At 43.3% G+C, this 288,358-nt stretch overlaps 1 protein-coding gene across 1 annotated transcript; it reads left to right on the top strand.

The window, feature by feature from the left end:
* Positions 1-150,044: 150,044 nt before the first annotated feature.
* LOC144827852 (IgGFc-binding protein-like) lies at positions 150,045-280,109 on the top strand. Its single transcript, XM_078686016.1, has 2 exons — positions 150,045-150,209; positions 278,848-280,109. Exons 1-2 carry the CDS (start codon positions 150,131-150,133, stop codon positions 280,107-280,109), a joined length of 1,341 nt encoding a protein of 446 aa, XP_078542142.1. The 5' UTR covers positions 150,045-150,130.
* The last annotated feature ends 8,249 nt before the right edge of the window (positions 280,110-288,358 follow it).

Below are 288,358 nucleotides of genomic sequence, written 5' to 3'. Positions count from 1 at the left end.
AAAACAGAAGCCAGAAAAAATATTTTTATAACTATTGTGATATGTTTTTGTTGGTCCGTACAGCTTAAATGAAAGATGATAAATCATGCAAGTTAAAGAAATCAATAGGAATTTCACTCCTATGTAATGATGCATCAATTGTGTATTGCAGTCACTGCAGATGTTTTGTGTGTAACCAGTGAGAAACAGAATTGAGTTCCTTCCTTTTGGCACAGTGAGGGATTGAGACGTCTGTGTTGGAGGCTGCTGCAAAATGTGGAGGGATTTAATGTTCATTATAAAACAAATTGCTTTCATAACGTATATTTTTAGTAATATCCAAATCAATTTTTACCTAGTGCAAACCTTTTCACAATAAGTATCCATTAAAAGGGAACACTCCGTAATCCAGTTGATAACACAGAAAGAGGCTGTAGACTAGTGAACTTCCATTTCAGGAGTTTTGCACCAGTTTCAAGATACTTTTAGAGCTTCTAATTGGTCAAAATAGTGTAATTTCTGATTGTTATCTCTTTCAATGCACTAAATTGCTAGGTTTTACTCGCAAGAAAGTGCTGCTCTAAGTATTACAAATTTGGCACTGAATGTCACTCCTAAATGCCCTGAAACCATGGAAATGCCACATGTAAGCAGTCTGAAAACTTGGCAGCTATGTGCGGGTCCCACAGGGCCCTTCCATTTCTGGTGCTTTGCAGCAGTTATAAGAGCTTCTTAGAGTTTCTCATTGGTCAAGTGGGTGTAATTTCTGATATTTATATGTTTCGCGCATCTTCATTGCTTGATTTTGCTCCCAATAAAGTGTCACTCCTAATTATACTGAAATTATGTTCCCCAATTAGGGAGGCGCTAGAGGGCGCATGAGCAGAATGGCCGCCATCTGGTGAGGCTCCTGCTACCTGGAACTTATATCCGTCATTTATCCTGAGTAACTGGAATAACCTTTGCTGCCAAGACGCCTATGTATGTCTAAACTTGTTTCCTAACCTCAGTGCAAATTTGAGATAGATCCGACGCTGTATGGCCGAGAACCAAGGCGCGAACTTCCGCCCGAGAGCTGCACTGGAACTGCATAGCTCACTGTGGATGGCAGCAGGTGGCAGGAAAGACCGGGGATCGCCACTCGGAGAGTAGTCCAGTGCATGAGGCGGACATCGCAGGCACTGCGCCCAACGACCCCGCACGGTGAGAGCACTCTAAGCAACTGAATTGGAGCAAGGGGGAAACGTGCTCACGTACAATCGAGCCGGCGCGTTAATGCTGCACCATACTTAATAGAACTGGCTGGATTCATCGTTTTTATGGACTAACTGAGATGCGGCCTAACAGTTGGCACCCTGCAGCGGCACAGTAGCGGGAAGGCCATCCTCCATATCCCCCACAAGGCGTGGGTTTGTAGTGGCTGCATATAGAGTTGGAAGGCACAATACGACATTTGGCATACCGGATGCAGATGTGGAGATTCACGCAAACGGCGTATCCCAGCTAGGTGCAGAGACCATTAGAGACTTCTGCATATTCCATCTCACACTGACTCTATATCTGGCAATGCAAGGGGCATCAGGCCTGGGAGTGGTGTGAAACGACGTACTTATGAGCAACGAACAGGGCAGACTACACAGGCGTAAGAGGGAGGCTATTTACAAGGCCACATTGCAGCACTAGACGGGCTCACGAGAATGGGACTGTACGGATAGAACTGTGCTACACGTGGATGTGCCACCTGGAGTCGCTAATACAAGACCACGCGGAGCGAATGGGCTCACGGACCACGCACAGTACATGAACCCTACATTTGGGGCTGTTTTTTTCTTAACCTTGCTGTAGACCCGGGACGACGGCGACGGACGGTGAGGTACCTGAAGGGAGCTAACCCTGCCTGAATAATTTAACGCCTGAACTCCATCCTTCTCGACCGTGTCAGGGGCACCGGCATCTGGGGATCCGCTTTGGCCTGGCTTACCTCTTTTCTAGAGAACCGCACACAAGCCGTTCAGCTGGCGGGTTTTTCAACCCCAACACGCTCTGTACTTTGCGGGGTCCCCTAGGGCTCCTCTCTCTACCCTCTTCTTTTCAATCTTTATATCCTCCCCCTCCTATCTGCTCTGCAAAAAATGGAGGTCACAGTTTTCAACTATGCCGATGACCTCCAGCACATCTTTAATCTCTCCCCTCCCTCAGCCTCAATTCTCAACTTTCAAACCATTATGACCTTCATCAGCGACTGGATGAATGCCAACCACCTAAAGCTAAATCCCGACAAGACCGAGCTGGTACTTACGGGTGGCTCTCCCAGTCCCTGGACCTCTGCCTTCTGGCCTCCTTCCCTTGGTCCTTCCCATCTACCCTCTGCCTCTGTAAAAACCCTGGGAATCAAAGTTAGTAAGGACCTCACATTGCGCCCCCAGATTAACACTGTGGTTTCATCATGCTTCTCGACTCTCCGAACCAAACGCAAAATTTCTTGTTTCTTCTCTTTTACAGCTCTCAAATTAATCCTCCTTGCCATGATCATGTCACGCCTTGATTATGGCAATGGTTTATATGTAGGTGCTCCTGCATATGAACTCTGGCGCCTACAACTAATTCAAAACCAGGCTGCCCGTCTGATTTACCAACTTCCTAAATCCCACCATGTCACTCCGTTGTTAAAAACTCTCCACTGGCTGCCCATCCTTGAATGATCCCTATTCAAGATGGGCTGCACGATCTTCCTGGCTCTGGCTGGCACTGCCCCAGCCTTTATCAATTCCAAAATTAAAGCTTACGTCCCCAACAGAGATCTGCGTTCCTCCTCCCAGCTTCTCTTTTGTGTTCCTCGCTTTAGGAGGAAAAAACTTGGAGGCATGAGGTTCTCTACCTTAGCCCCCCCCTTTTGGAATACCCTTCCTTTTGCTATCAGGTCTACTCCTATCTACCTGGACTTTCGTAAAGCTCTCAAAACTTTCCTTTTCTCCCACGCTTTCTCAGCCTAAGTAGCCTCCTCTGCCCCCCCCCCCGGAGCTTTCTGTCCTCAGCGCCAAGAAACCGCACGGTGATCGAGCGCTTTACAAAACTATTAACTTCTACTTTTACTTCAACTCTTGTTGTTGGTGGCAACATGGGGAAACCAGACACATGCCAGCCCAAGCTCAACTTCGAGGCTGCGGTGAAAAAAGGGCCTAAGCAGAACTCAACTGATGCTGAATTGGACAGCACCGAAAGGCCGGGCAATCGCGAGGCATCTTCGGATCTGGACATGAGGCAGATATGACAGGAAATGCGACAAGGATTCACCACGGTCGTCGACAAAGTGGACCGCATGTCCTCCAGAATGGATGCAATTTTACATAAAGTTGACCAACACGACGAACGGATTAAGGAATTTCTGATAATGACGATACCACTCCTAGTCATGCGGCACAATTGGCGAGAATGGATAAGCTGTTGCGCGTTATTGCCGCGAAGAACGAAGATTTGGAAGCCCGCAGTAGGCGTAACAACATCCGCGTGACGGGCATACCAGAATCCACGGACACTGGGCGCATAGAGAACTACATAGAAAACCTTCTCCAAGCTTCCATTGGGGCTGAGGCATTTTCCACACAGCTCATTGTAGAACGAGCACACCGTTCCCTCGGACCCAGGCCGAAACCTGGAACACCTCCAAGGCCCATTATTGCGCGCCTATTAAATTACCGGGACCGCGATGTGGCCCTCTGCGCGGCATGCACCAAGCAAATCCTGGTGTACATCGGAGTGTCCTTCTCGATTTTCCCGGATTTCACTCCAAAGGTGCAGGAAGAAAGGCGCAAGTTCATCGAGGGGAAAAAGAAACTGCGTGCAGCACAGATTGACTATGCCTTACTGTATCCAGCGCGCTTACGTGTGACACACCAAGGGAAGCAACACATCATCACAAATCCACAACACGTGGAGGAGTACCTACAGTCGCAACAAGGTGGAAACGGTTGAGATGCAGAACAACGAGATAATGCTCAAGCCGCAGAAGACGAAGACCTATTTGTGGGCCAGCCGATTCACTAGACAATGCTGATGCTTTTTGGCATACCCCTGCGATGTGCTGGGACTGAGATCGCTTACTAGACGTATAACCAGAGAAGTCTGATGTTCATCCAGTGGTAACGTATTCCAGGACCCGCTACCCTCCCTCAGATCGAGCCTAGAGGTCGTACAGGTCCAGTGGGTTGAGGAGAGGAGAGTGGTGGTGTAGTTCTCTAGAATGCCTATTCAAAATATCCTAGGGGCACTGCGATTCTTATCAAAAAATGCACACCGTTCACCTTGGCAGGTGACAAGCGCGACGCACAGGGACGGTATTGTATAATGTGGGGGAGGTTAGGGCACATGTCGGTTACTCTGGTGTGTTGCTATGGAACTAATACTGATGACCCTCAATTTTTTACCGAGCTATGGGCCACCGTAATGGGCACAGGTCCTGATCACATAATATGGGGCGGGAATTTTAACATAACAAACGATCCGGCGATAAACAGGTCGCACCCGGCCCCCCATCATTGCACTAAAGCGCGGGCTGAACTACATACAAAACTCAAGGAATATAATTTAATCGATACTTGGAGACACCTTCACCCTACCACAATCGAGGGCACCCACTTCACAGCGCATGCGGGGTCCTGGGCGAGGCTAGATTACATGTTTCTATCCCCACAGCTTTGTCCTGCGCTTTCAGGGGCGCAACACTTGGCCAGAACCTATTCGAGCCACTCGCCAGTACGAGTCACCTTACGGGCAGAGGACTTAGGCCCACCAAAATCTGCCTGGCGTCTGCAACCTACAATGCTGCTGGACGCCGTCTTTCAGGAGGAATTGAGGGGGGAAGCTTTAGACTTCTTTGAGCGTAACAAGGACTCGGTTGAGAATGTAGAAACTATCTGGGATGCCTTCAAAGTCACCCTGAGGGGGATCTGGATAGCAAAAGGATCTGGGGTGCTTAAGAGCATGTTGGCCACACTAACCAACCTCGAAACTGAGCTCAAATCACTTGAAAGATCCCTGGCCGAATGCCCAGATGGAATAACTCAATCCAAAATTCGGGAGAAACTCAGAATATACTGAGGAGGCTTGTAGAGAGACTAAATTTAGAGGCCGACACTGGACAGCTCGCCGATATGGCGAGGGTGAGAGACCGGGCAAAACGCTCGCTGCAACGATCAAGTTGACGCGACAACCAAACGTTATAATGGAAATTGAGGGGTCCGATGGGGTAGTATATAGAGATCCGGCAAATGTACTGAATGCCTTTGTTGCATACTACACCACACTGTACACTACCATAAGAACTGATAAGCTTAACTTACAAGAATATTTGGAGGATGTCTCTCTAGGTTGGTTGAGTGACACTCAATAAAAGTTTTTCAGCGCCCCGTTTGAATTAGACGAAGTATGATACGCTATAATGCACATGCAGTCCGGTAAAGCCACCGGATTAGACGGGATTCCGGTTGAGTTCTACAAAACTTATATTGATTTCATGGCCCCCGTATTATGTGAAGTCTACGAGGATGCGTTAGAGGTGGGACATCTTCCCCCCTCCATGCACACTGCCCTTATCACGTCACTACTAAAACCAGGGAAGCCGCCAAATAGTTGCGACTCGTACAGGCCTTTGTCGCCACTAAATTGTGACATTAAGATCCTTGCTAAACTTATTGCTACGCGCCTTAACCTCCTTCTGACTAATCTGATTTTGCCCGATCAATCGGGGTTTGTCCCTGGTAGAGCAACATCCCACAATTTACGGAAGTTCTTTACGATTATGAATAATGTCTCTGAAGACTTACCAATGGCGGCCATATTTTTAGATGCCACCAAGGCATTCGACTCCCTAGAGTGGGACCATGTGTTCGGAGTGATGGAACGTATGGGATTTCCGGCTATTTTTATTTCTTGGATTAGACTGCTCGATGAGGCGCCAGTGGCTAAAGTGATCATTAATGGGAGGTTGTCCAAGAAATACCCATCACGAGGCGCACGAGACAAGGCTGCCCATTGTCGCCTCTACTATTCGCGATTGCCACTGAGCCTTTGGCGGCAAAACTGCGGCAACATCATAAGGAAAAAGCACTGCAATGTAATATGCAACAAATTTTGATATCACTGTACGCAGATGATATCATCTTGTATGTTCGCGATCCCAGCCAAAACTTGAATCCCATTCTCAGAGAGTGTATCCGATTTGGCAAACTTTCTGGCATCCAAATCAACTGGGGCAAATCGTGCTTATTTCCCCTCACGGCATCAACGACTAAATTCCCTTTAGACTATCCTATCGCCTGGTGTGAGGATGAGTTCAAATACTTAGGGATTCGAATATCAAGAGACAGAGATGAACTAATGAGGATCAAGTATGGCACGGCTATGGTCCGTCTTACTGACAACATCACACAGTGGATCACTCTGCCACTGTCAATGGCAGGTAGAGAATCTTTAATAAAAATGGTTTACCTATTCCTGAACGTCCCATTCTATCCTGGAAGGTATTTCTTCCAACAGCTGCGATCAGAGCTGACCCGGCTGGTGTGGGGTGGTAAGAGCCCCCGACTCAAATGGAAGACCCTCACTAGGTCCTACATTCAGGGAGGATTTGGAATTCCCGATTTTGAATTGTATTTCTACAGCGCCCAGGCACACTATGCCTTTTTTGGGATACACCAGCCTCGATATATTCCCCAGATAGCGGCAGAACACTGGCTAGCTCAACCAGTCCCAATTGAAGGGGCACTATATATCCCTTCCCTTGGTAGAGATAAGACACCGTCGACAGTGATGAGCACTGTCAATGTGTGGGCTTGACTAGGAGCAATGTTAGGCACACTTAAGATATATTCACCAACTTTGCCGCTAACATACCATCCGGACATGCCCCTGCTGCAAGAGGCTATCTTCCACAAGCTAGCAGAACTCTCACATATCAAAACATGGCGGCACTTGTACCATGCAGGGACATTTCGCGTTTTGGAACATTTGTTTTCTGGCACGCACTCGTCTCCTCTTGACACTTTCCTATACATTCGCCTGCGCCAGGGGCTTAGCTCAATTACACCTGACTTTCCTAATGAACCCCAAGCTTTTGCACCACTACAGCGAATCCTGCAAGATGAAACACCCAAAAAGCTGGTATCGACGATTTACAGGACAGTGCATACGCTAAGAGAGTCACCGGCTCTGGCTGACAGATTTATACATAGGCTATATTACACTCCTGTCCGCATGCTCAGGTTTCGACTGCGTGAATACCACACACTTGTGTGTGATACCTGCGACAGATGCCACGCTCCAGGGGCCGACTTCTTGCATCTGGCATGGTCATGCGACGGAGTCCAAGCCTACTGGCAACAGGTGTTTACTGCTGTGTCTAAGATGATAAATACAGATGTGAAACCCTCCCCAGTGCATGCTCTATTGGGGTATGTAGAGCCGATACAAGCGGTGCACCATAGATTTATCAAGATGGCATTACTTGTGGCTAAAAGGAGAGTGGCATGTTGATGGGGAAGAGGCAGAGCCCCCACATTTAAAGAATGGCTACACGACCTTACATATTGTCAGGAACAGATAGCTACATATGCTTAGCTATTACCGGTTGCCTCTAGGCCGACTGATATATGGGCTCCATTGCTATTTACTAGAGCAGGATCGGCCGGACACCGCAGAGATAGCACAGTCCTCGCAAATAAACTGACTTTTTAGTGGTATAGGCCTACGATCATCTATGCAAATGGAAAGTTATGTGGGGTACGGGAGAAGAATACGAGAATAGATAATGACTGTTCAGTGATATCCTGCAGACTGCACCAGCATGAGATCTCGGAGGTTGTTTGTTATTTGTAAATTGCCCTTTTATGCATATGCTGCTAGACAGTCCTGTACTAGATGTATACCAAATTGAGAACATGTATTGCTGATTCTATATTGTTGACCTATGGAGTTTGAATTCATGGGATTCAAGGAAACAAGGTTGGGACTGCAGTTCAGTCCGCTTTGTAAGACTGTATTGCTATGTAATTCATAACCTGATGCCATGTGCTGCAACATGTATGTGTCGACTTCTTATTGCTGCAAGTGTGTGGATACAAATGCACCCTTTTCGTTGTACCAATAACAAAACATGAAAAATAAAGTATAAAAAAATAATTATTATGTTCCCCAATTAGGCTGCTTAATAGATTCTTAATATTAAGAGCCAATTGATTATCATGGATTGTATAGCTTTGGATAGAGCCTTGGATATCCCATGCTTGAAGTATATAATGGACCTGACTAAATGGCTAGGGAGGAAAAGGAGCGAATAAAACCAACGGTTAGAAGATATATCACATTACCTTTGTACAATCAAGTTCAACCTTATTTACTTGTTGTAAATAATGTTTTTCATGTTTTTTTGTTATCAAGATTTCGATTATATTTAATACTTTGGTTTTTAGCTGTTCCACAAGGTTTTGCGAAACAAGGTACTCGCAAAACTTGTCCTTGTGATGATTTTTCAGTACAAGATACCTTACATTTTATCTTTTTCTGTGATTTTAATGTTCAGCTGTGTAAAAGATTTATATTTCCCCTTCTCAAAGATTGTCATTATTTAGGCCCACTTTGGTATACCTCCAAATGCCCTCTTCGCCTATGGTCTGTTTCTGGGTTGCACGTTTCTTTAGCAGGAGCCATCAGATGTAGAAAAAAGCTGTCATTTTAACAAGTACTATCAAATCATCCTTTTCTCTATGTAAACTTGATTATTTGAATGTTCACTGTTATTTAAACTGTAACTACAGCATTTTGCACGTCACTGGATACTCCCTGTTCTATTTAGTAATTTTAAATTGGTTTCTACTATACTATGAGTGCTCAAATTATCTTCTTGAATATAAATATTTGTCTAATCGTTTATGATAATGTGAACGTAGAATTCTGTACTGAATCAGTTAGTATTCAATATTTTATATGTTATCATCTGCTCCAGCCATGAATTTTAACGTGTTTCCTTATTGTATATAGTAATGTGAATTTGGCACTATGCACCTTATATGAAACCCTCTGCTCTATCCAACAATTTTAACTTTATTTTTTGGTTTACAACACCTTAAATTTTAATTGTCATTTGTGAAGTAATGTCTTTTTTTGATGAAACGTCTCCTCCTACATGTTCACTTTTATGGCATTGATTTGTCGAATAAAGTATCTTTGACTTGACTCCTAATATTGCCTATCGCTACGTTAACACCTGCTGTATTCTGCTTGAAGTATATAATCCATTTCCATGTCACTTCCAGCAATGATGATAACTTAGTTCTTAGTCCCTCTGTTGCCATCTGGGCCTATGGCACATATAAAACAGCCACCGCGACCTTCTGAAGTAATGGGCACTTTCTCGATCTGGTTAACCATACAGGTTTATCCTCGATATAGTGTTCCCACCTTGCTAGGCATTGCTGCATAGAAGTGAAGTCGCAGTTGGGATTTCCTCCTTCATGTCTGATGCAATCCGTGCTATTTCCTCGTCCTTGTGCTCAAAACCATCCTTCCTTAGGCCAAGCCTGGGCATATTGGTCCCTGCCCTCAGACCAGTCTGCTAATAGGTTGAAAAATGGCTACACCAAAGTTTTGCTGTTCTCTTTTGCTATTATCTCCCTGGGGGTAAGTCTATTTTTGCAGAGCACACCTGTGGGGTCACACTTACCCTCGTCGCTGCTCTTCTCATGTATTGTATTTTATTGTATTGTAATTGCATTTATATAGCGCTTACTACCCCTGACGAGGCGTCGAAGCGCTTTTTCGGCGAGTAGCACGCTACTCTGGGACCCATAGTGGATTAGTGTTGAATTAGTATAGTGAAACATGCAAGTACATTTTAAGTAGTGGATGGGTTAGTCAGTTATTTGGATTTAGAATGATAGCAGAAGGGTAGAGGAGGAAAAAAGGTTTGTATTTATATAGTGCTTGTTACCCCTGATGTGGTGTTGAAGCACGCTACTCCGGAAGCCCATAAAGGATTAGTGGTGAATTAATATGGTGAAATATGAAAGTATGAAATATGAAAGTAATCTCAGTGGTGGATATTAGTTAGTTTTTTGGAGTGAGAAGGATAGCGGAGGGATAAAAGGGGAAGAAAGGTTTGCATTTATACAGCACTTGTTACGCCTGATGGGGTGTTGAAGCACGCCACTCTGGAACCCATAAAGGATTAGTAGTTAATTAGTATAGGTAAATATGGAATTTGAGAAGTGAACATGTTAGTCTGTTAATTTTGATTGAAAAGGATAGTGGAGGGATAAAAGAGTGAAGGTTTTTTTTGTTTTGTTTTTTGTTTTTAGATCTTAGCAGTAGGAGTAAGCTTTTGAATGAATAAAAAAGAGTTTTGGAGGGGAGGAGTCAGAGGGAAGAGTTTAGAAAGGTTTGTTTTGGGGGATAGGTATAGTAGAAAGTGGAGTCAGATGATACAAGGAGGGGTAGAGTAGGAGAGAGTCAAGAAAGGGGGTATTTTGGGGATCATAGTAGTGGTATGGGGTTTGGGATACATGAGAGTGGATGTAGAGGATATATTGATAGCTGTATAGGCTGAGAACTAGGGCAGTGCATTGGCAACGCTAAAGTGATAAATATATAGATCCATAAGTACCTTAAGTTTGAGGATGTGGATGGTGTGGGCTGGGTATTGCTAAACGAGCAAATGGGCAGTATTTCTGGCCCTGGCCTTGTCAATCTCGAACACGCTCAAACAGGCAGCTGCCCTTGTCCTCTCCGCCCTTAGCCGCGACGCCCGGGATGAGACGCCCTAACCCTGGCCTTTTATAGCCCTAGTAATCAGGTGACCGCTTCAGCCAATGGGAACCCTATCCCTTACACTATCCAATCACAACACTAGCCCTAAAATCTAGAAACAACAGGAGACCAGGACCTTACAGCCAATTTTAGCACTAGTCAAGCACCCAATCAGTACAAAAATCCGGATCTCTATGTCCAATAGAGGCCCTAGCTCTACCAGTAGTCCCAACCCAAGTTCAAGCAACCAATGGTACAGGAAGCCCTAGTCCCTACTCCCAATAGAAAGCCTAACCCTACTCTTAGTCCCACAACTAGTCCAGCAACCAATCACACCAGAAGCCCTAATCCCTACTTCCAATTAATGGTCTAACCCTAGCCCTAGTCCCACCCTACTCCCAACAACCAATAACAAAGGAAGCCCTAGTCCCTACTTCCAATAAAAATCCTAACCTTAGCCCTAGTCCCAACTCTACATTGATTGAATCACACACCCATAAACCAATCAGAACCCTCAAACACCCAACCAATGAGGACACTAACCCTAATCCAATAGAATCACCAGATACAACCACCAATCAGTGTACACATGTACCAGCCACTAGCAGACCATATAAGGTCCTAGCAACCACAGACCAGATTTGGTTTTCCAGGGAGTTGGAAGCTGCTTATCCTGTTCAGAATCTCATAAGAGACAGATAGGCCCAATCCACACTTTGTACTTCTGCAGGTAAAGGCCCCTCTAGCTTGAAATCTACAATACTGTTTGAATAAAACTTTACTCCCTCTCCTGGCCAGAAAATGAAGTACACAGTCCCTAGTAAACACAGTTTACTGTCTTCCCTCTCCAAACACAGGGGCTGGTTTCACTGGCGTGTGAACACAAAATGGTGGCTGGGGGTGCACTGTTTTAACATACAGGTCTTAGCTCAGAGCAGAGGAGAAATTTGGAGGGAAAACTGAATTGTCACCAGGAATGAGAGGGATAAACTACAGAGCTTGGACTACAAATCCCACAATTCAACATGTTAAATGGAAGCAATCATGGGCTGGGGAAACCACAAGTTTAAAACACAAAACAGGTGATAAAATATGCAACCACAGGCAGGTTAAAACTACAATTTTAAACTGTAACAACTACAGGCAAAGACAGTAATCACAGATAGGGAAAATCGTTTTTTTAACAACTTTTGTTTTGGGGAAGAGACAGCACTAGTCTGTGTCCTTACCACTTCCTGGACTCTGCTCACTGCAATCTGAGGTACAGGAAGGCTGCAACTCACAAGATGGAGGAGAATGATTTGAGGTGCACCCAGCAAAGCCTTAAGGGGCATGTGTAAGGGGGGGACTCAGAGTTGCCTGGTAGCTGAATAGTCAATAGTCTGCTGGAATTTCTTGACTATCTGAAACATTTGGACCTGCTACCCCTTCTTATCTGGCTTGGCCAGGAGAGAAGAAATCTTGTGAACCCTGCGGAAGAGAACCCAATTTGATCACATCTGAACCCTGTGGAGAAGCCTTATCTTCCATAGGGAATTTTTTCTATGCTGTCTTCACTTCAGGAATTATTGAAAGCGATTTGTGCTATCTTAATAATGGGTGTTTTGTCCCACTTCCTATTGTTCATCTCCGCACTGATGAAGGTGTAGCCCCGGCTGGGGCAACACACCGAAACGCGCATTGGCGTTGCTCGTTTGGGGGCAGCTGGACTGTATCTACCCCTTCCCCCTGATCAATTTTTTCCACTCTGTCGTCTGACCATCTTGTGGCTGTTATGCACAATTTTAAATATTATTTGAGCTGTGAAATTGTGCGAGTGATGTGTGAGTCATCATGACTAATTTTGGGAATGCAAGATGGTGTGATTGTGATTTATGAACCAAGAGTGTGAAACTTGATTTATGACATTTTGTTTTATTAAATCATAGAGTGTTTTGAATATTATTCTCTATATTTATAAAATGATGAAATGCTTGTTTAAAAATAAATAAAACTATTATATGTTTTGCAAAACTTGATGTGATTATGTATCCTTGCCCTTGATCTGCTATGGCTATAGTGGTTTAACTTAAGGATCCTATTAGAGGGGCCTTGTTTGATAGTACGGGGCAGGCAGTTTTTTGCTTTAGGTGTTTCCGATTTCCCCTGTTTACCTGCCTCTATCTTGCCAGGGTGTCGGTGCACGTATTGGACCCAACAAGCCTTGGCAAATCTGATTTTCCTTGGGCTTCCCTGGTTGCTCCTGACATGCCCTGACTCCCCACCTTGTGTTGAGTCCCTCGAACCTTGCTGGTGCACTCCGAAGCATTTGCTTACTTTCTGCGTGGGTTGCTGTTGCCAAGGCTTGTTGGGTCCAATCCGGGCACCGACATGGCAGCACTCGACATCCTTTGTAGGACAGCTCGATTTCAGATCCTGGTCATCATCAACGCCTCCTGGTCCTCGTAGCTGAAGAGTCAAGCTTCATCTTTTTCACCTGAAATCACCCAACATCGGTGGGCATTCGACTATCGTGCCCCTGGTCACTGGCAAGTTACTCAGACTCTGTCCCCTCTGCTTTCAGATTCTTCTCATCTTTGATCCAGGCTTGGATAACACCGGACACTTTCCACTTCCACAGCAGCAGCACTTTGCAGCAGATCGCCATTGAAAACGACAACGATTCCCGACACCAAAAGACACCTATGCACCTGGCTTCCCTGGGTGAGGTAACTTGAGTACCCTGGTGCTCCCGTGGGTGTTGGCCCTAGAACCCCCTAAAGGCTAAAGGGGTTTGCTCAAAGTCCTCTCCTAAGTGTCCTTTATTTTTAAATTTCCAACTGCGGCTTTCCCCATAGAAGCTAACGGCGTCTGGCGAATGTGTTCTCACACTGCAAGCGTCCCCTGTGGGTCCCCTGAGTCACAACCTTGGGTAGTGCGTTGTGGCCCCAGCGATTCAACAGGCTCTATGCCTGGTGTTTAGTCAAGTCATGCTTCTTATACCACTTTCTTAATATATGGTTTGGTAGGCCCCTAGGGCTCAACGTATATTGTGCTGTTTTACTGTGTGCAATTCAGTGTAACTTATGTGTTTGGACCTCTAGCCTCATAAAGAGACAAGAAGGGTGTGCTTAGAATAAATACCTATATTTTATATATATACCTGGTGTGGTTCTCCTTTCGTTTGGTCATTCAAGAGATTGTAGACTTGTAAAACAAACAGCTTTACATTCCTTCAAGACTTAGCCTAAAGGCTGCTCTCCATAGCTACCACTAGGATAGCTTTCAATAAGGTTATCTTTAACCCATTATCTCTAAAGGGGTTGCTTGGACTGGTGCAAGGTGCCCACTATAACTAGTGGACAGCATTTGCCAGGCCAACTTCTCACAATAGTTCTATCACAAAAATAGCATCCTGCGAGACATAAAGGGCTATGTAAATAAATATTCACCTTTCCTAGCGTGCTGACTATTGAAAGAGGTGACTTCCACAGGAAGGCCTTCAAGGCTGCCTTACAACTGAATCAGTTAAGACATATAAAATAGGCAATATGTCAGACCGTGCCAGCTGCAGGGAGCACCAGGTTACCTTTTTATGCTTCACCCTAGTTTACCATATGCCAACTGCTTAAACTATGTTTAGGTTCTGATGTAGTCTCTTACCCTCTGCGACGGCTGCTTTAGGATGGACCTCCACCCCGCAGATTCAGAAGAACTTCCAATCAATTTCATGGTTTGAGCAAACGTGAATCCGCCTTGAGGCGGGGCCACCTTCTTTCGGCTGCAGTCTGGTTCAAGGTCCCAATCAGCTCTAATGGTGGCGTCCCAAAATGTTGCTTGAGTCTGAAATCCCTTCAAAAACAGAACACAAGTAGTGTTTGGCAAAACAGGTTAAACATCATGGCCGGTAGAACAGTTACAGGCACAGTCTGAGGACTGTCTCAATTTATATTCTGTTGGCATCCTTCTTAATAACAAATTTTAGCAGGTTGTAAAAGTTTCTGGCTTACCATACATGGTGAGGAATGTTGGTTGCTGCCTTTGGAGTCATAAATGAATTGTCTAATAGTTACCACAGGTGGGTCTCTACCTTCCGAGGAGACAGTGTGGCCTGTGGTGAACATGTCCAGATGTCCAGTATGGGGAGTGCATGATCACTACGTGTGCTAGGCAATGATTGGCTATATGTTCCTAACACATATTGCATCTACTTTTAGGGTGATTTGGGGAACGTGCATTCCCCCTCCAGCCATGAGTGCTTTATCGGGGCAATCTCTTTTAAACCTTTGTAATGTCGCCTAGCCTATCTGGGGATTTATCACGAGTTTCCTGCCAGAGCGTTAGCTCGCTAGCTATTCACCCTTCCACCTCTGACCTAGAAATCACCAATCTCGGGCCTTTGTCTGAGGGCCTGTTTAACTACATATTTGTGAGGCGAGGTTGATGTAAAGTTCAAAATGGGTAAATCTATTAATAAGACCTAGATATCATTTTTGTCTACAAGTGTATCAGATTTCATATTACCAGGGACAAGTGCTGTTATAGTTGCGTCAACATCATCTCTAGATGCCAAGTCAGAAGGGCTTCATTTGTGTTGGAGGAATGCTTATTTAGTGGCCCTTATGTCAAACCTGTGTGCCAACCACCCTGATATTGTGAATAATTGTCTTTCTTCCTCAGGAATTCAGCTGGCCGTGGCCAATCACTTTGCCCTATTTGTACATACAGTTTGTAAGCTACTTATGAAGCTAATTAGGTCTGATACCTTTGAGGCAAAATGGTGTGACCCTTCCTGTAGAAAGGCATCAGCAGACCTAGGTTTTCCCTGAAGGAGACACCAAGGGATAGTTGCAAGTACCAACAGCGTAGAGCTGAGTACAAAGCTGTCCTGCAAAATAGGTGTAAAGAGTTTCAAATTGACTTCTGGGGAGGCTGATTCTAGTCTGTAGGCAGAAAGACTATAGGGACTTTTAGAAGGGGGTTAATGATATTGGTACAATGGGGACTAACAATAACTCTGTCATTACCACCATTATCCCGGAGGTTTGGGTCAATCACTTTAGTGTCCTTTATGGCTCTGGCATGCCCCCAGGGAGCACTGAAACAGATGTGGTGGCCTCTAACTATGGAGTTCCCCATAGAAGAGACCTGGAAGGCCATTAGGAAATCCCCATCTAACCTGATGGGGTCCCTATGGATTTGTAAACATTCTTACCAAAGCTTTGGACCCCATTGCTGTGTGACTAACGTTGGTTTCCCAGGTTCATGGCACTCTGCTATTATTGTTCCTAACTTTAAAAAGGGAGTCCCTCAATATCCATGCTGCTATGGGCAAATCTCACTGTTGAACGGCAGTGTGAAGATTGCAGGGAGAGCTGTGCTGGAGTGCCTTTGGTTACGGGTCAGGGAGTCGCACACACTGTCGGAGGTGTAGTATGGTTTCCAGGAGGGGCTAGGCACCTATATACTGGGGAACAACCTTTACAATGCAACTTTTACAACGCACTACCATCACAACGTAGTCATTACAACGCAACATCCCTTCCATCGCATTCCATTACAACGCAACCATCACAACGCATGACACTACAACGCATACAATTACAACACATGTCATTACAACGCAGTCATTACAACGCATACCATTACAACGCATAGTACCTTTACACTATCCAACACTTACCCTACTGTTGCTCCCCCTGGAGTTAGAATAGTAATTTTTACCCCTGCACTATCCAACACTTACCCTACTGTTGAACTCCCTGGAGTTAGAATAGTACATTTTACCCCTATACTATCCAATGCTTACCATACATGCAATGTAATGGTATGCGTTCTAAAGGTAGTATGCGTTGTAATGGAATGCGTTGTAAAGTTAGTTTTTAGAAAATTTGTTGTAATGCCGTGCGTTGTAATATAATGCGTTGTAATGGATGTTGCATTGTAAAAAATGCATTGTAAAGGCATGTGTTGTAAAAGTATGTGTTGTAACGTCATACATTCTACACACTTTCTGGCAGCCTTCCCTACCAAAGGCACCTGGTTTTCAACCCTGCCCCCTTGTCTCTGTGAAGCCTCATCTGATCAAAGCACGCTGCACTTTACTTTGTTTTGCACATTTTATTCCTGACAAAAAGACAGTCCTTCCTCCCAGCACTCTTAGCACTGCGCTCTGGACTTCCTATAGTCGCCTTCTCCTACTTGCAGGATGTGGGAAACTAAAGTGTTGTCTTTGCTGTTTTGAACTATATTTCAATCTCTCTAAGATCACAATGAAAATACTGAAACAGCCACCTGTATATGTCTGCTTTGTTACTTTACTGGGTGCCTGTGAGTGTATTTGAGATTTTCATAATCTACTGTTTTAATGAAGTATTTTCAATGTGTTTTAAATATGTATTCATTAATATGTATTCTTCTGGTGATATGACTTGTGTGTCCCAATACAGCCGAATAAAGTATTTTGATTAATTGATACTGTTTCAGTTGAACACTTTTCCATGTTTTTTCTATGTGGAGGAAAATACAAGCCAATTTAGATTCGTTCATGTCTTTGTTTATTTTGTAACCTACAGGCCAGTGATGTTTTACTGACAAAGTCACTTTCATAAAGTTCTGAGTTATCAAAAAGGAAACTCTTTTATTCAAAAAAGAAGCAAGCTGAAAGGGAAGGAATCTATAACAGTGAATAAAGTGATTGACGCTAGCCCGTGAAGCGGAAAATGGAGACCGCGAGTCATGTCACTCATCAGAACACCTCAAAGACATAGGAACGAATGAGTCAATATGAATGAGGCCAATGTGTGATGGAAGTGAGTTTTTTTCTTTCAGCTTCATATAGATTAATGCCTGAATAGTGTATGGAAAAAGTATGTATCACATTATAAGTACCATTTAAAAGGCTATTATATGCATGCTGTCTGTCTCATTCTCCAAAATACCTTTCTTAGGAATAGAGAGCAAAATAATACATTGTTGCTAGGTGGGGACAAGAAGGCAGGAGGAAGAACAGGGCAACCAGACACGCCCCTGTTCTGACGTCATTGGGCGATGCAGAGGCACAGCCAGGGAGGCAGACGAGCCCCCAGCTGTAGAGAGGGGCAGCGAACCCCAAGGACACAATGCAGCCTCTAGTCTACCCACCTCACAAAGGGGACTTCTCCTTCTATCATCAGCAGAGGCAGCAGGTAGGCAAACCTCAACTTCCAACCAGGCAGTTGTGCGAGAAGCAGCGGCTCGGGCCTTTTGCCTGTTTTAGGGGGTGGGCAGAACTCTGCGGAATCTCACTTAAGTTTCATTTAACTCCGAGGTATTCCACGGAGGAAAATTCTGCCAGTTCCACCCACCCCTAATTTAGACTTGGCTTAGTGAGGTGGCTTTCCCATTGGCCAATTTAATCAAATAAATGTGTTATTTTGCTCATGTGAAGAGTCCCTCCCCTAGAGCTTGCTTTATTTTACCCTCTTCTGCTAGTTTTAGATTGTTTATTCTAAGAGGTTTTTAATCCCTAAATTAGGAAAGGGTGGAATTAAAAGATGGGGTGATGCCTTGGCCTATTTGCAACAGATAAACTCCCTCACTCCTCCAGAGTGACACCGTTTTCCCTCCCTTACACTGTCTAGTACTGATTGGTAATAGGGCTCCCCTGAACTATTATCATAATTTAACTATCCTCTCCTCCACCTTAGCATCTTTTTTTAATCTTCCCTTGGCAGGCAAGGAGGAAGAATCTATTCCTTAATTTTTTACTTTTTATTTTTCTGCTTTTAGGATAAATAGGCTGTCTAACATGATATTAAGCTTCTTTTAATTCTGCTGCTGCTACCTCACCATGGATTCTTGTGTCTTGTCTGAAGGACAGAATCTCTGTTTTAACACGCTTCAATTTGATTTATGTTTTACTGAATCCTTTTTGATTTATATTGTAAAGGTTTTAAATAGCCATGCACAATAAAGTATTCCTATCTCACTCTCTGTATTACCATTTGCTTCTTTCTAAAGTGTGCCATTGCAAAAAAATGTATGTCATTTCAGTCACATGTCGTTTTAGTTGTGCAGGGTTATTTTATCAGATGCCCATTTTGGGACAGATCCTTAGACAGATTTGTTAAAATTTTCATAAATTTACCTTTATAGGAGATTAACTCTGGTCATTTTATAAAGGATTTTTATCTAATATGTGTTTGTTATCTTTTATACTTAAGAGGCGTTTTATTTATTTCTCTTTAATGCAGTTTTTGATACGATAGGAAGTGGAGGAATTGCAAATTTACCCATTCCATAGTTTATAAAGAGGGTGTCATTTCTGGGGAAAGTTTCAGTTCCAGCTACATGCGCAGAACATGACTTTCTGTGCCCCTCTTTTTTCTCTAGTCCAGGTCAGACACCTGGCAACACACTTGTAAAACTCAGCAGAGACAATGGAGGGAACTTTACTTTTCATGAAGGGGGTCTAACGTGCCTCCTCTAGAGGTCATACCCAGGACAAACTGCTATCTTTCTTCTGCAAGCTGGCTGTCAGTAACATACTGCTGTGTTTTCCAAGATGCCGCAACGCAGAGATTTTTTTCTTGCAGAGATTTTTTCTTTTTTTAGTAAGGCTGCATTTCAAGGCTGAAGGTTGTCGTGCCCAGGACAAGGGCACTAGGACCCTGGGACAGAACAGAGGCAAGGGGACACCGGACACCACATCCGGTCAAGGGGTGGGGACAGGGAACACTTGGCTGCTGGACCTCGAGGCAGGAGGTCGTGATCTGTACACGCTGTGACTGCAACAATAAAGAAGTACCTGGTAATCAACACCGTGTTCTGTGTGGCTTCCTGGGTCGGGAGACACGACATCTGGCGACGAGGATGGGATCGAGATCCACCGGTGTGCAGAAATCGCGATTTTAAACCAGGAGCCCACCCTGGATCACATCGTGACAAAAGAAGACAGGTGCCACCAACGGAAGCGCAGCGGCGCGGGAGCCCACCCCGACCGTGGCGAGAAGAAGACCAAGTAACCCGGTAAGCGCTGTAGAGAAAGCGCGAAGTTTCTCGACGGCCATTTTGGGGTCAGGCACGAGGGCCAATCAGCAGGCAGAAAAGTCGGGCGGCCATTTTCAAGTCGGGCAGCGCCCCGATTGGCTAAGAAGTCTCACGAGAGTCTTGGTGGCCATTTTGGAGTCAGGTGCGAGAGCCAATCAGCGAGCAGAAAAGTCGGGCGGCCATTTTAAGGTCAGGAAAAAGTCAAAAAAGGTGCCGATTGCAAGAAAAAAAAGGATAAATAAAGCACAGGCAAAGACAAGAAATCGGAAATAAAGGCTAAACAAAGGAAAGAAAAGGAAAATGAAAGGAAAATAAGGACAAATAAGAGAAAATAAGGGATCTGTAAGAGGAAGAACAAATTCATACAAGAGATTGTCAAGGTAAAAATGCAGGAGGCCAAGCAAAGACAAGGAATCGGAAATAAAGGCCAAACAAAGGAAAGGAAAGAAAAAGAAAGGAAAATAAGGACAAACAAGAGAAAATAAAGGATCTGTAAGGGGAAGAACAAATTAAAACAAGAGAAGGTCAAAGGAAGAGAAAGGCAAATTTTAAACAGGAGCTGAAAGTGCCGAATATGAGCTAAGAGAGTTGAGCGCTAATAAAGCACAAGCAGTAAAGAACAAAATACAACAAAAAACAGACAACAGAAGAAACAACAAAGAGGGTCGAGATAAACGCAGGAAAGAAAAAAAAATGACAGACCCTAAGCCAGAAAGACAAAGTACACAATACAGAAGACCACTACCATTCAACTTGTCGGAGCCACAAGTAGGAATTAGGCGGGAGAAGTGGATCCGACGTCTAGATAGACACATGGAAGCGACTGATGTGACAGAAACAAAGAAGTTGGGTTTGTTGCTAAATTTTGCAGGCGATGACATTGAAGACCTTCTAGTGACGCTACCAATGGAGGAAACAACCACCTATGAGAAACTAAAGAAATGCTTAACGACCAAATTTGACCCACAAAGAAATGTTGATTTTGAACGATATACTTTCGCAATTTCGTCTCAACAAATAGATGAAACGCTAGATGACTTTGCGACCAGACTGAGAAAACTTGTGACACATTATGAATTTGACAAATTTGACAACGAACAAGCAATAAGGTTGCGGACCATCGAAGGATGCCGTGACACGGGGTTCCGTGCAAGGATCCTAAAAGAATCGACGTCACTAGAGAACATCCTAGAACTAGCAAGAGCGAAGGCGAGAGCGACAGCACACGCAAAGGAAATGGAGCGAGGAAAAGACATCGGAGTGGAACAAGCACATCACATGACAAACAATTATCGCACAGGTGGTTGGAAATAAGACAGGAATGAACAGTGAGGAAACAGCTTGAAGGAACTTGCTACAGGTGTGGAATGGAATTTCCACATCGAGGCCCATGTCCAGCGTTTGGACAAACGTGCAGAATATGCAATGGGAGAAATCACTACGCCAGTGTATGTCAAGGAATACAATTCAGGAATGAGAGGGGAAGAACAGGGAGACCACAAGTTTCGACAACCAGGCATGTCAGACATATCAAAACGGAAAGAGAAGCTCATCACTAGAATCAGGTGAAGAGGAAGAAGAAGATAAGACGGAACGACTATATCACATGACGGACGTCCACATAGAATCAACTGAAGGCGTCCACACAGAATCAACTGAAGAAAATGAAGATGAAGAAAGAACATGCCTGGCAGACAGAAGCAAAACAAAAAATGACAGATTCTGTGACCATAGGAGTAGGATCACACAAAACAAAGTTCATCCTGGACAGCGGCACAACACGCAACATTATGTGCATATCGGAATACGGAAAAATGAAGACAAAGGCTGTCCCGATTAGAAGTTTTCACCTGGGGGTCAAAGAAACCAGTGATTAACATGGGAAAATTTACAGAAGAGGTAGCATATACGGACAAAAAGATCAAAGAGGACATTCATGTGCTACAGGGTGACATCCTAGCACCATGCCTGCTGAGCAACATCACAACGCAAATGATGGGTCTCATGGCCATGACATACAACATGTCAGAGGAAGGGAGTAGAACACAACTGAAAAACTGGAAAAAGATGATGGCGCCACAAGCACCCCACTGAGGGAGTTAACAAACAAAGGTAAAAGTTTCACATGGACCGAAGAGCACCACAAAGCATCAAAAGAGATCAGACTTGCTACGACGGCAGAAGACAACCTAGCACATGCTGACCAGAGGCTGCACATGGAACTAAATTCAGATGGCAACAAAGTGGGATTGGAAGCAAATTTGGCACAACACCAACAAAGGAAAGATCACCGAAGACAGATGGTGGCACGAGAAAGCGGAAATAGAACGGTGATGAGGGAGTCAAGAAGAATGAGATTACCACACACAAGAAAGGTAGAAAGAGCGGAACAAGGAGACATTGCTGCAAGTGACCAAACAGCGAACGCAACAACAAAGGCCCATGAGAACCAAGGAAGACATGCGACAAACCGGAAAAGAAATAAAGGAGGCACCGCGATGATCAAACAAGGACAAGTGAGGAACTGTGGCAATGAGTTTCCCGGAGGAAAATTGACGATGAAAAAAGCAAAAGAACGGATGACAAAGACGGCAGTTTGGCCAGTGTCAAGTCACTGGGCACCTTTCGCATGTCAGAAAGGTAGAAGCAAGAGAAGCGGAAAGACCAAAGCAAGAACTGCAGGAAGACACACAAAAGGAAGAAGCTCAAGCGGCTATCAGAAAACAGTGACCACGAAGGAAACACATGGAAACAAAGAGACTAAGTGAGGAGATGTAGAATGAAGGGGGCCTATGAGCCATCTTATATCATCAGCGCTCTCTCTCTCTCTCTCTCTCTCCTTCTCTCTGTCATAAAATTTTTTTTTTTGTTTGCAACAAGGGTGGAGATGTCGTGCCCATGACTGCAACAATACAGAAGTACCTGGCAATCAACATCGTGTTCTGTGTGGCTTCCTGGGTCGGGAGACACGACAAAGGTTATCCTTTTACATTGTGATCATTCAAATATGACGTTTTTTAACCCCTTGCATGCTCTGGATGGCTGGAGGGCATGTGCGCAGGACGGGCACCGGCTGTCCGAATCCCGCCCACTTGGTCAAACCCAAGCGCAGCGTGAAAATTCATGCCACACGCAAGGGGATGATCATTCTGTGCCAGCTGCCTGAGATGTTCGGGGGGGCCAGCTAATACCATGGGCTAGACCAGCCCTCAAACCCCCACGCCCAAGGTTACAACCCTGGGGAGAGTGCTGAGGTCTAATAACCTCCGTCTGATGTGGATTCTTTAAATTATTTCAGAGCCAAAGTGGTGGGAGCTCCTTCACAGAAGTTACGGTCAAACTTTGGAATGCCTTGCAGCTTAGTCTTAGCAGGGCTTAGTCAGTTGGCATCTTTAAAAGAGAGTTACAAACCTGGCTGTTGGAGGTCGATTACTTCCATGATGGTGCTGTGTGATATCAATCTTCGTATTGAGCCTTGTATACCAGGGGGGGGACTGCCGCTGCTTGGCTGAGCTATGTTTTATTTGGGGGATTGTGAAATCCAGTGCAGTCACTAAATCAGAGTTGAAGCCTTCCAACATTCCAGAAATGTCAGAGTCATCAGGACCACTTTCCCGTGGGTAGGGATGGAATACCACATTGAAGGATTCCAGGGATAGTTTATGCTAAGGCCTGCATAGCTCCTTTGACGTCGGGTCCATATTTCCTGTTGGGGTCAGGGTGGACGGGGATTGATAAGTAAACATGACCATAAAATGGACAGTCCAAGTTAAAGAGTATGGGGAATAGCTTGTGAGGTGGTCCATATTGGCAAAAAATAGGTCAAGGGCATAACTAGCCCGGTGAGTGGAGCCAATAACTCTTTGGGAGAGTCCAATTAAATTAAGACTAGTTATGAGCTTGTTCACTTCTGGTTTGGGAAAATCTTCGCAATGAAAGTTAAATTCCCCCAGCAGAATAAATTTGCTGGAAGCTAAGACCTGCATGGCTATTTGTTCGATCAGATAATTTGGTAAATTAGCTCTCGGACCCGGAGGCCGATAAATTAGCGCTCCATTCCAGCTGTCCGTGGGAGACATGGTTATTTTAAAAATATCCAGTTCCAAGCTGTGGTTACACAGGGTAGAAGTCCATTGCAACCTAAGATGGCTTTTAAAGGCTATGGCGATACGTCCCCCGGTTTTGCCCTCTCTATCTAAATGGATACATTTGTAGCCATCCAGGATGACCAAATTAATCGATAGAGGGTTAGTGGGTGTAAGCCAAGTTTCTGTGATAAAGCAGAGCTCTGGGGAGTAAGAGGTGATCATATCCCAATCTTTCAATGGGATATTTTGCTAAAGATCTTACATTGCATATGATGTACTTGGGTCTAATTGTGTCGTGGTCAAATTTGTTTTGTGGATCAAGTGAGTAAGTAGTGACCAAGTTGCTCTGAAAGAGGCAAGTTCTGCAAACTACCGGTCCTTCCAGGACAACATATATTGGGAGAATGATTAATTAATCCTTTTGTTCCGATATTGAGCAGGGCTTTTCCAGAATAAATCAGGCGGTTCGTGGTCAGAGCAGTAGTCCTGATTTGGGCAGCATTTCCTGCCTCTGGGCTCGTTCTGGCACTGACGGGCATAGACGAGCTTGCGTTTGGCGTGATTTTTGCATGGCAATGGCGCTTGCACGCTGGCGCGAACATTTATTCTGACACGGCAAAAACAACTAGCCCGCAAGCTGTAGTTACCCCCAAGATGGCGGCCCGTTGACCGACAGTCTTCCAATGTAGCCAAACCCCCCCCCCCCCGGTCAGCACCTATTCGGCTGTAGCGGTGAGTGTGTGGGAAATGGCTGAGCACAGTTAAAAACAATAGAGTGCAGGTTTTAAAATCAAGCACTACTGGGGAAGTGATTTAAATGATTCCCTGCTTCCGCCTAAGGAATCGCTGGTCATCCTTTGAGGGGCTCCTTCTTACACTATCCAGAGCTCAAGTGTTCTGCTGGTACTCATGATATCTACATGATTGGGAACAGAAAGGAGAGTCTACTACTAACACTACATAGTGTCCCTTTGCACCCATAACTACATGTGACCTTTGAGGACTTCAATATTTTTTTCCATAGTAGCCTTCAGTGTGGATGCAAGTAGGACAAGCAGGTAGGGCCATGTGCAGGCTTAGGATTCATTAGGCAGGCAGTCAGAGTTTGTGGAGCACTGATGAGCCTGTGGTTCATCACGGCCTTCGCCAATGGAGAGTGTGGAGGGGGAGGCTGAGGTGGGAAGGAAGAGGCTGCAGTAGGTGATCACTGTGGCTGGTAGAGATTGTGGCTGACAGTGGTTGTTGTGTGTGGAGGTTGATGCAGACCAGTGGTAAAGACAGGTGAGATAGAGCTGTGGCTGATGGTGGCTTTTGTTTATTGAGTCTGTGGTGATGAGAATGTTAGGTGGTCAGTGCAGTAAGAGAAACTGTGGTAGAATGATGCTGTGGTTTTGGGGGTGAATCTCACTATGGCTCTGTGTGCAAAGCTTATGGTAGGGAAAGTCACAAGTGGGCAGGGGAGTGACCGAGGCTGCAGTGGGTAGGGGCTGAGTCTGGCAGAGGCTTTGGCTAATTGTTCCTCTTGGCTAAGGAGCCAGTAGCTGTTAGAGCCTTAGGTGGGCAGAGAAGTATCAGAGACTGTGGTGAGTGACTCTGTGGTTATTTGTCACTCTTGTCTATGAAGCCTGTGACTAATTTTGTGGCTCTTGTTTGGATCTCTGGCTGCATGGATTAAAGAGCATCCCTCAACATTTCTGTCCTTCTATCTCATTGCCTCTGATTTGAATAAAAGCGCATGCAATCAAATTGCTGCCCCCTACTAGCCTATCATTGAATGCCACTATTACCCTTTCTCTCCCCCTGTATGACACATCACCTGCCAGACATAGATCTCCTATAGCTTGACATAGAGATGGGGTGGTCATCGGCCTGGCTAAGCGACTGGCTACCTGTTGTCAACAGAGAATGTATAGCATCCTATGTACCTCAGAAGATGCTTTGCTGGACAACAACAGGCAAGGCGTCCCCTCGGACATATGTGAGGACACTGCGGGTTCACATTGTTATTATTTTTTTTGTTTGTACCACCCCTTAGCTCTGAGTACATGTGGTATTGTGAGAACAAGAGGGCGGGCTCTGCTGCAGCCCGGGTCCACAGTACAATAAAGTAAACTTAACTGCACAAACAGTTCTGTTGTTGTGGTGCCAATTGCGATTTTAAAGTGGATGCTCTGTATTTGAGAAGCAGGTACAGGCAGAACATATACCATACTTGCAGGCAGCGTGCTCACTGCTGCAATGCAGCTCCTTGTTCAGCGGGCCTCATACGGGTGGACAGGGTGCTATAATTGAATAAGTAATGCATTTTAATGCAGCAATGAGGACTCTAGCACTAACATGCATTAGTCTAAAGTCTGAGGCTTGGTAGTTGGCTGTGCTGATTATCACAGTACACTTAGGGGCTTATTTATGACTTCTGTGGCGCAGGGCTGCACAACAAATCACCTGGTAGCGCTGCCTGCATCACAGGGAAAGGGCAGAATGCACAATATTTATCCGATATGGAACATTCCTTTACTTCTCCCTTGTGCTGGCACCGTTTTAGCAATCTAGGGCCATGCAGGCACTCGTGCACCATGGTGCAATTCTGACAGTGTTGAAAGCAGGATTGTTTCAGTGCAGGCAGGGGCATTTCCTGCACAAAACAATCATGAGAGGCATTAATCAAGAATTATAAAGTCACACAGGGCCACGCAAGGTGGCCTTATGTGGCTTCATGAATCTCATTTTATAGGAGAGGTGTGGTGCAACGGCCAGGGCAGCTGACTGTGGAGAACAGGGCTCACGGTTCGATCCCCGGCGGCAGCTCAGCCCAGCAGCATTTAACTATGGGCAATAGCTCACTTAATATTCCCGATGGCCCCCAAAGCCTTGAGACACTCCGGGGTGATTAGTTCAAGCTTTAAAAATACTGGTTATTTGAGTCGCTCTTGCACCACATTGTGGGGTGTGAAAGCAACACAAAGGGGCTCATAAATATTCCCCTTAAGGCATATGGAGATGCACTGCATGAATGGGTACTTATTGCACATGCAGAGACATCAGAAAGTGTGTATTGGGGTGGCGTGGCTATCGCCCAAGGAAGATGGTGGTATTTCCCTTACTCTCCGGGGTGACTGGCGGAGTTACGAATCTGGTGACTCACCCAGCACCTGCAAACACCTAAAAATTGTCCTGAAGGACCTACCAGCTGAGGAGTTTTAAATGATGTTAGTGTCTAACTGCTCTGCACCCTGTGAGCAACTTGTTTTGCTTATTATGCGCCAAAGCGGTTCTGTCATCATGACGCCCGCCATTTTAAATATAGGATGAGAAGACGGTTCGTATGCTAACGGATAAAAATGCTTTTCCATGACTCACAAACGGTGGAGTTACGGATGAAATAAAGGAAGTGAGTACCTTACTGCACAACTCACAGTGATCTACTCATTCCCTCCTCATGAACCACAGCAGCTCCATAGATAAGGCAACCACCATTATAACCATTATAAATTCCTGACTGGACAAGAAGGCAGCAATGCACAGACTCTACTTGGCATGTCAACTGTTATAATACCGGCTCTTCTCCTACTTGCTTTCTAAAATAAGGTTAAGCTGTATGACCTCCATACTTAATATATTATTTTTATTACTATAACTTGTGGATCAACAGATGCTAGTCACATAGGAATTACACATTCTGCTTGGAATTTTTGCTTCCTAATAAGACACATGAGTCATTGCGCTACAGGATGCCTTTATTATTTTACATATTCGCTTGCCGCATTTCAGCGTGATACTTCAGCAAAACAAGACATAAGACAACTGCAAAAAGTCCCCTCTGCTGCTACTGCTTCATCTTCTCTCTTACTGCTTCTGTGTGTGGGCAAACTGAATAAAGTAAAAAGTTTGCTGACGCCTTCATCACATAAGAAATAAACACGTTCAAGCTTTCACACGCACTTAATTTAAAGGGAGGACACAATAAATTCATTGCCTAAGGTCACCTCCTCACCTGCTATTAATGTACTAACTGCCTCTAACAAGGCGTCGAGCAAACAATTGAAAAAAGAGCCTCCTTCTCCTCCTAAACAGTCCTCGACCATCTCTATGGACCTTCTACTAAAAGAAATCCGAGCTTTACGTTCATTTGGAGAAGAGACAAATTCTAGTAAACTACAAATTCTAATAGGCAGATGGTCACAACTTGAAGAAAGAATCCCCAAAGGGGAGGACAACATTGAATCTCTAGGCTCATCCAGTATTAAGTTAGAAGTTCTTCAATCTCAAGTGACATCGCTCCAGAACAAGCAGGTCAAAAATCTTGAAAACAGATCTTCGTATATATGGAATACCAGAAGGCTCTGAGGGCTCTGACCCTATAACATTCTTCAAATAATGTCTTCCAGTGGTCCATACTCTGACGGAGGACGTGTGATTGTTCCATGTGGCTTCAACACTTCCCACCCTTCATATGTCTTGGAATATATGTAGGTATTATATTATTTTTTTCTCTAGTACTCTTCACATTAATGCTCTTTTTTCTCAGTCTACATTGTTTCCCTTCTCTATTCTCTTTTCCTACAATGATCTCCATTACCTCCACTTTTTCTCTTTTTCATAATTTTCTTCCTATCTCAATCCTCTGAATTTTAACGTTAATATATTCATATTTGTACTACTTGCAATGCCTAATACTATTTGCGTTAATGCTGGTTCTGTCAACTATTTACTTTGTATTTCTATTTCCATTACTTGGAATGTCAAGGGCTTAAATTCCCGCATCAAAAGACAACAAGTACTATCATATTTATCTAAATTATATGTTAGTATAGCTTTATTGCAATAATCAAACCTTACGAAAACTGAATCTCTAAAACTTAAGAAAAATTGGGTAGGTGAAGTTTTCTTTTTACCTGGAAACTCTAAAAAAAAAAAAGGAGTCATAACTTTGTGTCACAAAAAATTGCATGCTAAGCTTCTTTTGCAAGAATCAGATGATGAGGGTAGATGGTTGTTTACCAATTTAATGACCCGGATGGCTCCAGTCTCTTTGTTCAACATATACGCCCCTACTAATGGTGACGCTCCCTTCTGCTTCCAAATTTCCCGACTAATTGCACAGCATCCTGCAGAGAATTGTTTTCTCGCTGGTGACTGTAACCAAATAGTTAATCTATTCCTTGATCAAAAATCCAGGATCTATTTCATGCCAAACAAAGTACACAAAGCTTTCTTACAAACTATAAAACAACAAAACCTAATAGACACATGGAGACTATGTAATCCCTCTTCGCTGGAGTATATCTTCTTCTCTATGCCGCACTAAACCCAGTCAAGAATTGATTGCATTTTCATCTCACACATCGTTTCCCAATCTTTAATTTCAGTTGATATAGGCCCTATACTTATCTCTGACTACGCCCCTGTCTCAGTTCAGCTGGATATTCTGTCTCAATCTGCATCTCAACAACTCCATGCTTTTAGACCCTAATTTTATTGCTTACTTTGTATCCTTTTCTTATCAGTATTTTCAAATTACTAACACTGACAAAATTCCTTTTCATACAGTCTGGGATGCTTTCATAGCTACTGCACAAGATGTTAATAATAGATACGTATCTAGCAAGCGGAAGAAAGCCTGAATATTTAATGCGGAACTTCTCACTAATATAAAGAGATTGGAAAATTCGTATTATACTTCAAAATCGAAAGAATGTCTTTCAGATCTTATAAATGCTAAGATTTAATTCAACAAGGATGCTACTTAAAGTGCTTCCTTATATTTACTGAAGACCTGTGCGAAACTTTAAGGAGGACAAAACAAGTTAGGCAAATTATTAGCAAATTACCTCAAGATCAAGCAGAACAAACTCCGAATTGAATCTAAAATAGATGAAAATTAAACTCCAATACACAAGGTCTCCGACATTGCACAAGAATTTGTACAATTCTATAAACGGTTGTATACACCAGAGAACATGCCCATAGATACAGACATATCCCTTTATCTTTCTGCTCTCCAAAAACATACAAATGCCCCAACAAATTTAGAACTTCTAGAAACTGATATCACTCAGGTAGAAATGCAAAAAGCACTTAAGACTATTTGGAAAGATAAAGCCCCAGGCCCAGATGGTTTTACTGTTGAATTCTACTTATATTTTGGCCAAATACTCCTCCCGCACCTTCACACTCTCATTTCCTCTTTCACTGACTCAGGTAATTCCTCTGGAACCTTTTTAGAGGCCCTCATTTGTCTCATTCCAAAAGAATGCAAAGACTATTTCAAAAACTATAGACCCATCTTCCTAATCAACGTAGACTGCAAAAAAATTCTAAAATATTAGCCCTCTGAATTGAATCACATCTCCCTCATTTATTGTGCAAGGAACAAACAGGCTTTGTCATGGGATGCTACATTACTGACAATACACATTTGTTTTTTGATATAATATCCAAATCGTCAAAATACACAGAATTTCTTGCTGCGATTGCCTTAGACGCAGAAAATTCTTGCGCTAGAGTGACTGGCCTTTCATCTTTCATATACTTACTTGAGTTGGATTTGGCCTGGAAATTATTTCTTTAATCTGTAATCTCTTTACTTTATTGAGATCCTAAAGGCGCTATTTTCACAAATGGCCTTGCATCTCCCTATGTTACTCTACATAGAGGTGAAACACCAGGCTTTCCTTTTTTTCCATTTCTTTATAACCTGTCCTTAGAACCATTCTTATCCAAAATACGACAAAACCAGTCTATCAACGGCTTTACTTCAAACACTCAACAATTTAAATAAGCTTATGCGGACGATGTACTTATGCTCCTCTCTCAGCCACACCACACCCTCATGGCTTTCTTGAAAGAAGTTCATTCCTATACAATTGTTTCTCTTACAGATTAAATAATGAGGAATGTGAAATATTGCCCCTAACTAAGTACACTTTTAAGGAGGGCTTTTTGATCTCTAACTTCACATGGAATCAACACCATATTAAGTATCTTGGCTTGTGGTTCACCCCATCCAATAAGTCATCAATTTCCCTAAATCTGGACAAATGTATGGAGATGTTGATTACACTTACTGTGAAATGGCATCTCCTATATCTATCCTGGTGGGGTCGCCTTGGCACCATCAAAATTATGATCACTCCTATTCTTCTTCATAATATATCTAATATCCCAATGTCCATACCAACAAAGTTCTTTCATAAAATTAATTCCATCCTCTTATTCTTTTTGTGGCTTAAAAAAAAAAAATCTAGAATGTCGTTACAAACATTGTCTCGCCCAAAATCAGAAGGTGGTGTTAACTTCCCTGATTTCCCTAAATATCATAATGCCTTCCTATTGAGACATCCATCCAAGTGGGTATCTGATTTATCTCTAGACTCTCCATTATGGATTGGTCTTGAGAGATCATGCCTTTCTCCTTTCTCCTTTCAGGAATATCTGTCCTTCACACGTAAACCGCAAAAAATGTCTACACCAATTATTAAACATTGCTGTAAAGTATTGAATCCTGTCCTCCACTTCACCCCACATTATATTGATACTTTTTTCACTTCCGCCATATGGCACAATAAATACATTCTCATTTAAATTAACCTATTTATTGGAAAATGCGGAGAAATAAAGGAATACTGTGGGTACATCAATTATTCGATAATGGTGCCTTCCTTACATTCTCAAATGCATGTTCTCTTTTTCAACTACCCTCGTTTCAACACAAATTTTCAGTCTTGCGTATCACAATATTAGAGGCATACACTCATTTTCAATACTCAATTTCTTCACCTCCTTTATCAGAGTCTACATGGTATAACCTTCTCCGAGTAACACCAAAAGCCTCTACTATTTATTTTCGCCTGTCACAACCTCTCATCGAGGGAGACAAAACAAAAACAGAGTTTTCCTGGGAAGCTGCCCTGGAAATAAAATGGTCTATTCCGCTATCGAACAAGATAAGGGTTCAAATCAGAAGATCATCTAGATCAGCAAATACTTACCAAAGGGGCGCATGCATCAAGCTCACATTTTGCGTTTTCTAAATAGTGAAATTTACCGATTCGGTATTTAAAAATCGCAAAATGCAATGCATGAAGGATTCACCCAAAAAATGTGATTACTTAAAATTCCTTAATTGTGACTCGCAAATTGTGAGTCGCAATGAAGGAACTGATTCCCGAAGGACCATAGGAATCAATGAGAATTGCAAGCGCAATTTGCGAGTACTCAGTAGGTACTCGCAAATTGTGCCTGCAATTTCAAGGGTGCAAGGGTTAAAAAAGGATACCCTGCTGCACCCCTGAAATTTCCATTTTTCCACATGTTGCACACACAAGCCGCAAGGCCATGTGTGTGTAAAATGTGAATTTGAAAAATGCACTTTAGTGCATTTTTCAAAGCAATCGCAAATTACCATGGACTTTAGTTTGACTGTAACTTGCAATTCCTAATAGCGAAATCGCTGTCATTTTTTCCTTAATGGATTGAATTTTAGGAATCACAATTTTCCATTCCTTAAATGCAATCGTAATTTAAGTAAACGCAATTTTAGCGATTCCTTAAATTGTGATTTTAGGTATTTGGGATGATGCATCCCAAATGCAAAAATACCGGTCGCAAAGGGGCAGATTCTGCAAATCTGCCCGTTTGCGACCGGTTTTTGGTTTGATGAATGGGGCCCCAAAATCTTTTATTCATCTGCAATAGACTCCGCTTAATACCGAATATCTTACATAAAATGCATGGTGAATTTCCTGATAGTTATTGGTCGTGTTCCCTTGCACACACTGATTTAACACATTTCCTATTCCCATGTCAATATGTATTTCATTTCTGGAAACAAGTCTGGACTCAGATCAACACCATACTTCATGCCAAAGGACCCTTTTCACCTGCCAACATTTTTCTGGGCAGCCTGTCTAGTGGTTGGAATACAAAGAAAGCACAAATACAAATCATTGACCTGTTATTAGCAGTTGCTTTTCAACAGATAACAAACAATTAGAAAGATACATCTAAACTTTCATACTTAGCTTGGTGGTATGATGTTTGTCACAATCATAGACTGGACACATCCTTTGTATTTCCTATGTCTCTTGCTAAGAAACGTTTACAACTATGGTCTACAATCACTGAGTTTTTAGATGTTAGCGCTAAAAAATCTTTTGCTCCCACTCACTTGGTACAAGAAGTTGCTCAACCTCCCTGACTTCTTATATTAAGCCTTCCATTATTTACCATATCTTTCTCTGTTTTATCATAAGCAAGACTTTCAAAATCAACCAATATGTTTTACTGATATTCTTCTCTAGGTAATTTTTTATGTTTAATTGTACGAAGTATTGATGTATATTCAGTTCTGCTCAATAAACCTACTTTTGAATCTTAAAAAAAAGAAGGTGTGTATTGGGGTCCAGGGAGGCTTTGAACCCCATATGGTGGCTTGGTCTAAATCCCACTCTTCTAAATAAGGCCAGTTAAAAGATAACTCAGCTTGAGATTGAGTTTATCGAGTTTGAATATTTTTCATATTACTTAACATACCATAACATAATATGTGTATTTGTAAAGCGCACGTTCACCCAGAGGTTTCTTGGCACAGATTAACAGATGTTTATTAATACCCAACTCAATGGTACTCATTTTATCGACCTCAGATGGATGAAAGGCTGAATGGACCCGCCGGGATTTTAACCTGTGACCATGAGGTCGAACACAGGCCCCTACAGTGGACGCATTAGTCCACTGAGCCACCAGACCCTGCAGACCCATACCTAGGAGTTCTGCTCTTTTTAGTACTTGCTGGATTAAGCTTTGACTGTTTACTAATGGACATTTTGAGGGACAGGTTTGAAAATGAACAACTCTGGTTTACAAATGTGGTGAGATGATCTTTACCTCATGCGTGCTTATGACGAGCTCAGCTCGTCATGAGGCATGGTGGCCGTGTGCTCATGACGAGCTGAGCTGGTCATAACAGCAGCAACGCTCGCAAGCAGGGCTAATTCCCCCGCTGTGCTGAGCATTCCATAGAAATGGGTGTGGCCGTGACGAGCTGAGCTCGTCAGCTCGGATATATGACGTTACAACGCGGACTTTTACCACGCAGACCATTACCACGCATTTTTTACAACGCAGGACCCTTTACCACGCATACCATTACAACGCTGGTATTTACAACGCAGGTACTATTACAACGCATACCATTACAACGTAAGTATAGGTAAGTAAATAATATGGTAAAATAATTATTAATAATATTTTTTTAAATTAATAAATTATTTTAATATTTAATATTTTAATTATTTATGTTAATATTTAATTATTAATTGTTAAATATATATGTTAAAAATACCCCTGTACCCCAAAACCCAAACCCAGCCCTAAAACCTAAAAATACCCCTGAACCCCAAAACCCAAACCCAACCCTGAACCCTAAAAATACCCCTGTACCCCAAAAACTGAAAACTGACCCTGAACCCTAAAAATACCCCTGCACCCCAAAAACTGAAAACTGACCCTGAACCCTAAAAATACCCCTGTACCCCAAAAACTGAAAACTGACCCTGAACCCTAAAAATACCCCTGTACCCAAAAACTGAAAACTGACCCTGAACCCTAAAATACCCCTGTACCCAAAAACTGAAAACTGACCCTGAACCCTAAAAATACCCCTGTACCCAAAAACTGAAAACTGACCCTGAACCCTAAAAATACCCCTTTACCCAAAAACTGAAAACTGACCCTGAACCCTAAAAATACCCCTTTACCCAAAAACTGAAAACTGACCCTAAACCCTAAAAATACCCCTTTACCCAAAAACTGAAAACTGACCCTGAACCCTAAAAATACCCCTTTACCCAAAAACTGAAAACTGACCCTGAACCCTAAAAATACCCATTTACCCAAAACCCAAACCTAAAATATTTTAAATAAAATTATATACTTACCAATACTTACGTTGTAATGGTATGCGTTGTAAAAGTACCTGCGTTGTAAATACCAGCGTTGTAATGGTATGCGTGGTAAAGGGTCCTGCGTTGTAAAAGTTGCGTGGTAATGGTAGGTCGTGGTAAAAGTTGCGTGGTAAAGGTTGTATACCATTTCAGCGCCACCGTGCTGCGTGATGAGCTGAGCTCGTCACAAACACCGGGGCGCCATGCGCGCCCCCCTTCCCACCAGCATAGTGGGGGAATTACCCCCACGGCGGAGGGGTTAAGCTTTGAAACACCAGTGGTAAATATTGGTGTCTACATGCATACTGTCCATCAACTACCTACAGACACAGGACCTGATTCACTGGGTATGTTTTATAGCAATGGACTAGTACATTTGACATCCAATCTCAACATACCACTTCAACTAAATATGATGGAAATAAACTTTGTATTTGAAGGCTAGGCAGTGCCCACAACGCAGCGACATTTCCCTGGCAGATGAGCCGGTTCATGGAGGACCTGGCTTGGCAGTTCGTGCTGGACTGTTCCCATGAGGATCAAGGTCAAGACTAATATGCATATGGCTGGGTCAAAACTGAGGTGGCATGTGGGGTGGGTGAAAGATGATTGATTGGGATGCGGCCCGAGCGATTGCCAGTGGCTGAGATTAGTTCAAGTATTTCATCCATCACTTTGTTGGTTTTGCAGTTGACACCCTAAGTTTGGGGGTATGCCCAGATGTGGGTTTCATGCTCAGTGTGGAAACTGGAATCAAGCTGAACCTGGCTGATGAGCGTTTTTTAAGGTCACACCCACTCCTGGTTGCTTATATTCCGGTTCAGGGGGGACCTGGCTTTGCAGGCTCAGGGACAAGACTGATTTGCATATGACTGTGTCCATACTGAGGAGGCATTGTGGGCCTAAAACAATGGATTGGGATGTGGCCCGAGTGATTGACAGCGGCTGAGATTAATTTAAGTATTCTATCTATCACCTTGTTTTTTTCCCTGGGAAGGGCAGCCCCTTGACCATGCTGGAAACGTAAAACTAGGAGACACTGTTTGTAATTAATTAAATTGATGAAAGCAGTGAGCCTGTTCCCATTAGAGTCACTCAAGGTTGTCATTAGCTGTAACATATTGTATCGCGGGATCTGTCTTTGTGGTCAGGATTTTCCCGTGGCAGAGGCATTAGTAGACCTTTGCACCAAATGTATCATTGTAACCCTTATGGTTGATCAAGTCTAACCCTAAAGAGAAATCTTCTGAGCTGGACAAGTATCAACCATTCAGAAAGTTTCTCTTTAGGATTAGGTTTTATCAACCTTAAGGGTTAGAATGATGGTTCATTCTAGCTCCAAAAACAAGGGTGTGAAGATATGTGTCCTTATCATCATGGGGTAAAAGACTGGGATCCTCTTGCCATTGAATGGATCGAGGATGACTCTGGGACAACCTTCCTATTGTGTGAAGGTGATGGAGCAGTGCCTCGCACAAATGTCCTTAAACCTGTCTTGAAAGCTGGGCTGCTGTGATCTTGTGACACCAAGACAGACTTCATCAATCGAGATGGCTCCACGTGGGTTCTTTAGTTCATCCGAGCATCGTGCAGGGGCTTTGAAGGATCAGCTTACTCTTCCACGTAGAGACAAGAATCTTAGACTTTCCTTTGCCTCCCAGATTAAAGCATCAAGACTATTCATCAGGGTTTCCCAGCCTAAAATCCAGCTTGGAGGCAGAATTCCAACTGTTTCAAATTTCTCTCCCTACACTGGTGTGCAGGCATCCTCAATGTTAAGACACTCACGATATACTCTTGATGGTGTCTAGTACTTACACCACTTTGTTGACCAAGAGGAGATGCCCGCAGTCATCAGCAAGAGTTAAACATTTCAGTATTTGTGTGCACCTATCATCCTGAAAGAGATTTTGACTTCTTGGTGGCCAGAATTTAAGGGCTTGGTCTGTATCGAAGTCTCCAGTTGAGCAGGTCAACTGATATTGTCGTGATGTATACCTGCATCACACTGGAGTTCTTATGCCATGAAGGTGACCACAAAAAAAGAGATAGTTTAGTGGGAGGTATTGGTTGTGCAGAGCAGAAGAACAATGGGGCAAGGGCAATGCAATGGTCCCCTTGCCCAACCCTCAGGTTCATCGGTGTCTGGGAGGGACACAGGAAAGCATGCATGTACGGGTTGAGGTGTTCTGGGTGTATATATCATTTCCACACTGTACATTGGATTCAATGTTTTCAGTATATAAAACTGGCATGGTTTGTTTTTGAAATACTTTTCGTTCAGGAATTCTGAACAGAATTCGAAAAGAGAAAAGAAGTGTCTGAATGTAAAACAAAATACCTGCCAAGCACTAATTTACTTTACACAGAGTATAGTCACTTGGTTCTGAGTAGTAACACAGAGGGCAGGTATAGAGAAGTGTCATTTACAAGTAGAAGTACATCTTCTGCCTCACACGTCAGCTGAGACTTTGGCAGATGGCCTTGCACTGGGGAGAGGATTCTCTGGGATGCTGTGATGGTAGCCTTAGATGTATTTATAATCTCCTGCCCCTTAAACGTAACAGAATATTTTTGATGTCATCAACTGTATTTCAAGATGGCGGAACCAAAGCATTATGGGAGTCGAGCATGTCTGTGAGTAGTTTTTCCTTGCTCACAACTCAGTGGCATGTTCTGTAAATTGCGGGGGCATCTTCGTTTTGCCTGACTTGGAATGACCTGGAACTTTGTGGCATGTTATGGAGTAGGTGATGATGTCACAAGGTGGCATTTGGTGCCCTGGCACTAGAGGTATCTGTGATGGCCTGGATCTGGGTGGCGTGTTGTATAACAGCTTATGATTCCCTGGCACTATGTGTCATATTATTGGTGCCTGGGATGTTGTAGGATGGGTGACATGATCTAGAACACTCATGATACCCTGGTACTGGATAACATAACTCTGAACAGGTTGTGATGGCATGAGGTTGTTTGACATGCTTCAGTGTTGTGTGGCATGTTCTTAAATCTTTTGGAATGGTGTGGGTTAGCTGATTCTGGGTGACATGTTCTAGAACAGACTATTATAGCCTGGTGCTATGTACTATACTCCATAATGGTGTTCAAAGACCTGGTAATAGGTGGCTTTGTTCTAGAACAATGGATGTTGCCCTGGTGTTGTGTGCCAAATTCCAGTACACCTTCATATGGCTGATTAAGGCCAAATTTGTTCCGCTGCTGTGTCTGCACTCCCTATCTTCTGTCACTCTTTCCTTCCACTGGTGGTTGGCCGCCTTCTCGTAAACACTCTAATAAAAGATCTGTATATAAGCTGAACTGGTGGAAACAGGTAAGAGTAGAGAGACTTTCTGCCATAGCCACCTTTTGCTCAGATAACCCCCGGGTTTGAAGGAAATTTGACATCATTGCTGGTGCTAAAGAAAATGAGGCTGCAAGGAGCCCCTTTTTCATATTCACACTGCCTGTGTCTGACAAAAGCAGAATAAATAAAAAAAGTTTGTCTCTGAACATGCCACTGACTCCAAATACAGGGCAAATGTTCAGTGCCAGTGGTAAGTGTCATGTCAGGGTATAGCGTGTCATATTCTAAAATTACATCAGTACCATATTGCTTAAATAGTGCATAAACTTGATTAGTTTAGTAGCACCACAAAGAAAAAAACTTTATTTATCCCTGCTCTTTCCTAAACATACATAGACATTCTGAGGTTTCACCAGCACAGCGCTTGTGAAATCTATTGTATTTAATATATCTTAAAAGGGGCTAACATCCCACCTTAACTTCTTATTGGTCCCTGTGCTTGCCACTTTACTTTTCCTCTGTTTCTAGTGCTTATTCCTGTTGTTCCTTGTGTGTTTCTCTTATCAGTGTTCCATGGCCCAAGTACTTATTCTCATCCGCTTTGGTGGGCAGAACGTCTTTTATTAGGTTAAGGCTACACATCATTTACTGTTTACTTTTACTTATCTTCCTCGGCTGTATGCATTTAATGTGTGCTTGTTAACAGAATTTTTGGTTAGTTTAATTTAATTTAATTTAATGTATTTTTTTACGTGTGTTTGTTGGCTGTGCGTTGTTGCTTAACTTTTTTTTAATCGGGTTAATATAATATCTAAGGTACTGACAGCTCTCGTTGAGGCAGACAGTGTGGAGAGACCGGCAATCAATCAATCAATCAAGTTGTACTTGTTGATCGCGGCTTGTCTTGCAAGAGGGTTTCCAGACGCTTGCTGCAGGTCTTGTCTTGAGTACCTTTTTGAAGTGGGTTCAGCAAGGGATGAAATGAAATGAAATGAAATGAAATGAAAAGAGTCTTATAAACGCGCAACTTAGCCCGAAGGCATCAAGGCGCCTAACAGAAAATCAAGGAAGCAATAAAACATTAACTACAAGTACGCCCTTGCAAACAGACAGGTTTTTAAAGCTTTACGGAAACGCAGGACAGAAGGCTGAGCTTTAATTTCGCATGGAAGAGTATTCCATAGCTTAGGGGCGATTGAAGAAAAGGCCCTACCGCCCCATCTGCTCTTACAGAAGCGAGGTACCACAAGCACATTCTTTGAGGAAGAGCGTAAGAGTCTGCCCGAAACATAGGGGCCCAGCAATTTCTTGACCCCTCCTGCACCATTGCCAGAGAGTGCACTATGAGTCAGGCAGAGCACTTTAAAGGTGATCCTCGCCTCTATAGGAAGCCAATGTAGGGCTTTCCTAGCTGCTGTTGATGATGCTAATCTAGGAGCGTCCAGAACAAATTTAGCGGCCGCATTTTGCGCGGTCGGAAGATGCTGTGTTAGGCTCTTATTCATACCGATGTATAGGGCGTTACAGTAATCGAGTCGCGAAGCGACAAGTGCTACCACCACTTGCTTCCGCGCCTGGGGGGACAGGTAATGTTTTATTTTCCTGAGTATTTTAATAATCCCCCAGCAGAGTCATGGAAAGGGCAGGTTCAATCAGAACTCCCAGATTCCGCGCTGACTCATTGGGGGTGGGACAAGCCCACAACGAGGGCGGCCACCATTCAGGTGACCAGATGTTATTATTAGGGCCGAACACCAGGATCTCCGTTTTTTCCCCGTTCAACTTTAATGAATTGCAAATCATCCATTGTGACACTGCTTCCATGCAGTTTCTAAAGTTGAGCGGGGACGAGCCATCGGGGTGAGAGAGGGACACCAGGATCTGTGTGTCATCTGCATAGGAGACTACCTCCATCCCAAAAGAACTAACCAACTTGGCAAGTGGGGTCACGTAGATGTTGAACAGGGTCGGACTTAATGCCGACCCCTGTGGGACCCCACATTGCACAGGTAGGGATGGAGATAAAAAGTCTCCCAGCTTAACCCTCTGTACCCTCTGGTTGAGAAAGGAGGCCAACAGACTCAAGGCCGCCCCTTCCACTCCTTTCTCCCTCAGGCGAGATGTTAACACCGAGGGGGACAGGGTATCAAAGGCGGCCGTGAGGTCTAGAAGGACCAGGATGGTGGAATGACCCCGGTCTACCTCCAAGCGGATGTTATTCAATACGACCGTGAGGGCAGACTCGGTACTATGGTGTTTCCTGAAGCCGTGCTGGGATAGGTCCAGGAGATCTGAGGAGTCAAGAAAAGCCGCCAGATGTTGATTGAGATACGTCTCAAGCATCTTTGCGGGTGCTGGGAGCAAAGAGATGGGGCGGTAATTCTTGAGCACCTCAGGATCAAGTGTAGACTTTTTTAGGAGGGGCTTGACCACTGCATTCTTCTATTCAGATGGAAAAATGCCTTCTCTCATAGTCCTATTCATGATGTCTAGAAGAGGAGGGAGCAAGGAGTCTCTGCAATTCTTCAGGACTTTAAAGGGACATGGGTCCAAAGGGGATCCCGACCTTGTCTTGCTTAAAAGCAAGTCAAGCTCCTGATAGGATAAAGGCGGAAACTCTACCAAGCTCTTGGAGGCGGTTGAAAAAACCTCCATCGAGAGCGGAGAGAGGGGGACAGGCGGGGGAGGTGTAACAGATCTTTGTACTTCAAGATTCAGGTAAATGTCCGCAATCTTTGAGTGGAAGAATCCTGCGATTTTATCACAGAATTCCTGGGTACCTGCAACAGGGTCCTGTATCTGTAACGCACAGAGCGAATCCACTATTTTAAAACGATCTCTGGGAGAGGAAAGAGTCATCGTCAGGTTAGCAAAGTACTCTTGCTTAACTCTGATGATCTCCAGCTTGTACGCCTTAAGGAGTAACTTGTGCTTATCCCTCTCCTTTAGATTCCAGCTTGTTCGCCAAAGCCTTTCTTGCTTCCTGCACCCTTGTCTCATGAGCCTAAGAGGCTCCGAAAACCAGGGTGCAGAATGTTTCTTTCTAGCAGAGTAGCAAGAGGCGAGAGGAGCGAACACATCGACTGCAGCGCTAATGGCTTTGGGCAATTCCGAAGCCGCTAGGTTGGTATCCTCATAGAGGTCAGGTTTATAATTTTGCATGAGTGGAGCCAGCGAGGTGCTTGTGATGTTCTTAAGGTTCCTCCTGAGCTTGATATGACTGGAAACACCTGTCTTAGCAGGCGTAAAGGCGACCAAAAGCTTCAGAGGAACAGCAAAGTGGTCCGACCAGGACAGTGGAATAGGGACTTCAGTTTTAAGCCTGTCATCATTAGAAAAAACTGCATCCAATGTGTGGCCGGCCTGATGCGTGGGGCGTTTGACCAATTGCAGTAAGTCACATGCGGATAGTGAGTCGAGGAGATCCAAAGAGTCTTTAGAATCAGGGCTGTCCAAATGAAAATTTAGGTCACCCAAGACTGTCAGATAGGCTGCTCTGAAGTAGGGCTCCAGGATATTAAGGAGGGACTGGCTGAAGTCTGTTCTAGACCCGGGAGGTCTATATACCAAGATACCTGCGAAAGGAGCAGCCTCTGTAGATTTAATAAGAAAGTGCAGGGCTTGAAAGAGGTCAGAGGGCCTGGAAAGTTGAGTAGTGTGACAGGTATGAGAGGTCTTATAGAGAATTCCAAGGGCGCCTCCTCTGCGCCCAACTCTATCCAGTCTAACTAAAGAGTATCCATCCGGCACAGCCTCGACCAACTCCGGTCCTGAGGACTCAGTTGCCCAGGATCAGTGTGTAGGTGGAGGGCAATCCAAGCTTTGGGAGCAAGATGGGAGAAGAAGCATCCTACTGTGTGGCAGCGGCGTATGCAAGATGTCTGTGCAAGGGCTAGGTGTGCAGAGCAGAGTTTCCTGGGAGGATGGTGGAAATGCAGTTGGTGGTTCATATAGGCGGGTCCTTTGTCTTGGAGGGCTTAGTAGGCGTGGGTCAGCAGCTTGAAAAGGCATCTCTACTTGATCAGGAGCAGGTGAAGGTCTTTCAGAGGCTGGGTGATGTGAGTTCTCCTGGGCAGGTTGAGGAAAAGTCTGGATCCTCTGGAGTCTTTTGATGAGTTTGGTGTTGGTGCCTGCATAGAGGGCATTGCCGTAGTCCAGTTGGCTGATCACCGTCTTTCGGGTGCTAATGGGGAGCCACATGAAAGCTTTGCGGAGCATTCGGAATGTGTGGAAGCAGGCTGAGGATAAAACATTGACTTGACACTTCATAGCAAGTTCACAGTCGAGGATGATGCTGCGGTTGAGGGCGTGGTATTTTGGCATGGGGTTGAGTCCTAATTCCGATGGGCTCAAGAGTTTTTCAAGAGGAAGGTGTGTCTGTTGAAGATCAGAACTTCAGTTTTGTCTGTGTTGAGCTACAGACAGTTGTCCTTCATCCAGGCTGAAAAGTTCTTCATACAGTTGTCAAAGTTGGTCTTCAACAAGGTGGGGTCTGCTGAGAGAGGGAGTACCAGCTGTGTGCCAGCCGCGTAGGAGATTATGTTGATGTTGTGTGATCTGACGTAGTCTGAGAGTGGTGTCATGTAGATGTTCAAGAGGGTTGGACTGAGGGATGAGCCTTGTGAGACACTGCAGGTGTGTGCTTGGCTTGCGAGGTGGAGGGAGGGAAGCGACCTCTCCGGGTGCGACCGGTGAGAAAGGATGTCATCCATCTGAGTGCATCGTCTGTGATTCAAATCTGGTGTTGTCGATTGATGAGTGTGTGGTGTGAGATGGTGATGAAGGCAGTAGAGAGGTTGACCAGGATCAGTGCTGCTGATTTTCCTCTGTCGAGTAGGGTGCGGATGTCATCTGTTGCGGCGATCAGAGCTGTTTCGGGCTGTGGTTGGCTCAGAAGCCTGATTGAGAATGGTCCAGTAGGTTGTTTCTCTCCAGGTGTTCGGTAAGTTGGAGGTTGATGACCTTCTCTAGGACTTTGGCAGGGATGAGGGAGCAGAGGGATGGGGTGGTAGTTATTTATTTATTTATTTATTTGTATTTATTTCACTTGTATCGGGCAACAGCTACCCAACAAAGGGTTTCCCGGCGCTACTGATTCCGTGGTTTTTCTAGGAGTTTATAATTTTCAGATGTTGAACAGCCAGGTTTTTAAGGCCTTCCTGAATTTAAAATAGCTAATCTCATTTCGCACAGAAAGTGGCATTGCATTCCACATGGTGGGTCCGAGAAATGAAAAAGATTTTCCACCCATTCTTGACAATTTAATTTTGGGAATTACGAAATGTTTAGCCGAAGCAGATCGAAGGACATGAGAAGGGTAGTAAGGATGTACTAAGGTTTGCAAGTATTTTGGGGCATTTTTTGTAGAGATCTTATGCATAAGGCAGAGGGATTTAAACTTGATCCGGTTCTCCACTCTTAGCCAGTGAAGATCACGGATATATTTAGAAGTTGCTGCTGTATTTGGAATCTTAAATAGCAGTCTTGCCGCTGCATTTTGGACTGTCCGCAGTCTACGAATCATTTCTTTCTTTGCCCCTAGATATAATACATCGCCGTAATCAAGCCTAGATGTAATTAGAGCATTGATTACAGTTCTCTTTGTAGATTCTGGCAACATCCAGCAGATCTTCTTAAACCACTTCAGAATTACAAAGCAAGTGGCCGACGTCCTCACTGCCTGTTGGTGCATATTAAGGGAGGCATCAACAATGATGCCAAGGTTTTTGGCCTGCATCACAGGGACTGGGAGAAGGCCCATTTCTTGTGGCCAATGTTGTAGGCCCCATAATTGCTTGTCTTTCCCCAGGATCATTACTTCGGTTTTATTACCGTTTAATTTAAGAAAATTCTCTTGCACCCATCCTGCAATTTTCACAAGTCCTTGTTTTAAAGTGGATGGACCTTCCTTTTTCGCAGAGGAAAGCGAAAAGAGTAGCTGTGAGTCATCAGCATAAGAGAACATTGTAGTCCAGTCTCTTCCGCTACTTTTGCTAATGGGCTCATATATAGATTAAAAAGTAAAGGGCTTAATATAGAGCCCTGTGGTACTCCATGTTTAAAACTCTGAATGTCAGAACAGGCAGACGAGAAAAGACCTGGAAAGTACGTTTGTCCAGAAGTGATTTATTCCAGTTTATAGCTGCTCCTCTAATGCCCATAGAGAACAGTGTCCGCATTAACACGGTATGTGATACCGTGTCAAACGCGGCACTAAGGTCTAGTAACACTAGAGCCACCGTTTCACCTTTGTCCAACATAGATCGAATGTTCTCTGTGACCCCCAAGTAAGGTTGTTTCCATAGAGAAACCCGAGCGGAAGCCTGACTGTTGGGGGGGGGAGCAGATCTTGGGCTGTGATGAATTCGGTCAGAGCACGATGTACATGTTTTTCAAGGATTTTTGCAAATATAGGCAGCAGGGAAATTGTTATGAAGCTTGCTGGGATCCGGCTGGGGTTTCTTGAAAAGGAGTCAGACCTCTGCATGTTTCTGGGTATCAGGAAAGGTGGCTGTAGCTATGGAGGCATTGAGGATGGTGGTGAGCTGTTGCCTCATCTTATCTCTTCTGAGGTTGAAAAGCTGGTGGGGGCAGCGGTCAGTTGGTTCTCCCAAGTGGATGGAGTTCATAGGAGTGGTTGTGTTTGGTGTGCTGAGACCTTCCCATGCAGTGAGCACTTTGTCAGCGTTGGTAGTCAGCGGGACGCTGTGGAGGTCGGTGGGTTGGGGATCAAAGTTTTTAAGTTTCTATAGATGGTTGCTATCTTTTTATGGAATTGGTCAGGGAGAGTGTTGCAGAGTTCCTGTGAGGAAGGGATGGCGTTTTCGGTGGCTGATGGGCAGGTGAGCTCTCTGACAATGGTGAAGAGTTCCTTGGTATGGCTAGTGCTAGTCTAGATCCGGTGGGAAGTGCTGTGGGAGCAGAGTGCTCCGTATGTGCTCCTCACATCCAGCCTTTTCCGCCTTTCTTTTTGTTTGTATTTTTCTTTTGCTGTGTTATACAGCACAAATCAGGCACATGAGCCGTAGACTGTTTTAAAGGAGCACCACAGTATGTTTTTAGATGTTTGTAAAAAATTGATATGCCTTGCGTTGATTTAAACTTGGTTCATCAGCTCCAAAGACATGGAGTCATACATCCTTCTAGCTGAAGTGAGAGTTCAGGGGCTCTGTATTCAACAGGATCAGCTACCTGGCGACCTGCTCCCCACCTTCTGGTGGAGGAAAGGCTCACTTACACATTTGAAAAGGCAATAGCATGAAAAGGACTCCTGCCTCTGTGCTGCACCTCTAATGGAGCTAGCCCCAGAAAACTCTCACTGCTGGAGACTTGGGCTCTGTATTCTTTATACGTAATGCAGCTCATAGCACTGCCAAATGATCTCAGTCTTGTTCACCAGTGCGTCATGCTACATGCAGCATCAATGCTTAATTAAAATGATAAAAAGAGTGCAGGGGCCCAAAGTTTTACAAAGGAGACTAGTGCAGTCAATGTGAAGGCTGCCTAATCTTGATTTGACTTCATCTGATGTATTTTACCTACCTAATCCTACTTTTTCTGCTTTATATCTAACTCTAGCAGTTTCTTTATCATCCCTATGCCGTATTCTGTACTCTAATGAGGGTGTAAAACCCCAGAGGGTCACTTGACGCGTAGAGTCAAGTGAGTCGAGTGAGTGAGCCGAGAAGCTGAGGAGCAGTCACTGCTGTTGCGAGGTTGCTGTGTTGAAGGCTGCAGCCCAACAAAACAAGCGGGCAAAAAAAAACCCGGGCACGTAGGGGGAGTCAACACCTGGAAGCCACAGCACAGTGGGAGGTGGAAGCAGCAACGACAGCTGGGAGTAAGTGAGTGTGCAGAGAGGGCAGCCGCCATTAACAGCAGCCACTGAGTGCGTGCCTGGGTTGGGTGCGACTTGCGGCTCACCAGTGTGCCCAGCTCCCTGTTCACATGCCCTCCTACCCTGTTGGCTCTACTCAGCCTTACTCTCCTCCACCCAGGCAACCCAGGCAACCATTATAGCTCCTGTTCAGGCTCGAGCGCAACAGCAGAGTTTTTCAGTAACAGCTCATGGTTTTTGTGTGAGCCTGGGGCTCCTAATCCGCCGTTGCGTCCCGCCAATCTAAGGCAGCTTTAATTGTGCCAGCAGGAAGTCATACCCTGTGGTCATGGGTGACCCGCTGCTACCAGCCCCACCCCCACAGCTGACCTGTGATCTCCCTTTGGCACTTTCAGTAATTTTTCAAAACAAATCTTTTAACTTCCAGCCAGTGACCGCCAAGAGTATTTAGGCAGTAATTGGACACAACAGAAAACACAACAGAAACAAGCTCAGCCACAGAACCAGAAGCAGTAGATAAGAGCACCAACAGAAACCAGGTTTGTCCTGTGGGTCATGGCCATGGACCCACTTTGAGTGCCTCGTTTGGTCATCTCTCCCCAGTCGCAATACGCCAGTAAGCCACTTGCTTGACTCTACAAACCCACCTATTAACCTCTAAACAACCTCTAAACTACAGATAGGACAGACGAGGCTACCACAGAGAGAATTGCAAGTAAACAAATAAATAAAATGGCCCAAGAGGGTATTGGCAAGCTCATGGGGCCCAAAAGGAGAAAGGTAAAATGAACACCCCCAAGAGGGAGCATTAAGCACCAAGCACCAAGCATCAAACATCAAATATCATATGTTGTGCAAACCAGGCCATAAGAAGGTCAATAGGGGAGCCATGAGGTCAGGTAGAATAAGGTCAAATCCCAAACCAACAAAAAGGAAAGCCAAGTGCAAGGGCATGGGTGCCCTTGATATTTAGGGCCGTCCCGTGAAAAAATTAGTGAAAAAATCAAAACAGCTATGGTCAACATGGACACTTGCACCCCCATCTAGGGCACAAATACCAGAAAAAACCCCAGTCCGGCAACAACAAATCATCAAAATATAGCTGACCTGAAACTGCCACAGAGAGCCCAAGAACCAAAAGAACTCCTAGAAATTGAGGGGGCAACTCAAAGGAAAAACCCTTGTACCTACCAGCCGAAAATGTATAAAAAATTCTCCTTTCTGAAAGACCCTGGGACAGCAATTTACTCTAAGAGCGAAAACATAAAGGGCTGCTAACCACCCTGCAAACAGGGAAACTTGAACAAACTCCACAGACCACCATCAAACCAGCTGATTCACCATCACAAACAAAGGACAAAAGTTATGAGAAAACGATGGCCAACAGTTTGTCAGTGGTCAGAGTTTGCAGAGATGGCACCAATCCAGCAAAGGAGATACCCAGCAAAGCACAAGGCAGTCCAGCAAGGCACCAAAAGGCTGGAAAATTCCCCAAATCAAATACCAAGAGTCTGCAAAACACAGGCACCTTAAAACCCCCAGAGCGAGCAGAAACCATTGACCGAATGGACCTGAAGGACTCCTAGTCTTTCTCTCCAAAAAGAAGTCAGTGGACCGAACAAAGGGCATGTGCCTCTTTATTGCAGCCTAAACACAACTCCCCACTCCAGACACAAATCACACAAGCTGACGCCTTGGCAGCCCTGGCAGCTCTTAATGATCCATTGGACAACACGCACCCAGCCCGCTGGATGCTGATTCCTTATGAAGATTCCCACTCAATGAATGCAGACATGGCCTTTCTTGCCTCACTGGAATGGGAGGATCTTGTTGCCTCATACAACTTAAAACCTGTTCCAAATCATTCCCCTGCAGCAGTCAGAAACACGCCGCGGGTAGAGAGAAGCACCACCACCGGACCCTTATATATAGAATCCATATGAGCCACAACACGAAGAACAATGCAAAACTCAGCAACGGCTCTTCAATACCAATCGCACAACTGAACCTACACCTTACGGTCCTTCAAACCTTGGCAGATTTCATTTCAGGGATCTCTAAAAAGCTATCAGAACACAATGACCTAATAAAGCGGGGGCAAGAAGAGGTCCACAGACGTCAAACCTCACAACGAGAATGCACCTGTGCTCAAATAATCAATAAATTACTAACGCTACCATCAATGCTAGAAGGCCTACTATCTGACTTAAAAACATTGGCCCATTGCACACCTATTCTAGCGACAGACAACCCAGGACAGAAACAATAGCACCCGAGCACCAAAAAATGGGGACTACACCAATTAATTCACTCCACTCTTCTGATTGCAGCGAAGCTACAGTAACAACAAAAGAGAACGCAGCCGTCAAAAAGCACTCACCCCTCAAAACACATTGTAAACAAAAAAGGAAGGGACGGAACAAGAAGCTAGCAGCCCTGGGACTTTGCACCAAGAATTATCCTCAGGCAACTCCATCAGCACCTGAAACCGAAGTCGAAGACATGTGCCGCGTCTCCACCTTCACTCTGGTTGACAGACCAGAATACTCTACTGCAAGATCCAATACTACCCTGGTATTGACTGTGGGGCCAACTTCAATATTATCAACACAAAGCACCCCAACAAATGACAACAAACAGGAGACATTTCAAATAAGAAAGGAGCTAGCCATGCCGAAACAAGAACCAAGGAAGATCACCAAAGCGGAATAAAATCCAAGGCCACATCCATGTGATGACCCACTGATTGACCATAGAAAGTCATTCCAACTTCCAACGAGAGGTAACAAGAACACAACCTGCGGGCTAGGAAAAATTAGGGGCCAGATGTAGGTAATTGTGAAATACCGATTTCGTAATACCGAATTTTACCGATTCGGTATTAAGAAATCGGTATTTCTAATATAGGTAAAAATTCGGTAATTAGGAATCGGTAACTGGTAACGGTGCAATTTACCGATTTTCACCGTTACCGACTGGTATTTATCCACCTACATCGGGCCCTAGGTCACCAACTGGTTCTCTGCACTAACGTCAACCAAGGAGTCGGCAAGAGCAATTTTGCTCAATTAAGGTCTCCGCCACACAAAGTAATCCCTAATCAGGAAATGGAGGCGCGAAACGTAGAAGGAACGGCCACCATCATATTCACCCTGAGTACGAATACGGGGGAAGAGCAGATATATTAAATAAAGGGAACATACAATAGCTCTTGCAGTCCATCCTGACCATAGGAAATAAATATAAGAACTGTAGTTCTGCTATCTAAAGAATTTCAACCAACTAATAATCCGCTAGGCCTGGACGCAACCAAAACAAGATGCAACTCTTATGAAATAGCTGACAAAATTATGTAAGAAAAAATAAGTTAGAACACTGGGGGATAAAGCTGGAAGTTGAATCAAACCCACCCTATCCTGCCCCCTTTTTAAATTTATACACCAACAGACCACCCAAAACTGCCACCTTATTATTAAAAGGAGCAAGGGCCAGCACCCCTGGCGCACACAACACTTGCACAAATGTTTACAACTTGAATACAGGAATTGGGTAATCAATCAAGGCTTCCACATCCACAACGCAGATTTGGACACAAATAAAGCGAACAATAACAACAGTGCAACTCAACTGGCAAGGGATGTGCAGCCCACTGGCAGCCCCAGTAGAGCAAAGTAATACCAGTATGTGCATTTGGAACATCAAAGGCCTAGCAAGTAAAACTGAGGATTTAGACGTGGTAAATTCCCTAACAACATTCCACATGATACTGCTCCAGGAAACCTGGAAAGACAAAGCATTTGAACTTCAGGATTACACTTCCCACTTCGTTCTAGATTTAAAAGGATGTGAATGTGGCCAGTGCTCAGGGGATGTATTGATACTAGCATCAATAACCACAATAGGTGATTTTAATTTACACTTTTTAGCGGCCGGATTAGAAGATGACCTTACTGCTGCATGGGGAATACTGAACCAGGGCCTGGCCAAAACTGATAAACCAACAAGATGCTCAAAACACCTGCTTCAGGAATAATAACATCTAAATTTAAGAGCACTGAATGGCTGCCTTCATGGAGATAATCCACCAGCCGCCACGTTTCATTCAGACAAAAAACCTCTTCTTATCTAGTTTTCACGTTCACAATCCTAACCATGTTCAGTAAAATTGCCACTTTTAATATAGGCGACAACACATATAGTGATCACCTACCTCAGGAAGAGACGTTAAAAGCAAATTCTGCCCTCACACTAGAGCCATGCAAATCCATCGATACAGAAGGGACCTCAAACCTCAAACGATTAAGGTGCAACCCTAGTAACATCTAAGCAATATCAGTAACCGCTACACGACCACAGGAACAATACATCAGCCCAACCAACGAATGCATGGGAAAGCTTCATTGTGGCCCTTGGTGGGGAACTTGCGACCGGGATAGAGATAAAATCAGGACAATTGCCGGATACCTTAATAAGGCTGACAACCAGCCCGGAATCAAAAAACTCAAATGAACCATAAATCAACACTATGGCAGCTTCGTAAAACTCCACAAAACCTTGACCTGCAGTCTGTCCTCTGGGATGCGAAGGCATTAAAAAGAAATAAATGGGAAAAAAAGATCAGAGAATGACAAACTATGGACAAAGTTACTTCACGATGCGAAACAAAAAAACAGCACCAATTTTTGGCAAACAATCAATAGAATTGAGAGACCAAACCATCCTGGAATAAACTCTAACATAACAGAGGATGTCTGAGTAGATTACCTCTACAACCATTTTAACCACAAAGCACGAAAGGATGAAGAAGCGGACAAGGAGAAATGGGAAACGTGAGAAAGGACAGAGGTGACATCAACAGGGGAGAAATTAAGCAAAACCCCACTTTCGAGGAGCAACATGGTTCCCACGGGAAAATGCAAATTCATCAAGAGAGTGAGCCAGCAGGAGGCTTAGACCTCTTATCCTCTGTCAAAGAGGAATGCTATGGTTCAACAGCTAGAAAACAACTGTGGGTTGGCTCTATACAGCAAGGCTGAGCCAGATTATCAAAAAACAAAATAGAATGCCAATGCTGATATGGACAATTTAGACAAACAATATGTTAACCAGAACCTGAACAGAGGATTCAAGGACGGTAATTGCTGTTTAGTAGCTTTTTATTTTGATATATTAGAAAAAAGGATTTCTGTTTTTTTTAAAAGCAATCAAAGGAACATAGTCACAGGGGAAGGACAAGTGAAATTAAAGAAAACTGAATATTTATCTTCAAACATTCGTTAATGCAACCATATCACAGGCATTCAACAAACTTTCACACCATTCAAAAGAAAAGGAAGAAATAAAGAAACACACATTATAATAGTAAAAAGTTATATATACATTTGCAATTTCTAATTTTTCAAAAAGAACATGGGGCCACAAACTGCGAACACAATGTTACACAAAAATTAACCAAACGACTTCTATCATATGTACATTCGTCTCTAATATATATTTTTTTTGCACTTTCGAAAGATTCTTCGTAATGTACAGACGGGATAAAAACATTAATTGGATGGCCAAGCCGTTTTCGCAGTTGTGATGTGGCAAATGAGCCTACGCGTTTCGAATCCCAATTATTTTCGTGGGATTCTCTTCAGGGCCACGAGTAGTATCTAAACAAGGCACAACCAAGAAATAAAACAAAAAAATTAAAATTGATAACTCAAACATGCTGAGTGACAACAAAAACGGCACAAAGGGGAGATCAGGAATAGCCTTTTAAACATACTTTGTTTTAAGACCAGCTATCAGTGAACCTAACTCAGCCGCCCAACCCACACACTGCGTGGCTTACCGATCAGTGGTACACGATTAGATGGTGGAAAGTCGGGAGGGAAGCTGTATCTAAAGAAAAAGGTACACCAGTTTCAAATGGATGTGTTTCGAATAGCACGGGCAGATTAAGTGCCCTTCGAGCGTAAATGTTAATTGCCTTAGTACGCTGTTATTCTATTAGCAGAAAATCAATCAGAGCCAGGACGTCGTGGTGGGAGCGGTCACGGCGCAGCAATCTGTTTAATGGCAAAAGGAGGGAGGTGTAAGCCTGCCTTCAGTGTAATTAGGTAAGAACTTCCAAACGCGAGAGGTGGTTTAAAAGAAAACACATTGTCGAGATTTACGATTCCGTGGGAAATGAAAACGAGACGACAGCACTACAAAAACTAAAAGCGTCGCCCATCTTTAATCTGTCAAAGAAGGTACTCACATGTGAAGGAGAGGAAATTTTGGCAAAAGGTTTATCTTTTGTACCTTCAAAAAGAACAGACTTCGTTAAAATGAAGTCTGAGTTTATTGAATTTTGCAGAAAACTACGGCTCAACCTGGGTTGGGCGGCTAAGTTAGGTTCACTGATAGCTGGTCTTAAAACAAAGTATGTTTGAAAGGCTATTCCTGATCTCCCCTTTGTGCCGTTTTTGTTGTCACTCAGCATGTTTGAGTTATCAATTTTAATTTTTTTGTTTTATTTCTTGGTTGTGCCTTGTTTAGATACTACTCGTGGCCCTGAAGAGAATCCCACAAAAATAATTGGGATTCAAAACGCGTAGGCTCCTTTGCCACATCACAACTGCGAAAACGGCTTGGCCATCCAATTAATGTTTCCATCCCGTCTGTACATTACGAAGAATCTTTCGAAAGTGCAAAAAAAATATATATTAGAGACGAATGTACATATGATAGAAGTCGTTTGGTTAATTTTTGTGTAACATTGTGTTCGCAGTTTGTGGCCCCATGTTCTTTTTGAAAAATTAGAAATTGCAAATGTATATATAACTTTTTACTATTATAATGTGTGTTTCTTTATTTCTTCCTTTTCTTTTGAATGGTGTTAAAGTTTGTTGAATGCCTGTGATATGGTTGCATTAACGAATGTTTGATGATAAATATTCAGTTTTCTTTAATTTCACTTGTCCTTCCCCTGTGACTATGTTCCTTTGATTGCTTTAAAAAAAACAGAAATCCTTTTTTCTAATATATCAAAATAAAAAGCTACTAAACAGCAATTACCGTCCTTGAATCCTCTGTTCAGGTTCTGGTTAACATATTGTTAGTCTAAATTGTCCATATCAGCATTGGCATTCTATTTTGTTTTTTGATAATCTGGCTCAGCCTTGCTGTATAGAGCCAACCCACAGTTGTTTTCTAGATATTATAGCGGGCGCAGGCCCGCGAGGTACAGTGTGAGCTTCATTCAGTTTGAAGCAAAGGTTGAAGATTACTCGCCTTAACTTAAGTATCCACTTGTTTCATCTTGTGTACACGTGTGATTTTCATTATGGTTCATTGTTTATTGTTATTAACACGAGTGGTTTAATGTATTAATTGTTTTTCCTTCTTATTTTTTGAGCAAATGGCCGAGAAGGACACCTTTGCATATTCAGAAGACCACATCAGGAACCTCCTCAGTGACCCTCCCATATTCGCGTCGGTTACCCTAAGTGAGACTGCGACAACTTCCAACGAAGCTGAAAAATTGCTCTGCTTAAAAAAGAAACAGATTAGGACAGACCTCCACGGCCATTTCCTGTTACAACATCTTAAGGAGGGTACAATCCCAGGTGGGTTACAAATTAAAAACATACCAGTCATCTTTACGGAGGACCCTATCTTTAAAAAAGGTTTCTCATTTATAGAAACTAAATGCAGCAGAGACCTTATGGTCTTAACGGTGGAGACTGCTGTTAAAATTTCAAAAGTAGAGCTTGCAGAAATCGAAAAACTAGAAGCTGAGATCAGTACTAATCCGACCATAGCTGATGCTAAAACACTGCTAGAGAAGGTAGCCAAAGAAATACAAGAATTTAAAGATTACACTATAACACAGAAAAGTAATCAATTTGAGAAAGACAAAAAAAACTTTTCACTAGAGATTTACGATTCCGTGGGAAATGAAAACGAGACGACAGCACTACAAAAACTAAAAGCGTCGCCCATCTTTAATCTGTCAAAGAAGGTACTCACATGTGAAGAAGAGGAAATTTTGGCAAAAGCTTTATCTTTTGTACCTTCAAAAAGAACAGACTTCGTTAAAATGAAATCTGAGTTCATTGAATTTTGCAGAAAACTACGGCTCACCCTATTCTTTAGTGACAGTTCCATTAAAAAACCGGCTGAAGTAACTGGTTTGAGGAATAGATCTACGTTCTGCCCCCCCGCAAACAAAATCCCGAAAGAACTTGTGACTTTCGAAAGAAGTGTCCTTTCGGCTATCTCAGCCATGGAAAAACAAAGAAAGTTTGTGAAATTCAATACCACCAAACAGCAGATGATGGCATTAAATAACCTAAAGAATGACACCTCGGTAATAGTTAAACAGGCTGATAAAGGCGGTGCCATAGTAATATGGGACACCGACAAGTACACCACCGAAGTAATGAGACAGCTAGATGATCTTAACTGCTACCGCAAGATAGGAAAAGATCCCACTACAGACCTTCAAAATGAATTATTCAATATAATACAGGAAGGATTTGACCAAGAATTTGTTGGTCCTAAAGAGCTGGAGTATTTAAAGATCAAGTATCCCAAAACCCCGATGTTCTACGTATTGCCAAAAATCCATAAGGATCCGAACCATCCGCCAGACAGGCCCATCGTGGCAGGATGTGGCTCCCTGCTTGAGCCGATTGCCAAATACGTGGACTGTTTCCTAAAAGAATTTATGGGTAAGGTGAAATCCTACCTACAAGACACCACAGATTTCATTAACAAATTGGCTAACATCAACTACAGTGAAGACAGCGACATTTTAGTCACCTTAGACGTGACATCACTGTACACACAGATCCCTCAGGATGAAGCGGTATCAGTCCTGTCACATTTCCTAGACCAAAGATCCCGTCCAGTACAAGTACCAACTGAATTCTTGGTAAAACTTGCATCATTTGCCCTCAGGAGAAACTATTTTTGTTTCAACGGAGAATTTTACTATCAAACCAAAGGGGTGGCGATGGGTTGCCCCTTCGCGCCGGAGCTAGCAGTGCTCTTCATGTCCATGTATGAAGAAGCCTACATATACTCAAACAACCCATTCCATCAATATATCGGAGCTTGGCTCCGATTTATTGATGATGTGTTTATGATTTGGACAGGAGATAATGACACTTTAACGACTTTCCACCAGTGGTTGAACTCTAGGACTGTTGATATACAGTTTAGTCTAACTCAGTCCACCAGGAGAATCGCATTCTTGGACGTTGAGGTGTTCCCAAAAGACGGCAAGTTGTCCACCACACTATTCGTAAAACCAACTGATCGCAACAAATCTCTATTATTTGACAGCAACCACCCCAGAAGCCTCAAAGAAAATCTCCCTTACGGGCAGTTTCTAAGGGTCCGCCGAAACTGCACGTTCAAGGAAGATTTCAATCATCATGCTAACAATCTGATATCGAAGCTGTGCGATAGGGGTTACCCCAAAAAGTTAGTGAAAAACTGCATGAAGAGAGCCCGGTGGACACCACGAGAAGTACTATTGGAACGCAAAGAAAAAACCAACGCGAAGCGACAGGTATGTGTCACTACCTTTTGCCCCAATGCTAACCAACTTAAACGGATAATCGGACAAAATTGGCATCTAGTAGAAAATCTTGATGAGAGTCTTAAGGACCCACCCTTGTTTGCCTTTAAAAAGGAAAACAATATTGCCAATCACATTGTCCGAGCAGCAATGCCTGCTCCAACGCCGCCCACACTGCGCCAAATAATGCGACTGCCGCCTATAACTGGTCACCACAAATGTGGAACCTGCCTCTGTTGTGAATCCACGGTAGAAGGTTCCCTATTCCAGCATAATGGGATTTATTGGAAACACAACACTTTCAGTAACTGTAAGTCAAAATTTGTGGTATATGGCATTCTATGTCCTTGCCAACAATTGTACATAGGTAAAACCAGCCAAGAGGTGCGTCAACGCATCTCGCAGCACAAATCAAGACTTAAGAACAAAGTAGAGAATGCTCCTTTGGTCCTACATTGGACAAAAATGCAACATTCAATCAGTGACCTCAAATGGACTGTGATTTCTCGAATAGAGAAGAACCCCCGCGGAGGTGATCTGAATCTACAACTTTCAAAAAGAGAAGCCTTTTTAATTGTAAAATTTGATACGGCAATCTCGGGCCTCAATGAATTGAATGAAATCTTTATATTATAAATCTCAAGTGTGTATACCACCTACACAGTTATAATCCGATTTACCAATGAGAACGATTAGGCCAAGCTATAGCAGTGTCTCATGAAGGCTTTGGCCTATGGGGCTTGCGGGACTGTTTCTCACGGTAAATGAGTAAGAGTCCAGGGCAAATGTATGATTTCCATCCATAAACGACACCAGCATTCTAAGCGTGGTATCCCTTTAAGGAGTAGGCGGCCGGCATATAGCCACGTCCCCTTAAAAGCCAGCGAGAGTCTTGCCCCTGAATGCTATGCGCATGTGCCAGGAGGCAGTGCTGAGAGAAACGCGAGCGGACTCACGCCTTCGTATCTGATACTAAAGTAAGTGCTGCGGAAAAGCTAAATACCTTTCATGCCGACACTTTGATAGTAATGTATACGCTAAAAAGTGCCCGTTTTTCTTGTAAATTGGATCTAGTGATTGCCGCAGCAGCGCCATCAGCCGAAAATTAAGCAAGCAAGCCACCGATTCTCATTATGGTGAGCTTCCTATTTTTAATTAAGAGTGTGGCCATGGCTTCCGACACGCAGCTCTCCCCCTGTTTAAACATTCCTGTATTTCGTTGCAGGTCTTTTAAAGCTGGCGCTAATCCGGTTAATTCGCCGTGAGACGAACTGACCTCAAAAAGTAAGCGGAAGTGTTCCCGTCAGACTGCCAGCAGCGGCTTCCACCGAACTGTAGGAAGGTAATAATCTCAGCCTAAGCATAAGGACCCTTTCAAAAGCTTGACTGCCAAATTCCCCCGCATAAACCGGCAAGGAAAGATGTGGCAATTGACAATGTGTTTTCTTTTAAACCACCTCTCGCGTTTGGAAGTTCTTACCTAATTACACTGAAGGCAGGCTTACACCTCCCTCCTTTTGCCATTAAACAGATTGCTGCGCCGTGACCGCTCCCACCACCACGTCCTGGCTCTGATTGATTTTCTGCTAATAGAATAACAGCGTACTAAGGCAAGTAACATTTACGCTCGAAGGGCACTTAATCTGCCCGTGCTATTCGAAACACATCCATTTGAAACTGGTGTACCTTTTTCTTTAGATACAGCTTCCCTCCCGACTTTCCACCATCTAATCGTGTACCACTGATCGGTAAGCCACGCAGTGTGTGGGTTGGGCGGCTGAGTTAGGTTCACTGATAGCTGGTCTTAAAACAAAGTATGTTTAAAAGGCTATTCCTGATCTCCCCTTTGTGCCGTTTTTGTTGTCACTCAGCATGTTTGAGTTATCAATTTTAATTTTTTTGTTTTATTTCTTGGTTGTGCCTTGTTTAGATACTACTCGTGGCCCTGAAGAGAATCCCACGAAAATAATTGGGATTCGAAACGCGTAGGCTCCTTTGCCACATCACAACTGCGAAAACGGCTTGGCCATCCAATTAATGTTTCCATCCCGTCTGTACATTACGAAGAATCTTTCGAAAGTGCAAAATAAATTTATATTAGAGACGAATGTACATTTCGTATTGGTCGTTTGGTTAATTTTTGTGTAACATTGTGTTCGCAGTTTGTGGCCCCATGTTCTTTTTGAAAAATTAGAAATTGCAAATGTGTATATATAACTTTTTACTATTATAATGTGTGTTTCTTTATTTCTTCCTTTTCTTTTGAATGGTGTGAAAGTTTGTTGAATGCCTGTGATATGGTTGCATTAACGAATGTTTGAAGATAAATATTCAGTTTTCTTTAATTTCACTTGTCCTTCCCCTGTGACTATGTTCCTTTGATTGCTTTAAAAAAAACAGAAATCCTTTTTTCTAATATATCAAAATAAAAAGCTACTAAACAGCAATTACCGTCCTTGAATCCTCTGTTCAGGTTCTGGTTAACATATTGTTTGTCTAAATTGTCCATATCAGCATTGGCATTCTATTTTGTTTTTTGATGGTTCAACAGCAACTCAAGTAAAGAAACAAATACCCAGGGGAAGACCGGAGGGCGCCCCAGTCCCCATTAGCATACAAATATGACACAAAATACTGGAGCAAAGCACTATTACCGGGTTTTAAGGACATAAACTGTGCAATTACAATTCCAGAATCCTGGAAAGGATTAATCATCAGTCCAATTTTTAAACAGGGCTACAGTAAAGTCTCAAAAAACTATTGACTAATCGCTCTCACTGACGTAGAGGCAAAGTACTACACGGGCACAATCTTGGACAAACCAGCATCTTTGGTATCATAAAACTCCATTATGCTTATAAATCAAACTGGGTTCTGCCAGGGCCAAGAAACTACAACCAACATCATGGCAATAGTTTTGCTAATGGACGCAGCTAAAGAGGCAAACATTATGCTATTTCTCTGTTTTATTGACTATACTGCTGCCTTTGACCATGTTGACCGTGCATAACTTTGGCAAAAATTGGAAAGCTGGGGATACCAAACCACTCCTGGACAGGCTCAAACGGCTACATACTGACACTTGGATTAGGATTAAACTAGGCGCAGGGACACACCTCTACAAACGAATCACGACTGATGAAGGGCTAAAGCAAGGATGTGTCCTAGCACCTTTTCTTTTCAACCTTTTTCTTGCAGATCTCCCAGAGGAACTGGACAGTTGCGTATCACACGCTCCAAAATTGGGTAACATGTAATTGTCGTATCTGCTATAGGTGGACGACTTAGTGCTGGTAAATCGGACCCCCATCAGTCTTCAACATCTCTTGGATACAACAAACAGCTTATCACAATGGAATGCTATGCAAATAAATCTTTAAAAAACTAAGATTATGGCAGTAAATTACCATGAAAAGAAAAAAATCATCTGGGATATAGGCGGGCAATCTCTGGACCAGATATCCAGCCACAAATATCTTGGAAAACTTCTGGATCACAAAAGCTCATTTAAACCTCAGCTGGAGTCCTTACGGAGAAAGGAAATTATGACCTATCTAGTGATGAAACCACTGAAGAAAATGTTGCCAGACCTAACACTCAACCCCTTGCTGCAGGTGCTGCGCTCAAAGTTGCAGCCAACACTAACATACAGGAGCACATCTCTTAAAGGCAAAGATGCTGCAGCTCTGGACTTAAGAATAGCTCATTCTTACAGAGCATATTTTCCACCTATCAAAATATGTTTCACCAGCCCAAATACGGTTGGAATTCGGGCTCCAAAAACAGATGGTGGAAAGAAGGGGCGCATACTTAAAGCGTTGGCATTAGGTCCTCAGCGCCGAGGCTGGGTCTCTAAATCTCCATCTTTGGATCGAGGAGCTTCGCCATGGAAAATCCCCAGCCAGGGAATGTTTGTTCGACACCATTAAGCTATTGGGATTGTCGGACCTTTGATGAGCCCCAACAGATCATCTATCCTTCAAAAAAACTGTGAAAACAGCAATACCAATGGTAACAGTCGTAGAAGACAAGGAAATGCTTGCTAAAAGGGCACATGGCTGTACTTAATGATTACGAAGCACTTAAACCGCAATCATCATTGAAAATAGGAGTAAAAATAAGTACAAAGGTAACATTGTTAAAGCTACGACTAAGGGTCATTCCGATCAGACCACATCTGCTTCCATGGGAAAGTAGAGGAGGTCTGTAGCTTTGTCGCTTATGAGGAAGTGGGAAGGAGGACATTTTTCATGTTATCTGCAATTGTCCTAATCTAAAGGACACAAGAAGCACCTATTTATGACCATTTTTAGGCTGCACGGCACTCGGACCTGCAGGCAGGCAGTACAGCTTTGCTTCAATCCAGTTCAGGTACATCTTAACTGCTGGCTCACAAAGATTTTTGAGACGGTATCAAGGAGACTCAAAATCCCATTGTGTGCGGGTTTTGGGCATAAAATGTAGCTGAACCAGGCACGCCTTGAAGCAGGACAAAATTAGCTAACAATAGCACTTCAAGTCGTATTGGCACTTTTAACCAACAATAACTATGTGCACAAAACTATGCACTTTACTACGCTGTATAAAGACGGCTGGCCAACTCAGGATAACTATTGCCAGCCCAGCTTTTCTGATGCACAAGCACTTTAGACTTACTGATGAGCATAATGCCCAATTGTGTAAATTACAAACATTGTTTACCAATGTTTTTTTTAACACTGTTTTATTTATTGAATCGCGGACAAAGAAATCCTTTATATTCACGTGTATCTAAAGGTTTTAATTAATCATGCAAAATAAAATTACTTACTTACTGATAGTTAGATACCAGCTACCTTTAGCCTAAAAAAGCTGGAAGCCTACTGTTTGCAGAGGTTTCAGCTCACTTTGCACTACCATTAGATATCTGCTATTCACCAGGAGGCGGAGTGTAGACAGCCAATATGGTGTGTCCGACTGTGGCACCATGAGAGTTGACCACCGGTAACAGCATAATATATTGCCTTTCTCAATAAACAAGTCATTACACTTTAATGGAGTTTCACTAACTTATACAGTATTCTGTGGATGACCTCCTTAAGATCAAGCAGGGAATCATCCTATGTAATTGCCGACCCTGTAGCTATTATGAGGGCCCTTTCTGCTGCATAGCTAATGACTATAACTCCTGGCCATCGGCTGTATCCTCTCCGTCCCAGACTGACCATAAGTCCACTATCAAACCTTTGAGTCTCAATTGTCGCTCATTAGTCAAACGGCATTTAGATGTCTATGACTTGCTTCAAGCTGATCTTCCAGATGTTCTCTTTCTGACTGCAAATTGGTTTACTGAGGACACAGCGTAGAACCTGGCCTTGCTCTCTTCCTGGGATACAGCATTCTGACACAAAATCGAGATTCCAGAGGGGGGCGGCTTAGCGGTAATATTTAAGTATAATCTCATATGTTCCTTGGTAAAGGGGTGTGAATGTGGACTTTTCGGATCTCGCTTCACAACAACTACACTGACAGAGCTATAAATCTACCACCCTCTTGGTCCTTCTAGGGAGTTTAGAGCCGCTCTCATCGAAGTTCTAAGCCCCCATGCGATGAAAGCTGCTAACTTCAGTGTCATTGGTGATCCTAACTTACACTTGGATAATTCCCAGGAGATAGAAATGACCAACTTCCTGGCTGATTTTGAGATGTGCCAGTTGACCCAATGGGTCCAGGGTTCCACGCATTCTGCAGGCCATTTATTAGATCCTGTCTTTTACAACCTGTCCTTCCTTACCGTCCATGCCCCATCACTGGTATGCTGGTCTGATCATTTAATAATGTCTATGATACTGGCAGGTGTTGAGCCAGTTAGGAGGACTTCCGAAAAGCTCTGCTTTAAGCGTCCATGGCATAAAATCGATGTCACCTATTTTCACGAGCTTCTTTCCATCACCATGCCTAATATACCATTGGACCCTGTGCTGACTGATGGTGCTTTTTCGGCCTGGATCTCCCATGCTCCGGACTCCCTGGCTCCTGCCAGGTGGTCCAAGTGTTGTGGCACAAAATCTAGCACTTGGTACAAGGACAGGTTGGCATCCCTATGTAAAGGCTGTAAAAAGTTGGAACGTGTCTGGAGAAGAGACCATGATCCTATGTTAAAGGGTTGCTACCAGTTAGCAATTAAGAAATATCATAGAGCAATTCAATCTGAGCGGGCAGCATATTGCTCGAATGTGATTAAAACAGTAGTAACCCTTCTAAAAGTGTCTACTCCATAATAAAAGATGTAAAAACTGTGGCAGATATATCTACACCTTCTGTATTATCTGATGCACAGTGTGAGACCCTTGCTTCCTTTTGTGTGAAGAATGTAGAAACAATATGTAGATCATTCCCTCAACAAGAGGTTCTTGAAGGGGCCTGTGTCCGGACCCTCCTGCAGTCATCTGCTGGTTGCTTTCCCCCTATCCGTCAAGAGGAGCTGGTTCGGCTCTGCCATAAGATGAAAACTGGCTCCCCTGCCGACCCTTGTAAGTCAGATCAATTCCTGAAATCGCTACCTGTGTTTTTACCTCCTTTGAGCCATCTGATTAATCAGTCACTGCTTACATCTACGGTCCCTAGTGTTTGGAAGCAAGCTAGGGTGGTTCCTCTGCTGAAAAAGCCCAAGCTTGACACTACTAAACCAGAGTATTTCCAACTCATCTCTCTCCTACACTGGGTTTCCAAGATGTTGGAATCCTATGTCAATTCCATACTTACAGGTTACCTGGAGGAGAACAACTTACTGGATCCCTCCCAGAATCGCTTTTGGCCAGGTCACAGTATGGAATCAGCCCTATTGACTGTGACTGAGTATCTGAGAAGGGTGAGTTACAACGGGGTAGACCCTAAGAACTCTCTGACCTGGGTCAGTTAATCAGGTACATGTAGAAGTGGTCAGAGTCTGATATGAACAGTAACAAATATCTCAAAAATAACACCAATTTTGGTAAATCACTTCACATTAAATCAAAGCCACAAATGTCACTCGAAATAGAACAGGTTCATACATTCGGTGCATATTTATTTAACACATGGTGACTTATAGAATGCGTGAATTTCAAAAATGAATGTAGAAGGTATTGCAATTAATGCATTAATACCATAAGCAAAATTAGAAAAAACACATTTCTGTACAGTAAACACAATCAGGTGTATTGACGCGCTCGCAGTGCATGGAAAGAGGGTATTTAGAGGGGATGGGTGTGTGGGAATAAAAGTGAGGACCGGGTAAAGGTGGCGTGACCAAGTTATAATCACAGTGAGAAGTGAAAGCCTTTACAGTCTATGTACAGATCAATTGGGTTCCAAAATAGTCTCAAACATAGGTTCCGTGATCATTCATTATTAAGTCCTATGCTTGGAGCGATATACAGTATCGGTTGTCGACGTTTCGACCCCTGATGGTAAGGGTGATTCAGAACCTCAGGCTGGGGTCTTCCTCAGGACGTGTGGTGGGGCAGGAGCGCCTGTAGGTAATGTGAGAATAATGAGTGTATCTCATATTTAGATAGAGGATTGGGTGCACTCGAACTAAGGAGGTAGGTTACCTACTTGTCTAGGGTCCGTGTGGACCTTGAACTTGGACCTCCAGGGTTCCTAAGTTGTATGGTGAGCCTGTAAATGGAGTGAGAGAATCAACGTTACAGTGGGCTGTCCAACACGTGGATGGTGCACCAGTGTAACAGACATACAATTTAAAAACAAGGGGAGCACTTACTGGAAGCTTTTCAAAAATCCGGTTGACTTGCATGGGATTCAAGGGCCCACTAGACCGGCCGGTCCGTGGGTGGAATCCGTTTAATTCTGAAAGGGAAAAGTGGCAGAGGGTCGATTTAGGTGAAAACCAAATAACTAAATTGACCGCCAAACCGCATTAGACTTGCTTGTTAATTGCGCGGAATCAAGCGTCAAGTAAAAGAAGTACGGTAAAATGATGAGCCATCATACTCGTAATTTATTAAAGTAAGCCGTCACCACTGGGTAGTGAAAGCGTGGCATGCTGCTCCAGACGAGGTGGAGGCTGTATCTGGTTCACTGCCCACAGCGACGTTAAAATATACGCGCGGGTGAGTGCTAGTTTAAGACCTTTGATAAATCGGCGGTGATGGGGCGGTGAAAAGGAATACCAAAATGCCGAAGTCGGGCACTAATAAACAGTATTTCTGTGCGTTGGAAAGGGATCATGGCATTTTAAATCCTACTCTGTATTACAGCGCAGATGGGTCCGAGGATCCTTCTGCGGAGCCTAAGAGACGCGCTGGAAAGTGTCCTGGCTCACCTTAATGTTCTTTATTTTCCGCTGGGCTGGTCTGACTCGCACGTCTACTCCGGCTGTCAGCATTGAAAGGAGCCGCCTCGAGGTGCCGGCGCTAAATGCTGCTAGGGGGCTCGCCGGGTGTTGGCCAATCACCAGCAGGTGAGCCCAGGGAGCGAAAAAAATCACTTGGCTCGTTGGAGCTCGAAAAATATCCCCAGGGGGATGTAGAAACACGTTGATTTTGACAGTTAGGAGCTCAAAAACTAGGGGTGTTCCTGGTTGTGAATTGGTTGGACAAGATGTGATTACTCAATGCTTGGACACATCGAATAGCGTAATCTGATCAGACTGAGCCCGGGTGGTATTCAATCACTGAAGTAGTGATGTGCATATCCATGTGGATAACCCCAATTGTTGCCTGACTGAGGCTGAAGTTGCACGTGGTGGCAAAATCAAACCCAAGTTCACAGTAGATATTAAAGAGGGGCCACCAAATAGCCACAATCCTTAAAAGCCCTCCATGTAGGATAAAACTATACAAGGGTCTGCTATCGATGTTTGGTTAGTGATGGAGTGAAAACTGTCAGTAGGCTCATTATTTGGGTGGATTATAGGTTGAGCTGGAGATGTCACTACTACATCATGAATTCAGACAACAAATAATTGTGAAACAACAATTATATCGTGGACATTCGCTTATAAGCCTTAACCCCGTACATACAGCATTCAATGATACGCATAACAGATCAAAAGCATTTGCCCAACGTGCTTACAGGGCCAAACCTATACAGTAGTTGTGATGGTACAGGTTACTAGTTCAATCTGGATTTAGAAGAGCCATCTGGGAGAAAGTTGTATCTAGTTCATTTAGGCCATGCTGCACAGAATTAAAAGATTGCATCCATTTGCATTCACGCACATTGAGGATGGAGTTGAGATTCCCACCACGCCGACCCAGTGTGATTTTTTCAATGACAACCCATTTGAGTGACTCTGGTGTATGTGAATGGTCTTGAAAATGTTCTACAAGGGGGGCACCCGTTGTTTTGCACCTTATCCTGCTGCAGTGTTGTAGCACACGGTTCTTTATCTTTTGTTTAGTCTGGCCTATGTAGATCTTTTCACAGGGGCAGAAGATGGCATAAATCACACCCTCGGTGTTACAATTCGTGAACGATTTCAATGTCACAGTCAAATCATTGTGTGTTACAGTTTTAGTCTCTAGGCACAATGAGCAGGCCTTGCAGTTGCCGCATTTGTGGTTACCCAGGATGGCAGGCAAGTTCCACATTGATTGGATCGTAGGGGCTGCCGGGCTGTCCAGCATGGAGCAAACTACAGAGTCTCTAATGCTTTTTGCTTTCTTGAATGCATGCATGGGTGGTTGGGGCATCTGAAGAGTCTCTGACACGATGTTCCAGTGTTTGTTCACAATCCTGCGTACGGCATTGCTCTTACTACAATAGGTGGTCACGCAGATCATCTTATCCTCCAATGGTTTACGCTCCTTCGGTGTCAGCAGGGAGTCTCTGTTGCTGAACCATGCCCTTTTTCTTGCCCTTTTCACCAGTCTCTTAGGGTATCCTCTTTCTACCAGGCGGAGGATAAGTTCATCCGGTTCGTGGAAATAGTCATCCTTCATCGTGCAGTTCCTCCGAATCCTGAGGAACTGTCCGAATGGCAGATTGTCCCGAAGGGCCCGGGTGTGGTGGCTGGAGTATTGCAGAAGCGTGTTTCTTTCTGTCGGTTTTCTATAGAGGGTAGTATAAAGTCGTCCCTCCCTCTCTCTGATGGTAATATCCAAGAAATCTATCGCTTCATTACTGCACGTGCTGGTGAATTGAATGTCACCTGTTTGATTGTTGAGCCAGTGCGTAAATGCCTCCAATTCTGGCTTGTCGCCTGCCCATATGATCAGTATATCGTCTATATACCGACGATATTCCAGAATTTTTCCATGGTATGGATTGGTTCGACAAAGAATCCTGTGTTGTTCATATTCATTCATAAAGAGGATGGCCAGATCTGGGGCAAAGGCCGCCCCCATGGCTACTCCTTTCATCTGCATGAAAAAATCGTCTTGGAATATGAAAAAATTCTTTGTCATTGCAATCTCAAGCAAGTCTATGATAAATTCCGTGGGCACTTCTGCTGGTTGAGGTCTTGATTCCAAAGCCCTTCGTATGGTTGTCAGCGCTGGTTCTTGGGGAATGCTTGTATATAAGGACACGATGTCCATAGTTACTAACAGTTGTTTCTCTTTGTCAAATGCACGTTGATCTATCAAGTTGATCACCTGCATTGTGTCCCTCAAATAGGTGGTGGTGGCTTCTGCCAGAGGCTTCAGGAAGACATCAATATATTTGCATAGCGGTTCAATTATGGACCCACATCCTGATATGATCGGTCGTCCAGGGGGTTTAATGGGGTTCTTGTGGACTTTGGGTAAGACATAAATCGTCGGTATCCGTGGTTGGTCCACATTAAGGTAGGCATGTTCTTTCTCAGAGAGGAACCCGGCTTCCTTTGCTCTGGCCGTGATGGCGAGGATCTGGCGTCTGATCTCGTTGGTTGGGTCAGTTGTTAGTGGCCGATAGCTCACATTGTCCCTCAGTTGTGAGTATATTTCTTGTTTGTAATCCTCTGTCCCCATGATGACAATTGCTCCGCCTTTATCCGCTGGCTTGATGACCAGCGATTTATTGTTCTTGAGGCCATCCAACGCTGCCCTTTCACTCTTGAAAATGTTATGTCTCACATATGGTCTTTCCTTCCACATCTCAAGTACATCCTTCATCACAAGGCTTTCGTAAGTGAGAATTCGATGGTTAGTCATGGCAGTGTGGGGTGTAAAGGTGGAGGGTGGGCGTAGGTTGGTGAAAGATCTGGTTGGGGTGAAAGGTTTATTAAGGAAGAAACTACGCAAGCGAACTTTCCGGAAGAATCTGGTCAATTCCGTCTTGATGGTGAATAGATTCCCTTGTGAGGTCGGGACGAAAGAGAGTCCCTTGCTCAGCACTCCTGTCTCTGCAGGGGATAGTATCTGCTGAGATAGGTTCATGATGGGGCTTGCTCTGGTTACCAGCGATACGTCTTTTTCCGTGTGCTGATTTCCCCGTGGTTGGCCTGCTGGAACCTCACCTGCTTGCTGTTGTAACCTTGCTGTCTTGAATCGTCCCAGTTCTGAGGGTCCTGACCTCTGTTCGGACGTCTGTTCCACCCTCCGCCTCTCCCTCGGGGGGGTCTCCATGTGTCGTTCTCTAAAAAAGGTTGTTGTTGTCTGTTGGGAGGATCCTGTGCTGGTTGGTACCATTGCTCTTGGTTTTGGTAATTGCTCGGTCCAGCCGTGTCGTTATCACTTCCTCCACTGTACGAGGAGTCTGAGAAATTGGTGTATCTTCTCCCACCTCGTTGGCCACCCCGGTAGCCCCCTCTGCCCCTGTAGAAAAACCGACCCTGGTTGTCCTGCTTGAAATAGTCCTCAGCCAGGTATGGATAGGTTTTCTTCTTGTTGTAATATTGAATGTCCTTAGCTAATTTCTCCAATTTCTTATTTTGAGTTTCAACATCAAAGTCTTTCAATGTTTTGTTGAGGCGGTCAAGGGTGTCTTTTGCGCTTGCAAAGGCTGAATGGCTTGAAATTTCTTCCTTCAGTTCCTCAATTTCCTTGCTTAATTGTTCCACCTGATCTCGTGCAGTCTCTACCCCAAGGACCATCCAGTGGCGGGAACAGTTATTCGCCACAAAACTGAAACCCTCCTTGAATTTAGGATTGTCCACAAAGATCGCCGGCTCGTTGCGGACCTGCAGTCCCGTGGGTATCACGTTGGCCCTGAGGTACCCAGTGAGCAGATGGCCGTGTAATTTGGTGCGTACTAATTTCTTCTCGAGACGCTCGAGTTTGTTGATCTTCTCATTGAGTGAGAAATCAACTGTGGTGATATTGGTTGATAGAAAAGCTGTTCCGGTGTCTCCCCCAATTAAATCTCTAATATGATCCTCAGTATAAGAGAGGGTTTCAGACTGAAGCATGATAAAGCCCTCAATCAAGAATAATACACAAATGTCAAATATTGTTAGAAAAACCCTCGCAAGACAGCTCTTGCACAGAGAGTGGTGAGTTACAACGGGGTAGACCCTAAGAACTCTCTGACCTGGGTCAGTTAATCAGGTACATGTAGAAGTGGTCGGAGTCTGATATGAACAGTAACAAATATCTCAAAAATAACACCAATTTTGGTAAATCACTTCACATTAAATCAAAGCCACAAATGTCAACCGGATTTTTGAAAAGCTTCCAGTAAGTGCTCCCCTTGTTTTTAAATTGTATGTCTGTTACACTGGTGCACCATCCACGTGTTGGACAGCCCACTGTAACGTTGATTCTCTCACTCCATTTACAGGCTCACCATACAACTTAGGAACCCTGGAGGTCCAAGTTCAAGGTCCACACGGACCCTAGACAAGTAGGTAACCTACCTCCTTAGTTCGAGTGCACCCAATCCTCTATCTAAATATGAGATACACTCATTATTCTCACATTACCTACAGGCGCTCCTGCCCCACCACACGTCCTGAGGAAGACCCCAGCCTGAGGTTCTGAATCACCCTTACCATCAGGGGTCGAAACGTCGACAACCGATACTGTATATCGCTCCAAGCATAGGACTTAATAATGAATGATCACGGAACCTATGGTTGAGACTATTTTGGAACCCAATTGATCTGTACATAGACTGTAAAGGCTTTCACTTCTCACTGTGATTATAACTTGGTCACGCCACCTTTACCCGGTCCTCACTTTTATTCCCACACACCCATCCCCTCTAAATACCCTCTTTCCGTGCACTGCGAGCGCGTCAATACACCTGATTGTGTTTACTGTATAGAAATGTGTTTTTTCTAATTTTGCTTATGGTATTAATGCATTAATTGCAATACCTTCTACGTTCATTTTTGAAATTCACGCATTCTATAAGTCACCATGTGTAAAATAAATATGCACCGAATGTATGAACCTGTTCTATTTCGAGTGACATTTGTGGCTTTGATTTAATGTGAAGTGATTTACCAAAATTGGTGTTATTTTTGAGATATTTGTTACTGTTCATATCAGACTCCGACCACTTCTACATGTACCTGAGTATCTGAGAAGGGCCGTACATGAGGGTCGTACTTTGGCACTGATTTTGTTAGATCTCAGTGCCGCATTCGACACCGTCTCCCACCAGGTCCTGTTGCAGAGGTTGGAGGAGGTGGGAATCGGGGGCTCTCCTCTTGAGTGGTTTGCTTCCTTTTTAGTTGATAGGACCTTTCAGTTTGTAGTTCCGCCTTTTACTTCCAAGACACACACCCTTAAATACGGGGTACTGCACGGCTCAGCGTTGAGCCCAACACTGTTTAACATATATGTGCAACCTTTGGCAGTAGTGGCAAAAAGTAGAGGACTCACAGCAGTGTCTTACGCGGACGACACACAGTTGGTAGTTGCTCTCTCTGAGGACTCAGGACAAGGTTCATGCAAGTTCCAGAGGGATCTAGAATTTATATATGAGTGGATGACTGCCAACTGTCTTCAGTTAAATGCCAACAAGTCCGAGGTCCTGCTGGTCGGGAGAAACACTGAGTTGTGGAGTGAGCATCGGTGGCCTGGCAAGTTGGGTGATGCACCCGTTCCCAAACAGGTGGTAAAAAATCTTGGTGTGTGGGTAGATGCCACCCTCAGCTTTCAGGCTCAAACAAAATAGCAGTAAATTGTTTTGCCATCCTACGAGGGCTCAAACCAGTGCTGAGGTTTTTTGACCCGGCCATGAGGCAGGTAGTTGTCCAAGCATCTAGACTGGACTACGCCAACTCACTCTACTTGGGAGTCAATAAAGTGGAGATCACAAGACTGTAAAGGGTTCAGAATGCTGCCGCCAGAGCCTTGTTGGGTCTGCCCAGGACATGTCCTACCTCCAGTGCTATGCGTCGGCTACATTGGTTGCCGGTAGCAAAGCACATTGAGTTCAAGACTCTTTGCATGTCTTTTAAAATTTTGAATTATTCCTTCCGAGACATCTTGGCTAAATTGCTTACACCCTACATTCCCTCCCGCCAATTTCGGTCTAAGGGCCAGCATCTGGCGGTGGTCCCACGGGGGAGGAGGGTGCGTGCTGGTGGACGCTCTTTTGGTGTACTGGTGGCTGGACTCTGGAACTCGCTCCCCACCATCATACGTAGCATGGAAAATGACCTGTCATTCCACAGGGCCATCAAAACGCATCTTTTTCCATCATAGACTGTTGTGTGTTGTTTATCTGATTTGCTGTTTTCTGTTTCAGCGCTGGGATGCCCCTTTGCTGGGGCAGCTGTACACTATAAATCACTGCATAACATAACATGACATATATTGCACAACTGCTCATCAAGTTACAACTTACAACAATAAACCACTGATTATTAATCTCATATGTAAAAGGTATTGCATTTACCAATGCTTGTTCTATGTTGGATTGCTGAGTACTGGACACCAACAAGAGAGTTGTGAGGGGTCCACAGCAGCCTCACAGTGCCATCTTGGCATAGTATTGCCAGCCAGCCCTACAAAAGACATGCAGGGCCACAGTAATAGGCAATGGGGACCATTGAAACAGCTCAGCTGACAAACAGCATGCGTCTGGCAAAGCTTTCCAGAAACAAACAGCTGTCAATCCAAGCTCGATGGGGCTTTTTAATATGAATACCTCTATTTTCTTAAGCTTTGCGAGTCACCCATCTGTGGGAGAAGGTCGCATGTGAAAAGCAAGTGGGAACAGTACTGAACATCAGTAGTTATGCATTCTTTTGAGTACAATGTCTACTTTTAAATCCATGCTTTCTATTGTATTGTACATCAAAGCATGTTCTTGGCAGCCGAAGGAGGTGTACAATAACTCTTTTATGGGTATTATGTTTCAATTTATTTTTTATATTTTTTTGTTAGTTCATTCAAAGCCAAATACAAAATACGATAGAGCACAAGGGGACATCTATACATTAAGGCTTGTTTTACAAATAAACAAAGAAGAAAAAGTAATACAATAAAAAATACAATACCATCATAAACGATCGGACAGATAGTCAATCTAACGGGCCCAAATAATCAATCATTGCCTGCCAAATGTTGATCCCCCTTTGCATTTTCCTAAGGGATTTGATACGATACAGGTATATTCTAAATAAAAAACATTATAGAACTTTGCCCTCCACATCTCATATACCGGTGCTTCCGGTTTCAGCCACATTGAAGAAATGCATAGGCGAGCTACGGCCATAGCCATAAATAAAAGATATCTATTTTTATAATATCCTAGAAAAAAATCAGTGTCATTAGATTAACCAAACATAATCAACTCTCTGGAGATTACCACATCGCAATTTAGAATATGTGATATAAATTGTTCAATAGATGTAAAAAATGGTTTTAACACTGAACAATCAGAAAAAATGTGTCCAATATCAGCCATGTCAGATTGACACCTAAAGCATTTCCCATTATAGGCATTGCCCCATTTCAGCATTTTAGCCGAAGTGTGATATAGATTAAATAAAGTTTTGTAGTGCTGCGATCGTAAATTGGCAAACAAAATGATTTTAGCAGCCATATTAATAGAATCTTGAAAGGGTACTACAGGAATACCCAATCTAATACACCATTTAGACTCCTGTAACACCATATCGTCATGCTGTGTATTCAACAAATAATTATATAGAGTCCCAATCTATGACGGCTTGTTTAGAATTTCCATACAATCACTAGGACATAGAGGTAAGATACTTTGGGGTTTAAAGATGAAATCACGTAGATGTAAGTACTTGAAAAAGTTGTGCTGAGAAACTGAATATTTGTCTTTCAACTCATGAAATGTGGCCATTGTACCATCTTTAAACATAGAACCAAGACACACAATGCCTTTCTCCCCCCATGTACGCATCTTACAATCCCAAAGTATTGGAGGAAACAATTCTACAGAGTCACATGGAGTATAGAAATTAATACGTCCCAAAGAGATAATTTTCCGAATTGAGCGCCATCCTTTAAAGGCCGCTAATGCTCATTTGAATCTGGTTCTTTTATAATAGCTTGGTTTAAAAAACGAAGCAGCATTTGTCGTGATTGAGGACCGAGTAGAAGAGAAAAAATATCAGGGCTCTCAATTACGGGTGGAGTCCCCCCAATCACAGAACATTTAATATTTTGCAAAAGACAAGCCAGATAATATAATGCAAAATTTGGAACGCCCCACCCACTGCGCAAAAGTGGAAGTGTCATAAATTTAGAAGCCCTACGCGGAGATTTCCACCACCATAAAAACCTATCAACTATAGCTTGCAGTTTCCTCAGTTGTATACAGACAACTCCAATGGTACCGACCGGAAATAATAAAGTACTTTAGGCAAAATAGACATTTTTAAAACATTGCGTCTCCCAACCAACGACAAATGTAAACATTCAAGTTTTTCTAGCTGGATTTTAACAGATTGCAATATATCAGTCCAATTCACCATAACCAGCTCTTGAAGCGACAGCCTGATTTTAATACCAAGGTATTTAGCCTCGGGAGTGACACGACAGTCATTGTGACAGAGTCCTGTAGAGCAGATGACCTGGGTTTTCAATGTATTAAGTTTGTACCCCGACACATTACCAAACTCTTGTGTTAGATTTTCAATCTCGAGTAGGGCTGATTCTGGATCAGATGATATAACAGCAACATCATCAGCGTATGCTAGCACATGTATAGTGCCCCCAGGCAACACCAAAGATTGTACACGCTGAGATGTCGCCAACATCTGTAGAAGTGGTTCAATATACATAGCGAACAATAACGGCGAACATGGGCAGCCCTGTCATGTACCCCGAGTAATATTAACAAATGCTGATTTCTGGCCTGACAAACAGATCTTAGCCCTGGGGCGTCTACACATAACTTGTATAGCGTGTAAAAATCAGGGTCCAAACCCCATTTTAACCATAATTGCCCATAAAAATGCCCACGCGACACGATCAAACGCTTTTTCGGCGTCTAAAAACACCAATCCAACGTTCCCATGAGTTGCCGCAACATAATCCAAGACTGCAATAACGCGGTGTATATGGTTGATTGTTCCACGACCAGGGAGAAAGCCATGTTGTTGATCAGAAACTAATGCAGGTACGACCTGAATCAGCCGGTTCGCAAGAATTTTAGAATATAATTTTGCATCTACATTGGTGAGTGAAATAGGTCGATAAGACCCTGGAAGATGCAGGGGCTTGTCTTTCTTTTTAAATACAATTATACTTGCATCATCCCACGATGGAGGGGGGTCTCCTGCTTGAGCGGCAATAAATGTCACCAACATGTCTGCTTTAATAATAGGAAATAACAAATTATATATCTCTAAAGGGAGTTTATCGAGGCCAGAAGCTTTCCCAAGAGCCAAGTCCTTAAGTACAGTCTTAAGCTCTTGCATTGTAATAGGCGCTTCTAGCTCTTCTTTATATATGGAGTCCAACTGAGGTAAGTCAAATCTATCGACAAACTGATCAATCAAATCTAGAGAAAGGTCTTCTTGAGTATATAGTTCCGTATAATAATCGTGAAATACCTGAAGAATACCCTCGGATGACTCAACTAGAACGCCTTGGCTATTTTCTATAGACGCTATACGCTGCGCAGTCTGACGCCCCCGCATTCTTTGGGCTAGACATCTACCCACAGTCTCCCCATACTCATATCTCTCCGCGCGGTAAATTTTATATTGACATGCTATATCGTGGCTCCAAACCCCATTAATCTTTGCCTTACATCTTGCAACTTTATCTTGTGATGCGCTACTATCCTGATGCATGCTAATACCCAGTATCAATTCCCGCTCTGCATTTGTTAAGTCAAGCAGAAGTTGCTCAGTTATGTTTTTTTGTTTGCGTTGTAGAGTCCACCCATAAATACATGTTTCCCCATGTAACCCCGCCTTGAAGCAGTCCCATACCATTGCATGAGAGGCAGAGCCCCTATTACAATCCAAAAACTGCTAGGCCCAATCTAAAACTTGACGCTCATAGGTTTCATCCGAAAGGAGTTTCTTATTAAATGAAAATGTCCGTTGCATATGCTGGATTTTAAGCAAAGGCATTTCTATAACAACCGGGGCATGATCAGATGTAATACGTGGCATTACAGACATCCAAGCACCAGCCGCAAGATAACTAGGTATAAAAATATAGTCTAGCCGCACACATTTTTTATAGGAGGATGAAAAAAAAGTAAAGCCCGGATCCCTTGGATTTGCCAAGGGCCACCAGTCTACCAGCCCATGTTGAAGCAATAGTTGCCGTAACTCTCTAAATACCTTCGGCTTCCTACCCACAAAACCACTAAACTTAGAGTCCCAGATGGTCACCTCACCATGGATATTAAAGTCACCAAGTAAAAATAACGGTGTACCCCAAAGAGCCAACTCAACATTCATAAACTCCAGAACGGCGGTATTGTCCATATTTGACCCATATACCGTGCATATCGTAGCAACAACATTCCCTATAATACACTCAGCAATTGCCCATCATCCTAAGCTATCAACTATAGTCTTTCCCGTTGTGACAATCGACTGCCGCCCCAATATAGCCACCCCCCGATTCATAGTGGATTGTTGTGAGGCAGCCAATACTAGATACTCAAGTTCCATCAAAAACGTCCGGTTCGCCCATGGGATATGGGTCTCCTGAAGACAAATAGTATCCGGCTGGATCAATCGAATTTCATGCAACACTCGCCTGCATTTAAGAGTATTGTTCAGGCCACAGACATTAAATGAACACATACGAAAGTTATAACTAGCCATCACATCTTAGTTGACTCATTAGATGACAGCACCAATAGTTGACAAAAAAACATACATTTTCTCTTGAAGCCTTATAGCTTTGAACTGACTTTTCCCCCTTTAATCCCCCCACAACCCCCTGTGACCCCCAAACCATCCACCAATTCCACCCCACCCACCCCCCCACCCCAAGTGACCCTCCCCCAATACTAAGTCAAGAGGGACTATCGCCATGTAGATGTGTGTGAGAGCAACTCACAGTGTTTGGGCGAATCCGTATACAAAAAAAAACATGAGGGGGTAGACCAATATAGAAAATCGATCATGCAATACTTATAACAACCCCTCACACTAATAAATTCAGATATTCCTTAGCTGGGGCCTCAGATGTAAAGAACCGATTCTGCCCCTTGTACACAGTTTTTAAAGTAGACTGCTGGAGAAGAGAGACTAGTACACCCTTCAGTTGAAATGGAGCAATCAGCTGGCGTAACCGCCAGCGGTTCTCTACAGTAGCGTGGCAATAATCAGGGCCTACAAAGAATTAAACCCCCTTCCCAGAGCGCTTTTTATCCGGTCTTGCAAGGTCATATAGTGTTTGTCTAGCCAAAAAGTTGTTTAATGATATCAAAATGGCACGTGGATATTGATGGCCTTGCGTGGCTCGTGCTGGTCGCTGTCGAAATGGAAAACGATGTGCCCGTTTGATCTCCTGGGACCAATGCCACTCCTTAACCTCGGTGAGGGCCTTGTCAAAAAGTTCAACCACAAACTGCCGGATGTCCTGTCCCTCACGCCCTTCAGGCACGCCCAAAATACACAGATTGTTACGGCGTAATCTATTCTCCAAATCGACCAACATTATATGGACATCATCCTTCTGAGCTTTAATGCCGTCAATGTCGGTTTTGTTGTGCGCCACTTGATCTTCCAGTGAGGAGATGTGCCCCTCTGCCTCTACCATTCTATCTGTAAAGTCGTTACATGATTTTGCCAGCCGCCGCACTGTATTCTGGAGTTTTTTGCAGGCAGTGTGAGTTTTCAGATGTTCAGCCTTAGCCTCCAGGCGTTGTTCTGAAATGGCCTTTAAAATGACATCTAATGCAGCTTGGCTTGTGGTCCCAGGGCTGTAGCTGTCAATCCAAGCTCGATGGGGCTTTTTAATATGAATACCTCTATTTTCTTAAGCTTTGCGAGTCACCCATCTGTGGGAGAAGGTCGCATGTGAAAAGCAAGTGGGAACAGTACTGAACTTCAGTAGTTATGCATTCTTTTGAGTAGAATGTCTACTTTTAAATCCATGCTTTCTATTGTATTGTACATCAAAGCATGTTCTTGGCAGCCGAAGGAGGTGTACAATAACTCTTTTATGGGTATTATGTTTCAAAGGACATGTTACAAACTGGAAAGTTGCACACCAGCACGAAGTTGCCTTTGGTGGAATTTCAGAATTGATAATATTTTTAATCAACAAAATGTCACTCATGTTGGGCGTGGAATGGTGAGGACTGAGTCAATCATGACAGAATTCAGGGGTGGCCCTTCCCAGTACACACAGTGTTACTAGAAGTTTAATAAGTGACCTTGAGGTGACACCCAGATCTCAGTAAATGCATCTAATACACTGGAATATCTCAGGACTAAACAGATAAGATCTCCTGGCTTCAATGTTATACATTTGTATCTGCTTATTAAAGACTGTGGCCCTTCATACTGTGTCTGCTCCTGCAGTTTATAAACATGTGTCTGCAGCAGGCACCTGAACCAGAGTGCTGTGATGTGAAACTGTCACCTGTACCTCACGGGGCAGGCCTCTTCAGCAGAGGCGCAGACTCAGAGGCCTACAAAGTTATTTAGAGACATTCTGCCATTATCAAATGAATGGGCTATTTCAACAGGCAACAAAGTAAATTAATTTGACTTCGATTACACAGTTCAGTTATCAAGGGTATCCGGGATTTGAACACAGGCCTCCCGGTCACACATTGTGCACTCAAACCAGCGACTTGATTACTTTTTTTCCTCAATCCCCTTTAAAACCAGAAAACAGTAGTTTGTACAATAGTGTAAAATAAACAGCAGACTGTGCTAAATAAATACAGATATCGTTTATTCTGACACTATATCAAACAAAAATATAGACAGGTAAGGGGAGGTGGGACCCTATATGCTAATATCAGTGGCTTTTTCAAACATGACATAGCTATCAATGCATGGGGTCTAAATGCTCTAAAAGGCATGGCGAAAAAGAACACAATATTTTGTAACTATTTTGTTGATCTTTAACCGTCAAGTAACTATACATAAACTAACGCACACCTAAAATGAAAATAAATATAAATTAAACTAATCATTGGGAAGTGCACTTTTTTATGTTATGAAACCTCTACTGGCTAATGTGACCGCTGCAGATGCCTGTGTGTGCAACCAGAGGCACTCAAAATTCAACCCTGTTTGGTGCAGCAGGAAAAAGTGACTTGTGCATTTATAGTGCAAGGTGGTCCCTGAACGCGCTCTGAGTGTGTAAGTCCTTTTCAGGGCTACTGGACTGACCCACAATGTCCAAACAGCATTAAGAAGTTTAAAATGACACAATTAGAAAGTAACACTATCACAAACGCTCTGCATTATGACACGGTGTTTGCGATTTCTTGGGCGGATAAGCAGCACCGCCTCACGGTTGGAAGATGCTTTACAAGGCTACCGATGTCCACCAGCAGCACCACAACGAGTGAAGTGTTGACAAACACGGTTAACTCCCAAGGGTAAGCATGTAACAGGTTTCAGCAAATCAGTACCATTTGGTAGCTTGTCACTAGGACTGCACAATGCATGTATTGTTCAAACTTGAGAGATAAAGACAGTTGTGACTGTAATCAATGTGTACACCTTAACACAATTTGATAACTGTGTAGATTTAGGTAATGACAATGTAGTGAGGAAATGATGAGAAGAAAAAAGGCCACCTATCCTATGCAAAGAGCACATGTTTCAAGAAGGTGGCCGGTTTGATTTGAAATAGAACAATCATTAATGAAATGTATTGTTCGAATCACATGAGCATTTTCAGTCAGTTGCATATGGTAGTGAATGTTTCAGTCCTACACATCAATATTGCAGACCATCTTCAGGACAAAGTGATGGTTATCATTGAACTACTGATTGTTTCAGCAGATAGCACGTAGAAAGGGATGATGTTTCCCTAGAATGGGCCTTAGGCAGATGGGTACACATGTTTGGCCCTAATTCTACAGACTGACCAACAGAGGGTCAGTTTAAACTTTTCTGTGCTCTTATCGAACTTTGCTTCAATACTTCTTCATCACTGGCACATTTTCTTCTCTTTAAATTCTCACTGTATGGTTACTGTCAGAATATACACAGTTACACAGTTTTTACACATTGCATGTTCATGAGTTATAGTGTAAGTGTTTCTAATAGATGAAACCTGTAGATAAATGCATTGTAGAAATCCGGTAAGATGCTACTCAATCATGCTGACTTTCTAAAATCTGTTGAATCCTATGCTCAGGAATCATCTGTATTGTATGTGTCTTATACCCAAAGGGGTATTGAGATGCTTAATACGTCTGTGAGTGCATTGTTGACAAATAGCGTCACAACAGTGCTAGTCATAAAAGATAACCCATGGTTTACCTTGGTCCAAGCTACTGATGACAAGAGACCCACACCACAGCAGAACAGTAGCAGGCCAGGCTGCCAATCAAACATAGTGTCACTGCACCACAAGACAATGGGGGCTCCAGCAACAGGTTGCATGTTATGAAACACTTTTGGCATAAAGGCAGAAAATCATCTTCCTGAGATGAGATTCAACTGGCAAGCAGGATATGAAGGCAATGAAGGCACAGGCTAATAGGGAGCAGGATGGAGTCAATTCACGGGAGCAACTGGGTGAAAGAGCCTGTGGAAAATGATAGCATTTAGCTGAAGCCATCTTGTTTCTGGCAGCCGTTTTGTCTGCCATGTGCTCTTTCCTTCTTCTCTGTTATTTGCCCTTGTGTCTTGCTCAAAGAAATGGCTATACTTAGCTTTTGCTACCCTGCACATGCACAGAGATGTCTGTAGCTACCCATGCACCTGTGTATGGTCTGTTACTAAATTCAGCAATTGTTGGCTTCTCCTTCTTCGTTGACTGTGCATTACTGTATGACCATTAATGTATGTAACTCTCGTATGTGTGCTTGTACTGGCTTCTTTTGAGCTCCTGTGTGGGTATAAAAGACCCATGGTTCTTCTGCTCAGTGTGCTACTTCATACTCTACCGAAGGGTGTAGTGTGAATGCAGTTCCACCTCATGAGGTTTAATAAATATCTCTTTTGACATTTCTGTTTCTGTGCCAACTTCTATTTACTGGTCGGAGGACTTGTGAACAGAGAAGGGCGAACCCCTAGCACTGGTAGGCTTGGCTGAGACCCACCTCTACAAGCCAAGCTGGGGCAATCACACATCCAGGGAATAGCAAGTGAGGGCTTCTCTGTCATCACTCCATCATCAGCTCCTTTATATTCCTTGGGTCAAAGAAGCATGAATGGTACAATGGTGGAAGGCTGTTGGTGACCTCATGCAGCAGAGGTACATTGAGAACTTTGAAACAGAGCATCCAAGAAGAATGGGCATATGCTGGTGGCTAGCAAATCTCGGTTTGGGCTGGAAGGATGCCCTGGTCCTGTTCATGAGCAGAGCTCGGATCTCATAGCTGTGTGTTCTATAAAGGAACCTTGGACAGGGAGTTGGGAAACAGAGGGATTGAGCTGGATATTAGCATAGCCTGTCTCAGATGTACCATTAAGCTCTGGCCCTGTTCATAAGTCGATGTTTCTTTCATTTTGTTTTTTTTACTCCTTCTTTCCTTCTCTGTTGCTTAAGTTTTTTGTTTCATTCCTTCTTTCCTTCTTTCTTGGTTTCCATTTTTCCTTACTTCCTTTTTTTCCTTCATTATTCCTTCCTTTCTCTATTGCCTTTCTTTACCTAATTCTTTTTTATTTCATTTTTCCTTCTATCTTGCTTTCCTTCTGTAATTCCTTCTTCCCTTCTTTCCTTTCTTTTCTCTTGGCTTCTTTCTTGCTTTCTTTCTATTTGTCTTTCCTTCCTTTTTCTTCCCTTCCTTTTTTCCTTTCCTTCTTTCTTGCCTTTCTTTCTCCTAACCCTCTTTCCTTTCTTTGATTTTTCATCTATTCCTTCTTCCTTTCTGGAGGCTTGTGGCCAATGGCATCACAATTTGCTTCTTTTCGGTCTGCGTTAGCCAAGACCTTTTAATTTTACTAAAATTGTGTGTATGAAATATTTACATATAGCTACACCTCATCCATTTGTCTGTGGCTGTGACATTCACATTTTTCTCCATTCCATTTGCGCATGCATCAAGGGACACAGGCACTCGTCATCACACTTCAGCCATTTGCCGACTTTACTGTGAGTCAAGGCATGCTCCTCTGCTACAAGGAGTACCTCAACACATAAAGTAGTTCTATTCAGTGCAAGGGAGTACTATGGCACTGTGTGCTTATTGAGACTTAAAAACATTTTTGTAATTGGTCAATGTTAGCACGATGCCCCAGGCCTGGTCACACAGGTGCAGAGAGTGGATCTCACCCTAGTGTTTTCTAGTTAAGGAGATTTTGGGTGGGTTCATAATAGAAGCAGGTTTTGGCTTTATAAGTATGACATTTCAAAAATTCTTCTTTTATTCATATTTAACTAATAGAGAGGTGGATATTCTGAATGGTAAATAAACTCCTGTTACCTACTAATGTTTATGGTTTTTTAAGTCAAATCAGGGGATCGACTGGGTGAAAGGACCAAGCTGAGGCAATCAGACATCAAGGGAATACCATTTGTGTGAGGGCTTCTCTGCCATCACTCAATCATCACTTCCTTTCACATTCCTGGGGTCCAACATGCATGAATGGTATAATAGTGCCAGCCTGTCGGTGAAATAATGCAGCAGAGGTACAGACAATCCATCCATCCATCATACAATCAATTAAATGGGATTTATATAGCGCTGGTAGGAGAAGGAGCACCATTCTTGCTTCATTGGAATTGGGGAGTCTGAGCGAGGGAGAGGGAGGCAAAGCGCAGTTGTCTGGAGGCTAGTAAAAGTTCACCAGGAGGTTATTATACTCTTGTCCCTGATTGTGAAGTGCCTTGTAGGTGTGGATTAGCATTTTGAACTGGCACAGGACGGCGAGCCAGTGAAGCTTTCTGAGGTGAGCGTTGATGTGGGCCTGTCTTGAGAGGTCGAGGACAAGTGTGAGGTGATTCCTACGTAGAGGGTGATGCAATAGTCCAAGCAACTGGTGATGAGGGCCTGGCAGATGGTTTATTTGGTGCTGGCAGGGAGCCACATGAACATTTTTAAGATCATGCAGAGAGTGAGGAAGCAGGCTGAGGATACTGTACTGATCTGGGTTTTCATGGTGGGTATGCTGTCCAGTATGGTTACCAGGTTCCGGGCGTGTTCCGTGGGTGTGGGTCCTTGTTCTGCTATACACCAGGAGTCAACCAAGGGGACGTGTTGCTCCTGAATATGAGTACCTCAGTTTTTTCCGTGTTGAGTTTGAGGCAGTTGTTTTGCAGCCAGAGGGTGATGCTGGTCCTACACAGATGGAAGATGTTCTTCATAGTGGCGGGGTCTGCGGATAGATAAAGTATGAGCTGAGTGTTGTCAACATATAATATGATGTTCATTCCATAGGTCCTGCGCAATATGGCCAGTAGGTTCATGTGGGTGTTGAACTGGTTAGGGCTGAGTGAGGCCCCTGGGGGTTCGCCGCAGATGAGATACATGGGGCCCAGTGTGTAGAGTGGAAGGCAGATGCTTTTGATTCTTACAGTGAGGAAGGGTGTGATCCACTTGAGGGCGCCCCCTTGAACACCCATTTCATTGAGACTTTTTAGAAGGGTGTAGTGGGACACTGTTGAAAGCTGGCAAGAGGTTGAGGAGTATCAAGGTGTCAGTTTCTCCCTGGATCAGAAAGTCTTGATATTGTGTGTGGCTGCGACCAGGGTGGTTTTCATTCTGTGATGCAGGCAGAATCTAGATTGGGATGGCTCTAGGAGGTAGTTGTTCACTAGACAGTTGGTTAGTCGACGGCTGATGGCTTTTGCCAAAACTTTGGCAGGAAACAGGAGCAGGGAGATGAGCCGGTCGTTTTTTTAGATCTTTCAGGTCTGCGGAATGTTTTTTGAATAGTAGTTTAAGTTTTGCATGTTTCCATTACTCTGCGAAGGTAGCAAAGGTGATGAAGATGGTGAAGAGTTCTTTGCTGATGATGTTGTTTCCCAGGTTGAACATGTGGTGCGGGTATGGGTCCCTGGGTGTTCCTGAGTGGATGGAGCTCATGAGGTGGTCTGCATGGTGAGTTGGTCCCATGTTGTAATCCTGAGGTTTGAGTGGGAGTCAATGTGATAAAGGAGGCTGTGAATGCTTATGATGGGTAGTTGGGGATCAAAGTGTCTAGGGAATGAGTGACAATGTTCTCAATTGCTGAGGGGCTGGAGAACTCTTTAACAATGTTCAAGAGTTATTTTCTGTGGTTAGAGCTGTCTTTAAGGTGGGAGGCCAGGGTGCTACTTTTAGTGTCTTGCAGACACTTGTGGTAGGTATTACGATGAAGGTTGAAAGTAGCTCGGTTGTTTGGCTCTTTGGATACATGCCAAATTCTTCTAGTCATTTGCAGTTCCGTTTGGTGGGTTATTTTTTCGGGGTTCAGAAGCTGGGTGTCTTTGGAGATCTCCCCCTTTTGGCATATTTAATCGCAGTTGGCTATGTTGGCACATTTTTTGATCCATGAGTTTTTGACAGCCACTTCGAGGTCGGAAGTGATGTCCGGAGAGGAGGAGCTAAGGGTCATGGTTGATAGGGTTTCAGGTATCTTGCTACAGCTTCTGTAGGAGGTTCTCGGCTGGTTATAAGGTATGTCGGTACGGTTGTGATGGAGAAGTAGACGCTTGAGTCATCCAACCATGTGAGTTTGGTGGCATGGCTGTACCTGACTCTGTTTCTAGCTGAAAGGATTGGGGTCTAGCTTGTTCCCAACAATGTGAATAGGGTCGGTGACAAGTTGGGAGAAAACAAGATTGTTCATGCTCTCAAGTAAGTTGGCTGTGTTGGCAGCATTAAAGTCGTTGAGGTGAAAGTTAAGCTCTGTGGTGTAGTTCTTGGTGTTGATGGCCTGAGGAGTGATAAAGTCAAGAATGGCTTCTTTGTCTATGATGGCTACTCCACCGTTGTGTATGTTCTTGTTTCTTTTGAGTGTGGTGGTGGCAATGTCAGGTGCTGATGTAGGGTTGGCCAGGTCTTGGTGAGGAAGAAAACATCTGCTGTGAGGGAGGTGATGCGTCCCAGATCTCGGTGGCGTGTTTGTGGAGCAATCAGGTGTTTATCAGGAGGCATTGCAGTTGTCCCGGCTCAGTATTGGCGGGAGGGGGAAGTGTTGCCAGGAGAAGGGTCCTATCGTTGCGCGTGGGGATGCGTGGCTGCAGTTGTAATTGTGGGGTCCCGAGTTTAAGGTTGTTATCTTAGTACTGGTGTAGCTGTTTGTGGGCAGAGATCCGAGGTTCCTGGTGAAGGGCGCTGTCCAGACTCGGACGGGTTTGTCTTGGGCATGCCCATGCTATGACGTCGCCTTCCTTAAGTAAGTTCCTGGGACGGGGGCACTGGGCGGCGCTGAACGTGCCTAAGCAAGCAGGGAAAGGGAGGGAAAAACAGGGAGAAAATGCAGTTTAGAAGGAGGCAAAGGTTGGGAGAAAACAAGTTGGAAGGAGGTAAAAGTTGGAAAAAATAAAGTAGAAGTAGGCAAAAGTTGGAAGAGCAATGAGTTCTAAGGATGTAAAACTTGGCAAAAAGGAACTAGAAGGAAGCAAAAGTTGGGAAAAATAAGGCGGCAAAAGTTGGGAAAAAATGAATTAGAAGGAGGCAAAAGTTGGGAGAAAATCTATTTAGAAGGAGGCAAAAAGTTGGCAAAAGCCATTTGAAAGTTGGCGAAAATGGGTTGATATGTGAGTTCTTGCAGAGCGCTTGAGCTGCAGCAGCAGTGGGGAGTTGACCTTGGGACCTGCATTGAGAAATTTGAAATAGTGAATCTAAGAACAGTGGGCATATGCTGGTGGCCAGCAGATCCTGATTTGGGTTCAAAGGATACCCTTGTTCTTTTCAAGAGCAGTGCACGGCTCTCACAGTAATGTTTAGCAATAGAGGAATCTTGGACAGTGAGTTTGGAAACAGAGAGGTTGAGCTGGATGTTAGCAGAACATGTCTTGGATTCTAGCATGAAGCCCAGGTCCTGTTCATTAGTAGACTGTGGAACTCATACCTGTGCTTATCTATGGAGGAATCTTGGACAGGCAGTTTCCGATCCATCGGGTTATGCTGTGGGTTAGCACTGTTTAGTCCTGGGCTTAGCCAAGACCTTTTGATTCTTTAAAACATATATGTACAGTATACTTATTTAAAGGGGCTTTGAACCATCTTTCTTCGTCCATTGGTTTGTTGGTGTGTCATTCACATTTTGCTTCCGCCCACTAGAGCATAAAGCATGGATCAGTGGTCAGCCCCTTCAAAAATTGGGAGACTTCAATCTGAGTAACTCTATTTTGCTCTTTCCAAGAAGCACTTATACACACAGTTCCCTTCTGGGACAATATTTTTATTGTTCAATTATAATTTGATGTTGCCTTTGTGTTCAGAGTCTGATGTGACAGCAGGACACTCTATACTAGACGTGATCACTGTCCATTTCCATGCTTTATCAGGTCCAGTCTCCTGCCAATACTGTAATAAATTTGCTTTGAGAATTTACTTTGTTTATCTGACTTTCTCAGATAAACAAAGGTCACTCCAAAAGGAATTTGACAACATAGCCGACTGGATAGCATTTGAACTGTTCTTTATTAAATTCTCAAAAGCATCATTACTATAGATTTGGGGCCAGATGTACGACCGTTCCAAATTGTGACTTGCAATTTTCTCTCAATTGCAAGTCGCAAATTGCAAGTTGTAAATTGGTATGTACGTCGAGACACTGCTTGTGGTTCCCAATCGGATCGCAAAATGCAAGGCTCATGAATATTAATGAGCCACTCGCAATTTGTGACCCCATTGTGAATGGCTGGCCCTCCCAAGGATGGTGGCCTGCGGGGCTTAGCAGTCCTCCATGTCTGGGACTGCTATTCAATAAAGCAGTTTTTTACAAAAAAATGCAGACCGTTTTCCTTCAAAGAAATGGGCTGCATTTAAAAAAAGAAAAATGAAAAGTTTTTGTTACATTTTGTTACGGGCAGGTAGTGTTCCTAATAGCGAGTCGCAAAACACTATTTAGCGAGTCACAATTATTTGCGACTCGCAAAAAAGAGTTTTTACATGGCCATGTACGCTTTTGCATGCATAAACGGGACGCATACCCGTTTACTCATGCAAAAAATGGTCGTACATCTGGCCCTTGGATTAATAAGAAGACAATTCTTGATAACAAGTGTATTCAGGACTCAATTTCACCAATTGTTGTTTAATAAACTTTGCCCAGGAAGAAAACCTTTATTGTGTTTAGTTTACAGCACTTGTGATTTTTTTATTCCTTCTTTATTTTCTTTGTACTGTTAATCTTTCATTCTCTCATTCTTCTTTCTGTCTTTCTTTTCTTTTTTGTTTCATTCATTGTTTACTTTTCTTTAGTCATTCTTTGTTTTTGTTCCAGTCCCCCTTTAGTTCTTACTTGCTATTCTTCTTTCATTTTTAATTCCTTCTTTCTTGCTTTCCCTTTTTGTTTCATTCATTATCTTCTCTTTCATTCTTTGATACCTTTTTTCTTCCTTTTATTTTTTTCTGTTGCTCCTTTTTCATTCCTTTCTTTCTTTCCTTTCATCATTCATTCCTTCCTTCCTTTCTTTTTTCTTGATTACACTAATCACTCCTTCAATCGTTCTTCCTTCTTGCTAGCGTTATTTCTATTTGCCTTTCTTTTGAATAAATGAATGAATGAATAGTGACTTGTAGAGCACACAGCTACTCCAAAGAGTGTCCTGGCATTCTGCTCCAAGGCCACCATTACCCAGTACAGTCAAACCCCACCTTTTGCTCTATTTTGATTTCTCACTTTCTTTTTGTTGCTTTCTTTCCTTTTTTCTTGCTTTGCCTCTCTATTTTTGGTTTTTGTTTGTTTGTTTGTTTCTTTCTTTCATTCTTTCTTTCTTTTCAGAGTCTTGCATTCAAAGGCATAACAATTGGCTTTTGTATGCCTGTGTCAGCTAAGACCTTTTGACTTTACAAACATTTAGTGTATGAAGTAGCTACTTTTAGGAATTTTAAGTCACACTTTATCCATTTGTCTGTGGTTGTGTCATTCACATTTTCATCCAATCCATGTCACCCTACTTCAGGCATTTTCTGACTTTAGCACGAGTTAAGGCATGCAGCGCTTTCACAAGGAGTACCCCCACACATAGAGTTTTTTCCTAGCTAGTAGAGCCGGCTCCTCCGCTAAGATGGAGAAGCGTCACCCTACTGCTGTTGCAGCAGTGAAGAAAAGAAAAAGGAAATCATAATAACCAGATGTTATAAACATTTCTCTGGCGGGGCTGGTTCTGTGACGCCAGAGCAGGGTAGGAGTTGTTTACACTCCTCTAAGTGCACATGATAGTTTGGCCATCCCTTTAGGGCTGCCTAAACCACCATGCACACTTGGCATGATCTCCATCGAGCTGTGCTGCACAGCCCCATGGAGAACATGCCCAACTTCCCCAGACACTGCCTGAGGATCCAAAGAGAACTCTCAGCCCAGTCACGACGATGCTTCTGCGTTGTGATTGGCCGAAGCTTCCAGCAGAGGAGGAGAGGCGTGCGGCAGTGGGAGACGCATGCGGCAGAGAGGGTACATGTTTTATTGACTTAATGCTAGGTATTACTATAGTATTGTGGGCTTTTTTGAGACTAAAAAAACTTTTTGGCATTGGTCAATTTTTTTTAAGATGACAAAGACCCAGCAACTTCCTGACCAATAAAGTTTTGCAAAAACCATGACCAAACAAAAGTTGCCAAAATGTTGATGGACAACGTCAGAACTTTTGGCTTTCCCAATGCTAGCTTTTTTACAGTTAACATGATGCCCCAGGCTTGGCCACCCATGAACTGAGAGTTGATCTCACCCCGGTGTTTATCTGATAAGGAGGATTCAGGTACGTTGTGAATAGAAGCAGGTTTACATTTAGAATTAGGAATTTTGGAAGGTGGCAGTTTTCAGGGAACTACATCTTTGAGACATTCCTTAAATTTGAGTAGAGTTGCTTCCAAATGCTCTCAAAAGTAAAACAGTAGTTGAGTGTCATTAGCGTAAGAGACGACCTTCACCTCCCCATTTTTCAATCAGGATGGCCAGTGGAGCCAGGTAAATATTGAATAGCATCGGGCTCAAGGCAGAGCTCTTTAATGTTTTCCTTTTTTATTTCATTCCTTCTTTCCTTCTCTCTTGGTTCCCGTTTTTCTTTCATTCCTTCTTTCCTGCATTATGGCTTTCTTTCTCTCATGGCTTTCTTTCACTCGCTCCCTTTTTCTTTCAATTAATTGTTCCTTCTTTCTTGCTTTACTGCTTTCATTCCTTCGTCCCTTCTTTACTTTCTTCTGTCTTTTTATCTTCTTTCTTGCTTTTTTTCTATAACTTTTTTTTCCTCTCTTTTTTTCTATCTTTGTTTTTCTTGGTTTTATTCCTTCTTTCTTGCTGTCTTTCTATCCTTCCTTCTTCTTTCTTGATGTATTTCTTTCCTTTCTTCTTTCTTGCCTTCCTGTCTCCTTTCCGTCTTTCTTTCCTTTTTTCTTTCTGCAGGCTTGCAGCTAATGGCATAACGAGAGGCTTTCTTAGGTCTGTGTTAGCTAAGACCTTTTGATTGTACTAAAAAATATGGGTATGGTACAGTTACATATAGGGATTTTAAGCCACACTCCATCCATTTGTCTGTGGTTGTGTCATTCACATTTTTTTCCAATCCATTCGAACATTCATCAAGTGGCAACTGGTGGGATATGAACTCCAGTACTTGCTATTGTAAACATTCCATTCTGCTATCTACTCACGGTAACATGAACTGAGCAGTGTGATGGGTCTGTGCCATTGGAGGACCTGCTATGGATACCCTATGGCTTATGAGAATGACAGATTACAGTAATTATCACTGTTAATCACTTACATCACTAGGAGCATATATAACAATTCTCTTTTTGAAATCATTAATTGGAATACTTAATTTACATTAATTAAAGAAAAGATCACCGATGGTAATGGTGAATCAGTTTGCATCACACTAGATCATGAGTTATAAATGTAACATATAACGTGGCATTAAATATTGATGTAAAAACTGAGGCACATGTGCCAAGGTGGTGGCGGGGTTAGGGCTATACCCTCACACAGAGTTGCCATGACGAGTAAATGATATGTTGTGTGTTAATTTAGACAGACGGATCAGCACAACTTTCAATTGGGGGAAAACAGACTTATAGTGCCGCGTGTGCGATTGTTAAAGGTCGCTGGCACGATGGAAAATTCTGACCTATGGTCACAAAAACCCAATCTCTCGGAGACTGTACAACTCAGCCAGCTGAACTGTAAGCATTCAAGATGGCGCTTGAAAATACTGATCGCAAATTCCTCAGACTCATAGTGTGCGATTCGTATTACTGCGTTCAATCTTACAATGAATACTTGCAGAACTGGGTTCTAAACAGGTTCAAAGACGCAAAAGGTCACACAATCAAGTTGCTTTGGGAACAAGTAGTTCTATTTCAGAAAGAACTACAAAAGGCTCACGTGATCCATACACTGAGTCAACAGCGTGATGGCGTTCACGTTGCAGGGCATTCATTGGCTGATGAAGCCGCGAAGGCAGCTGTGCAAGCGGCTTCCGTAGCTGCAATCACTCGTTCAAAAATGAATATAGACGGCGAAAATATGCTAGCTGTCACCGCAACAAGCAAAAACAGCGGAGCAACGTTGCCTCAAAATTACCCACTAAAATACAAATACATAATTGACGCAAACTTCGCTTCTTTTGCTCGAATGCCTGGAGTGGGGGAGAGAGTAATTCCAAACAGAAGGCGGAGAGGTGCTTTGATATTCGAAGCACATATGGGAGAGGGTCTGACACATCAAGGGATCTCTGATTCTATACTAGAATTATAGGAGAAGTACTGGTGGCCAGGGATGAATGGTCATATTTGCGAATTTGCAATTAATTGCCCTGACTGCAATAGAGATTGCATCAGAGAACGCCCCAGATACCTGACTACACTGTAGCCAGCCCAGTACAGACACCATTGTTAGACAGCATTAGAGTATCTACAAGCGGATGTCCAAATGGACAGATGCAGTCCCACAACTATTAGGACAAGATTCATTTGGTTATGGCCCCAGCACTCGGCTGATGCCAGAACTGTTATAAAAGATTTGTGAGTCTTTATTTACACATACGCAATCGGCACACTACATTCTGACCAGGGTCCTGCGTTTAGCTCAAAGGCTTACAAAAAGGCCATGGTCAGCTTGGGCGTTGCATTGCGATATTCTAGTCCCTTCCATCCTGAGGGTAATGCGGTTGTGGAAAGAAAAAAAACGAGTCATAAAGCAATCTAAGCAACACAATACAGAAGCCAATGACCACTGAAGAGAAACTACCTGTCACAGCAAGGCCTGTCTGGATTCCAAAGATTGGGGATCTAGTCAGAGAAAAATTCGCGGTGAAGAAGTAATTTGGGCCTTCTTACTGAAAACCAGTATCTGTCTTGGCAATCCTCGGAACAAGATCAGTGTTACTACCGCCCCTTGCTGGAAGAAAGGAGAACAGAGTCGTGTCCATCGATCTGGTAAAACCACAACATGTGGCTGATAATAAGTAGTAGGCCCAGTGGACTCCGCAGATGTAGCCGACAACCAAATCTGTCTACAATCCAAAGAGATTCAAACTCAATCAATCAATCAATAATCAATTTAAGCTTATAAAGCGCCTGGTTGCACAAACTTGTGCGTCCCCGCGCTGCGACAAGGTCCCATAACCAGGGAAAATGGAGAGCAGAGAAGGAATCAGACAATGGAATTATCCGATGGAAAAAGCCATGTCTTAAGCTTTTTCCGAAAAACCGTCTCAGGCGCTTCTAGTCGGAGCTCCACTGGGAGCCTTTTCCAGTAAGATGCTGCAAGGAACCTGAAAGAGCGTCCGCCCATCCTGGCTCTTCTGATAGCAGGGATGCGTAATTGCCCCATACCACTGGATCTTAGACCTCGTGTGGGAACATATGGGGTAAGGAGATTGTGTAAGTAAGAAGGGCCTTTCTTCCTCAAGATCCGATGACTAATGAACATAGCCTTAAACAGAACACGTTTCCTCATCGGGAGCCAATGTAAAGATTTGAGAGCCTTGCTGGATGACGCTCTCTTAGGGAGCATTAGAGCCAGACGAGCAGCCGCGTTCTGAATGTGCTGAAGTCTCTGAACGCACTTGGCGTTAGCCCCCAGGTAGAAGACATTCCCATAGTCCAGCCGGGATGTCACAAGGGCATGGATCATTGACTTTCTTGCTGACATTGGGAGAACGTCTAAGGTCTTGCGAAGAGTGCGTAAGACCACCACACAGATACCCATCACTCGCCTGGTGTGGGTCTCAAAAGACAGTTTAGAGTCCGACTAAATTCCCAGGTTCTTCACCTGATCTCTCGGGAATGGGGTCTGTCCCAAGGTGGATGGCCACCAGGCAGATGACCAAATCGAGGGGGTCTTGCTTATAATTAGAACCTCCGTTTTATTACCGTTTAGCTTCAAACAGTTCGAGGCCATCCAGGACGCAAACTCCTGAAGATACAGTGTGAAATTCTGTGCGGCCTCGGCCGGCTCTTGAGTCAGGGTTACCACAAGTTGTGTGTCGTCCACATATGATTCCACACTTACTCCAAACAAGTCCACCATCTCTGCCAGAGCGGCAATGTACACATTAAAGAAAGTAGGACTAAGAATGGAGCCTTGGGGGACCCCATGATCAAGCTTGACACTTTCCTGAAAGCAGTGGTCGCTTAATAAGGATCGCAACCATTCCATAGCCTTACCTCCCACACTGCCCTCATGCAAACGCCGCAATAGGAGTGAAGGGCAACAGTGTCAAAATTGGCACTCAGGTCAAGAAACACTAGTGCCGCTGTCTATCCCACATCCACTAAACTACAGATAAGCTTGGTGGATAGGAGCAAGCCCGATTCCGTAGAGTAAGTGGCGCGAAAACCAGACTGGGTAGGAGGGAGTAGGTTGCGATTATTAATATGCTCACCCAATTGCAGGTTAACAACCTTTTCAGCTACCTTCGCAAAATAAGGTAAGAGGGAAATCAGGCAGAGATTCTCCATCTAATTTACACTGATATTTGGTTTCTTGTTCAGTGGAATAACAATGGCCTACTTCCATTTATTTGGGACTGTCTTTCCCAGAGGAAAAGGAGAGCTCCAGAAGATGTCTCATGTAGGGTTCCAATATAGTGAGACTCCCCCTCAGGATCCTTGGGGAAGCCGGATCTCTGGGTAAGCCAGACTTAGTACTGGCTGCCACTGCTATGAGTTCATCTCCACTAGGTATCACAGAATCACGGAGACAGTCTGCCTCTGGGATCATAGAAATCCCTTCGCTACTGGCACTACCCTGCTGAGCAGAGACGGGGAAGGTGGCATAAATGGTCCCCACTTTTTCCGCAAAAAAGTCCGCTATTTTGTTACAGGACTCAACTGAGCTCACGTGAGGAGCAGTGACTCTAGCTAAAGATGTAATCTCTTGAAAGATATAGAAAAGCTCTTTTGAGGAGTTCTTGGCTGTTGTAATCCTGTTATTATAGAAGGTAGCCCGAGCCTGCCTAATCAACGCATGGTATTTCCTAAGACTAGATTTATATTCAAGCTTTGCAGAGTCATCAAACTTTCTCCTCCAGATTCTCTCCAGGCGCTTACAGGCCGATTTGGCCATTCTCAGTTTGTTGCTGAACCAAGGCGCGGTCTTTCCCAGCCTGCCTGATGCTTTACAAGACCAGGGAGCCGTGGTGTCCAGTGCCTTTAGGATGCGATTCTCAAGAGCATCGCATGCCGACACAATACCCCTGCCCCCGGGAGGCCCCCCCTTCGTAAGGGTCATGTTGAAGCTAGATGTGGAGAAATTTGCCCATTTCCTACTCCGTTTAGCAGTGCTTGCTTTATGTGGACTGGCAAACTGCGGCCGCCTAATCTCAAAGGAAACAATAAAATGATCGGACCAGGGGATCGGAATGGGAGGCTTAATAAATAAATTATCCCAGCCAGATCTATCTGAGAAAAAGCACGTTCGGCTGGACGTCTTCCAAAAAAACTTGTACCTCCAGTTTATGTTTCTTCAGGGACCGGCAGTTGATTAAGGCGCAATATAAGGGTATGCCGCCCATTCTAATGTTCAATTGACATACTGACGTGAAAGGGCAGTGTCTACACTTATGGGGCTGATTCCCAGGCAGGATGCTGTGTTTACATTGCTCCATAATCGGGGGACATAAGGCAGTGAGTAGTTCTGAGGAATACCCATAGACTTCCCCTATCCGGCCAGGGGTTATGGCCCTGGGCCCTGGCCGGGGGCAGACGGGCGCAGACGGGCATGTCTTTGGTGCGCCTTTGGGTCAAGCCTTCCCCGTCCTCCACGCAACGGCACTACCTGCTGCGTCGGACCGGGACGGGAAGGCAGGAAAGACAGAGCACCACACCACAGGTAAGAGTTAGCCTTGAGCCCCCTCCAGAAATGCTAAAAAGCAATTTTAAAATATTAAAAGATACAACCAGAAGGTAGTTACGTAGAAAAATCGGGAGTGCGACCTCTCTCACAGGCCACCCTTGCCGCAGCTTTATGGCCCTGCCTCCCCCCGACTAGAGCGCTAACCTGCCCCGCCCCAAAGCGGAAGTGTGGCTCAAGTGAGACCCTTGCCGTCTGAGAGACTAATCACCTTTGATAAACCTGCAGTAAGAAAAGAAGGACTATGCAATAAAGCCATGGAACTTGTGCCTCTTGAGACCCAAATAACAGTTTGTAAAGAAACTCCTGTCTACAATGAGATAGCACCAGACTAAACTGATATGACAAGGAATGAATCAGCTCCAGTGATTTCAAGTAAGCCGGATGCAATTCCAACAATTGACAGAACTGCCTCTGGCTATTTCATCAACTTTGATACGTTTTCTGAGGATCCCAGCGAGCCTAAAATAAAGTCAGCGGATAAAACTTTCAAAGAAAAAATAACAGAACTCTTTCATCAACTTGAAAAAACATATCTGGTTTCACCATGGGTTGAATTTTGGATTGGGTTAGGTGTACTTTTTCTCCTGCTTTGGCTTATTCTTGTTTTAAGTTTGGGGAAGCTGATAGATGGAAAATATAGTAAAAAGGACACAGCAGGTAAGAACATCAACTTGCTCCTGAAGCCACACAAATCATCTCACCATGAACAAAGAGACCTGTCAACAGTGAACATCACAGCCATCTCTATACTTGGTGGTATAGCATGGGACAGTACTGAATACAACATCGATGGTCCTGTAGAGCTGTTGAAAATTCCACACCAATTTAAGCTTTCTTTAAGTGACTTTGTTTCAGCCAGTACATTTTCTGATGATTGGGACTTTGAGACTGTTAATAATATGATGGCAGACTTAGAAATGTCAGCAAAATTTACGAAACATGAATTTTTAGAAGGTTCATTTGACTATGAACAAATGTATTGTTTTAATCATTATGGTCATCATTATTTGCACAAATCTGCAAATCCTAGAAATGTTTTTAATTATAATCAATGGGAACAGTGTCCAATGCCACCAAAAGGTAGATCGAAAACATTCTATGATAAATTTCCATACTTTTCAGGCTTTAATGTCACAAATCCAGAAACTTTTTACTTTAAAAATGTTAATAAGACAGGGATGAAAAGTATGTTGACTAACACTAAGCAAATGTATTCTGCGGCATTTTATGCTGAACTACACCTACATTAGGTTTTGACTTTTGGAAAAACAACATTGAGATAAAAACTGTCTGGGGCACAAAAGACTGGCCGGTGCAAGGGTTAGAAGCCCTATTTAGAGCCTTCATCATCCCGGAACAAATTATGTTTTTAAATGATACTGTTCAACAGACATCTTGTTTTGGCCTGGCTAAGATAAAGAATTTAAACAAACTGCCCATACCTAAGCCCACACCTGATAGTAACAGCACTACAGATGAGGAGGTAGACGTAAACTGCATTTTATCACAGAACAGAACTAATCCTGATTTGAAAAAATGGTTAATCTGGCCCACAGACACAAATAACTGTCAAGATAGATTCCTGAACAGGACATAAGGGTTTACAGTAACTAGGCCAGATCCAAGAAACGCCCAGAGACAACAACTTACAGTGTAGGAAAACTATGCCTTGAGTGGCTACAGCAATCAACACTACCAGAAATTAAACAACACTTAACTTTACTTAAAGATGGTGTTGATTTGAGAGATTTCTTACTGGGACCTAGTAAACCAAGTCATAAACGTTTCATATACGCCGGTATATATGCTGCTTACAATGAAGCATGGAAAGTCACGCAAAAAGAATACTAGAAATTGATCGTATTAATTTAGAGAAAGCTCTCTCTCTGTAGTGGACAATGTGTTAACGACTCTGTCCTCCAGAATTTATTCTTTGGACAGCATTGTATCCTCTGCCATAGACATAATGGAACAGGGCTTGCTCATGTTACAACATGGACAATACCAATTGCGTTCTATAATGCTGTTAGGCTGGATGTTACACAACCTCCGTTCAGGCTACGTGCCGTGGCGTCTAATCAACACTACATCATTGTTTACTGTATTTAACCTTACAGATAAACAAATCTCTCTGGCACAAAGAGGAACAGACTATACGGTGCTGAGCATAGAAAAACTGGAAAGATTACCATTAACCTTTTCGTAGACTGGATAATACATGGCACCATCACGATACCAGTGACGGTTTTCCAGTTCCAATATTGCTTAAAACACATACCAGCAGGCCTGTATGAAAGGTTGGGTAAAGAATACATTAAGTCGACCTGGGATTTACCATACACACACAACTGTTAGAGTGGGGGAAAGGAGGTATTTCATAGTGGTGAAAATTGCAAAAACTCACTGAGCGGTACACTTTTATGTCAAGGTATTTATTTACATGGAGCCTGCGATGGTTCTGCTAACAACTTATCTTGTCACCTGCAAGGTACTCCAGCAGCAGTGATAGATCCAGTTTTTAGGCAGCTATCTAATGGTAGCTACATAATGGTGAATGATCACAGCTATTGTGGCATGTTGCCAGGAAAAACCTATCTCGTAACTGTGTCAGCCAGGGTCACTTGCTGTATGCAAGTATTATTTCCTAAAAGTAAGTCAGACGGGTAGTCACCGCTATGGCCTTCACTGAACATCTCTTCTATACGAATTGATACTTTAAGCAGAATGAAAACCATTCTTTTACAAAAAACTGTGCCACTGACTCATCCAAAGAGACGTATGATCTGCCAGTAGCAAGGTCCTCTGCGGAGATACATGAACTATTATCAAGGAGCTGCCCCATACATTTTGTAGAAATGTTAGGTCGTATCTTAAACTAGTCTGATACCAGTGGAATTGTACATGCACCCTTTGAAGCAGTCCTGAGCATTTTTCTGAAATTCGTGCACTCTTTGTTCGGCGGCCTGCCTCTCGGTTTGGTCCTCGTAGCAGGAATTCTATTTTTGTTCCTTCTGCTCTGATATGGCAAGTCCAGTCACCAGCGATACCCAGATTACTATGGAACAAACGCTGATGGCAATGCAGTATCGTGAACGAATTAAACAGATTCTTGGCTTGACTCGTTCAAGAGATCTGAATACCACATGGTTTCTTTCGTTCAGACCAATCTGGCAAGATTGCATCCTACCTGTTCTACGTTGCTTGCTTTGCTGAGAGAAATGCGTGTTAGATGCCTATCTGACACTTCCATCAGCACTGCCAACGGATGTTGACACTTTGATTGGTTCGGTAACGGCTCATGCATCGTGTTTTCCCCAGCGGCTGCCAATACTGATGACGGCATTCATTGAGGTCTCACCGGCAATTCCAGCTGAATTGAGATACATAGACCAACGGGCACACAGGTACCATCTTCTATGAACATTGCTAATGCGGATGACGCTGATGGCGATGCTTCTCATCTGTGTACAATTGATCTACTTAATGAAGTAGTCCAACTTTCACCTACTGTGGTAGACGATTTCTTTGCAAGCATTATTGTTTTCTCCTGACAACGAGAATAATGTTTGAAAATAGTACACAGCGTTCTATGAACTCTGAATTCAACCTTCGCTTTTCAAAACAAAGCTTCTGCCTTGGGAATTCTATTTTTCTACAAACTGATTTGACTTTTTTCTAAAATTGTCATTTTTCTTTTTTGGCACAAAGTAATCTGCTTAAAGTAGAACTATTCTTAGAGAACAAGAATTCTTTGAATACTTCCTAAATAGACAATATTTGGCCTTGTTCTCAAAACAACAGTTTATGTATTCAGCTATGTAATGTTCTCGACCTTTTTATTGTATAATACAGAGCGATTTCATAAATGTTATGTTTATGACTCAAACGTTTAGCATTAATGATACGTTCTATATGCTCCATATGAAAACACTGCTTTAATGCGTACAGTTCAAATGCTCATTTTTCGTGTGCAACCATTTAAAGTCCATTTTGTGTATTTTGGGTGGGATTGTAAACACATGCTTTAGATATGTTTTAGATGCCTATTATTTAGTAATGTTGAACATATTAAAGTGGAGTGGGTGTTGTGTAGCAATTTAGGACCCTAGTGTAATTTTCCCAATTCATGCCTATATATAGGTATGAATCACCCTATCCTTATAGGCATATAAATCATTACCATATTTAGACTTAGCCCATGCAGTCCAAATACAGCATGGCTACTTCCACTCGTGGAGCTTACTTTTCTGCCACGGACCTTTTGAAGCCTGTTCCTGCCGTCCCCGCTACAGGAGTAGCACAGCTTACTGCCCAAGTGCCGCTGGGAGTCTGAGACCACCGCGAGGCCGCAGAGGAGGACGAGGCGCCGGCCCCGGGACTGCGAGGACCAGCATACACCATCTCCAGCTGGTCCTCTTCCCGTGAGAGCCGCGCCCCCTTCCAGTGCCCCGCCCCCAGTGAAGCGCTACAACTTCTCGCGGCACCCGCTTCGCGGGTGCCACTCGTGGAGCTTACTTTTCTGCCACGGACCTTTTGAAGCCTGTTCCTGCCGTCCCCGCTACAGGAGTAGCACAGCTTACTGCCCAAGTGCCGCTGGGAGTCTGAGACCACCGCGAGGCCGCAGAGGAGGACGAGGCGCCGGCCCCGGGACTGCGAGGACCAGCATACACCATCTCCAGCTGGTCCTCTTCCCGTGAGAGCCGCGCCCCCTTCCAGTGCCCCGCCCCCAAAAAAATTCTCACTCCTTAAAAGCGCTACCTGGACCGCGCATCGCGGGACGCGCGCGGGGCGAAGTCCGGGCGAAGCCCGGGCCAAGGGCGGGCCCGTTGTTGCCCGTTAGTGCCCGATAGAGACCGGACCGGGCCTCCTCCCTTTCATCATAGAACTCGCAGCCAGATAATATCATGCCTCCAAAAACCAGGAGTACCACAAAGACTAAATCCAAAAATGCACAGGAGGTAGCTCAAATAACGGGTCCTATTGACCTATTCATCTCACGGACCCACGAGGCAATAAATCAGAGTATCGCCCTGATGGAAAAGAGAGTGTCATTAGACCTTATGAACGCGAATGCAAAGCGTTCCTCTCTAGGAGCCATAGCAAACGCCATCTCTCCCATCCATCTTAACTCACAAAACTGTTCTCTCCCCGTGACCCTGTCAGCACTAGACATAAATACAGTACCATCGATAGTAAACCTTTCTGTAACACAGACCGAGTCTGACCTTTCATTAACGTTTGATGACCTGGAAGTCACCCCTTGGAAATTTGTCAAACCCAGGAGGACGCCCAGACACAAGTTAACAACCTCCAACAAGGCGAAAGGGAAAGAGCAATCCCAAAACGAAATCCAAAAACTGCCGAAAAAGCAGTAACCATGATTCCGTGTTCAGATCATGCGATAACTCATCTAAATTCCACAACGCCGCAAAGTATACTCCCTTCTGCAACCAATCTATCTCACATGGCAATATCAAATGAGCCCTCTGATAACCTATGCAGAACATGCAAAGTCACATCCCAAGTCCTCACCACAACAAAAGATCTGCTATTTCAATATTTGAAGCCCATTCAACTTAGTATCAGGAACTTAGAAGCCCAGCTAACTATAATTTCTGCTACCCTTCTCGATACCAACACTCGTATAGATATAAAGGGTCAGCGGAATTCTTCGCAGCCACCTAAAAAACAATTCCAACCACAATTACAGAAATTAGCTCAACATCTAAACTCAACTATCCCAGTCCAGAAAAGTCATAAACAAAACACCACACAGCGCAAGTCACCACCCACAACGCCCCAACCACAGCGGAATAAAATCCCTGCTGTACCTAATCAACAAACGGAAAACCCGGTCCCAGTTACTGCGGACATTCCAGGTCCAGCGATAAATAAAGACACCAGTAGAGCCCCTCTGGATAAAAAGCCCGCATCCCTTCCATCGAAACCAGCGGCTTCTCAGTCGTCTCCTAAAAACATCATTAAAAAACCACTAGCAGCTAGACGCCCTGCTCACTTGCCCCCAGAAGCCACTCCCTACACGATAGTCCTCACAGGTGTACCAGAATTAACCGATGATACACCTGAAACTGCATGGTCACTTAAAAACAAGGTAATGCAGTGGTTGAGCATTAATAGACCCCTTGAATCCCATCTATCTGGAGGGATCACCACAGCCCGCAGGGTAGCCTGGATAGGCAAAACAACAAAATCAATCCGCGGAGACTGCATCATAGTGACATGCAGAGACCCCTCCGCAGTGGACTACATCTGTGCCTGGCCCTTGCTCGAAAAAAAAGGGGGGATCGATGTTTGCCATCTTTCCTTTTTTTATCCCCCAGTAAAACATCATCGTAATACCGCACCCTGGTCATGGCACCAGTTCCCTAAAGAACCATGGAACCAGGAGCCATGGAACCAAGAGCCATGGAACCAGCCGGAATACACATATGACCATGCAGGTAGGAATGGACCGAGAGAAAGGCCAAGAGAACGGCCGAGGCACCATTGGCAAGAAAGACCCTATCAAACCTATGAAGGCTGGCAGGGCCTCTCAACGCAAAACCGTTTCGACTGTCTAGAGATGGTCGATTGACCACTCAGGGCGGAACCAAGACATTCAAAACTTGTTACCACACCGCAACTAGTTAACTCTATGCAGCATTCAGCACCCCCAGAGTCCCCTCCTGATAAACATGGAAATCCACCCCAAGAACCTCTCAATACTCATTTTATCATTCCCAAAAAAGCTACCCACACGACCCAGGAACCACTAAATGCATTTCTCAACATTTCAAAAATAGCTACCTTTATCATTCCCTCAGCAGAAGCTGACACTATCCCAGGAATGTGCCACCAGCTAGTCGTAGCCTCTAAAGTTCTAGTTGAACCCCTCTGGGTTAAACCACGACAACTATCAGTAGTAGAGGCTGCTAACAACCCGAAAAATCCACCACACACCTTGATGGAACCTCCAAACCTGAGTTTTTCCATCGCATACTGGAATATTGCAGGCCTAACCGCAAAAATAACATCTTCAACGTGGCTCGACACAGCAAAGCGACATCAAATTCTGTGTCTGCAAGAAACCTGGTGCACAACCCCACTGCATCTAGCGGGTTACAAAACTTTTTTCACCCAAGCAGTACCTGGAAATATGGGCAGACCAAAGGGGGGCCTTACGACCTATATAGCCAACACCCTCCCTCTTAGAGTGAAACTACTAAAGGAATCACCCATCTTTCAAATTATACTAATCACGCTGTCATCACTATCTAAAGGAAATCACCATATACTCATAAACTATTACAATAACTCAGGCACTCTGGAATGCTGCTCATATCTAGACGAAATAGTCACATTTCTAACTTCATTTCAAAAAGACAATAATAAATCCCCAACTTTTTTTATCTGGGGTGGCGACTTCAACCTCACACTGTGCCCAAAGCATAAAAATGGGAACTGCGGGCTCCAAAATGAACTTGGGAATCCCATCCCTCACTTCGCGCACACGCCATGTGGCAACAAAGTAAATGAAATCCTTTTTACTTTAGACCTCGACTTTGTGAACGAACTAGTCGATCCGCAGCAGGATTATCTACCCACCTTTCATGGGCGAGGTTGTTCTACAACTATTGACTACATTATAGCCTCAAATTCTTATAAAGGGCAACTAACTAACTATGAAATTGGGTCAAACCCAATAAGCGACCACTATCCACTCAGCGTGGAAATCCACATGGAACAAGCAGGCGCATTCCCCGCAAAACTTAGTTCCCTTGATCAACACTCGATGTCCATGAACAAACTGAATGGGTACTCAATTAAATGGTCAAAGATTGATCCTGAGGAGATGTCACAGAGGATCCTCGGAAAAACACACCATTGGCTAGCCAAATGCATGACCCTGGAGACACCACCAGAAACAATTGTCACCTCCTTCCAAAGCATCCAGGAAGTAATAAAGAATGAGCTATTTGTCAACTTAAAAAACAAGTCCAGGCTCCCTACCACGAGATGGTTTGACACCTCCTGCCGGAAGGCACTTACATCCCTCAAAGAAGCTCTATGCAAGCAACCGAGAGACCCCCAAAAAATCTCACAATTGAGGAAAACCTATAACACTGCTCGGAAAAAACGTAAAAAGCATATCAAACAAGACCTCTGGCTGCGTCTACATGACAGTGCTCAAAGGAAAGATAGCACTGCATTCTGGCAGACCGTAAGATCGCCCTTCTTGGCCAACAGCAGTGACCCTGACCACCTCGATGTGGCAATAACCGAGGAGGACTGGGTCTCCCATTTTTCAAAAATTTTTGGAACACCAATAGACGCCGTACTAAACAATCAAACACAAGAATTTGGACTGGTGAAGAATAACATCTACCCGATTAATTTACGTTTCACCCTCAATGAAATTATAAAGGCAATCAAGGCCTCAAAAACTGGTAAAGCCCCTGGCCCCGACGGGGTCCCAATGGATCTGTTCTTACATGACGTCGACTACTGGTCAAAAATAATCACACGGGTCATGTCAGCAGTAGTTTCATCTGGTCTCTTTCATTCATGGTCAACCTCAACATTATTACCCATTTTCAAAAAAGGTGACCGCAACGACCCTGCTTGCTATAGACCGATCTCCCTTCTGGATTCCACGGGCAAGATTGCAGGTCGATTACTCCTGGACCGACTACAATCTTGGGCCCGGGAGAATAACATCATAACCGACCTGCAATATGGTTTCCAGAAGGGGCTCGGGACCGTGGAACAGGCCCTCAATCTCGTCCTCCTGGCTGGAAAATATGCTCGCGCTAAAGGAGGCAACATCTTCCTTGTTTACGTAGATCTAAGCGCGGCATTCGACTGTGTCCAGCATGCAAAGCTCTGGCAAATACTAGCCGCCCTTGGAGTGGATCCCCCGATACTAACCTTTCTAAGAGAACTTTACACTAATGCAGAAGGTCGAGTACGATTTGGCACCAGAGGTGAACTGTCACGACCCTTCCAAATAACGAAAGGAGTAAGGCAGGGTTGTGTACTGGCTCCCTTCCTGTTCAACCTCTACACAAACGGGCTTGAACAGGCGATGCTGGAAGGGAGCCAGGACCTGCCCCAGATAAATCACCGCCCGATTCCTACCCTCCTGTACGCTGATGATTCTGTAATCCTAGCACGGACCCCAAACCAACTTCAGCGGCAGCTTAATAAATACGTAACATTTATGGACTCACTCGGCCTCAAAGTTAACATCAAAAAAACGTTTACAATGAATATTGGCCCCAGGACAAAAGCTTCCAAATCCATACTGATTAATAATAACAGTCTTGAAAGAACCCCGGTGTATCCATATCTGGGCATCTTAGTGGATGACGCAATGAACTGGCATAAGGCAGTGGAAGCCAGAAACCTTCATTTCCGCCGTACAACCTCAGCACTAATTTCTTTTTTGAGGAAACTGGGCAAACCAGCCCCACCCGAATTGTTAGCCATATACTATGCAAAATGTCATAGTGTGGCTACCTATGGAGCTGGAATCTGGGGACATGGATGTATTGATCAGCTTCAGGTCACCGAAAACGCCTTTATCAAATACATCCTAGCCCTCCCCCTAAGTTCCCCGATACTAGCCTCGCACCGGGAGCTCGGTATGGAATACATTACCGACACCATCCGATGTCAGCCCATCTTACTGTGGCATCGAATATGGTGTAATACCGAAAGTCATCTAACCCGCTCCCTTATTACTGATTGTCTCGGTCTAACAAACTGGCGGAAAATCCCGTGGCTTAATTACATACATAATTTCTTTAAAGATCTGGACTGTGAGCACTATTTCCACGAACCACCCTCAGTCGAAGACATTTCAAGGAAACAACTAAAGCAAATGTGTATGGGCCATTTGAGAGAACTCCGAAATCAGGCAGAGATTATTAAAACACAAAACGGAAAAATCTGTTCAGTGCAGCCAGGAAAAGTTATCCAGCCCTATTTGACATATTTCTTATCGAACCACGAAAAGTTTTTACTCACTAGATTACGTTTCGATCTTTTTTACCGTCTGGTTTCATTCCCAGAAACGAAGAACTGGTCCCGCAACCTGATGAGATGCCCCTGTGATGGAGTCGCCTTACAATCTACGATTCATGTCGTCCTTTTTTGCAAATATTACAAACTAGCAAGAAAAACATGGATTATCCCTATTCTCCGATCCAGTGGACTCAGACATTCTTATCCAGCACTCTCCTACTTACAATCCCCGAAATCCCCTTATGAAGCCAAACTTATAGCAACCTTTCTTAAAGCAGTAATATCAACACGCCGTAATCTCTTTAGCTAAATCAATATTTTTTTAACTTGTAAAAAACGATTCCACCGTTTTAAAAAGTCCTACTATATAGTGATTTAACCCTTCCGTGATCTTATTGGTTTTTTTTGTTTGTTTTTTTGTATCAAATGTACTTTTTATGATTTTCAATTCGATAATCGAATAAAAGTTGATGAAACTGAAACTGAAGCATGGCTACTTCCACTAGTTCCGAAAATCCACAACGAGTTCTTGGAAACACTAGCCTTCAGCAGTCAGGGACATCCCCTTGCTTGAATATTGATTTATCCAAGAACTCATGGAGTTTTCGAAGAACTGCGATTCTTTGATGACGTTATTATGTCCAACCTTACATCAAACTCGGCACCTTCAAGGTATAAATATGCCCACACTTGCCCTAGCAAACACACGGTGGTTTGGAGCAGTTCGACTATCTACTTACCCGACACAGCTCACCGCGGCAAGTGCTGAAGGAAGCCGGTCCTGCAGCAGAGCACTGAGAAAGACGCTGTCATTTCTCTTGCCGAAAAATCCAGCTCCAGTGTTTCCAAGCTCCCCTTGCGGGGTGCTGGGAAATGGAGTCCTGAGAGAGAGATACCAGAGTTCCTTCATTCTAAAACGAAGGTACGGAGCTGATTAGACCCTAACAGAAATCTTGGATAGATTCTTGGCAAATATATTAAACCTATGTAACACCTCACTTACTTCTTCCCTCGTACTAGACCTAGGTTAGGTACATTGGGGTAGGCGTATTTTAGAAATCACCAGTTGAGTACTGTTTTAGTCTTTATTTATTTATGTATGTATTTCATGGCTTATAAACCATACCATGCTTTTACAATATTATTTTATAATACTCTTCTTACTGTACGCATTATATTTTGCAACCAGTATTACAATTGTAGCAGTTCATTTCCTCTGCATGAGAAAGAAGACTTTTCAATAAAAACTTTTATTGAAAATGCCCGACTCCCTATTTCTCTGCACCTCTGGTGAAAGGAAGCATGCACGATTGACTGAGTGAAATATCTATCTATTGTTTCCACAACTTATCTTAGGGAAACAAAGTTGTCATGTTTATGTGGTTGTCAGAAACGAATCCCTTCTTGTGAATTTGAGAAAGTTTCTAGTGACCTCTGAGTTAGCTGGTATACACACAATTAAGTCTGATATATTCGATAGAGACATAGTCGACCTAAGTCCTACGCCAATTCTATAGTACATGTTATTCCAATGCGCTGAGCCTATTGGGAATATAGGAACTACACTACAACATATCCTGAGCAGAGTGCACCTGAGGCAGAAAGAGTCCAGTAATAATAGGCAGATCTAGAAGTGCCCTAATCCAGACTAGAAACTACAGACTTCATAAAAATAATGCAGCACAGCCAAGTTCTACGCATCAGGCGATAGACTTTGCATTTCAGTGCAGTGGTCAAGCATTAATGCTCCTCCTCAGCTGTCAAGACTGGGCGTTGCTGTAATGCTCCCCGCAGGTTAAGGAGCCTGGCTCAGCTGTTCGCAGTTCTAGCTGCTACTAATTTACCTCGAGGTAACACTTCTAATGTTGTAGGAATGAACACAGGCAATTTAGCATTTTTACAATTCTATAGAAACCGACCCACGCGACTGTTTAAAATGAACATTGAAAAACCCTTGACCCCAGTCAAAGATCTGGGTTTAATTCATCATCATTCTTTAGCTCACTTCACCACCCCAGTTCAGACCCAGCAATATGCAATTCTGTCTTGACCCTGTTCCTCATGGGAATAGTCCAGCCTGAACTGTAAGACCAGTTCCTCCCTGGACCGGAAACAAGAATGATGGGACCGCTTTTGGGGTAACACCCCATATCAGCAAGGGACCCCGGTCTGGGCATACCCTGCCAACTTAGGGCAGAAAAAGTAGAAGATGGACTGAGCGCTGAAGCTTTTCAGACACTTACCCCAGACACAGATCTGGGTTTAATCCATCATCTTTCTTTAGCTCACTTCGCAAACACAGTTCAAACCTAGTCAATGTAAATCGGTCCTGACCCTGTTCCTGATGAGAACAGACCTACCTGAACTGTTAGTCCTCCTTGGTCTGAAAACATGCATCCTGTGTCCGGTTTCTGGGTAATTCTAGCCTATTTATATTCCAGCAGCAAAGTGAGCAAGTGTCCCACGTCTGGGCATACCCTTCCAACTTAGAACGAAAAAAGAAAACAGAAGATGAGGGACTGAGTGCTGAAACGTTTCAGACACTCACCCCCAGTAACAGTACTGGGTTTAAACCATAATTGTTCTTTAGTTCACTTTGCCACCCCAGTTCAGATCCAGCCATATGCAAATATGTCTTGACCCTGTTCATCCTGGGAACAGTCCAGCCCAAATTGTCAGGCCAGGCCTTCCTCGACCGGATACTAGCATCCCGCGACAGATTTCGGGGTAACACCGCTCATCAGCCTGGCTAACTTGAATCTAGTAGCAAAGTGAGCAAGGGACCCACGTCTGGGAAATCCTGCCAACTTAGGGAAAACAAAGCAAACAAAAGGGAGATGATGGACAGAGCAGTGAAACTTTTCAGACACTCATCCCCAGTCACAGAACTGGGTTTATCCATCATCATTCTTTAGCTCACTTTGCCACCCCAGTTCAGACACGAGTCACGACCATATGCAAATCAGTCTTGACCCTGTTCCTCATGTGAACAGTCCAGTCTGAACTGTCAGGCCATAGCCTCCCTGGACCGGAATCAAGCATCCTGGGACCGGTTTTGGAGTAACACACCTCATCAGCCAGGCTTGCCTGAATCCAGTGGCAAAGTGAGCAAGGGACCCACGTCTGGGTATACCCTGTCAACTTGAGCTAACAAACCAAATACAAGTAGATGATGGACGGGGTGCTGAAACTTTTCAGACACTCTCCCCCCAGTCACAAATCTGGGTTTAATCCATCATCGTTCTTTAGCTCACTTCACCACCCCAGTTTAGACCCAGGCATATGCAAATCAGAATTGACCCTTTTCCTCATGGGAACAGTCCAGCCCAAACTGTCTGGCCAGGTCCTCCCTGGACCAGAAACATGCATCCTGTTACCGGTGTAAGGGTAACAGCCCTCATCAGTCAGGCTAGCTTGACTCCAGCGGCAAACTGAGGAAGGGACCCACATCAGAGCATACCCTGCCAAATTAAGGGAAACAAAGCAAACACAAGAAGATGATGGACGAAGTGCTGAAACTTTTCAGACACTCACCCCAAGTCACAGATCTGGGTTTAATCCATCATCGCACGGTAGCTCACTTCGCAATCCAGTTTAGACCCAGCCACATGCAAATCAGTCTTGACCCTGTTTCTCATGGGAACAGTCCAGCCCGAACTGTCAGGCCAGGTCCTCCCCGGACCAGAAACAAGCATCCTTTAAACAGTTTCAGGGCTGGGTAACACCCCCTCATCAGCCATACTAGCTTGAATCCAGTGGCAAAGTGAGTAAGAGTCTCACGTCTGGGCATACCAACTTAGTGCAAGCAAAGCAAACTAAAGGAGATGATGGATGGAGCACTGAAACTTTTCAGACGCTCACCCCCAGTCACAGATCTGGATTTATTCCATCATCGTTCTTTAGCTCACTTCGCCACTACAGTTCAGACCCAGCTATAAGCAAATCAGTCTTGTCCCTGTGCCTCATGGAAGAGTCCAGCCCGAACTGCCAAGCCTAGTCTTCCCTGGACCAGAAAAAAGAATCCTGTCCTACCATGAGGTGCCTGTTCCAGTTCTGGAACAGGTACTTGCTACTGGGAGCTGGAAGAAATTTGAAGAACAACAAAAATCGATGCATCGCTCTTCTTGCGGTTGGTTTCCTGACACAGCACAGCTGTGCAAGAAGAACCTCCATACATCACTGCACCACTGCCAAAACCGGTACAGCGCCTGTCGTGCTGAAAGAACCCATGCATCAAAGGATCGCGGCTGACGAAACCGACTTTTCGCCGCTTGCCACATCCGCATCAATCGCCGCTGCATCCTGGATTTCCATGTATTTTACCTTCATACTACCTGCATCCTACCTGTGCGGCAAGTTTTCCTCAATGCATAACCCTTGGAATTGACACATCACTTCCCCCTACAGACCGTATTCGACACATCACTTCTGCCTGCAGCAGAACTGTTGCATCGCTTCCCCATGGTCTCAGGAACAAAGGCACCTCTTTGTTTTTCAATGCTTACCATCTCTGCGGCTGGTTGGCCTTGCAAATGTTAACACATCAACAGGTACTCTGTGAGAATTCACACATTCATAGTTTACTATGGACCAAGCTGTTTGAGGCCTTTTTAAAGTCATATTCTTATTACATGTATGTTGTATTTTTCTCATTTTTGGTCTTGTTGATTTGAGATAAATATACCTTATTTTTCCTAAACTGGTGTGGTATCCATTTGTGGTGTTATCACTGTATTACTGAGTGTTTTGAGTACAAAAACTTTACAAATTGTCTTTGGGATAAGTCTGTCTGCTCGTGCCAAGCTACCCAGGGGCTGAGCAGGCGTTATCTAAAGTGTGTATCCCTCTTACACAGATCAGAAGCAAGGGACCCAATGTGGACAAAGGTACCTACCTCTGTCACCTAGCGACCCACATTTCTAACAGCACAAATATAAAACAACATTAGAGATGATGACTTAGACGCCCATTTTGTCAGATTATATTGCATAATATGGTACTCTCTATGGATGGATACAAATTACATTTTAAAATGTTTAAAATTTGATATGTCAGTGTCTGTTCTAGGGATACTAGTTGCGAAATGAAGGCAAACGCGTAGCGCCACACTTCTCAGAAAAGTGTGCACAACCCCAATATAAATGTTACAATCTCTTTTAGGTTTTCTAAATTTTGGAAGAACCTACATACCAGATTATGCCCAACTGGTAAAACCATTTAAAGAACTGATTGATCCAAATTTCTCAAGCACACATTGGACACCCAAACATACACAGATGCTGCAAAAAGATTTGACTCTACTCTGCAAACACAAGCTTACCTACAATAGGAACAAAAAAACACATCTGCCCAGTGAAATATTGCCTAAAGATCAGGATGACTTTATAGTCTTTACTGATTTTTCTGCCGAGCCTGCTGTGGGAACAAAACATCAATACTCTCCTGCTTGCACATCGGTAAAAGGTAAAAAGAGGGATGGAGAATTCCAGCCTCTAAAAACATTCACACAATCACAAGGTGAGTGCCTTGCACAGCTGGCTGAACTTAAAGTTCTAATTCTGACACTAACAAATACAGATCTTAAATTCCCAAAACATGTTACATATGATTCTTATTACTGTGTTCAGTCTTACAATGAGTCCTTACAGTATTGGAGCTGAAATTGATTCAGAATCTCAAAAGGTAATACTATCAAGCATAAAATGCTTTGGTGAGGGATGGCAAACCTCAAAGCAAATTTGCCACAAGGTCATGATTTTCACACACTGAGCCACCAATGTGTTGGAATATATTTTGCAGGGAATTCAATCACTGAATATGCCATAAAGGTAGCAGTGCAGACTGCTGTTGTCACTGCAATGACTTGTTCCATTACAAGAATAGATGGAGACATAATTGTAGCTGTCACAGCTTCATGCAGTGGCATTCCATTACCCACATCAAATCCAGCAAAATACTCCAACCTACTGATTGCCACAATAATCCAGCTGTTTTTCATCCAGGAGTGGGAGATAGAGTAATACCAAATTTGGACTGCAGGCCACAATTAATTTTGGCTGCACATGAGAGGTTGACTTCTCCCCACTCAGGGGTGGTGGCTACAAATTCACTGCTACAGAACCGATACTGGTGGCAGGTCTACATAAACAGACTACAACTAAAGTCGCTAAATCTGACATTTGTCAGCAAATTAAAGTTTCCACCACATCACATTTACCGCAGACACCTCTCTTACTTTCCAACAAGCATTTTGGAAACATCTGGTGCAGCCGTGCAGTACCCTTCCTCCTACCATGCAAAGGGAAATTCTGTTGTGGACAGGAAGAACCATGAATTAAAGTTGTTTTTAACAGCAGGAGTATAACGTTCAGGTTGCACTTGGATGCATCACCTATATGGAGTTTAGAGAGCTTTAAATAATCTGCTAAAACTAAACCTGGGTTGTCAGACTCCATATGAAGTCCTGTATGAGGCCCCGATGTGTGTACCTGGCCTAGACAATCCTGTCCAAGTGGCAACAGAAATGCCTTTTGATATTGGCGAACATTGGGTTGTTTTGCAGGAACTGAATGACGAACTGAAGAAACGTTCAGCCACTAAAGAATGAGGCCGCAACTAGCAAATCCTGGCTGGATTCAAATTAATTGGGATCTTGTCAGGGAAAGATTATGGACAAAAAATAATTTGGCCCATCATACAGAGCACCTCCGTCTCTACTGGTGGTTGAAGGTACCAGAATTTTACTTTTGCCACCTTTTGCTGGTTGTAAAAACAAAAGGAATGTGACAATCAATCTGATCAAACCACACCATGTGGCCAGTCCTACAAGAGATCCTGAGTAGTTAACTCCTTCTCTTGCTACCATACAGGAAATCTATTACACCCCGGCAGAGGTATTCTGATACAGAAATTCTTCTACTTCTAGTCACATCAACTTACAACATTCTTTCTGCACACTCAACTCTACAAAATTCATCAACAAATGTCAGTAACGATGATGTGTGCTCTGTTACACCATTGACATCAGCTACAAGTTCAATAATACCTCATAAAGACCTTGGGCCAGATGTAGGAGCCCAAATTCGGCCGTTAGCGACCGGTATTTGGGTTTCCAGATGTAGGGGCCATTATTTTACAGAATCGGTACATTTACCGAATCAGTAAATTTACCGATTCTGTAAAATACTGAATCGGTATTTTTACCGATTCGGTAAATCCAAATGTAGGTGACACTCCTGAGAGTGCCACAGGCCCTTAAGAGTCGGTATTTTACCACCCAATCCTATTGTGTGGTAAAATACCGAATCCAGTTGTGCATGCGCATCTGTGCATGCACACTGTGCAATGTGACACACAGACATGCCCTTAGGGCATGTATGTGTGCCACATGTTACACGTGCCTGTATTCGGGGTGCTAGAGGGTGTCAAAGTGACACCCCCTGCACCCTTGCAGGATTCGGTATTTTCGGTATTGCCCATTGATTCCTATGGGCTTCAAGGCCCATAGGAATCAATGGGCAATACCGAATCGGTATTTACCGATTCAGTAAATACCGATTTTTACAGAATCGGTAATTCAAATAAAGAATTTACCTACATCTCCCTCCTTCTTTTTTACTGATTCATAAATACCGAATCGTAAAATTCGGTATTTATGAGTCGGTAAAATAGAGTTACCTACATCTAGCCCCTTGTCTTTACATAAACTACCTCTGACTACTTTGTCAACATTGAGACCCACCATTGCATGGAAATTCTGCATCAAAAATCTGGCTCAAATAAACATACTTTGACCCCAACATGGATTTATATGTGGATTTTACTGGCATTGCTTTTTATTTCAATTTGGATTGGATTTGCAACTGTGTTATTTATACTTTTAAATGGACACTATCTCCCAAAAGACTCTGTGCGAGAACTTGTGGTTGAAATATTGAAGCCTCATTCGTCATCACACAAAGTGCAATGAGACGTGTCCTGTATGAATAGAGTGGTTCCATACTGGGTGGAATTGTTTGGGATAAGGTACCTTTTGACATTTTTGGACCAACAGAAGTGCTATGAATTTCTTATATTTTTAAATTGACACTTCAAGATGTTATTACTTATGAATGTATGAATGGGACTTTAACGCAGTTAAGCCTATGCTCACTGAGCTAGCACAATATACTATATTTGGGAATAAAGATATGTACAGCGGGACGTCTAATTCTGATGAAATGTACTGTTTCCACCACTACACACTAACCTCCTACAAGTTTTTGGAGCAATTCTGCACCGTGTTTTTAATGCATCAAATACGGCAGTACATTTTAAAAAATCAATTGGAACTGGGCAACTCGTTCCAGACTGTATTCACTCTTTTATACACTCTGTTGTGTCCAGCATGGTTGGAGGTTTGCCGCTCATCCTATTTTTTGATTGCTGGCATCTTGATTTCATTTTGCCCGCACCTCAATGGATGTTTCCGCCTTGCAGCCAAATGAGAATAACACTGGCAGATGTGCTGCTGAGTTGGGATAGAATGAGGCAGTATTTTGGTGCACCTGTGCTCCAGCAACTGAACGACAATTGATCTCTGCCCTTTCATCCTACATGGTTACATTGTGTACAGCCTGTTGCATATTCGAGTGTGCAATGGATTTATGCCTGGTTAAACAACTGGTTCAGTCTCTGGAAGTCAGGTTGCTGATGGGTCTGTTACAAATCCACCTGCACCGATGTCCTGGGAGATTGGCCTTGTTGCAGAAGGCATGCTATGAGTCTTCCACGGATGCGGAACCCAGCTCCTCATTGAAAGCAACACAACTGACAGCCACGCCTTCAGCGGCTGCATTGTGAGTCAGAAATGACTGTTTGTTCTCTAGATCTTGTCTTTGGGATGCCAACGGAAACATCATCTGTGGATGCAAGAAAACGTTCCAACTGACTCTTAGAGCTTCTGAATATCAGGTAGTACAAGCAATTTTTAATTCTGAATCTTTTTATGACAAATTACATTTTTTTAATATTATGCAGGCACATCTTCCTTATTGTTATTGGCTTTTAGCAATTTGGCGGCTTTCTTTAGTCTTTTATTCTTAAAGTGCTGCATATTTTTAGGACTAGCTTTATGGCAACTATATTGCTGTTGTTTTCATATTTAGCATATCCAGATAAGGAATGGGTGATGTTTGCTTGCATAGGCTCTGTGCACAAACTCTTCCATTTTACATGTTCACTTGTTAAATTGAGTTTTTAAACAGTGACCTTTGTAACACATTTTGCTTGCACATCAGCGTATTCTGGAAATATTTTACTTATATATGCATTTCCTCGTGTGCACACTATCGCCTCATCGAACACTCTGTAAAAGGTCTCCGCTACTCTGGGCCTATCATGTTATGGATTGTTGTCTGTTAGGCGACAGCCCTGGGTGGGTATTACAAACAAGATTCGGCTGATCTGGAGCTCAGACACTGAATGGATGGGTTTTGTTTAATTTGCATGAGCCCTTGTTTAGGCAGACTAGCATTGGAGAGGTGTGGCTCACTGGTTAGAGGCGGCAGACCTGTAAGCAGAGAACGGCCCGGGACCAGGGTTCAATTCCCGACGCGGCAGGTTCTTGGACCAGGGTCAACGGACTCGATAATTCTCGCCTCAGTGCCTACTCTAACCACGGAAACACACTCGGTAACTCTGGGCATTAAGCTTGCCTCATCTCTACAACGGCCCCCCACAGACGCCAGGGATGCCTGGTTTCACCCTGGAGATACCCAGAAAGGGACCAGCTCACAGGGAAAACCAGGACGGGTTCCCCAGCGGTCTACAGCGCCAGGACACTCGGGTAGAGTAACAGTGCGCTTTACAAGTATCCCACATTTACATTTACATTTACATTTACATTTCAACAGGATTGTCTTGGTCACCCTATGCCTGAACTCTGGCCCAGCGGGATCCCATCCCTATCTTGAGAACACGGCGGCCTGCTCTACACCAGACCTGGCTGTCAGATGATACACGTACACAGGTAAATGGGGAGTTAGACCACTCTAAGGAGATCTGGCAGATTAGCACACCTATACTTATTAGGATAGGTAGAACTAGGTAGGGGTACAGTTATATGTTTATATTTAATCTGATGTGATTGTACAATTGTTGAATCATTCATCCTGTTTACCATTCTTGTCATGCTGGTGACATTGGTTTGCTTCATTTTATTAATCATTGCAGCACATGTATTTAATATAACATTGCATGTACCTCAAGAAATATCGGAAACGCCACTTGTGTATTTCTTGTGTACCTCTATGGGCATGCCTGAATTACAAACGAAGGGGTTAAATGTGTTTACACAATTTCCTTTGAGGAATTAGGGTTGTCATGTGCTGAGGTTGCAGACACAATCCAGTGCACTGTCAGTTTAGGGGCCTAGAGGGTGCACTGTGAGCTATTCAGGTACCAGGTCAACATATTCTTTTGGTATATGTGGAATCGGTCGCATATATTTTTGACACTTATGTTACCCAAAAACCACAGTCTTACCTAGAAAGTGGCAACTGTGCGGCACCTCCCGGAGTGAGAGCTTAAACCAATATGTGACTAGTGACCCATCCCTATGCTATGGCATAAATATATGGACAGCATGTGCCCCAGCAGTGAGAGCTGAAAGCAGTGTGACTAGCGGACTCACTCTATGCAATGACACTGTCAAGCATTCAAACCCCCCTCCCCTCCCTGCGGCTGCCCGCACTCAAAGACTGCAGAGACTAAAAAAAAATGGGATCATTCAATAGTAAACATTTATTACGGGGTTTGGGCGGCTAACACGCCCACATCCTAATAAAGAAACTACCACTGCACTCATTTATATACAGCATTTCCAAAGCCCATGTGTTTAGCCCTGACCACAGGAAGAGCGTCAAACATGTTTTCAAGTGTCTGGAGGCTGCAGTCACTCTGGCGAATCCAGCTGGGACCCTTCTAAGAATCTGAAACAACCACCTCACATTTGATATTCTGTTCCAGCCAGTGACAATCCCACTATGATCACGGTGTACAAAAAACAGCAGCACGCAAACGCCCCTGTGAGCCAATATCTCCCCAATATCTTGAAATCAAGACTGAGTAGGGTTAAGGGGGGGCAGGAGCCCACATTCAGGGGCCTTGGACCCGCCATTGGTGGCACAACAATCATCCTCATGGTAAAGTTAGAAAGACGAGGAGTCAGCTGCCCCTGCAGCTCCTTACAGAAGCCCACCGGGCACCGTCGTATGCGCATTTGTGAGGAAAAAGTGTGAAATGAATTTGGGTGGATGTAATCTTCCAGATTGGAACTTGTATCAAATTGCCTTTTTATTATCTCAGGGTGCTGTTTTTTTTCGGATTCCCTCCATACCCCCCCATGGCTATATATTGAACGTCTGTTGTGTATACCTCTTTCTACCCCTTTCTTTTTACTGATTCTAAATTGGTGCTACCCCAATCAAGACGTATTATTTATGACACAATTAATGCTTTAAAATGCATTGATAAAAAGTCACAAGCCCATTCATAAATCGAGATGGTATGATCCTAAAATTGTTACTGATATTGATCCTGTTACGGTGGCTTCCTGGGCTAATAGAGGTCTGTCGTTGGTCAAACATCTTTTTGATTCCAATCATGACCCTCTTCCCTTTTCTTCTTTAGCCAACACATATATCTCAATAATATGGATTTGTATCCCTTTTTAAAATTAAAGGTTGCTCTTTCTAGAATTGCCCTTTCTAAAGATTCAACTACTATTTCACTTTTGTCTATGTGGTCTCGTGCAGGTCACACTGCTTCGAAGATATACAAGTTTTTATCTGCGCCACTTCCCTCTCAGGCTACTATTACCAAAGATAAATGGTCCCATCATTTTGATGGTGATATTTTCAAACATATCTCACAAGAGTCATGGCAATTAATTGGAAAGGCTTCATTGCAGAATAAGATTCCTTCTTCTCTTATGCAATCTAAATTATTTTCTATGAATCTCCTGCATTGGACACCTGCTCGCTTATACAAGATGAAACTATGGGACAATGATCTTTGTTGGAATTGCAATTTGGTCCCAGGCACTCACCAACATATGTTTTTTAAATGCTCGTTGCTACGTTCCTTTTGGGATTTGATTCAGAAACATATTTCACTAATCTTTGATATTTCAGTGGAGCTCTCATTACCTATGATTTTATTGGGTCCGTGGGCTGCATGCACTCCTCTCCCCTTGGACGCTATTGATATGCAGCTGTTAGATCGCCTCATATCCATTGCTGTTAAAATTATTTTAACCAAGTGGACCTCCTTTAATCTCCTGTCCTATCATACTTGGTGGGCCTGGGTATCGTATCGTTGTGGGGCTCATACTTCTGTTGAAGAGAAACATTTTACTCCTTCCATCTCTAATAATATTTGGAGGTCTTTAGATAAGTATATGGAACTGTCCTCGCAGGGTTTGGTAGCCCAATATCCTTTTGTCTCTACTTCTTAATTAATTTTTTTTTTTCCATTGCAGTGGGTTCCCCCATCTATTAGTTATCACTTATTTATTTATCTATCTAATTATGCATCTAGCCAGTTACCTATCATTTTATTTATCTATATATTGTCCCCTCTTTCTCTTCTCTCCTGCTTTCTCTGTTCTTCCTTTTTTCTATCCTATCTTTCACTCCTCTTCTCCTTCTCCTTCTGATATTTTTTGAAGTTTGTGCAATACAGCTATTTTTTTTGTTATCATTCTAATATGAAATATTTTTAATATTATATACTCTGATTTAGTAGTATTTGTGATTTCGTAATTCTTCTGACATGGATTCTATATGAGTGCATAGATTCCCCTATATTTTTGAAATATTGATTACTTTGTCCTGATGTATTGCATTTTATCATAATTGTCTGAAGTCTTACTTTTTAAACATATTTAAAGATATTGAACACAGACAATCCTGTCCCACAATTTAGTTTTCCTACTGAGAGGAGTATGCTGGACTTGGAACCCAAAATTTGGAGCCAGGCATGGTATAACAAAAAACCTGCGAGACTAGAAAAGAGAAAAAAGAAATAAGGGATATTGGTGAAAAAGTGTGAAAGTAAATAATTAAAGTGGTGGTGAGTGCTAAATGGTGAAATGTGAGCAAACAGTGGCCTGCCTGGGGATCAGCACACTATCTCCTGCATCTGTGTTCTTAGTAAGGGCCAAAGGATCCTTGTCATGTGTTTTATGGTATGATTTGAAGGTGTGTCCACTTAGTAAAAGAACATCAGGTGTGAAGTTTTTGAATACATCAAATGGTCACTGTTGTGTTGAATCACTGCGAACGTACTGTGGCTCTGTACCGCCATTGCCTAACCGTCGCTGGGAGACAGCCAGTACGCCTATGTTGTCGTAATAGGCTCCGTGGGACAGCTGCATCCCTGAAGGCATTGTAGTCTGCATCGCCAACATTGCAGACCTCAGCTGCCCCGGCGGCAACATTGCCACTGCCCCAGTTGGCGTTTCAGGCAGCAAAACATGTAATGCTGCGGGTGGAAGACCACCTCCACTGCTGTGTGCAGGAGGCTAAACTCGTAATTGGCCCCTAAGTAATAAATAAAACAATTGTAATAAATTAATAAATGTATTACTTAAATAGCTTCCCATCCTATTCTCCTACAAACACAACAACAAAAAATATATATAACATATACAATTCTTTTTTTACAAAAGTATCAATAAATTAAATATTTCAATTAAAATATTTAAGCTTATTAGGGATGCTGCTTAGGCCAATAGGCAAAATTCTACTCGGCAGAAAGAGCTTGAGCAGGATATTGTATCATTTACAAGATTATATACTAAAAAACCTACTTTGCAACATTGCAAGTCCTTGGAACAAGCCCGTATGGCGTTGAATAGTCTTTTTACATCCAAAGCATTATAAACCTGGAGAAATGGCAGGGAGACTCCTGGCAGTGCAATTGTGACAAAGAGAGGATGCCATGGCTATTCCAGCTATAAGATCATCTGGGGTACCATGTTGACTTGTCCTCAAGATATAGTAATGAGTTTGCTTCTAACTACAAATCTTATATACCCCAGGAATCCAAATAGACCAAAACAAGATGGTATCTTCTCTTGCAGGACTAGAATTACCTCACCTCTCTGAGGAGCGTAGAGCACTTCTTGAGAGGGCGATTAGTAAGGAAGTGATCTCACAAGCTATAGCCAAACTCCCATATCATAAAGCCCCAGGAGAAGATGGTTTTCCAGCAGAAATGTACCACTGGTCAGGTGCAAGAATAGTAGATAGCTAACAAGTTGCTTCTCAGGGAGCAAATCGTAACTCTTCTTGGGGTGTCTTTCTAATAAAGCAGTAATATCAGTTCTACCTAAACCAGGGAAGGATCTATTACTTTGTAGTAGTTACCATCCCATATCGCTTCTCAACTGCGATATAAAAATGTTGGCCAGTGTCCTAGCCTCTTGTCTTTGCAGAGTTCTACCTTCTTTGATTCATCACACACAACTGGGATCTGTACCTGGACGTTCATCTAGGGACCATTTACGTTCTTTGGCTCATTCACTTCACTCTGCCAAATGCCTCAAGGATGATGCTTTTGCATTATCACTTGATGCTGTAAAGGCATTTGATCGAGAGGAGTGGAAATATATTTTCAAAGTTTTAGAGCAATTTGGATTGGGGACCAGTTTATAGATAACATAAGGCTGGTATGTCAACATCCTACTGCACAGGTTAACTGCAGTGCTTTCATTTCAGATCCATTTCAAATCAGCAGAGGAACACGTCAGGGCTGTCCCCTTTCTCCCCTTTTATTACTATTGGCTATTGAACCTCTAGCAGCAGCAATTAGTCAATCAGCCAATGTTGTTTGCATTCGTCTTCCGGTGGGAGAATCTAAACTATCTCTATGCTGATGACAGTCTACTTACTATTGCTGATCTATCACGATCTTTGCCATCATTGCTTAAAATCATAGAAGATTTCTCCTATTTTTCTGGATATAAAATTAATTGGGATAAGAGTGAAGCACTCCCCACATCAGATGGAACTACAAAAGCAGCTATACAAGATTATCCCTTTCACTAGCAACCTTCACGTTTAAAGTACTTGCACATTTTAGTGAATAAGGGAACAGAAAGGATGGTCACAGATAATTTATGCCCTTTACTTACCCAGATGCAGCATGATTTTGACAAATGGAAGATATTGGGATTATCCATGTGGGGTAGGGTCCATGCAATAAGAATGGTTACACTTCCACGTTTCATTTATACCCTTGGAATGCTTCCTCTTTAGATTCCATCATCCACATTGCGCCTCATAGATTATAAGATCAAATCTTTTGTATGGGGTTCTGTACAACCTTGTTTAGCTGAGAGTAAATTAAATGCTCAACACTCTAATGGAGATCTGAGTCTTCCATCGATAGAGCATTATACACTTGTATTACAATTATCTCAAGTAACGCACATGTTAACAGAAAATTCCAATACACCACAATGGGTACATGTTGAGAGGCACCTGTTGTCTACAGAGCTGGGTCTTTCAGCCTTTTATGGGTCAGGCACAAGTCGCCTTGATTTTCATATTCCATTGTTGTATGCAATGCTCAAATATGGCAAAGAGCACATCATATATTGGGTTTTATTTCACGTATACATGAGAAAGCCCCAAAATTGAACAATAAAGGTATACATATTAAAGGGAAAACTTTATATTGGTCCCAATGGAAAACAGCAGGTATCCTTACTTTAGATCAGCTTCTTCATGATGGAGCTTTCAAATCTTTTGCGCAACTGGTGCACGAGTTTAACCTTCCCTCACAACAAGCAGAAAATTACACACAACTCAGTAACTGCCTTAAGACTCTAGGACCAAAGCCCTGGTTACTGCAAACCTCATCAATAGTATTCTATCTGCACACTTGGAGGAGGCACAAAGGGGTTATTTCCGGTTTGTATAAAACACTTACATCACGCATATTCTCACAACCCTTATCACGTGATCTTCGTGCTAAGTAGCAAACACGTCTATCAGCCTCCTATGAAGATGAAGAATGAGCGGACATACTGGAAAATGTCAGCTAAACGTCCCCGAGAAGCTAGACTGAAATTTGGTCTATTTAAAATACTACATGACTGGCACTGGTCACCAGTAAAATTACATAAGGCAGGATTACTACCACATACTAATTGCTGGAGATGTAATACTTCTGGTTGTGACATAGTTCACATCATATGCAAATGCCCCATGGGTCAATCTTACTGGTCTTACATAGGCCAGTTTTTACATAATACTGTACCTTTACATCTCCCACTAATGCCAGCTACCATTCTCTTACATGATTTACGAAATTTCCCAAATCTTTCAAAGCCACACTGCCGTCTTATACACACTACATTATCTACTGCTTAAAATATATATATTAGACAGTGGAAATCTTCAACTCCACCATCTCAAGAGACTTGATTGGTAGCTATGATACAAACTGCCTCATTTGAGAGAGTAATTCATAACATTCATGATCAGACAGATATATTTTTTGCGAGTTTGGGACCCTTTTTTTGTGAATAGAAGATGATCCTACAATAAACACCATTGCCCATCCCGTAATGAATATTTCAGCAAGTTCAAATATATACCCGTCACTTATTATTATTTTTAATTCCAATTTTTTGCCATTTACAATTCCTATCAATAGGGAATCACTCTCCCCATGAATATGAACTGTTATTTTTGTAAACACTAGGTTGTTTCTGTTTATTGCAATATGTAATTTAATAACCTAATAATTTAATTAAAACTAAAAAAATAAGTTTGCTTAATAATGTAATGCTTTAATATTTATTGTGGCATTTTAAGGTTCATCTGTTATAATATCCTGTGCTATGTTTTGCACATATTTACTGCCATTTGATCCCTTAATTTACATTAGTATGAAATTGTTTATTCCTCTTCCAAACACTTTTCAGATATAATATTATGTATATCTCAATGTACCACTTTATTTATTCATGTGTTCATTTACTAATGTCTAACTCCTGCAATTGTTATAGAAAATATTATATTGAACTGTTTAATTTATTTTGAAAAATGCTAATAAAAAATGTCAACACAAAAAAACAAGATATTCCTGCATCATGATATTTGTATATCTTGATATTAAAAGTAATATTTCTGTGTGTCCACATTTTTACCTTAATATTTTGTCAGAATACCATTCCTCCTTACACCTCTCTTATCATTCCACATTGGTTCTTTATTTGACTTTCCTTATGCTCCTTTTTTCCTAGATCAGATCTCCCTCAATTTCCTCACTCCAATCCCTGATGTTCTCTATCATTTCCCTCATGTGTCCTCAATCCTCTCAGTTTTAACAGTGTTAATGCCTTGTCACTCAATAATATTCTGACTTTCTTCCACAGTTTCTTTCTCTGTGTTACATCAAACCCATATTATAAACAAAAATGAGGTGATATGGAGGTAGACGTTAGGTTCATCCGCCAGACTTTGTATAGTTATTAACGAATCTGTAAATGACAGATCTGGCAACCTATCCAAAGGGAAGGGCTTCCGCTAAATTTGCGAAACAACTCCCCAAATCTAAGAAGAGAAAATTCTTCTCTTGAGTCCCCTAACTGACCAAGGGTTGCCCCATGGTGATATATACTGTCGGGGGCGTGCTGCAACTTGTGGAACTATGTAGGAGCACTTTTTGTTAAAAATATGTAGTGCAGTGTTGGGGGGAGTGGTGATGGTGATGTTAAAAATACCTAGCTAGTGAGCAATTAATTTATTCTTGCTCCTAGTTGATATGGATAAAAGGGGTTAATAGTAGGGAGGAAGTGTAACTGTTATGTGCATACTATCCCTAGTATTTGGTCGACATGTTTTGAGGTTTCCCCTAAAATTGACTCGCTCCTCGCTTCAGGCAGAGAGGTCGCTCCCAGTGTCTCTTGCAGGCATCTGGTATTAGTCGCGCTGCACTGCTTAACTTGCCTTTAAAAACGCTTTCTCATTGCCTGCTGTGTTAATTATATCGTAGCGCTGCTGTGTTTAGCTGCTTACTGTGCAATTCATACCATTTCCTTGTGTGCTTTAGATCCTAGCGCCGCTCCGCTTGACTGGTCAAACTGTGCAATTTGAATTTGTTTTTGTCACATTTCGCCAGCTGTGTAGCTTATTTTGCGCTCTGCCTCGCTAGCGCTTGATTGTGTAATTGCCCTCTGCTGTTGTAGCCTGTTAGCGCATTTGACTCCAGCGCTCCGCTCTGCTCCCCCCTCCGCCTCCATTTTGTTTGTTGTTGTCCTCGTGTGCCCGCCCCGCCTCCCAGCTGAGACGCCCTCCCACAGAGTAGAGATAGCGCTCCTCTCCCTACACTCGCTGTGACTCGCTCCTCGCTTCAGGCAGAGAGGTCGCTCCCAGTGTCTCTTGCAGGCATCTGGTATTAGTCGCGCTGCACTGCTTAACTTGCCTTTAAAAACGCTTTCTCATTGCCTGCTGTGTTAATTATATCGTAGCGCTGCTGTGTTTAGCTGCTTACTGTGCAATTCATACCATTTCCTTGTGTGCTTTAGATCCTAGCGCCGCTCCGCTTGACTGGTCAAACTGTGCAATTTGAATTTGTTTTTGTCACATTTCGCCAGCTGTGTAGCTTATTTTGCGCTCTGCCTCGCTAGCGCTTGATTGTGTAATTGCCCTCTGCTGTTGTAGCCTGTTAGCGCATTTGACTCCAGCGCTCCGCTCTGCTCCCCCCTCCGCCTCCATTTTGTTTGTTGTTGTCCTCGTGTGCCCGCCCCGCCTCCCAGCTGAGACGCCCTCGCCCCTCCCCCTCCACTCTCCATATATGACAGGAGTTCCCGCGCGCAGCGTTCACGCGCAGCGACCGCGCCCATTCCGCGCCGAAGGTGCGCCAAAGGTAAGCCCGTCTACGCCCGTCCACGCCTGGACCGCGCCCAGCGCCAGACCCCCTGCCCCTCGCGCTGCCCAGCCCCCCCGCACTACCTACGATGCCGCCACCCTCCTAGCCCTTAACCCCGGTCGCGCCCCCAACTGCGTTCAAGCCGCTCCTGGACGCACCCATGGACCGTTCTCCTGCTTCTCCTGCAAATTTAGCGGCACCGACAACATCTCCGCTACGACCACACCACAGATTCCCGACCCCAACCACCTACAATGCATCCTTCTCAACACCCGCTCGGTCCACAGGCACGCCATTGACCTTTGGAACCTACTAGACACCATCTCTCCTGACGTCGCCTTCCTAACGGAAACATGGATGAACGCTTCATCCGCCCCTGACATCGCCATCGCTATCCCTGATGACTATAAGATCACACGCAAGGACCGCACCGACCATACAGGAGGAGGAATCGCTATCGTCCATAAGAAATCCATCCGCATCTCTACCAGCTCCGACGCCAACCTCGCTAACTCCGAACACCTTCACTTCCAGATCCACATCGACCCCAAGACAACTCTCAGAGGCACCCTCCTCTACAGACCACCAGGACCCCGCGCAAAATTCAGTGAAGACATCACGGACTTCATCACCCCACACGCGCTCCCCTCCAAAGACTACATCCTTCTGGGAGACCTCAACTTCCACCTTGAAAAGATCAACGACCGCAACACCGCCACCCTCTTAGACAACCTCGCCAACCTCGGACTTAAACAACTGGTCACTTCCCCCACCCACATCGCAGGTCACACACTCGACCCCATCTTCACCTCCAGCAACCATGTCTCCTTCAGCCACACTACGGATCTCCTCTGGACTGACCACAGCTGCGTTCACTTCACCTACAACAAGCCGAAACCCATCACCCACCTCCAACCAACTCTACAAAGAAACTGGAACAAAATCACCACGGATCAGATCTCCACATCGCTCCTTCGAACCTCCCCAGCCCTCTCTTCTAACGCCAACGAAGCCGCCTCCAACCTCTCCCTTTGGTTATCCAACACCGCCGACACCTTAGCACCACTGAAAAAATGTCAACACAAACTTGGCAACAAGAAGGCCTCATGGTTCAACGATGATCTCAAGAAGTCCAAGAAACTGTGCCGCTCCCTTGAAAAAGCCTGGAAAAAAGACCCATCCACCATCAACAAGGACGCCTTCAAAAGCGCCACCCGTACTCACCACCAACTGATCCGAAAAGACAAGAAAACAGCATTCAAGGATCGACTTGACAACAACGCCCACAACAGCAAGGAACTTTTCAACATCGTCAAGGAATTTTCCAACCCCTCGGCCAACTCCAACGACATCACCCCCTCTCAAACCCTCTGCGACTCCCTAGCCTCTTTTTTCCACAACAAGATTGCTGACATCCACAACAGCTTTGACAACCAACCCGGAAGCCAACCCACCCTACCATCTGCTGACCATCTTCCCCCCGTAAACACCCTTAACGACTGGAACCCAATCTCCACCGAGGACACCATCCGCCTGATGAATTCCATCCACTCTGGATCCCCCACAGACCCATGCCCTCACCACATCTTCAACAAAGCAGACTCCGTCATAGCTCCGCACCTCCGAGACGTCATCAACTGCTCCTTCAACTCCGCTACCTTCCCAGAAGACTGGAAACACGCTGAACTCACCGCCCTTCTGAAAAAACCAACAGCAGACCCCACCGAACTCAAAAACTACCGCCCCATCTCGCTTCTTCCATTCCCGGCCAAAGTCATCGAGAAAGCCGTCAACAACCAGCTCGCCGCCTTCCTCGAAGCCAACAAATCACTCGACCCCTCACAATCTGGCTTCCGAGCCAAACACAGCACTGAGACCGCCCTCATCGCAGCAACAGACGACATTCGAACTCTACTGGACAATGGAGACACAGTCGCCCTCATCCTCCTCGACCTCTCTGCAGCCTTCGACACAGTCTGCCACAGCACCCTTTTACAACGCCTCAGAAACATCGGAATCCAAGGAAAAGCACTGGAATGGATCACCTCGTTCCTCACCGGAAGAACCCAGAGAGTCCGCCTCCCACCATTCAAGTCCGAGGCCTCTGAAATCATCTGCGGCGTACCTCAAGGATCCTCACTCAGTCCCACCCTCTTCAACGTATACATGAGCCCCCTCGCGGCCATCGCCCGCCAACACAACCTCAACATCATCTCTTACGCGGACGACACTCAACTGATCCTTTCTCTCACCAAGGACCCCAGCACCGCCAAAACTAACCTACACGAAGGAATGAAAGAAGTCGCCGAATGGATGAAACAAAGCCGTCTGAAACTGAATTCAGACAAAACAGAAGTCCTCATCTTAGGTACATCCCCCTCTGCATGGGACGACTCCTGGTGGCCGGAAGCCCTCGGAAAAGCACCCATCCCGACAGACCACGCACGGAACCTTGGCGTCATCCTGGATTCTTCACTCTCCATGAACAGACAAGTCAGCGCCGTATCCTCTTCCTGCTTTAACATTCTTCGCATGCTCAGAAAAACATTTCGCTGGATCCCCTCCGAAACAAGGAAAACAGTCACCCACGCTCTAGTCACGAGCCGACTGGACTACGGAAACACCCTCTACGCAGGTACCACCGCTAAACTCCAGAAGAAACTACAACGAATCCAAAACGCCTCAGCCAGGCTCATATTAGACATCCCACGCAACGAACACATCTCTGGTCACCTTAAAGACCTCCACTGGCTACCCGTCAATAAGAGGATCACTTTCCGACTGCTTACCCACGCACACAAATCACTCTACGACATCGGACCAGATTGCCTCAACTCTCGACTGTCCTTCTACTCCCCCTCCCGCCAACTTCGCTCTTCCAGCCAAGCCTTCGCCACTGTACCTCGCATCAACAAGACCACCATGGGAGGCAGATCCTTTTCATACCTGGCTGCCAAAACATGGAACTCACTCCCCGCTTACCTTCGCCTCACCCAGAATCACCTAGCGTTCAGAAAGCAGCTTAAAACGTGGATATTTGACAAATAATCCTCCTCCCCTTCCTAAGCGCCTTGAAACCCTCTGGGTATGTAGTGAGCTATACAAATTTTATGACTTGACTTGACTTGACTAAACCTCTTCTTCAGGACCACATGGCGACCAGCCCATGCCCCTTTTCCTTGCCTCAAATACTTTATATCCATTCCTATAGGGTTACTACAAGCCCCTCCACCCTGGCAGTCCATGAGGCACAGCGTTGCCAAAACAGAAGTATGATCTTACAAATTGTGAACAGTATGTTTACATGTTGACCAATTACTAGGGATAGTATACACATAACAGTTACACTTCCTAGGTATTTTTATGATCACCATCACCACTCCCCCCAACAGTGCACTGCATATTATACACAAAATTGCTCGTACCTAGTTCGGCAAGTTACAGCACGCCGACCCCAATGATGAAGCAACCCTTGGTGAGTGAGCGGACTCAAGAAAATAATTTTCTCTTCTTAGATTCAAAGCGTTGTATCGCACATTTAGTGGAAGCACTTCCCTTTGGTTAGGTTCTCAGATCTGTCATTTACAGAATCGTTAATAACATCAAGCCCATATTTATCTGCCACTTTCTCAATTTTTGTGTCTCACTCATGTGCTACCCTACAGTTGCCTTAAACATGTTAAGTAATTCACTCTTACTGTAGTGTCCTAAGAAGCCTATCCCTATGAGCCAGCTGAACCAAGCTATCAACTGGCCAAAAAAACTCTTTGAAATCGTCAAGCAACAATCATGCAATCAACTAACTCTAGGGAACTAAACAACCTGGCCACACCTACCTGTGATGTGCTGGCCAATTTCTTCCACAAAAAAGACTAAGACCATCGAGCTAGACATCCTATCCAAGATGGCGCTCCCGCAATCTATGGTCCACATGCTAAATGTGGCGCTCTATTCAAAGTACATTTTAATAATCCAGGGGAAGTCACAAAAAACAATGCCTCCTGGCACACCTTCTTGCCAATCTCTCAACAAATAATTGACAGCACTCTTCAAGCAATCAACCCCTCCAATCATTTCTCTGACCCCCTGTCTCCTGCCCTGTTCAAAATTTTAAAAACATCTATCCTACTGCTATGGGCAAACATTTTAAATACCTCCCTGAGGCAAGGTAACATTCTGGACTGCCTTAAAATAGGGCAGATCACATCTATACTAATGAAAGCTGACACCACTCCATCTGATCTTAACAACTACCATCCTACAGCCAACGTCCTCACTTCGGTGAAACTATTGGAGATATGTGTACTAATTCAATTATGCAACCATGTTGAGAAGTACAACCTCTTAGACAGTCACCAATCCGGCATCCGCCAAGGTCACAGCACAGAATCTGCGCTCACACACATTATGGATGACATACTAAAAATGTTTGACCGCAAGGAGTCATGCCTATTGATACTTCTTGACCTGTCCACCGCCTTCGATACGGTCAAGCATGACAACCTTCTGTCCCTAATGGGACGAAGGATGGGCCTCGCGGGCACAGTGTTGCAATGGTTCTCCTCCCTCTTGAATAACAGAACTCAAAGAATCAAGATGAAGAATTCACTCTTGCAACCCTCTGTGGTCACCCTGGGTGTCCCTCAGGGATCTGCTCTATCACCACTCTTTTTAACCTCCTAATGGAGCCTTTGGCGAACGCACTGAAATCATCGAACATTCTATATCACCTATACGTGGATGATACCCAGCTGTATCTGAAAATCTCCACCCCAGAAAACTTCATTGCCCTTCTACCGAACACGCAAAGCTGGCTCACTGACAACCACCTCATGCTAAATACCAAAAAACAGAATTCATTCTCATCTCGCCACCTAGCCACACACTGAAGTTAAACCTATGGTTAAAACACCTCACCTCTTTTGACTGTGTTCCCCTCATCATTGACTGAGCAAAATCATTAGGAATCACCATAGACAAACACCTGACTGCAGTTGCACATCTCTAATGTCATCAAGGGAGCTAATCACAAGTTGAGTATACTAAGGAAACTCAAACCCTTCCTCCCTCAGGCTGACCTAAAAATGGCAGTACATGCCCTAGTGCTGCCAAGATTAGACTATGGAAGCACCACTCTCTGTAGTATCCCCAAATACAATCTGGCTCCACTGAGGGCATCACTGAATGCTGCAGCTAGACTGGTACCAGGAGCCAAAAGAAATAGCCGCATCTCTCTGACCTTGAAAGCCCTGAACTGGTTGCCTTAGGAGGCAAGAATACACCTAATAGTGGCCTGCATGACACACAAAGCAATTCATTACAATACACAAAGTTATTTGGCTCTTAAGCTGGAAAGGTCTGGAGGCTGGAGACAACTATGAACTGTGAGTACTTTCCTTCTGAAACCTCAATCCTTCCATAAGAAGAGAACTGGCTCCAGAGCTTTCTCAGGGATTGCACCAAAGATTTGGAACTCCTTACCTCCCGTAGTGGTGGAATCTCTTCCTTTATCGCATTCAAAAAAGAAGTAAAAATACTACTAATGAACACATTTACATCCTAAGTCTTAATTCTAGGCTGTTACCGAGTCATCTATAAGACCCGAATACCATTGCCTATCTCAGGTGAAATGGACGAGACTATTATATGTAAGATTAATACCACAGCCCTTAATGCTCAATAACTGTATGTAGTGTAAAGCTTAGCTGGCCTTGTGTCCCCCTTGGTTATCTATATACTTTATATCCATTGTGAATCGAATGAGGATATTATATGTTTGTTTGCTAGCACAATCACCTAATGTACAATAACTGTATATTGTACAACGTCTTGCAGATTCCCGGTTCCTCTATGTTTGTTATCCATATATTTTATATCTCTTTTGTACGAATCGACACATCTGAATGTGTGTATACCACCTCATCCATTTATGTTCTTATACTGTAAAACACTCTGATACCCTCGTGGGTCACGTTCGCGCTATATAAAACTTTATAAACAAATAAACGTTGTCCTTTACAATTTCCTAGAGCTTAGCCATTAATTGGGTGCAATTAAGGCTCTGAGGAGTCTGTCTTCTACCTTGTGGGGCAATGGGTGGAGTTGAAATGGCCATGTTACTTTCTGCCACCGGAGCCCAAGAGGCCTCTCCCTTTGGGGGGGGGGGGCTTGTATTGGATGTGCTTTGATTATTTGACGTTGGTGAATGGGCCAACATGGCAGGTGTTCAGGGATGGACAGAGATGAAGCAGTAGTCTGAATGTAACTCCGAGTGCGCTAGCTCCCAAAGAGCTCACACTTGCCACTCCATTTTTAGGAGCCGTCCAGACTCAGGCGTCTATTGTCAGTGCTCCATTATATAAGGGTGAACTTATCTTAAAAAGTTTGTCTATGAATGCGTCCTCCTCTCTCCCTCTCTAAATCTGACTTGTCCCTTAGTTTCTTTCTGTGACTATGCTTTTCCTTCTCTGTAGACTCGCTCTCTTACAATGGGTAAGCTCCAATTGTTTTAATCAGTTCTTCCCTTCCTCTCTTGTCTCTCAATGTCCTCTTATTCTTAGCATGAATGATGCTTGTTGCGTACCTATTCTTTTCATTTGAACCTGATCCCCAAGATTCAGAGCATCAAAATGCGTCTTTCTAAAATGAGGTCTAAAATCAATCATTCACCTCACATCTTCTATTCTCTGAATGTGAAAAGCATCGCTTAGCAGGAACTGTAATGTCCCATCATCTGCTGTATATTTGAGCCACTGGCTATGCCACAAGCACATGTGTAACCCTCTCTTTGTTGCTAATTGCTTGGCTGGTGTGACTTCTGGCAGGATTTTCTCCTCTTTTTTGTGTCTTTACTTTTGAAAAGAGATTTCCCACTTTGTCAGTGATCTTAGCCACTCCTCATTCTGATCTTACTCACTCACCATGCTATTGGACTCTCAACCTGCCTGACAATACCAGTGCATCTATGTCAAAGATCACCCTATCACAGCATGACTATTGAGTTTCCCAGCCAATTCCTGCAGGGACTGTATGGCGTAAGCACCCCTATCGTTCCAGGTTCATGGCCCACGTGTTATGTGAAGCGTAGAGTCACACAATACTATCCACGTGTCTCGGCGGCATGTTTTCGCTAACCAACTGCAGGATTCCTGCGGCTCTGAGCCTTCGAGTGCCGCCCGATTCCTGTTAATCAGTATAAACCTGATTCTGATTGCTTCTCCTAGCTCAAACCCAAAGAGACAAAGCAGAAGCAGTCAAATCATTAAAATCCGGTGCCCAGAGGCAGAAGGTATCCAGTTTGTGGACGGATAATGCTGCCATGATTGATGATATAGAACTTTGGATATGCAATCAACCATGGACATATGCTTCCTTTATTAAAGACCAGAAGTATCTTTCTTTATACTGATCTGAGCCCTGATGAAGTTCTAAAAAAGTATTGGAAAGAAACGTGCAAGCTGGATTTTAATGTTTACAATGAGGAATATTAATAAAGAGAATCTTGACAAATTACACTGGATGTGGACTTTTTGCCTGGTGCACCTTCCCATAGGGTAAAACTATTGTTCAGGGTTCCCCCGAACTACTTTTCTCATGATTTATGTTTGTCTGATCCTTTTAAACAGAAATTTCTACAAAGGAGACTTTTACCTACTTTCACGTAACAGCAGACTATCGACCAGAGGGAGCTACTCTACCCATTGTACCCACTCCTGTGTACTATGAAATGAACAGAAATGTGATATCCCTTTCTTGGTGTGATAGAGAGCGCCTCACAGTACACATCACCTGAGCCGATAATTTCGAAAATTAAAAAATCTAATGGAGGTGCCTTTCTTCAACTTTATGTCATATACATAAACAATGTATAAACTGTCATTCTAAGAAATCAATAAACATAGTCAAAAATACAATAACTGCTGCTCCTACAAGCCCAAGAACTAATCCCACATAATAGTAAAGCTTAAAATCCATCCATCACACATCACCACATAGTTTCTAATTATAAGTCCCAACATAGGCTGCGTTACTCCTCACCTTGCATTCGTTCTTTGCATATGCATATATATACCTTTAGATGAATATGTTGTTGTTTCCGGGTTACCGTGAAAACCACTTCATCTTCATGAACCAGGATCAAGTTGGTACTGGGTCAATTTGAATCTCGGGGCAAAACTGCATGAGCCATAAAGGTACAGTAATTGGTTCTATAATGAATTTACCTCTCCCAAGCAGGTCCATTTAGTGCCAGCTGAATCAATAGGAACCATCCTCTGCTACCAGATAAGTCAGCACACACATTGGTCCCCCTTCTGTTCCTTCTGCGTGCCAACTAATTGGACTCATGAGCTGCATAGTCCCTGTGGATTTTGCTTCTCCCTAACTGGACCTGTCTCTATTTTATTGAATCTAGCACACTCACATAAAGATATGGTATTCTCAATAAGAATGCCAGACACGGGCTACAGTTTGAAAGGTTTACTTAAAGTTCTACATAAAAGCCAGGATACATTTGCCTACCAAATTTGGGAAAAGGAGGTCTCTCTAGGCAGAGGGAAAACAGGTACTTTTATAGGACTTTAGACAAAGGACGTCATACATTCACTGTACAAGAACAGGGTTCCCAGAATGTGCACCTATGGGGAACGAGAAACAAGAAACATTTTACTACAGAGTGCATTTACAGATTCAATTATAATACTATTACATTAGAGTCAGATATTCTCAAAGTCTTTTCAGGTAGTGGGAGTTAATATTGTACGGGACACAACCTGTAACAGCCAGTGTTGTCTTGATTCATTTCAGTGGGAAACGCTCAGGGGAATATTCACAAGGATTTATCGCCGAGCAATCGGCACTTTATCACAGCCAAAGTGACAATAAATATACCCCCCCATTCTCAAGCTGGTGCTTACAGCCCACAGCACCAATTTACCTGCGATAGCAGCTGCAAAAAACATTGCCACAAAGGATCACTGCAACTATGTCTAATGAGATGCAGAGTGGGCGTTCCCGTGCTAAAATCCACGACACCAGTACACCACCACATTTTCAACGACCAGCAACATCAGCAGTAAAAATACTAAACCAGTGATAAGGCGCGTTAGCACCACGAAATCTACACATGCTGTGACCTGGTGTTAAGTCGGACGGCAGCCAGCACCACAAAAGGGAGACCAGCCCAAGGCCACAATGGAAGGGCAACAGATGCCATGGAGCCACACATCATGCAGTCTGGACACCCAAAAGGGAAACAACACCCACGCACACCACACTCAGGCCCGCCAGACCCCTCACACCCCCTCCCCTGAACCAGCCATAACCCCGGACAAAGAAACTGCACACCAACACCACGAAGCCCAATACAAACATTTTGCCTGATGTCGCGCAAGCAGGTAATTCAACCGACCGGTGTGCTCAGAAAATGGAGCCTCAGTCAAACAGCAATGCAATTACCAACACAAAACACCTTACAGAAAAAAGCAGAGGCAACCCTAGGGATGAGCCCTAGCGGCTCCTCACTGGACAATCCGTAGCACAGAGCCTGGAAGATCAAATCCAAGAGAAGGTGTGCCATGCACCTACCAAAGGAAAGAGAGGGAGAGAGCGAGGGAGAAAGACGGAGTGAGATTGCACAAGCAGCGCAAGGCCTCTTGGCCACCTCGCTCCACATGCCAATACGAGTGTGTGTATCGCCAGCCATACACCATGAGCCCAAAACCGGGTCCAAATCTCAGCGCCAAAGCCACATCGCATCCCTAAAATGCAAGTAGTAGTCAGACAAACATCAGGGATGAATGCTCCATTGTCCCAATGCAGAAGGTGGGAGGACAACTGCACCTCTGAGCGAGATGCCATCGCATACGGATACGACTCCCACACCATGCATTCCGCAAATGAACTATCCGACTCATCCACACCCCACACACAGAACCCCTGCCTGTGGTGTACCCAGGCATGGCATGCTTTTGACAAACATGGAATCAGAAAGCCACTCTCCCGATCGTTGCACACACATTTGATTCATTGCTCAGAGCTGTGGCATATCCTCCACACAATTGCCGCAATTGCCGCAGTTCAGAAGAGTGCCGGTTCCATGAGTCTCACCAATGCAATGGCAGACCACACCGGGCACATGAACAACCCCCATAAAGTGTAACAGTACAGTGCACGGATGTTGCATTTACTGGGCTCAGTGCCACTGGCATTGCTGCGGATCAGTTATCGGCTCAGCTTCCGCATTGTCTACGTCACATGCGTCCATCCCTGGTTCCACTGCTGAACATGCACATTCGAGTGTCCATGGATGTCTGCCTATCCAACACAACTGTTGATGAATTGGACTATGACCTGTGTCTGCACCCACTGTTCATGAACAGGAGTGTAACCGAGACAGCCGTGCATGAGATACCCTGACATACTGCGTAAGTATTGGTAGTTTTGCATGGGAAATTGCACAATTCGTCGTGAGCAGTGACCTCATCGAGGCGTTCTCCTATTGGGCTGTGTTGCAGATTGGTGAAACAGCGTGGGCTGAGCACACCTGCCCGGCCCACTTAATGGATTGCCTCACCCTGTTATTCCTTGAACACGACAACAACGTACTATTGGAACACATTGCACGTGAAGCTGCACAGGCATTCATGGACGAGTATCTACGTTCTTGCAGCCACATCCAATTGGCACCCACTGCATATGTCCCAACAACTTGTTGCATCGTGGGGAATGCTCACATATCCCACCACATTTAAAATGTCAGCCTTCGTCCGGGTTCTGGATGCAAGTGCGTGCTACAACGCCTGTGTACATACACCTGTGCAAGGTGATGTAGGTCCATGCTTGGTGCAACACAGCATCGTTTGGCACAGTTGCCAATTCGGACACACTGCCGGGGGAGAGCACACACATGGCAATGTAGCACGACATGTGAACCTGTCGGACCCTCACATCTGATCACCGTCAGCAGAGCAAACAATCTGGGCTCTCCAGAGGCAGACCAACATGCAGATCCCATGGACAGTGAGTCGTGCCCCCTCACACGGGGCAATGGTCAGACGCCAAACAAAATATGACTCATCCAGCAAGGCAAGGTGGACTGAGAGCGTTGCCATCAGTGATGAATGTTGTCCATTTTAGCCCCAACATTTCGTGAACCTCAACATGTACCCAGGCTTTGTGTAAGTGTCTCAAGCATGTCTCTGCCTGTTGTGGCCGTTGCCTCTTCCGTACTGACACGCACATGCAAATAAAGTCAATGCAACTCCACTGGTGTCTAACTGTAAGGTGTGTTGTTAGGATTGTCTACTCCCTGAATTTGGCCCTATTGATGGGAAAGTACGTCTCGGCAAAACGTGAGAGGTTATACATGGTATATGTTGACCTCTCCGCTGCCTTTGATTGTGTTAGCCACGCAAAACTTTGGTCAGTGTTGATTAAAATGGGCATGGACGAGGTTCTCGTGACTTTCCTCAGAGAACTTTACTCTAATGCATCCGCGAGGGTCCGCTTTGGAGTACAGGGTGAACTATCAAATTCCTTTCCTGTAGAGCGTGGTGTTAGGCAGGGATGCGTCCTCGCCCCTTTCCTCTTCTCCCTCTACACTAATGGCCTTGAGGTAGAGATGCTACAGGGGGGGTTAGTCCTACCCAGGTAAAAGCGCTCCTGTATGCAGACGATGCGGTGATTATAGCACGTACCCCTCGACAGCTACAAAAATCCTTGGACAACTATGCTAAGTTTATGAGTGATTTAGATCTCCTCATAAACGTAAAGAAAACCTTTGTCATGGTAGCTGGAAGGGTTTGAGAAATGCAAACGTAATTTTTCTAAATAATGAAAAGCTAGAATCCACTCCCCAATATCCCTATTTGGGAATCACGATAGATGAGAAGCTCAATTGGAGAGCGGCCATAGAAGCTCGCAAGCACCAACTTCTGCGATCCATCGCCGCTCTGATGAAATTTGCACAGAAATTAGGTAAAAAATTCCCAGTTGAGCTACTCCGAATCTATAAAGCAAAGTGCCATTCAATCGCACTTTATGGGGCGGGCCTATGGGGCCACAAAAACACAAAAAGCCTACAGGTAGCAGAGAATACCTTTATAAGATTTTTACTCTCAGTCCCTAAAAGAGCATCAACTTTTGCCTCCCATGTAGAACTGGGATTACCACATATTGAGGATCTGGCTAAAATTGAACCCGTACTCCTATGGCGCAGAATCTGGGTCTCAACAAAGATCTGCCTCACTAAAACTATTGTCGCAGATTGTATGACCTTAGATCATGCAGACAACATAGAGTGGTTAAGATATGTAAAGAACGTGCTCACTGATCTTGGAATGGCTGAGTTCTATTACCACCCAGAACCTATCAATGGAATTTCTAAGAAAGATCTTAAGGCAAAGGCGCTGAGTCACTTCGAGGAACTACGCATAACTGCGGAGGTTAAGAAACCGTCTGTACAGCATTCCCTGGCGGTTACAACAACAATGCAAATGGAACCATACTTAACCTATGTTGACTCGCAGTTTGAACGATTCTTACTGGTAAGAATCAGGTTGAATATTTTCCACAGGGTTGTAGCATTCCCCAATAGAAACAGCTGGGAAGAGACCTTAACTCCCTGCCCCTGTGATGAACTATCAGTGCAGTCAACGATGCACACTGTACTGTTTTGTAAATATTATTCCGTCCATCGAAGACTCTGGCTAACTCCATTATTGAGAACCCCAGGCCTCAGAAAATGTCGTCCAGCCATGTTGTGGTTACAATTTTTAACGTCAGAACACGTTTGTAAAGTCGTCAGTAACTTCTTAAAATATATTTTTAAACTAAGGATAAATCTTTAGAATAATAATCTTTTAAATTAATGTGTACAAATCATCATACTATACATTTTTAAATAAGTTGATAATGTGTTAGTAATGTTAAATCTTTTGCAAACGTATTGTACAAATGCTTTTATGGTAATTCATGGAAATTGAATACCGAATAAAGATTTTTACTTACTTACTCGTGTGCCACAACGAGCATCGTCCCTTCACAGGGAGGAACTGACTGATGCATGTACAATGGGGGGGTATCCCTTTGGAAAGCTCCACCTCTGTGAGCCAGACAGTTTCTTTGGATAGGAGCTGGAGGGCATGTGCACATACGTGTCTACAGCAATGTGAGTGTGGTGTTCAACCTCTGACCATGTGGAGCAATGTCATATATCACAACAGGATGTGTCCACACAGCTGTGTGTGAGTAGGTATGCAACATGAACTTCTGGTGTCACATGTGCTGTAAGACACCACTCCTGGCCTGCTTTCGTTTGGGTCAATCCTACTCACAGCCCTATTCAGTACATGGACGTGTGCCTACGTTGGGGGTTGTGAGATTGTTGTTGATGTGCATGGGGACACTGCTAGTATTCACCTCTTTAGTCAGCCAATTGGCCATGTGTCTCAGGGATACACATGCGCATGGATGTCAGTTACCAGGGTGTACTTTCATGTGCAAACATTGTTCCTACATCCAGCCACAACTTCATACTCGATTGAACATAGTGATGACACATCTGTGTTATTTAGAATGTTTTATTCACATTCAGGTTATTGACAGAGCTTGGGCTGTACATGGCCATACAAGCCCACATCACATGGAAGCCCAGTGGTGGGCCAACAAGAGTCATTTGGGGATTGCACAGTTATTGGGAAGAGGGAGAGTGCAGTCCGCAGCAGGATAGCTGAGTAATTGGCCTGAGGTCACAAAATGGCAGTCCGTGTCGGGGCCCGGGTGGCCACAGAGTGTTCCGGGGGCCACTAGGAGGTGTTTCCCAGTCCATGATGCATAGGTCATAACCAGGCATGGACAGGCCATACGGCGGTGATGGCTGCTACTGCGTCGTTCCTCACACAGTAGTTCACAAACCCTTGTGTGGTGGGGTGATGGCTGTATCACTATGTGCCACTGGCACATCAGACTGGGAAGGTGATGGGACAGCATCACTATGTGCCAAGGACACATGAGGGTTCGGAGTTGTGTGTGTTGATGTTCCCACTGCAGTCATCTGTGGCTGAACATGGTGCGGACAGGGGGTGTCCGATAGGGACTGTAAGTGGTCCCTGATGGGATTCAGACACCCAGGTATGGCATCGAGTTTTGGTGCCATGAGCTTGAACCCTGACTGAACAGCTGTTCAGCCAACTCCACCTGGGAAGACCACACACGTTGTATGGTCTCCATGTATTGTTCGTAGGGGTCCAGGGAGACAGCAGTGGTGGTGTGTTTTTCCTGATGTATGGTCTGTGCAGGTGGTGGGGTCACCTCGAGGCAGCTGGCCTGCCCTGCTCCTCGGGGTGGGTGCAGAGGCGGTCCAGTATCCCTTGGAGGGTATCTTGACGTATGTGCAGGTTGTCCTCTACATCATCAATGATGGGGTTTGTGTTCTGCTCTGCAGTAGGTGTTGATTGTCCCTCTGACATGTTAAGGGGAGATGCAGGTTAACAGAGTTTCACATTATTGTTGTTGATTTTCAGATGTTTACATTCAGACTGCATGCCAATGTACATTGTGACTGTTTTGGGGGAGCTGTCTATTTGATGTCAGTCAGAGTGTCTTCCGAATATATGACGGATGTGTGGTAGTACCCGTTCATTATCATCACACTGTGTCAGTCAATGCCAGATGTGAGTGGACAGTTACTACGCATGAGTGGAACCTGTTGTGAGCTCTGTTCTGTGGTGCTGGTGTTGCACATTGTACCACATTGCCATCGTTGGTTTTGTCATGTAATTGCTATGTGTGTGTGCTGCATTGTGGAGGAGATGCCCCTACAGCTCTGATTTCATGTGGCCTTCTCCCTTTGAGGCAGAGTGCCTTAGAATTGTGTGCTTATCAGGCTGGATTTGCTTTTGACTTGGGTCATATGTGCTCCACCGGACAGATTTTGTGGCCTGGTGCATTATTTGTGTGCTGCATGTTTCGTAGGGCATGGGTTGTGTGTGCAACTGGACATGAAGAGAGTGACCTGCTCCTTTACGGATGTGATCCACACTGGGCTACTTCCATGTCTATTCGTGGGCCATGTAATTTTTTTGCTCCTCTGCCATGGTATCGGACATGCAGTGTTACTTGCATAGTCAGTGTGGGTCACAGAGCTGCTGCTTTGCTGGATTTAAAACATTTGCATGGGTCGGTTTTGATGTTGGTGATAGGGGGGGGCCTCTGTGCACATCGTGGGTGGGGGCCTACTTGGAATTTCTATATGTACTGCAGTGTAACAAGCCAATCAGGGACATGTTCCACGATCATTGTGGGTGTGCAGTGTGCTACACATACTTGTGCATGTGTGCCATTGTGCCCATCTCCCCCGTCCCTGGTTGTTACTCACCCTGTTGCTGTTGTGTCAAGTCGTATCATGCAGTGTCCAGGCCTCCCAACCCTGCCACTGTCTCCTCACTGCTGACTGTGGCCATCATTTGCCACAGCTCATCCAGCTCCTTCTGTGTCACAGGACGCCCACCTCCAGTCGCCATTGCTGCCTCCCTGTTGGCGGCGAGCTTATGTTTGGTCTGCCTTTCAGATGATGCCAGCGCCTCCTAACGTCCTCCAGTGACCTCCTCGACACTCTGAATGCATTGACGTTGGTGATGATGGCCTGCCATATTTCTGTTTGGGTTGCCAGTGCCGCAGTGGAGGTGCCGTACAGTTGTGGATGGTGTTGGGCCACCTCCGTGATGATGGCCCGGTCTTCCTGCAGACTGAACCCCATCTTCCTCTTCCTCTTGTCGTTGCCCTTCCCCGGATGCAGGGTCCTGGCTGGTCGTCTGTGGGGCTTGTGGAGTTAGTCCTCTGAACTCGGTCAGGCGCATCCATGTTGCTAAGCAGTTTAAATTCTCTTGGTGCTTTTTTTTCTTGCTTTTATAGTACATTTTTCTGCCATATGCGTGGGATTTGCAAGCCTGTGGCTAGTCTTTGCTGATTTCTGTATCGCGATAGGCCTCATTGCATGTTTTTTCGCATGGGCGTTTTGCATTTTTGCAGTGAGGCGTTGGTTTTGACACTGACATTTTCCGCGTTATCTGATTGCTATCGCATGCTATCGCCTTGTTATGAATCACATGTTGTCACTGGGTTATTTTCCCGCGATGTGCTGCGATACTGAAAGTTGTTTTACGATACTCTTGGGGTAGTTATCACACATTCTTGTGAGTATACCCCTCAGTCTTTCTGTGAAATGCCCTAATTCTTTAATACAACAATGATAATAACATTGGCCATTAACACATGGTGTATTAGGATGTCACATTCACAATGGAAGAAAGCAAGAAATTGGCTTATGTTACCATAGGCACGGATTTCTAATACATTAAACCCTACAATAAAAAAATGGATACCATAACATCCACCTGACACAAATTAAAAACTGTCTGTTGACCCTTTATTGAATGTATTGTAAATTTATAGCTGACTGGGGAATCTTATATATTTTTGTTAGTCCAACTCATGTGTGACATTATTAGCCAGTCCATGCTTTTAGTTCTGACCTGACAGCACAATTGTCACCAGACCATAAGTGATCAATATAAAAATGGGCTTTCAGGAATACTACAGAGAGGGGCCTTGGTCCACCCACATGTTTTTGGACATGATAGGATGGTCTTCCACAGAAAAAGGTGCTTTGCTTTAAAGGAGATGTAAATATTGTGTTTATTTATCCAGCTGCCTAAGTCAGCAACAATACGGTTAACTGAACTTGAACTTTCGGGGGCCCACACATGGCATTGTAATGCTGTTAAAGCATCTTATAGCGGTAACTGCAAACACAACAATGATGGACAGAATGTGGATCAATGTCACACATTCACCCCAGTCCAAAGATCTGGGCCCAAATCCATCGTTTTTCCACTCCACACCACCCTGGGTTAGACAATGGCGATATGCAAATCAGCGCTGACCCTGTGCCCCATGGGAACAGTCCAGTCCGAACTACAAAAGCCATGTCCTTCCCAGAACGGAAACAAGCATCCGAGGACCGGCCCGGTTTCGAGGTAACACCTCTCTTCAGCCCGGCTAGCTTGATTCCAGTGGTGTGGAGTGCCTGGGACTCACGTCTGAGCATCCCCAGTACACTTAGAGCGGTAACTGCAAACACAACAATGATGGACAGAATGTGGATCAATGTCACACATTCACCCCAGTCCAAAGATCTGGGCCCAAATCCATCGTTTTTCCACTCCACACCACCCTGGGTTAGACAATGGCGATATGCAAATCAGCGCTGACCCTGTGCCCCATGGGAACAGTCCAGTCCGAACTACAAAAGCCATGTCCTTCCCAGAACGGAAACAAGCATCCGAGGACCGGCCCGGTTTCGAGGTAACACCTCTCTTCAGCCCGGCTAGCTTGATTCCAGTGGTGTGGAGTGCCTGGGACTCACGTCTGAGCATCCCCAGTACACTTAGAGCGGTAACTGCAAACACAACAATGATGGACAGAATGTGGATCAATGTCACACATTCACCCCAGTCCAAAGATCTGGGCCCAAATCCATCGTTTTTCCACTCCACACCACCCTGGGTTAGACAATGGCGATATGCAAATCAGCGCTGACCCTGTGCCCCATGGGAACAGTCCAGTCCGAACTACAAAAGCCATGTCCTTCCCAGAACGGAAACAAGCATCCGAGGACCGGCCCGGTTTCGAGGTAACACCTCTCTTCAGCCCGGCTAGCTTGATTCCAGTGGTGTGGAGTGCCTGGGACTCACGTCTGAGCATCCCCAGTACACTTAGAGCGGTAACTGCAAACACAACAATGATGGACAGAATGTGGATCAATGTCACACATTCACCCCAGTCCAAAGATCTGGGCCCAAATCCATCGTTTTTCCACTCCACACCACCCTGGGTTAGACAATGGCGATATGCAAATCAGCGCTGACCCTGTGCCCCATGGGAACAGTCCAGTCCGAACTACAAAAGCCATGTCCTTCCCAGAACGGAAACAAGCATCCGAGGACCGGCCCGGTTTCGAGGTAACACCTCTCTTCAGCCCGGCTAGCTTGATTCCAGTGGTGTGGAGTGCCTGGGACTCACGTCTGAGCATCCCCAGTACACTTAGAGCGGTAACTGCAAACACAACAATGATGGACAGAATGTGGATCAATGTCACACATTCACCCCAGTCCAAAGATCTGGGCCCAAATCCATCGTTTTTCCACTCCACACCACCCTGGGTTAGACAATGGCGATATGCAAATCAGCGCTGACCCTGTGCCCCATGGGAACAGTCCAGTCCGAACTACAAAAGCCATGTCCTTCCCAGAACGGAAACAAGCATCCGAGGACCGGCCCGGTTTCGAGGTAACACCTCTCTTCAGCCCGGCTAGCTTGATTCCAGTGGTGTGGAGTGCCTGGGACTCACGTCTGAGCATCCCCAGTACACTTAGAGCGGTAACTGCAAACACAACAATGATGGACAGAATGTGGATCAATGTCACACATTCACCCCAGTCCAAAGATCTGGGCCCAAATCCATCGTTTTTCCACTCCACACCACCCTGGGTTAGACAATGGCGATATGCAAATCAGCGCTGACCCTGTGCCCCATGGGAACAGTCCAGTCCGAACTACAAAAGCCATGTCCTTCCCAGAACGGAAACAAGCATCCGAGGACCGGCCCGGTTTCGAGGTAACACCTCTCTTCAGCCCGGCTAGCTTGATTCCAGTGGTGTGGAGTGCCTGGGACTCACGTCTGAGCATCCCCAGTACACTTAGAGCGGTAACTGCAAACACAACAATGATGGACAGAATGTGGATCAATGTCACACATTCACCCCAGTCCAAAGATCTGGGCCCAAATCCATCGTTTTTCCACTCCACACCACCCTGGGTTAGACAATGGCGATATGCAAATCAGCGCTGACCCTGTGCCCCATGGGAACAGTCCAGTCCGAACTACAAAAGCCATGTCCTTCCCAGAACGGAAACAAGCATCCGAGGACCGGCCCGGTTTCGAGGTAACACCTCTCTTCAGCCCGGCTAGCTTGATTCCAGTGGTGTGGAGTGCCTGGGACTCACGTCTGAGCATCCCCAGAACTTGGAGTCAAGCTAGCCGGGCTGAAGAGAGGTGTTACCTCGAAACCGGTCCGGTCCTCGTATGCTTGATTCCGGTCTGGGAAAGATATGGCTGTTGTAGTTCGGACTGGACTGTTCCCATGGGGCAACAGGGTCAGAGCTGATTTGCATAAAGCCATTATCTGACCCAGGGTGGTGTGGAGTGCAAAAAAACGATGGATTTGGGCCCAGATCTTTTGACTGGGGGAGTGTGTGACATTGATCCACATTCAGTCCATCACTTGTTGTTTTTTGCAATTGCCGCCCTAAGTGCGCTGGGGATGCCCAGACGTGGGTCCCAGGCACTCCACACCACTTGGAGTCAAGCTAGCCGGGCTGAAGAGAGGTGTTACCTCGAAACCGGTCCGGTCCTCGGATGCTTGATTCCGGTCTGGGAAAGATATGGCTGTTGTAGTTCGGACTGGACTGTTCCCATGGGGCAACAGGGTCAGAGCTGATTTGCATAAAGCCATTATCTGACCCAGGGTGGTGTGGAGTGCAAAAAAACGATGGATTTGGGCCCAGATCTTTTGACTGGGGGAGTGTGTGACATTGATCCACATTCAGTCCATCACTTGTTGTTTTTTGCAATTGCCGCCCTAAGTGCGCTGGGGATGCCCAGACGTGGGTCCCAGGCACTCCACACCACTTGGAGTCAAGCTAGCCGGGCTGAAGAGAGGTGTTACCTCGAAACCGGTCCGGTCCTCGTATGCTTGATTCCGGTCTGGGAAAGATATGGCTGTTGTAGTTCGGACTGGACTGTTCCCATGGGGCAACAGGGTCAGAGCTGATTTGCATAAAGCCATTATCTGACCCAGGGTGGTGTGGAGTGCAAAAAAACGATGGATTTGGGCCCAGATCTTTTGACTGGGGGAGTGTGTGACATTGATCCACATTCAGTCCATCACTTGTTGTTTTTTGCAATTGCCGCCCTAAGTGCGCTGGGGATGCCCAGACGTGGGTCCCAGGCACTCCACACCACTTGGAGTCAAGCTAGCCGGGCTGAAGAGAGGTGTTACCTCGAAACCGGTCCGGTCCTCGGATGCTTGATTCCGGTCTGGGAAAGATATGGCTGTTGTAGTTCGGACTGGACTGTTCCCATGGGGCAACAGGGTCAGAGCTGATTTGCATAAAGCCATTATCTGACCCAGGGTGGTGTGGAGTGCAAAAAAACGATGGATTTGGGCCCAGATCTTTTGACTGGGGGAGTGTGTGACATTGATCCACATTCAGTCCATCACTTGTTGTTTTTTGCAATTGCCGCCCTAAGTGCGCTGGGGATGCCCAGACGTGGGTCCCAGGCACTCCACACCACTTGGAGTCAAGCTAGCCGGGCTGAAGAGAGGTGTTACCTCGAAACCGGTCCGGTCCTCGGATGCTTGATTCCGGTCTGGGAAAGATATGGCTGTTGTAGTTCGGACTGGACTGTTCCCATGGGGCAACAGGGTCAGAGCTGATTTGCATAAAGCCATTATCTGACCCAGGGTGGTGTGGAGTGCAAAAAAACGATGGATTTGGGCCCAGATCTTTTGACTGGGGGAGTGTGTGACATTGATCCACATTCAGTCCATCACTTGTTGTTTTTTGCAATTGCCGCCCTAAGTGCGCTGGGGATGCCCAGACGTGGGTCCCAGGCACTCCACACCACTTGGAGTCAAGCTAGCCGGGCTGAAGAGAGGTGTTACCTCGAAACCGGTCCGGTCCTCGGATGCTTGATTCCGGTCTGGGAAAGATATGGCTGTTGTAGTTCGGACTGGACTGTTCCCATGGGGCAACAGGGTCAGAGCTGATTTGCATAAAGCCATTATCTGACCCAGGGTGGTGTGGAGTGCAAAAAAACGATGGATTTGGGCCCAGATCTTTTGACTGGGGGAGTGTGTGACATTGATCCACATTCAGTCCATCACTTGTTGTTTTTTGCAATTGCCGCCCTAAGTGCGCTGGGGATGCCCAGACGTGGGTCCCAGGCACTCCACACCACTTGGAGTCAAGCTAGCCGGGCTGAAGAGAGGTGTTACCTCGAAACCGGTCCGGTCCTCGGATGCTTGATTCCGGTCTGGGAAAGATATGGCTGTTGTAGTTCGGACTGGACTGTTCCCATGGGGCAACAGGGTCAGAGCTGATTTGCATAAAGCCATTATCTGACCCAGGGTGGTGTGGAGTGCAAAAAAACGATGGATTTGGGCCCAGATCTTTTGACTGGGGGAGTGTGTGACATTGATCCACATTCAGTCCATCACTTGTTGTTTTTTGCAATTGCCGCCCTAAGTGCGCTGGGGATGCCCAGACGTGGGTCCCAGGCACTCCACACCACTTGGAGTCAAGCTAGCCGGGCTGAAGAGAGGTGTTACCTCGAAACCGGTCCGGTCCTCGGATGCTTGATTCCGGTCTGGGAAAGATATGGCTGTTGTAGTTCGGACTGGACTGTTCCCATGGGGCAACAGGGTCAGAGCTGATTTGCATAAAGCCATTATCTGACCCAGGGTGGTGTGGAGTGCAAAAAAACGATGGATTTGGGCCCAGATCTTTTGACTGGGGGAGTGTGTGACATTGATCCACATTCAGTCCATCACTTGTTGTTTTTTGTTAAAGCATCTTATGTCACAATATAATTTATGGGGCCTGTTTTCCTTTGGCAGCAATACAGATAGGAGGAGGGCAGTCATGGGGAATGTATTGCTGCTTTCCTGTCCAAGCACCATCCTCTTCCATCATTAACTGTAGACTTCAGAGTTCAGTTGCACATTTTAGCGCAGCATACAATGCCCATGTTTACAATCTTCTACATGGATTGATTAAGCCAAGTTTGTGTGGGTCCAATAAATTGACTTCTTGTTTTGCACTTTTTCTCTCGTTGCAAAAGTGTATACTCAATACATTAAGCCTGAGTTGGTTAGAGTGGCAAGCCAATTATCACTGTTATGCGCATGATCTGTTTAGTATGAAGTATTATGATCTAAGGATTAGGTTTGGCGTATTTATTATGAAAAGCATATTTTAAGGTCAAGAGGCATTTAAGAATGAACTGTTATTAACATATATTAAAACCTAAAAGTAGATATTAGTCCAAGAAATCTCACAGATTACCACAGTAGGTAAGGCTTTGGTGTTGGGAGTCCTGTATTGCAAACCGTGCATATAGAAGAATTAAGGCCTGATTACGAGTTTTACGATGTTACAGCTGGAGATAGGAGACCGCTGCCATGACTGTCTTCTCTGCCGGATGCCAGTACTCTGCAACCATCACGCTTGTGGTATGCCACCAACACGATGCTTCCGATGGCGCGGTGTTTTTTTTGGCAGCGGTGTCCGATTGGAGTGACGTTTTGCTGCTGGAAAAATTATTTCCAACGTGTGTATATCTGAAACACATTTATATGTTGTGTATGTGTTGTAATGTAAATGTAGATCATGTGTACTTTATATTTTGTTGCATATTAAATATGACATACTGTTACCATGAACTATATAGGAGAAGAGATGGTGCAGCCTTCCTTAGAATCCGGCAACAACGGGGTTGCCGAGCATCATGATCTGGTGGCAGATCAACAGGAAGGGCCTGGTCAATGATTTCCGAAGGAGATTTCAAAGTGGGACCCTGAAAAAAAGTGATTTTTACCTCTTTTCCTGCCTTTCCGCCGATGTGCGCATGGCAGTGTCCCTGCCAGGAAAAACTGGATGGGAAAGTAGATCGTAAATTGGACGGCGGGAAGCTTGCCCGGACTGACTATAAGACCCACCTCTGGCTTTCTCCAATCTTCGCTCAAGTCTCAGCGGTGGTGGTGGTCCAGCAGCAGACTTGTAGCTGAGTTTGCACCAGGATCGTAATCGGTCACCAAGTCAGCGGAAGAAAGACCCCCTGAAAAAGTAATGGGGTGCCTTTCCTCACAATTAAGGATGGCTGCCTATTCATTCCTATGGGCCTACAGGCCTACAGGCCTACAGGCCCATAGGAATGAATACGAAATTGAGCTTGCAATTTCATGGGTGCAAGGGTGTTAAAAAGACACCCTGTTGCACCCCTGGAATTGTGATGTGCACCCATGTTGCGAACACACATGCAGTTCAATTACTCGGTAATGTGTGGCCCCCAAATAGCGAAATCGCTATTTAAAAGTGGTTATTGCATTGCATTTGAGGAATCACAAATTTCGATTCCTTTAATGCAAACGCAATTTAAGAAATCACAATAAATTGCCATTTCTTAAATTGAGGGTGCCTTACACCTTGATGCATCGCAACAGCCCTTTTTGCAGGCGCAAACGGAAGACTTTTGCGAATCACACCCTTTGCACTTGCAAAAAACATTGATGCATGTGCCTATACATTCCCTGACTCCAGCTTCCCTCCAACAGAAAATCCTCCGCGACTTTAATCTTGTGCAGCTAAGTAAATTAACTAGTGCTTCCATTCACCAGCATCCTAGGCCACTAAATCATTAAACAAGCCCATTCTAAAAAACAAAAAACATCAGCTGGCCGTAGCATTGTTTCCAGTGTCACGCCAATTTCTTACTGCCAACAGAGGCAGTATTTTGTGCTTGTCTTATCCCACAGCAAATCATCTTTTTGAATGACACAGTGAAACAATCCTCCTGTCTTGGACTAGCCAAGAACAAGGATTTGAATACACAGTAGATGATATCATACATACAGTTTCAAAAAATTCATCAGTCACCGAATAGAAGGGATGTTTAGTTTGGCTCACAGACACAAATATATGTCAGCCAAGATTCAAGGGTACCACAGAAAGATTTAGTATCCATAGGCCTCACCAATGCTATGTACAACAAGAAAATCCGGGGGTGGTGACATTATACAGTGTTGGAGAGTTATGCCTCGATTGGCTAAAAACTTTCACACTGTCCTAGGTGAAACAGCACTGATCCTTACTATCAGAAGACATGGATCTATGGGATATTCTATTAGGTCCCAGAAAGCCACATCAGAAATGTTTCTTATACGCTGTTTATAATGAAATTTAAAAAATCTCTCAACAAGAAACTGCAGAGAGTATGACCACATTAACATCCAGAATGTATTCACTGGGCAACATTGTATCTTTTGCTATAGATATTCTAGAACAGGATTTGTCCATATTTCAGCATGGACAGTCTCAGTTACGTTCTAATATGTTGTTAAGCTGTACGCTACAATCATTGCGTTCTGGTTATGTGCCTTGGCAATTTATCAACACTACATCCCTGTTCTATGCAAAGCAGATAACAATGGCACAAAGAGGAGCAAAATATACAATGCTGCATATTGAAAAACTTGATCAATTACCTTTCGCTGTGGCAGAGTCACCATCCACAGAATGGTTAATTCACAGCCATAAAACCTTACCGGTCACAACTTTCCAGTTTCAGTTTTGCCTAGAACAACAACAGGCAGGCAGATATGAAGAAAGGTGTACAGAATTCATCAACGAATCTTTGGAATTACTGTTTAGATTTTGATGCAGAAGGGGGGACATGGAAGGGTTTCTATGGGGTACTAACTGCAAAAACTCCTTAAGTGGATCACTGATTTGCCCGGATAACATGCTTCACGGGGCCTGTAATTGTTTAGTTGCAAGCTTATACTGTCATTTGAAAGGTTCCCCAACTGCCTAGATTAATCCGGTTTTCAAATTGCTCTCGAATGGTAGTTACTTGATGCTGAATGATCAAGGTTGTTGTGGGATGCTTCTGGGCATCGCATATCTTGTCACTGTGAGCTCCAGGGTTACTTGCTGTATGCAAGTATTGTTTCCACCAACCCACACAATCAGGAGTCTTCTGAGAAAAATATCACCTCACTTGTATGGGTAGGTCTAGTGCCTGTAGATTTTTAACCCTAGCTCTGCAGGAATATAAGGAAACCTACCCAACCGATACATTTTTTAAAACTAAACACCCAGGGGAATCCAGGTTGGGGTGGCTTGTGTGGCTCTCTCCGGGTTCTGTTACCCAGAATCCCTTGCAAACCACACAATTTGTCCCAAAAACACATTTGTCTCGCATTTCTGTGGTGGAAAGCTCTGGAATCTGCTTGGATCCACAAAATTCCACGCACCCCGCACTCTCAAAAGTCTTCCGAGAAAAATGGTACCTCACTTGTGTGGGTAGGCCTAGTGCCCGCGGCAGGAAACAGCCCAATACGCAACGCGGACCCACCACATTTTCACAGTGAAAACAGACCCCTTTTTTGCAAAGTGCCTAGCTGTAGATTTTGAACCCTAGCTCTGCCAGCACCTAGGGAAACCTAGCAAACCTATACATTTTGGAAAACTAGACACCTAGGGGCATCCAGGATGGGGTGACTTGTCTGGCTCTCACCAGGTTCTGTTACCCAGAATCCCTTGCAGACCTCACAATTTGTCAAAAAAGCACATTTTACTCACATTTCTGTGGTGGGAAATTCTGGAATCTGAGTGGATCCACAAAATTCCACCTACCCCGCATTTCCCAAAGTCTTCAGAAAAAAATGGATGTCCTTGGCTCCAGCGGGGAATACAGTGATGTCAGAGCTCCTTGCGACCTGCTGACATCACAGATGGGCAGGAGGGGGACGGGGGAGACGCGGAAAGCCTTTAATGTCTCCACCAGGGGAAATAAAAAAACAAAAAACTCTTGTGTGAGGATTGAATGGAGCCCTCCCTGGTGACGACCAATGGACGTACGCCATACCAGGGAGGTAGTGCATTGGCATTGGCTGACGCAAGCACCAAACGGGTTAAGAGACTTCTACAGCTTCTACTACTTTTTAGCATTTTGTATGCAATATTTTTTTTAGACTTATTAGCTGTCTGCATATTTTAGACGTACATTTAGTATTTTTGATATGTTTTCCAGTTGGATGAGGAGTGGATGTTATGTTTCATACAGGTGTCTGATATAGGCTCAGGTAGCAACCAGACTTTTTACCTATATTCCCTTGATATTACACTACATAACGTTTGTTAGTACTGACATTTTACCTAGTTACGTAATGCCTAAATGACATGGTGTTTTCTCTGATAACTAGCCTCATTCATTATGCATGAGGATTCTTGAAAACTTAGCAAGACTACCTTGCCCTGCATATTAACTTCATATAAGGGTCATTCCTGCCATCATCCTAGTCCGACATGACACAGCGAGGCATATCCTCTGAGGGTGTCACATTGGATATATAAACACCATATCTCTGCTGAGACAGTAGAGGAGAGAAGGACTTCCATGCTAACCCACTAACTTGAGACGCTGAGGTTCCTGCACCCAGACACTCCAGCTCGCAGTAGAGACAAAGAATGAGTCCCACAGTCTCTCACTTCAGGTAATGGGGTTGACTTTATCCTAGAGGGATCTTGGCTCCACACCCACATACAAGCTAGGTACACTTAGGTACATCTAGTTAGGGGCGCATCGTGGGAGTACACATTTTATTGTCATGTATTTTCAAACTTGCCTGTATTTATGGTTTTAGCACTATGCTAGAAATCTCCCATACTTGTAGTCTGTTGGTGCTTACGATCATTTATATCTTTCTGTCTAATCAATCAATCAATCATATAATTTGTAGAGTGCAATACTCACCCGTGATGGTCTCAAGGCGCTGAGGGGGGGAATGCTGCTACTGCTCGAAATGCCAGCTTTGAGGAGTTTTCTGAAGGTCAGCAGGTCTTGGGTCTGCCGTAGGTGGATGGGGAGGGTGTTCCAGGTCTTGGCGGCCAGTTGGGAGAATGATCTGCCGCCAGAGGTCGCTCATCGGAAGTGGTGGACTGTGGCAAAGGCAAGGTCGGCAGAGCTGAGCTGGCAGGTGGGGTTGTAGAAGCTGGGATGTCTGTTGAGGTATGTTGGTCCAGTGTTGTGAATTGCCTTGTGTGCGTGGGTGAGGAGCTTGAAGGTTATCCTCTTGTTGACTGGGAGCCAGTGCAGGTCTCTCAGGTGGGGTCTGATGTGGCTGCGGTGAGGGATGTCGAGGATTAGGTATGCAGAGGTGTTCTGGATGTGTTGGAGCCGTCTCAGGAGTTTGGCCGAGGCTCCTGCGTAGAGGGCGTTTCCGTAGTCCAACCTGCTTCTGACGAGTGCCTGGGTGACCGTTCTTCTCGTTTCAGTGGGGATCCACTTGTAGATCCTGCGGAGCAATCGAAGGGTGTTGAAGCAGGAGGAGGAGATGGCGTTGACCTGTTTAGTCATGGAGAGGGTGGAGTCAAGGATGACTTCAAGGTTGCGTGCATGGTCGGTGGGTGTTGGGCTGGTTCCCCGTGTGGTCAGCCACCAGGAGTTGTCCCAGGCCAAAGGGGTGGATCTGAGTATGAGGACCTCTGTCTTGTCCGAGTTCAGCTTCAGTCGGCTGTTTCTCATCCATTCAGCAACGGCCTTAATTCCTTCGTGAAGGTTGGTTTTGGCGGTGTGGGGGTCCTTGGAGAGGGAGAGGATCAGCTGGGTGTCATTAGTGTAGGAGATGATGTTGATGTTGTGCTGATGGGTGACGTGGGCGAGCGGTGCCATGTAGATGTTAAACAGAGTTGGGCTGAAGGATGAGCACTGGGGTATGCTGCTGATGATCTCTGTGGCTTAGGGGCGTAAAGGGGGAAGGGGGATGCTCTGTGTTTTGCCGGAGAGGAAGGAGGAGGTCCAGTCCAGGGCCTTCTCTTGGATCCCGGCGTTATGGATGCATGTTCGTAGTGTGTGGTGGCAGACCATGTTGAAGGCGGCTGACAGCTCCAGGAGGATGAGTGCCGCCGTTTCTCTGTTGTCCAGGAGGGACTTGATGTCATCGGTGGCGGTGATGAGGGCAGTCTCGGTGCTAATGGTTGTCTCAGCACACTTATTGTACATTAGAGTGAGGCTGGTTCACTAAATGCTTATTGAAAAACATCCCCACTGTTTATTCTGTGTATCTCTCTGAGACAAATGTAACCACGAGTGGCTGAGGGAAAAGTATCACACTGTTTCCACGATCCTGAGGGATCAGAGAATATGTTTGATAGTTCCCAAAAACTATTCTCTCCTTTGTAAGAGGGGTTTCTAGTGGCACTGTGAGCTAGCTGGTATACAGGCTAACATACCTGGTGGGGGTGTCTAGAATCATTGGATAATCAACAAGAAACAGCCCCCACAGCACTTCTTTCCTCCCTTTCCTATTGATATATATATATATATATATATGGTGTCTAGAATCAGTCTGGACACCAATACTACAGTGTATGTTGTCCAAATGTGCAGATCCTATATAGGTTTTTAGGAACTACACGACACTAGGATATAATTATTAGATATTATAATCAAAACTCTTTGAGTTGTTTTACTTATGGATAATTAAACCATAAAAACTGCATAAAATATAGATCAAAATGACAAGGACAAGGAAGGTAGTTTCCAGAAAATGACATTTGAAGATGGTTTCACACATTCCTTTCATGTTTGTGTTAGGCGGGGGATGAACAGATATGTGTTTTACCTGAGGGCAGAAAAGAAGGATTAAGTCACACACTGTCTCTCCTCCTTCCTCCCTCCTCCCTCCCATCATGTGCCCTCCCTTGGATGCCTGTAGATATGAGAAGCCCAGGACACCTCCCCAGATCTCCATCACACACCAGCCTTCTGCAGTCACTCCTTTCTTGCTGCACTCTCAGCGCAGTTACTTCATGCAGAAACACTCTGTGGTTAGCAGTTAGACATGGCTTGGCACAGTCTAGCCCCACTCCTGGCCTTCCTGCTCATCTGGACCGAGACCACCGGAGGACCGGTCACTGAAGGTAAGGCGGTGCTAGCAGGCTCTAGGCAGGAGCAAACCTCACTTTAATGGACCTTGAGAACCGACAGGCCGGGCAAACACTCCTATGCAATGACAGGATATTATATATGCTAATAATAGCACTTCTGTGTAGACATGTCACAGTTAATATGCAGTATTAGCGCTTCTGTCAGCAATATCATATTGATGGGGCATGTAATGTCCAATACAAGTGCTTCATTGCAGCCATTTAGCACTTTTTTGCAGACATGTGCTCTTACTGTGCCAATAATTGCCCTTCTGTGCAGGAGTGTAAGATCTAATGGGGCAGTAGGGGCTCTCCTGTGCAGGCATGTCTTGTTTAATCTGCAGTGTTACCCCTTCTGTAAGGCATGTCATATTAATGGGTCATTTAATGTGCAGTACAAGTGCTTCACTGCAGCCATTTGATATGCAACATACAATATTAACACTTCTGTGCAGCCATGTGCTCTCTACTGTATCAATAATGGTGTCCCTGTGCAGGGATGTAATATATAATGGGGCAGTAGGGGCTTTCCTGTGCAGGCATGTCATATTTAGTGTGCATCATTAGCACATATGTCAGGCATGCCATATTAATGTGCTTCCCTAGTGCTTCAGGACAGGCATGTTGTGTAATCGTGCAAATAAATATGCAGAAATAGCCTTCCGCTTCTGCTAAGCACGCCATTGTAATGTGCCATTTGATGTGCAGTACTCATGCTTCTGTGCTGGCATTTGATATGTAATGTATAGTATTCAGCCCTGTGAGCATCCATGTGACATTTACTGTACCAATAATATTACCTCTTTACAAGTAGGTAATATCTAATGGGCCAGTACCACAATTCTATGTAGGAATTCCATGTAAATGTGCAGTGATATTGCTTCTTTTCAGACATGTCATATAAATGTGTAATTTAATGCGCTTTCCCAGTGGCGTCACTAGGGTTGGTGTCATCCAGTGCGTGTAACTCATGGTGTCACCCCCTTACGACACGACTTACCCCATGAATCCATGATGGACCGCCTCGAGGAGAGGTATTCATCTGTGCAGCACCCACGAAGGGGGTCCTTCTTCTTCTGCCATCATTTTGAGTTACAACACAGGCCTTGTGCATATCTCCTGACTAGCCCCCCTACCTCCCACTCCCATCCACCCTCAGCCTTAAACTTTGCTAATCACTGTAGCTTTCATGGTTTGTTCAGCTCTCCACGCCATCCTCTTTCCAAAATGACATATTCTGAATCTTACCCCAACATCTTTCAGGTCCGGCCTGGGTAAGCATTGTGAAAATACTGTTCTCACTTGGCTCCTGAGTCCATATACATGGTTGCAGCCTGACTTTAATACTCTACTTATGTAACTCTGGAAATACAGGGAAATTGCTTCAGGCACGTGCTTTTTGTATTTTACCAAAGGTATTTTTAACATTTGCATAAAACATAACATAATAGGACATCCATATAATGTTGATTGGTGCTGTTTTTAGTGATACGTCTGTCGTATTTTAAATATAATTTTGTCACATTCGAGACTGATAAAATGAAATGTAATGTAATTTTGGGAAATGAATACGAGTGTTGCCAGGTGATACACACTTCAGTCAACGTGCCATATGCAAGTAACTACTGTACCTTTATTCTAGCCCACGTTCCCAATAACCAGACAAAAATCAACATAAATGGAAACTGGGTTAGCATTACAACTGACGGTAAATTGCAATGCAGTTGAGAGAGGACAGTACACCCACAAGAAGCAAATGTATTTTTTAAGGGCAAAAGAACACGTTCACCCTTCAACTCCTTAACACAACAAAACAATCTTGAGGGGTGGTGATGGCGAGGGGGATGCCTCCTTATTTGGTATCCACAGAAGCGGGAGCAGCTAATTGATGGGCATGGGTAAAACGGTTTCTTGCACAGAAGTGGAAGAAGCGCCATTCAGTGCGGGTAACTCATGGTGTCACCCCCTCACGACACCAATTAGCTGTTGAGTGATTAGCGCAAACCGGAAATCCGGTTTAGTGCACAAACTACTGATAGTGTCTGAATCTGGATTCCCACAGGATAGCAACTTTTCCTAAAAGCATCTCAGCTGCCCAGCGTCGCAAAACAGTAAACTTGAGCCTCAACATCGGGCAATAAGCATATCTTCAGGCCAAAGTGGGGTAAAAGACGCTTTTATTTGACAGGTAAGCATTTTCAATCAATACATATTTTACACAATACATAATCAAAACTATCACCCCCTGCCCGTAAACAATTTCCCACAACAAACTTCCTCAACTTTGTTCTGCCTAATCCTCCTCCCCAACCCCTATCTACATCTCCTGCCTACCTCTTGCCTCCAGTCTCGCTCCCCTGTTTCCCTCTGTCCGATGCTATTCCTATTGCCCCCAACCCTTCCTGTCTGCCTGTCTTTACCTCCTCCAATTCTGCCACCAGGAAAAACCCTGACCCAGTAGTTTTCCTGTCACCCCCAATGGTCGAGAAAGAAACGTGTTTGTGTTGCCACTACTTCTTATATACAAGAAACACCCTGTCGTTTTTATTCTTTCATATATTCAATTTCATCGAAAATAAACACTGTCGCCTAACAGGTGAAATCTTTATTCTTTCATATATTATTTTTTTCCCAGAAAGTACACACTGTCGCCAAACAGGTGAAATCTCTATTCTTTTATTAATTAATTTTTTCAAAAATACATACTGTCGCCAAACAGGTGAAAATATATATTCCTTCTTTATATCTACAAAAGAACCACCATCTCTCTAACCCTCAGAATGAGCAGGTGATGACCTTGCACTAGTAACGTATGACTATTGAATGAAGAAATTTTAATGACGAGTGGGGGAGGGGGAAATGAGGAAGATGGATGAGGTTGGCATCTTGGGCGGAAAAGAGGGAGGGTTAGGGCGGGAATACGTAAAAATGTGATTGACAATAATGGTGAAAAAAAAGAAAATTGTTTAACCATTGATATAAACAAAGGCTGTCACTCCAACAGCTTATGGTCAACACCATGCTTTTACTTGTAAAATGTTTGTGATCATCTCTTTTTATATTGAGGATGTAAATTTCATTGCCAATAAAGGACACAAGTACCCCATCATGCCGAAAAATATTGGTACTCTTCCTTTGTAAATGTAGCTATGTGTTAACAAATAAAATCCATTCTTTGAACAAAAGACGGTGTAACTCTCTGTATACTTTTGTTCTTGCACTTTCGACTGCAGTGAATCTCTCTGCCTCCCCTCCAAACTCTGCACGGCATCAATGCCGTCAGAATTAATTTTGAATTGTTCCAGTTCTTTGCTAAGAAGCTCTAAGACGACCTTCATTTCTATGAGTAACCCCAAACCTGATAACTGCTCTAAGTCATTCTCCCCTAGGTAAATCAATATTACTTCAGGTTTATTGTTGAAGGGCAGTGCACACAACAAAGACATTAGCTGACCCCACTTCATGCCACTTTTCCCAAACCATAGCACAGAAACCTCATCAGAAATAAAACACAGATTTTGTCCGAAATGCCTCTTCTGTGCTTGCTTTGCAGCCCACTTAACAAAGGAATGTCCAACTATCCAAACTTTGTTTTGTGATACTGCTAAACCCGCCACCAAACCTGAAAAGAAAAAACAATTAATATGCTTGGACATCAACTTCAGAATGTAAATCTCTAATATAACGTGAGCAACAGTACGAAAACCAACGCCCCAGCTTCTTTACATCACTAAGTGAAAATTCCCACCTGGCCACTTCTGAAGCTGCACCAATACGGCAGGAATGTGTACTCGAATTTGAAAGGGTTTTTCCTCAAATTCTTAAGGGACTTCTTTTGTATTGAGAGCAATTGAGAAGCTTTAAGATGGGATCCATCTAAATGCCTGAAAACAAAATGTGCAGCAGCACCTCCCACTTCTAGAAAGTCTAACAAAGCTTTCTTGGAGCATAATTGGCCTTGAATGCTTTGCAAAAAGCACTTGAGAAGCTTTTACCTACTAGATCCGTTTTTGAACGTTCAAGACAAATACATATCACATTTTGAACAAGGGAAACATTTTCTACTTTAAGGTCATCATTGTGTGCATTGCCTAACAATTCAGATATTCATAAAGCGCCAAAAAAGAGCCAAATCATGTATAGTTTGAATAAACGATATTCAAATTTGGAGAAACAAATCTCATGTAAACCCCTTCTTATGTTGTACACTAGTTTTAAGGAGATTGGATCTCATTTAAATTGTCCTCTCTTCTTTGTTTTCGCTCATCTTTGAAGAAATTCTTCTGCCTATTTCTCCCGCTGAATGGCTTGTATCCCCAAAAGACTTTCCATAAAAGGACACTCCCCACTACAGTTGTGGAAGAAATGTTCCTGTATTTGATGATCATAATTAACTTAATTATGTCCTCTTAACAACCAATGTTCCTGGTATATGTCTGACTTTAAAAACTATGTTAAACCTTAAGCAGCCTAACATGAATCTTTGCAACAACTTCAGTAACTGTTTATCCTTGGCTCTCTGACCATTTACCAAGTCCACTACTGTTCTATTGTGCAATTACCAATGAAACAATTCTAAGAATGTAATGCTTTTTGTTTTGTTCACAAACCAACTGGATGCTCACCATTTCCCTTCCCAAAAATAGGCCGAAACCATGTGTGCCAGAAGCATCTGAGAATAGCTGATACTGCCAAACAAAGTCCTCGTCTAGTGACCAGATTGTGATGCCATTAAACTCTCAGGAACATTAACCACACCCCAAATTCAGCCCTCATGCCTGGTGATATCCGAATTCCGTGATGTGGCAGCTGAATAGCTAATATGGAAAACCTAGACGTCTGTAAAATGTTCTGCCTGCTCTTACAACTCTTCAAGCGAAATTTAGCTGGCCTAATAAGCATTGAACTTCAGACAACGTAAGTTTGTCACGCCCTGCCTACATGCTCTAACAATCTTGCCATTTCCAATGTTTTCTTTTTAGGGAGCCAGCTTCCATTTTGTGTGTATCTATCTCAATGCCTAGGTAAGTTATACAACAACTATGGCCTTCAGTTTTGTCTTCAGCTGGTCTTGCGCCAATTATTAAAATTCTCTTAATGCCTTCTCACTCTTCTGAGAGCCCACACTTCCCATAAATAATAAATCGTCTAGATAGGGTGTCACTTCAGTGTGTCCTGTTCAAAAAGAGAAACGCCACTGTAAAAAGGTGCGAAAAACTTCAAATGACCTGCACGAGATTGCACAACCCATTGGGAGAGCCTTATCCACGAAAATGTTTATTTTTTTTATTTTTATTTTAAAAATCAGATGGTTGTACTGATAATAGCCGAAAGGCAGACTTGATGTCGCATGTTGCCAATTCCTTCTCCGCATCTATGTTTATGATCATGCTTAAGGCTGTATTTACTGAAGCAAATTTGACCATGCAATCTTCCTTCGCCATGAAATCATTAACAGAGAAACCATGCGGCCATGATAAGTGTTAGATCACTCTGAATTCCCCTTCTGTTCCTTGGGAACTACACCTAAGGGGGAAACAATGAGGTCTTCAAGCGGCCAATATTCAAACGGACCTGCCATCCTCCCTTCCCTTACCTCTGTAGCCAGCTTCTTTCACCCAATTTGAGGGAAATCATTTACAGATTTTTGATTTTGTGCAAATCTGCGGCATCTAGACCCTTGGTAACTTAACCTAAAAACCCTTCTCTAAAACCCCATTCCATTCCATGCTTCATGTGTGTCAGGATAGAACTTTAATGAATGACACAAAATATCAACCTTAATTGGTGTAGAAGCCCTTGTTCCCAGATTGAACTGCATAACCTCTTCCTCTGTTTGGGACCCCGCCTCCCTAATTGGATTGATCTCAAAAGCGTTGCAGAATGGCACGCTTCCCACCGCGCCTGGAGCACTCATGCTTATATTTTGAAGGATTTCTGGGACAGTATCCTTTGTTAAAGTTCCAGACGGTGCCGGATGTAAATGTTTGCGATCTATTTCAACTCCCCCCCCACTGTGGTGGGTATGCTCTGAAAAAGGTAGATTAGTTACAGCCGACCATTTGCCGTATGCATGGAAGGTGGAGGCCGTTGAGAGTACACCCATCAAATCCAAAGTTCATTTTCTACCTCCCCCCATGGCTCGTCTGGAAATAAAACGAATCTAGCCCAAAACTCCTTGTCGTAATATAGCCAAGCCCAACCCCCGAATTCTATACATGCTTTCCTTATTGTGTCTAAATACTTGACTATTGCTACGGATCTATTAGGAAACTTTTCACAATACACGCCTTCTTTAACCACCTGCTCAGCTGTATCGGGCAATTTAACATTGTTATGTTCACCTTCTATTCCTACATTCTTATCAACACGTGACCGTTTACTAAGGGAACCTTTTTGATCCTCACCTGTTCTGTTAGAAACGTTATCCTCGAGTGATGGTCTTCTTTTTGTCCCCCTAATTTGATGTTTTGCTCATAATCAACTGTGAGAAACTTCATTTTCTTTTCCCTGTAAAAAACAATCTCCAGAGACATGTTTTGTAAACCCCTGCACCCAAGACAAATCCTGAATGCATTTTATTTGCTCACCCGCATCTTCAATTTCACCTTCTTCCACAGACTCAAAATCATCGTCAGTCAAAGTTTTTCCTACCACCCCTTTTTGCAACTCACCACCTCCCCTCCTGCTACCACTTGGGCGTGCCCCTTCCCATATTCCCCGTCGTATACTTTCCAATTTATAGCTTTAGCGTAGTATGGAGCTCTTTTTTTAACCCATTGGAGTGGGAAAATTTGCTTGAAAATTCTTCCCTTCTCTGCTTTGTACATTGCAGGACATCTGGGACCTTGCCAATGCTTTGTTACTGCCCTTTATTTTGTTTGGCAGCATCTCACCCTAGTTGGACTGCAAAACACTTGAGCTTGCAGCCGCTGGAACTCCTCCGCTCTTTCAATTAACTTATCTTGTTTCTTTTTTTTATTTTACCTTGGAAGTTGGCTTTGACTTGGATCTGGATGTGTCCTCCCTGTGAGCTCTGTGGGCAGCTGTGTGGGCCTTTCGGGGTTTGGTCTTTGAGCCGGTGGGCTCCTTAGTGTCCAGGTGGTTGTGGTGTTGTTTCCCCCTGAGTCCGGTCAATCGTCCCTTTGCTTCTTGTTGGAGTTTCTGGTTTTGCCTGTTTTCTGTCCTGCTCCTCTTTCTGGGGTTTCGGTGCGGCTGCTCTGTTTGGCCGTTGTGCAGGTCTTGGAGGTGTGCTTCCTTCCTACTGTGCCTTTTTATGGGGCGGTGTCCCTTTTAGTTTCCTTTGGGCTGGCTGTCCATGGTCCAGGGCCTTCTGTGGCTGCTCTCAGTCTGTGGCTGTGTTGGCTGTGTTGGCTGGGGGCCTGGTGTTTGGGCTTGTGGTGTGTTGGTGCCTGGGTCGGTTCGTGGTAGCTCAACTCGGAGGTGGCTGAATGCTGGGCTTGCTTTCGGAGGCTTCCCTGGCCGTGTTCTGCCTGGAAGCTACTTGGTGTTCTCCTCGCTCTTTATGTCCCATATTCATTGGGTTGTGAGTGGGACTGTGTCTCCTGGGTTTGGAGATGTGGTGCTGTGTTCTGCTCAGGTCATGTGGCTTGTGCTGTTTAAGTCTGTTTTTGCTACTGGTGAAGCTGATTATTGCTTTGGTATCTGCTCATGTAGTTAGGACCGGGACGGGGAGGGCTGACGAGGAGGTAATGACCGGTTACTCACCGGTAATATTCATTACTCCGAGTCGTAGCCCTCCCCGTCCCAGTACAGGTTCCCATCCCTCCCTCCCTGTTAGGCTTCTTGTGCTTGGTGGTACAGGTTGTGGATGGGCGGGTCACATGGTTATATGCCTTAGGGTGTGGGTGTGGCCTGGAGGCAAGGGATGGGTTTTTAGTTGCTTGGGAGTTTCTGGTGGGAGGAGCTATGCTCATGTAGTTAGGAATGGGACGGGGGGGGCTATGACTCGGATTAATGAATATTACCAGTGAGTAACTGGTCATTACCGTGAGGGTTTGGAATGCTCACGCAGATCAGCTGAGATGTGGCCTTTTTCTCCATCCAGTTTGCATTGTTGCCATCCATTTTTGCCACGGACAGTCAAAGTGGAGATAGGGTGTTTTCACTCCTCACAGGATGACGGTTCAGCCCATTATTAATCTGCGGTCCCAATTTGATCTTATTCGGCCTTCTCCACATGATGCACGATGATTGGCGCCTGCTGCATGGGAGCATATCCACGTGACTTGCTGTACTACGCAACTCTTCTTCACTCTGGGACTTGTACCCGGTTATCGCTGTGCATCATGGGGCAGCCGAAACAGCAGCACTACGGGCCGCCACTCACAGGCAGAGCTGCTGAGACTGCTGAGAGAGCAGTGTCTCCTGTGCACTGGGAGTAGCGTAACCTCTGACCTCTCTGCTAGCCCGGCTGGTAGGATACGCTGCACAGCACCAGCGAGTGGGTGCTTGGATAGCAGGATGTGTGAGGGTCGTGGAACACAATGTGTGTGTGTGCTGTCTCGCACTACTGGGAGGATCTAGAAAATATGGGAGTCTTTTCGAGAACTGATAGTGTGTTTTCAAAAAGAAAGACAAGTTTTAAGCGTAAGAGTAGAGAGGTGCAAGTGTGTTCCCATGTTTAAGTCGGTAGGTCTCTATTTAGTGACACAAGCACACTCGTCTCGTGGGGCCAAGCCTGCTGACAGATGCACCGAATCTTGCTACCTGAACCTCAGAGACTTAGCGTGCCCTGCCCGTGGCCTAGTGCTTACTAGTGCTTCTTAAGTCTTACCATTAGCTTAAGCCCCCTGATCACCTGTGTAGGGCGCCGCGGCATCTCTGTGACTGCATGGACTCGGACAGCTGTATCAATGCTCAGCTGTCGTCACTGACGATCCAGCGTCCTAACTCCCATAATGCCATGAAGACATTGTTTTAGTGTGTTTTAAAACACACACCACGTGATAGAGGCCTCGCATCTCTTTAACTCCTTGGGTGCGGCTGCGATTCTGCGCCTGCTCAGCGTTTTTTCTGAGTGGGTGGGATCATGACTGCCCCCAGCCGTCATCAGCACACGCCCCCACGGTGCATGATGGACTGGGGCCGTCATCAGCATAGAAGGGGTTAAAGTGGGCTCTGAAAGTGCCCTTCCATGGAACCCATGCAGAGGCCTGTGCAAGGGTTGCACATACTTTACTGGAGAGTGCTTGGATATTCAATATGCACTTTTTATGTGTAACCAAGGGTGCGCATTGGACTAATTGACAGTATCCATGTGTATCCCTGTGGAAAGAAGAAATGCAGCAAGCATGATTGTTTATCCTGCAGCTCGAGTGAATAGTAGAACATTTACAAATGTTTACATGTTTATCATTTATTCTTAATTTTGATACTAGTGGTTTTGTCTAATAGCCATCATAGGCCTTTCAGAACCAGAACACAAAGTAAAAACAATAGGGTTAATCACAGATTGCAGATTAATAGCGCAAAGGATGGTACTGGAAAGGAGGAGGGGATGTTTTCACAGGTGCTTTTTGAGGTGGTAGATCAGAGGGTGACATGAATGCGGCTCGGAGTTTACCAAGCGCTTTAGCTGAGCATGAGCCTGCTTCAGTGTGCTCTGGTCAGAAACACTCACGCGCAGCTAGCAAGACCAGATGGTCAGCTGGACTGATGATGGCCTCTGCTTTTGACCTTGCCAGGTTATCCCCTTTCATGGCGCCATCAGTCAGGCTGCTGATCTCTGCTCTTCTGAGGTGGCTCAGTTATCCTCCTAAGTCTAACTCTGAGATTCAGGCTGAGAGGAGCAGTAAAGACCATAGGGGGAGCTGCAGTAATTATGATGGACTCTCTTTCAGCCGGTGCACACTTTATGTCCTTAAGGCTTGTACTTTGCATGTGCCCATGTGTCCACCTCCTGTACCTAACTGTGCCAGTTTGTTTAGACTGGCTGCCCAGTTTTACATGATACTCGGCTCCATCTGAGCTATGTCAATTTCATACCATACCCAGGCACTATGGAACATCACAGAATGTACTTTGTAGACCAATTAGGAAAAAGTTTAATTAGACCCCTTTTTTTCTGCTCCTGACACTGTGCCTCCCAAAGTGTCACATATATGTTAACGTCACACATGTGCACACTCGGAAATGTCTCACAAAAGCAGCTTTAAAACTTGGTCTTCTTAGATTTTCTCGTCGCTCAAATGGGTGTTATTACTGATATTCATGTTTCCCTCATCTTCATTGTTTGGTTTTGCTCACAAGAAAGCATCACTCATAGTCGTTGAAGTGTCAATCATAGTTGCCCTGAAATTATGCAAATGTCACACACAGCAACCTGAAACCTTGGCAGGTAAGTGTGTCCCTCTCACTGTCCCTTGCATGCGTCCCCTGTTGCAAATGCCTTTGCCGTTTAACCACTTTGTGAATTATTTCCTATACTTTCTTTTTCTACAAAACCACCAATTAAATCTCCAGATATATTAGCCACCTTTTACATTTTGGTCAGGTGTCATGGTGTCACCCCATGTGATGGTGTCAGCCGGTGTGGTCTGCACCCCCCGCACCACCCTAGTCACACCACTGTGCTTTCCTAGTGCTTCTCTGAAAGCATTTGATATGTAATTGGCAGCACTTCTATGCAGGCATGCAATACTTACTGGGCCAATATTGGCAACCCTGTGGGGCAGTAGGGGCTCTTTCATGCAGGCATGTCTTATTGATTGTGCAGTGTTAGTGCTTCTATGCAAATATGTTTTATTGCATGTGCCAGTAATAATCATTTTGTGCAGACATGACTTTTACTGTGCTGGTAATAGCACTTCTCTGCAGACATTTGATATTTAAATGTGTCAGTAATAGAACCTCAGTGCAGATATGTGACATTAAAAGTTCAGGCATAGCACTTCTTTGAAGACGTGATATTAAATGTGCCAGTAATAGCACTTCTGTTCAGACATGTATTATTTAAATGGCAGTAATAGCACTTCTGGACAGACATGTGATATTAAATATGTCACTAATAGCACTTCTGTGCAGATATGTGATATTAAATGTGCTAGTAATAGCACTCCTGTGCAGACATGTGATATTAAATGTGCCAGTAATAGTACTTCTGTGCAGATATGTGATAGTAAATATGCCAGTGATAGGATTGTTGTGCATATATGTGACATTAAATGTGTTGGTAATAACACTTTTGTACAGACATGTGACTTTAATGTGCCAGTAATAGCACTTCTATGCAGACATGTGATATTAAATGTGCTGGTAATAGCACTTCTGTACAGACATGTATTATTAAATGTGCCAGTAATAGCACTCCTGTGCAGATAAGTGAAAGCAAATATGACAGTGATAGCACTTCTGTGCAGACATGTAATATTTAAATGTGTCAGTAATAGCTCTTCTGTGCAGACATATGATGTTAAATGTGCCAGTAATAGCACATCAGTGCAGATAGTAAATATGCCAGTAATAGCACTTCTGTACAGACATGTGACATTAATTGTGCCAGTAACAGCACTTCTGTATAGACATGTGACATTACATGTACCAGTAATAGCACTTCTGTGCAGATGCGTGATATTAAATGTGCCAGTAATAGCACTTCTGTGCAGATATGTGTTAGAAATGGGATTTCTGGTTGGCTAAGGCTTGTGTCAAAGCCAGGCAGAAACCACCACTCTAGTCAGGGCTTGGGAGTTACATGCCAAAGATAACCCCTGCTCACCCCCTTGGTAGCTTGACACGAGCAGTCAGGCTTATCCAGGAGGCCTTTGTATTCTCAAAACACATTGGAATAGTAAACACATAAAATACATGGGACCACCTGGCACTAGGTCATATCTACAAGAGAATTATTTACACATGACAGAGCCACTTGAACCACTCTCAGGACCATCACAAAGTAAACTTAGTAAAAGTAAAACAGATCATAAACGTACAACCAGTAAACACTGGTTATCACTGTACTTAGCATCAGCCTGTAACATAACTACATTATGCACAGTATCACATCAGGCGCGAATTACATTCTGCACCTACCTCACCAGCATAAACACATTATGCAATCCTCTCACAAGTCTAAACACATTAGACCCTAATCTCCGAAGAGTAACTCACATTAGGGGCCTAAATCACACAGTGAAACATAATCTCACTAGCATAAACCATGATATGCAAAACAACCTCATAATCATAAAACTTATCAAATAGGGTGCGGAAAACATTCTACACATTACAATTCCTAGCACCCAAAATACTTTTAGCACCGAAATCATATTTGGGCCTGGTGCCCTATTTACCTCCCAGTCCCCCTGGCCAACTGGCCATCTCAGTAAGGGGCTCAAATTCCCTGTGTCCCAAGAGTCAGGGCGCGCTGCCAAAGCAGCAAAATCCAATTGCGCCACTGCACAAACCTAAACAGTGCAGCTGGCATTAAGTGCTGTGCACTGTGCAGGGGTGGCCAAAGGAGTGCATTTCACTCCTAACTTACAATCCATGTCCCCCAAAGAAACCAATGGCCTAAATGTTGCAGCTGCCCACTACTTGCTGGGCAGCTGTGACTCTCCAAATGGGGCCTGGCACTACTGTGCCGCTTCTGTCCCTCTCAGGGACTGCTGAAATATCATAGCCCCCTGGTTGCAGCGGCCTGCAAATGCGGCGCCGCTGTAAAGCAAGTACAGAACTGGCACCACTGTGCCTCGGGACCCCCACTAGGGACAGTTCAATCAAATGTGCCCATGGTGGAGCCAGGCACAGGCTCTTAGGATAATGATTCCCATAAAGTAAAATAACTTGCCCCCAACGTTAGAGCACAAGGGCTTTCCTTACCAAATGTGCTCCAACAAGAACTTGCCACCAAGCCCCACTGTGGCCCTTAACAAGATACACAATGCACCTCTCATTGGAGCGGCCCGCAACGGCGGGTCCGCTTAAGGAAACAGACAAGGGGCCCCCACCGGACTCTCAATGTGGCGGCACTCACCAGACTTTTGGAGGCTCTGTCTCCTTTTGACTTCATTCTCGGGACTGCGGGCAGGACTCCCCTGGTCTCATCTCCTCTGCCTCGCAGGACCTAACACTGCAGTCTCCCTCAGGTCCTGGACTTAAGCGGCTGGGCCTTTCGAGGCTCTGGAGCTGTATGGTGTGTGAAGCAAGAAATGAAAGTAAAGACAAAGTACACTTTTTAAACTGTTCAGGCGTATCAGCTGCCAACAAGATATCATCGACATATTGTATGAGAGCCACTCCTTCAGGCAAAGTGAAAGAATCAAGTTGTCTCTTTAATGCTTTGCATTAAATACTAGGACTCTCAGTGTTCCCATTGAGGAATTCTACAAAATCTGTACGATTGATTATTCCAAGTGAAATCGAATAAATATTGGCTGTCACGATCAATAGGGATCGAATAGAAGGCATTCTTTAGGTCAATTACAGTAAATGTAATCGCTGTCAGAGGAACCAAAGTAAGAAGTGTCGTTATGTCAGAAACCACGGGGTATTGTGGTTCTCACAAATCATTGATGAATCTGTAAGCCCTAGTATCAGTGTCTTATTTCAAAATGGGAAGAATAGGACTGTTGCAAATCTTATAAGGAACTTCCTCCACAACCCCCTACTTCAATTAAATCATTGACAATGCGTAAAATTGCTTCTTAGCCATCTTGAGAAATTTTGTATTGAGGTAAGCGTGGCAATGAAGCGCCCTCCTTGACACCAATATATACTGGTGAATAACCATTTGCCCTACATCAGTGTTTGAAGTAGCCCACAAAGTAGTAGGGAGTGAAGCTAATGCAATATCCTTTTTAACAAGACAAGATCTCTCAATCACGGGGTAGTTGTCATTCAATATAACACGTACACCTTCTGGAGAACATCGTATCGTAGCCCTGAAATACTTGAGCATATCAAGACCCACAATATTGTCTGGAGTGTTCAGAGAAAGCAAAAATGGACAAGGAGCAGTAAATGTATCAACATGAAATGCAAGTAGTTGTGACAGTGGGCTAAGGGAAGGTGTTCCATCCAAACCTATCGATGTAATGGTTAAGCCAGTCTGGGGAGCCCTTGGAGCCAATTGTTTAGATAAGGTGCTACGAGCAGCACCTGTATCAACCAGAAACTGGTTAGTAGAACCCAAAACATGTGCTGTAACATAAGGACCCTTCTGATCTACTGGACCTTCAACTGGTTCCTTACCCCATCCTAGGCAGGCCTATGCATAAGCAGAATCTTTCAAATCGGACGACAAATAGTCAGACATTTGATATTGGTTCCGTCTATCAAAGGTGTTTAAACCATCTTGTCCACGCGTATTAGAATCAAACCTAGAATGATCTTTTGTGCTTCCTCTAGGCCCTACAAATCCTGAGTGACCTCTCATTTGTCACCGTCCACGTGGATACTGCAGAGCATGCAATACTGGACGATCAGCAGCCCAGTGTCCAAATTTCCTACAGTACGCGCACTGGTCAGAAGACAGAGTCGTACGAGCATAAGGAGGGAAAGACGGATCATAAGACCCACGTCCACCTCTATCATTACCTCTAGAAGGCAGACCATAAGCCTGGGCTAACATAACCTTTGTTTTTAACTCCTTAGTCTTTTTATCATTTTTATCATTTTTTTCATTGCCCTTAGCTTCTAATTCTTGTCGTTCATAATACTGAGCTATAGTCAAAAGGGAAACTGGAGAAGAGGTAGTCCATGAACTCTCACTGGCCTTTAGGTGACTAGAGCCTCCTGGCAACAGTTTGGCGACATATTTATTGACAAACAGATGCCTGCCTGTGTCATCTGTCAATGACTGGCAACTAAAGTCGTGGAATGCCTCCTCAAAACGTGTAAAGAAGTCAGAAACTGATTCATCTGCATTTTGCTTCCAAGATGCTAATACAGTCCAGTCTATCTTCTTAGGGGGAATAATCATTTTTAACTTAACCAATATAGCTTCAGGAAGATCTAAAATTAGCTGACATGGTTTCTGTTATGGTTCCCTTTCTACGTCCATTTGTTCTAATTCTTTCCATAACGCCCCAAAAGCTGTACGATCATCAATTTTACGAACAGTTCTCCACATGTCAGGGGGTAATATCAATCCAAAGAACATATTATTATCAGGCAGAGTCATGGTACAAGAACTAATGGCTCCCTCAACTTCCTCATAAAAAGCGGCTGGATTTTTCCGCAGATCAGGCAATGCAGTTTTAAGAGCCATAAAATCCGCTCTATTCCAAGGAGTGTAAACCCAATTATAAATAAAATAACCCTTTGCATCAGCGGAATCCTCATTATCATTCGTAACCACTCCTTTAGGAGGAACATACAAAGGTGCGGCTTCCCGCATAGGTCTCACATGAGCTACCGCATTCTTATCTGTTTCAGAAGCAGAAGCCTGTGTCCCGCTGGTCAGGGATGTTTGTGCAGCTGCGTCTGCTGCCTTTTTCTCTTCTCGCAAACGGACTGCATCAGCACGCAGTTTTACCAAACGTCTGATTGAGTTAGCCACCTGAGAAAAGACAAAAAGACCATCACGCATACGCTTATAGTCATCTGCTATATCATCGGGCTCCAACTCATCAGAATATTTCCTAAACGTCTCAAGAACTTCTGCGGCAAATACTTCAATAAAATATATTTGCTCTCTTTCCTGCCACTTTTGCATGTTATATATAAGTTCAGAAGCAGAAGCAGTACCACAAACAGCTTTGCGAGCAGAGAATCTAAACTCAGAGGCACGCTCAGCGGTCAACATAGAACCAGTTTCCCGTGCTTTCTCCTGCTCTGTAGAAGAGTCCTCATCCGAATCATAAGGAGCAGAATGAAAAGTATACGGAGGCGGAGAACGGTCTAACAAGAGCGAATAAACTTGTGGTTTATTAAGAAGAGGATAAAGGGGTCGCCGAACAGCGTATTAGCCAGTTACCTGCAAATGACGCTCCCTATTTTCTCCCTCTTTTCTCTCCTTTATTTCTTTATTTTTAATTTCTAATGCTTTCGCATAAATATTTTTCCGTTGTTCTTTTTCAATCAGGGCTTGCTCTCGCTTCATTCATTCACTCACCTCTTTCTCTCACATTCGTACACAGTCATACATATCTTGCCTAGTCTTTTGCTAAAAAATAAATTGTTCCACATATTGAATCTTTCGTAAATCAAATGACCCATGCATAGGCCAACGCAACTCAGGATCCTTATTAGTATATTTATTCCATAACGTGCTCTACATTGTAGAAGAAATACCAAACTAAATATACATATCCCTACTAGGCATCCCCTCTGGGGTGGGGGGGGGGGCGGTTGTGCTTCATCAAGTCTTAAACTGGTACCACTACAAAAGCAACACATTCTACGAAGTGTGCTAGAAACAGGCAGGCCAAAAATAGTGCAGTATATGCAGTATTATACACAAAGTAGCACTTAAGGTATGTTTGTACATTGTGCCGTTCAAATCTTTTTCAAAGTAGAGAAAAATCTCCTCATTACCTGCCTATATAAATTGCAATTTATATATTACCCAACCATAGATCCCAAAATTGGCCAATACAAATTCACAACCAAATGATCTTACCAATCCCTGGTATCAAACCAACAGCAAGTGTCGCATAAATGACCCTTACCAATCCCTGGTGTCCAGATTCCAACTGCCAAGTTATTGAATCGACCAAATGGTCACTGCACGGCAAATCAACAGAAGAAAACCCAGTCCAGGACCAGCACCACCTGGAGGGTCAGATCAGAAAGAGAGGAAAAACGCTGTGGTTGCCATTGCGGGTCTCCTCGGGCAGCGATCGTCCGCAGCAAGATTTCAATCCTTCATTTCGACCACTCCGGGCATCTGAGTCACCGATGAGCCACACTGGTTGGGCGCCAATTTGTTGGGGTGAGCCTCAGCTAGGCCTACCGGTGCTAGAGTTTCGCCCTTCTCTGCACAAGTCCTCAGACCAATAGAATAGAAGTTGGCACGGAAACTGGAATAAAGAATAAAAGCTTTATTAACCTCATGAGATGGAACTACATTCACACAACACACTTTGGTAGTGTATGAAGTAGCACCCTGAACAGAAGGAGCATGGTCCTTTTATACCCACACAGGGGCTCAAAAGAAGGCGGTACAAGTACAGAAGAGAAGGGTTACATACATAAAAGGTCATACAGAAATGCACAGTCAACAATAGGAAGGAGCTTAACAGTTTACTAATTACGGTAAAAATACCCTGACATAAACAAACTACAACAGATGTGAACAGACACAGTGTCCTCTGCGCATGTGCAGAGCAGCAAAACTTAAATATAGTCTTGTCTCTTAGCAGAGTATGTGTAGTATACTTGTAATGTAGTATACTTGTAAAGCGCACAGCTGCCCCAGCAACGGGGCGTCCCGGCGCTGTATAACTCTGGGGAACCCGTCCTGGCTTTCCCTGTGGGATGGTCCCTTGCTGGGAGTCCCCAAGGTGGAGCCAGGCATCCCCGGAATTGGTGGGGCCGTTGTGGAGATTACAAACGGGGATGATGGATGGAGCGTTTGAACAAATCTAACACTCACCCCCAGTCAACTGATCTGGGTTTAATCCATCACCATTCTTTAGGTCACTCAGCCACCCCAGTTCAGACATGGATATATGCAAATCAGTCTGACCCTGTGCCTCATGGGAACAGTCCAGCCCGAACTGCCAAGCCATGTCTTCCCTGGACCGGAAACAAGCATCCTGGGACCGGTTTCGGATTCATAATCCTCATCAGCCAGGCTATCTTGAATCCAGTGGCCAAGTGAACAAGGGACTCACGTCTGAGCATACCCTGCCACACTTAGGGCGAACAAAGGGATACAAAAGGGGATGATGGATGGAGCGTTTGAACAAATCTAACACTCACCCCCAGTCAACTGATATGGGTTTAATCCATCACCATTCTTTAGTTCACTCAGCCACCCCAGTTCAGACATGGCTATATGCAAATCAGTCTGACCCTGTGCCTCGTGGGAACAGTCCAGCCCGAACTGCCAAGCCATGTCTTCCCTGGACCGGAAACAAGCATCCTGGGACCGGTTTCGGATTCATAATCCTCATCAGCCAGGCTATCTTGAATCTAGTGGCCAAGTGAACAATGGACTCACGTCTGAGCATACCCTGCCACACTTAGGGCGAACAAAGGGATACAAAAGGGGATGATGGATGGAGCGTTTGAACAAATCTAACACTCACCCCCAGTCAACTGATCTGGGTTTAATCCATCACCATTCTTTAGTTCACTCAGCCACCCCCTTTTGTACCGCGTTGTGGAGATTAAGCATGGGCGTAAAATCCGTTCCGCTCGCGGATTTTGCGGATTTTCGGTAAATTCGCAATCTGCGAACTCTCGCGAACTTACCGAAAATTCGTAAAATCCGTGCGAAGCGGATTTTTTGCTTGCCAACTAGAATACTATACAATTTCGCGGGAGTAAACACTTGCGAACACGTAGATGCGGCGGGCAGCGACAATCTCGCAATTGCAAGATTGCAAAATTTGCAATTTCGCACAAGAAATCCACCAGCAAGCAGCATAAACCTTGAAAATTATGATTTTTACCATTCCCTGTAGTGCTTCCTGAGGGGCCCCTTCAGAGTTCACAGAGTTCAGTTGCCTACTTGCAACTATAGGCCACAAAGGTCCTGTGAAAAAAAAAATTCACTGCAACAGAAAGCAAATTACAGATAAGGAAGCAGTTGCCAGCCAGACTGGAAGTTTAAATTCAGTGACACAATCAACCCCAAATTAATTCGTGTCAGTTGAAGCAGGGCAGGTGTGCTTGCTTTTTTCACCCCCATATTCTACAGTGATAAACCAACCAGAGGTTGGCAGTGATGTACCAGAGGGTGGCATGGGTGTACCAGAGGGTGGCAGTGGTGAAACAGAGGGTGCTGTGAACCTGTGATGATGAACCAGATGTAGAAACAACAGAGTCGCGGCCGTTGAGAGCCGAAAAGTAAGTTCGCAATTGCGAACTGGTACAGAACCCTCGCGAACTGGCAGAAATCCTTGCGAACACAAAAAAAAATCCGCAAATTCGCGAGAGTTTGCAGATTTTGCGGATTGCGAATCGGTAAATACGCAAGTTCGCGGATTGCCAAAACGCAAAATCCGACCATGCTTAGTGGAGATTAGGCAAGCTAATGCCCAGAGTTGCCGAGTGGAACCCCTGATTAGAGTAAGCACCGAAGCGAGAATTATCGAGTCCGCTGACCAAGGTCCACGACCCTGCCGCGTCGGGAATTGAACCCTGGTCCCGGGCTGACTTCCTCTCTCAGGCCTGCCGCCTCTAACCAGTGAGCCGCACTACTCCACTGTAGAATGAACGACAGAATGGAAGGACAGAGCACATAGTGAGCACATTTCAGACAAGATGGCTGCCGAATGCAAGATGGCTTCAGATAAATGCTAACCCTGATCGCTGTCAAATTACTATACAAAAGAGAGGGGGGGACCAAGGAGCTATTAAAGGTCCAGTGTCCATGCTCCTTATTTCATAATGATTTCCAAAAAGGGGACACTGTTCCTAGTGCAGGGTGCAAAAGTCACCAATGCATGAGGGTGCAAAAAGTCACCCAAATATGAAAAAAAGAAACTAAAAAAGGAGAAAAACAGAATCCCTAGGTAAAGAGACCCACAAAAAACAGGGAAACCATTTTGTGTCCTCTGTTGCCCTCACACACCTCGAAAGGTGTCATGCTTCATCATCGGGCAGTTGCTCCTCGTAGGGCCGGTGCTGCAATTCCCTACGGGTCCCCCGAAGGGTCTCTTTATCGGAGATCTTTTGTAGGACTGCCGGGTGGTGCATGCGGGTGTGCGGGGTGATGGGTCAAAAAAAGGGTTAAATAGTGTGTGCAAGTGTAGTATAAGATTCATAATGGGTAACCATGCAGCGAATATTTTAATAGTGTACCCTGAGCAGACTTATCTGCTAAATAAAATCTAGCCCCAGTGGCATACTATGCCCGGGTATAGAAAGACATAGGTCAACATGTTTCGCGCCTGCGTCGCCTTAAGGGTCGTTGACGCTTCGTCAGGACCAGAATTATAAAATGTAAAGTGCACGTGAAAGACAAATTTAAAATACCCTCATAATCGATCAGGGCGGGCAGTAACCTGTATAACCAACATCTGGCTACAGCTGTATGTTGTAACTGCTCCTGATCAGTACCTCGCTATACTGAGGAAAACCATCTGCTGACATCAGGCAATAGACTCACCCACTCTACCACGATCTAAAGTCGGGTGCTGCCTCCTCCACACCTACCCCCTCATTGCGTTGCCAGGAAAAATTACAACAAAGGGGTATGCAGGGCCAAGGTGTTGTGTTGGGTTTGAGCCTGACCTACTATAGAACAGAAGTTGGCACGGAAACTAGAAGTACAAAACACAAGTTTATTAAGACCTCTCAGAGGTGGAACCAGTCCACACAATACCCGTGGGCCATGCGTGAAGTAGCACACGGAACGGAAGGCACATTGTCCTTTTATACCCATTTTCGTGGTTCAACAAAAGGGGTGTTACATACAAGCATCAGTTTTATGCCCATACAAGCACATTTTACAGCGCACATTCGATAAGTAGGCAGAGTCATTGATCAGCTTCTTAGGACAAACACTTTCCTAAGTTGATCAGAAACAGATGTGGTTCAAGGGAATACGCGCGCATTTGTCTAAATATAGCCTATCTCCGGGCAGAATACATTTCATCATTAACAAGGAAGTAGGACAAAATACATGGTGGCCACGAGGCAGCACATGGCTTACAAAATTTCGGCCGGAATACAAAATAGCACCTTTAAACACGGGCAAGATAACACAAACACGAGCTGGCTTTAGCGAATGCTAACTTAACCGCTGCCAATTTACGACAGACGACCCTTTTAGCATTTAGCTGAAGTCAACTATTTTTCTAGGATAATCTAGGTATGTGTCACGTATATCTATCAGCATTAATTTAGCAGCTTCTTGTTGGAACATTTGATGAGCTTGGATTTCAGTAGTCCTTTGTTTAGAGGGGATACAAGCAGAGATACAAATAGAGCAAACCATGGGACCGCATTGTAAGCATATGCAACAAATAAATATTACAGCAAATATTGCACATATAATTGTCAGCATCTTCCAACTCCAAGTGGTGCACAATGACCACATCCAACTTGAAAAAGTCCACGTATCATTTTCTGAATGTATGTCTGCAGATATTTAATGCAATTTCATTATAGCTTTATAAACTGAGGGTGAGTTATCAGGAATAAAAACACAACAACTACTTCCAATAATGCGGCCTGCACCTCCACGATCTGCTAACATAATATCCAGAACCATTCGGTTCTGGAGTGCGACAATTCTGGCAATTTGGAGTTCTTCAGTAATATTTCCAAGTGCTATAACTGTCTGATTAGCAACTGCTTCTACAACATGAGTCAATCGTCTAATATCTCTACTGTTTAATGCAATTCCTACAAATGGAAACAATCCTAAATTAATGTCTAGATACTGTTGCAAAGAGGTGTCAGTTTGGTCCACACTATCTGTGTCAATAGTCCTTTTAACTCGGCTTATAACATTGTCATTATATAACACATTATTCCTGTGGCATGATGCAGGTGCCAAGAACACAGGGGACAATAGAAAGGAAATATAACATACTTCTGACCAACCCACTGGTAACTGATGGTATCCTTTATTCCCGCATATAAAATATGAATTGTGAGAGGCTGTAAAAGTACTGTTGTTTACCCCTTCAATCGTTAAAGTCAAAGTACTTTCACTTTTCCCCAATGGGATTTTTCCAACATTACGAATACATAAATCAGTTTTGGCTTGAGTGACGGAAAATATGAAAAAGTCAGTAGCGTTCATTGTTCTGATCCTGGTGAAAACGTAAGGAGTTGAAATATTGTCTGGCTGGTATTCTTCAGCTTCCCATTTAGTTCCTGTGGCTTGTGGGTAGCCATATTTATCTTGATAACAAACTTTATTTAATTGAAAGTTAATCCCACGCATTGAAGGCTTTCTAGATGCAAATAAAAGCACATACCAAGCTTGGCAAAAACCATTATGTGAGAAAGGGAGAGGAGTAAGAGGCGTTACTCCCTCCCTCTGGTGAGCAGACATCATCCCACACACCCAACAGTTGGTGGTATTTGTAATGTTGTGTGCATGGTGCAACATCTGGATGAAAGTGTTATTCAAGTAGGATTGTCGATGGTTCAACTCATGATAGGGTAAAGTGAAATGAAAATGCTCAGGTGGAGCTAGGGTGGAGCTAAACAAAAGTTGTCAAGCAGGGCTCATTTTTTCTAGGAACCAAGCTGTTATTGCTATAACCATCATAGCAATAATGAACACTACAGCAAAAACAAATCGTCGGTTGCTCATTCTTCTGTAGCAACAATAACAAAAGAAAAGAAAAACACCAAAATAAACTATCTACAAAATTAAAAACTCTTGAAGCAAATTTGTCGGAGCTCTTCTCCCTTGGGAAGCCTTTGGTTTCTTCACCGCAGGTCAAGACGGGTGTCACTACACTAAGCAGGGCTCACCCCCCTCCCCCCTTGCCATATCAGCATTCCATTTTACTAGCCAGGGCGGTAGCTCAACCAGTCTTCTTCAGCAAAATATCTTTCCTCGGCCTCAGTTGATATCGCGATGTTCCAGAAGTTGTCTGGTCCAGGAAGACCTCCTCAGATTCATCAGGCGAGATGGCTGGATTCTTTTCTGTATCCTAGATGTCTCGATGGTCGGTCAACGCAGCAGGCTCCACCAGGCTGGACGATACTTTCCTGCGGTGAGTTCCGTGGATCCACCTTTTCCGGTTCGCCACTTGCACACGTTGCAAGGAGCACCTGCTCTGGACCACGCCACCTCGGTTCTAGGCTGTTCGACCTCTCAAAAGACCAGACCATCACTTGGTCCCCGGGCCGTAGACCATGAGCCTCGCCTGCAGATATGTCAGGAAAAGCTTCTCGGACCTGTTGATGAATAGAAGACAAACTATCTGTTAATTGTGCCAAATAATCATTCATCAAAACACAAGGTACATCATGAATAGAACGTGGCCTCGGAACTCCCCAAATATTCATTGGCCTGCCATAAACCACCTCATAAAGAGTAAGTCCAGATTGTGAATGTGGCACCGATCTTATAGATAATAGTGCCAGGGGTAGGGCATCCGGCAACTTTAGGGATGTGGAAGCCACAATCTTTGCTATTTTCAACTTCAGCGAAGCATTGTACCTTTCCACCAATCCTGCCGATTGTGGATGGAAAACTGCATGGAACTTCAGTTTGATCCCTAATCTGTTCGGAACATACTCAGCAATTTTCCCAACAAAATGGGGTCCATTGTCGCTCCACAAAAGCTTACAAACACCATATCGAGGGAAGAATTCCCTCAAAAGCACCTTAGCTGTAGTTAGCGCTGTATTATCTTTTGTAGGGTATGCCCCTATCCATTTACTAAAGGCATGATGTGTAGCAAGAAAAGAAAGCAAAGACAAAGAACTCTCTTCACACAAATTAGGTGTATCGACTGCCAACAAGATGTCATCGACATATTGTATGAGAGCCACTCCAGTGGGCAGAACAAAAGAATCAAGCTCTCTTTTCAATGCTTGACTGTAAATGCTTGGACTCTCTGTATAACCTTGAGGAACTCTACAAAATCGATTGGATCTATTTTTCAACGTGAAGCCGAACAAATATCGACTGTCAGGATGAATAGGGATCAAAAAGAAAGCATTCTTAAGATCGGCTACAGTAAAGGTAGTTGCAGATGGGGTAACCAGAGTAAATAATGTCGTAATATCTGAAACTACTGGAAACTGCTGAACTACAATTTTATTAACTTCCCATAAATCAATAATGAATCTATAAACTCTAGTATCAGTGTCTTTCTTCAGAATAGGAAGAATCGGGCTGTTACAAACATTATAAGGCACTTCTTCCACTACTCCAACTTTAATGAGATCTTGAACAATATGCGTTAATGCTTCTTCTCCTTCTCGTGAAATCTTATATTGAGGCAGCCGTGGCAGCACAGCACCCTCTTTGACACTAATCTGCACAGGTGAAATAACCATCTGTCCCACATCAGTATCGGAAGTTGCCCACAAAGTTTTCAGGAGAGTAGCTAATGCAGTATCTTCTTTAATAAGGCAAAATCTGTCTATCACAGGATAATTCTCATTCAAAATAACACGCACTCCTTCAGGAGAACATCGTATTGTTGCTCTGAAATGCTTGAGCATATCAAGACCCACAATATTATCAGGCGTGTTAGGGGAAAAAAACGAACAAGGTGCAGTAAACTTGTCAATGTAAAATGGAAGGGGCTGAGACAATGGGCTAAGGGAAGGTGTTCCATCAAAACCTATTGATGTAATTGTTGAGCCAGACAGGGGAGCCCTGGGAACCAATTGTTTAGATAAGGCGCTACGAGTAGCTCCTGTATCAACCAGAAACTGATCAGTAGAACCCAAAACATGTGCTGTAATATAGGGACCCCTCTGATCTACTGGAACTTCAACCAATTCCTTACCCCATTCTAGGCATTCCTATGCATAAGCAGAATCTTGAGATTCAAATGGCGCGCAAAACGAAATCTGATATTGATTGCGTCGATCAAACGTATTAAACCCATTTGGTCTACACATATCAGAATGGAACCTATCACGATCATTCGTACTTCCTCTAGGTCCGAAATATCCTGAACGAGTTCAGTACAAATCAATTTCTTTATATAGTATGCATGTACATCATACTTACAGCACAAGACATTGTTTCATATTTACAAAGAGAGGAAGAGGCAGTCTGTACCTTTTCTTCTCCATGTAAATAGAACCTTGTTATACATACCACTTTGCGTTGAAACAGCGTTCAATGGATGTTGCTGTACGTGTTCGCACAGACGGGGACAATCCTCTCCTTGAATCTTTCAAGGAGATGACTATTGAGTCTTCTCAGAGATTAATTGCCCAATGCAAATCTGGTTCCCCCCTTGACCTGATTCCGGCTACAATGATGGGTATTTTAGCCCCTATATTGATTGAGCCCCTCCTTGATATCTGGAATTGCTCTCTTGGTTCGGGCCAGTTCCCCTCTATTTGGAAGGAGGCCATGCTGGTCCCGATCCTTAAAAAGGCGAATTCAGATCCTGGCCTTTTCTCAAACTATCGGCCCATTTCCCTCCTCCCTCAGTCAGCTAAGATCTTGGAGAAAGCAGTTCAACTGCAACTGGCTGAATTTCTGGAGACTAATATGCTCCTCCATGATTCTCAGTCGGGATTTAGAGCAGGCTTCAGTACGGAGACGGCTCTGCTTGAAGTCTCCGAAACTGTCAGAGAGTGTGTGGATAGGGGCGAGGAGGCCATGTTGGTCCTTTGATACGGTTTCCCATACGATCTTATTGGATCGCCTGAGCCAGGTGGGCATAGGAGGTACTGTGTTGACATGGATCAGCTCCTTCTTGAAGGATCGTTCTCAGAGGGTCTTCTTGAGGCCTTTTACATCGGCTGGGAAACCCCTTCTTTGTGGTGTCCCCCAGGGCTCGGCCTTGAGCCCTTTGTTATTTAATGTGTATCTTGCCCCCCTGGCCAAGGTGGTAGAATCTTGGGGAGTCAGAGTGATCTCCTATGCTGATGATACCCAGCTAGTGTTTTCTTTTAGGGATCACTCTGACACCTCTTTTGCCAATTTTCGTCAGTGTCTTAACAACATCTGCAACTGGATGACCACTAACCACCTCAGGCTTAATACGGATAAAACGGAGGTAATGTTTTTTAATCAGAAAACGACCATTCCCTCTAGCCTGTGGTGGCCAATAGTCCTTGACCCCCCCCCGATTCCAGCCATCACAGTTCGCAATCTGGGCTTCCAGTTTGACAATACCCTCTCCTGTGCTCCTCACATTAACAAAACTACATCTGCTTGTTTTGCGAAACTGGGTATGATTAAAAAGATTCTGCCATTCCTCCCTTTGAATGCTCGTAGAACTGTGGTTCAATCATTAATTACATCTCACTTAGACTATGCCAACAGTCTCTACGCAGGTGCCCCTCTGTACCAGATTGAACGTCTACAAATCGTGCAGAATGCCGCGGCTAGATTGATTGGCAATATTCCTTATCGTCAATCCGTTGCATCCTACCTTAAACAACTGCACTGGCTCCCTATCACTAAACATATCCACTTTGAGATACTGATACTTGCTTTCCGAGCCTTGAACAACCTCGGCCCAGGCTATCTGAAAAAAAGGCTTGTTCTTTCACATTCGGTGAGATCCTTACGCTCTAATAGTTTACGTCTTCTGGTTGTCCCGCGCTTCCGCCTATCTAGAGTAGGCGGTAGAGCTTTTGGAGTAGCAGCAGCCAGACTGTGGAACAATCTCCCCTTGGAGCTAAGATTTGTCCCCACTGATCCCATTTTTTGCCGCAAATTAAAGACTTGGTTGTTCTCCTCTTGATTTTCTGTTCTTTCTCTTGTCTCTGGGCTCATTAGTTGATAGCGCCGGGACACCCCCTCGGGGGTAGCCGTGCGCTCTATAAATTCCAAAAATAAAAATAAATAATAAAAAACAAGACATATCTACAGATTTATCAGAAATCAGAAATCTGGATATGTGTCTGAATGCCGCAGCGTGCTGCAATTGGTGTAGCACGGCACAACAAGGAAAAATATTTTCATTTCTCCTAATTTTTTCTCTTCGAATGTATGCTAAAATGTACAGTATACATTGAAGGAGAAAAATACCTTCACAAATTGTTTTTATGCAGAAAGGAGTGTCTTTTTACACAACACAAAGTCCATACGGCACAGATAGCCTTGCACCATGGTGCAAGGATGCCTGCGTCACCACATGGCTGCAGTTTAAGCAGCAGTGTAGAGGGAAGCACATACTTGCAACATATTTATGTACATATGTTACATCCCTGTGCTTTGGAAGTACCACAGCAGGCTGTAGCCATATAGCTGTGCACTTATACATTCACCATATACCACAAATGCATTCTTTCAGTAAATTATCCAATAGATATATATTCATGTAAACTTTCACACACTAGCATACAAATTTAGCTCTTTTTTTAACCAGAGTAGTTAGTTCTAAAAATAACTTTTTTTCTCTTTTTGTGGTTTTATATATATATATATATATTCACTGAAAAAACCATAGGTTATAGACCATATATAGTTAGGAATTAGCATTTAAAAAACCTTATTTTACTCACACAAAACCATTGAAATTCCATATATAGTTAGTTGCACTAACTATATATTGCGCACCCGCAATCCACTGCTGATGATGTCACATATTACATCATTCATGACATGGTCAGTGACATCACTGATGACATCACTGATGACATCACTGATGACATCACTGATGACAACATCCAGTGACTATGTTTCTGTAAAGTTAAAATATGTCTTACATATTGAAGAATGAGTGGATGTATAAGTGTCTGGACGAAGGATTTAGTAGGTGCATGACTGAATGTATGAGTGAGTGATTAAATGTGTCTCACTGAGTGCATGGGTTAGTGACTAAACTGTCTTAATTTGTGCATCATTATGTCTGTTGTTCTGTAAACTGCTGCATGTGTTGATCAGTAGCTATATGAGTAACTATATGGGTTATTGATTGATTGCCCAAGTATTTGCATGGGAGACTGAGTGTGTGTGTGGCTGGATGGGAGGTGTGTGACTCTGTACAGATCAATGTGTACTTGTATCAATGATTGTATAAGAGAGTAAGTATGTGTTAGTATATGGTTGAAAACGTAAGGTGCTCTATGTTTAACTGTATAGAGTAGAAAATGGAAGTGTGATTGATTCTTTACAGGACTGACTAGGTGTGTGAGTAACTCCATGGATGAGTGGCAGAGTGTGAGTGTCTGTATAGGTGTATGAGTGCATATGATTGTGTTGTAAACATGAGTGATTGTATGTATGAATGATTGTATGGGTGAATGAGTGAATGTGTGTGTAGACGTAGGAATCAGTGAGTACGTATGTAGTAACTAGTATTGGTGTGTCAATGGTTTCAAAAATTATACTCTGTTTTTAACACTGGGTGAAACAGAGGTTATATTAAAATGTGAGGAGATGCATTGTATTGTCACATGAATGATATCATCAGTGATGTGGTCATTGATGTCAAATGAGATGTCATCAGTGATGTCATCAGTGATGTCATTTGAGATGTCATCAGTGATGTCATCAGTGATGTCACTGACCATGTCATGAATGATGTAATATGTGACATCATCAGCAGTGGATTGCGGGTGCGCAATATATAGTTAGTGCAACTAACTATATATGCAATTTCAATGGTTTTGTGTGAGTAAAATAAGGTTTTTTAAATGCTAATTCCTAACTATATATGGTCTATAACCTATGGTTTTTTCAGTGAATTTTCAAGGTTTGGTAAATGCTAATTCCTAACTATATATGGTCTATAACCTATGGTTTTTTCAGTGAATTTCAATGGTTTTTTAATAGCAAATATCATAAGCTGTCGAATGTCAAGTACGTGGTAAGAATTTATTTTTTCGTGTTTATGCACACTGATCTGCTTTGATTGCTGCCCCCCACCCCTCATTTCTATTAGGAGTACTCTCTCTTTGCAGATAGTGAAGGGTAGTTAACGCAGCCCTTTCCCCCTTTGTAATCCGTCGTGCCTGCTTCTCTCTCCATTTGATTGATTGTTCTCTTTGGTTCATTCTCTATTTACAAACAAGCACAGAGTCGCAATACTCTGTTTAGTCTTTGCAGATAGCGAAAAATCGTGTAAAAAAACAAAAGGAATCGAGCAAAATCAGTAGGCCACTAATGGGATCTCTTTTGACCTCGCTAAAATAGAAACATTAGGAACAACCTGTTGAAAATAGCAATGCGTATGTATATAAGCGGCGTTCATTTGTGTTCACAGTACCCCTTGTTGATTGTTTCAATCGAGCATTGAATTGTTCGAAGTTAATTCTCTTAACGATCTTCTCTACCTGCAAACGAGGAAGAATAGGAATATTCTATCTCCCTTTGCAGATAGTGAAGGGTAGGTAACGCAAGCCTTTAACACGTCGTACCTATTTCATTCCTCATTGATTGATTGATTGTCCGAACATTGACTGTTTGGGAATTAGTTCTTTTTGGAGGTATTCCCTGTTTGCAAATAAACGTAGGAAAATCTTTGCAAGTAGTGAAAGGGTACGTAATGCGGACCGTTCTCCCCCGTTGTAATCTGTCATGCCTATCTACTCCCCACTGATTGATGCACCTTTTTCACCCGGACCATTTACTAGAGATACGTCATCTGGCCCGACCAGAGAGCACCCCTAGTGAAAAGGACATATGCAATAATAACGAAGTGATCACTGTATCCTGTTAACAGAAACTTTACCATGAAACAACCTGGAAAGAAAAAAATAGGAAAACGAAAATCAGTAGGCCACTGATGAACATGAACTTTTATTAAACAACGAACAAAGAAACGATAACATAACGTAATGATAAAACCTATTAATGTCCTAGAAACAAGAAAACGTTAAAATATGCCAGTGGTGAGAGACCAGAAAAACAGTAAGAGAAACCAAATCACCCCTCGCTGTCCCACCGCCTGCCACGCCAAAAAAATCGATAGACTAGGGAAAATGCAAGTCAGTAGAACATCCACCCCCACTCTGGAAACTTCCAAGGTGGGGCAGGGTTCCGGCTACGCCCAGCCGGGAGCAGCCCATATAAGGCAGGTCCTGCTGCCACGCCTCGGCCAGGAGATCCTAACGTAGGGTGTAGCCGGAGGAGAGGCCGAGACCAGCGGGACCCGGCCAGGGGATTGCCTTTACAACGCTGAACAGTTGCAGGGGGGGGGAATGTCTCCTCGACCCTCCCCTCTCTCTCCCAGTCCGGCCGCGGTGGCCCTTGAGAGTTGCAGGTAGTCCCGCCACATGCTCTTCCGGTCCGACCACCAACGGTCGGGGGGCCGAGGCCGACGGGATCCGGCTGCAGCCGATAAACCAAGAAACCCGTTCATGGGGCCAGAGCCAGGGGCGTCCGGCCGACATCCACCGGAAGCCCGGCCCGAAGACGGACGGGACACTTCTTTCTTTTATAATGGCTGCAACAACACTGGAGGGGGATGTCTTGCACATGCCTCCGACCCCCCCCCTCGTCCTCATCGCCTGGTCCGGCCATAACAAATCTCAAGCGAGACGCCGTGGGGTGCACTGGGAGGGAGAGACGGTGCGAACAGGCCTCTCCCGCCTCCCCAGGTGGAGGCTTCCCAGCTGCACCCTCAGCGCTCCAGGCGGTGGCATCCTAACAACTACAGTGCTGCACAGTTTCGGAACGACCTAGATAACGGTTCTTCCACTGTGGCCATGCTGCAACGTCTCGCCCGGCAGGGTGGAGCCCGTCCGCTCATGTGACCCCGCGATCGCCGGTAGCTGCCGAACTCTCAAAATGGCGGTCGACCTGGCAAGAGCGGGCCCAACATAAAGAAATGGCCCGGTCACTGGTTGACTCCACCACCGTAGTCCTCCACGACCTTGAAGATTCTAGAGGAGCCGCGGGAGTCTCCGACCCCCGATGGGGAATGACTGCCATGATCGCCCGTGGAGTGACGAAACTGTATCCGCGGGACGTCGGCGCTCCCATGCTGGCGCCAGCCTCACTTTGAATTACTACAATCCTGCAGACCTCACTTCCGGTGAAAGCACAGTGTGACCCGGTAGGAAAAATTATTGCACCCCCTCCCCTTTTTGACTGATAGTTCAAACCACCGATCCTTTCCTTTGCCCTTTTAACGGAACTTTGGACTGCCTCCCCCTCTTTTACATTTTCTAGAGAAAACAAAACATTAACCACTACATTAGCATAGCAGTTGACACCAGAACTGTTTTCAAATTGAAAACCAACAACATCTTCAACAGAATCCTTTTTGTTTCTGCTGTGACCCTGCTACAGCACAGGCATTGTCCCCAGCAGTAATTCTGCAATGCCGGTAAGAATAGCTGTGGTGCCTACTGGACTCACTCACCCCCGCGGCGCCCCACGCCGTTTTTTGCTGGGCGGCAACTTACTAGACATCACTTTCGTGCCATCTAGATTTCAGCGCGTTCTGCTGCCTTGGAACTATTCGCACAACAGACCGCTACTGACAAGAATATTTCATTATTGGTGCTGTCAATTTCAATAAATCTATTGGATAATTAAAAAGAAATTGCCACGGTCTCTTCGTTGTTTAAATGTTTTTACTGTTTTTGTTTTGTTGTATATATTTATATGTTATTAAAGTTTTATATTCCTACTACTTTGTTGGAGTGCTATATATTTTTAATGTGACACATAATTGTAAAAACTTTGATGTACAAAGAGTCATTCCTGGAATCTTCCGCTTCAGGCTCGGTCCCCTCCCCAATCACAATACAGGATGGTTTTCAGATAGTAGGAACGCGTGTGCTGTGACGGATCACATCGGGTGTGGGCCTTGATCTACTATAACTCCTTTGAAGAGGGGTGATTCTTTACAGCTGGGGCCATAAACTACATCTGCAGGGCTAGCTGATAGCCTAGGACCGGCCTGGACATTCGGACACAGAGGAAGAGGAGTGTCAGAGGGTGCGGTAGTGAATAGGGCGAAAGGGAGGTGTCGGGCGGGCACAGAGTGTGATTCTCAGGGAAGAGCAGCGCAGATGGGGGAAGGTTTATTGCCCATGCATAAGACAGAGAGCGGTGGTGACCAGTGCCTGGGGGAGATGCTTACGAGGGTGAGGAGCCATGCTACGAATCGACAGCGTGCAGAGAGTGGGTCTGGTCAAGACATCTAAAATGGCTGCCGTGCACGACAAAAGTGTGGCATTTCAAAAAAGGCAAGATGGCGCAGACAATGTTTTTCAACACTTCCTCATTTCCTTCGAATCGAACGTTAACAGACGTTGGGGCATATTACCAAAGTTAAGCGATATTTATCGCTAACGATGCTTACCAACCAATTTTTTACCACTAAGCATCGTCAGAAATTATCGAAGATAAACCTTACTATTATCAAGGTTTATCGCAAATGCGATAATAAACGGCCGCAATGCATGAATATCGCTAAAAACTCAGCGATATTCATGCATTACCGAGCTAATACTCTTAGCCATGTTATCCACCTCCCATTGGATAACATGGCTAAGAACTGCTCAGGGCAGGTGTTACTTTTTGGAGATATTCGCGCTTAGCGCGAATATCTCCAAAAGTTGGTAATAGGAGATAGATATCTTGCATGTTGTAATGCAAGTTATTGTGGTATATGGAACTCATACCATAATCTCTCAGGAAAGCAGAAACTGATCCTTTTGGGACCGCCTAAAAAGGCCTAGGGGGTGAGGAGTACTCTACTTTGCCCCCTTTTCACGTTCCGAACTATTTTATTTTACTCTCTTCTGTAATTACACAAAATACCAGCGATAAGATGCATCGGAGACACACAGTGAGAGAAAGGAGGCCGGAGATGAAGAAGACATGTCAAATACACATTGGAGATAATATAGTGGCAGAAGGGAAGTAAATATGAGTAAACTTACCATGTAACATAAAAATGTTGCACTCTATACTATAAGTCTCATTTTATACTACAATCACTTCGCTACAACCTCATAAATTAAAAATAAAAATGAATAATGTCTCAAACAATTTTTGATTTCTAAATATAAATTTATTCTTCAGAATTTTCTAAATTTGAAAGAACTAGTAACATGTCCTCATCAGTAATTTCCTCTTCAATCATCTCATCTGGAATCTCCTCATTAAAAGTCTGCAATGATGATTCTTGTAACTCTATGGTCTCCAAACACTCGATAAATTCGCCATCAAGAGATTGATCAAAAAAATCATTCAAGTCATCTCCTCCTTCTGACAATATTTCATTATTGGTGCTGTCAATTTCAATCAATGTAGTGGAATCATTCAAGTCATCTCCTCGTGACAATATTTCATTATTGGTGCTCTCAATTTCAATCAATGTAGTGGAATCATTCAAGTCATCTCCTCCTTGTGACAATATTTCATTATTGGTGCTGTCCATTTCAATCAATCTAATGGAATCATACAAGCCATCTCCTCCTTGTGACAATATTTCATTATTGGTGCTCTCAATTTCAATCAATGTAGTGGAATCATTCAAGTCATCTCCTTGTGACAATATTTCATTCTTGGTGCTGTCCATTTCAATCAATCTAATGGAATCATACAAGTCATGTCCTCCTTGTGACAATATTTCATTATTGGTGCTCTCAATTTCAATCAATGTGTTGGACAATTCAAAAGAAATTGCCACGGTCTCTTCATTTTGAGCCATTTTATTTTGAAATTGCTTGCTGTAAATTGCAGAAAAAAATAATCACTTTCATTTATCGTCTTTAGTAATACATAATATAAAACTAACTTTATCAAGTATTTAGTATAACAGAAGGACTGCAAATAAATAACAGAAAACATTTTTCAAATTATCTTCAAGTGTACAACATAGTTCCCCATACAAATTAACAACTCACCTTTTTAAAAGTAGCAGAAGTGTTAGTACTGTGTAAATCAAACACCAGAAATTCACCACCAAAAATTCCTCACAAATGTACCTCAGACAGTAGTATCACAAAATGGCTGTGGTTTCCTCTCATTTGACATATATACATAACCAATTAACTTTCATCACACACAAATACAAAACCAAAGTAACATTTTAATTGGTTCTAAATTTCAACACTTTCAAATGTGTTTTCCCCATGCAATTTTCCATAGGACATTTACATACGTCTACAGCCTGAATGGCTGAACGGAATTACACCAAACTTGGCAAAATGGTACATCAAACCTAAGAGGTCAGGAAGGATCTACTATGCCCCCTTATGGTCATTTCCCCCTTCGCTTTGGCCTCCTCTTATCTCTCAAACCTACCGAGGGACAAGATGGCGGCCGCTACGGACTGTTTGGAATGTTGACAGACGCCGGAGAACCAATCAGCTTCGCAAAGCTCCGTAACGCGAAAAGTACGCGAAGCGGAGCGCTGTTACAGATATATATCTTTTTTTCAACGTTAATTTCTCAAAATCCACTGGAGCACATATATTGAGACCTAGCAAAGGCACATCGGGCTACCAGTCCCTAATATTTTGCCAAGTTTCGTGCAAATCCATTCAGCCGTTCGATTATTATTATTTTGTTTTTTTTTTGCCCCGCGGGCCCTTTTAAAACCTCCACATCAAACCTAGGGGGTCAGCGAGGATCTACTATGCCCCCTTATAGTTATTTCCCCCTTTGTTTTGACCTCCTCTTGTCTCTCGATCCTACCGAGAGACAAGATGGCGGCCGCTACGGACTGTTTGGAATGTTGACAGACGCCGGAGAACCAATCAGCTTCGCTTCACAAAGCTCCGTTGCGCGAAAAGTCCGCGAACCAGAGCGCTAACCGGTCCGCTGTTACAGATATATATCTTTTTTTAAATGTTAATTTCTCAAAATCCACTGGAGCACATATATTGAGACCTACAAAAGGCACATCGGGATACCAGTCCCTACAATTTTGCCAAGTTTCGTGCAAATCCATTCAGCCGTTCGGGCTAAAAGTGAGGCCAACCGCCCTATGGAAAACTCAATGTTAAAAACACGTTTCGGGACCCCCCTTTTTTCTCGGCCCCCACTGGACGAACCCCCCCCAAATTTTCATGGGCTGCTCAGAAACAAAATGTGCCATTTTCCTGAAAATTTCAGCCGATTCCGTCCACAAACGCCAAAGTTATTAGACATAGAATTTTCAAAAAACCCATAGAGAAAAAATCCTAACTATATATACCTACTGGCGACCGCCAGTAGGTAATATATATATTTGAACGATTTCTTTTGTTTTTTTTGTTTTTTTTAACAGGGACATCATGTCATCAGTGATGTCATGAGTGATGTAATATGTGACGTCATCAGTAGTTGATTGCGGGCACGCAAGTTATAGTTAGCTGAACTAACTATAACAAGGGAATTTCATTGGTTTTGTATGAGTGAAATGTCCAGCTAACCATAACACCCCTAAAACCTACAGTTTTTTCAGTGAATTTCCAAGGTTTTTTCAATGTAATTCCTAACTATAACGTGTGTGAAACCTATGATTTTTTCAGTGATTTTCAAAGGTTTTTTAAATGCTAATTCCTAACTATAACGTGCCTAAAACCTAAAAGTTTTTTTTAGTGAATGTAAATATATATATATTCACTGAAAAAACCATAGGTTTCACACCAGTTATAGTTAGCTAGAAATTTTACTCGCATAAAACCATTGAAATTCCCACGTTATAGTTAGTTGGACTCACTATAACTTGCGCGTGTAATGCACTGCTGATGACGTCACATATTACATCACTCATGGCATGGTCAGTGACATCACTCATGACATCACTGATGACACCATCCAGTGAATGTGTGTCTTTCTGAAAAATAAATATGTTTTATATATGTATATGTAAAAGGTTATGGAAGAATAAATGTTTAAATAAATGTCTAAATGGATGTTTTTAAAAAAAAAATTGATTGGTTAACTGGCTTATTAAGTGTATCTTAGTGAATACATATATTAGTGAGTAATGTTTAAATATTTAAATATATGTATTAGTGTTTCACTTTGTGTATAAGTGGTTGCATGGCTTGGTGAGTAGCTACATGTGTATGTATATGGGTTATTAGATGGTTTTTTTAATATCAGTATGAGTGTGTATATGGTTTGGTGGGGGTATTACTTAGCACATAGATGCATGAATGACTGATTCTCTGTTTGTATGTGTTTTGAAGACAGCATATGTGCAGGACTGTATGGGTGGATGAGTGTGTATATGTGTGTGTTAGTGAGTGAATGACTGTCTTACTAGTGTCTTTATCAGTAACTACTTATGTTTTAATCTAGTATATGTGAATGTTGATGTATATAAGTGAGTATATGTGAGAGTAAGAGATTGTAAGAGTTCCTGTTTAAATAAGTATGTGTTTCTATAAGTGATTGTTTAAGAGAGTAAATATGTGTAAGTTTCCTTAGAAGTAAGGTGGGAGTGTGTGTATAGCTGTATATGCAAATACATGGATGTTCAATAGTTTATTTGCATGTGTGAGTATGTGTGTGAGTAACTTTTGGATGACTGTCGTTGTGTAACAGGATATATAGGTGTATCACTATATATGATGAGTGAGTATATGTATGAGTGACTATATAGAACTGTTGGTGAATGAGTGAATGTGTATATACATGGTGGAATTACTGAATTGGTTGTTGTAACTAGTTTGGGTATCTCCATTTTTTTGAAAATTTTAGTTTCTATTTTTGAATATGCGTTTCAAAGGTTACATTACAGTGAAAGGAGGTCTGTCACTCTGTCACAAGGATGGTGTCATCAGTGATGTCATGAGTGATGTCACTGACCATGTCATGAGTGATGTTATATGTGACGTCATCAGCAGTGCATTACACGCGCAAGTTATAGTGAGTCCAACTAACTATAACTTGGGAATTTCAATGGTTTTATGCGAGTAAAATTTCCAGCTAACTATAACTGGTGTGAAAGCTATAGTTTTTTCAGTGAATTTAATAGGTTTTTTAAATGCTAATTCCTAACTATAACTGGTGTGAAACCTATGGTTTTTTCAGTGAATTTCAAAGGTTTTTTAATAGCAAATCTCTATAGGTATGAAAAGTAATATTTTTTATAACAAATTTTATATTGTATAATTATGTAATAGTATTTTTTTTATGTTTATTTATTTTATTTTTTTGCCCCGGAGCGCTTCCGGGGCGCGTACCGATGTGCTCACTGGTAAGCGCAGAATGCCGCGCCCCGTTGCGCGTACCGGTGAGCGTCCCGTTAGCGCTATTGCCGCGAACGAAAACATCACCGTGACGTATCGCGTAGTCGCGTGACGCGTCTTATGACGCACGGCGTAAACGCACCCGGAAGCGCCCGAGCGCATACGATCGCGCTACGTAAACGCCCCGAGCGCGAACCGATGCGCTTACGCTACGGGGCGCGTAGCATAAGCGCGTCGGGTCATGTGACCTGAAAATAACACTTTTCATTGGTTCAGATCAGTTTTGGTTTCCAAATGATGAAGACCCAAGTCATGTGACCTGAAAATAACACTTTTCATTGGTTCTGGCCAGTTTTGTTTTCCAAATGATGAAAGCCCCCACCTATTTTCCTCATTCTCACTTTGTACTTTGAGTGAAGAAGACCTGTTGAAAGACCTCTCTGTACCCATTTGTCTGAAAAATGGCTACAGTAGCAGCAGCAGCAGGAGCATCTGCACCACCACCACCACCACCACAAGGACCACCACAACACCACAGTGGTGGAGAACAAGAAGAGGAGGAGGAGGAGGAGGAGGAGGAGGTGGAGGGGAGGTTCCTTCCAGAAGATACTACCCCATATAAGCCAAAGGAGCACATTATCTGGGAGTTTTTTTCCATCCCAAAGGGCCAGAAGAAAGTTAATGCGCCGAAGGTTACTTGTTTAATCTGTGGCTTTCAACTTTCAAGGAGTAACCCTAAAAAAAATACTCTTTTGGCAACCACACCATGATTCGGCACATGCATCGCCGGCACCCTAACAACTATGCTAGGGCAGAGGTCAGGGAACTGGCCAGAAACCTTGCCCAATCTTCTCCCAGCACCTCCCAAAGTACACAACCCACTCCATCGGGTCCAGAGGCAAGGGAGATGATCCCAAACGTTCAATCCAAGTTTTCCGATTTTAAAATCGTTTGCAAATTTTGTGGAGGGACAATTTGCTATGGTGAGCAAAGCATAAAACTTATCATCTGTGCTGGTGATCACCACAAGTGCCCGAAGAAACATTAATTTTTTCCTGTTTTTTTTGTTGCTCCAGTTGAGCCATTTACAATTCCCTGTTTTTTGTTTCTCCCCATAAAAAATACAAAAAAAATGTAAAACTGTTCAGAAAAGCCAAAAAAAGTAAAAAAAATTCAAAAAAACTGTCATTCTTTTTTCTCCAGGGTACGCTCCCCGGTGCGCATACCGGGCGCTCCCCCGCGAAAATCTAAATTTTTTAAAAAAATGTTTTGCCCCGCGGGGCCCTTTTATGGCCCCCACATCAAACCTAGGGGGTCAGGGGGGGTCTACCCTGCCCCCTTTTGGTCATTTCCCCCTTTGTTTTTGCCACCTCTTGTGTCTCGATCCTATCGAGACACAAAATGGCGGCCGCTCCGGACTGTTTGGAATGTTGACAGACACCCGAGAGCCAATCAGCTTTCCGCTCGTGTATTCGCGTAGCGCGCTAGTACGCGCCCCGGTGCGCGTACCGGAGCGCGCCTATAGATATATATATTTTTTTAACCTAAATTACTCAAAATCCACAAGTCACTCAGGAGGCCCACCCAAAATGACAAGTAGATTCATCACTGACTTTCACGCACAGTCGAAAGAAGTGAAGAAAGCTATGGGCAAGTTTTGGAATGTGCTCAAATTGGATAAGGATTTGATAGAAGGGATTTCTGACTACCTACAGATCACTTATAGAAGACCGAAATCCCTCAAAGATCAATTGTGCACTACCACTATACAAAAGAACATAAGTACCAAAAAACCCATTCAAGGATTTTACATCTGTGGCAGATGCAAAGACTGCCGTAATAGCAGTAACCTGAAGGAGGTTAAATTGTCTAAAGAAAGCAATAAGTTCAAGATCTTAAAACACGTCACTTGCCTTACAGACCATGTGGTCTACGCACTTAAATGCCCGTGCAATCTTTATTACATTGGGAGCACGAAACACCCAGCCAAAAAAAGGGTTCTTGAACACATGCGTGCTATCACCAATGGAGACAAGCAATATCCGATAGCAAGGCATCTTGCGACACATCATAAAAGCAATGCACACTTGCTGTCATTCTGTGTTCTGGAAACAATACCCATCAGAGAGAGAGAGGGGAATAGAGTTCAAGAACTAAGGAGATTAGAGTCCAGACTCATAATCAAGTACAAAACCACTCAACCAGATGGACACAATCTACATGAAGATTTAGCAGTCCATCTAGGCTAGATTCTGTAATCAATATTATTTGCTGCTGCACTCATTAATGTTTTTAAAATTGTATGAGAAACTGTTTGTTTTATATTTTAATCACACCCTTAGATGTCACTAATATTTGATACGTTTTATTTTATCCTACAGAATCTCTTGACTATTGCTGGTTGGAATTTGTGACTGATTTATTTGTGTAACGACATCACTACATGCTCATGAACAATAAGCGCTAAGGCTGCCTGTTCCCCTCGAAATTCCAAGTTGTAGTACATTTATGGCTCTTAATCGAGTTACTGATTGGTTTAAATATGCCCACTGGGGCTTAACTGACAAGACGGAGACCTTGGACTTAATAACACATTGTTTGCCCATTTGGGCGGTATTACTTACCTGAATTTTCGGTGTGATATGGGGCTTAATTACGTCCATTTCGTCCATAGGGGCGACACATTTAATTTTGAAATTATCACAGATGGGCTCTGTATTGTTTTGAGTGCTCTGTTTATTTTCGTTTTACTTCCTTTTACTGAACGTATGCACATGGTACTGTTCAGTTGAGTTTTAATGTGCTTAGGAAGTTCGCCTATTTTGTCATTACCGATAAACCTTTATTAGTCCTTCAACATGAACAGTATTGAGCAGCCGACGTCACATGAAAATGTAATTCATTTATTTGCAAACTCTTGCCTGAAATTTAAGCATTGAAAAGATGTCATAAATGAAATGTAAAGTACGTTACACAGTTTCAAGTGAACCAAGCCCACAGCATTTTCAGCGTGTCTGTTGTTTATTTTCATTGGTATGACGTTGAATACCATGTGATCATTATATAATGCACTGAACACAGTTAACTCGGTCTCGTGAGAAAGCGTTTTTTAACTGCGAAACGCGTCGAGCTAAGCCTTCCTTAAATAAACACGCTTTGCAACTTGAAGTGGTCCGGATAATCTTTTCTAAAAGAGGAGTGAATGGTGGTATATATATATATATATATATATATTCACTGAAAAAACCATAGGTTATAGACCATATATAGTTAGGAATTAGCATTTACAAAACCTTGAAAATTCACTGCAAAAACCATAGGTTAGAGACCATACATAGTTAGCTGGACATTTTATTGACATAAAACCAATGAAATTCCATATATAGTTAGTTGCACTAACTATATATCGCGCACCCGCAATCCACTGCTGATGATGTCACATATTACATCATTCATGACATGGTCAGTGACATCACTGATGACATCACTGATGACATCTCAAATGACATCACAACGTAAGCATAACAAGTCATGTGACTTGTTAATAAAACTTTTCATTGGTTCATTTTACTTTTCTTATTCTAATGATGAAAGCCTTGGTCATATCACCTAAAAATTACGCTTTTAATTACTTCCGAACATTATTTTTTCTTAAATATATGTTATAATGTTCCAGGCTAATGTACTTTCCCGGAAATTTTACAACTGTTCTGCAAGTAAAATATATTCTTTTTTCGAGAAAAAGAGCGTTTCTTCGTCCCATGACGGAGCCGTTGAGCAAAAGAGGGTCGACCTGCTGTCTTAGTCGCCGATACGCCTGAATATGAGATTCTTATCGATCACTTTATGTTGCAGGAATAGAAAACACAACAGCCCTTGACCATTTATCTTTACTGCGTTCCTTCGTATTATACCTTTTACCCTTCATGTATTTGGTCTGCTTTATTTCACTTGCCTTTTAATGATTCTAAAACAGTGACTATTATTAAAAACTTTACCAATGTATATACTAAAATTTCATTATACAAATACGAGCCTATAACCACGTGGGCCTGCCACGGAGCAAACTGTAATCGTATATGATGAATAGACATTTACACTGTAGAGGAACGTAACGGGCGGGCCATTAGGTTGCAAGAACTAAGGTGTCTAACAGTTACGGAATCGGTGGACGTACATTTTATAATTAAAATACGACAGGGCCAGTTACAATAAAATTATCTAGATATACATTTGCGGGCAAGTACCATGGGTGACGTTAATTCGAATTTTCAACAGTACAGTAATCAATAACACATCAGAACTTAATATCAATATCAATAGGGATGTCGAAATATTCAATCAATTCTCGTCCCCGCCCGCCATGTGCTTCAAAACTGCATACGTATCTCGTGATTTCAAGGTTCTGCAACCAGTACACAACAAGGAGTTACGAGTCCCATTTATTCCGGCGCCATTTTGGGCGAGGACGGGCAGGTCCAGGATATAGTCAAAATGTCTCTACCAACCATCGACTATGATGATGTTCATATGCTGTATTTATTAGAGTAACACTCATCTGTCCACATGAAATTAATTTACCACAATCTAAACATGTCATTTTAATCTTTCCAAAGTTCTTCTAAATATTTGGGACCGTTTCCCTTGCCTCTGAAGCTCTCAGTGCCACTTCTTTGATGAATGTACTAGCAGGTCAGGGGTTCTCCTCCACATCTCTCTTTTATGCAGCACTATAATTAATTGGTGCCACCTCTCCATATGACGATGCATGGTATAGTTACCACAACTATATTTTTTTTCGGTTCCTCTGGAGAGTTCATCGTGGCAGATGAAGCGTGTAACGTACCGGGCATTTACCTTTTTTTGCATGTACAGGAAAGGAAAAAAAAATCGAGCGTCCGAGTTCTAAGGTGTCCCAGGGCCATTTTAGTGGACCAGGCCCAAATCCAAAGAACAGGCCGCCATTTTGAGAGTCCTCTTGCAGCCGCCTGTTGCTGTAGCATCAAGAGCAGCCGAAACTCAGCTGAATGGCAACTGAAACGGTAAATGGGCGCCCCACTACATTTCAGCATTGTAGGATGACCACACCAGTACAGCAACTTGCTAGACATCACCTCGGTGCCATCCGGATCTCGGCGCCCCACTGCAGATGAAGTGCCTCTCAACTATGAAACCACCACGGTGACATCCGGATCTTGGCGCGTTGTGCTGCCTTCGGCCTATTCGCACATCGGTCCGCTACTGACGCCATCTCACAGGCTAATGGGGTGACCCACGCCGAGTTTCAGCATTGTAGGATGACCACACCAACTTGCTAGACATCACCTCGGTGCCATCCGAATCTTGGCATCTCAACGCCTAGTGGTATCTTCCATTCAGAAAATATTGTTACGCTGCCTTTGGCCCCATTCGCACATCAGTCCGCAACTTAGACATCACCTCGGTGCCATCCGGATCTTGGCATCTCAGCGCCTTGTGGTGTCAGTCAGAAAATATTGTTGCGCTGCCTTTGGCCTCATTCGCACATCAGTCCGTTACTGACACCATCTCACAGGCCAATAGGGCGCCCCACGCCGACTTTTACCACTGTACGATGGCCACACCAGTGGCACAACTTGCTAGACATCACCTCGGTGCCATCCGAATCTTGGCATCTCAACGCCTAGTGGTATCTTCCATACAGAAAATCTTGTTACGCTACCTTTGGCCCCGTTCGCACATCGGTCCGCAACTTAGACATCACCTCGGTGCCATCCGGATCTTGGCATCTCAGCGCCTTGTGGTGTATTCTCTTCAGAAAATATTGTTGCGCTGCCTTTGGCCCCATTCGCACATCGGTCCGCAACTTAGACATCACCTCGGTGCCATCCGGATCTTGGCATCTCAGCGCCTTGTGGTGTCTTCTACTCCGAAAATATTGTAGAAAATATTGTTGCGCTGCCTTTGGCCCCATTCACACATCAGTCCGCTACTGACACCATCTCACAGGCCAACAGGGCGCCCCACGCCGACTTTTACCATTGTACGATGGCCACACCAGTGCCACAACTTGCTAGACACCACCTCGGTGCCATCCGGATCTTGGCATCTCAGCGCCTTGTGGTGTCTTCAAATCAGAAAATATTGTTGCGCTGCCTTTGGCCCCATTCGCACATTGGTCCGCTACTGACGCCATCTCACAGGCCAACGGGGCGCCCCACGCCGACTTTCAACATTGTAGGATGGCCACAGAATTGCGACAACTTACTAGACACCACCTCGGTGCCATCCGGATCTTGGCGCGTTGTGCTGCCTTCGGCCTATTCGCGCATCGGTCCGCTACTGACGCAAACTCACAGGCCAACGGGGCGCCCCACGCCGACTTTCAGCATTGTAGGATGGCCACACCAGTGCGGCAACTTGCTACACACCACCTCGGTGCCATCCGGATCTTGGCATCTCAGCGCCTAGTGGTGTCTTCTATTCCGAAAATATTGTTGCGTTGCCTTCGGCCCCATTCACACATCGGTCCGCTACTGACGCCATCTCACAGGCCAACGGGGCGCCCCACGCCGACTTTCAGCATTGTAGGATGGCCACACCAGTGCGGCAACTTACTAGACACCACCTCGGTGCCATCCGGATCTTGGCGCGTTGTGCTGCCTTCGGCCTATTCGCACATCGGTCCGCTACTGATGCAAACTCACAGGCCAACGGGGCGCCCCACGCCGACTTTCAGCATTGTTGGATGGCCACACCAGTGCGGCAACTTACTAGACACCACCTCGGTGCCATCCGGATCTTGGCGCGTTGTGCTGCCTTCGGCCTATTCGCACATCGGTCCGCTACTGACGCAAACTCACAGGCCAACGGGGCGCCCCACGCCGACTTTCAGCATTGTAGGATGGCCACACCAGTGCTGCAACTTGCTGGACACCACCTCGGTGCCATCCGGATCTTGGCGCGTTGTATTGCCTTCGGCCTATTCGCACATCGGTCCGCTAATGACGCCGCCTCACGTGCCAACGTATTTTCTCCGCATTTTACACCCTATGCCGCATAACAGGTCATGTGACTTGTTTATAAAACTTTTCATTGGTTCATTTTACTTTTGGTTTCCTAATGATGGAAGGCTTGATCATGTGACCTAAAAACAACACTTTTCATTGGATGAAAACTTTTTTTTTTTCCCAAACGATGAAAGCCCCACCTTGTTTCTGGATGTTTCAGACTGAAGCTGGCGTCAGCATGAGAGCACCACCATCTCGTAGCTCAGTCGTGGTCATTCCGCGAGCAATCATGGCAGCCGCTCCCCACCAGAAGCCTGCAGGAGTCGGAGCCCCCAAAACTTTTGATGAATTCTCAAGGCGGAGGGGACGCTTTCGAGAATGGGGTCCAAGACCTAGCAGACAAGCGTCCGATTTCCAAGGTGTCCCAGGGCCATTTCAGTGGACCAGGCCCAAAAAGGAAACAGCCTGCCGCCATTTTGAGAGTCCTGTGACAGCCGCCTATCGCTGCACCGCAAGAGTGGGCGCAACTCAGCTGAATTGCGGCTTTTGACACAGTGGACCAAAAACGGACGGAATGGCAACTAAAACGGTAAAGGGGCACCCCACTACAACAGATGACACTCCACCTGGAGAGGCCCGTTCACACCGCCTCCCCCGGGGCGCCCCACGCCGTTATTCGGAGCAGCATTGTACGATACCAAAACCAGTGCGGCAACTTACTGGACATCACCTTGGTGCCATCGTTCTGCTGCCTTGGAACTATTCGCGCAACAGTTTGCTACTGATGACCCACCCCCCGCGACGCCCCATGCCGTTATTTGCTGGGTGGCAACTTACTAGACATCACTTTCGTGTCATCTAGATTTCAACGTTCTGCTGCCTTGGAACTATTCGCACAACAGTTTGCTACTGATGACCCACCCCCCCGCGACGCCCCACGCCGGAAATCTGGACGTTGTGCTGCGTTGGGACTATTCGCACAGCCGACCGCTACTTCGTTGTTTTTCCCTAAAAATGTTTAAATGTTATTACTATTTTTGTTTTCTTGTATATATTTATAAATTATTGACTGATTAAAGTTTTATAATCTTACTACTTTGTCGGAGTGCTATATATTTTTAATGTGACACATAATTGTAAAAACTTTGATGTACAAAGAGTCATCCCTGGAATCTTCCGCTTCAGGCTCGGTCCCCTCCCCAATCACAATACAGGATGGTTTTCAGATAATAGCAACGCTTCTGCTGTGACGGATCTCATCGAGTGTAGGCCTTGATCTAATATAACTCCTTTGAAGAGGGGTGATTCTTTACAGCTGTGGCCATAAACTACATCTGCAGGGCTAGCTGATACCCTAGGACCAGCCTGGACAATCGGACACAGAGGAAAAGGAGTGTCAGAGGGTGCGGTAGTGAATAGGGCGAAAGGGAGGTGTCGGGCGGGCACAGGGTGTGATTCTCAGGGAAGAGCAGCGCAGATGGGGGGAGGTTTATTACCCATGCATAAGACAGAGAGCGGGGGTGACCACTGCCTGGGGGAGATGCTTGCGAGGGTGGGGAGCCATGCTAAGGATCGACAGCGTGCACAGAGTGGGTCTGGTCAAGGCATCTAAAATGGCTGCCGTGCACGACAAAAGTGTGGCATTTGAAAAAAGACAAGATGGCGCAGACAATGTTTTTCAACACTTCCTGATTTCCTTCGAATCGAACGTTAACAGACGTTGGGGCATATTACCAAAGTTAAGCGATATTTATCCATAACGATGCTTAGCAACGATTTTTTTACCGTCAGAAATTATCGCAGATAAACCTTGCTATTATCAAGGTTTATCGGAAATACGATAAAAAACGACCGCAATGCATTAATATCGCTGAAAACTCACCGATATTCATGCATTACCGAGCTAACGCTCTTAGCCATGTTATCCACCTCCCATTGGATAACATGGCTAAGAACTGCTCAGGGCAGGTGGTAGCTTTTGGAGATATTCGCGCTTATCTCGAATATTTCCAAAAGTTGATAATAGGAGATAGAGATGTTAGCGACTGTTTCCAGTCGCTAACATCTTGGCATGCCCACTTTGCATGTCATTAGTGATAAATATCACTCACATGCAAAGTGGGGCCCAAGATGGTCGCTATCTTCTACTAGCCGTCGCTAACTGGTGTTAGCAACAGCTAGGTAATACACATATAGCGCTGAAATGAATAAGAGCTCTAATTAGAGCGAAACACTGTGTCAGGGGTTGCTTTTATTCATTTCAGGTTGGCTTGAGTTGGTATTTTACCAATTCAAAGCTGTAATATTGTGCCTGGAGTGATAAATGGCTTTTGTTATTTGACAGCTCGGCAAGGACTGCACTGTACTAGTCCTATGCTTAAAGACTTTGCTGTTTAAATGGCGAAAGACTTTGTCATTTTCTATCTCGGCATGGATAGCACTGTCTAATCCTATGCTTAAAAACTTTGATAGAAAAACAGACATTTGAGGCGAGCAGATCTAGAGTGTCGCTGGTGTTGAGAGTGCTCTAACAGGAGCTGCTTTCCACCTAAACTGAGACCTACCCAGAGTTCTCTCCTTCTTTTTTGCATAATTTATGCGTCACTCTATGCCTGAAAGGGTTTTGTTTTGTTTTATATATATATATATATATATATATTCACTGAAAAAACCATAAGTTATAGACCATATATAGTTAGGAATTAGCATTTACAAAACCTTATTTTACTCACACAAAACCATTGAAATTCGCATATATAGTTAGTTGCACTAACTATATATCGCGCACCCGCAATCCACTGCTGATCATGTCACATATTACATCATTCATGACATGGTCAGTGACATCACTGATGACATCACTGATGACATCTCAAATGACATCACTGATGACATCACTGCTGACATCTCAAATGACATCACTGATGACATCACTGATGACAACATCCAGTGACTGTATGTTTCTGTAAAGTTAAAATATGTCTTACATATTGAAGAATGAGTGGATGTATAAGTGTCTGGATGAAGGATTTAGTAGGTGCATGACTGACTGTATGAGTGAGTGATTAAATGTGTCTCACTGAGTGCATGGGTTAGTGACTAAACTGTCTTAATTTGTGCATCATTATGTCTGTTGTTCTGTAAACTGCTGCATGTGTTGATCAGTAGCTATATGAGTAACTATATGGGTTATTGATTGGTTGCCCAAGTATTTGTATGGGAGACTGAGTGTGTGTATGGGTGGCTGGGAGGTGTATGACTCTGTGCATAGATGTGTGAGCAGTTGATTCACTAGATGTATGGGTTCAAAAGTGCATGTGGAAACAGCTGTATGGGCGGTTGACTGTGTGCATGAGTGAATTGGTGAGTGAATGGATATCTCAGTGCTACATGTCAAAGTAAGTACATATGTAAAACACAGTACATGTGAGAGTTGACATATATAAATAACTGTGCATAAGAGCCAGTGAATGTGTGAGTGGCTGTATGGATCATTGTGAACTTGTATCAGGGATTGTATAAGAGAGTAAATATGTGTTAGTATATGTTTGAATAAGTAAGGTGTGTATAACTGTATAGTTGAGGAAATGGAGGTGTGATTGATTCTTTGCATGACTGACTAGGTGTGTGAGTAACTCCATGGATGAGTGACAGTCTGTGAGTGTCTGTTTACACTGAGTGTATCTAAGGTTATATTAGAGTCTGAAGAGGTTCATCGTATTATCACATGAATGATGTCATCAGTGATGTGATCAGTAATGTCAAATGAGATGTCATCAGTGATGTCATCAGTGATGTCATTTGAGATGTCATCAGTGATGTCATCAGTGATGTCATTTGAGATGTCATCAGTGATGTCATCAGTGATGTCATTTGAGATGTCATCAGTGATGTCATCAGTGATGTCACTGACCATGTCATGAATGATGTAATATGTGACATGATCAGCAGTGGATTGCGGGTGCGCGATATATAGTAAGTGCAACTAACTATATATGCGAATTTCAATGGTTTTGTGTGAGTAAAATAAGGTTTTGTAAATGTTAATTCCTAACTAAATATGGTCTATAACCTATGGTTTTTTCAGTGAATTTTCAAGGTTTTGTAAATGCTAATTCCTAACTATATATGGTCTATAACCTATGGTTTTTTCAGTGAATTTTCAAGGTTTTGTAAATGCTAATTCCTAACTATATATGCAGACCCTCCAGCATTTTGCGATTTTGCGATTCGCAAAATAATCACGAAATTGGCTGAATAGCGCGATGACCGCGATATTGACCTTTTTGGCCGCGAAAAAGGTCTCCAGCAGGCTGAAAAAATGATGGTGACATCCTATTGGCTGTACGCGCACACGTCACTAGGTGGTGCCGTACAGCCATAATACGCTTTTGAAGAAGAAGAAGAATTAGCGAGTCTCGGAAAAAGCCAGGCAGTGTGAGCGCAGGGCTCGGTACGCCTTGGCTTTCAAATAGGCAGAATAATGTTTCTCCGAAATGACAAAGCGTCCTCCTCCTGGAAGCTGAAATACTTAAAAGTTCTGGGAGGTGCGAGGGCTTCACACACCCACCCGTCATTGAGCTCCCTTTCCTCTCCCGTCGTCCAAACTTGCTGAAGAGAAAACATGATTTCAGCAAGAGAATTTTACCTTCTCTTTCCTCTCCTTCATCCGTTCCCTCATTAAATCGATCGAAATAGGAAAGGAACATTTTGTTGGAAACGTCTTCTTGCTCGGGTATTTTCTGTTCCAGCTGCAGCCTGGTGACGGAAAGGGGGGGGAGGGGTCAGCCCCATGTGCTCCCTGGTCCAAGCTTGCTGAAGGAAAACAGTGACTTCAGTAAGCGGTTCATGCCTCTCTTTCCTTTCTTTCATTCGTTGGCATGTGAAATGGATCCAAAAAAGAAATAAACATTTTGTTGGAAATGTCTTTCTCTGGCATTTTATGTTCGAGCTGCAGCCTCAGGACGGAAGCGGTGAATAAATAAATTTTTTTTTATATCTAACTACATGCAACTAGACATAGTGGTTGCAAAGTGACCAGAGTGTTTTCTGTCTCACGCAAAAACATTAGCGCCACTTTACAGAGTGGGCCAGTAGTGCTTTCAACTCTTTCCTTGAACGGCATTGTTGTTGGAAAGAGGGTGAGGAGATGACGTCTCCATGGTCAGGGGTGTCTCTGGGATCTCCCTGTGCTATTGTGCTTGACTGAGCCTATGCTCCAGAATGTCATCACAAAGGAGGATATAGCAACAAAAACTCCCTTGGACTGGTTATAAAGCCTATTTCAAAGTTAAATACTCTACTAAGTCAGTTTACAATGATTTAAGGCTGAAAATACAAGTAAATAAAGTGCCGCAAAAATGCCGCTAAATTTCCATATTTGTGCCGCTAAATTTCCATATTTGTGCCGCTAAATTTGCTAATCTATGCCGCTATATCCTGGGGGGTCTGATATATGGTCTATAACCTATGGTTTTTTCAGTGAATTTTCAGGTTTTGTAAATGCTAATTCCTAACTATATATGGTGTATAACCTATGGTTTTTTAAGTGAATTTTCAAGGTTTTGTAAATGCTAATTCCTAACTATATATGGTCTATAACCTATGGTTTTTTCAGTGAATTTCAATGGTTTTTTAATAGCAAATATCAAAAGCTGTAAAGTGTATTCTTCTTTTAAAGGAAAAATATATTTTGTATGTTTTTAATATAATTTTTTAATGTATATATATATTTTTTTATTATTTTTTTTTTGTCTCGCTACCGGTCCGCGCACCGGGTAACTTCCCGTTAGCTCAATTTGGTGCCGCGACCCGGTCCGCAAACCGGTAAACGTTCCGTTAGCGCAACTGCCGCGTTGGAAAGCAACATCGTGACGCGTCGCGTAAGCGCGACGTATCGCGTTGCCGCGTAATGCGTCTTATGACGCGCCGCGTTAGCGCACCCGGAAGTGCTCCGGAGCGCGAACAGAGGCGCGAAGCGCAGCACTCCGGAAGCGCTCCGGGTGCGTAGCGGGACGCGTAACGTAAGCTTAACAAGTCATGTGACTTGTTAATAAAACTTTTTATTGGTTCATTTCACTTTTGGTTTCCTAATGATGTAAGGCTAGGTCATGTGACCTAAAAATAACACTTTTCATTGGTTTAGAACATTTTTTTCCCAAATGATGAAAGCCCCCACCTTTTTTCTCACTCTGACTTTCAACTTTGTGAGAGGAAGACCTATTTTCATTATTAGGAGATGGCTTCAATAGTAGCTGCAGCTGGTGCACCCCTACCACCACCACCACCTCCAAGGAAGGAAGGACCACCTACCCAGTTCCTTCCCAACCCTGAGGAAGAGGAGCAAGAAGAGGAAGAGGAGGTACATGAGAGAGTATTCTTGCCTGAACAGCCCCGGAAATCCCACCACAAGGACAATTTCATTTGGCAATTTTTTACATTCCCTGAAGGCCAAAAAAAAGTCAATGCCCGTCATGTGACATGCCTGATCTGCAAAGGAGTTCTGTCCCGAGGCACAGATAAAAAATATAGTTATGGGAACTACACTATGCATCGCCACATGCAAAGGTGGCATCCAATAAATTACAGTGTGGCTGAGCTGCGTGACCTCCATGAAAACCCACAAACTCCTGTGGCCACCACCTCAACACAGGAAAGTCTTTCGGGACCAGAGGCGAGGGAGACGGTCCCCAATATCCAGAGCAATTTTCAACACATCAAGCTAGTGTGTAGATATTGTGGGGGACTACTTTGCTACGGGGAGATGAGTGTGATATTAATGAACAGAGCATATGAAAATCACAAGTGCTCAAAACGCCCCAAAAAGTGATTTTTTTTTTGCTCCTGTTGAGGCGTTTCTAATGCCTGTTTTTCGTAGTTCCCCCTCAAAAAAACCAAAAAAAAATTAAAATTGTTCAAAAAATTCAACAAAAAAAAAAATGTTCAGAAAAATAATAAAAAAAATATAAAACAACAAAAACAATTAAAAAAAAATCCTTTTCAACACTACCTCCCATTTATAAAAAATTGTTAAAATGTTTAGCACTCTTGCAATTTCTTTTTTTTTGATTCGCTTCCTGGTTCGCGCGCCGGTACGCGAACCGGAAGCGAACCAAAAAAAAAATGAAAAAAAAATAGAGTGAATATAAGGGAAGGAGACAGAGAGAATAATGTTAAAAGAAAGACAGCTAGAGGGAGTAACACAGAGATACTGTAAATAAATACATATTAAATGTAACTTTTTTTTTACTAATTTTCACGATTTACGCTTTCCGGAGCGCTAACCGGTTCGCGCACCGGACGCTAACCGCGCGAAAATTTGAATTTTATTTTTTTGGGACATATATGGGTCTCCTCATCCACCCTCACAAAACCTTGGGGGTCAGGATATGTCTCCCTTGCCCCCTTTTACACAATCCCAGCATTGTTTAGCATCCATCTTGTGTCCAAATTAGACCTTAATGCAAGATGGCGGACTCCCGTTACGCTACCGGTAAGCTACCCGGTTCGCGTACTGGGTAGCGCTTCCACAGCGAAAAATCGAAAACATTTTTTTTAAAATAGTTTTGCCCCACGGGGCCCTTCAATAGGCCCCACATCAATCCTAGGGGGTCAGGAGGGGTCTACCTTGCCCCCTTTTATTCATTTCCCCCTTCGTTTATTTCCACCTCTTGTCTCTCGATCCTACCGAGAGACAAGATGGCGGCCGCACCGGACTGTTTAGAATGTTGACAGTCACCGGAGAGTCAATCCGCTTCTCCTCGCAAAGTTCCGTTACGCGTCAGGTACGCGAACCGGGGTGCTAACCGGGACGCTGTCACAGATATATATATTTTTTGAATGTTAATTTCTCAAAATCCACTGGAGCACATATCTTGAGACCTAGCAAAGGCACATCGGGCAAACAGTCTCTACAATTTTGCCAAGTTTCATAGAAATCCATTCAGCCGTTCGAGCTAAAAGTGAGTCCAACCTCCCTATGGAAATCTCAATGTTAAAAACACGTTTTGGGACCCCCCTTTTTTCTCGGCCCCCGCTTGACGAAACGCCCCCAAACTTTCAGGGGACGCTCAGAAACAAAATGTGCCATTTTCTTGAAACTTTCAGCCAATTCCGTCCATCAACGGCAAAGTTATTCAACATAGAATTTTCAGAAATCCCTATTAAAAAAAATCCTAACTATATATACCTACTGGCGACCGCCAGTAGGTAATATATATATATATATATATTCTTTGAATCATGTACCTCTGAAGAAGTGGTTTGTCCACGAAATGCGTCAGGAAACATGGAACATTACTGATGGTTGGGAGGCTTCACCGTTGCTGTACCCTGCAATAAAGAATTGTGGCAAATACATACCTGTCGAGAGGTTCTTCCAACAGCAGGCACTTCTTATTGGATACATATATATATATATATATATATATATATATATATATATATATATATATATATATATATATATATATATATATATATATATATTCACTGAAAAAAACATAGGTTTCACACCAGTTTTAGTTAGCTGGAAATTTTACTGGCATAAAACCATTGAAATTCCCACGTTATAGTTAGTTGGACTCACTATAATTTGTGCGTGCAATGCACTGCTGATGACGTCACATATTACATCACTCATGACATGGTCAGTGACATCACTCATGACATCACTGATGACACCATCCAGTGAATGTGTGTCTTTCTGAAAAATAAATATTAATGAGTAATATTTAAATATTTAAATATATGTATTAGTGTTTCACTTTGTGTATAAGTGGCTGCATGGGTTGGTGAGTACCTACATGTGTATGTATATGGGTTATTAGATTTTTTTTTAATATCAGTATGAGTGTCTATATGGTTTGGTGGGGGTATTACTTAGCACATAGATGCATGAATGACTGACTCTCTGTTTGTATGTGTTTTGAAGACAGCATATGTGCAGGACTGTGTGGGTGGATGAGTGTGTATATGTCTGTGTTAGTGAGTGAATGACTGTCTCACTAGTGTCTTTATCAGTAACTACATATGTTTTAATCTAGTATATGTGAATATTGATGTATATAAGTGAGTATATGTGAGACTGAGGGATTGTAAGAGTTCCTGTTTAAATAAGTATGTGTTTCTGTAGGTGATTGTTTAACAGAGTAAATATGTGTATGTTTTCTTAGAAGTAAGGTGGTAGTGTGTGTATAGCTGTATATGCAAATAAATGGATGTTCAATAGTTTATTTGCATGTATGAGTGTGTGTGTGAGTAACTTTTGGATGACTGTTGGTGTGTAACAGGATGTATAGGTGTATCACTACATATGATGAGTGAGTATATGTATGAGTGACTACATACAACTGTTGGTGAATGAGTAGATGTGTATATAGATGGTGGAATTACTGAAGTGGTTGTTGTAACTGATATGGGTATCTTCATTTTTTTGAAAATTTTATTTTTTTATTTTTGAATATGTGTTCAAGGGTTACATTACAGTGAAAGGAGGTCTGTCACTCTGTCACAAGGATGGTATCATCAGTGATGTCATGAGTGATGTCACTGACCATGTCATGAGTGATGTAATATGTGACGTCATCAGCAGTGCATTGCACGCGCAAGTTATAGTGAGTCCAACTAACTATAACGTGGGAATTTCAATGGTTTTATGCCAGTAAAATTTCCAGCTAACTATAACTGGTGTGAAACCTATGTTTTTTTCAGTGAATTTAATAGGTTTTTTAAATGCTAATTCCTAACTATAACTGGTGTGAAACCTATGGTTTTTTCAGTGAATTTCAAAGGTTTTTTAATAGCAAATCTCTATAGGTATGAAAAGTAATATTTTTATAACGAATTTTATACTGTATAATTATGTAAAAGTATTTTTTTAATGTTTATTTATTTATTTATTTTTTGTTTTTTTGCCCCGGAGCGCTCCCGGGGCGCGTACCGATGCGCTCACCGGTAAGCGCGGTGTTACGGCGCGCCCCGTTGCGCGTACCGGTGAGCATCCTGTTAGCGCTATGGCCGCGAACGAAAACAACATCATGACGTATCGCGTAAGCGCGTGATGCGTCATATGATGCACTGCGTAAGCGCACCCAGAAGCACTCGAGCGCATACGATCGTGCAACGTAAGCGCGGGGCGCGTAGCGTAAGCGCGTCGGGTCATGTGACCTGAAATTAACACTTTTCATTAGTTAAGATCAGTTTTGGTTTCCAAATGATGAAAGCCTGGATCATGTGACTTGAAAATAACACTTTCATTGGCTCAGAACAGTTTTTTTTTCCAAATGATGAAAGCCCCCACCTTTTTTCCTCATTTTCACTTTGTTCTTTGAGTGAGGAAGACCTGCTTTTTTCTTACAGATATGGCTACAGTACTATCAGCAGCTGGAGCATTTGCCCCACCACCACCACCACCACCACCACCACAAGGACCACCAGAACATTACATTGGTGGTCAAGAACAAGAGGAGGAGGAAGAGGAAGAGGAAGAAGAGACAAGGCAGTTCCTGCCTGAAGACAATGCCCCATACAAACCTAGGGAGCACTTCATATGGGAGTTTTACAAAGTCCTAAGGGGTTCCAAAAAAGTGAACGCTGCGAAGGTAACCTGTTTGATCTGTGGGGCTGTGCTATCCAGGGGGAACCCTACAAAAAAATATTCCTTTGGTAATCATACGATGATTCGGCACATGCTGCGTTTGCACCCCAACAACTATTCTGAAGCAGAGGTGAGAGAACTCTGCAGAAACCTACCCCAATCATCTGCTAGAACCTCAACAATGAAAGAACCCACCCAATCAGGTCCAGAGGCAAGTCAGATGATTCCAAGTATACAACCAAAGTTTGGGGTATACAAAATTGTTTGTAAATATTGTGGCAAAACAATTTGTTATGGTGAGCAAAGCATTACGCTCATCAACGTTGCTGGTGATAACCACAAATGCCCGAAGAAACCTTAATTTTTTCCTGATTTTTTTTGCTCCAGTTGAGCCGTTTACAATTCCCTCTTTTTTGTTTCTCCATAAAAAATACAAAAAAAAATTACAACTATTCAGAAAAGCCAAAAAAAGTAAAACATTTTCAAAAAAACAATAAAAAAACTATAAAACAACAAAAAGAATAAAAAAAAGTTATTTTTAGAACTACCTCTAATTTATAAAAATAAACCTATATTTTTAAAGAATCTCTGTCAATCTTTTTTCTGCAGGGTACGCGTACCGGTACGTGCACCGAGGCGCGCACCCAAAAAAAAGAAAAAAAAAATTATTGAATGAAATTAAATGAAATTAAATGAAATGAGGATTTATAAAGCACGTTGGCTACCCAGGGGCGTCCCAGCGCTGTAAGGAGCTTGAGCTAATCCGGAGAGGTAGGAAGAGGGAGACAGAGTTGAGTTTTAAACAGAGGTTTTGCTGAATAGCCAGGTTTTGAGAATCTTTCGGAAGGTAAGGAGGTTGGGTTCGGATCTGAGATTGAGGGGGAGGGAGTTCTAGATTCTGGTCAGGTTGTAAGAGAGCAGACGGCCACCACATCTGGCCATCCTGATTCGTGGTACTGAGGCGAGGTGGGAGGTCGCGGATCTGAGAGAACGAGTGGGCTGGTAGGCTTTCACAAGGGAGGAGTTAATGGGGGGGCCTGTTCCCCAGTAAGAGCGGTGTGCATGAGGGAAGAACACAGAGAGAGTAATGTTAAGAGAAAGAGAGCTAGAGGGAGCAACACAGAGGGATTGTTTATTACATAGTAAAAAAGAGAGAAGGTGTAATAGGGTGCAAGTGAGAAAAGGAAAATGAATAAGGGAGCGAAAGAAGGGAAGAGAGAGGAAGAAGACTAAAGTAGAGGTACTGGGAGAATGTGAGTGGGTGTTGAAAGTAAAAGGAAGGACAGTAAAGGTGGGGAATGAGGGGTAGTGACGGAACCTGAATAAATGAACAACGGTGAGGGAGGGTGAGAAAAGAGCAGTGAGTGTAAGTAAAGAGGGGTGAAAGAGGGTGGATAAAACTGAATTAGGGTAAGACATGAGGAGTGACAGAGAGAAAGGTCAGAGAGAGTAAAGGAAACAGTGACTGAAAGGGTCTGAGTGAAACAGCAAAGAAAGGTAAGTAAGGCAGTGTGGGTGACTTATAGGGAGTCAGTATGACAAATGAGTAGTGACAGAGTGAGGGGACAGAGACAGCGAAGGTAAGAGAGACAGAGTGAGGGAACGGAAGTGAGGAACTGTGAGGACAGACCGACTGAGAGAACAAGTGAGAGGAGTGAAGTAAATGAGTAAGAGAATGAGTGAGGGAGCAAAGGAAGGGAAGAGAGTGTAAGGGAAGTAAAGCAGGGAGACTGAAAGAAGTTGAATGTGGTAGGACAATAGGGAAAGAGGAGTAAACATGGAGGATAAGAATAAGTGAGGAAAGCAGAGTAAGGAAACAGGAGTGAGGTAGGGTGAGAGAATAGTAATGAGGTTAAAGCAAAGGGTGATGACAAATTACATTTTTTTTGTCATACGTACCATATAAATAATGTCAATTTAATTACCTGCTTTAACTACACTTTGTATCTATGAAAGAGAGAAAAAAATAAGTTATAATTAGTAAAATATATATTTTAAAATAGAAGATACAAGTCAAGAGGTTAAAAATCATAAAGGTGTACTAAGAAATAAAGTAAGAGTGAAGGAAATTGATAACTGAGAAGCCACGAAATTTTTAATAGCAGTTGTCAATTTACTTCCATCAGGTCTACATCGTTGGAACATTAAAATGACATACTGACCATAAGTTTGTATAAATAATGTGGACAGCATTGCAGACTTACATTGGGTACATATCATATTGTGATCAGCTGCTTTAACTAGATTATTAAAAGACACTGATTTGCAGTCTGGTAAAGTCAAATATATAAATCTTTCAGTGTCTATTCTAGTACTACTTGATAAACTACAATTGGCGCAGTCATGCTGCCATTGATAAGAAAGACTAAAAATATTTTTTATATCTACTCCTTCATCTTCCAATACATCAAACATATACATTAAAAATTCCTGACAATCCTGCTGAATATTCTGTGAAAATTGTTTTTAGCCAGAACATATGTCTAAAAGATTTCGAATTTCTGAAACACTTTCTATTTTTGCTCTATCACTGTTACATTTCTCAAACACAGAATTCAATAAACAGCAGAATGTTTGATCTCGATTTTCAACAATCTGTTCTTGTAGATTTTGAAGAAAAAAAACAACATTAACCACTACATTAGCATAGCAGTTGACACCAGAACTGTTTTCAAATTGAAATCCAACAACATCTTCAACAGAATCCTTTTTCTTTCTGCTTACAATTACAGTTTCATCTACTTTTTGTCTTTTTGCTACTACCTCACTGCAATTATTCTCATTTCTTCTTTTTCGGCCTACCACACGTTTTTCAAACAGAGGATATTGAGGCAAATGTGGAGCATACTCACTTCTTAACCTATTGTATTCTTTAATACAATCTAGATCTGCACAAATCTTTGTCTCATCACACTCAACCAAGTACAATCCTGATAAAGTTCTGACTCGTGATAATGCCACATATGCCTTACCTTCTTTAAACACAGACGTTCCAATGTTCACCAGAGCACTATCTACACTTAAACCTTGAGATTTATGAATTGTGACTGCATATGCCAGACAAATAGGGAACTGTTTTCGGCACACATATAAGTCTTTCACAAGCAAAAATCTAGCTGAACAACGACTGATTTGTTGTATTTCATCAATGCCATCAAATTTAATTTTTAAAAATTCAATTCCATCTCTATTTCTGCCATTCACAAAATCAACAACATGACCCGTTGCTCCATTTAAAAGACCTCTTTCAACATGTAAATTCCTTCTCAAAATGATACGACAATTTAAACACACATTCAGAGTCTTTTCAAAACCAGCAGTTTTAGATATAGTCTTCTCTAATGAATCCAATTTTGATTTCAAATTTTCAGACAAAATAATTGTTGCTTTCATATGCTCTATTTTATCTATAGCTTCCAGTTTCACAATCTCTTCATTTTCTAACTTTAACATTTTGTTGTTGAACATGGAGCATTATTTCACAGTTGGCATCAAACATATCCCAGATTTGTTGTCAGTAATCTTCTTAAAAATATCCTCTGGAAGAATGTTTTCATCTGGATACAAGTTTGAAATTAATCGTGCATGTAAAGCTTCCTTCCCATGCTCACTTAGTTTTCCGATTCTTACATCCTGTAGAATATTTTTATAATATTCATCCTTTGCCTGTCGCATATTTTGAAGCAGTTCTGCATATTTGAAGTTTAACCATATATTAACATTTCCAATGCTTCCTAGGCACTTCCTGGTATCTTCATGCGTGAGCATTTTAAACACAGGTTGTCCTTTCACTGGAGTCAACTGCAGTAGATCTCCAAAAACAATAATGTGTTTTCCTCCGAATAGGACATCATATTCTGTTCTAAGAATTTCTTGCATTCTCAAATGCACAAAAGCAAGCATTAGATTTGAGACCATGCTTACTTCATCAATGATAAGAAGTTTCATTTTCTTTAGGAATCTCGAAACTTCAGAACACACATCTCCAGATAACTTGTGGTATTGCAATTTATTATCATGCTCAACTGGTAGCATCAGTAAACGATGTAAAGTAATCCCTTTAATATTATGTGCTGCCAGCCCAGTTGGAGCGGTTACAACACAAGACAGTGGTGATTCAGTCCTTTTCTGCAAATAAGTTGCAATTGCTTTAATCAGAAAACCTTTTCCAGTTCCCGCTTCTCCACTCACGTACAGTCGGACAGGCTTAAATGATGTACATGAGCACTCTATTTTTTCATGACTGAATCCATGTTCAATCTGTTCTGTGACTTCGTCATATATCTGTTTCTGGTCACTGTTTAGTTGTTTCACCAAATGTTCTAAGTTAATTACATCCTCTTCAGTTTGTTCCGTAGCTCTTTCCACCTCATCCATGGCAGTGGCAGCCTCATTTTGAATAATTGGTCCTCCTAGTGGATCCTGACTCAATGAAGTAGAACTCTGACTGTCTTGAGAACTATCTCACGCAATCTCTGCAGCAATTGTTGCTTCTTGCTATATTTCTTCGTTCAACATTTGCAGATAATTTGGAAAAACAGGACATTCTATGGTATCCTTGGTTGCATTAAAAGAGTCTTCGTAACAGAGAAAATCTCCAAGTAGTTCCTCTTCTGTACGCCATGGTTTAAAGAGTTGCAAAAGAGCTAAATAGTAAAATTCCCTTTTGTCTGGATTTTCACAACTCAATTTTCGATGACTAATCAAATGACCTTTTCTCTGTTTCACTAGACATCCTTCACATCCAATGACAGCATATATTCCATTAATGATATCTTCTCTGATGTTCCTCTTATAAATATAACTTTGCAGAACTTCATAAAGACAAGCGTTATCAAGGTGAGGACTTCTATTTGGATAGTATGTATCCAACATGTTTGTCTTCAAAATATCTGTACTGTCTCGTTCTTTCTCCGCCAAATACTCCATTTCTTGTACAGATTTCAAAACTCGGTTTCGTGTTGCAGCAAGACCTAGACTCAACCAAATGATGGTTCTAGATTTCGCATATAGACTGATGACAATCGATCAGAACATTCATATGCGCCAATTCCTCGATGTGACAACATCTTCAGACTGTAACTGTATAATTTCTTACTTAGACTCTTTTCATGTGAAATGTCCTCCCACATTTCCTTCAGTTCTGTCTTTTCTTTTTTTGTGATGTAAGATGTCACATATCGAGCCACAGCAATAGAGTTGTCAGCAACGAATTGAATATCCATGTTAGCATTCCACATGGACAAAATCACTGGGTTGTAGTCGTTGATGTACTTGGACTCTTCGTTTCTTTTTAAATTGTATGTATTTTTTGGTGATTTCCTCGTCACAGTATGTCGTAGAGAAGACATCAAATTATTTACTCTTCCTTTAGAAATCACTGGTCGTGGAAACCCGAAACGACATTTTGTGTAGAACTTTTCCTTGTTTTTGAATTTTCGACGACAATACTTCCCATGGGATTGAAAGCGTAAAACTTGTTGCCTTAAACTGTTTTCCTCTGTAGTTTTCGGAACAGCACATGTTGAATACTCTTCAATGAAACTCATCACTGTTTCATCCGAATCTGTTCCAAATTTGGGTGCATCTTTAATCCACAGCAACATATGTATGTGAGGAGCACCTCTCGCTTGATACTCCTTTCTCCAAAAGAAATCCAAAACCTCTCCAAGGGGAGGATTTTTTTTGTTGGTAATAAAAGACATCATAGCTTCAAATCTATGATTAAAATATCTGCATACATTCACTGGATCCAAAGAACACAATTCTCCAGGTGTTTAGAATTCTATATTTTGTATATTTTCATTTGCCTCGCGTATAAATTGAAGTAAGTCGTCCCATGCATACTCGGCACAGCTAAGAGTGAGGAACCATGTAGGAGTTCCTAAGTTTTTTAGCATACATTTCAATTCCCCATGACGACAGTACCAATACTCGTTTGCACCACGCTGACATGCCATGAGATTGATTAGATGAGATTCCAAAATATTATCTTGCAGATTGACTTTCTCAATAAAGTCCCTCGCCGAAATATTTTGCAGATGTGCTCCACTTTTCAGTATATGATTTGCTGCATAAGAAAGCCCAGACAAGTCACTTTCATACAGTAGATGAAACAAATATGGAATGCATTGACGAAACCTTGGATCTTCAGCATATAATCTTAAAGTCCGGTATTCAGATGCAGGAATTTGAATTGGTCGATCGTCATATCATCCACCTCGACCTGTTGGAAATAGCTGTGGAAAAGAACGAGCTTCCAAACTTTCTTCCCATACACTAATGGGACTTCCTTTTGCTGCTTTCATTTGAAACAATTCAATTGCATTCCCCATTACTTCTTTGGAATGCAAAGGATGAACAGTATAATGTTCATATATTTCTTCACTTCTAGACACATCAACTTTTTCAATTTGGCCGGCTGAACAATCACTGTCTTCTTCTGCAGCTATTTCCTCTGCTCCAACACATACATGTTTGTAGTACTCCTCATTGTTTTTGACCAAATACAACGTTGCCTTTTTGACTTTCCTAACATCCACTAAATCTTGCCAGATTTACTTACTCTTTGTCGGAACCCCATTAACTAGAATAACTAAAGGTTCCTCTTCCACTTTTTCTACACCAATTGTATCAATATTTTTCTTGAAATCTAGAGGCAAATAAACAACTCTTCCCTTTAATCCTCTCTGTAAATCTGAAGGAGGCAATTTCCCTATCAATGGCTCCATGCCAACAATTGCCTGAAAAGGATGGACACATTGAATCAAAATAGATTCATATGTATTTAAATCCATCAATTCAGCAGGAATGTCTACCAACTCAAGATTATTATGAACAGCTCTAGCAGGCATTCTGTTTTCATTTAATTTATTATAACAATATTTACAAATATGCTGATCAGAACTCAAATCAAAAGAATTCTCCACCAACAAATAAGTTACAAAATGCTTCCATTCACTATTATTTTCCATTTCACTTTGTGCATATAAATCAACTAACCTAGTCTGAATCTTATAATGAGTCCGTCAACAACACAAACAAGTAAAATTAGGCCTTTCACTTGATTTCACCTTAAACTTGGTAATTTCCTGGTCAAACTTTTCTGTACTTGAAATCTGTACATTGTCTTCCACATTACCTTGTATTACTGTGTCAATTTCTACACTGTCCTCTTTTTCACAAAAATAACAAATCTCAATTTCTTCACAAATCTTCTTCACATCTAATTCAGTTCCATGCAAAAGAGCACTATTTAACTGTTTAAGCTTAAGTGCTGGACTTTTTGCATAATACAACCTTCTCACTAATTTCTTCATTTTGTTATGACGCACTGCTAACATCATAAAATGATGAAATCACTCTGACATACTTTTCTTGAAAGACAAGCCAGTGAATGTCCATGCAAACTTGTGTTTTCTCTCACTCTGCAAGGATCTAAGTCTTGCAACATCTTCATTTTCTGTTTTAGACTTTTCTTACTATATGTACGTAAGAAATTACGAAGCACATCGATTGAATCCTGTTGCACACTTCAAATACTACTACACTTCCAAGTGTACACTGGACCCTTAGAACATCTCCCTAAAACTTCATCACCTAACACCTCTTCTGCATCTCTAGACACAAGTTTCTCTTTTTCAATCGGACAACCATCTTTCACCTCATATGCTCGACCACTGGTGTCAACTGCATGCACCAAATCATTCTCCTGGAAGTAACTCTCCTCATTAAAAAATGGCTTACAACTTGAACTATGCATCCATTCTCCAGAAAAAACTTTACAAAAATTAGTTTGATTAATTACTCTTTTGCATCTACTGTTGGATTTGAAAACATCAACTGTCTTGTTAAGTGTCCTAATTCTAATAATTACTAAAATAAATAATTTTTTCTTAACTTCAAAAGCTTGATCAACAATCTTCTCTACATTTTTCTTTTTCTTGTAAAAAGCAGCTCTCTGTTTACCTTTCTTAACATTTTTCAACAAATTTAAAACTACCCTATTGCGAAACATTAGTTTACGAATGTCCCTAAATTTATTTTGCCTTTTATTCCTATACATATTATTGTCTCCTGCTTCAGTAGTAACATTTTTTGGAGATCTCTCCTTCCTCTTCAAATTTGCTCTCTCCTTCTGTACATTCACATGCACATTAGCATTTTTTTTTGGATCTACATATGTTCCGAAAAAAAAACTTAATTGTCTTACCAGGAGCTTTTTTCGCGTTTTTTTAAGTATTTGTTGCAGGAGACTGCTTTAATTCCGTTCCTGTTTTTGATTTTTTCCGCTTAGCATCTTTCCTTCTCCTCTGCCTTGAGGGCATATTTCCTTACTATTGAAATCTTGATTTCAATCTGTGGTAAACAAAAAAATAATAAAAAAGTCATTATAGACCACTATTACCATACAATAAAGCAATGATAATAAGCAAACGATATAAACACTATCAGGCAGATGCATCAAAGAAAATACCGGGAGCAAACTCTCAGAATCTCAGAATCTGGCGGTTTGCTCCCGGTATTTTTGCATTTGGGATGCATCATCCCAAATGCAGAAATAATAATTTAAGGAATCTCTAAATAGCGATTCCTTAAATTGCTCCTGCATTTAAGGAATCCCAAAATGATATTCCTTAAATGCAATGCATGAAACCCAAAAAAATAGCGAATTCGCTAATAGGGGGAGCAAATTACCATGAAGTTGAACTTCGTGGGAATTTGCTAAAACTTTGAAAAATGCACTTTTGTGCATTTTTCAAAGTTACATGTTGCGCACACACATGCCCTTAGGGCATGTGTGTGTGTAACATTTGTGCACAGGTCCATTTCAAGGGTGCAACAGGGTGTCCTTTGGACACCCTGGCACCCTTGAAATAGCGGAACATTAGTGATTCGGTAATAGCTAATCGCTAATAAGGAATGGCTTTCCCATTCATTCCTATGGGCCTTTAGGCCCATAGGAATGAATGGGAAAGCCATTCCTTATTAGCGATTAGCTATTACCGAATCGCAAATAAGGAATCTGTAGGAATCGCTAATAACATTGCGATTCCTACATGCATCCCGTTTTGCGAGTCTTTAATACCGATTCCTTAAAATTCGCTATTAAGGACTCGCAAAACATAACTTTGATGCATCTGCCAGTATAATGCTTATACATATGACCTTATCTCTGTTTTTTAAATGTTACATGTTGCGCACACACATGCCCTTAGGGCATGTGTGTGTGTAACATTTGTGCACAGGTCCATTTCAGGGGTGCAACAGGGTGTCCTTTGGACACCCTGGCACCCTTGAAATAGCGGAACATTAGTGATTCGGTAATAGCTAATCGCTAATAAGGAATGGCTTTCCCATTCATTCCTATGGGCCTTTAGGCCCATAGGAATGAATGGGAAAGCCATTCCTTATTAGCGATTAGCTATTACCGAATCGCAAATAAGGAATCTGTAGAAATCGCTAATAACATTGCGATTCCTACATGCATCCCGTTTTGCGAGTCTTTAATACCGATTCCTTAAAATTCGCTATTAAGGACTCGCAAAACATAACTTTGATGCATCTGCCAGTATAATGCTCATACATATGACCTTATCTCTGTTTTTTAAATGTAATTCTAAAAAAATATTTCGGGCACATGAATTGGTTTTACATTATTGACAAGGATTAGATAGTATCTGCATGATTAAAAAAATATATTTGCACATTTCACAATCATATCACCTGTGTTTCCTCAGATTAGTAAGCAGATTGTACACATGAGGTAAGGCCTGTCCTGGGGAGCATAGGTGGTGAGACCGGTGTCTAAGAGTGCACTGGACTGGACTTTATGAAGCCTATCCCCCACTACACTCTTAGACACAGCCCTCACCTTCTTTCCACCCCTGGACAGACCACTCTTTCACTACACTCTTCAACACAGGCATCACTTCCTATGCACCCCTGGACAATCCTCACCTCATCTGCAACCCGAATAGACCTCAACACATCTGTACCATTAGACAGGCCTCAGTTCATCTATACACCTGGACACGTCTCATCTTATCTGCACCCTGTTACCATCAATTATACTCAATGTATTGAGGTCTGTCCAAGGGGCACAGATTAGATAAGGGTCAGAGGAGGTAAGTCCTCTCCATTGCACTCATGGACACAGGCCTCAACTCCTTTGCAGCCCTAGACATGCCTCACCTCATCTGCACAATCCACTTCCTAATTTGAGGAAACACAGGTGACATGATTGTGAAAGGTTCAAATATTTGTATGTATTCATGCACACACTATTTATTCCTTCTCAAAAATGTTAAAGCCATTGATTTACCCCAAAATCGTTTTTTTAAATAACATTTTAGAAACAGAGCACAGGTCCTATGTACAAGCATTCAATTTCACTACGGAAACCCATTGATTTGCCCTAAAATCGTTTTTTAAATAACATTTTAGAAACAGAGCGCAGGTCCTATGTACAAGCATTCAATTTCACTACTAAAACCCATTGATTTGCCCTAAAATCGTTTTTTAAATAACATTTCAGAAACAGAGCACAGGTCCTATGTACAAGCATTCAATTTCACTACTAAAACCCATTGATTTGCCCTAAAATCGTTTTTTAAATAACATTTTAGAAACAGAGCACAGGTCCTATGTACAAGCATTCAATTTCACTACTGAAACCCATTGATTTGCCCTAAAATCTTTTTTTAAATAACATTCTAGAAACAGAGCGCAGGTCCTATGTACAAGCATTCAATTTCACTACCAAAACCTCACAATTTCACAAAATACAAATCCTCTATCTTGCAAATATTGATACCATGCATTTTCAAAAAGCATCACACAAACCAACAGCAAAGAAGCTCAACGTGCTTCCTAATCTGAAGTCTCTATCTATATTGAATGAATCATAACTCACCTTTACAAATGCTTTGGGAGATTGAGAACAGTGTCAGATACACACACCAATATTTCTTTAGCAGAGCAAAAGGTATGTACCCCAGGCACTGCAACCATGAATGGCACAGAAATCCTCTAATTCTACACACATATCCCTCATGTTAACCAATTAAAACTCTTCCCCCTCTATTTTCAAACCAACACCCTTCCCCCCCTCAGCCCTTTCTACCTGTTACCATAGCAACTCCCTCCTCACTGAGCTCTCAGGGTTAAAAGTGTATTCTACAATGTTGCAAATGAACTCAGCAAGGATGTTTGACCTCTCAATACACCAGCTTATCAGGTGCAATTTTTCTTTAAATGACTTTTTCTTAACCATTCAAATTACTTCTTTCACAGAACAGAAACATGCACCCTAACTTTCAGTTTTCAACTATCTGAATCCACCAATCATTGCTTGCAAGAGCACTGAAACTCCACAGTTTTTTTTTTGCAAACTCCCACTGTTCCAACTGCCATTTTATTCCTACACTTCATCTGACTGCACCAGAACCTCCTCTCACCATGTATTCTGTTTGGATTATTGGACATAGCTACATCCACTGGGCTCAAAGGTATGCAGCTCTCAGAAATTTTCACAACCTTGATTTACCAAATGTGCACATCAAATGGATTGGCCAAAGAGGATTGAGATGTCATCAATTGATACCATTGGTTAAAACCTTTCACCGTCTGCCACACCCTGATCTTATAATTTTGCACTGTGGTGGAAATGACCTACGCACTTTGACTGGGGTAGGTCTGGAAATGGTTTTAAAGGACACCTTTGAGCAATTGATGCCACTTTTTCCACAAACTGCCTTGGTATATTCCAATATATGCCAAAGACAGAAATGGAAGTGGTCCAACCAATTTTGTCCACAATTTGAGAAAGCACGGAAACAAGTGTCATGAATGATGTAATATGTGACATCATCAGCAGTGGATTGAGAGCGCGCCAGATATAGTTACTACAACTAACTATATCGGAGGAATTTCAATGGTTTTGTATGAGTGAAATGTCCAGCTAACAACTATAACATCCCTAAAACCTACAGTTTTTTCAGTGAATTTCTAAGGTTTTTTCAATGCTAATTCCTAACTATAACGTGTGTTAAAACTATGGTTTTTTAAGTGAATTTCAATGATTTTTAACATGCTAATTTCTGTATCAATTTGTATATATTTATTTTTCAACAAACTACCTTTGCATATTGTAATACATTGACTGTATCCTATAATATGCAACGGCACAGCTAGTTTTTATGATTTGTATAAAGTTGAATAGTATAGTCTACATCTTCAATCAAAATATAAACAGTCGCGATTTAAAAAAAAAAAGTTTTTTTTGCCCTTCGGGGTCCTGCAGGGACCCCCTGAGAAAGCCTAGGGGGTCAGGGAGTCTCTACCCTGCCCCTCTTCCACGTTCTCCACTATTGTTTTTCACACTCTCGTGTCTCGGGGGTGCGAGCACCGTGCGCACACCACGCATTTTTTTAGTTTTTTAAAAAAAAGTTTTTTTTCCCTTCGGGGTCCTTCAGGGACCCCCTGGGAAAGCCTAGTCGCTACCCTACCCCCTTTTCTTCTTCTTCAGTTTTATTTTGGCCACTCTTCTGACTTGCATTGACAAAATGTCAGCCAACACTTCCTGGTTTCCACTGAATCGAATGTTGACAGACGTCTAACAGCAAATCAGAATTCCGCTTGCGCGCACGGGTGCGCGCACGGGTGCACGCACGGTGCACGCTTATAGATATATAATTTTTTTTCCTTTCGATTTTCTCAAGAACTACTGGAGGGATTTACACCATTTAAGCAAAAGCATAATCTGTGAACCACACTCTTCCATTTTGCCAAATTTCTTGTAATTCCGTTCAGCCGTTCAGGCTGTAGCCGTGTCTAATCGTCCTATGGAAAATAACATGCGGAAAACACGTTTTGGTACACCCCTTTTTTCTCGGCTCCCACTTGACGAATTCCCCCAAAACTTTCAGGGAAGGAGCGGAGCTTAGCGGGCCATCTTCTTTGAGAAATTTGCGAAGCTTCGTCCACCAGCGCCAAAGTTATTCCCAATAGAATGTTGCAGATTTCCTATGGAAACTAGGTCCTAACTATATCTACCTACTGGCGACCGCCAGTAGGTAATATATATATATATATATATATATATATATATATATATATATATATATATACATATATATATTCACTGAAAAAAACATAGGTTATAGACCATATATAGTTAGGAATTAGCATTTAAAAAACCTTATTTTACTCACACAAAACCATTGAAATTCCATATATAGTTAGTTGTACTAACTATATATCGCGCACCCGCAATCCACTGCTGATCATGTCACATATTACATCATTCATGACATGGTCAGTGACATCACTGATGACATCACTGATGACATCTCAAATGACATCACTGATGACATCACTGATGACATCTCAAATGACATCACTGATGACATCACTGATGACATCTCAAATGACATCACTGATGACATCACTGATGACAACATCCAGTGACTGTATTTTTCTGTAAAGTTAAAATATGTCTTGAGTGGATGTATAAGTGTCTGGATGAAGGATTTAGTAGGGGCATGACTGACTGTATGAGTGACTGATTAAATGTGTCTCACTGAGTGCATGGGTTAGTGACTAAACTGTCTTAATTTGTGCATAATTATGTCTGTTGTTCTGTAAACTGCTGCATGTGTTGATCAGTAGCTATATGATTAACTATATGGGTTATTGATTGGTTGCCCAGGCATTTGTATGGGAGACTGAGTGTGTGTGTGGGTGGCTGGGAGGTGTATGACTCTCTGCATAGATGTGTGAGCAGTTGATTGACTAGATGTATGGGTTCAAAAGTGCATGTGGAAACAGCTGTATGGGCAGTTGACTGTGTGCATGAGTGTATTGGTGAGTGAATGGATATCTCACTGCTACATGTTAAAGTAAGTACATATGTAAAATACAGTACATGTGAGAGTTGACATATATAAATAACTGTGCATAAGAGCCAGTGAATGTGTGAGTGGCTGTATGGATCATTGTGAACTTGTATCCAGGATTGTATAAGTGAGTAAATATGTTTTAGTATATGTTTGAATAAGTAAGGTGTGTATAACTGTATAGTTGAGGAAATGGAGGTGTGATTGATTCTTTGTATGACTGACTAAGTGTCTGAGTAACTCCATGGATGAGTGACAGTCTATGAGTGTCTGTTTACACTGATTGTATCTAAGGTTATATTAGAGTCTGAAGAGGTTCATCGTATTATCACATGAATGATGTCATCAGTGATGTGATCAGTAATGTCAAATGAGATGTCATCAGTGATGTCATCAGTGATGTCATTTGAGATGTCATCAGTGATGTCATTTGAGATGTCATCAGTGATGTCATCAGTGATGTCATTTGAGATGTCATCAGTGATGTCATCAGTGATGTCATTTGAGATGTCATCAGTGATGTCATCAGTGATGTCACTGACCATGTCATGAATGATGTAATATGTGACATGATCAGCAGTGGATTGCGGGTGCGCGATATATAGTTAGTACAACTAACTATATATGGAATTTCAATGGTTTTGTGTGAGTAAAATAAGGTTTTTTAAATGCTAATTCCTAACTATATATGGTCTATAACCTATGGTTTTTTCAGTGAATTTTCAAGGTTTTGTAAATGCTAATTCCTAACTATATATGGTCTATAACCTATGGTTTTTTCAGTGAATTTCATTGGTTTTTTAAAAGCTAATATCTATAGCTGTAAAATGTATTCTTCTTTAAATCCAAAAATATATTTTATATGTTTATTAATAATTTTTTTTAAATATTTTTTTTGTTTCGCTCCCGGTCCGCGAACCTTCCCGTTAGCTCAATTTAATTCCGCGACCCGGTCCGCGAACCGGTAAGAAATCAACATAGTGACGGTATCGCGTTGCCGCGTAATGCGTCTTATGACGTACTGCGTTAGCGCACCCGGAAGTGCCCCGGGGCGCGGACCGAGGCGCGAAACGCAGCTCCCCGGAAGCGATCCGCGGCGCGAAAGCGCGACGTATCGCGTTGCCGCGAAATGCGTCTTGTGACGTATCGCGTTAGCGCACCCGGAAGTGTCCCTGGGCGCGGACCGGGGCGCGAAGCTTAGCGACCCGGAAGCTAACCGGGGAGCGTTCCGCAGCGCGTAACATGAGCGTGAGAGGTCATGTGACTTGTTAATAAAACTTTTCATTGGTTCATTTCACTTTTGGTTTCATAATGATGGAAGGCTAGGTCAGGTGACTTAAAAATAACACTTTTCATTGGTTGAGAAGTATTGTTTTTTCCCAAATGATGAAAACCCCTCCTTCTTTCCTCACTCTGACTTTCATCATTGTGAGAGGAAGACCTATTTTGCTTGTTGGAAAATGGCTTCATTGGTAGCTTCAGCTGGTGGACCCCCACCACCACCACCACCTCCTCATGGGAAGAGAGGACCACCTCCCCAGGTCCTGACCAACACTGAGGAGGAAGAGGAAGAAATGGATGAGGAGGGAGAAGAACCACAATTTTTAGAAGAGTTGCCCCGGGTTTCCAGAAAGAAAGCCAGTTTCATCTGGCAGTTTTTTTCAATACCTCGTGGCCAAAAAAAAGTCAACGCGAGGTATGTCACCTGCCTGATATGCAAGGAACAATTGTCCAGAGGGACGGACAAAAAATATAGCTTTGGAAATCATACAATGCACAGGCACATGACGAGGAAACATCCCCTAAATTACAGCCGGGCGGAATTAAGGGATATGCACGACAATCCAAGACCAACTCCTGTGGCCAGACCAACAATACCGGTTTCTTTAACACCAGAAGAGGCACGGGAAACTGTGCCAAATATTCAAGAAAATTTTGGGCACATGATTCACTTATGTATGCACTGTCGTGCATTATTAGCTTGTGGCAACATGAGCATCAATGCACTCAACCTGGCGTATGAACACCATGATTGCCCTAACCACCCCCAGTAATTTTTTTTGCTCCTGTTGAGCCCTTTTCAACGCCTGTTTTTTGTTGTTTCCCCCCCAAAAAAAACCCCCCAAAAATATAAAATTGTTCAAAAAATACAAAAAAAACAAAAAATGTTCAAAAAATAAAAAAAAAATATAAAACAACAAAAATATTTTAAAAAAAGTTCTTTTCAGAACTACCTTCCCTTTCCAAAAAAATTGCTAGAATGTTTAGCACTCTGGCAAGCTCTATTTCTTTTGGTTCGCTTCCGGGTTAGCTTCCCGGTACGCGGACCGGGAGCTAACCAAAAAAAAAAAAAAAAAAAAAAAAAGTGTAAGTATAAGGAAAGGAAACAGAGAGTGATGTTAAAAGAAAGACAGCTATAGGGAGTAAAGAAGAGATACTGTTTAATAGATCTATTTACCGAAGAAAAGACAGAAGAGGGTATAATTGTGAAAAACAAAATAGATAACGAAGTGAAAGAAAAAAAAAGAGAGTATAACATTAACAAAGAAGAGTTTCTTGGAGAATGTGAGTGAATGTTCAAAATAAGATTAAAACACGAGGAATAACAGAGAGAAAAAATAGAAAACAGAAAACAAAAAATAACAGAAAAAGATTAATTGAAACAGCAAAGAAATGTAAGTAACATAGAGCCATATCATCAACATAGGCAATAAAAGTTTTGCAGCTTTTATTGGCAGAAATGTGTCGCTAAAGCTGCTTTTGTGGCAGAAAACTGCCACTAAAACCACTTTTGCACCAGTTTTCTGCCAATAAAAAGAGCAATAATTTTATTGGCTGTGTTCATAATATTCCCCTTAGTGTGCTTCAACTACACAGAGAAAGCATTATGAACAAGTAGTGATAGAGTGATCAGTCAAAGACACTAAGAGTAATAGAGACGCAGTGAGTGAACAAGAGTGAGGAACTATGAGAAGAGAGGGACTGAGAAAAAGAGTGGAAGGAGTTGAGTAAGTAGGTAATAGAGAAAGGAATGAGGGAAGTAGCAAAGGCAGGAAACTGAGGGTTAAAGAAATGAAGCTGTCAAACTACTAGTAGGTGAATGTGATAGAAATGTAACGAAAAGAGTACAAAACATTTACCTTATAATTGTCATTAACTTACTCACTTTTTGTTTTTATACTTTCAATCTGTGAAAGAGAGAACAAACATTTGAAAAATATTAAAACATGTATTTAAAAATTAGAAAAGACAAGGGAAAAGATTGAAGGACAAACAGTTTTTCAACAACTTTGACACTTACAGAAGCTTCTGCTTCTCCAGGCCCCCTACACAGTCCTAAAGATATACATTTTAAACTAACAGTATCTTGATGCAGATGAAGTGAGGCCTATCTTAAAACATGGTGCATCTTTTGCATTGCTGTTGTTTCAGAAAAGTGTCACAAGACACTAAAATTTTAAATAATTGCTTCAGGATGCCAATAAGATGTCTACTATCCAGAGGTTTGTTTCAGGTGAGGCCTACTCAGGGTTGCAGATGAGATTTACACTTGTTGAAGAGTACAGAGGAGATAATACATGTGAAGGTCTACCAATGAAGTGAGTCATGTCCACTGCACTCTTCAACAAAGTTCAAACCTCCTATGTTTCCCTGGACAGACCTAAACTTGATCTGCACAATGTGATTCGTAATGATAGGAAACACAGGTGATGTAAATGAAATACGTGCAATTTATTTTGCTCATTTCACAATCACATCACTTGTGTTTCCTTTGCTTAGGTATCTCATTGTGCAGATGTAGTCTATCATATGAAAGAGTACGCAGAAGTGCAGCACTGCATGCAACAACTTTGACACTTACAGAAGCCTCAGCTTCTCCATGCCTCCTACACAGTTCTACATATACATCATAAATGCAAACAGTACAGAATTAATTATACATGTTAAATGGTTTATTTTTGCTGTTCTCAGAATGTATCAAAATTCACTAAAAACAGTGACTTGAAGGTATTCATCATATAACAGCGGGGAAAAAAAACCACAATCAAAATGATTGTGTTTAAAAAACCCATACAACATAAGAAATGAAAATTCAGAACTCCTTAAAGTTAACTTACTTTCCATGACGTCCAAGGATGTCCTATGAACAGCTTACACTCTTTGGTGCTGTTATTACTTTCAGCCCGCCACTTTCTGAAAGAAAATCTCCATCGTTTTTAAAAACACGTTACATGCAATAAATGACTTCTTGCTCTCTACCACAAGTTTCCACAAGGCCAAATCTGGTCAGAGCCATTTATAACTCTTGGATTTCTTGTAAGCCAATCCCGTCATTTGGCATTTCCGCAACTTTCAGAATTAAAATGTTGAAGATCATTTTCACAATCCTGGAATAGTAATATCTTCCTCTTCTTGCTCAGTCATGTTCTACATTTCCTATGACACTGATACTGCTTACTATGAAGCAGACTTACACTACCTCTATGACTACTACAATTATTTAATTCTCTACATCACTTTTAATCACAAAGCAATGTAAAACAGTAGACAGCATTGCAGACTTACATTCCCTCTACTCCATGTTTTGATTGGCTGCTTCAATTAGCTTATAAAAAGAAACAGTTTTTCTGAACTCATTCAAAGTGCACATATTTCTCCATGATGTCCAGTCCTATGGTTAGAAGTTATGTCTCTGAAATACACTTATCCTCAAGGCCAAATTGTGTAGGAGCCATTAGAACTTCTTGAAATTCCACAGAGCACATCCCAAGATTATTTCCCTAAAATTTTGGTTTTAAAAACACCAGGTAAGAGTTTTTAAGGTCATACGGCAATTTTTAAAAAAAAATTAAAACAGAATCATTGCAGAATGACCAGCCATTTCTAGACTTTAAATAAGCTGTGTAATGTCCTGATGTTATTGAAGGGCCATCATGATATATAATTGCTGCAGTTACAAAAGTCCTTCCTGATATTGACAACTGCGAAGCTACAAAATTTTTAATTAAAGTTGTCAATTTTGTTCCATCAGGCCTACATCGTTGGAACATTAAAATGACATACTGGCCATATGTTCGTATAAATAATGTGGACATCATTTCAGATTTACATTGGCTACACTCCATGTTGTGATCAGCTGCTTTTACTAGCTTATTAAAGGAAACTGATTTACTGTCTGGCAAAGTTAAATATATAAATCTTTCTGAGTCTACACTAGTAGTACTTGATACCATACAGTTCTCGCAGTCATGCTGCCATTGATAAGAAAGCCCAAACAGCTGATCTACATCTACACCTTCAGCATGTAATACATCAAGCATACACATTAAAAACTCCTGACAATCTTGCTGAATATTTTGAGAGAATTGTGTTTGGCCTGAACATCTGTCTAACAGATTTCGAATTTCAGACACACTTTCTATGTTTCTTCTATCAGTGGTACATTTCTCTAACACAGAATTTAACAAACTGCAAAATCTTTGATCAGAATTGACCACAATCTCTTCTTTTACATTTTTTAGAGAAAACAAAACATTAACCACTACATTAGCATAGCAGTTGACACCAGAACTGTTTTCAAACTGAAAACCAACAACATCTTCAACAGAATCCTTTTTGTTTCTGCTTGTAATTTTAGGTTCATTGACTTTTTGTCTTTTTGCTACAACCTCCCCAGTATTGTTCTCATTTCTTCGTTTCCGGCCTACCACACGTTTCTCAAACAAAGGATACTGAGGCAAATGTGGCGCATACTCTCTTCTTAACCTATTGTATTCCTTAACACAATCTAGATCCGCACAAATGTTTGTGACATCACACTCAATCAAGTACAATCCCGATAAAGTTCTAACTCGTGACAATGCCACATATGCCATACCCTCCTTGAACACAGAACTGCCAATATTCACCAATGCACTGTCTACACTTAAACCTTGCGATTTATGAATTGTCACCGCATATGCCAAGCAAACAGGAAACTGCTTACGGCGAACATATAAGTCTTTTACAAGCAAAAATCTAGCAGAACAACGAGCAATTAGCTGTACTTCCTCAATGCCATCAAATTTAATTTTTAAAAATTCAATTCCATCTCTATTTCTGTATTTCACAAAATCAACAACATTACCCATTGATCCATTTACCAGACCTCTTTCAACATGTAAATTCCTTCTTAAAATTATACGGCAGTTCAAGCACACATTCAGAGTCTTTTCAAAACCTGCAGTTTTAGATATACTCTTCTCTAATGAATCCAATTTTGTTTTCAGATTCTCAGACAAAATAATTGTTGAACCCATATGCTCTACTCTATCAATAGCTTCCAGTTTCACAATCTCTTGCTTTTCTAAATGCAACATTTTGTTGTTAAATTTGGCACATTCTGCAAGAGTTGGCATCAAACATATTCCAGATTTCTTCTCAGTAATTTTCTGAAAAATATTCTCAGGCACAACATCTTGTTCTGGATATAAATTTGACAGTAATCGTGCATGTAAAGCTTCTTTCCCATGCTCGGTCACTTTTCCAATTCTAACATCTTGTAGAATAGTCTTGTAAACTTCATCCTTCGCCTGACGCATATTTTCATGCAGTTCAGCATAATTGAAGTTTAACCATATATTGACGTTGCCAATGCTGCCTAGGCACTTCCTGGTATCTTCATGCGTGAGCATTTTGAACACAGGTTGCCCTTTCACTGGTGTCAGCTGCAGAAGATCTCCGAAAACAATGATGTGTTTGCCACCAAATAACACATCATACTCTGTTTTGAGAACTTCTTGCATCCTCAAATGCACAAAGGCAAGCATGACATTGGAAACCATGCTTACTTCGTCAATGATAAGAAGTTTCATTTTCCTCAAGATTCTTGAAACTTCAAAACAAGCATCTCCAGATAGCTTGTGATATTGTAATTTGTTGTCATGCTCCACTGGCAGCATCAGTAAACGATGTAAAGTAATCCCTTTAATATTATGTGCTGCCAGTCCAGTTGGAGCAGTGACAACACAAGACAGCGATGACTCTGTCCTTTCCTGCAAATAGCATGAAATTGCTTTAATGAGGAAACTTTTTCCAGTTCCCGCTTCTCCACTCACGTACAGTCGGACAGGCTTCAACGACGTACATGAGCACTCTTTCTTATCATGACTTAATCCATGATCAATTTGCATGGTAACTTCGTCATATATTTTCCTCTGCTCAACGTTGAGTTGTCTTTCCAACTCTTCTAAGTTAACCGCATCCTCTTGAGCATGTGCCATGGCTCTTTCCACTTCATTCATAGCAGTGGCAGCTTCATTTTCAATAACAGGTCCTCCTAGTGGATCCTGACTCAATGAAGCAGAACTCTGACTGTCCTGAGAACTGTCTCTGGCAATCTCGGCTGCAATCGTTGCTTCCTGCTCAATTTCCGCATTCAACATTTCTACATATTTGGGAAAAGCAGGACATTCTATGGTCTCCTTGGCGGCATTGAAAGAGTCTTCGTAACAGAGGAAATCTCCAAGCAGTTCCTCTTCTGCACGCCAAGGCTTGAAAAGTTGCAAAAGTGCTAATTAGAAAAACTCCTTTTTTTCAGGAGATTCGCCACTCAATTTTCGATGGTTTACCAAGTGGCATTTTCTTTGCTTGACCAGACATCCCTCACTTCCTATTACAGCATACACTCTTTTCTCAGTATCTTCTTTGATGTTCCTCTTGAATATGTAATTTTGCAGAACCTCATACAGACAAACATTCTCGAGGTGACTGCTTCGATTTGGATAATATGTATCCAACATGTTTGTCTTCAAAATGTCGGTACTGTTTGGCTCCTTTTCCGCCAAATACTCAATTTCCCGCACAGGTTTGAGAACTCGATTATGCGTTGCTGCAAGACCAAGACTCGCCCAAACGATACTCCTGGACTTGGCATAGAGACTTGCTGAAGACAACCGGTCAGAACATTCGTACGCTCCGATTTCTCGATGCGACAACATCTTCAGACTGAAACTGTACAACTTCTTGCTGAGGCTCTTTTCATGGGAAATGTCCTCCCACATATCCTTCAATTCTGTCTTCTCTTTTTTGGTGATGTAAGACGTCACATACCGAGCCACAGCCATACAGTTATCAGCCACAAACTGTATATCCATGTTAGCATTCCACATGGACAAAATCACCGGGTTGTAGTCGTTGATGTACTTGGACTCTTCGTTCCTCTTCAAATTGTAAGTGTTTTTAGGTGATTTCTTCATGACATTGTGTCGCAGCGAAGACATCAAACTGTTTACTCTTCCTTTAGAAATCACCGGTCGTGGAAAGCCGAAACGACATTTAGTGTAGAACTTGTCCTTGTTTCGGAATTTACGACGGCAGTACTTTCCACATCGATGGCTTTGGAAACGCAGAACTTTTTCTCTTAGGCTTTTCTTCTCCTTTGCGTTTGGAACAGCACACGTAGAATACTGTTGGATGAAACTCATCACTGAGTCTTCTGGATCCGTTCCAAATTTAGGTGCATCCTTGATCCACAGCAACATATGTATATGAGGAGCACCTCTTGCTTGGTACTCCTTTCTCCAGAAGAAATCCAACACCTCTCCAAGAGGTGGATTCTTCTTATTCATGATGAAAGACATCATAGCTTCAAATCTATGATTGAAGTACCTACATACATTGACTGGATCCAAAGAGCACAGTTCTCCGGGTGTCTTGAATTCGATGTTATCTACGTTAGCATTTGCCTCTCGTAGAAATTCAAGTAAGTCTTCCCAGCCATACTCGGCACAGCTCAGAGTGAGGAACCATGTGGGAGTACCTAAGTTCCTCAACATACATTTTAAATCACCATGACGACGGTCCCAGTACTCATTAGTACCACGCTGACACGCCATGAGATTAATCAGGTGAGAATCCAAAATACTGTCTTGGACATTGACTTTATCCATAAAGTCACTTGCCGAGATGTTTTGCATGTGTATACCACTTTTCAAGATGTGGTTCACTGCATATGACAGTCCAGACAGATCGCTTTCAAACAGGAGATGAAACAAATAGGGAATGCATTGTCGAAACCTAGCATCTCCTGCATACAATCGCAAAGTCCGGTATTCAGAAGCAGGAATTTGATGAGGTCGCTCATCATATCTTCCTCCCTGACCTGTTGGAAAAAGCTGTGGGAAACACCGAGCTTCCAAACTTTCCTCCCAAACACTAATGGGACTCCCTTTGGCTTGTTTCATTTGAAACAACTCAATAGCATTCCCCATGACTTCCTTGGAATGCAAAGGATGAACACTATAATGTTCATATATTTCTTCACTAGTAGAGGGTTCTACTTTCTCAATTTGACCAGCACACAAATCGCTATCCTCTTCCTCACTTACTTCCTCTTCTGCAACATATACATTCTTATAGTATTTATTATTTTTTTTCAAATACAATGTTGCCTTTTTAACTTTCCTAACATCTACTAAATCTTGCCATATTTTCTTATTCTTTGTCGGAACCCCATTAACTAAGATAACCAGAGGTTCCTCTTCCACTTTTTCTACTCCAATTGTGTTAATGTTTTTCTTCAAATCTAGAGGCAAATAAACAACTCTTCCCTTTAATCCTCTCTGTAAATCTGATGGAGGCAATTTCCCTGTCTTTGGCTCCATTCTTACAATAGCCTGAAAGGGGTGGATACTTTGAATCAAAATAGATTCATAAGTATTTAAATCCTTCAATTCAGAAGGAATCTCAATCAATTCCAGATTATTATGAACTGCTCTAGCAGGCATCTGGTTTTGATTTAATTTGTTACAACAATAAGTACACACACGTTGATCCAATCCCAAATCAAAACAATTTTCTACCATCAAGTATGTTGCGAAATCCTTCCATTCACTATTATTTTCCCTTTCACTTTTTGCATATAAATCCACTAACTTAGTCTGATTCTTATAATAAGTGCGTCGACAACACACACAAGTGAAATTTGGCCTCTCACTTGATTTGACCTGAAACGTCGCAATTTCCCTCTGGAAATTATCTGTACTGGAAACCTGTACACTATCTTCCACATTACCCGCTTCTTCTTGGTCAATTTCAACATTCTCCTCTTTACTTCCAAAGTAACAAAACTCAATTTCTTCTCATATATTCTTCACATCTATTTCAGAACCATGCAAAAGAGCAGCGCATAATTGTTTAAGCATAATTGCTGGACTCTTAGCATAATACAACATTCTAACTAATTTCCTCACTTTATTATGATGCACTGCTAGCATCCTGAAATGATGAAAAACACTCTGGCATACTCTCCTGGAAAGACAAGCCAGTGAATGACCATGCAAACCTGTCACTTCTCTCACTCTGCAAGGATCTAATTCTTGCAACAACATCATTTTCTGCTTCAAACTTTTCTTATTAAATGACCGTACAAAATCACAAAGCAAATTGATGGAATCCTGTCGCACACTGCAAATACTACTACACTTCCAGGTGTACACAGGACCCTTAGCACGTCTTCCTAAAACCTCATTACCTAACACCTCTTCTGCCTCTGTTGTAACAAGTTTTTCTTTTTCAACTGGACAACCATCTTTCACTTCATAAGCACGACCACTGGTGTCAACTGCATGCACCAAATCATTATCCTGGAAATAACTCTCCTCATTAAAAAATGCCTCACAGCTTGAACTATGCATCCATTCTCCAGAAAAAACTTCACAAAAATTACTACGATTAACTATTCTCTTCCATCTACTATTTCTTTTGAAATCATAAATTGCCTTGTTTAGCTTCCTAATTCTATTGATTATCAAAATAAATAACTTACGTTTAATTTCAAATGCCTGATCAATAACTTTCTCAACTTTTTTTTTCTCTTATAAAAAACCAGTTTCTGTTGACCTTTCTTAATATTTTTTAACAAATTGCCAATTATCCTGTTGCGGAACATTCGTTTACGAATCTCCCTAAACTGTTGTTTCCTTCTACTATCATGCACAGAGTTATCTCTTGCTCTAGCAGTAACATTTTTCATTGGCCTTTCCTTTCCATTTGAACTCCTTCTCGTTTTATGGACTGAAACATTTTCTGTAGTAATATTTTTTTTACTACACATATTTCTTATGAAATATTTTGTGCTCTTACCCGGTGCATTCTTCGTGACTTGACAAATCTTTTTGTTAGAGGACTGCTGCTTATTTTGTTTCACCTGCTGTCTTTGACGTTTTGCAGCCTTTCTCTGTCTTTCTATTGTTGGCATGGTGAAATCTTGAAATGATCTGCAGTTGAATCTGTGGTAAAATATAATAAAAAATGTTATTAACCATTATTACCAAACAGTAAAACAATAACAGTGATCAAAAACTTAACACACTACTTGACATTTTAAATAGAAGATTTTTTAGTCCTTGCAAATTTACAATACAGAAATAGCAGAAAAGAAATGACATTTATATTTATGTTACCTGTGCTATTTTATATGTGAATCTAATTTTATGAGCATATTTTAATATTTTATTGAAGACACTACACATAACCTGCTTTTGAAGGTGTCTTTATTTTTAAATTAAACGGTTTACCTTTTTACTTTTTATTAATTATAAATTTTAAAAATAAATGTTTATATTTCCATAGGCTCAAGCAGGTCAGCTTCCCATCCTATGTCATATAATTCGGACAAATCTGCATCCTCATCACGCTCTTCTTCATCCTCAGGATTTAAATCATCCAAGGGATCAACATCCACTGATGTTTCAATTACAAGTTCAATGATGAGGTCAAAATCAACTGATTGCAGATTGTCTCTCATGTTGAGGTTGTCTTTATCTTTAAAGAAAGATAACAACAATGAGATGTTGCAGAGTAAGAGACAAATCTCAGAGATTATAATAGTAAAATTGTTTAACAAGAGTAATATTTTGCAGCTATTATTTAGCCATGTCCAGCAATGCTGAGCAGGTGAAGACTATGTCTAAATTTTCAGTGAACAGGACTCATCTCTTCTTAACCTTGGATAAGCCTCACCGACTCTGTGTGTTCTGCACATACTTAAATGTAAAGGGGCAGATTTATGTTAAATGGCACATCCCCAGGCATGCACCAGTTAACGTGCACCACTACTCTGCCACCCATGGTGTGCCGTATTTACAATCAGATAGGAGAAAGCTTCGTCAAAACCCTTCGCCTGCTTTAAGCAGGCATAGGTCTTGACGCAGCATTGTGGAGATGGGGCACCCCTGAGCCTTGCTTGAGCTGCATCGCACTTGCGATACAACTCCAGCAATCACTACCTTTACAGCACAGATACGTCACGCATCTGTGCCATTTTTGCCCCATGATGCCCCGCATTCTAAATGCAGCACACCATGGGTGGCGGAACAGCAGCGCAGGATGACTGACACATCCCTGGTGATGCACCAGTCATTATAAATCTATCCCTAAGCTTCTTATCTTGTTACAGATGAACCGCCATATGTAGCATGAAACTATTTTGCATTTCCTAAATAGCGAATTTTAAGGAATAAATAGCAATTCTTTACCATTCCTAATTTGCAATGAGCAAATTGCTAATTGCAAATTAGCACCGCCGCTGCATCATAAAAGTGACGCACAGTGGCACAAAAGAGGCATACACCTATCATAAATCTGTCCCTAGCATTTTAAATGATTAATCCAGGATGACAATAAGGTGTGGCCTATCCAAAGGTTTGTTTAAGGTGAGGCCTACTCAGGATTGCAGATTAAAGTTACGCTTGATGAAGAATACAGAGGAGATAATACATGTAAAGGCCTACCAATGAAGTAAGTAATGTGCACTTTATTGCGCCAGTCATCATAAATGTATCCCTAAGCTTCTTATCTTGTTACAGATGAACCACCATATGTACCATCAAACTATTTTGCATTTCCTAAATAGCAAATTTTAAGGAATAAATAGCAATTCTTTACCATTTCTAATTTGCAATGAGCAAATTGCTAATTGCAAATTAGCACCGCCGCTGCATCATAAAAGTGACGCACAGTGGCACAAAAGAGGCATACACCTATCATAAATCTGTCCCTAGCATTTTAAATGATTAATCCAGGATGACAATAAGGTGTGGCCTATCCAAAGGTTTGTTTAAGGTGAGGCCTACTCAGGATTGCAGATTAAAGTTACGCTTGATGAAGAATACAGAGGAGATAATACATGTAAAGGCCTACCAATGAAGTAAGTAATGTCCACTTTATTGCGCCAGTCATCATAAATGTATCCCTAAGCTTCTTATCTTGTTACAGATGAACCACCATATGTACCATCAAACTATTTTGCATTTCCTAAATAGCGAATTTTAAGGAATAAATAGCAATTCTTTACCATTCCTAATTTGCAATGAGCAAATTGCTAATTGCAAGTTACCCATTCACTTCCATGGGCTAGGAGGCTCATAGGAATGAAGGTTGCAATTTGCGATTAGCAATTAGCTCATCACAAAATAGGAATTTTTTCAAGCGTGCAGGGGTATCTCAAGAACACCCTGCTACACCCCTGAAAAAGAAATTTGGGGGCATATGGCACACATACATGCCCTAAGGACATGTATAGGCGTCATATGGCACCTTTAGTTTTTTGGAAAAAAAATGCTTTTTGAAAAGAATTCGCAAATTACCACAAACTAGAAGTTGGTGGTAGTTTCCAAATCCTTAATATCATTTTTTACATATTTTTTGTTTGATACATTGCATTTAAGGAATCCCAAAAATTTGCAAATCCTTCAGTGCAATCGCAAAATAAGGAATAGCAAATTTAAGAATTAAGGACATTTTAAGTAATTTCCACATGTGCAGTGTTTTCAAATTATGATTTGAAAATCGTTTTTGGGGAAAAGTAATGGTTTGCAAATTTATTACAAGGACATAATGGTGTATGCTTCTCTATAAGGCATTTCAGTGTCTCTGATGTCATTTTTCCCATATTACATTATAAGACCTTTCCCCATAGAGCACATTCCTTGTAAATATGCTCCCACCTGTGCATGGTGAATTTAGATTTTGACTGTTTGAGTCACATAGCCATGTTAAAAGTCACCCCAAAAAATTGCAAACGCTTTAAAAAAACACATTCATGTGTCTTAAGGACATTTTAAGTCATTTCCCCGTGGACAGTGTTTTGTAAGTGGCGCAAAAGAGGCATACACCTATCATAAATCTGTCCCTAGCATTTTAAATGATTAATTCAGGATGACGATAAGGTGTGGCCTATCCAGAGGTTTGTTTAAGGTGAGGCCTACTCAGGATTGCAGATTAAAGTTACGCTTGATGAAGAATATAGAGGACATAATACATGTAAAGCTCTACCAATGAAGTAAGTGATGTCCACTTCATTGCGCCAGTCATCATAAATGTATCCCTAAGCTTCTTATCTTGTTAGACATCAACCGCCATATGTATCATATAACTATTTTGCATTTCCAAAATAGCGAATTTTAAGGAATAAATAGCGATTCTTTACCATTCCTAATTTGCGATGAGCAAATTGCTAATTGCAAATTACCCATTCATTTCCATGGAGCAGGAGGCCCATAGGAATGAAGGTGCAATTTGCGATTAGCAATTAGCTCATCGCAAATTAGGAATTTTTCCAAAGGTGCAGGGGTGTCTCAAGAACACCCTGCTGCACCCCTGAAAACGAAATTTGTGGGCATATGGCGCACATAAATTTTAACAACATTCCTTTACCTCAAAAACGATTTTCAATTCATAATTTGAAAACACTGCCCACAGGGAAATTACTTAAAATGTCCTTAAGACACATGACAGTGTTTTTTTATTGCCTTTCCAGCATGGTTGGGTCACTTTTAACATGGCTATGTAACACAAACATTTAAAATCTAAATTTCCCATGCACAGGTCGGAGCATATTTACAAGCAACTTGCGCCACAGAGAAAGGTCTTACATTAAAATGGGAAAAATAACATCAGGGACAGTCAATTGCCGTATAAAGAAGCATACACCATTATGTCCTTGTCATAAATTTAAAAACAATTCCTTTTCCCCAAAAACGATTTTCAAATCATAATTTCAAAACACTGCACATGGGAAAATTACTTAAAATGTCCTTAAGACACATAAAAGCGTTTTTTGATTGCCTTTGCAGCATGTTTGTATCACTTTTAACATGGCTATGTAACACAAACATTCAAAATCTAAATTTTCCATGCACATGTGGGATCATATTTACAAGCAATTTGCGCCACATAATTCATAATTTTCTCCTTAAAGCACACTATTCTCTATCTAAATTAAAGAAATATTTTCTCACCTTAGCAAATGCTTTGAGTTTGAAAACAGTCTCAGAAACACACCAATTTGTCTTCAGCAGAGCAAAAGGTATGCACTCCAGAGTCTGCAGCTATCAAAAGCACAGAAATGCTGTAAATCTTCACACATATCTCTCATGTCACCCAATCAAAACTCTTCCCTCACTTTTTTTTCAAATGAAAACCCTTCCCCCCTCTGCCATTTCATGCCTTTTCTGCATGGCAACCACCTCATTGGAAGACTTCTGGTGTTTGCAAGTTCACACAACTTTGTTGCAATTGAACTCTGAACTCTCAGTGCACCTGCATATCCAGTGCATTCTTTCATTTAATGATTTTTATTGACCATTCAAAATACATCTTTCAAAGAACACATCCGTGCACCCTAACTTTCTGTTTTCAGCAATGAAAATCCACCAATCACTGTTACTGCTTCATGAACACAGAAACTCCACAGTTTTTTTCATTTTAAACTCTCATTTTTTCAACTGCCATTTCATTGCCACACTTCATCTGACTGCAGGAGAACCTTCTCTCACCATGTTTTCTGTCTGGATTGTTGGACATAGTTATATTCACTGGGCTCAAAGGTACGTTGAAAACAGGAATTTACCTAACCTCAATTTACAAGATGTGGAAATTAAGTGGTTTGGCCACAGAGGATTAAAATGTCACCAATTGATACCATTGGTGAAAAACTTTATGCATTTGCCCAAACCTGACCTGTTAATTGTGCACTGTGGAGGTAATGACTTGGGCACTTTGACTGGGGTAGGTCTGGAAATGCTTTTAAAGGACACCTTTGAGCAATTAATGGCACTTTTTCCTCAGACTGCCTTGGTATATTCAAATATATGCCAAAGACAGAAATGGAGGTGGTCAAACCAATTTTGTCCACAAATTGAGAAGTCGAGGAAGCATGTAAACAAATCTGTTTCAGCTTACATGAGAGACCATGGAATGGGCTCCCTGTACAACAATAACTTGCGTTACTACATGCAAGATATCTACAGAGGAGATGGAGTTCACTTCTCAGATGAGGGCAACAGAGATTTCACTCTGAATTTAAGAATGTGCATTGGTACCTACTTATAAGTACCTAAATGTACCATAAACCCAAAAGCTCTTCTCAGAGCTACCCCACATCTAATCACTCACAATTATTATTTTACTCTAACATTTTTCACTAATTTTCAACAAAGTACGCTCCCCGGGGCGCTACCCGGTACGCGAACCGGGAGCTAACCTCGCGAAATTTGAAAAAAAAATGTTTTTTTTCCGCACATATAAGCCTCCTCAGCCACCCTCACAAAACCTAGGGTGTCAAGATAAGTCTACCGTGCCCCCTTCTACCCATTCTGAACATTATTTGCCCTCCATTTTGTATCTTAATTCGACCGAAACACAAAATGGTGGACTCCCGTAACGCTTAAGGTTCGCGTACCGGGGCGCTCACCGGTTCGCGTACCGGGTCGCTCCCTGGGAAGCGCACCATCAAAAAAGGTGGGAAAGTAGTTCACAGAAAAGCCACTGGAGACAATTTCACCAAATATAGACTAGCTCATACTACATACCAATCCCTACCATTTTCACAAATTTGATTGGAATTCCATTTAGCCACTTAGCCTGTAGACCTCTCTAAATACCGTGAGGTAAATTACTTCACAAAACACATCTGAAGTGTTGGAATTGACAACCAATGAAAATGTTACTTTCATTTTCTACTTTTTTTACCTGACATTACATTGGTTATATACCTGAATATATATAAAGGAAGAGAAGAAAACACAGCCATTTTGACTACTACTTCTTGCTGTACATTTCAATAGTATTTTCACTAATTCCTTCAACTTCTTTCTAAAGGTAAGTTTTTATTTTTAAAACTGAAGTATATTGTGCCCTATAAGTTAATATGGTAAACTTTTTCTGATAGATATATACTATCCCTCTGTAGTAGTTATAGATTTAGAGAGACTTCTCTGTTATAGTTATGGATGGAGTTAGGCTTCTCTTGTATAATTATGAATTTACTTACGTTAAATCACATACACTTTTTTAAATTCCTACTTCCACTCTGATACTATACACTGCCCAAAGATAAATTCACTGATAAAAAATGCCTATCTAAAATTATTCCCAACATTGCCCTATCTCTACTAATATATATTTTTTTAATCCAAATTTCAGGCAAAATGGAAGGCGAAAACCAAGTTTCTTTTGAAATGGACCTGCAAGAGAGCAGCCAAGAATTGATTGATACAATTGATCAAATTGACATTGAATTTTTCGATGAAACTTGGGACAATGAACTACTGCAATGTGTACAAGCAGTAGATAACCTCCTTGTAAATGAGGACATTTTACACCCTCAGAGACTACAATGTATATTCCATGATAATTATGAAATTTCTGACAATGAAATGTTAGAAAGTTTAATAAATTATGAAACACAATCACAATAAAAAAAAAATGCTTAAAAAATAAAGAAAATAAAAAATAATCAACAAAACCAACAATCAATTAACATACTGCATTTGAAAAGTCTCTCATTCTTTTTTCATTGTAGTACGCTGCCCAGAACGCTTCCCGGTTCGCGTACCGGGCGCTACCCCGCGGGGCCCTTTTAAAGCCTCCACATTAAACCTAGGGGGTCAGGGAGGATCTACTATGCCCCCTTATGGTCATTTCCCCCTTTGTTTTGGCCTCCTCTTGTCTCTCAATCCTACCAAGAGACAAGATGGCGGCCGCTACGGACTGTTTAGAATGTTGACAGACACCGGAGAGCCAATCAGCTTCGCTACGCGAAGTTCCGGTACGCGCCCCGGTCCGCGAACCGGGGCGCGGACCGGAGCGCGCTTACAGATATATATCTTTTTTTAAACGTTAATTTCTCAGAATCCACTGGAGCACATATATTGAGACCTACAAAAGGCACATCGGGCTACCAGTCCCTACAATTTTGCCAAGTTTCGTGCAAATCCATTCAGCCGTTCGGGCTAAAAGTGAGGCCAACCGCCCTATGGAAAACTCAATGTTAAAAACACGTTTTGGGACCCCCCTTTTTTCTCGGCCCCCCCTTGACGAACCCCCCCAAATTTTCAAGGGCTGCTCAGAAACAAAATGTTCCATTTTCCAGAAAATTTCAGCCAATTCCGTCCACAAACACCAAAGTTATTAGACATAGAATTTTCAAAAATCCCATAGGGAAAAATCCTAACTATATATACCTACTGGCGACCGCCAGTAGGTAATATATGTATATATATATATATATATATAGTTTACTTACTGGCGGTCACCAGTAGGTAGTTATAGTTAGGACCTATTAGCCATAGGAAATCTGCAACATTCTATTTGGAATAACTTTGGTGCCAGTTGCCGAATCTTCGCGAATATTTCAAAACTGGTGGCCGGCTCCGGTCCGCTACCTATCGTGAAAGTCTCGGGGTGATTTGCAAAGCGGGGGCTGAGAAAAAAGGGGGGTCCCAAAACATGTTTTACCCATGCAATTTCCCCTAGGAACCATTAATCGCGGCTACAGCCCAAACTGCTGTACAGAATTACACCAAATTTGGTAAATAGGTAACCTTTGGTTCAGACTCGTGCCTTATGGTTAAATGGTGTAAATCTGTTCAGTAGTTCCTAAGAAAATCAAAAGTAAAATCATAGAAATATCTATGGCCGCGGTGGATTCCGCATCCTGAGCGCACCCTGAGTGCATCCTTATGATCGACGAGCTGCATTCTTATTGGTTGTCAACTGTCTGTCAACACTTCAAACCAGGAAGTGTTGGCAGCCATTTTGTGCCTCGGTAGAAGCGACGGTCAAGAAATCAATGGAACAAGTGTTTAAAACGTATAAAGGGGGCAGGTTAGAAATATCTTGACCCTCTAGACCTGCTTAGGGGATTTCACAAATACCCCGAGGGCCCCAAAATGTTTTCTAAAAAACTGAGAAATGTGCGCAGGGTGCATGGATTTGCCGTAAAAAAAAAAAGGAAAAACAAAGCACAGGCTCCTGTGCTCGTTTAAAAATGAGCTACCGGGGGGGCCAAATCCCGGGGTCTAAAATATTACATTTGATGGGGTTCCAGAGGGGCCCTGTAGCCCGGGGACCTTCATCCCTCGGTGAAACAAAATAAATGAGTGAGGGGGCTTAAAGGTACTCCCCAGTAAAATACTTGGGTAGGGGGGCTTAAAGGCCCTCTCCAGCCCCGGGGACCGCTACTCTTTGGGGCTTTCAAAAAATGGGTGGGGGGGCTCAAAGGTCCCTCTAAGCCCCGGGCCACACTACCCTCCGGGGCTTTTTAAATTGTGGGAGGGGGGTCACGTGGCCCCCATTCTGGAGCCGTCGAGGGCCCTGGGGAACACCACTCCCCAGGGCCAGCTCCTGATGTGTCTCGGGATGCCTAACCACGGGACACTGCTGTTTGCTATGGCATGTTGGGAGTCGAGGTTCCCGCTTAGTCATAGCAAAGTTGAGGGTATATTAACAAGGGCAATTTCACTGCCTTTTTTAAAAAAAAAGCCAAAAATGCACTCAAAATTATATCGCCCTGTTTACTAGGCAACGCTAAGATGCATTAACACATGTTGCATTCGGTTTGCTAATGGCTCACATCGCATCTCCAATGAGTTGCAATGTAGGCGTTCCCAGAGGCAAGGTAGGTGTTCCTATGACAATAGAACATGGAAAAGGGAGGCACGACAATAGTGTTGTATTTACAAGGTGGCCCTGGACTTGTGGAGAGATAGCAAAACTCTCGCTAATTGCGGTTTATGCCGGATCCTAACATCTGCTCTGAAGTTAAGTCCACAGTCTTATATTAACATGTTTTTGAACTTGTGAACATGAATTATTGCTGTATTTCTCGTGATATTGGGGGCATATTTACAAGGACTGCATTAAAATTATCATCACTTTAGCGTCAGGAAAGTGCAGCTAAAGCGGCGATAATGGGCTTCATAATAGGCTCTTGAAAATTCCAATAGAAGCCCAGGTTTACAGCAGAACATTTTAACGCTGTCCTTGTAAATATGCCCATTATAGACTCCTAATTTTACCGTAAAAAAAAATGTCACCTACTACTAATTTTCATTCTTCCACGTGATCCCATCCCATGGGCGTATATACACTGTTGGGGACCGTGGGTGGAGCCCCAATGTCTCTATGGTCCCAGCCAGCTCCCCGCGTCCTTCTGAAGCCACCATTACTTTCCCACACGGCGACCTGCTAATACGCAGCTCCCTGTGGGGAAAGGCAATCAGCTTTGCATTTTGGAAGTGAGAGCAGGTTTCCCTGTTCTCTCTTTCAAAATCCAAACCAAGTTTGCTATGACAGGGTGGGAGCTTTGGCTCACACCCTGTCATAGCAAACAGCAGTGTAGAGAAAATCTCCCGTTAAGACAACAAAAGAATTATCAAGCCCATTATCGCCGTTTTAGCGACAGTTTGCTGCCGCTAAAACGGTGATCATTTTAACGTTGTCCTTGTAAATATGCTCCCAAATGTTGGAATGTGGACAATTCCGTCTCCCCTTTAAATAGCCACAAAGTATTTAATGAAGTCCACACTGTGAAATGTGAAGCAGCAGTGTCTGATTGGGATCAATAAAGAATTGCCCATTCTTGAGTACAGAGTAGGCAAATTGTACATGGGGTTTTGAAACGTCAGTGAATATTGCTCACGCCCTCTCTTGAGGTTAATTCGAGGAGTTTTGTACTTCTTTTGTTCATAATGTACACAGTGTTCTGTCGTCTCTGTTTGCTTTCTCCTGTCATGTAGAGGACTTTGGGGAAATATGACAGTTTATGTACAGCCAGCACTTTTGAACCCTATCCCCAAACTGCTTACTGCCTGTTACCATAGTAACAGTTTATGGAACGCTCAATTGAGCACACAGGTCACAAGTTCAGCACACAATGTTGCTAATCCAAACAGCAAGTGTGCTTGACTTTTCAACATTTTCCATAGAAATTGTTAGTCGCAGCTACAGCCTCTTATTGAAAAGGTAGAAGAGCTGGTAAAGAGTTAGTCCGGGTATTACACTTCTAGTTATAAACATCATTCTTTTCTTAGTAGAACTTTGAGCCCCGTCATTTATTCTTTTACAAAGTACGGGTTAACATTTTAATGGCTTCCTTGTAAATATGCCCCTAAGCACTGTGTTAATGTCACATTTGAATTGGGCGCAGAAGGGTACAGAGACGTTTTGTAGTCTAGGAGACGGCCAACTTCCTGAGAATAATTTACTAATTTTTCGAGGAGTTCGAGGAGTGTCATACTCAGGAACTTTATTTTAATATGCAGGGTGTGCCTCGGTGGTGCTAGGCAGTGCCTTATTTCTTTTGTAATCACACGGGCAGTACTTATGGTGTTATACACTCATAGAACTCTTGTACTTACTCAGGATTTATGTGCCTAAGAGTTACTTACATTATTTTTTGTAGGTGCACTGTAATGTTATATAGCATTGACTTCAAAATGGTCTGTAGCAGATGATTATCACACTAAGGGGCCGATTCCGATCTCGGTCAGAAGGGCATCGAATTGGGTTCGGCATTAGCGGATCGATTCGGAGGCTGAATTTCACGGGTCCGGACGACGAAGTACGATGCAAACAAGCGTGAAATCTCCGTCCGAATCGTTTCCGGGTCCAAACCGCTCCATACGTCTCGGCCGTCAGCTAACCGCAGCGCGCAATGGAGGCAAATTCTGGCCGAGCCAGTACGATGCTTGATTCGGACAGCTGGATCGAGTCGGAGCATCCGGCTTGCAATATCTCCCGGAGTTGGGCTTTGGGGGTCCGCATCGGACCCCCTGTTACCCGCAGCCTTACTACTCAGACACAGAGGGAGATCCATGGGTCTCCCCGACACAGGCAGGTACAATGCGGATGGCACCAATGCGTACCCACTGTAGGGGGCGCACTTTTCCGCCACATACCCATTCAGTCAATGGGAGCCCATGTATGCATCGTACGATCGGCTCTTATTGACTTCTATGGGAGACCAACCGAACCAAGTCTGACAGCATACGGCCGCATCGTACTCGTTTGGTCGGACTGCAGGAGTCCGGATCGGTTGGAAAAAACCCTGGATCTGGCTCGGTCGGAGTGCTTTCCAACCAAGATCAGAATCGGCCCCTTAATAATAGTCAAATGTTGTCATAAAAAGAAGACCTATACACTCAGCTATTTTTTTTTTTAATTATTCTTTATTAAAATAGAAATAATAAATAGAAATGTAACTTTAACAGAACAGTATAATAAACAAAACGTGGGATGGACTCCAGTGGTAGCAGCATACGTAACCTGCAAAACAAGAATGAAACATAAGTATGTGTGCTATGTCAAAGAGGTAAAAAAAGCTAGTTCAAATTAAAGGATCATTATGAAAATGGAAGTAAGGGTAGTGGGTGGAAGTGAGAAGGGGAGGGAGATTTAAAAGTAGAGAGGCAGGACGAGATAGAGCGTTGGCTTATTGCACTCAGTCTTTAGTGTTTACTGTTCGTCACTCGTTTGTCTAGGACGCAGGAATCTGCGAGATAGAGTGTGGTTTAAGAAGTCTTTAAAATTAAATACATGAAGCCAGAGAAATCTGTTGTTTGATAATATAGTCCTACATTATTACTTACTGGAAAATCGCTTGTATGCACCTGTGCACCCAGATTACTGCACCCCAGTCCCTGCCTCACAATGTGCTCAATTGCAGGTCGTGCACACTGAGGCTTGCTAACCTGCCACCACTGGTGTGTCCCACGACATGTTGGTGCAAGCTCCGAGTCCGGGATACATTTGTATGGAAGAGCAGGTCTCCACAATGGAACGGTGTCTTGATACTGCCATGGAAGGTGCTAGAATGCTCAGGGCACCATTGCAGGAGAGAGTTCCCGCTTAACCCTATCAGCCAATCAATTAATTTCTGTAAAGAGAGAAGTAATTTAATGGTGGAAACATTTGCAGGTAAATGAATGTTTATTTTAAGCTTGATAGAAAATAGGAGTTGAGTGCATACTTCCTTTTTGAAGTACGATCAATCATTAGTGATAATCGTGGTTCAAAGAGGAGTTGCAGTGCACGAGAAAACACAAGGTTAAATAATAATATGTAATGCTAATGTTTATATACATAGCAATAGAGCGTATGCTAGAAGCTTATTTTTCACTTGCAATGCAGTGGCGGGAGCCTGTGTACATGTACACTCAGTAAGGAAGTAACTAAATTGTCCTAAAAGCTAACGTCACGTGTCTGTAGAGCAGTGCTTGTTGCTGGCTGAAGTCTATAGTGCAGTCCAGGAGGACCTTAAAATTAGATCGATAAGATTGAATGAGGTGAGAGATTACATCATTACGGAAGGCAAGATCGCTTTTTCTCACATGCACACTCAGGGTAGTGCACCCCTCCAGCAGAATCACCCTCAACATGAGTCTGTAGGGCAGCGCTGCTCGTAGGCTTAGGCCTACCTTATGGTACAAATGGTATTTAAAATGAGACAGAGATGTGACTGAATGAGGTCAAAGATCACAAATTAACATAACACTTAGCAATATTGCTTATCCACACATGTGCAGTGTGCCTGATGCATTCCACCCATCTCGAAGGTCCGCGCTGAAGAGGTGTCTGTAGGGAAGTGCCCGCTGGCTCAGATCTACAGTATGGTCCAGCAGGTCTTTAAAATAATTCAGAGATGAGACAGAATGTGGTGAGAGATCACATCATTATGCAAGACAATATTGTTTGTTCGCACCGCGTTTAATTGGAGGCCTTGTGCACCTAGGCTGCTCTGCTTACTTTTTGCAAACACCGCATTTAACAGAAGTTACAACTTGAATTGTGCTTTGTATCTATACTGCAGACAGTGTTACATTCAGCCTTGAGTTATTAATCTGCACTGTGAACAGCAGGGTTCATAACTTGAAAAGAGAAAGAGAAATAGTGTGAGATAGAGGAAGAGAGGGATAGAAAGAGTGAAGAGAAGAAGAGAGAAAAAGAAAAAATGAGACTGAGAGAGGAAGAGAGAAGGAAAGACATTGAAAGTGTGAGAGAGAGAAAGGAATAGATGGAGCAGGAGAGCTAGTGTTGATACTGGAGAAAATCTTCGCAGTTCACCTTTTTGCCACCTGTGTGTGTCCAACCGCGTGCCGGGTTATACTGCACCCTCAAGTGTTCTCAAGAGTGGGTTTCCCTAAGGAGGTAGTATGCGAAAGAGGTGCAAACTTTATGTCTAGCTACTTGACTGCAATGTGGAAGGAGTGCGGAGTGAATTACAAATTCACCACACCCTATCAACCACAATGCAATGGTTTAGTTGCAAGATTCAACAAAACCTTAAAGGGTATAATTAAGGGTCTCCCAGAAAATCTTAGGCGCAGATGAGACATCTACTACCCTGCCTTTTATTTGCATTCAGGGAGTTTCCTCAGAAGGGCGTTGGCTACAGCCCATTTGAACTTCTGTTTGGACACCCTGTCAGAGGACCATTGTGTTTGGTGAATGAGGGATGGGAGTTACCTCTAAAACCCCCAAAACAGGACATAGGGGACTATTTACTTAATCTCCGCTCCAGGATGGCTGAGTATTTGAAAAAGGCAACAAAAAACCTTGAGGCTAGCCAGGAATTTCAGAAGGCCTGGCATGACCAAAAGGATATACTGACTGTTTACCAGCCAGGAAAGAAAGTGTGGATGTTGGAGCCTGTGGTCCCAGCAGCTCTCTGAGACAATTGGAGTGGATCCCACACTATTGTTGAACAGAAGGGAGAGGTTACCTACTTGGTGGACCTTGGAACTCCCAGGAGCCCCTCTAGGGTGCTTCATGTCAACAGACTGAAACCATATGTTGACAGGGCAGACATGGGCTTGCTCATGGCTACTGATGAGGAACAGGAGGAGAAGAGTGACCCTCTCCCTGACCTGCTCTCACAGAACCCTGATGATGGGACAGAGATGGAGTAGCCTTGGCAGGTAGTCTCACTGACCAGCAGCAAGCTGTTTGCAGACATGTTCTCAATCAGTTCAGACATATGTTCTCTCTGACTCCAAGTCAGATCACCTGGTGCACTTATGAAGTGGACACTGAGGACAGGCTGCCTGTTAAAAATAAGATTTACAGGCAACCTGACCATGTCATGGACTGTATCAGGACAGAAGTCCAGAAAATGTTGGCCCTTGGGCTAGCGAAGTGGTCTTGGTACCAAAACCTCACACCCAGTGTGGTAAGAGAGAGATGAGTTTTTGTGTTGACCACAGGGGTCTCAATGCAGTCACTAGGACTGATGCCCATCCAATCCCAAGAGCAGATGAGCCTATAGGTACTTTGGCCTCAGCCACGTTTCTGAGCACGTTTGATCTTACAGCAGGCTACTGGCAGATCAGATTAGTTGATGATGCAAAGCCAAATATAGCATTTTCAACCCCTAGTGGGCCCTTTCGTCCGAAGAATGCACCAGTCACTTTTCAAAAGTTGGTGAACAAAGTCCTAACAGGCCTGGAAGACTATAGTGTAGCATATCTTGATGATATTGCTGTCTTTGGCTCCAATTGGGAGGATCACCTGGTCCACCTGAGAAATGTTTTGGAGGCCCTCCAGAAGACAGGCCTAACTATCAAATCTACTAAGTGCCAGATAGGGCAGAGTCGGGTTGTGTACCTGGGCCACCTTGTAGGTGGAGGCCAGGTTCAACCATTGCAGAGCAAAATCCAGATCATCATGGACTGGGTTGCTCCAATTACCCAGACTCAAGTCAGAGCTTTCTTGGGCCTGACTGGGTACTACAGGAGATTTATCAAGGGGTATGGATCAATTGTGACACCCCTGAAGGACTTAACTTCTAAGAAAATGCCAATGAAAGTTCAGTGGACAGGTAGCTTTCAAAAGGCTTTTGATGACCTGAAGCAGGCCAGGTGCACTGCACCAATTCTGCAAAGTCCTAACTACACCAGAGAATTCATTGTCCAAATAGATGCACCCAAGTTGGGGGTAGGGGCTCTGCTATCGCAATTGAATGATGAAGGTCAGGACAAGCCAGTAGCTTTTATTAGCAGAAGGCTGACCCCTAGAGAGAAACGTTGGTCAGCTATTGAGAGGGAGGCGGTTGCTGTGGTTTGGGCTCTGAAGAAGCTGAGGCCATACTTGTTTGGCACTCACTTCATTGTTCAGACTGACCATAAGCCCCTCTTATGGCTAAAACAGATGAAGGGTGAAAACCCCAAACGTTTAAGGTGGTCCATTTCCCTACAGGGGATGGACTATACAGTGGAACACAGACATGGGAGTAACCATGCCAATGCAGATTGGCTCTCCAGGTATTTCCACTGAGAACATGAAGACTCAACTGGTCAAGGTTAGTTTAATGTCCCTGTGTTTGGGCAGGGGTGTGTAGGAGAGTAGGATCTGCTTACCATAGTTACCCCTACTTTTTGCCGGTGTTTCACTGTTTCTCGACTTTAGTCTGGCAAGGGCCCTGCTTTCCAGGACCCCAGCCTAGCTGCTTCCTCTCTAAATTTATTGTCTGTACATTAGGTATACCCCAGATTGGTTCCTGGGTTACCCTTTTGAGTCCCTAGTATATGGTACCTTAGGTTCTTAGGGCATAGGTATCCCAGAGGCCTACCAGGGGCTGAAGCATGTATTATGCCACCCCTGGGAAGCCTTCCGAACTGGCACCACAGGTCTGCTACTGCATCCTGAGTAAGGTGGTGCATGCACCCCTTACTGAGATATAGGTTACCAATATCCACCTCATATCACTAACACATATAAACCTATAAGTCACCCTTATGGCAGGCCTTTTCATATAGGTACCCTTATATAGGCCTGGGTAACATCATACACCTTCACCCTCATTATCTCCCTTATACTACACAGTAACAAGCCATTAGGATTGAATCTTTACCTAGTTCTAGTCCTGGGCACAGAGGAGGATTTTTCCCTGAACAATATCGTCCGATAACTTCATCAATATACTCATACAGTATGAATGAATATTCATAAGGGTTCTTGGAAACCTGGCAAAGGCTACAAGACCTGCATATTATCTACATACAAGGTTCATCCCTTGCATCATCATCAAATTCAACAATGACTAATACAAGAAACAAGTGACAAAGAAACCCTAGATACTTTCTGTATAAATACTGCACATCTTGCTAGGGTTCGAAAGAGGGAACCGAGACTTCCAGGCCAACACACTGACCAGAGACACTGAGGCTCCTGCATGCAGACACTCCATCTGGCAGTGGTCTAACACATTCCTCACGGGGTGTCCAACTCAAGACCAGGACAGGGTCCCACACTCTCTCACTTCAGGTAATTGGATTAGACTAAATCCTAGAGGGATTCTTGGCTTTACACCTACACACATGCGTGATACACTTAGGTACATCTAGATAGGTATCGTAGGAGTATGCACACTTTTACCATGCATTTTATATTCATTTATGTATTCATGATTATTTCAAGATGGTAGAACTGTACTATCCTTTTATTCTCACTGTACTGCTAATCATATATATATATGCTACTGTCTAACAGTTATTGCAGCACATTAAGTTTACACTAGAATAACAACTGTGCAAATTTCTTTTATTGTAACATACCTGACTGTTGCTTCTGTGTAACTCTCTGAGACCAAACAATGTCGTACAGGCCTCAGCCTGGCCCGCAGTGTAAGGGTTCGTCCTTCTGCGCACGAAGTCCTCAGACCCAAAGGAATAAGTTGGCAGGGAAACTGGAATTGCAAAACATAGAATTTATTACACCTCATGAGGGGGTGCTAAAGTTCAAACAGTACCCTTTGGCACTATGAGAAGTAGCACAAAGGGCTATCGGACACATGGTTTATTTATACCCACACAGGGGCCGAAGAGAAGGCGGTACAAAACACAAAAGCACATTTTATGTCCATACAAGGTAATATCGAGAGCAGAATCGATCAGTGGGAGGAGTTAACAGTCATGGGGTCTCGGCTAACACATTCCAATCTAGGGCTAACCATTAGCAGATGTGGACCCTAACGGTCAGCGGCAGAACACAGAGATGCTATTATTAGACTGTTGCCGGGCAGATTCAAAAGCCATGAGCAGAGAGGTAGGATAACGCACATGGTCGACACGAGGCAATGTGTGGCAGACAAAATGGCTGCTGTGGATACAAAATGGATGTCGCTCAATGTCAAAATAATGGTCAAAACTCGATGTCTTTTGCTAACGCTCAACTCAATCGACGTTATAACACAACAGGTAACCCTTTTAGTGTTAGCTAAAGACATAGGCTCTTCTAGGATAATCTGTGCATTCATCTCGTATATCGATGCACATTATATTGGTTACTTCTTTATCCACTAATTGTTGCGCTTTTACGGCATTTCGTCTGGACGGGATGCAGGCAGTTATACACATAGAACATAACATTGGACCACAGTGTATACACAGGCAACAGGTGAAAATCAATGCAATTGCAACACACAGGATAGTCAATAGTTTCCATCCCCAGGCAGAAATCAGAGCCCGAAACCACCCCGCAAATGTCCAAGTACCATTCTTCTCATGAATGTCAGAAGCTATTTTATGCAGTTTAAGAATTGCATCGTACACGGAAGGCGAATTATGAGGTATATATACGCAACAACTACTTCCGATAATTTTACATGCTCCTCCTCTATCAGCTAACATAACATCTAGAACCGGTTCTGAAGAGTTACAATTCTAGCAATTTGCAATTCCTCAGTAATATTACCAAGTGCTACAGCAGTTTCATTGGTGACAGCTTCCACTACTCTAGTTAAACGTCGTATTTTCCTGCTCTTTAAGGCAGCACCTACAAACGGGAACAGACCTAAATTAAAATCAACATATTGCTGCAGACTAGTATCTGTCTGGTCAATGTCATCAACTCAAATTGTTCGTTTATATTGATTCATAGAAATATTTTGAAACAGTTTAAAATCTTGATGATAAGAGGCAGGTGCAAGGAAAACAGGTGGTAATAGAAAAGATACATAACAAACACCAGACCACCCTATAGGTAGTCTATGATAACCATGAGTTCCACATACTAAATACATGTTATGTGAAGCTAAAAATGTACTATCATTTATTCCATCTATATTTAATACTACAACACACTCACTGGTCCTCTCTGGGATTCGTCCAGTGCTTTGTACACACAGATTCGCCTTTGTGCGTGTTACAGATATTACAGATTCATTGTTCGTAGTAGGATCTCTCGTATGGGTGAAAACACGAGGTGTAGAGGCATTGTCCGGTCGATATTCTTCCCACTCCCATATAGTTCCATTCGCCTGAGGATAACCATGTTCATCTTGATAACATTCTTTGTTCAAACGGAAAAGAAGTCCACCTACAGTAGGTTTCCTATTCGAAAAGAGAAGAGTGTACCAAGCTCGACAAGAACCATTATGCAAAAAGGGAAGTGGAACAAATGGCGTTCCACCTCTTTTCTGATGAGCTGGAAGCATACCACAAATCCAGCAGTTCGTAGTATTTGTGGCATCGTGAGTGTGGTGCAACATTTGGAGGAACGTATAATTCAAGTAAGATTCTCGATGCTTATACTCATGATAGGGAAGAGTGAAATGCTGATGCTCTTCCGGAATCGGAGTAGTAGGAACCATAAGAATTTTTCGAGCAGGCTCGCTATCTCAATCAACCAGGTAGTTACCACAATAACTATTAAAACAACAAAAACACTCGATACTCCCAAAATTCTTTTCTTAGTAATATGCATAGTCTCAAAAGTCTTCTTCAAACTAAAAAATAGAAAAAATAAAAATAGTCAATGAGCTCTTTACCCTGGGTAGACGTTGATTTCTTCGCCACAGATCAAGACAGGTGTCACTACACTACGCATGGCTGATCCCCCTCCCTTGTCATATCGGCTTTCCGTTTCCACTACCCAGAGCGGTTGCTCAACCGGTCTCGCAACCAAAAAAAACTTCAAATCTTTCTCTTTGATCTCAAATCATAGTGTTCTGTTCCAGAAGTCGTCTGGTCCGGGAAGAACTCCGCAGATTCACCAGGTGATATAGCTGGGCCTTTCTCCGTAGCTAGAATATCTCGATGATCAGTTAAAACAGCAGGATCCACCAAGGTCGATGATACTTTGCGGCAATGGATACTATGAATCCAATTGCGCCTATTGGTTGTCCGGACTGCTGTCCTCGCTGCAAGAAGGACTTGCTCTGGACCACGCCACCTCGGCTCCAAGCTGTTCGATCTCTCAAAGGATTTTATCATCACTAGATCACCAGGACGGAGACCATGGCCCTCACCTTGGGATTTGTCCGGGAGTGCTTCTCAAACCTGTTGATGAATGGAAACCAAACTGTCAGTTAATTGTGCCAAATAGTCATTCATTAAAACACAAGGTACATCATACACAGATCTTGGCTTCGGAACTCCCCAGATGCTCATAGGCTGTCCAAACACCACCTCATACGGGGTAAGACCCGTTCGAGAATGCGGCACTGATCTGATGGACAACAGTGCCAACGGCAACGCATCTGGCCATGTCAACTTCGTGGAGGCTTGGATTTTTGCAATCTTGAGCTTGAGAGTGCCATTAAACCTCTCCACCAACCCTGCTGATTGGGGATGGAACACAGCTTGAAACTTTTGCTTGATGCCTAATCCCTTCAGGACATACTTAATAACTTCCCCAATAAAATGAGGTCCGTTATCACTCCATAAAAGTCTGCAAACACTGAACCTCGGGAAGAACTCCTTCAGTAGCACCTTAGCAGTAGTAATAGCCGTATTATCTTTCGTGGGGTATGCCTCAACCCATTTACTGAAAGCACAAACCACCACTAGGACATACTTCAAATTATTACACCGCTCAAGCTGAATGTAGTCCATTTGCAAGACTTCAAAAGGTGCAGTTGGTGTAACAAACCCTCCAGATGGAGCTCGTGTCCCCGTTCCAGGATTGTATTGCAAGCAAATCAAGCAAGATTGTACTACTCTCTTAGTTGTGTTGGCAATCTCAGGATGCTCCCAAACTTGCGTAAGCATTTTCGTCATTGCAAGAGCTCCAACATGTGCCACGCCATGTGCCATCTGAACCATAGATTGCACAAAAGCTATAGGCAGCTTCCATCGATCCATTTGTTTGTTCCTCCAGCAACCTTCATCATCAAACTCTCCTTCCTTAGACCATTGTTCACATTCTTTATCAGAAGCTGTCTTCTGTATCTCTCGTACTTCCTGCCTAGCATCATACCATCTTTCAGCTTGCGACTTCACCACGTACATAGAAGTGGTATTCCTCTGTATGGCAGTCTCGCGTGCTATACGATCTACAAAAGCATTTCCTTGACCAATCTTATCTGTAACTTTCTTGTGCGCACTACACTTCACTATAGCAATTCTCTTCGGTAATGTCGGTGCAGTCAGGAGATTTTGCACTAAATCTCCATGCATTATCTGCATTCCTTGAGACGTAAGAAAGCCTCTTTCCTTCCAGAGTAGGCCAAAGTCGTGTGCTACTCCAAAAGCATAGCGGCTATCTGTGTAAACGTTTACACACAAACCAGCACTGAGCTCACACGCTCGCGTTAGTGCTATCAGTTCAGCTGCTTGAGCCGATTTCTGTGGTATGCGCGCTGTCTCCACTATCGTCTCAAGTGTGGTGATTGCATATGCGGCTGAAGTCGTACCATCCGGTAATTTCAAACAAGACCCATCAACCCATAATTCACCATCTACATCTGGAAGGGGCGTATCCTGCAAGTCAATACGACCCTTTGTCTGTTCTTCAGTCAGAAAAATACAATCGTGCGTTTCTTGTGACTGAGGTTGAATTATCGGATAGGGCAACAAAGTAGCTGGGTTCAAAGTTGCACATCTCTTCAATGTAATGTGGGGGGCTAACAGTGTCAATTCATATCCTGTAAGAAGAGCACTAGTCAAGTGCTGCGTCTTTGTCTGATTCAAAAGGGCATCAACAGCATGTGGTACTAACACTAACAACTTATGTGACAAAACTATTCCCTCACTCTGTCGAATGGACACCGCTGTTGCTGCAACTGAACGAAAACATCCAGGCAATGCTCTAGCAACAGGGTCAAGGACTGCAGAGAAATATGCACACGGATGTTGCTTATCGCCGTGTAACTGGACTAACACAGACAATGCGCATCCATCTTTCTCGTGCACATAAAGTGTAAAAATCTTTGTATAATCTGGTGTGCCTAACACCGGTGCTGAACAAAGAGCTTGTCGTAACTGTCGAAAAGCACTCTCACATTCATCTGTCCATGGAAGGGGTATAGGAGTATCTTTCGTCAAAAGCGCTAACAAGGGCTTAACAATGTGTGAAAATCCCAAAATACACTGTCTACAAAAAGAAGTGAGGCCCAAAAATGCACGTACTCCTTTCTGTGTGGTAGGAACTGGCGTGTCTAAAATGGCTTGTATACGATCTGATGTCAATGCACGGCCCTCCTTAGACAAAAGGTGACCTAAGTAGGTTACCTTTGGTCTACAATATTGCAATTTCTTTCGAGAGACCTTATGATGATGCATAGCAAGAAAAGAAAGCAAAGACAAAGTACATGTTTCACATTGCTCTGGGGTGTCGGCTGCCAACAAGATGTCATCGACATATTGTATGAGAGCCACAGCTTCGGTCAACACAAAAGAATCAAGTTCCCTCTTTAATGCTTGACTGTAAATGCTCGGACTTTCGGTTTAACCTTGAAGAACTCTACAAAATCGGTACGATCGATTATTCAAAGTGAAACCGAACAAATATCGGCTGTCAGAGTGAATAGGGATCGAGAAGAAAGCATTCTTCAAATCGATTACAGTGAATGTGGTAGCAGTCGGAGGGACTAAAGTAAGAAGTGTGGTAATATCTGAAACCACAGGGTATTGTGGAATCACTATCTTATTCACTTCTCTCAGATCAATATTGAACCTATAAATTCGTGTATCAGAATCTTTCCTCAAAATCGGAAGAATTGGGCTGTTACATACATTGTATGGGACTTCTTCAACAACCCCAACTTGTATCAAATCATACACAATTCGTGTAAGTGCTTCTTCTCCCTCCTGTGAAATACGATATTGTGGCAAACGAGGTAACACAGCTCCCTCCTTGACGCTAATCTGGATCAGAGGGATAACCATCTGACCCACATCAGTGTCTGAGGTAGCCCTTAGGGATGTAGGAAGTGACGCTAATGTAGCATCTTCTTTAATCAGACAAATTCTATCAGATTCAATATAATTATCATTAAGAATGACACGCACTCCTTCAGGAAAACATTGTATAGTAGCTCTAAAGTGTTTTAACATATCTAGGCCAAAAATATTATCTGGAGTTTTCGGGGAAAGCAAAAATTGGCATGGAGCATCAAATTTATCAACAGAAAATAAAAGTGGCTGGGACAATGGGCTAAGGGAAGGTGTTCCATCGAAACCTATCGAAGTAATAGTTGTGCCAGACAGGGGAGCCCTCGGAACCAATTGTTTAGACAAAGCGCTACGTGTAGCTCCTGTATCAACCAGAAACCGATCAGTAGAGCCCAAAACATGTGCTGTAACATAGGGACCCGTCTGATCTACTGGAACTTCAACTGATTCCTTATCCCATCCTAGGCAATCCTACGCATGAGCCGAATCGTACGAATCAGAAGGGGCATAGTCAGATACTTGACATTGGTTTCGCTTATCAAACGTGTTCTGTCTTTGTTGGGGACGTGAATTCATATCAAATCTGGCTCGATCATTCATATTACCACAAGGCACCGAGTAACCTGAGCCAGGTCTCCCCTGATCCCGCCCCCTAGCTTCTCGTTGAGCTTGAAGCACCGGGCAGTCTCGCGCCCAGTGGCCGTACTGTTTACAATAAACACATTCATTCGATGCTATATTTGAACGGCCAGGAGGAGTATTCGAAGATGTTCGACCACCCCTATCGTAACCTCTAGAAGGTGGACCATACACCTGGGCCAGTATAACTTTCGTTTTTAATTCTTTCGACTTCTTATTCTCAGTCCCCTTCGCCTCCGCTTCCTGGCGCTCATAATACTGTGAGCACTGAAGAGTAGCTCTCCCGCCTAGGGAGAGGACGCCCCTATGCACAACTGAGAGTGGACCAAATGGGTCTGATTCAATAAATCCAATTTTTCACAAAACGGTATTCATGACGAAGATGTTTTCATCTTTCCAATTTTATTGGATTAAGTTTTAAAGATGCAATCATGTGTATGATGTGAATCAAGCATGGTAATCCAAAGCGACATACATAGTTCAAGGTGTGTTCATTATCACACAACCCAATGCATTTCGGGCGGAGCCCATCGTCAGGGGGTTACTCTACAACAAAAAACAGAATGGCTGGCTATAATCATACTGTAAAAAAAAAAAACAATGGCGGTCAACAACAAGAAACGCGGTGCATGCGGCTCCTTGCTACGCTAATATTTTCATGCGAATATTTGAAGAAACCCACATCCTAAGCACTACAAACTGGCGAGAAAACGGCCGGTTATACCTCAGATACATTGACGACATTTTTCTCTTATGGGCAGGCACTGTTGAAACCCTTGTCACCTTTCTTAACACCTGGAATCAGGTTACACAACGGATACAATTCACATGGGATTACAGTACATCCTGCGTCCATTATTTGGACGTGAAAATATCAAGAGAACCGGGAGAGTGGTCCACCTCTATCTTCAGGAAACCGACCGACAGAAACTCGATCCTCCACTATCAGAGCTTCCACCGCATGGGATTAAAAAATAACCTACCGTATGCCCAGATTCTACGGGTCAAAAGAATTGTGTCTAAACCCGATGAGAGCAAAGTCCAAATCCAAACAGTTCTGGAACGATTGAGAGCTCGTGGTTATCCCACCCCAATACTGGACCTGGCTATGGAAAGAAGTGAGAAATGTACCAGAGCCTCTTTGCTCCTTCGTAAACAGAAGACACCTTCCGACCGGCTAGTGGTCGTCTCCAAGTACTCTAAAGCATCCGCACAATTCCAAAAAATCATCCGAAAACATTGGCCCATCTTGACTATGGAAGCTGATTTCAAAGGTTTATTCACAGAAACCCCCATCTTCGCATTTACCAGGGGCAAGAACATTAAAGAGGTTTTGAATAATACCAGTGGACCAAAGTCTAACGTTACATACACCGGTCTCAAACCATGTCATAATTGCAGCAATTGCAACAACTGTATCGCAGGTAATCTGATCAACCATCCCATGAAAGGCAACCCCATAAAATTAAGAGTCAACGCAACATGCAACAGCAAGAATGTCATATATGTATTGAAATGCCCGTGTGGCAAATGCTATGTGGGACATACGGAACGCAAGATCCGCACCAGGATCTTAGAACATAAGAGCAACATTCGCACTGGGAATTTAAAATTCACGGTAGCCACCCACTTTCTGGAAAATAGACATTCAGTGGCCCAACTAAAATATCAGATACTGGAACAAGTACCCATCACTGTGAATAACAAGAACTTTCTACTCAAAAGGGAGAACTTTTGGATTCGTTATTTGTCCACGATGGCGCCCTTGGGGCTCAATGACCGCATTGAATTTTTGTGCTATTTATAACTTTATGTTTTCGTTTTCATATTGGTTTACTTGAATATGATTTTGATAATAATGATGTTTTTCATGTTCTCCGTCTGTGACTCTATCCTTTACATCATGGCGCTCACGTTATCCTCTCACTCTGACCCCTCGGGCCGTTTAGCCTCTTTAGTCCTTTCTCACTGTCTAGCAAACTCTACTTGAACTTCTATCGTTGCACACCGCGTTGTCATCCTCACGGAACTCTTACGAGTCCGCTGGTTATTATCACACGAGTAAGTACCCGGTTCTGGGACGCACGCTTTTTGGCACTCTAGTCGAGTCATGATTTTTTAGATCTACACGCACGTGGGGAAACCCGCTGGGTTTTAGACATGGTGTAACTCTGTTTGTGTAACATGATCGGCATTTGGTGAAGGTTTTTACTTCTCAAGGCACTGAGTTTGGTAGTTCACGTTGCTCATCACTTTGAGACATTTTGGTGTATTGATTTGAATATTGACACTTCTACCTGCTTTTTCCCGCATGATCACAGTGTCCTTGTACACACCATGCTGCATGCACCGCGTTTCTTGTTGTTGACCGCCATTGTTTTTTTTTTTTGTTTTTTTTTTTTGTTTTTGTTTTTTTTACAGTATGATTATAGCCAGCCATTCTGTTTTTTGTTGTAGAGTAACCCCCTGACGATGGGCTCCGCCCGAAATGCATTGGGTTGTGTGATAATGAACACACCTTGAACTATGTATGTCGCTTTGGATTACCATGCTTGATTCACATCATACACATGATTGCATCTTTAAAACTTAATCCAATAAAATTGGAAAGATGAAAACATCTTCGTCATGAATACCGTTTTGTGAAAAATTGGATTTATTGAATCAGACCCATTTGGTCCACTCTCAGTTGTGCATAGGGGCGTCCTCTCCCTAGGCGGGAGAGCTACTCTTCAGTGCTCACTGGTTAGAGGCGGCAGACCCGAGAGCAGAGGACGGCCCGGGACCAGGGTTCGATTCCCGGCGCGGCAGGTTTCTGGACCAGGGTCAGCGGACTCGATAATTCTCTCGCCTCGGTGCCCACTCTGATCAGCGATCACACTCGGCGACTCTGGGCATTAGCTTGCCTCATCTTCACTAACGGCCCCACCAGACCGCCGGGGATGCCTGGTCTCACCCTGGAGATACCCATTAAGGGACCATCTCTCAGAGAAGCCAGGAAGGGTTTCGCAGCGGTCGAAGCGCCTTGGGACCCTACGGGTAAGTAGTGCGCTATATAAATGCCTATACATTTACATACATACATACATACATTCATCACTGCTTGGCCAGACAGTGTTTCCCCGACTGCACACTACAATTCCTTATAACAGACTACCTTTTGGATCAAATCAGCTGCGCGAGATCCCTTTCACTAGTACATTTCTCCTTGTCTGTCCTTGGACCTCGGCACGCTCTCAAGATGAACTTTGAATCGGTCTCTGGCATGACCGACCAAAAAGCCAGCACTTTTGCTTACACTCCGGATGACGCCGATAAGATCTACGGCATGATACAGGACGATATCATCTCCACGGGCAACACCCGCAGTGTAGAGAGCAATCTTCGCCAGTTACTCTACTTGCTCATAAAACAATCAAACCAAAAACTTCACGCGAGTACCCTCATCCGGTACCACCGTGTCCAACGAATCCCTCGTGGCCTACGGGTCCCTTTAAAACCACTCCTGTGCAAGAATAACACTAAGTTCGTAGAACGTTGGTACTCTATTCTGAACAAATGTTCCCTCGATCTGATTTTATTGATCGTGGAAGAATTGGCAAAAACCTTAGAAGAACTCACCCAAGAAATCACTAGCGTGAGAAAGGAACTCAACGATGCCCTGACCAAAGAAGAACTTGACAAAATGTTAGAGGACATAGATATACAATTAGATAAACATGTACGGGAAACACAGGAGAGAAAATTGAGAAAGTTTAAGCGAGATACCATCGATTATAAACTCGGCGAGGTATACACCTGGGCCGAGGTGTATGCCCGCCGTCGTACCAACAAACCTTACAACCCTTATTCCGCCAACGAAACCTCCTCCTCTGAAGATGATCAAAGAACAAGGCCCACAACGGCAAGACCAGACACTGATGCTCAGACTCCAAGCACCTCCAATGACCCTGCGGTTCCTTTTTTAGAGTCAGGTACCAGCCTACAAAAAGATCCCGGAAGGGAAAAACCCGCCGAGGAACGAGAAAAAACTCCACCTCCAAAAAACAAGAAACCGAAAGGAAGACGTTGACCACTGATGAGAATCTGGTCATCAATATATCTTCTATAACCATGTCAAAAGAAGAAATTAACACACTACAGAAAGGTCAGTCATTTGTCCCCACCACGGGCACCAATACATTGGAACTCGAAGTGAGCACATTTAAATTAATCCGCAACATCCGTTTGAAACATTATTTTCAAAACATCTGTCCGAATACCATCCAGGAGGAAGATATGCTCAGAGGCCTACGACCCCACAGCACCTTCTTGGCCCCACAAAGCCATAAAATCATCGATGCCTTCGAGAACCTGGTTAAGCAAGACATATTGAACCTACCTTTTTTACAACCCGCCACACGGGGTAACCTCACCCGCAAGGAGAGAAACATCTTGCAAAAAATCGCGGATAATCCCAACATCATTTGTCACAATGCCGATAAAGGAGGTGCCCTGGTGATCATGGACACCTCCTTTTATGAACAAAAGGTCATTGAACACATTGGAGACACTAACACTTATGGGATACTCTCGGGGGATCCCACCCGGGAATACACCAACGATTTGATTACCATCATCAATAAAGCTTTCGACAACGGGACCATCAATGAGAGAACGAAGAGGTATCTCACACCCACCAATCCCAAACCACCGACATTGTACATGTTGCCTAAACTTCATAAACACCCTACCAATCCTCCCTTTCGACCCATTGTGTCGACAAGAACAAGCATCCATGAGAACGTAGGTAAATTTTTGGACAAATATTTCCAACCATTTGTTTCAACATCAAATTCATTCGTCAAAGATACCACCGACTTCTTACTCAAATTGGAACCAGTCATGAATCATCTCAAAGACGCCAACCTCATCATGTGTACTGTGGACGTCAGTTCCTTATACACTTCGATCCCTCATGATGGAGGGATAGAAGCCATCGAAAAAACACTGGCCCAATCGAACATTGACCATGACCTAAAAATATTCTTGATGGAACTCACTCTATTCACATTATACCATAGCTACTTCACGATCTTTGACAAATGGTACTTACAGCTCACAGGTACGGCCATGGGAAATTCGGCGGCTCCTTGCTACGCTAATATTTTCATGCGAATATTTGAAGAAACCCACATCCTAAGCACTACAAACTGGCGAGAAAACGGCCGGTTATACCTCAGATACATTGACGACATTTTTCTCTTATGGGCGGGCACTGTTGAAACCCTTGTCACCTTTCTTAACACCTGGAATCAGGTTACACAACGGATACAATTCACATGGGATTACAGTACATCCTGCGTCCATTATTTGGACGTGAAAATATCAAGAGAACCGGGAGATTGGTCCACCTCTATCTTCAGGAAACCGACCGACAGAAACTCGATCCTCCACTATCAGAGCTTCCACCGCATGGGATTAAAAAATAACCTACCGTATGCCCAGATTCTACGGGTCAAAAGAATTGTGTCTAAACCCGATGAGAGCAAAGTCCAAATCCAAACAGTTCTGGAACGATTGAGAGCTCGTGGTTATCCCACCCCAATACTGGACCTGGCTATGGAAAGAAGTGAGAAATGTACCAGAGCCTCTTTGCTCCTTCCTAAACAGAAGACACCTTCCGACCGGCTAGTGGTCGTCTCCAAGTACTCTAAAGCATCCGCACAATTCCAAAAAATCATCCGAAAACATTGGCCCATCTTGACTATGGAAGCTGATTTCAAAGGTTTATTCACAGAAACCCCCATCTTCGCATTTACCAGGGGCAAGAACATTAAAGAGGTTTTGAATAATAGCAGTGGACCAAAGTCTAACGTTACATACACCGGTCTCAAACCATGTCATAATTGCAGCAATTGCAACAACTGTATCGCAGGTAATCTGATCAACCATCCCATGAAAGGCAACCCCATAAAATTAAGAGTCAACGCAACATGCAACAGCAAGAATGTCATATATGTATTGAAATGCCCGTGTGGCAAATGCTATGTGGGACATACGGAACGCAAGATCCGCACCAGGATCTTAGAACATAAGAGCAACATTCGCACTGGGAATTCAAAATTCACGGTAGCCACCCACTTTCTGGAAAATAGACATTCAGTGGCCCAACTAAAATATCAGATACTGGAACAAGTACCCATCACTGTGAATAACAAGAACTTTCTACTCAAAAGGGAGAACTTTTGGATTCGTTATTTGTCCACGATGGCGCCCTTGGGGCTCAATGACCGCATTGAATTTTTGTGCTATTTATAACTTTATGTTTTCGTTTTCATATTGGTTTACTTGAATATGATTTTGATAATAATGATGTTTTTCATGTTCTCCGTCTGTGACTCTATCCTTTACATCATGGCGCTCACGTTATCCTCTCACTCTGACCCCTCGGGCCGTTTAGCCTCTTTAGTCCTTTCTCACTGTCTAGCAAACTCTACTTGAACTTCTATCGTTGCACACCGCGTTGTCATCCTCACGGAACTCTTACGAGTCCGCTGGTTATTATCACACGAGTAAGTACCCGGTTCTGGGACGCACGCTTTTTGGCACTCTAGTCGAGTCATGATTTTTTAGATCTACACGCACGTGGGGAAACCCGCTGGGTTTTAGACATGGTGTAACTCTGTTTGTGTAACATGATCGGCATTTGGTGAAGGTTTTTACTTCTCAAGGCACTGAGTTTGGTAGTTCACGTTGCTCATCACTTTGAGACATTTTGGTTTATTGATTTGAATATTGACACTTCTACCTGCTTTTTCCCGCATGATCACAGTGTCCTTGTACACACCATGCTGCATGCACCGCGTTTCTTGTTGTTGACCGCCATTGTTTTTTTTTTTTTTTTTTTTTTACAGTATGATTATAGCCAGCCATTCTGTTTTTTGTTGTAGAGTAACCCCCTGACGATGGGCTCCGCCCGAAATGCATTGGGTTGTGTGATAATGAACACACCTTGAACTATGTATGTCGCTTTGGATTACCATGCTTGATTCACATCATACACATGATTGCATCTTTAAAACTTAATCCAATAAAATTGGAAAGATGAAAACATCTTCGTCATGAATACCGTTTTGTAAAAAATTGGATTTATTGAATCAGACCCATTTGGTCCACTCTCAGTTGTGCATAGGGGCGTCCTCTCCCTAGGAGGGAGAGCTACTCTTCAGTGCTCACTTTTCAACACTGCTTGGCCAGACAGTGTTTCCCCGACTGCACACTACAATTCCTTATAACAGACTACCTTTTGGATCAAATCAGCTGTGCGAGATCCCTTTCACTAGCTCATAATACTGTGCCATTGTCAACACAGAAGCCGGAGAGGACGTAGTCCAAGAACTTTCGCTAGCTTTCAATCGACTCGCTACACTGGGTAATAAATTCGAAACATATTTATCTACAAATAGATGTCTGCCGGTATCGTTAGTAAGAGACTGACCGCTAAAATCGTGAAAGGCTTCCTCAAAACGAGTAAAGAAATCAGAAACCGATTCATCTGGTTTTTGTTTACACGACGCTAAAACAGTCCAATCAATCTTTTTAGGGGGAATAACCGTTTTGAGTTTAGTTAAAATGGCTGCAGGAAGATCTAATATCAGCCGATGTGGTTTTTAGGCAGGCTCTCTCTCCACATCTACGCGCTCTAACTCCTTCCACTCAGCACCAAAAACAGCGCGATCATCAATTTTACGAACGGTCCTCCACATATCTGGGGGTAAAATAAGACCAAAAAACAAATCTATATCACATAAAGTCATAACACAAGAATTTAAAGCACCCTCAACCTCTTCATAAAAGGCAGCTGTATTTTTAAGTGGATCGGGTAACGCATTTATAAGCGCCATTACATCTGCTCTATTCCAAGGAGTGTAAACCCAATTATAAACAAAATATCCCTTTGCATCGACAGAATTCTTATCATCATTATCACCCGTTCCTTTAGGAGGAACATACAAAGGCGCGGCTTCCCGCATGGGTTTCATGACAACTGGTATCATCTTATCTGTCACGAAGATAGGACGTAGTGCCACTCCGGACAAATCAGTCTGTGGAACGGCATCCGCAGCCTTTTTCTGCTCCTTCAGCTGTTTCGCCTCGTCGTATTTTAACCAGCCGTCTAACGAAATCGGGTGCCTGAGAAAGAACAAAAAGACCATCACGTATTTGTTTATGATCAGCTGCAATATCAGCAGGTTCTAAAACATCAGAACATTTCCGAAACTGTTCAATGACTTCATCGGCAAATGACGCAGTAAAATATATCTGCTCTTTTTCCGTCCAATTCTGTATACCAGCTAAAAGATCGGCAGCAGGATGTGTGCTACGCAATGCTTTACGTGCAGCTTGTCTGATTTCAGCCGCTCGCTCTGCAGACAGCAAAGATCGAGAGTCCCGTGTTTTCTGCTGTCCTGAATCAGAATCCTCATCATCCCCGGACGGAGCAGACGGAGCGATATACGGAGGTGGAGGGCGAACTAATAACAAAAAATCATCTTGTGGTTTATTAAGGACAGGGTAGAGAGGCTGCCGGCCAGAATATTGGCCAGATATCTGTAACCTTCGATCTTTTTCCTCTCGTTCCTGCACTTGTTTTCCTTCCTTTTTTCGCAATTCCAGCGCTTTCTCATACACAGTTTTTCGCAACTCTTTCTCAATCAGCGCTTTCTCATGTTTCTCCTGCTGTCGTACTTCTTTCTCCCACATTCGCAAACACTCAAACATATCACGCCTAGACTTTCGCTCAAACAAACAGCACTCCACATATTCAACCTTTCGCACATCAAACGACCCATGTAATGGCCAACGTAACTCAGGATCTTTTTTTGTGTACTTGTGCCACAACGTGCTGTACATTATGGCAGAAGGACCAAACTTCACATACATATCTCGATTAGGAGTCCCCTCAGGGGGAGCCGGCTGTGATTTCTCAAGTCGTAAACTGGCGCCACCAAACAAGCAGCACATCTTTCGAAGTGCGCGGCAAACAGGCATGCTTAAAAAAAAATAGTGCAAACTATACACTCCCACAGGTAAAGAGCGCTTAAGGTACTTTCTTAGTAATATGCCCTATACATAGGACAAGGCGGAGAAAACTCCGTGCATCACCTGCCTATATGAATTGCAATCCATATATTGCTACATAGAACCCAAACCAAACCAAAGTAGACAAGTCTATCCAAATACAAAGTGCTCGGGCAAGTGTTCCTAAAACTGCCTTACCAATACGGGAGCTTCAAAATTGCCAAAACCTACAACAGGCGGTAAGCGCTGCAAGCAACTCTTACCAATCGTAGGCTGTCCAGGTTCCAACTGCCAAGTTTCAAAATTCGACCAAACAGTCACTGCGCTGCAAACCAGCAGAAGAGATCTCAGTCGAGGACCGGCGCCACCTGGATGGTCGGATCGGAAAGTAAGGAAGGAACACCTCGGATACCAAGACAGGGTCTCATCTGGTAGCGATCGCGACCTCAGCAAGATTCCGAACCTTCGTCACGACCAATCCTTCGGGCATCCGAGTCGCCGATGAGCCCCAAGTGCCAGCGCCAATTTGTCGTACAGGCCTCAGCCTGGCCGGCTAGTGCAAGGGTTCGCCCTTCTGCGCACGAAGTCCTCAGACCCAAAGGAATAAGTTGGCACGGAAACTGGAATTGCAAAACATAAAATTTATTACACCTCATGAGGGGGTGCTAAAGTTCAAACAGTACCCTTCGGCACTATGAGAAGTAGCACAAAGGGCTATCGGACACATGGTTTATTTATACCCACACAGGGGCCGAAGAGAAGGCGGTACAAAACACAAAAGCACATTTTATGTCCCTACAAGGTAATATCGAGAGCAGAATCGATCAGTGGGAGGAGTTAAAAGTCATGGGGTCTCGGCTAACACATTCCAATCTAGGGCTAACCATTAGCAGATGTGGACCCTAACGGTCAGTGGCAGAACACAGAGATGCTATTATAAGACTGTTGCCGGGCAGATTCAAAAGCCATGAGCAGAGAGGTAGGACAACGCACATGGTCGACACGAGGCAATGTGTGGCAGACAAAATGGCTGCCGTGGATACAAAATGGATGCCGCTCAATGTCAGAATAACGGTCAAAACTCGATGTCTTTTGCTAACGCTCAACTCAATCGACGTTATACCACAACAACAAGTGATCACGAGTGACTGAGCAAAAGGTAGTACATTCTTTCCACGATCCAGGGGGATCAGGGTTGTCATGTTCTGAAGTTGCCAGAATTTATTCTCTCCCCGATAAGAGGAGATTCCAGTGGCACTGTGCGCTAGCTAAAACAGAAAGGCTAACATTCTCGGTGAGGGTGTTTAGAGCCAGTCTACCAACAATCCTACAGTTTATGTTATCCAAATGTGCAAGTCCTGTATCGGTGATATAGGAACTACACAACATGGCACCACCAACGTTGGTTGGGTATTTATTTAACAGTAGAATCTGAGTAGTTCAATCATGCTAATGTTCACAGACACATACTCACAAAACACCAGAGACGTCTGGAGTGGGTGGGCACTAACTCCGCCACAGCAGAGTAGGCGAAATATCCTATTTAATAGCTGCTCGGTAATCAAGCTTGAAGGACACAGTGTTCCTAAAATTGTGCATAAAACCTTATCTTAGTTCCCTTGAACAAACGTATTCTTTAACAAAAACGACTGAGATGGGAAAAAACCCAGTAGTAGATATATCAGACAGAGAAGAAGATACAGACGCAATTTCAATTGCAGAAAAATTCCGACATACAATCACGCTGAAACTGTTTATCAACTAGGGGCGGCTTAGTAGTTTTCGTAATTGAGGCAGTTGAATCAAACAAAACAGTTCTATTTTATTCGCTGGTTACTTTCCCAGCAGCAGATGCGAAAACACATACATTTCACTCCTACACAGAGGAAGATGCACCAATGGAATATGGTCCATTCAAAGACATAGAGATTCCACTCACGTACCAGGTTCACTTCTACTGGTATAAAGGCACCTTATCCCACTTAGGAGGAAGGGTAAGATTAGGCCTGCTTAAGCATAAAAAGCTATGGGAACAGGTATTTGAGTTGAGAAACAAACTCCCACAGGCTCACATGATTCATACACTGAGTCATCAACATGATGGCGTTCACGTTGAAGGGAATTCATTAGCTGATAAAGCCGCAAAGGGAGCTGTACGCAGGGCTTCCGTAGCTGCAATCACTCATTCTAAAATGAAGATAGATGTCGAGATTATGGTTGCTGTCATTTCTCCACGCAAAGGCAGCTCAGCAGTACCAAGGAAATTTCCACTCAAGTACTCCTACAAGTTAGATGGAAACTACATTCCATATGCTGAGATTCCTGGAGTGGGGGGCAGAGAAATACCAAATATGGATCGTAGGTAAGGTTTGATTATTGCAGCACACAAGGGTTTGGGCTCTGCACATACAGACGTTACAGCAACGTTTTTATTGTTTAAACAGTGCTACTGGTGGCCGGGTATAATATATCGCAAACTAAAGACTATGTCTTGAAATGTGACATCTGCCAGCGGATGAAAGGCTCCACCATAACATGCCACAGACACCATTACTAAAATTAGACAAACCTCTCATTTATTTGTATCTGGACTACTGGTGCCCCTTACAATCAGATGGGGCCTACAAGTATATCATGTTTGTAGTGAATTCATGCTGAAGATTCCTATGGGTATGGCTTCAGCGCTTGGCTGAGGCTCGAATGAAATATTTGCTAGTCTTTATAGGGACATATGGAGTTGGCACGTTACATTCTGAACGTGGCCCGGCGTTTAACTCTCGGGCTTACAAAAAGGCTATGGACATTATGGTCGTAGCATTGCGGTACTCCTCCCCATAATCCTGAGGGAAATTCGGTTGTGGAAAGGAAAAACTGGGTTCTAAAGCAAACTTTAACAGCTAGGGTATTAGGCAGGGGCGATAGTGGGGCCAATCTTTTATATGGGGTGCAACAAGCTCTCAATAACGAGCCAGGAAGTTCTCTAGGGGGTATCACTCCTTACGAGGTCCTATTTGGGACACAAATGTGGGTACCTGATCTTGATTGTGAAGGTGCAGTGGCGAATGAAAAACCATTTGATATCCAGGTTCGTTTGGCTGTTTTATAGGATCTAAATGAATCCAGGATACATCAAAGTAGCAGTTCAAGGAATAAAGACTGTACTTCTACCACCTCCTGCTGGAATAAAGGAGGAAAGATTTGTCTCAATTGATCTAATCAAACCACACTATGTGGGCGATAGATAGTAGTAGGCCTCATGGACTCCAAAGTAGTAGATGCCCTCCTCCCGCTACAATTCAAGAAGTTCAAACAGAAAGACTCATCCCGTTCGAAGAGCTTCCTGTACGGAATGAAGGACTATGCAACAATGCTATGAACCTCATTTATCATGCTTCAACTTCAAAATCAAGCTCAAAATAACACACAAGTTGCAATAAGACCAAATACTGATGTTTAATTCAAAATGCCTTGAAGAGAGCAAACTAAGATTTCAACAAATCCCGATGCAATTCCAACAATTAATCAAACTGCTTCTGCCTACTTCATAAACTTTGATACGTTTTCTTTGGATCCAAGTGAACCAGAAACTATACCAGACCACAAATCACGCAAGCAGCAAGATAAAGGCTTTCTAAACTTTCTCAAAAATACTTTTCTGATGTCGCCTTGGGTAGAACTCTGGGCAAATACTGGGATACTGTTCTTTCTTTTCTGGCTAGGCTTAGTTATACATTTTAGCATGCTTATTACCGTTATGGCATGGATAAATCCACCGGAAGGGGGGATTGCAATAATTCATAAACATGCTATACAGTGTACCGTTGAGCCTATGGATATCGTGGACAGCGAAGCTGGGTTTTTTCTATAACTGTATCTAATATTTATATCATAAAGGGGCTTTTGGTATATAGACCCTCAGGATCACCAACATGGTTTCCTCCTAGTTTGATCGAGTGTCTAATTCAGCCGGCACTACGGTATGAGAAAGTACTGCTACTGGGAGACATGAATCTCCATTTTGATGATGCTTCCAATTCTGGGGCTCAAGAGATTTGCCAAGAATTAGTAGCTCTACAGATGACATTAAAATCAGAGCTCCCCACACATCAATTAGGCCACTTACTTGACCCCATTTTTGCTAACTGCGGTGCTTTAGAAATAGAGCCCCTGCTCCCGGTCCTTTGGTTGGATCATTTCATGATCTCTTTTATGGTTAGGATGCCTTTTCTAAAGGCACAGGAGAAATTTGAAATCAAGAAAAAACATAGGGGATGGGCGGGCATCTTGCAAGAGAATTTTAATAAGGCCCTTTCACAGGGTGGGCCACCAGGTGGTCTGGATATTGATTCTGCCTGTGAGGCTTTAGACAGGAGTATCACGGACGCACTCGATAGTAACGCATCCTGGTCTGCAAAGGTGTCAGGGAGATAAGCAAAATCTGCCCCCTGGTTGGTGGATGAAATTAGAATGGCAAGGGCAGCCTTAAACGTCTTGAAAGACGATGGAGAAGAAACTTCTCGGCTCTTGTTAAGAGTGTACACAAAGCCAGTCTCAAGTGCTATAATGCCCTTATCAGAAAGACACGGGCTTCCTATTATAAGGAGTGGTTTGAGATAGCGGAGAATTCGGTCAAAGAGTTGTTCACTGTTTTCAAAGAGATATCCTCCTTGGCCAATATTGCAGCACCCATTAAAGGCTCAGTGGAGTCCTGTAACCGGGTGGCAGACTTCTTTGCAGAGAACTTGGAGAAGATGTACTCCACCTTCCCGGTCTCTGCTCTGGAGGGATGCATGGATGTTGATGTATTTACCAACACAATGGGGATAGAATGTCTTGATACATTCACTGCCCCATCGCATGACATACTGTGCAAAATAGCCACTAGCATCAAGTATGGCTCCCCAGAGAACCTGCAACGCCCAAGGTGCTGAGATTGAGTATTGAGACCTTCGAGCCCTGTATCAGACACCTCTAGAAGCTTTCTTTCAGCTCAGGCACTGTTCCAAAAAAATTGAAGGAGGCTGTTGTTCTCCCTCTGAAAAAGAAACCTAGTGTCAGCCTGGACCAACTGGACAATTTGCATCCGATCTTGCTTACCTTACTTTGCGAAAATTGCAGAGAAGGTAGTTAACATCCAACTGACGGCCCATATTAGTAAATATAGTTTACTTCACCCTACCCAGTTTGGCTTTCGAGCATCCTTTCGACTGAATCGTCTCTGCTTCTTTCTATTGAGACCATCCAGAAACATGTTGATGAGGGACAGACGGCGGCCTTAATTTTATTAGATTTAAGTGCCGCATGCATGGAGTTGTTTCTGCAAGACCACATTTTCCAGGTGGCGCAGTGATCCCATCTGTCTAAGAACATTAAGTTGAAACAGCGGGTGCCACAGGGATCCACCCTTAGTCTGACCCTATTAAATCTCAATGTCACTCCGGTTGCGGAAAAATTTGGGGTCAAAGTTGTGTCCTCATCAGACGACACCCAACTGGTGGTGTCACTAACACAATCTGATGAGAAGGCAGCCATTAATTTTACCACATGTCTGCAAGAACTGGCATCCTGGATGGCAAACAACTGCCTCAAATTGAATGTAAACAATATGGAGGTGCTGGTTATAGGTAAAGCACCATCAGTGTGGATGTTGGTTTGGTGGCCACAGACTTTGGGCCCTATCCCCAGGCCCAGCGAATAGGTTAGGAACTTGGGGGTGTGGCTTCATACCAAGCTCTTGTTTGAGCACCACACAAGGCAAGTGGCAGATACTTGTTTTGGAGTCCTGTGTGGACTCCGGAAGACCCTGGACGTGCTGCCTACTGCAACCAGGAAAACTATGGTTCATGCCTTGGTGACATCAAGGCTGGATTATCGAAATGTACTCTACCTGGGAGCTAATGTCAACTGTATACAGACAGTAGGCTCCAACGTATTCAGAACGCAGCAGCTCGCTTGGTTCTGATGATACCTAAGAGAGCCCTTCTTGGAGGGCGATGGTCTCCCTGCACTGGCTGCTAATTAAAGAGCAAATCTTGTTTAAGGCTCTCTGTGTCAGCCTCCGGATTCTACAAAGGAAGGGGCTCACATACCTACACAATCTTTTAACTTCTTATGTCCCTACCCGTCAATTAAGATCAAGTGGGAAGGGGCAGGTGAGCATACCTACCATCAGGAGGGCAAGGATGGGTGGTCGCTCCTTTTGTTTTTTTGTCGGCACAGCTAAGGAACAAACTCCTGTGGGGGCTGCAGAGGGAGGCTTCGGAGACGACCTTTCGTAAGGAGCTGAAGACTCATCTCTTTCCCTCAGATTAGCCTTTGGGTGTCTTCCCATAGTTCAGGGTCTTTTGTCTTTTGTGAAGTTTGCTTTAGGTCTGTACCACTGCATAGTGTAAACAGACGCTTTATAAACTTGAGTATTATTATTATTATTATTATTATTAATGGACGATACCTTCAACACAGACTTGCAGCCGGAAAAGTAAATTTGATTCTGAAGCCACATCAATCTTCTCATCGTGAACAAAGAGACTTGTCATCAGTGAGCATTACAGCAGTTCCTATACCGGATGTTATAGTTTGGGACAAGGTTGATTTCAATATATTCGATCCTACTGAACTTCTAAAAATTTCTCATGTGTTTAAAATGTCATTGAGTGATATCATTGCCTCCAGTACATTTTCTGATGATTGGAACTCTGAAACTGTTAATAACATGTTTTCTAATTTAGAGAAAACTGCTGCATTTCCAAACACTGAAATGCTAGAAGGTGCTTCAGACTATGACACTTTGTACTGTCACCAACATTATGGAATCATTTCTTGCACGAAACTATAACACCTAGAACATTTTTTAAGTACCACCAGTGGGAACATTGCCCTAAATCACCAAAAGGTAGTCCGTGAAACATTTGCACAGAAATTCCCATATTTTTCAGGTTTTAAAACTTCTGACCCAATGTCATTTTATTGGAAAGCGGCATCCACATCAGCACAAAAAATTAGGTGGATTAAGACCAAACAGATTTACTCTGCTTCCTTTATCACTTTCTTTATCGCCCAATTGTCTGATCTGGGTTTTGACCTATGAAAGGCCACAATAGACTTAAACTCAGTTTGGGTTTTAGAGACTGGCAAGTCCAGGGAACAGAAGCCCTATTTAGAGCACGCCTCATTCCACAGCAGATGATATTTCTAAATGACACTGTGCAACAGACATCCTGTCTTGGACTAGCCAAGAACAATGACCTGAACACACCTCCGTTTCCAACACCATCACAGATGGACGGGTAGCAAAATTCAACTTTACAAGAAGGGGTAGAAGTAGATGATATTTTCTGGTTCAATAGATTAGATCCTGATTGGAAAGGATGGTTGGTTTGCCCGTACACACAAACAAATGTCAGCAAATTTTCTGGGGTACCACCGAAGGGTTCAGCATCCATAGGCCAGACCCATGCTATGGACAAAGAGAACATCCAGGTGTAGTGATATCATACAGTGTTGGGAAGTTGTGCCTTGATTGGCTAGAAACCTCAATACTCACAGAAGTGAAACAGCACTTATCCTTACTCACACATGATATGTAGCTTAGGCCACAGGATACCACGTCAGACACGTATGCTGGCATTTATGCTGCTTACAATGATATTTGGAAAATATCCAAAAAAGAGGCCACAGAGAGAATTCTTGAAATAGATATTAACTTAGAGAAGGCATTAGCGGTAGCGGATAATGGGTTAACAGCTCCAGGATAGATTACCTAGGCAACATTGTATCTTCTGCAATAGGCATACTGAAACAAGATTTGGCCATATTACAACATGGGCAATCTCAGTTACGTTCTATTATGTTGTTAAGCTGGACACTACAATCTTTGCGTGTAGGCTACGTGCCTTGCCATTTTATCAATAGTACGTCCCTGTTTCTGAATAAAATCTAACTGATAAACAGGTAGAAATGGCACAAAGGGGAGCAACATATACAATGCTGCGTGACTGGATAGATTACCATTTATGGTAGCTGAATTACCATCCACGGAATGGCTAATCCATGGCCACATCATTCTACTGGTCACTCATTTTCAGTTTCAATATTGCCTTAAGCAACTGCAAGGAGGCGAAAATGAAAAAATGGGTAAGGAATGCATAAGGAATCTTGGGAATTACCTACAGATTTTGATGCCAGAGTGGGGATCGAGAAGTGTTTCTAAGTGGTTCAAACTGCAATAACGCTTTGAGTGGTTCACTTAACATCCTTACATTACCTCTGCCACTCGAGTTTCCTCAAACAGTGAATGCAGACGGCGTCTGTTTTTGAATCCTCATAATGGTATTTTTCACTCAGTAATCCATTTACGTTTGTCTAGGAAACATCACATTCATTTATACTAAAAGAATACACGCCTGTAGTTTGGCACTTGCACTTCAGTTAACATCTTATGTGCATCATCAATGTTGTTCAGATTTTAATAATTGATTGTTCTTTTGTTAGTGGGTTGCGACTTTGATTTGGTGTCTTCTTTGTTTGTGTATGTCATGACATTTTTATATTCCGTAAATTGTGACGATTTTAGGTAATTATATACAATAAACTGTGACTAATGAGTGGTTCTCTCATGTTCCAGGATAATTTACTACATGGAGCTTGTATTGGTTAAGCAGCAAACGTGTCCTGACACCTGCAAGGGACTCCAGCAGTTGTGATTACACTGGTATTCAAGCTGCTCTCGAATGGGAGTTGCTTGATGCTGAATGATCAAGGTGGTTGTGGGATACTTCTGGAGATTGTTTATCTGGTCACGGTGAACTCAAGGGTGACTTGCTGTATGCAAGTATTGTTTCCCCCAACAAGTACAGTCAGGGAGGCGTGCTATGGCCTTCACTAAATGATTCCTTTATACAATTTGATACTTTGAGCAGAATGAAAGCCATGCTTTTACAGCAAACTGTGCCCTTAACCTCTGCCAGGGAGACCCTTGATCTTCAAATCGCAAGGACCTCGGCTGAGATACAGGCACTCACACGTACAAACTGACCTTCTCATTACACAGAAATGGTGGGATGCATCTTTAATATGTCTGATACGAGTGGTATTGTACACCTATTTAAGACCGTAGGGTCAGGTTTTCTAAACACCTTTCAGACAGTCCTCGGAGTTATTACAAACTTTATACACTTCATATTGGGAAGTATTTTTGGAGGTCTTCTGCTGAACCGCTCTCAATAGCAGGTATCCTGATTGTTATTATTCTGCTATGCCATGGATGGCCCAATCACCAACGAGATGGCAAAAGCACTCCTGGAGCATAAATATCATGAACCCATGTTACAACATCTAGGCACACCTCGCCTGCGGGAACTGAGTGCCTCATGGTTCCTATTGTTTAGACCAGTCTGGATGGACTGCATCTTACCTGTCCCTCGATGCATGTTTTGCGAAGAAGAATGTGTGTTAGATCTCTATCTGACACTGCCATCAGCAACACCACTGGACATGAATACCATGCTGGAACTGGTGAGGGTCCATGCTTGGCAATGTCCCCAGCGTATTCCTATCTTGATAGCTGCATTCCTTGAGAACCCACGGCGGTGGAAACCTGAAATAATCTTCGTTGTTCTAAGCTGAAGACATCTTCGTTGTGGCATCCATTTTGTTAGGCTTGTAGAACTCCCGTCTTCACCATTGCTTGCCCTTCTATTCTGCTTGAGTCATCAACTTTAGTTAACCCTTTCTGTCCCAAGCCAAACTAATGTACGTGCTGAGAACAGGCGTGTAGCTGCTAAAATGCACCTGGTTAAAGATGTAACTGTCGACCATTTATTGCTGTTGTAAACAGCTCTGTTCTCCTCCCACTTTGCTGACTAAGTGATCATCCATCTGCCCTAGTTTGTCAGCTATTTCTGTGTCTTAACTTGTTCTTTCCATTTCTGTCTATATGCTTACTTTGCAACAAATGTGTATAAAATATGCATGGTCTGTGTATTCAATGTACTACCTCCTGCAACACTTGAGGGTGTTGTATTGACGTAGTCCCGATCATGAGTGATTAATAAACTTGTTATTCTGATTCCAACTTCGGAGCCGATATCTATTTATTGGTCTACGGACCCGTTGACAAGAGAAGGGTGACACTGCACTGGTGTGCACATTAAAAGGAACATTTTCACACCGCATGTGTCTTTTGCTACAACTGGGTTGAGCATCAGCTCTTCCACTAGCACTCAGGTATCGACTACAGCACCAGCTGCCTCTGCACCAGCTTTGGTAGTTCTGAGTATCACCTGTGCTCCATTTACGTGCTCTGCGAGGTATTACATAGATCGTCCTCAGCAACATCGAGCAACAACAATGTTACGTCTCCCAGCCAGGACACTTAATCTATAATTGGCTCATCGTGTGCTGGGAAAGAAATCAGAAGTTTTCTTTTTCAAAACTCGACTAAATTTGGAACATTTCCTTTAATTGACACTTTCACTGGGAAAGCGGCCTTCTGATGCTTGAAGTGGTTTGATTTATATAAACGTACTCACCTAGGACTTTGGCTTAAAGTGACTTTTCCAATCCTAACTTTTGAGAATAATTTTTTTCTCTCCCCCCCATTACACTATTTTTAAATGGTTTTACATATTTTATGAAGCTCACTGATATGTTTATGCGCTGCTACCTAGTAAAAAGAGTAGTTCACTTGCATTTTTAAAATTGTTGACTGCTCGGAAGCAGAGTGGGTGTTATGTTTCATGTAGGTGCCCTAAAATAGGCCTGGGTAATATCATACACCTTCACCTACATTATCTACCTTATACCACACAGTTACGAGCCTTTAGGATTGAAAGTTTACCTAATTCTAGTCCTGGGCACAGGAGGAGGGTTTTTCTCTACAAAATAGCGTTCTATAACTTCATCAATAGACTCATAGAGTATGAATGAATATTCAGAAGGGTTCTTTGGAAACCAGGCAGAGGCTCCACCACCTGCAAAATATCTACGTACAAGGTTCATCCCATGCGTCATCCTCAAATTCAACAATGGCAACAAAGAAACCCTAGATACTTTCTGTATACATACTGCACATCTTGCTAGGGTTCAATAGAGGGAACCAAGTCTTCCAAGTCGACACACTGACCAGAGACACTGAGGCTCCGGCATGCAGACGCTCCAGCTGACAGTGGACTTACACATCCCTCGTGGGATGTCCGACTCAAGACCAGGACGGGTTCTCACACTCTGGGTCCGATTCACAGAACTAACTTAAGACAAAATCCTAAACCTACTACCAATTTGGTATACACAGAAGGCACTTGCTCATTTTGGTATTCACAGAAGGCACTTACTCATTTCGTTATTCACAGAAGTTAGGAGTCCTCCTAACTTTAGGACTCCTAAATGCCTTCTGTGAATACCGAAAGTCTTAAAGTTAGGATTTGTCTCGGTTTAGGAGTGGAAAAGTTAGGGCTCCTAACTTTAGGACTCCTAAATGCCTTCTGTGAATACCGAAAGTCTTAAAGTTAGGATTTTTCTCAGGTTAGAAGTAGTAAAGTTAGGACTGGGGGGCGCATTTCTGGCCCACGGAACTTGGCACCCCACCAACTCCCGCGAACACTGTAAAGAGCCTGGGCGTGACCATCGACGCTCGGTGGTTTCATCCTGCTCCTTCCAACTTCCTAAGATCCGCAAAATTAGTCACCTACTCCCCCTGCTGCTCTAATCCAAGTGATTGTCTCCCTAGTGCTCTCCCGTTTGGACTTCTCCAATTCCCTCTACCACGGCCTTCCCAAAACACTTCTCCACCGCCTACAGGCAGTCCAAAACCAAGCAGCTCGCCTCATTCACAAATCTCCTAAATGGCAATCAGCCAAACCACTGCTGCACAAATTACACTGGCTGCCTATAGAGCAGAGAGCGGCCTTCAAGGTGGGTTGCCTCACGTTCAGAGCACTTCATGGCACCAGCCCCGCCTTCATAACCTCACTCATCCACCCTTATCGCCCCACTCGCGATTTACGCTCTTCCCATCTTCAAAAGCTTGTCGTGCCCAAAATAAGAACCAATAAATTCGGTGGACGAAGGTTCGCCTTCTTGGCCCCAAAATTCTGGAATCCCCTCCCTATGGCCATTAAATCCAGTAGCTCCCTCCTTCTTTTTAGGAAACAGCTCAAAACTCTCCTCTTCCCCCCCACCCTGCTAAACCTTGTAAACCTCCTCAGTCTGCACCCCCTCTGTCCTACAGCGCCAGGAAACTCATGGTGTCAGTGCGCTCTATAAATGTCACTTAATAATAATGATAAGTTACAATGTGCTGAATACGCGTTGATAGAGGCGGTTAAGGGGAAACTTGACACTACACAGGTACAAACTGAGGTCGCATGCTATAAATAAGGAGTGGGCCAAAGACATAGCAAAGAAATATCATGTTTTCAGGAGAGAGTTTTATGAGATTGGCGAGGCAACTGGTAGATGCTTGGCCAAATTAGATGTAAGGAGGCTAAAAATACAATTACAGATATTAAGGATTCGACAGGGATTATAGTAGAAACACCAGAGGAGCGTTTGACTGTGTCTCCTAGCAATTTTTATGGGCAACTATGAGGTGGCAGGGGTTCGGAACTGGATTTTTCCAGGCTGTTAAAACTATGTACAGATCCCCAAATGCGCAGGTCTGTGTGCTGGGACTTGAATCGATCCCCATAGTGATATCAAGGGTTACCCGATAGGGCGACCCCTGCTCTCCTCTGTTATTTGTGGTATATATTAACCCGCTCCTAAACTTACTGGAATATAGGCTAAATACACAACTAAAGAGCCTCAGGCAGAAGCGGGTTAATATTTTAGCATAAGCAGATGATATTGCACTAGTTTCGCCGGACCCTGCCACCACATTGGTAGAGACAGAACAACTAGCATCAATATATGGGATGAGCTCAGGCTATAAATCAAATGTGGCCAAGACACAGCTTATATGTACAGACCAAGCACACTTTAATGATCCAAGGGTGTTGGAGGAGGCAACGTATCTGGGGGTGCATTTGAATGAGTGCCTTGATATGATGTTTCTGCCCAATTGGGAACCTATGTTACGCAAGATTAAAGAGGAATTAGATAAATCAAATCAAATCAGATGTTTGTTAAACGCAACTACTCACCCGTAAGGGTCTCGAGGCACTGGGGGCGTGGGGGGGTTCGCAGGTTCCAGTCCATCAAGAAGGGGTTCTGTCGAAGAGCCAGGTTTTGACGTTTCTTGCAAAGATGCGGAGTGATGTTATCTGTCTGAGGTGGAATGGAAGGTTGTTCCAGGCACTGGCCACATGGAAGTACAAAGAGCGCCCTCACAATCTGGTCTTTCTGGTGTGGGGGACCATGGCGTAGGAGAGCTGGGCTGATCGTAGGGTCCTTTGGGGTGTGTGGAATTTGAGTTGGCTGATTAGGTATGCTGGTCCAGTGTCATGGAGGGCCTTGTGAGCATAAGTTAGCATCTTGAAGGTGACTCTAGCTTCGATGTAGAGCCAGTGGAGTGTGCGCAGGTGTTGGGAGATGTGGCTTGGCAGGTTGAGAACCAGTCTTGTGGCAGCATGTTGGATGTTCTGTAGCTTGCGGGTGAGGTTTTGGTTTATTAGGGCATAGAGTGCGTTGTCGTAGTCGAGCCTGCTGGTGACCAGGGCGTAAGTGATGGTCTTTCTGTATTTTAGGGGGATCCATTTGAAGTTATTACGTAGGAGGTGGTGGGTGTGGAGCAGGAGGGGGAGACGGAGTTTCTCTGGCGGTCCATTTTGAGCTCTGAGTCCAGGATGATTCCCAGGTTGCGTGCGTTGTACGTGGGAGTGGGCGGGCTTCCGAGGGTGGGGGGCCACCAGGGGTCATTCCAGGCGTTTGGGTTTTGGCCCATGATGAGTACTTCCATTTTGTTTGTGTTTAGATGTAGGCAGCTGTTTTTCATCCATTTGGCGATGGCTTCCATGCCTTCTTGAAAGTTGTGTCTTGCGGTGTTGCGTTAGTTGGATAGGGAGGGGATGAGTTGGGTGTCGTGTGTGTATGACACAATGTTGAGTCCGTAGGCTCTGACGATGGGGGCGAGGGGAGCAATGTAGACGTTGAAGAGCGTAGGGCTGAGGGAGGATCCCTGGGGGACACTGCAGGTGGTGGTTGTAGGGTCTGAGATGAAAGGTTGGAGTATGACCTGCTGCGTTCTGCCAGAGAGGAAGGAGCAGATCCAGTCGAGGTCCTTGTCTTGGATTCCTGTGTCATGGAGTCAGCGTATTAGGGTGCGGTGAGAGACTGTGTTGAACACCGCTGCGAGGTCGAGGAGGATGAGGGCTGCTGTTTCTCCTTTGTCCAGTATGGTATGGATGTCGTCTGTTGTGGCAAGGAGGGCGGTTTCCATACTGTTGGTTTTTCTGAAGCCAGATTGGGAGGAGTCGAGGATGTTGTGCTCTTGGATGAATGTGGCGAGTTGGCTGCTGATGGCTTTCTCGATGACTTTCGCTGGGAACGGGAGCAGGGAGATAGGTCTGTAGTTTTTGAGGTCGGTGGGGTCCACCGAGGCTTTCTTCAGGAGGAGGTTGATCTCAGCGTGTTTCCAGTCGTCAGAGAACGAGGCAGTTGCCAGGGAGCGGTTAATGGTGTGGCAGAGCATGGGTGCAGAGGTTCGTGGGGGCCCCGGAGTGGATAGACTTCATCGTCTTCAGTGGGTCTTCGTGGTGGTTGTCGCTCACTGGCTTCAGGGTGTCAGGGGTGGTTGGTGAGGGTTAAGTGTGTTGGTTGTCTTCGTCGAAGTTGTCGTAGATGCTCTTGATTTTATGGTGGAAAAAGGTGTAGAGTTTGTCGCAGGGGTCTTGTGAGGGAGGGATGTCGGTGTACTTGATGGTGGGTTGGGCGAACTCCTTGATGATGTTGAAGAGTTCTTTGCTGTTGTGTACATGAGTGGAAATTCTGTCTTCAATCGCTTTTTTCCTCGTTTTTCTGATGAGTTGGTAGTGGGCGTTGGAGGCGACTCTGAAGTTGTTGTGGGCTTCAGTAGATTTGGTGTTCCTCCAGCCCTTATCAAGGGGGCGGCAAGTGCGTCTGGACTCTCAAAGTGATGAGGTTAGGATGGAAGACCTTCACTGGTCAATGCTGGCAAGGTGTAATGTTTTGAAAATGAATATTCTCCCAAAAGTCCTTTATTTTTTCACGGATGTTCCATTAGAAATTGCTGGGAAACAGATTCAGAAATTACAATCTATATGTAGTAGCTTCTTGTGGGCCCAGGGTAAACTCCGCCCAGCGATGAAATTTATGACCCTTCCGCGAGTATGAGGAGGCTGGGCGGATCCCTATTTTCAGTATTACTATTGGGCATGATTACTACAACACATGGGAATCTTATTAGTTCGGGAGAACGAGGAAAATGTAGATGAAATACCGCATATTTTCCAGATATTATTGGATTCTACAGCAGAGAGAAGTTCTTTAAAGATTCTTGAGCCCAGCTATTTCCAAAAAACATGTTTCAAGGCGGTCCAGGTCGCCCATAAGGCTTGACTTCAGATTCAGAGATATCTGCAGATTGATAGGATGAATTATTACACCCCCACGGATACTCCAGCTCTACTTCCCTCTATTTTTTCAGATGGTATTATGAATAGATGGAGATGTAAAGGCATTCAGATTCTAGGAGACTTAGTAGGCAGCAGTGGTGTTAGGACATACGCTTTGTTAATGTCTAAGTATGATCTCACTAAAGCAGACTTTTTTAAATACCTACAGATTTGTGACTATTTGATTAAAAGAGGCAATGCTCCACGCCTAGCACAGAAAAATAACTTACTAGAGGTAGTAAAGGGACGGCCGAGGATCGAGTATTTATACCAAGCACTTATTGAAATACAAAACAATAATCTAGAGGAACAGAATGCTAAATGGAACACCAGGCTGTCCCTCGGAGGAAACATCCTACAAAAATCTATTATATTAGCTGATAAACTTTTATTCTCCTCCAGTCTCAAAACTCAACAGTACAAGACCATGTTTTATTTGTATTACACACTTGCAAAAATTGCTCGCTGGGAGGGGTGAATGAAGATAAGTGCACTTGGTGTGGGATGGATCAGGCAGACATAGTCCATATGTCCTCTCCATGTCGAGAACTGAAACAGTTAATTAATATGATGCAGACCTTATTGGCGGTAGTAACGGGGTCACAGATTGTGATAACCCCTAAAGTTATGTTACTGGGGGTATTAGAAGATGGTGTGTTAGCACAGGGAATGTATACATGGAGATCTTTAATATATATTGCTGTTGCAGTGGCTAGAGTATGTATAGCATCACTGTGGTGGCAGAAAGAACCCCCCACCTTTGAAATGTGGAGAGGAAGGTTGTATGCTATATGTAAACTGGAAACTAACCTTTATGCCATCAAAGGGTTACAGAAACAGAGACTGGGTATTAAGATCTGGGGGGGCTCCTATTGAGCACTAAACATCTGCAATGCATTAAGATGATCCTCGGAAGGCCTATATCTGATATTACTCATATTGGTGTCTCCCCCTAGAAACTTGCTTTTTATATACTCATTTTTATAGAGAATGGAGGAAGTATACGATTTGCTTTTTTGGTTTAATTTGTACTGGAGTTGCAACCTGTATGTTTTTGGAGTGATCAAATTGTATAATGCTCTATGTCTTCCTCTTTTTTTTGTTATTATTCTCCTGCATTCATGGTTTCTGTACATGTTTTCTGCTAATGGCTACTTGCTTAAAATTTTTAAAAAAAAATAAAAATAAAAGGAAGGGTTCTCTTTCAGTGCAAAACCTATGGCAGACACTATGTACTATGGTGAAAAGGTGCATGCACCAACGTTAGGGAGACAGAAGGATGCTACCATATCTCTTTGGATATTTTGCCATTCTGCTCTCTCCCTTTCATGCAACACTGCATTTTTCGTTGCTGAGGTGTGTTGCCTGAGCCTTTAGTAAATATACACAACAGACTTCGATAGAGCCAAAGTAGGGCTAATAGACCTCAGGAGACACGAAAAGTGGAAGACTAACGATGCCTAAAACGTTTTATCTTCTTACATTTATGTTTTTGTTATCATTATGCACCTTTTTGTCAAGAAACAAATATTACATGTTAAAAGGTCTCACATTTAAAAAATGTGTTTTTTGTTTCCTTGCATTCTTTCTGGCTGTATAGGAAGAAGTTTTATTGTAGCCTTCACTGAAAATTTGGGAACTCCAGCCACCCTCGCACTAGAGCTGAGCAGTTATGATGAGCCATGCATGGTGCAGGTCACAGTCCCCTCTCCGCCCTACAATCAGACTGTGCTCTTGGCGAAGAACAGCACAACAGAGGTGGTTCTACCTTCAGACTACATGCTCACTGAGGGTGAAAGATCAAGGAAGCTGGTGACGGTGAGCTCAGATGCAGATATTTCAGTCATTGCGTTTAACAAGCATATGTACACTGCTGATGCCTTCACCTGCCTCTCCAAACAAGACTTGGGCACAGAGTACTTTGTTTTCACAGCCGTAAGTTGGTTTGGAAACTATTTTGCTGTTGGCAATGGCGAAGATGTTGAGACTCAAGTCAATATCACAGTGTCCGGCTCCTTGGTCGTTGATGGAACCAGATATGAAGACAAACAGATGGTCACCATCACCCTGGCTCCACAGGAGGTCATTCTGCTCAGTGACGCTAATGACCTGACCGGTACCAGAGTTGTTTCTTCAGCACCTGTGGCTGTTTTCAGTGGTAGTAAATGTTACAACTCACCATCTAGTTTCTGTGACACTCTAATCGAACAGCTATATCCTGTGCAAAGTTGGGGGCAACAATTCGTTGTATTCCCGCTGATGACTAAAGAAGTGAGAGACCGTATTATCATCGTCGCTGCAAGACCAAACACCACAGTCACTCTTCGTACTCAAAGCACCACCCTACAGTACAGCCTTCAGCCTGGGTCTCACGTCAGCATGGACTTAGAAACAGGGATGCTTGTGGATGCCACCGAGCCAATCATGGTCGGATATCTCTTCCAGGGCGGCCACAGTCCATTACCATTCATATTCGATCCTTTCTTAGCAACCGTTCCACCCAGCAACTTTCCTTGGAGATACTACAAGTTTGTTACCAATGCCTTTTATTACAACTACCTATTTATTGTGTCTCGCTCATCCTCCTCGTCATCCGACTTTCTTCTCGACTACAGACCACTGAGTGATTATGGACCGACAGAGCAGGACCTGGAAGGCTTCACAGGTTGGGAAGTGAGTTTAGGGAAAATCGGAGGGCAACATGAAATTTCCCATCAGTCGGAGACATTTAGCATTTATGTATATGGAGTTGAATTTGGTGTATCTTACGGATATTCACTTGGCCAAGGTGAGTCATTTTCAGGTATTGAACAATTACATTTTTATATTTGCCATTTTTTAAATATTTCTGATGCTGTTTGATCTGTGAAAATACTGTGTTTGTATGCACATGGTATGTATGTGCATTTGTGAAAGAGATCTATCTAGAAAGGAAAAGAGTGCAGACTGTAGGTCAGAGACACAATATGATTCAGGATCTTTTACAAGAAGCAGAATGTAGAGGGAGGTCATGGGCGTCAATTCACCAAAAGGCCTGGGGTACCGGAAGTGGCTTCAAATGCCCCTTGACCTTCACTTTCACTCATACATATGTTTATGCATACACACACACCCACATACACACACACTATCTTACATAAACACACTCAAAACTGCAAGCATACACACAGCATATATACATTTGAGAGCACTTTTTAGGTCTCGCCCTGGAACAGGGACGGAGACTTATAGTCGGCTGATGCCGGGGAATGAGGGACACAAAACTGGCACGATTTTTAGCAGTCGGATTTGGCTGCGCGAACGCGCACGTTCCGTCCTGCGCCGCCCTCCCAGCCTACTGCGCATGCGCCGCCCTCCCAGCCTACCGCGCATGCATGCATGCACACAGACACAGACACACACACACACACACACACGTCGCAGACAGACACTCGCTCACACACACACCCCCTCCCCCACAGTCACACACACGCACTCCAAGACACATACACACACGCACGCACACACATACACACACATACACAGGCCGCCCCCCCCCCCGCGCCTACATGCTCCTCTCCCTCCGCCCGCCCGCCGCTCAGCAACGCACTCACCGGCTTCCTCTCCTCAGCTGCAAGGCCCGGCAGCAGGACTCTTCTTCCCTCCTTCGGCACTGGGGCGCAGGGTAGGCTCCTGCCTGCTCCGGTGCTCCCTGCTCCCAACACGGCTCCAATCGCGGCTCTTCCGTGGGAGGCGGGGTAGGCTCCCGCCCTCCTACTTCCTGTTTCCGGGTGTCGCGCCGGCCTGCCTGACTTCCTGGTCGCAGGCCGGCAGAGTAACGAGGATGTTTTGCGGTATGTATTTATTTATTTAATTATGCATTTTTATATAGCGCAGACTTTACCCGAAGGCGGTATTTATTTATTTATGTATTTATGCATTTTTATATAGCGCGGACTTTACCCGAAGGCGGTATTTCTTTATTCATGTATTTATGCATTTTTATATAGCGCGGACTTTACCCGAAGGCGGTAATGCTTGCCTTAGCGTAATGGTGTTCCTTCTTAATTTATTGGTGGTGTCCCTGTTAGAATTATTCCCACTTTTAGTCTAGCAATGCTTGGCATGATGTTGGCATCTTTGGCATTATTGAGCCCATCCCTGGTATAATGGGACCACAACGTATTGTGGGCATTCTTGACCCAATTGTGCTTCTCTTCACCAGCGGTGATGGTCATCCCTGGCATGCGATGGGTGTTCATGGAATTGGATGTTGATATGTAGACATGTAAAGCCAGACTCTGTCCATGGGGCAGTAATATTCATGAGTACTTGATGACATGGAGATCAAAGATACAACTAAAACTGAAAAGCCATTATTTTGAGAGACTGTCATATTTGTTTTTGGGAATCAGAAATATTTATTAAAATGAAATGCTTGTAATAACAAGCCAATGCATGATTACCAGCTGTGATCGTGTTTTCAAAATGTTTGTAAAGTTGATATTAAAGTGATAATTCATGCTAATTTCTGTAGTCTTATTTACATCTTGTTTACAATTATACTATACTACTAATGTATGTTTACTAGCCATAACTGTACTGTTATATGTTACATTTTAATTACAGTGTTTGCCTTTTACAATCATTTTCTTACAAACTACCTCGTAAAACAAAAATATTTATGGCTAAAATATTTTGCACTGTTTGCACAATATATTTGTGATGTTTACACTTACCTATTTGAAATTAAAATGTACAAATGGACATTTAGTCAATTACCATTAAAAAGTTTAACTTTTTTGCTAAGATATTCTTGTAATCTTTTATGCAAACAAATTTAAATACTGCATAAATAATTTTAACAACAAATACTTTATATGTAGCTTTTTATGTACATAAGAAAACTATAGCATAAAGCAAAAAACATTGCCATTTACAATAAAAATAGCTCAAACTTAAATAATGCGAGACCTATTGCATTGCAAATGCTTGTTTACTTACCTCAGCTGCCAGAAAAAGACCCATGCCAGCTATAGGCTTTTAATGCACACTGGATTCCTTTGGAACATTTTGATAAATCAAATGTCTTCTGCTCAGTTGGGAGATGTTTGCCTTGGTGGACACGGTGACAGCAGATAGACAAAATCTCCAAATCCATTTAACCAATGGGAGTACTCAGGATAAGAAGGTCCCATCAGATCATGCAGTAACTGATAAGTGCCAAATATCTTGCCACATAATTGGAACCTTAGATCTTAAGAGAATGTTGGTAAAGGACCCTCGATTGGAGAGTCAGAGGTCAGAAAGCAGAAATGGCAAAGAACCCCTGGCGGGAACCTGAACCTAGATCACAAAGTTAGTAACACAGAGAGACAGATAGCCTAGTCACCCCAGAAGAATAGAAATTACCATAACACACTTAGAAACCCCCAAGAGAAAGTCTTTAGCTTCTCTCATGCTGAGATCAGCGTGTCTGATTAAGTGGAATTCAATTATACCTTTTGACACAGTTTTCAACTAAGCCGCCAATGTCAATTCATCCTTTATTCACAAATTTCTTTGCAACCGCCAATGCGATTTGTCCACAATCGGACTTATTCAGGGCTCACAATGTAAGCTTTGTGTGTTTTCATATATCCGTTGCCAATATGTTTTACCAATTGATTTGGAAATACGTGTATCCAAACACAGTATATGTACTGATTAGAAAAGGCTCAATTATAAGTGTGTCTAACGGTGAGCACCTGTCTCTCCGTGATCGTCTGGCTCAAAAGGAAGTTCTTGGTTTTAAAGGTATTGTTGCCTGGCATGGGTATCGAAGGAAGTTCCTTCATGATGTCGTAGATGTGATCATACTTCTTCTGGCCCTGGATGAGACGTGCTGATGTGTGTAGTGGCGTCACTAGGGGGGTGCGGACCGCACCGGGTGACACCCTCACACGGGGGTGACACCATCTGTAATGAGCAATGAGTAATGTTTTGTTCTTTCTAAAAGCGACCGCTATGAGACCTAAAATGTCAAAATAAACCAAGCAGGCGCTCAGTTTCGAAAGCCTTTCCAAAAGGCATTCACCTTTGAATAAATAAATACTTTACCGATTCTGCTCGCAGGTACAGATTAGTTGTATCCATTAATTCAGTATGTGCATAAGAATGAATAAATAATGCCAACATTTGGGATTTTACAGAAACTCCGAGGCTTATGGTCTTCTTAGCATCTGTGGAAATCTCAGCTATAACTAAACTGATTTTAATTCCACTTACATTTCAATTTATATTTTTATATCTATATAGCAGCACTAAAGTAATATATCGCATCCAGGCACTAGAACAGGAAGGAGGTTTAACAGTCGGATGCAGGAGGAGTTTTAGTAATGTAAGGGAATAGTTGCTTTATGGCTTTTCTAAAGACAATAAGAGACGGGTGTGAACAATCATTTGAGACCTGGAAAGGAACATTTTCTGTCACTTTTGGATTCACTGCGGGAGAAAGGGTGAATCAAAAGATGCCAGCCTAGGACACGGAGGCCAAGTGGGTGAACCGAGCCCAATTTTGCAGGGTACGAAAGAGCAAAAGCAAACAGCAGTATAGTTAGCAAAGAGGGGCTGGCGAGGCATAGTGTAAACCTTTGACCAAGCAGTCTTCTAGCTCTTTGCATTTATCGCAGGAAAAGAAAGAAACTTTGAAAGATTTCTTTCAGGGTAAGGAAATTCTTAATAGTCGGGCCAGCAATTGCCAGGTATATGAAGAGGGTGAGAAAATGGGTAATTTCCTGGCCTGGATGGCCAAGGAAAAAAACAATCAAAATCAAATTACTGGTATAAAAGATCCTGGTACGGGAGAGATAGAAAGAGACACCGGGAAGATAGGGCACATTTCTGAATTATTCTGACTCTCTGTATAAGGGACACAGAGTCAAGCACGTGACCTGATACAAGCCAAGCGACACAGGACCCACAGGTTTAAGCAGACACCTGGGGCGTGTCACGAACAACGTGCGTCTGCGCAAACATTTGCACATATGTTGGCTGCGAGATGGTGCAGGCAGAGGGTGAGTTGGTGCAGGCAGAGGGAAGATGGTGCAGTCAGAGGGTGAGATGGTGCAGGCAGAGGGGAGATGGTGCAGGTAGAGGGTGAAGGTGAAATGGTGCAGGCAGAGGGGAGATGGTGCAGGTAGAGGGTGAGATGATGCAGGCAGAGGGAGGGATGGTGCAAGAAGAGAGGAAGATGGTGCAGGCAGAGGGTGAAATGGTGCAGGCAGAGGGGAGATGGTGCAGGCAGAGGATGCGATGTGCAGGCGGAGGGGTGATGGTGCAGGCAGAGGGTGAGATGGGGCAGGCAGAGGGGAGATGGTGCAGGCAGAGGGTGAGATGGTGCAGGCAGAGGGGAGATGGTACAGGCAGAGGGTGAGATGGTGCAGGCAGAGGGGAGACGGTGCAGACAGAGGGAGGGATGGTGCACGCAGAGGGTGAGATGGTGCAGGCAGAGGGAAGGATGGTGCAGGCAGAGGGAGGGATGGTGCAGGAAGAGGGGAGAGATGGCGCAGGTGGAGGGGAGATGGTGCAGGCATAGGGGAGATGGTGCAGGCAGAGGGGAGATGGTGCAGGCAGAGGGTGAGATGGTGCAGGCAGAGGGTGAGATGGTACAGGCAGAGGGAGAGATGGTGCAGGCAGAGGGTGAGATGGTGCAGGCAGAGGGTGAGATGGTGCAGGCAGAGGGGGAGATGGTGCAGGCAGTGGGGAGATGGTGCAGGAGAGGGTGAGATGGTGCAGGCAGAGGGGAGATGGTGACGGCAGAGGGGGAGATGGTGCAGGCAGAGAGGGAGAAGGTGAAGGCAGAGGGGAGATGATGCAGGCAGGGGGGAGATGGTGGAGGCAGAGGGAGAGATGGTGCAGGCAGAGGGAGAGATGGTGCAGGTAGAGGGGAGATGGTTCAGGCAGAGGGAGAGATGGTGCAGGCAGAGGGGAGATGGTGCAGGCAGAGGGGAGATGGTCCAGGCAGAGGGTGAGATGGTGCAGGCTAAGGGAGATACGGTGCAGGCAGGAAGTGAGATGGTGCAGGCGGAGGAGAGATGGTGCAGGCAGAGGGGACAAGGTGCAGGCAGAGGATGAGATGGCCCATCCGGTAAGTTGTGAGGGGGTGACACCATGAGTTACCTGCACCGGGTGACACCAACCCTAGTGACGCCACTGGGATGCCCTAATAGCTTCAACATGTTGCACACTGATGTGTACACTTTTTTGTAACGTTTTTGAAGTTGTGTATTCCTGTGCCTAAAATGTAAGTTTCAAAATAGGATGAATAGCATTAAATTGAGAAGTTTTGCAGGATACAGAATAACCACCAGGACAGAGAATTCAAGAAAAGCGACCTCGAAGGGTGAGCTAATAAAAGCATAACTTGCATAATGTGTGACTTCTAAGAAAGGAATCACTGCTAGCCTTCCTATGGAATGGATTTGCCCTGTGAAGATTGATTTCAAGAGGAATTAAATCCAACTTTCTTTTGAAAGAGAAAACAATTAGATGGACTGAAAACAAATAGTCTAATCGTCAACACGATTAACTAATTTTGTCTTTTTTAATCAGTTCCTATAAAACCTAGTTTTCATTCCTGATTTGATCCCCAATCATCCGCTGAAATGCTTTAGTTAATTTGGCTAGTAGGTGACTCTTCCCCATTTGCAAACCTGTGACTGCTAAGGCGACATTTTACTTCTTAATACACTGCAGTCCCTTCACATTCAACTTGGTTAAGGGCAGCAGCACAAAGATACTCTGCTTATTACTTGAAGCTTGTTTATTCTCTATATAGAGTCCTTTGTTACATTTGCATACATCTTTCAGTAAATCACTGCTTGAATATTGACATGGGTGGTTTGATTTCACACAGTGTATTTTTGTCCCATTCCATTTTGTATGTTAAAGGCTAATTTTCCACGGATACCAGCAATTGGGACCGGCTGTTCATTTTTTCTTTCCGCCTAGTGCACATGTTCATTGTCCTTATTAGAGGTTGAAAGATGCACATCTACTTGATGCCACTACATTGCCTGGAGGAAGTTTCTTCATGCTAAAAATAGATCACTGACAATAGAGCTACAGTATGATCCCCAGTGGTTAAGTTCTGCTGGTGTTTGCTTGTGCTTGGCACTAGCACTTATCGCTAAACACCAACACTTATTTAAGACACCCTACCATATGGTGGCACTGAATGTTGTAGCAGTGTTCTCCACTAAAGTATTGAAGGGTCATAAAAAAAAATACGTAGATCCAAGCCATGCTTTCAGCCGGAATAATCCAAAACACCACGCTTGTATTGTGTAATGCGCAGTATGTGACTGTGTGGACAGGGACAGCGTGCAGTGCCAACCACAATGTCCTTCAGAGGAATATCTCATGCCCTGACACATACATTTCTAAAAATGAGGCACTGACAGTGCCCATATACGGGAAATGCAGCATAGCTACAATAGTAATGCATATTCTTGCAAAATGCAGCACAGCTACTATGGTGATGCCCATGCTTGAGAAATACAGCAGGGCTACCTCGATGATGCCCATCCTTGAGAAATGCAGCAGACCTACCATGGTGATGCCCATACGTACGAAATGTAGCAGAACAACCATGGTGATGCCCATACGTAAGAAATGTAGCAGAACAACCATGGTGATGCCCATGCTTGAAAAAAAATGCAGCAGGGCTCCTATTGTGATGCCCATTCTTGAAAAATGCAGCAGATCTACCTCACTGATACAAATACATGAGTAATGCAGCAGGACTACTATGGTGATGCCCATTCTTGAGAGATGCAGCAACGCTACCATGATGATGCCCTCGCATGAGAAATTTAGCAGAGCTACCATGACAATGCCCATCCCTAAGAAATGCAGCACTTTTGCCGTGGTGATACCCATTATTGAGAAATGCAAAGAGCAAATATGGTGGTGCTCATTCTTGAGAAATGCAGCAGAGCTACCATGGTGATGCCCATGCTTGAGAAATGCAGGAGAACTACAATTTTGATGTCCATTCTTGAGGAATGCAAAAGAGCCATCATGGTGATGCCCATACTTAGGAAATGCAAGGAGAAATGCAAGGAGCAACAATGGTGATGCCCATTCTTGAGAAATACAACACAGCTGCCTTGATGATGCCCATCATTTAGAAATGCAGCAGAGCTACTCTGGTGATGCCAAATTGTGAGAAATACAAAAAGCTGCCATGTTGATGCCCATTCTTGGAAAATGCAGCAGAGCTGCAATGGTGATGCCCATTCTTGAGAAATGTAGGAGAGCTACTATGGTGATGCACATTTGTGAGAAATACAGGAGAGCTACCATGATGCCCATACTTGAAAAATCAATAAAGTGGTGGGTTCTGCACCCATTTGGTAATCCAAAGTTCAAATACTCTTTGTATAGAGAAAGTACACTGTTTGGTTGGTGTGCAATGAGGTATCGTCCTCTGAGCCTGGACGTAGAATTCAATAAGCACATCCGGTACTTGGGCCTGCAATTGACCCCCTCGCTGGACAGCTAGACGCAAGCCAACTGGAGAGACTATCGGCGATCGGTCCTCGAGGACTTGCGGCGGTGGAAACCGCTTGTACCGTCCTGGCTGGGCAGAATCAACGCCATCAAGCTGTCCATCCTGCCCAAACTTCTGTTTTTATTTCAGTGTCTCCCCACCCCTATCCCGCTGCATAGCATAAGAGGCCTTCAGCGTGTTCTAACCAACTTCATCTGGGGGGGAAGAGACCTCGCTTCTCTCAAACTCTCCTGATGGCGCCTCGGGATCGGGGCGGGGCTGGCCTGCCCCAACCTGGTGGAGTATTACTGGGCCGCACACCTTCGGTAGATAGTGGAGTGGGGTGTAACAGAGAGCGAGAAGGGGTGGCTCCACATGGACAGGGCCATGCACCATTTGGGATCTGGCGTGGAAGCCTAGGGCGGGCGGTCTCCGAGCACATACTTGGCGGTGCCCACGAAAACTGTGCTGGAAATATGAGACACAATAGCAGTGCGTAAGGGCCTTACAACCTTCCCGCCACACACCCCCATCGAAGGGAATCCAAGTTTCCCCCGGCACATCGGACTTGGGCTTTCCGTAAGTGGCCTCAGGGTAA

Source organism: Lissotriton helveticus, chromosome 4_1 (assembly GCF_964261635.1).
Source record: "Lissotriton helveticus chromosome 4_1, aLisHel1.1, whole genome shotgun sequence".
In the NCBI taxonomy this organism is placed as follows: domain Eukaryota; kingdom Metazoa; phylum Chordata; class Amphibia; order Caudata; family Salamandridae; genus Lissotriton; species Lissotriton helveticus.
This window is presented reverse-complemented; position numbering and strand designations above follow the sequence as displayed.

Excerpts from the sequence above, each read along its gene's own strand:
- LOC144827852 (XM_078686016.1), top strand. The coding sequence starts at position 150,131 with ATGGCTTGGCACAGTCTAGCCCCACTCCTGGCCTTCCTGCTCATCTGG. Across the intron at positions 150,210-278,847 it reads CGGAGGACCGGTCACTGAAG|GAAGAAGTTTTATTGTAGCC; the intron begins GTAAGGCGGTGC and ends CTGGCTGTATAG.